The sequence below is a fragment of the Doryrhamphus excisus genome, chromosome 16 (genome assembly GCF_030265055.1).
Source record: "Doryrhamphus excisus isolate RoL2022-K1 chromosome 16, RoL_Dexc_1.0, whole genome shotgun sequence".
In the NCBI taxonomy this organism is placed as follows: Eukaryota; Metazoa; Chordata; class Actinopteri; order Syngnathiformes; family Syngnathidae; genus Doryrhamphus; species Doryrhamphus excisus.
Window position 1 is genome coordinate 7,701,456 of NC_080481.1, and position 233,406 is coordinate 7,934,861.

Sequence of the window (233,406 nt, forward strand, 5' to 3'; positions counted from 1 at the left end):
AATGAATTTCCTATGGGATTCCTATGCAAGAGCACCTTTTAAACATGGGTTTTAACATTATTAGAGTCCTCTAGTCATGAAATAACACCCCTATAGTCACTTTTACACGTATGGTCCAATATTCTAGACGTAGTAAGAGACAGCAAGACATGAATAAGACTGGTCGACAAATGTATGGACTTGATTTGCTTCCTTGATAAAAGTGGCAAAATCTAATTTATTTTGATAAGGCAAACTGAAAATCAATTGCTAACTGTGCTGGTTAGCTAATGTATTCAAGATATTTAATGATATTGTCTTACATCAAAATTGCATCAATTTGTAGATTAGATTTAGGCATTTTGGCTTAAAAATTTATATTTTGAAAATACTGACGTTACACTTCTTTATCTGGCAAGAAATGGAGAAATGTCATAAGACATCAGGTGATTGAATATCTTATGGAAAACAAGCTCAAGTATCACTTAAAACAACAAAGTTCCCTTTACTCAGGATCTGAACGACGCTCTTTGGCTTGTCAGGGTCATCCCTGAACACATTCCAACAGTCATCAGACACACTCCATCTTCCGATAAACTACCGTTTTGCCTTGTTTTGCATCCATTTCCTGTTTTGACCCTTCCTTATCTATCTTGGAAACCAAAGCCAATCTGTACTTCTGACTTACTTTGTCTTCATTAGTGACCTAAAATATGAGGAATTTCACTACTTTTGTTCCGGAAGCATTTTGCTTGTAGACACAGACACACGTAAGTCATAATATCGACTCACACGTTAGTCGTAGGAAATGTCATTGGTGTTCCTTTTTTACTTCCTGTTCTCTCCAGTACTTCCCGTGGTGGCGATTGTCTCCTCATTGTAACATGACTGACACCTAGTGACCACTAGAATACTACATATTGTCTTCTGAATGTCCAATATTTGCATTTCAATGAATGAAAGGAACCCTTTTAATGTGAGACAATCAACATTATTCTTAGACAAATAAACCATGAACTTTAATCCCTAATCTGGCGACAGTTAACCACACAGTAGCGCACACACACATGAACAGTATTTGGATCACATTGTCACCACAAAAAGGCTTTGACCTGGTTGCAAATTTCGTATTTTACCTCCGGGGGCGGCAGCTTTCAAATGCCAAGCCATCACCGAAATCATGGTTCTATCTGGCATGGCGGCTTGACATTATCCGCAGGTGACAAGTGCACAATATCGCCTGACATTTGGTAGCTTTGGCACAGAGATTGGTGTCAGTGTTGTAAAAATGACCCGGAGGAACAGAGGGTGTAATATTAAGGACTAACTGGGACTCCACCTCACTTTCTGTGCAGACAATTCCGATTAGTGAACATCCACGTAATTACTAGCACACCAAGGATGTTAGTCGTATTTAGGTTCCTTGCAATCCATTATTATTATTCTAACATATCCAAAACTAGAGAAGTCTTCCATAATTTTGTTCATTTTGTCTTTTATATGACTTTCAGCACTTTTTTTTTTAGGTTGCCAAAAACGTTTTATTATTAGTGGTTGTTTTAATAATGTTGAATCGTTCCTGGAGCTAAGATAAAATTTAGCCCAGGACAATCCCACCCCTCTATTTAAATAAAGTTCCCCCCGAGCACATTAAATCAAAGCCAAATGATTTAAATGGAGGCAATAGCAGTTTTTGCTTTTCTCGACTTATTTTGTACTATTGACTTTATTTTGCTGAAGCGATTGTCTGTAAAAAAGGGGGATCATCGTATTATGTATTTTGATATTATTTCATTATCGGATATTCTATATTATTATTCTATATTATTCTATATTTATTATTCTATATTATAATTCTGTATTATTGTTAAAATGTTCACAAAAAAGATTGAAAAATGTTTATCGCTTGCCTTAAGTGTTTGTATATTATATCATGTACGGAAAGCTCCCAGCACTCCTCCAGTCAGCTATTCCCTTTTTGTCTTACTTCTATGCTTACTTTCCTTCATCCTGCATAAGTTCGATCATCATTAGTTCTCTTCTCATGGAAGGAATGGTCTGAGCAAAGAGAAACATACGGCGACAACCTTTACATTCTTTACATTGTGATTCATTAGCGCTGAGGTTTAATACATGTGTGAGGCATATTTACTCCTGGATTGGGTTGTGAGTCATTCGCAGGAGGGCTTGCGGGGGGGCGTCATTTTTACGAGCGTCTCCATCATTTGCTGGCAAATCTGGAACGCAAGTACCGTGCAAAGCAGGTATCTACAACCATGACATAATTACAGACTCAGGAAACCAATCACCGACACTTGCTTTCTGCTCTGTTGTATCACTTTTCAGATGCAAGTGCAAAGTTGCAATCCCTTTGGTCTCAAATGCAAACGTTTGCCAGCCTTTAGTATGCAGCAGGTGCCTATCATGCTTAAGATGTACTCGACCGCAAAGGAAGTGAGAATGGGAGCGCGAGTTAATGATAGCCGCCTCTCTCTGTTTGACTGCTGTCTCGAGTTTTCCAATAAATTCAGCTGCCAGAGAGGAGACGCCTGAGATGCAGCTGAAAGGAAGAACATAGGACATTTGTCAGGAACAGAGCTCGCTGCAGCTGGAGGTCTTTGTCAAATTAGATAGCAAGCCTTTACTTTTTGCCGTTTGCAATATGTATTCTCTCACTTCCCCTCGTGGAAGTGATTTGTTCAGTGTGCAATTTGAATATGTTCTAAGCACTTTGCCTTCCTTGTACATGTGGAGTTAGTGTTTAACATCTACTGCAGATGGAGGAGCAGGGATCATCTCTTGCTGACTGAATACCATCATGGCCACTGTTGACAAATCTTTCATTATTCTTTATAGAAACTTAAAATATGTTTCTACTCTTGGAGAAGCAGCATTATCATTGAACATCAACATAATTCAAAACAGTGGCAGAATATGTTGGACTCAAACATAACCTCCCCAATTGGACAATAAAAGGAAATGGAAAACAATGGCAAGAACCTGACAGGAACAGAAAGTCAGACACACACTAATGGCTAAATTATCCATGGGAAAAGACTGCAGTTCCATGTGATCATTATTTGTGGTTCACTGCGGACCTCCTGTAGTACATCCACATCAATTTACTTCGGTTAGTTTTACCACAATTTTTAGCTGTGGCATCTGTGTGGATTAAAAAATGTCTGCCACGTGTGAATTAAATATAGCTAATGTGACCCAATTATGATTACTGAAAACCAGGACACTCAGATTACGAGATACTAAATGATATGAAGTTTATTCAGAGATACTTTATAATTTAAATTGGAACCTTGGTTAGCGTACAGCCAGGTAGCATATTTTCCATTTTCCGTAAAAAACATAATATGCTTTGGTTCGTGTACATTTCTTGGCTTGGCGTACAACACGGTGCAGGTCTTGTGTTGTCAATACACAAATTCCAAAGGGTGCGCGTTGAAAACCAGTATGGAAATTCCTCCCAGAACAGAACCACACAGAAACATGATGTCAAATGCTTGCTCATTTTTTAAAAAACCTGGAACTTGGGAATTTGAACCTCCTTTGTGCATGGCATCTCCAATTGGATCAAACTGACAGGCATCAGTGATTAACTTTGTGGACGTGTTTTGCTTTTTCTTTGGCTTTTTGGCAACACCAACTCAAAAAGCCGCCCACACAACGACCACTCAAGGTTTACATCGTATGCAGCAGAAACTATGAAAGCCAGAACATTTTCATCACCTTAAAACAAACAAACAAACAAACAAACAAACAAACAAACAGATACTAAAAAAACAGGACGCTTGAGCAGAATGTGAAAACAGGACATGTCCTGGAAAAGCAGGACATTTGGTCATCCTAAATATAGCAGCCATAATGAGCGGGCACCAGCAGCAGCGGTTGTATTTTGATTATTTCTACAAATAATGGCAGCTATTGCAGATAAACCTGCCTGTGGATTGAATTCATACTGCAATGTAAATGTGCTTTATTTATATGGAAATAAACAGCGTGAGCCTTCTAAGTTGGCAAACAAACAGACGATGAAAGAGCAACAGCGCTTACATTTCCGGCTCGGCGGGCAGAATAGCGGCCCCAAAAACTTTGACCTGGATAACGTCGACATGGCATGGCGCCATTGTACCGTGAGCATAATGGATTTTCCCCTCATCACTGTTTTAATGGACTCATTTGCATGTGGAAATGAGTAAATACAGTATGTTTTGCTATCTATAAATACCAGCGAAATGTGCGAGATTGAGTTTGCTGAAAGACGGGCAAAGCTGACACCTGTGTCAATTTTATTTTCCCCAAAGCCTTACATGAAGCTCAGCAGGGGGGCATCTTATTAAAAATATGCATTCAGTCGAAACATCCATCCATCCATTTTCTCTACCATTTTCTATATAAGCAGGGGTATGCTGGAGTCTATCCCAGCTGACTTCAGGTGAAAGGCAGGGTACACCCCATTGGCAGTTGAATGCAACAATCATCAGAGAGATGTAAAAATGTGAAAAGCACTGGTTAGTTGGGTCACTCTTATGCCAAGGTAGCACTTATATATGACAATAAAAACAATAGCTGCACTGCTCCCGTCTCTGGCAGGCCATGTAATGAGTCAATAAGTCAAACACAGCTACAGTAGGTACAAATAACTTTGGTCTTGCTACAAGAGCCATCTATCAGGGCTTTGAAGCTAACTTTATCTAAATACTCTTCTTTCTCAATTTCCCATCAATATTTGAGTTTGTGGCTACAGAGTTCAATCAAATTACGGTGTGGGCTGAGAGTCAGACAAGATCTTGGATCAGAATTTCACGTCAAAAAAAAAGACCACAGTTAAATTAAACTTCTGTTAATGTGCCATTATTGTGTTCGCTTTGACAGCCCTAATACTAATATTTAACATACAGAAAATGTGTATGTCTCTCAAACGTTGTTCACAAATGTGTCTAAAGCTGTCTTAGTGAGCCGAGATCATCCATCCACCTCACAGCTGTGGCATATCAAACAAATCCATAAAAATGTGGCATATCATATGATTAGACAGCATGCCAGCTGTACCTTAAGTTGGCCAAAATAAGACATATACGTAAATACAGCAAGTAGTTTTTGTCCAAGTCTCTCCCAAGGTGATGCAAGTTGGAGATCCCTGCTTTAAAGGAACAGTACATGTTAACTTGCAAGCATGTAGAAGCACAATAGACTCCTTTGAGCATTGAGCGTTCCCCCTATTTGGCTAGAAAGCCTGCCAGCAGAGAGGTAAAATTGTCCATTGAAAGGTTTTTTTCTTTAAAAACAGCAAAATAGCAATTCTTTGAAACAAAGTGCCTGTCGGCACCAATTACTGCTATTAAGTCTGCAAAGGCTGATAACAACAATAATACCACATGATTATGTCAAATGAGAGCAAAGGAAAAAGGTAAGTATATCTATAAGTAGAGAATAAAAAGCTCAGAAGCAGGCAGCCAGGCAGTGTGTACTAGTATTTCTGACTGGAATTTGCGTTGCATTCCCAATACTCGCATGTAGGCCGGGTCAGAAGTTGTGCCGCCGACCCGGTGCTCTGACCTTTTGACAGTGCTGTGCAGATACAAACACAATTTCCCATCAGGGATCAGTAAAGCATATAATTTATTCATTAATCTCTCACTACAGTCAATTAAGACTTCCTGTGTATTACTGGTGTCTGCCTTCAATGTGCGTGCATCACATTTTATTAAAAAAGGGCTTGGCCGCCATTTAAAGGCTGGCCATGTTGCTACTAAATTGAATAACTATCATATATTACTAAAAGTGAATAGTGAGTAAAAATATACATACACTGAACTAAATTGAAATCCCTTTCCCCATCGATGCCCAACCCTACTCATAATCAGCCTTTTCATTGCAAATTGTATATTTACAATCCAAATGTGGATCACCCGTCTGTTATCCATTATCCATATGTCCATTATTGCTCATCTCTAGTTATTATATATATCAGGGATATTAACTTAAAATACGCAAAGTTATACTCCATTAGAGATTTATGCACCAAGGTAGGCTGAAACTTATCATTGGAACAATTTTTTTCTGCTTCATCAAATGTGCCACTCCACCTGAGCACCTCTGATGTATCGTGTGCATAAAAGCTTCATAGCCAGATCCTCCAGCTGCCTTGTTTGTGATAACCCAGGAGGACTGAGGCATTTAACATGACTCCAGAGTAGTTCTCCGCATCCAATAATCTTCAAAACAATTAAATATTGAATAGAGATCTTACGAAGTTAGAATAAACCCAAAGTGCCCTGAGCACAGTTAATTTGATGATGAAAACAAGGGGAAACTATTCATCAAATATGTAGTCTGTCTCAATGCTTTTTAAATGTTTTGGACTCTGTGTTTGATCAAGCTAAAGTGCTTCTGATTCCAACTTCCTTTTAAAACCAACAAGTGGTCAGTGGGAGGTCTCAACTGGAATGCTTTCAGCACACTTCTACTTGTGGCACCTTGCACGTCAGTACCCTGTCATCATGAAAAGTACAAAAATAATGGTACCGAAAGCTAAATGCACACTGAGTTGACGGATGTAATTGGCACATTCCTTTCTTCCTCAGCAATATATGACTTGCAAACATTTGAGATTTTCAATGAGTGTGGGGAGTTAAAATGTGTCCCCATTCAAAGTATTTAACGTGACCATTATTATGAATCCATGGTCCATGGTAATGCTTCAGAGCTTGGAGGAGGTTATCCGTCAGTTGTCTCACTCCGCCTCTGTTCAGGTGTGGGCTTTTTCCTTGAAACGGATCCCCTAGTGGGCCAGAAGAGATTGAAATTCTGAATGAAGTGCAGTTCTCCGCACTCAGAGGCATTGGACAGGTGAAGCATCCTGCTGAATTTGTTCATCCTGCTGTCAATGTCTGGGAGATGTCCACTGATGAATGTTGGTATTTCCACTTTGTCAAGTATCCTATATAGATTCCAGATAGGTTAGAGATAGATGTGTGGACTTGTGACTTGCATGCTGAAAAGTGGTGTGCAATGTCATTGTGTAGAATGTACATAAATATACAAATATAGCACATATCTATATTTACTATGTTTATAGTAGGATGTAGGTCTTTGAGACTTTTAAAGTCGGTCCTTTTAAAAGTAGCTTGCAGGTTGAAAAAGTGTGGTCACCATGGGTCTGTGCTGTTATGATTATGTATAAATGAATACAAAGAGAAAGTGTTATTCCAGAAGTTTTATGAACTGTGGCAATGACCTTGCTGCCGATATTCTTGAGTGTTTTCTCATTTCTAATACGAAGAAATAGAAATGCCACAGCAGCTAATGAAGCTGTTGTCGCTCTGTAGCTTGGTTCAGAGGTCTGAGTCCATCAAGAAGATTTTAATTAGGATTATTACAACATGTGTACATGGACTTATGAGGCCATGTCATGGATCAGTTGATTTGTAAACCTATAAATACATGAAATACATTTGATTGGATGGCGAACCACAATGATGATTAATTGTACTACATGGTACACTGGTGCTTGACCCAGCCTCCCTGACCAACACCGACAAAATCCACTGGAGACAAAGTTGCTCGCCCCGGAGGTCACACAACTCATTGGCGTAAGGCTAATTGCGCTGACCTCAGACACAATGAAAGCTTCTAAGCATCTTGCGCTCGCCTGACATCGGCAACCTCTGCCTTGACACAGCATCAATTGGACATAATACTCATCCCTCTCAACATTGTTGAATCTCTGTCGACTTTCAACCTGTTTGAGCGCCCTTAAGGAGAGGAAATGTATGCTTGATTTCTTCCAGAAAGTCGAAATGTACTTATTGATGAGGTGAGGTCATATCCTAGCGTAGAACCTCGGTTAGCCTACGCTCTGGTTAGCTTTTCTTTTTTGGTTAACATCGAAGTCATTCTTCGCTACATCGTGGTTCCAAAAATTCCTCCCTCGCTCTTTCATGGTTCTCCTAATTAAGAAACGATCGCTGTAGCATGGTTGAATCTGGCCCATGATTAGTCCAAAAATATTGAAAGACGAGTCAGATGTACTATTCTGGTCACTAGACGTCGGTAATGACACACAATATGGATGAGACATACATGGCATGACATGATTACAATGTAGCTAACCATGGCCAAACCACCAAATGGCAGACCTTGGTCTGGATGCGGATCCAGTGATGGGCCTTTGCAGAGCCGTGACCAATTAAACTGAAGGGGAAATATAATAATAACGTATAATCATGCCGAGAACCCATCACAGCGGCGGTTTGCGAACATAATTACTTCAGCTATTATGGTTATGTGACAGGAAATGTGGTGAAAATGACTCAATTAAATAATGTGTTTACTTGTGGAAAGAAGGAGAGAACAACGGTCTGCTCAAAAGTCAGAAAAGTTGATTGAGAAAAGTGAACGTTTGTCTTATTTTGCACAAGCAATGTTTATTTGTGACACGCATTCAGTGGCATGACATTAGTTGGAGAACTGTAGCCAATACAAAGGGATGGACAACATATAGTTTATTTATAGAGCACCATTCGTCCACCAGGTAATTCAAAGTGCCGATCAGGAAATCAGACATCTTCAAGAAAGCCAGTGTCTAGCATGTGTAGATTTTACTGCCGTACATTTGTCAGAGGAGTTTTCTGCACTTGTAGTCAAATTCGTCTTAAAGCCTCACTTCAAAGGAACGCTCAAAATGTACATGTACATATTTCAGATTGTGACACATCACAGTGAATCCTTCTTTTTCAAAAAGGAGCCGGAATATCAAAAAGGTTTCAGACAGCTGCAAGACAGGCATTTTGAGGAGAAAGCGCTAATGTGCTTCTTCAGTCTTTTCATTATCTACCATCGCGACCAAGAGAAAGTACTCGAGGGAAGCAGCAACAGATATAGAAGTGAGTATCAATAATTCATGTGCTCACATACTGGACAAATATGAGCTTGCTATTGTCAGGCAGTTACTGAAATGGAGAGGAAAAGAGCCTGCAGCAATCTCAAATGACCCGCTGATCATTATTCAGTGGGGGGTAATTATGCTAATTTTTCACAGGCCAAAGGAATTAATGCGTGGAAGAAGAAGTGGACCGATGTTTAAGTAATTAATAACAAACATTTATTGAAATTGACATACTTTCATTGTCATTTTTCAGGGCTAATGTCCAATGAACCACACGCTGATATTGACTGACAGGTATTCTAACTGACAAATGAACTCCTCCCATTGATTTGGGTGCTTGTGCACATAATCATAAATCACATCCTTTGGTCCAGACATTCATTGGTTCTACTTTCCTGGAATTGCCTCCTTTATTTCCGACCTTGAGGGCATTGCTCTAAGGCATGCATGCCCATTTCAATGCATTCAGAATATTCCGGTGCTACCCCAAGTTTATGACAATGTTGTTTTACTAATGGTGGTGATCCCTGCATGCGGACAAAACAGCCCGAGGACACTCTGTAATGGACTGTGTGATGTGGCTGCAGCTCGATGCAACATCAGTCATTGACCGTGAGGAAACAAGATGAGGACGAGAGGACTCTGTGTGAATCGTGGTGCTGCATTTGTTCTCAGTCCAAGGATTGGGGTTTGGGATTTCATACATAGCCTCTCCTTGGTCTTCAACAAGTTGTTATTGTGAAGCAATCATCATCTTTGAGTAGACACGGGCAGCCAGGCCTTTGATTAATCTGATCCTTGGGTTAATTAAGATGAGAAAATATTGTAATTCCTGCTGTCCAACAACAGGGGGTGCTTGTAATCAGTACCAGTATGAAGTCTGGATTATGTAATTTTTTTAAGTGCTTGTGACAAAATTGCAGGAGAAAGGGAAAGTTGCAATACATTCATTCATTTTCTACCGCTCTACCTTATTCTCACAAGGGTCGCAGGGGGTGCTGGAGCCTATCCCAGCTGTCTTCGGCCGAGAGGCGGGGTACACCCTGGACTGGTCACCAGCCAATCACAGGGCACATATAGACAAACAACCATTCACACTCACATTCATACCTATGGACAATTTGGAGTCGCCAATTAACCTAGCATGTTTTTGGAATGTGAGAGGAAGTCAGAGTATCCGGAAAAAAACCCATGCATGCACGGGGAGAACATGCAAACTCCACACGGTTGTGATTTTCCTTGGGTGTAAGTATCATAAGAATTTTGACCAAATGTTATCATCTCTTGTCAAAGTAAACATAGAAATGGGGATGTCGGTGGGCAATGCAGGAACACATTTGATTGGTTACACAAACGTGATTGGCGAACACTGTGTGGAAGTTGCAGGATTTGGACGAAGTTGGTAGGTGGCACATCATTTGTGGGGATTGTTAAAATTTACGAGAACTGGAGCTATTGCAACATTGTGAAATCCTGGAGGGTCTGATAAATAATCGATGGTTGTCATGGTTGCTCACTTAGTTGACTTTACTGAAAACACTGCGGCACTACTACACAAATTATAAAGATAAGCAGTATTCTGCCATAATTATTGGTGCTTTGTTGAATATCTAATGATAATACTGCAGTACTCCATGGATTGTATTATATTTCCTTTCCAAATGCCAGAGGCTAGTTTTGTTCCAAAGATAGAAAGAATAAGTTGAAAAGACAAAATGAGTTCTTTAGCTTGCCAGAATTGTTTATGGCTCTTATTGTTCTTCAATCATGTTGTATTTCACCTGTTTTGTGCCGCTGGGAGAAGAACACAGGTTAAAAATGAATTGAGTGATTTCAGCCATTTGATTGGTCCCCGTCCCCACTGAGGTTGCCCATCCAGTTGCCCAGTGTGACAGTGTGAGTGTGAGGTCCACCAATAAACTACCCAGACTGGTACCCCTTATGTTTGCTAGCTAGAAACATCTTAGTGGCAATGAGGCTGTTATTACTTTATGTATTCAAATGTTTGAATTATTTTCTACAGAAACACACATGACTTGTGTCTTACATTCCCTTGTGAATGTCAAGATTTTATGTGAGCAAAGATACACAGGGATGCTGTTGCTGAGGTGAGAGACAATTCTCAGAGCCTCCTTTATGATGGATTCCTCCACTCTGTTTCAATGAACCTTACCCTGTCCTTTTTTATGCATGCGAAGACTGTAAATACAGGTGTAAATGTATTTTGTATTCGTCCTTGAGGCTCCGCTTTCCAATTGCACTCAAATTCACGACACAACACAGGTATATAAAGTATAAACTGGGAGTCAGGCCGTTGCATGACAGTTATAGAGCCCTTGTAGCGATGACCTGCCCAGATGTGAACATCAAGAAGTCTTTGCTCAGCTGAACGTTCCTGTGTGACAACGCATTCTGCAAATGAGAGCCATTACAAAGCTGTCCTTATCCATCTGACTGCACCGGTGAGGACACTTTGTGAGGCAATTGGAAGTGAACTTAGGTCTGGCCTAAACCAGCATCCAGTGGCATTGATCCGGTGTCAACAGCGAGCAGAAGCAAAAGATAAAAGGAGATACCTTCTTCTAAAACAATCTTAATCGTAATCTTCTCCCTTGAGGGTCTTATCTCACTCTGTTTTGTTTCTTTTCCATTTCTGCTGTTTGGCTCCTTGTTCTCAGGCCCGTTCTGTTTTTGTCTAACCTTGTGAAGTAACTTGACAAAATCTCACTGACAACAAAGAGAGGTGCGTTTGTTTGAGATGTCAGCGAGAACTAGCATGAGTATACGCCGAAGATGCCAACAAAGAACCAAGATAGAATCATTAGTTTGTTCCAGAGAGTCCAACTCTAACCAAATCAATTTTTCCCATAATGAATAAAGTAAATCTAATTAATTGGTTCCTGAAAGCCAAAAATGGAAATTATAATTTTACATGCAGAAAACACAATGAAATGCACATCAATGATGAATGAAAGGGATGAATGAACATTTAATGTCACTTTTACCTCGATTTAATACGTGATTGTTGACTAAGAGGACGATGTGGCAGCAAGGCTCACTCGGACTTCTGCCTTGAGTTATATCTTGAATTTATATTTTGTCACCCTCTTTATCAAAAGGCTGACACTTTCTTTGCCCGCATTGTGGCTTATTAAGCCATGATTGATAAGAAAAGCAGACACCTGTAGTAACTGTGTTCAATAGCAAAGAGCTACAGGGTCAGCCTCTGGTGACATCATAGACGGGGGACAAAGATAATAGACTTGCTATCTAGCTCATCAATCTAACTCTAAATCAAAATCTTGCACAATCAGCTAGCTCGCTGTCTAATCCCAAGTGTCTTAAATCTTGTTTATGGATTTCAAATCAGATTAACGTGTAAAAAAAAAAAAGAAATATGAATAGTGCAATATTAATGCCATCATTATTGTGTCGCTCGTTCCCCTTGAATTTTCACATTTTTCTCCTCAGGCCATTTTATTAAATTGAGACGGTTTTTGTTTGGTGCTGTTGTCTGGCAACAGCGACCTGCTGGCTGGTAGGTGGGTGGATGCTCTCATCTGTTCCCTGTCTTTGTACACCAAATAATAATGTTTATTCCTTGCTTAAAAACACAGCTTGATAGTAAAAAAATAAACACGGCCAGCATTTTTTCTTTTCCATGGACTTAGTGGGCTATTTCTTGTTAATTAGTCAGACAAAAGCGTGTTTTTCCCAGTCCTTAAAATTCCATCCTCATTAGTTGCCCAGCAACCACTCCCCAAAAGACCACGGATTGAGGTTATTTATTTAATTTATGTGCCTGGCATCAGCACCTGGAATCCCTTCTTCAACACTGTCTAGCAATCAAATCAGTTAAAGGATATGTTTTATCCAAACAACCGTGTGCATTTCACTTTCAAAGAGTTTCAGTGTGAACTTGTGGACAGAAACGAGGAAACAGAAACTACCAACTGTGTAATCGGTCTGAGCAGTACAGTAGATCCAAGCGCCGATTTCTAGACAGTGACAAACAACACATTTAATATTGTTTTCACTCTTCTTCCACCCTTTTGCAACTCAGCCTAGAACACATTTATTTGAAACAGCCATTTTGAGTAACCCGAGCCTTGTCTCCTTCTGAAGCTTTGACCAAAACCTCCTTGTCATGAGTAACTAATATTTAAAAACACATGAAGGTTGTCCTGCATGAGTGCATTTTTTTACAGGACGCCAGCTAGCTTAGCTGTGCACTAGAACATTATGTAGAGCACAACTCCCCGACACCTCAACTGCTGTGCTGGTCTGTGGGTCTTTCATTCTTTCAGAGGGTATGCTTTTTACACTTTTTGGGTCTATAAATATTATTAGAATGTTGTATTATTGTGTTAAACGATTCCAAAGTTTCAGATAATGAGGTTTGTCCATTTGGAAGTGATCCCTGAGAGACGTTTGGGGTGGCTATGAATGCTAAATTTCAAAGAATTTGAACTTGTGTCACCGGCTGTGACACAGTGAGCTGGACTTCCTTATTTGGGCGTGCCCTGGTACATACAGCGGAGTGGGCGTGCCCGGAGGTGGCCTGTAAGGTGGAATTAATTAAAACCGACTGTATTGGAAATCCAAGGAAATACACCTGGAATAGGTACAGATTCTGGAAGATCTAGGAAGCTTTCTGTGTGGGTTATTGTGTGGAGCTGCTCTATAGAAGTCCACAAATCAACACAAAGGCCCAAAATGAGCGTAATAAATCCCCTTTAAATGTTAATTGACATATTTCATTTGTCAATCAAAACTACAATTATTCTTCTTATTATTTTTGATGTCTGGAATGAATAAAAAAAAATCATCAGACTTTTTTTTTTTTAGAACGGATTACTGATGAAAACCAAGGTTTCACTGTGTATTTATATAGTCGCCTGATAAGATGCCCCACTGGCAGGTTATCAGCACTACGCATAATCACAATATGTCTCACAACTGGAAATCTTTTCTCCCACTTTAGCTACGTTTCTTTTTTCACCTTTTTAATGTTATTAATCTCACTCTCAAATCCTTAATGTTAGCATGTTGTTTTAAGATGGCCATAAATCCTCACATCCAAATGGTAGAATATGGCGATTAGGTCCTTAAATACCTGCATTATGCATGCAGTTGCATGGAATGCCAAGCGTTGGGTCTTAGTGAAAACATGACCTGTCTGTCATTCTCTAATCTGCCTGATTCAAGGCAGTGAACAAAAAGGGAGTTCATGTCAAAAGCCATCTGTATTTTGCACTTTTTCATGTCGCTACCTCTCACTTTGCATTTAATTGCGTTTGGTCTTTGCAGAGAGGCCCGCAGAAGCACAAAAGAAGAGTAAGTGTAATTTGTTGTCAAGGTCATTTGCCGCAGTATAAACACATCCATCATGAACAGGAAATATCCTCAGTTAACTGGAAATAGAGTCGTTCGTCTTGGTGACATTTCACATTCAATATTTTGGATCATTGTGCACTCCAGCAGCACAGTAAAGATAGAAAGATATAATCAGCGGAGCAGATGCAATCGCATATTTGATCTCTTATTCATTATAGCTACAATGCTGCTTTTTCTTCACCAAAAATTGCATTTTGATAAGTCAAGTGATTGTGTTTTCTGCGTCACTGTTCTCCAGTCCCACTCCCTCCTACAAATCAAGAGCGGTTTTGCACAAAGCTGACGCATAATGTACTTCCATCTTGTTTCATCACTAATTGTTACCACTGTAGCCCATCACAGCTGCTCCACTATGGAGCAAAGACCGGGTCCAACAACATAAAGGCAGTTGGTTGGTGTCGTTTTATTTAAATAGGACAGTGACTGCAAATGATCATCATCGTGACCTTGTTGACAGCCCCGCATGCTCTCTCATAAGCTGCCATTTAATTTGTAAGCATCGCCCATCATAGCCCCCCGCTTGCATTTAGCAACAATGATAAATGGTGTGGAAACTTGCCAGAGGCTTTCTGTTATTGGTTTTTAAAGCAACACGGCGTCCCATCGGACAGAGGGTCTGGCCCAGGAGCAAGAGAAATGGATTTATGATAAAAAGACACAGGGAATGTTGCCATGGGAGGCCACATGGCGGTGGAAGACTCTCGTTGGGGAGAAAGAACACAATGCACAGCCTATACACAGTTTGTATGAAAGCCTGACCTCGTTCTACTGTTCGAGTTCTTTTCGCTATTGTCATTAGCTTTTCTCAGCTTCTCTTGCTGGCAATTATCGGATGTTATAATGCTTTGTTTTTATTTTGCCTCGGCACAAATGATTAATTTACTTAACTCATATAATGAATACATGCTCTGGCCGATGCCTCTTCCCCGGTAGGTTGAATCAAGGCGGCGGAAATGACACGCGGGTCAGAATGTTGCAAGTCAGAAGAGGGTTGAATCATTTATTTTGAGCTCTTATTCGGTGAATGCATCTTGCTCAGGATGAAATGATTTTCATCTACTAAATATTGGAACACCAGCACCGGCTAGCATACGTTATCAGTAGAGGTTATGCAGGGCCTACTTTATGTACTCTAACAGTATAGCATTGGGCACGAGACACATTGAAGGCGTAGACCACTAGCGGGCTGGGGGGTCTATGCCCGAGCAAAAAAATTATTTAATGACCTGATGTCCATGAATGCACGTGGGCATCTTGTGTGTGTTATCACACAATACGTCTCCACGGACATTGTCCTCTTTCATGTCAGACATAATGACGCAGCAGATATAAAATGGGGCTTCTACATTTATTTTCTGTTTTAAATTGTAGTATTTTTTCAAGTGCAAAACTAATATCGCTCCATAGACAACCTGAAGAAGCCACACAGAAAGGCCCAAACTGAGATTAAAACCCAGAACCTTTTAGCTGTGATGCAACAATGCACCCTGCTGCAACAATGTGGTACCTTGAACAGATTCCTTTGATGAAATCATCCTGCAATGCAAACCTCTCTACTTTACTCTGCATTCTCCCCTTGATGTTGAGCGTCTACCTGTCTGCTCATTTGAGTCCATGTGTGTACTTGAACAAAGTAACTTGGCTGGCTTGGACACAGCTGTCACAATAAACTTTGATGAGGAGCCAAAATAAGAGGCTTTCGGAGTTAAGAAGTCATTGACTGTGTGTGCGTCATTAAAATGATCTGACCTCAGTAATTCCAGAGGAGGCAGCTTGATCAAGCTGTCAGTACTCACTGTGGCTTAAATCCGCATGACGAACGCTCCGTGGCCCCCAATGTGCGGCCGTGGACAGTGCGCCCACAGCTGCCATGCGGCACTGACGCACCACTGTCCTCGCTCTCACCCCGCGCGGGTGCATTGTCAAGTGGTGTGTATGAAAGTGTTCCGTCACACATGCACCAAGTACAGAGAATGGCATTAAATACGCTGGAACCGTCAAATGGGGCTTTAAAGTGCTGGTGAGTACTGTCTGACTGACAGCCGCATGCATATTCAAACCTGCACCTCCAGTTTTTTATTGAATTGGAACTCACTTACTCACCATGGATGCTTGACCTCGAGTTTCACTAACTCATGAGTGCTCGTCAAAGACTCGAGTTTCACTGACTCAGTCTCCGTTGAGTATCTACTGAAATTTTGCTGACTCAAGGGTACTCGTGCATGCACTCTGTTATGGGTGACTCCAGGGAAGTGAGTACCCAAACAGCTTACAGGGACTTTTTTTATGATGAGTGACGAAAGCGAATCAAGTTCCCGATTTGTTTCAGTGAGTGACTCATAAGAGTCAGCAAAAGGAATTGGGTTTCCAATCAGAACTACACACGATTCGTTAAATATAAATTGAGTAGAAATACTAGAAATGTCTTCCATACATACAGATGTACACACTGTCCATGGCATCTTTCCCCACTCAGTCATGCTTCATACCTCTATGGATGAGCGTGCTGGCATGAAAGTTTGATTTATCCTCGTAATATCCATCAGGTCAGCGGGACCTTGGGAAGGCTCAGCCATAAAATCAGAACTCTGGCTAGGCCGTTTTAATACAGTCTCAGTAAAATGGCTGAAGGTCAACTGCACTCTCACTCAATCAGATGGAAGCGACTCCTGCAGCCACAGCAACTGTTGTTGCAGTAAAGTTAGACAGATCGCTGCGGTAGCAGGAGCAATGGCTGTGAGATGTTTCGTAGTGGAAAGAAACCTGTCCCACGAAGAAGCCGTTATTTCAAATCAAAGGAATCAATCCTGTAGTGGCGACACTGTAAAAGACCTCTGCTGGAGATCTCCATAGACGTGGCGTATGATCCCACTTGAATCATCATGATCATCGTGTGTGGTGTTTTCCTTCCACCAGTAGAAAACTCCTAAGCTTCGACTCCTAATGCTCCTAAACGATTCTGTTTAAACTTTGTTTGCTTCCTTCTCTTTCAGATGGAAAACATCCATGAGTCTGCACTTGCTTTTATGATCACTTTTACTCATGAAAACTTATTGTGGATTCTCTTTAGGAAAAATTAAACACATAACTCGGATAAGCAGAGGATTTCACACACATTGAATGTACCAGCACCGCAGGAGGCTCATAGCTGGGATTCATTGCTTGGAACTTTCCTCCCATGACTTTTGGGGGGAGTACCGCTACATAATGTAAGTTGCACAAGTTTTCCCAGACTCCCCGTTCACTTTGCCATGTGTATCGCCACGTCATTTCCAAATGACCTTTCCACGAAAAACTAATCTCAAGAAAAAGTCCACTTGACAACTGTTTGATAGCGGCACAATGTGCGTAGTGGCCGGAATTCCAGAAAGATCCAAATACACACCGTCTAACACCATGGCAGGGCACCGCTGGACTGGAAACATGGACGTTTCAGAGATGATTGGCGGAAAATATGAGGGGCAGGATAGACCGAAAAGGTATTGGCAATGCCGACCTTGTATACTTGGGCGGGAGACAGAGATGGTTGTCCCCAAACTGAAAGGTTTGTGGTTCGTATCTCGTGTTCTTGGGAAAGTACAGTATATCTATTTAAATGGGAATGAATGTTTGGCAATGGTTGCGGACTTTACAACCTACAACCAACCCTGGGTGGGTGACTCCATCTTGTATTGTGTGTCTTTGAGCTGAGCTCTGTACAATATAGCCAGATTTCTTCTTATCCAGGGTAAATTTGAGGATTAATTCCAGATATGTAGCACGACGAAGCTCATGGTTAGTAGGATATGTCGTCATGGTATAAATTATGCATGGCGCTCCAAAGCAGGCTATATTCGGGAATAGAACATCAGAGCACCACCTACTGATCAGTTGTTTGTGAAAAAGGCAACTATCCATTGTCTGTGGAGATTTTCCAGGATTGAGCAAAACCCTCAATACAGTATATTGAAAATCTGTATCTCTATTCTAACTATGACAAATACCTGTTAACATACACGGTTCATATATATACATATATATATGTGTATGGACGTGTGGCCCTTGACACTTTGTAACACCCAATTTCTGTGATACTTTGAGTCATCCTGAAAAAGGAGTGCACATTTCTCCTTGTAAGCGACTGTCAGGCTTACATGCTGTCATTTGCGATGACCTTGTCACTCGTGCTCGGTAGATCTTTGAATTACATCCCACAGTACCCCCCCTAATGCCGTCATTACCATTATTAATGGGACATGACACAAGTCATTGCCACACATAACGTTCCCCCACAGCCCAGAAGTAATAGCTTCCCTCTGATGTCACGCCGCTGCTTTCTTGCTTTGTGCGGCGGTCAAATAGAGAGAGCGCCCAGCTTCTGCTGCTGACTCTTCAATGCCAGTTGTCACACTTGCAGTAAAATCCAATTCCATCGGTGGGTGTGTAGCTGCTAATTAAATCCCTTGTCAGTAATTTGTTTTAAACACATCAACATTACCAACATTATGTGGGCACTGATTGAAAAGGTGGGGCGACTTGGTCAATTTCTCCCTGGAGTCTCTTTTGTGTGACGTGACGATAGATCATGCAGCAGGGTTATAACCAATTGCTACTTTACAGAAATATGTAATGGATATGATTTATTGTGTCAATGCTGAGAGATAAGCATCCAAAACGATGTGCACCAAAAATGTATTTTCTTTTCTTATAGTTAATCCGCAACTAATTTTAAGCTTGTGACCTTCCACGGTTCGATTGGAATCATAATTGGCACTGGAATGATTAAAGAAAAACTTCCCTTTTTAGAATGTTGCCAGTCATCCCCAATCCTTATGTGAGACGTGAACACATCTTTCTCTTCTCTGTGACTTCTATACATTTTCATTTTACATTGTCGGGCCAGTTGTCCTGGTTTTTCATCATCACATTACTCTAATTACTCTAAACAAAATATATGTAGGGCGGCACGGCGGTCTAGTGGTTAGCGTGCAGACCTCACAGCTAGGAGACCAGGGTTCCACCCTCGGCCATCTCTATGTGGAGTTTGCATGTTCTCCCCGTGCATGCGTGGGTTTTCTCCGGGTACTCCGGTTTCCTCCCACATTCCAAAAACATGCTACGTTAATTGCCGACTCCAAATTGTCCATAGGTATGAATGTGAGTGTGAATGGTTGTTTGTCTATATGTACCCCGCCTCTCGCCCAAAGACAGCTGGGATAGGCTCCAGCACCCCCGCGACCCTCGTGAGGAAAAGCAGTAGAAAATGAATGAATGAATGAAAATATATATAGTTTGTTTAGCTTGAACACAATCTGTACTTTGAATTGAATTTTTATTTTCTGCCCCTGCGACTTGGTTAAATGATGTCCTTTCATTCAATAAGTCTTTTGTCGGATTAAAACAGAGCTGATAATTTGATATTAGCTGGGTGTTGTTATTCCTTTGCAAAGTGTAACATGTCTGTCATAGTACAAAATGTTGGTATGCAGTCAAATGGGCCAACAGGATGATCTGTGTGCGCCGTACGGCTTGGGATTGTTTGTAGAGTGTGGAGCCGTCATGGCTCATCCGTTTTTGGCAAGAGTGTGCGACAATGTTAGTTCTGTTACTGCGAGTGTTTTGCAGTATTGAATGTAGACCCAGGATTCCATCTGTTTGGACCCTCTTCAAGCTCATGAAATGATTGGGTTGCATGCAATTTCCCTGAATCAAGCACATTTTTACACTGTTTACCTGTTAGATCCCTCCGTTGTCGCTCCGGCTGGGGCTCCATCCTGGCCTAAACACACATCTCATCATTTGGAGCTTCTTTCCTGGAGCTGAGAGCCCTGCTACGGCTCTAGTGTGGTAATTACCTCATCTTCCTTTGGTGCTAATGAGAAGGTAAAATATGAGCGTCTGGAAACCACAGTCATTTGCAACCCCGGCTCGCTCCCGGCAGGGGAAGAGAAGAAGGAGTCGGGCTCATTTCTGCCCACACACCATCATGGAATAATGGCATACATCCTCAAACCACTTGTACAAGTTATCCTGTGTAACCTCAGGTCCGACGCTTTATTGTTTGGCATGAAAGTCTTCAGTTTTAACCCCTTAGCATTCCCAGATACTTTGGCCTAAAATGCCTACAAATTCACACCCAAAGTAAATGTTATGGTGTCACTAAATAATTTGGAGTAGAGGGATGGCTTTTGGCTCTTTTGAAAGCTTAGAAGCTGAATGATTTGATCCCCAATAGTCAGAATCTGTCCAAGATCTACTGACACTGAGTAATAGGAGTTTGAATACACTGAGAATAAGTAATTTTGGGCTGTCAAAAATAATGCATTAACAGTGGTAATTTAGTTCATGAATTTCATACAATTTTTTCGTGTAATTAATGCACCCTGCAGAGCAAGCGTGCCGGAGGTCCGACGGCTCTATCGTCACACACACCGTGGAACATACAGCACAATGAAGTGCACTGGAGCATCCTCATACAGACCCTGGCACTGCTTTATAACTTCATTCTGACCTGAGCACACACAGCGATACAATTCCATACGGTATGTATTGGCTCCACTTTGTTCATCCTTCCTCATTGTCATTACAAGAACACAAGATGCATTCTGGGACACTCCGAACAAAGTGTATGACAAGTGAATCAGACATCATACAAGGGTTAATTCATACGTACAATTTGCTACATTTAAGTATGCTGGGAATGACACTGAAAAAAATACATTTACCTTAAATTACACGATGTCTGTGAACACAGTGTCTGTCAACACTGTACTGAGGGGGGGGGGGGGCTTTGTTTTTGATTTGAGGGCCCACCCAGCCCTCTGAGGGGTTGATGTAGCTTTCTCAAATTTAAAAGCCAAGCATTGAAGTTCCAAAAGATGATCAACTGGTTCTGATGTGACTTAGCCTGCAACCCGTAAGGCACCTTTCACATCTGATCAGCAGCCTCAGAAGACCCTTCAAATGGCCACAAAATGACTTGTGTGTGCCAGCCCGATGCGTGTTTCCACATCACAACTGCTCTCTTGTTCGATTATCATCCTTTATCTGACGGGAAGCAAATCACATATTTCATGCTGTTAGGAACAAAAGCCGTTTCCCGGTTGAAGGTTACAGAAAAGCACAATGATAGAGACAGACAGAGATTATATTTCTGCCGGTCGGATAGACTCCAATGTCACACTTGAGGAGACAAAAAATGTCATCACAGCGGTGGCAATCAGAAATATTTTTTCCTTTTTTTGTAGAGCTTCACATTTGCCTTCATCCCTGAGATTGACTCCGAGCCATCGCACGCTAGGACGAAAAATCCCATTTAGATTGGCAAATAACAAGAGACAATAAGAATATATTAGAGCGCTCCTGCGTAGCTATACTAGAAATCATGAATTCATTTTAGCGGAAACTGTAAATGCTTATGTTTATTGGTCATCATAATTACAGTGACTGGATTAAAATGGTCTTTTCACCATTACTATTTAACCTAATGCGTCCTGTGTAGTTTCTGTGAGTTTGTTATCATTACAGCTTGCTTGACTTCTCAATTTTGTCTAGAAGCCGCTGAGTAATCTGTAAAATACGGCCACAAAACACATTCATTTTATTGGACAGTAAGTGTTTTTCACATGCGGCAGATGGAATTTAGTTGAGCTGCCTCGGGGTTACATTGAAGTTAATTTGAAACGTCAAAGTGAACTTCACACCTGTAGAAGGTGGTAATATGTTCTGCACGAGAGATTAGATGAGCGGAGACACTTGCAGCTCATTTTTGGTGCTGCCTTTCGCTATTAACCTGCCTCTCGGGCCTTTGGACTCTCACAGTGTCTCGCCGCTCCGGAGGACGATGTAGGGCTGACTCTCATTGGCTGCCCTGCCAGCAACGCAATCATAATACCTGGCCTTTTTCTGACTGTGCCAAAACATATTCATATTACTGTTCTGGGATGCACTTATATGCATAGAAACATATGTATACTGTATGTATACATATGTATATGTATATATATATATATATATATATATATATATATATATATATATATATACATACATAAATATACTGCACATAAGAATGTACGTATGAGTTGATGATGTCACATTGGTGGGAAGAGACAAACAGAAGATCAACCACTGTGGTGCTGGTTGTGTTATTTCCCTGCAGCTCCTCACTTAATACGACTCCATTATTAAATTTACCATCGACATTGAACAGGCCTTCATCCCCTTCAGGCCACTTGGGGTTTTCATAAGTCAGCAAACCTGTTTTTGTCATTTCCTGTTGCCACAAAGTGATGCTATAAATATGAATAACTTCAGGAGGTTTTTTTGCATTTTTAAAATGTATTTACAATGGCGGTGGAAATGAATAAACATTTGATTCAATATTCCAGAATTAGCCAAAAGTCTATTTTTCATCTGTCGTACCAAGTTCTTATTAGGTATGAGCCGGATACTTGAGTATCCGTTACGGATAATGCATTTTTGCCGGATACGAGTATGATACGAGTACATTTCATCATTACCCATATTCGTGTTTCAAGAAAATGCTCATTATGTATTCAGTCTTCACGTGTTGTGGTTGGCCAGTCACACAGAAAATCATTTATTTCATGCTCTGAATTGGAAGTGCCTCCATATAACCGAGTCGCTGCTGATTCCTTGCCGAGTTCTTCCACCACAGACACACTAGCCTTGTACTGCGCTCTGTGCTCCGCCCCCCCTCCCTCCTTTTTGCAGGCCTGAGGGAGATATCGATATCAACGATATGGTTGGTTTTGATATCGTGCTGATAATATACGATAAATAACGATGTTTTTTTAAATATCTATATATATCGCCCAGCCCTATTCAACATAAATGTTAGCTGCAAAGTAAAAAATTTACATGATTAACAATTTTCTTAAATACATGTATAAATGTGTAACTTCCAAGTGTATACATTGCACAATCCTGGACTGCTTTATTAAAAAAATGAAGTTTTATTTCTGTAAAGAAAGGCAATACAATATGTATTAATTGGGGAATAAATATTGAATAGTGTAAATAATAATAAAAAAAAATAATAACATGAGAAAATGAGTTAGCTTACAATGCTGTCATTGTGATACACCTACTTTGAATATGAAGCCCCGTAACAAAAATAACTCTCACAATGTTGCATGGTTTGATATCCATGCTGCCATCATGCATTAAGACATACACTGATGATAACAAGGAATAGTTGCAGTATCTTGCCGTATTTTGATTGAACAATCAAAAATCTTTTCTTGGCGCATTGATACCAACTAACACGACGCCTCGCTAACATTTTAAACCTGACACCAGCAAAATGGACATAAGAACAAGGAACGACAATTTAGTGATGTGACATGACATCAGTCATGTTATGTGGCTGAATGTGTAGCTTAGTCCATGTGTGTACAGGATGTAGTATAATACATTCATACTTATGAATATACTGCAGTCCCAGGGAGATGTAGGCCTTATGATGGCACAGTGTTTATATGTACGAGTACCCACGTGTGTTACTGTATACATTGTTTGAGTTTAATAATAAGATTGTGTTATTTAAGACATTCCACATTGCTCCTAATCATTTAGGAGCAGCTGTGCTCCAATGGAAAAGCTAAGCGTACAGCCCTGCTTGTAGCTTTTGCGCATCCAAAAGGAAAAAAAAACAGAAACAAAAAGGCATGTTTTGGCCCCAGAACATCCAGAGCCTCATAAAAAATTCAACTTTATAAAGCGAACCACATCAGAAAATAACATCTCCCTATTCAGATGGGCTGATCCCTGTTAGGGCCGGCGTGCAAATGGCGCACGGCGAGAGCAGCAGCGACTGCTACAGAAGGCACACTGCACGTAGATAAGACCAAGGCGGGCTGGTGACACGCCTGGCTTGGGAGGAAAAGCAAATCATTCAGGACAATCTATTCCCACGGCTGTCAGTCACTCGGCTGCTGTGGACTAAGGAGCGGCTGCAACACAGCGGCCTGTGAATGCCATTTCCATGTGATTAATTCTACAAAGCTGGCAGAGCGCTGGGTGCTTCTGCAACCTTTCGGACTACATGCAGGCCACTGGATGAATAAATCCGCTTCTTGAGTAAATCCACTGGCAGCTTGAGGACAAGATAATGAACTTGAGTTTCCTTCAAAGTTGCAGCAAGTTCTTCCTATAGTATGACGTCACAAAACACACACATGCATTGATATCCGACATAAATGCTCAAACGCCGTGGCTCTCAACTGATTTGGCTGCAGGACCCACCATCACCCCTTAATGGCTGGCTGCAACCCCAAATTTTTAATGAATAAATCATTGCTGTTTCGTGGTTGAATATGCTTTATTATCAAAATCAAAATTAGGCATATCCAAAATTCAATATTTTACATCATGCACTAAATGTGCATGATATTTTACATCATGAACTAAAATACAAATAGAAGGCATTCAGAAGATGCATTCATACACATATTGTACACTATGTAGTATACATATATACATATATACATACATATATTACAAAGGAAGAAATGTACAGCACAGTTTGTCAACCACTGAGACAATTATTTTCATAATAATTCATTCATTCAATCATTTTCTACTGCTTTTTCCTCACAGGGGTCGCGGGGTGCTGGAGCCTATCCCAGCTGTCTTTGGGCGAGAGGCGGGGTACACCCTGGACTGGTCGCCAGCCAATCACAGGGCACATATAGACAAACAACCATTAATAATTATTATTATTGTTATTATAATTATTAAATATAATACTAATATTATAATTATTAGACCAGGGTTCAATTCCACCCTCGGCCATCTCTGTGTGGAGTTTGCATGTTCTCCCCGTGCATGCATGGGTTTTCTCCGGGTACTCCGGTTTCCTCCCACATTCCAAAAACATGCTAGGTTAATTGGCAACTCCAAATTGTCCATAGGTATGAATGTGAGTGTGAATGGTTGTTTGTCTATATGTGCCCTGTGATTGGCTGGCGACCAGTCCAGGGTGTACCCCGCCTCTCACCCAAAGACAGCTGGGGTAGGCTCCAGCACCCCCGCGACCCTCGTGAGGATAAGCGGTAGAAAATGAATTAATGACTCATACATTATGTCAATAATAATAATTATTATTATTATATCATTATTAGTATATATATATATATATATATATATATATATATATATATATATATATACTAATAATGATATAATAATAATAATATATCATTATTAGTATATATATATACTAATAATGATATAATAATAATAATCATACTCATACATTATGTCAATAATAATAATTATTATTATTATATCATTATTAGTATATATATATATATAATATATATATATATATATATATATATATATATATATATATATATATATATATATATATATATATATATACACTAATAATGATATAATAATAATAATATATCATTATTAGTATATATATACTAATAATGATATAATAATAATAATTATTATTATTATTGACATAATGTATGAGACCCCGTCACCGCTCTCTTTTTTTGGCATGGTCTTGTCTCGCAGATATCTGCTGCTGTGTGTCCCTCGCCTGCTTAGAGCCCCATGTCAGAGTCAATATTTTTGTCTGATTTTATTCTTTTTATTTAATTGTAATTTTTTTGCCCATACAAATCCATTGAAAATGCGCCTACTAGTTGAAAAGCCAAACTATCATACCAAATGTTGACCAGTCCAGGATCTACCTTGCCTGTCGCCCACAGTCAGCTGGGATAGACTCCAGCATACCCCTGTGACACTAGTGTGGACGAGCGACATAGAAAAGAAAGTTGAGTATTTTACGTCTTTCATTTTTTGTTCCAGTTTGTGTATTTACACGTGCCAAATGTCGCAGCGTATGTATCTCCCTGTTCTTATTCATGCTCGCTCATTTGGCTGTGGGGCATAAAGTATTGCAAGCGGGGAAGTCATGCGCTTTTTTCTGTTTTAGTTTTCATTTTGCACGCTGTTACATCACTTTTAGCCAGACAACATGGCGAGCAAGAGCTCATTATGGAGTATTAATGCAAAACACTGTGAAAAGAACCTTTTATTTTCATGGTTTCCACTGTGATAATTGATTCTTACTGTGGACTGCATGCATTTGCTTAAATGTGTATTTTATTCTTCTCCAATTCCACATTGATTTGACAGTATTATCTTGCTCTTTAAGTGGCACCCGTCTCTTTTCAAAGTACCTTCATGCTAAAAACATCAGCATGCATTTCTCTGAATGGTGAGTAGAGAAGAGCTACAAATACACATCCTGCCCTGCTGTGGCGAAAGCAAACTTTGGTTTCTTTATGGATTGCTCTCGTTCCAACTCTGGAACATGAAAATATGCTGAGTCATCGCTCCACTTTGACTATGTTAAGGACCTTACCTGCTCCATCACCCTCTCTCCTCCCATGTAAATACTTTGCCGCCAGCCATTAAAGTCCCTTGAGCTCATTTTGCTTTGTGCCCCTTTACTTTAACACGTCTCCATCACCAATAATCGTTATAATTGATGTTTCTGTTTTAAGCCAGTAATGATGTTTTTAGTATTTATGGCTTGGGGACAGGCAGGCAAGCTGCTTCCTAATAGCCTCTCCCTACCGCTTTATTGGTGTGGCGTTGCTCACATCCGCTTCAGCAAATTCATTTTGACCTGCCACAGCCATACATCACTGCAAACCGCCGCATTTTCTTAAGCTGCTGTCATAAAGATGCTTTATTGATACTTGCCACTGACGCATTCATAAGCTCTTTGCATAACACATGTTTTACTGCAGGGTGCAAATTGATGCCTGGAGGTTTCTGTCAAATGTACACATGTGCACAAACGACATGAAAGCAGACATGAAGGTTGCATCTTCACAAGTGCAGTGGAAGCTTAAGATATGTTGAATGACCCTGACCTTTACAATGCTGAATTTCAGCAAAATGGGGAAAAACATACCTGTCAATCATCTGTCAAGATGGTGCACGATAACAAAATAGATAGTAATCTTGTGTGTTGAACTGTATTGTAAATGTGTTTTCTGTATGATTCCAATCCTTTTTAAAGGGGACCTATTGTGCTCATTTTTAGACCCTTTGTGTTGACTTGTGGTCTGGATGTGTGATTGGTCACACGCCCTAAGTGCTTCCTAATCCGAACCATATAAATATCATTATCTGAAATACTATATTCTACATAACTACATTTATTGGTCAAAAAAGTGGAAAAAGCATAATAGGTCCCCTTTAAAAACATTTTCATAAGTCCTAATCCATTACAGGGCAGAAAGCTAAGATGAGGCTGTTGCAAGCCGAGATGCTTGTGGCAGTTCTTGGCTTAGTACGCAAGCCTAGCCTACCATTTGAGTGCACTCAGTGAGGGCACTGAGCATCGCACCTGCTCGTTTAATTTTCGCCAATATTATAACATGCAGCACACAGGGCTCACAGCTAGGAGACCCGAGTTCAATTCCACCCTCTGCCATCTCTGTGTGGAGTTTGCATGTTCTCCCCGTGCATGCGTGGGTTTTCTCCGGGTACTCCGGTTTCCTCCCACATTCCAAAAACATGCTAGGTTAATTGGCGACTCCAAATTGTCCATAGGTATGAATGTGAGTGTGAATGGTTGTTTGTCTATATACGTATGCCCTGTGATTGGCTGGCGACAAGTCCAGGCTGTACCCCGCCTCTCGCCCAAGTACAGCTGGGATAGGCTCCAGCACCCCCGCGATCCTTGTGAAGATCAGCGGCAGAAAATAAATGAATGAATGAGTATAACGTTGCAAAAAATGTACTATATAGTCGTTTGATATCACTTTGCTGTTTCCCCTCTGTTATCTCTCTATCACTATATCTTCACTAGAGTTTTTAAATAAAACTTTTTATTATGAAGGGGAAAATATCCAAACTTACATTGCCCTGAGTGAAAAAGTGATTGCACCCAAAACACCCTCAGCTACCCCCAGGAGGGCTCACCCCACTATTTGAGAAGCATAGAATTGGCCTAACATGCATGTTTTTGGATTGCGGGAAGGAGTCCCTGGAGAAAATCCACGCACAATCTCCTGAGTGTGACGCCGACATGCTAGTAGGAGGCCACCTTACGGCCCACAGGTTTATTTAAAAATATTTGACATCCAAACATAGTGGAGGTTAAGCAGGTCTTTAAATAGATTATGTGATAACTCCTCTTAAGTGCCGGCTCAGAAATACGACACTTGTTGCTCGAAGGCTTGGAAGCTGCGAGGGCCCAGAAGAATTCAATCAGCGAGATCCATGGGCCGGTGCCGGGACCCTTGAGTGAGATCGATCGCGGCACCGGCAGACCGCGGAAGAGGGGCAGCTCCCTTGGTACCATGCTTCACCCTCGTCCTCTTTCCAGTCCTGTTTAGGAGGGCGAAATGAGGGAAAGGAGGCCATTGCATCCAGGTCCCATAGGCTCAATCCACCCTAGGCTGACCACAATAATAGAATTTTATGTCAGCCGGGAGTTTCTGCAACTTGGAGAGGGCTGATTGATGGGTGTCGTAAATCACTGCTGCGCGGGGGTTTTACAACCCACTGCTGTGGGCTGTGGAGCACTCTCTCAGACAGCTCGTGCATTTGCCTCTCCTCTTTTACTGTTTAACGTCATCCTACCTTTCAAAACAAATATATGTGTGACACGCACAATGCCGGCGTACAAATATCTGCCTGTGCCTTGCCTAAGGGCTATTTTTTATTTATCACAGAAACTCAAATGATTTTTCATCAGTGTGTGCACACCTGACACCGCCTTCAACAGCAGCCATTTCTTCACACCATTGCTAACTAAAGAGAAGAGCTCAAGATTCAGGAAAGAAGATAACATTTGGGACCCGGATGGTGTGTTAAGTGACTGTAGGATATTACATGCGTCAATAAACTGGATCAACAATGGTCATGGAACAGGCATGAATACTTGATGTAGTAGACGGTGTTGTTTAAAATACCAAAATACGGTGATCAATCGCAAAGCCTCGTGAAGATGCAGAAGCATCCCTTGAAGAGGAGCAATGAAAGGGAAAAAACGAAATCAAAGCTTTTGATCAGGCTATTGATACAGCCCACCACAGTGACAAGAGTAAAAAGGAGAGGAGCTTGGTCTTAAAGAGCGGGCAGATGATATAAATGAGTTACAAAGAAAGGAAATGAAATATTAAGCAGGGGGTAATTTCGGGGGGATTTACTACTTCAATTGCCTAGAGCAAGATATCAATTTAAAATGGTGTGTATCTTATTTAATACAGTTATGAAAGTGTAATTAGATTATTATAACATACACATGCTGAAGCAGTGTAGCCTGCCTGGCTAGCATGGTGCTGTTACTTGTGTTTTTTATCGTCACAGCCTGTTTATTGATCTGCCAAAGCAAGCATAAAAGCCTCATTGGACGACTATTATTGGACGATACGATGGGCCTCTGGTGAGAGGTGACCAGAGAGCGCTACGGTGTTGTGATCGTTTTCAAAGAGAGAAAGCTTATTTGCCTTTGCCATCAAGGGATCATGTCAGTGTGAACAGGTGATAGAAAATGAGATTAAATTCCAATTTTTGCCCAGATTTTGTCTTTTAATGGCTGTGGTCTTAAACTTTTGAAAAACTTCATTTTGGCAAATGGTTGTTTGCAATACATTTGCTTACTCAATCTTTATTTCTCACTCCCATTTCTTCTTTTTATATTTTGCAACTCTCTTTAAGATCCAACTTTGCAGAAAGTAAAAGCGACCTGAAGAGTTTAACCATTTTGGACATTCGCTGGTACCTCAGTGAAAACTCTGCAAGCGTCACCACTACAATTCAACCAATTCCATTTTTTTGGTGTATGCTTTGTCTTTCGGGGTTACAAAGGTCACTGCTGCCACATGAACACACACACACACATTCTGTCTGTATCTGGTGATATGAGGAAAAAGGACTTTTGTTGTGTTATCAACCCCAAAGATAACCGTTACGTCAGCTGGTAAAAAAGAAAGAAAGGGTCACCTGGTTTTAGAAACTAAAGGTCAAAGCCCCTTTCCATTTTCCTCTGAAGCTATAATTTACCATGGTACTTGAAACACTCTTTGGCGGGTTCTTACTCAGAGTGGTGAAATTATAACTATTACCTGTGAGAAAGCTGATGCAGAGAAGAAAAGAAAGGCGGCCACAAAAGAGCACTCCAAGCCAAGTACTGAATGACCCTTGCGAATATTAAATGGAACCTATTACCTTATATTCCATACGTAAAGGCGTACTTAAACCCCTTTAATTTTCTCAAAAATCGACGAGGCGCCTTATACTCCGGTGCACCTTAAATCTGTAAAAATGTGAAGCAAATGAATTGTAAACACAGTTATGACACTGATACATTAAATTGTTCATTTACAGCTTGCACTTCTGACACTTCAACATGACCAAGTAACGTTGGAAATGCGTCAGGCTTCACCAATAGTTTTAGCTTTGCCCATGTTCACTCCAACCACTTCTGCCTGATGTTTGCCACTTTAGGCAAGTTCAAACTTGAACAAATATTTCCTGGAAGCCTTTAGTTTTTGCAGGTGTTAGAAAAAACAACGGGAGCATCTGAAATAATAGCCACTGTGGTCGATGGCAGGGGGAAATATACAGTCGAATGCAAATCAGTCGAAGGGATGTAAACAACCAAGAAACAAAAACAGTCCTAGCGAATGAAACTGTCAAGGGTGAGGGATGTTTGAGAGATTTTTATTTGAGTCAATATACAATCCCAATTCTGGTAAAAGTTGGCATGCTTGTAAAAAATTAAATACACTCAAACCTCTGCAGGGAAAACAATAAACTACTTGAGCTTAACTTTTATAACAAGTGACTTGTGTAAGATGATGCTGGATGTGTTCTGCTTTCAATGCTCCTTTGATTCATGTCATTAGCTTCAGTCATTTCCTGAACACAATTTGAAAGCCAAATCAAAAACTTTTAATGCTTGCTGAACTCAGGTGTCGCTTGACGTAATGGATGACTTTTGTTCGAACTCTGGAATTTTGTGCGACTTTATTTTGCGCATTTTTAGTAGAGGTCAAAATTGTGCAACCTCAGTGGCTTTCTACTTTGGAGATCCACTGCTACACATGAGATCTATTGATATTTTTTTTTGGGGGGGGGGGGGAGGATACATCACAAAGTATGTCCAAAAAGGAGCAGGAAGAAGCAAAGCTGACTCATAGATGAGTGAGTTTTTTTGTCTTTTTTCTCTTATCATATCTACTGTGTTGGATAATATGAGTTTAAAACTCATGATGGGCTGCTATTTCCTGTCAAGAGGGCTCTAATAATTTTAAACACAGTATTTACTGGGATGTAAACAGGTTTTCTGTGCTCTCACTATGAACATATTTCATTTATGAATAGGGCATCCTACTTCTTTGAAGTCTGGAACTACCATAAACGAGAGGTAAAATGGTTTTGAATAGAGGCTAAAATCACATTTATAGTCTTAGATTCTTCTCTTCCTGTCCAGTTTGACAGGGAAACAATACAAACAAGCTTTAAAACCTCGCTCATCCCCTACGACTGTGTCAGATGAAGATAATCTGACATAATGCTTATGGTCCGCTGCACCAAGAAAGGTTAACCTCTGACTTGTGACACGTGTGAATCCAAGAATGATGTTATTAGCACTGTTAGCTATTATTAGCAGGGCGTGGATGTAAGCTTGCGTGCACGCACATGTGACCGTCTCCTGTGACTCACTCTAGTGGATGAAATGGGAGTAGAACACAGAATGTCGGCATTTCACAACCTGAACTTGGATTAGCACACACACACGTTCCATCCCAGAAGCGTATGTGCATCCTGCAGGTAGGTCCTCATTCCCTCAGAGCCCTGCTTCTGTCTAATTGAGGCGCGAGCGAATACAATTATAGTGAGAATCATCTCGGCCTGATGTGAGGCTGGATTAACGGGATTAAGAAGATAATCTGTTGACCCTCTGGCCCCGGCGCAGTATGAGGCTGGGAAGGCAATTTGAACCCAAGAGAAGAAGCGATAGAGGGGTTGGTGGGATGGAGGTCTTTAATGAGTGAGCTGACGAGCGTCTGCGACCAAGGAGAGGCTGGCCTGGCGTGCCTTGGGGGATTACCTTCTGTGAGACTCCCTGCCGCAATCTCACCGAACCACTCACCTCATCAGCTGCCCACACAGCCTCTGCCGCCTTTGTAAAGGTCACTGCCTCCTAACGTCCGGACTCTTTTTCATTAGTTCATCAACCATATCATTCAGCAAATTAAGTCAAGCCAAAAAAGCAAATGTGACGTTTTCATTTTTAGAACAAATTGTCATGGTTACCTCATTACGTACCCACACACACCCTTTCCTGTATTCTATTTGAAATATACAGCATTATACTAGCTGTACACTGACTACTGTACACTGACTAAATATCATTTCTTCAGTCTATAAAATATTTGCATATTTGCCCCCTTTCTTCCTCCTATAAAGCACTGTACAGCCAAGGTTCCATGGTATGTTTTTATTTTCAGCCATTAAAAAGATGAATTGAAATTGTTGTTATATTTTATAGCCATCGGTGGGAACGACCTTGGTATAATACCTACCCATCGTATTAAATCCAGTTGTTGTTTTTTTTAGCTTGATTTCCCACAAACAAAATAATCCCACATTAATGCAAAGAAAGGCACCACACTTCGCTGTCAGAAGTTACACAAACACTGTGTAACTCTCCAGGAGTTGCAATAGCGAGTTTGCGAGAAAATGCGTTTCAAAGCGTTGTCCTGTATGAAATTGCTGTATAATCACTTTGATGATAAGACAGGCGCAAGTCCTAATTGTGGTATAAAATTAATGACAAGATGAGATTGTTAACTGTGCATAAATGCTTTTTACGGGCCTCGTGTGGCCCAGGCGACTGACAGACTGTAAAAGTTACGTATGGGTGTGATGCGACACACTTGTGTCCATAAATAAAGATGCTCAGGCGGTGTCCCTGCAGCCTTTTACATGCTGTACTGTTACTGTTGTGGAACAATTGCATGACAGACGTATCAAGAGTGTTTGTATTTTGGATGAAAAGTATTAAAATAACCATCAAACAAGGATCCCCTTCAAGTACAATACATTTGTTGCCAGCTCCAATAAACAATAATTACCAGTGATGAGATTCTAGTCTCAGCTGTTGGATTTGCGTCACTCAACAGAGATTAAAATAAATGCTTGATGCTTTTCACTTTAGCAAATAACACTTACCTCTTATGTGTCCACAGCTACAAATGAAAGGTTTCATTTGAAGATGTCAACCTTTGTTGTGGATCCTGTACTCCTCTAAGATGAAACTTCAAGTCGTTTTCAGGTGATCGTTTCATTCTTTCTTTTATTGAAGATTTGCCAAGAAAACCTTTAGTTGCATCTGATAGCATATCATGGTAAGCCACTGATGGGTTCATCTTCAGGTGTTGCCATGACAACCTGATGTGTGATAATGATGATTGAGACCAGCTGTTTTAATTTTGTAAACAGAAAGAAAAACGGACGATTACAAATTTTTTTTGCTCATATGTGACCTTTATCTGATTTTTTTCATGTCTTTGTGAACAAAGTTTTATTTTCTAATGAGAAGAAATCTGACCTTGACTTCCTGTTGGCTTCCAACCTTACTGGCCTCAGGTGTTTTCCACACGACACAGTAGAGGGGGCGCCATTGCCCTCTGTGAAGCCATCTTCACCACCTTTCATTCCCACTCGCCTCCTTGAGCAGGCCCAAATTAATTTGGATGTAATTAAAAAGAATGGCCCACCTACTCATTACAGAGTCCTTCATTGAACATCATATGTCTATTTTGGGACAATAGCTTGAAACTTTTGATCAGCTAATGAACAGCCTATTTAATTTTAATGATTGTTTGCAATCAATTGCTTACTCAAACGATATATTAATATCTCGTTGCTACTACAGTCTGAGCGTTGGGGCTGCATATATCTGACGCATTTGTCATTGAAAGTTGGGAGAGTAGGCAAAAGTTCTTTGTGTCATCAGAAAACTATTTTTAAAAATCTGTGTCAGTGAAGCAGCTCACATCAATGTCCCACCATTGCTCATCACATTGAAGCAACGGTCGGGCTGCTCCCCTCATCAGACAAACATATCTGTGTGGTACACCCCTCGCCGCATGCATGAAAGACATTTTGGTTCTGTTTATTAATGTATGCAAACTGCACCGTTATAATATTAACCAATGATGAAAGTCAATATGTTTATACTTCATCCAAAAACGTGTTAGCCGTTTTCCCCTTCTTGCCGTCTTTCTTGTCTTCTAAGGAGTCCGCCTCCTGGCTGCAGCTCAGTACTTCACACAAAAATATGAAAGTTATCAGTCTTCTCATCTACAGGGGGAGCACGGGGGAGAGAACCAGGTAGCAATTAAATTTCAGCCCAAATGGATTTTGTTTGATAAATATGTGATCCAACAAAACAATATTTACACTATAGAGATCTTTTCATTGAACCCCAACAAGAGTTCAGTCTCTCTTTATTGTGTTAAAGGATCTTGATTTGACATGATTGCTCAACTTTGGTTAAATATGTCATATATTTGTTTGTCATTATGTTCTACATTGTCTGATTTTTGAAAGTGAACAGTAAATTCTCAAAAATTCAATTCATAATTCATGGTGCCAGCCATAATCGTTGTATTTTTTTTCTTGTAGCTTTTTTTCTATAATATTTTTACTTTATTCCCATAATAATCTAACTTTATGCCAACCTAATTTTCCAAAACTTTCCACTTTATTGCATTTTGTTTGTTTCTCATAATACAGTAAACCTCGGATATATCGGACTCGGATATATCGGAAATTCGCTCACAATGGACAGATTAAAAAGAACCAATTTTTCTGTAATGCATTTCCAATAAAAATTCATTGCATATATCGGATTTTTTATAACGGATTTCGCCTATTTCGGACAAAATCTCCAGTCCCGTTCCAATGCATTTCCATTAAATTTCCCTCGCATATATCGGATGGCCGCATCGTGGCGCTCCGATTCCAGGTACATTGGAAACATAGTGAAGGAAGTGCCTTTTTATAACGGATATAAATCCGATATATGCGTAAAACGGACATTTTCCGGTATACGCATATAACGGATTTCGCTTATATCAGACAAAACCAGTGGGAACAATTGAATCCGATATATCCGAGGTTTACTGTATTACGACTCATAACAAAAAGTTAATGTTTTTTTTTGTCATTTTTCCCAACTCTATACCTCTAAAATGACATTATTTTTGCTCGTAGTATTACATGTTTTCTATATTTTTTTCTTGGAATTTTGTTTTCATTCTCATTATACTTTGACTTTATTTTTGTAATATTAAAACTTTTTTGCAATCTAATTTCCCATAAATTATGTTATTTATTTCCACTTAATATTAAGAGTTATAGTTCAATTATATTTTAATACATCCGGGGACTGCAAATGGCCCCTCGGCCGCATTTTGGACACCGCTGGGTTAGCATAAAAAGATAAATGAATGATCCTGAATTCATAATAAAAAAGCAAATCGTCAGTGCCTCACCAGCCATGAACCTCGCCACATGTCAACGTCGCTACATAGCATATACAACCCATTTTCTTCCCTGTGACAACGGAGCGTAGCAAATCGCTGAGGGAGCATTTGTTTTGACACTCACTTGCAGCCGCACACTTCCACCTCCACTTGAGGAGGAATAATAATGATCTCCCCCAAGATGAACACTCTCTCTTCAGGGATATCAGATGATGGGAAGACAAAGACAAGAGTCTTCTTTTGCGCTCACAAAGTTATTTGTCTGTTTTCTTATTGTCTGGAAACTATTCATCATTTCGTTTTCTAATGATACCCCTTCCCCTGTGAATGTACAATGCAGCCTCGGGTTCTAACTGGCTGGCATGTTGTGCGTCATTTCTTGCCTTATAATGAATCATCATTTTGCCCGACTCTTTTCCTGAGCACTTATGGAAATAGAACCAGCACAGTACTCAATTGCCTGTGAACCACAATCCAACAAAGGAGCAGGTACACTTATCAGTAATTTAAAATGCTTGGTGTCAAAAGTGTGCATATAATTCTTCATGGACAGCGATGATGTGCACTGACATGGTTGGCGAATCCAGGGAAAACTCTACTTTGTTGCAAAGTCTGATCACCTTTTGTTGAGCTTGGCTATCTGATCCTCCATCATTCATTCAGCAGAGTACAAAAATAGATTTCAATATATTGAATATATTGCATTTGAATCCTCAGAGATGTTTTAGATTAAATGATGAGGCTGCTGGGGGCACAAGCCCTGCCGACCGTCTGAGTGCCCTCATTAAGATAGATCATGGTATTAATAATATGATTTATTTCTCACAGTGACTTTCTACAGTTTGTGTACAGTCTGACATAAGTGTGATATCATTATAAAATACAGAAAAATTGCTTCATCCTGCTGTCCTTCCATAGACAGGAAAAGCTAACTTGTTTTTGATAGCAGCAGCAACAGCTGGAGAGCAGCAATTCAAACGCAAGATATTTTAATGCTCTGCTGAATGACTGAATGCGTTTTACTGCCAACGTGGAGGATTGTACAACCGAGCTCACCAGAAGTTGATCTGACTTTTACAACAAAGTACTGTATCACAACTGAAGTGTGATAGGGTGCATGTATTTCATCTACAAATAAAAGACTGCAAATGTTTTTCAGTTGCAAATAAATAATCTACCAGACAGAATATTTTACCCAGAATGATGTGGTATCCGTCCACAATTAACTTCGGAACATTTTATTCATCTTCTTGCCAGAACTCGAGAAATCGAGAGAGTGTATTTTTGTTTGCGATCGTACAGAGGAAATGTGATCCCTCCCATCGAAACAGAAATAGGAATGTGGCCACACTGGTACATCTCTTTCCAGGCTGCCCTGCACAATGTGGCTACATCCCAAATTCACGGGTATATTCACAACAAGAAGAAGAACAGAATGTGCTCTGTCAATTGAACTGTCTACATTTACACCCGCAATTTTGATTCACCATTAACATCATACTGGACAATGGACCGTGCATGAGGCGTACCTGTAAGCACAACTACTTCTTCCATTGGTTTCTAAGGCAACTGGAGCATTCTGGTAACAACAACGCTGACAGGTCGATTGCCGTCAGTTTGACTTCCAGACGGGTCACACAGTTTTGTGAGCGGTTCAAAAGAGAACGCATTATGTAAGAGATTGCAAGAGTGAAGTGACTGTGCCGCCTTTTAGATACTGTCTGGCCTATCTTGACAGCCGTTATCATTCACCTCAAAGATGTCTTTTTTTTTTTAAAGAAGTGACCTGATGCAAACCCTCTCCGAAGCAGACCGCGCCATGTGGGACAGTGTTGGAAAAGGTTCCTTTCTCATGTCAACTGGAGCTTTCCTTGACGCATCATCCATTTTTGACACTGCATGTACTCATCAGGGACACGGGCGAGCTCAAGCCAATCCCAGGTGGCGTTGGGCAGAGGCAGGGTACACCTTGGATTCATGACCAGTCAATCACAGCACACATTCACATACATGTATGTACACTTTAGAATGGGCGTGTCCAAACCTTTTCCAAAAATGAAAGAATGCAAGGGCCAAAATATTTTCATGCTAAGAAGTTCATCATTCTTGCAGCTTTAAGGTCTAGACCAGGGGTGGGCAAACAACGGCCCGGGGGCCACATGCGGCCCACCAAGCGTTTGAATCCGGCCCACCAGTTGCTTTCTAAGTAACTTCAACTTTTAACATACAAATTGGCATCATGACTTGCAAGTCGGATGTCTCATTTAGTAAAAAATAAACAACAAAACTGTAAAATTAAATGACATAGTTTGATGTGGTGTGATATTTAAAGTGCTCCTAAAAAAGGGACATGAGAACATACAACTGATATAGGAAAACACTTTTACAGATAAAATTAGACAAATAATCCAAGGAAAATTATAAGCATAAAATAGCGTGTGTGTGTTAAATATATGTTCTGGCCACCCAGACAATTTTGTTAACTCAATGCGGCCCACGAGTCCAAATATTTGCCCACCCCTGGTCTAGACTCTACAGAGAGTTGATGGGGTTTAATTGTTGAAATGATTTTTTAAGAAGGGGGGTGGACATTGGTTCCAAGTTCTCAAAAGTGTGTTTTACAGGGCAGGCGGGGAGACCAGGACCTGGGATCTTTAGAATGGATTGTCTGTTTGTTGCAGCCGCGTCCATAAAAACCTGTTGAAATGTATGATGCGTGTGTTGAGAAACATCATTAAAAACAGCAGTGATTGTGCTAAATAACACACTGGGGGCCATGGCTATTGCTGGAAGTATTTAGGTTTTGCTTCCTTCACAGTTTCTCAACTTATATTTCAACTTCATGCTACTAAAATTGTGTTATTTTTCCTCATATTACAAAATTAGGTCCTTTCCTTGTTCGAATACAACTTTTTTATATCAATATTTTGACTTTATTCTTGGGAAATGATTGCTGATTTTCCAATTCTGCTGTTTTTTTTGTTTGGTCACCCCTGATTGGCTCCAACTATCTGAGCAGACTATTATCACCACCTGTAGATGCACCGGCCCAGCGTCCCAATACTTTTGCCCATCCGGTGTTTCTAAAACTGTACCAGGACGCCATCCACCATGAACCAACACCGAGTTCCCAGAGTTTACGTCGGCAGGTCCTGGTGGTGGAGGAGAGGGGACGTGGAGCGTGCACAGTGAACGAGCCTGGCAGCGGGAGCGCGCGTAAAGGAAGGAGCGGAAGGAAGGAGTCGAGGCAGACCAGAGTCCCCCGGCGTAGCAAGACAGTGGATGAACGGAGCCGCCCGTGTATTTTGGTTGCATTGCATCTTTCTAGCCGCAAAGGACCAGGCCGACTATGATGATCCTACTGGCGAATCTGATGGCGGTGTTGGTGTGCGGAAGCCAAGGTAAGACGCGCTTCCGTGTGTGTGCGCGCGTGCGTGTACGTGTGTGCAGACCGTTTGACTTTGTGGACAAACTTGAGTTAAAGGCGATCAGCTACCGGAGACGGAATGACGGCTGGAGTGTTGGAGTGGACCTTATTTTGTAGTTGCATCACGTATTTTGAGGAGAAGGGCTGTTTTATTCGATGTGTTTTTTTATTTTAAAGAAGGCAGATATTATGTAATATATCATATGTACATTTTGTATGAACGGGTGGTCAAGATCGAGCTTTTATTAGTACAACTTTTTATTCTGGTTAGTTGACGACGAATGCAGCATTTGTGTGGGTACACAACCCACAACCCACAACCCAAATGAAGCCATTTCGCCAGCCTGATGCTGTACTTGCAGCCAGGAGTGGGCTTGGGAAGTTTGCAAATGCGGTGCTTTTATTTCACACATTGTATGTTGGTGTGTTTGTGTGGCCGCCAAGCGGAGTCTCATTCAGGTCTGATCAGCAGGCGTCACGATTGCCACGTCCGGGCAGCAGGCGTGGAAAGTAAAAAAAAAAAAAAAAAAAGACACAATTGAAGCTGCTTTAGAGCCGTTTGTAGTGCCTGCATCCATGCAGCCGCTGTGTCGGCAACATGTTGCCATCCTCATCTGCGTGGGTGTTCAATCAGCTGTCGAAGTATGACATGACTTGCTTGAGTTCAGCGGTTTGCCGGCCATCGACGGCAGGGGGGGGTAGAGTGCTGCAAAGTGGTGCACCCGGGCCGCCACCAGAGCCCTTTTTGGTTGACACTGTCGGAGTGGTGTTCATTTCATGATGTATTTATTATACATTATATATACATTATATATGGTTAGGTTTTATGGACAGGATAGGTGGCTAAAAAATATTTTTCATTATTATTTCACTCATTTTTAATACAGTAAGCGTACTGCAGTGCTGTCATGGTGCAAAAGTGATGGTTAGAGGCCCATCATACGTTATCTTTATGTGAGACATGAGCACATATGGCTTTGGAAAGAGATGAAAACAGCTAAAAAGAAGCAACTAAGAATGCATGTAATGCAGGGGTGGGCAAATATTTTGACTCGTGGGCCGCATTGAGTTTACAAAATTGTCCAGGGGGGCCAGAACATATATTTAACACACACACACTATATTATGCTTATCATTTTCCTTGAATTATTTGTCCAATTTTATCTGTAAAAGTGTTATACTATGAGCTTTATGTTCTCATGTCCCATTTTATTGAAATTTTAAGTTTTTTTTTTTTTTAACTGAATAAGACATCCGACTTGGCCCTGTGATTGGCTGGCGACCAGTCCAGGGTGTACCCCGTCTCTCGCCCAAAGACAGCTGGGATAGGCTCCAGCACCCCCGCAACCTTCGTGAGAATAAGCGGTAGAAAATGAATGAAGGAATGAACATCCGACTTACAAGTCATATTGCCAGGTTTTATGTTGAAATACTTAGAAAGCAACTGGCGGGCCGGATTCACACGCTTGGTGGGCTGCATGTGGCCCCCAGGCCGTAGTTTGCCCACCCCTGACTTAATGGAACGCGCCTATTCCAAAAAACAGCCATTCACAGTACATAATTTGACGTGCATATTAACCAGAGGCATCGTTCTGATTAAGGATGCTCCCAACAGGGTTTATGCTGCCGGCAAATCTGGTGTCTTCCACCGCTGAAACAGGCTGGTCTAGTCCGATCTAGTCCGATGGATTCAATAATTTTTCCACTTTTTGCTTTAGACTGCCGACTGTCACACGCCTATGGAGTGTTGTCCAGCATTTGGGTTGCCCCCCTGCTGCTGTGTTTGTTTTTGAGTTTGGAATAGTTAACTCTCGGTGTAGGTGTTCCTTTCTTTGTTGCTATGTGAAATCAATGCACCCAGGAAGGAAGTTTTGGTAATGCATTAAAAAAGTACTGCAACATACTGTAAGTATTACATGTTATCATGAGTGTACCTGCCGCTACGTGGTCACCGCATGAATATAAGACCAGAAAACCTTATTGGAGGTTGGTAGAGGTGTTTTAATAGCCGGCTTTCTAGGAGGAATAGGTGGGTCCCTTTACGTGCATTAATTAGCTGCCTCTTTTTATATTTTTTTACTGTATATCTTTAGAACGCACAAAAAAGAGAAAACAACTTGTTCATTTTTCACTTAAGTATTGTGGATGATGGGCAAAAAGTGCAGTGTTCCTTTCAGGGGAAGTTCCTCATTATTTGAAGCACTCGCCATACCGGAACTCCCGAATGAGCTTGACAAGGCAATGGAAACAGCAGGGGGTCATTACTCGACGTAACAGTTTGAAATGATTAAATAAACGCTAGAGGCTAACCCTCAGGCAGGGAATTTAACACTCAACAGGTAGGCAACACATATGCAATGACTGCTACTACGAAAGGTACTTAACAATGAACAATATACAACATCCGTTCAGCCCGCAAGGCATGCTGTGCAGCACTCCCAGTGACGGTGGAGTATGCTTACAGCATAGAGCAAAAGAATACGTGGCCTGGACTTTTAGTCGACGTGTTGTACACGAACAAGTGGAATGGTGAATGAGAACTGCAACTAAACGTTATTTTGTTAGTTGATTCATCTGAAGCTTGTTGTTTCGATGAACCGAGTCACGACCTAGACCAGGGGTCTGCAACCCGTAGCTCTTCAGCCGCCCTCTTGTGGCTCCCTTTGCCCATTTTGAAATGTCTGAGAGTTGGAGTTTGAAATATCTGACTCACCGCAAGTCTGTGAATGCATCTGTAAAACCACACCAAATAATTTAGGGGGCTTGATAATTCATTCATTCATTAATTTTCTACCGTTTATCCTCACAAGGCTCACAAGGGGTGCTGGAGCCCATCCCAGCTGTCTTCGGGCGAGAGGTGGGGTACACCCTGGACTGGTGGCCAGCCAATCCCAGGGCACATATAGACAAACAACCATTCACAATCGCATTCATACCTATGGACAATTTGGAGTGGCCAATTAACCTAGCATGTTTTTGGAATGTGGGAGGAAACCGGAGTACCCGGAGAAAACCCACGCATGCACAAGGAGAACATGCAAACTCCACACAGAGATGGCCGAGGGTGGGATTGAACTCAGGTCTCCTAGCTGTGAGGTCTGCGCTCTAACCACTCATAAAAACCTTAACAAGATCCCTACTCTGGAAGGACTAAATCAATATGAACCAAAGACATTTATCTATCAGAAAAGAGGCAAAAAATATCCATGGCTGTTTTCCAAAGTCAAAGATAATCTGTGTGAAAATTTAGTTTTGCCTAAAACACAAAGATAATAGGTCTGCTCTCATGAATAAAATCCAAATATTCCCATCAGAGAGGCTGAAATCAGAGAATGTATACATTTGCACATCAAGAAACGATTGGACAAATACTAAAATAGATTTTGAGTAATTTGATATTTGATTAATCGAGGTATTGATTAATTATTGCTGCTGCTTTAATTAATTAATTAATTCATTTTCTACCGCTTATCCTCACGAGGGTCGCAGGGTGTGCTGGAGCCTATCCCAGCCTTCCGCCAGAGGCGGGGTACACCCTGGACTGGTCGCCAGCCAATCACAGGGCACATATAGACAAACAACCATTCACACTCACATTCATACCTATGGACAATTTGGAGTCGCCAATTAACCTAGCATGTTTTTGGAATGTGGGAGGAAACCGGAGTACATGGAGAAAACCCACGCATTCACAGGGAGAACATGCAAACTCCACACAGAGATGGCAGAGGATGGAATTGAACCCAGGTCTCCTAGCTGTGAGGTCTGCACGCTTACCAAGCGTCTACCGTGCAGCCCGGCTGTCGTTTAATAATTGTCATATTTCCAGACATTCACCCAAACCTATTAGGATGTGTACAGTCATCTCTGGTTTGATGCCCCTGAGACTTAAAGCAGACCCCCCCCCACCAGCATAATACTGGAATATGTCTTTTCTATGTTCCTTTATTGCAGTGCTCTTACATCACCATGAACCAACCATTATCTGAGATATTCATGATGGCAAAAGTCTCTAATTGAGCTGCCAGATAGTTGCCAGAATTGGGGATGAATTAAAATAACAACTGACCTTGAATTGAAGAGCAAAAATGTGTTATTTTTCTCGATTCCTTAGCTTGACTCTGTGACTGGCGTCATCGCTAACTGCGCATTTATCCCCTCCAGCTTTCAAAGTCCCAGTTTACCAAACACTTTGCACTTTGCATCCTTGAAGGTTGATGTATGCGTCTTTTACCGACGCTTAGTACAATGAATTACATGCTTGCTTGGGCTCGCGGGGGACCCGCCAATGTGATGTTAAGTGCCGTAATTAAGATATTCCGCCGTATCTCTCGAGGGGAAATGTCAGTGGCTCAGGGTTTTAAAGATTTATACCCATGTGCCTAAGTGTCTCTCATTGCACCCCCACGAGCCAGGGCCTGAGCATGTGTTTGAGGTTTGCTTACATCATGTAGCGCTTGCTCACACCAATGGGTTTGGGTGGAAGCATACAAAGGAGCAGAACCACACACGCCTCAAACAAAACCACAGATTCAGACGGGCTACTACATATTTATAGAAGTCCTTTTCTAGAAATCGTCATGGACAGTGGAAATGGTGTCTGCGGTGCCCTGTAATGGGTTGTAATATCTGAGTGATTGTCCAGAAGAAGGAACTTGTGTATGGGGGACAAATCACACCCTCAAGGCAAGCACGCATAAGGAATCCATTTAAAGAAGCACTAGAGTCAGCAGGCCTCTACGTTGTCCAAAGGGCAATCTCATTGGTATGGATATGCTATTTATTATCCTACATTATTTTGGAATAGTGTGTGTGCTTTTTCCATTTAGCAATCATTTTGTGCTCTGTGTCTTGGCATGTAAAGCCCCCGGTTCCATTCTGACACCTGAATCCGAGCATTCATGCAGAAATGGTGAAATAACTCCAAGAAACGTCTTGTTTTTTTACCTGCATATGTTCCTCTGAGCTGTGGAGCTGTTCAATTATTAAAGAGTCGTCTGTGTGACTAAAACTTGCTCAAAACGCCTTGTTTCAGCACTTCCACATGCGACACAAAGTCGTACCTTTTTCTTAAGGTGTTCATGGAGATTTTCGAGGTCAGTTGGCGTGCAATGCAAAGCGATGTGCCTTGCTCACGGGCAGTTGAGAAAGGTTTAGAAACTGTGCAGCTAACAGGATTAGCATCAGGGATTAGGAGACCTGTGTAGCAAATATTCATACGTATTTGGAAGTGGATTCGTCTTTGGCGGTGTTGGAAACACGCACTGTGCGGAGATGGGAGCTGACATTCCAGTAGGTGGGAATTTGGCACCTTTTCAATAAGGTTTGGCACCATAACATCTTCTGTCAACCTCTCCTCTATTCTGACTCATAAAATGTCATTGAAGTGACTAATGTCTTCCCTGGGGAGGTGGTGAAAGTACTATATGTGCAGGAAGTGCATGAGCATTGAGCGGGAAGAGTTTGCATTGAAAATTCTTTCATTCCAAGTGAATCCGATTGCATCTTGTTAAAGTGCATTACCAGGGATGGACTCAAACTCTATGGAGTCGCACTGAGGCAAAATTAATAAAATGTAATTGGATCGTGTCAAAATGGAATCAGATTAGGCCACAGTAATGTGATTGGAGGAGGCAGCTGCTGTGTGCCGCATACTTGTGTCCAGTGTTTCACATCTGGGTCGGTACCAGTCAAGTAGGAAACCCTTTGGCTGTGGATTTGCATCCCATCACCCCTACCAGCAGGTTAATGGGCCGGGCCAGGATGCGTTGAGTCGAACCAGTGGGAAGTTAATGTCTCATCTGCATGTTTTTGGTTGTTTTTTGATTGGTGTTGACCTCTGTCTGTACAATGTTATGTCAATGTGTGTTTTAGATCCGCAGCAATGAATTAATTAACCCATGATTAATCGATTATCCAATTAATCATCAACTATCGTGGTATTCGATTTGTTGTTGTTTTTTTATTCAAAAATGTAATAAACGTCCGATTTCAGCCTCTCAAATGTGAATGTTTTTTTTTAAATTTCCTTAGTTATCCATTAAAGATAGATACAAAATATTCACACACGAGCGACGACTTTGGAAAACAGCGATTGACCTTTTTGCCTCTTTTCTGGTATGTTGCAGACCAAGCCACTAACTTCTTTGTGTACTCGGCTACAGTAATCCCTTTTTTATAGCGGTTAATGGGTCCAGATTAGTGACTTTACGCCAAGTAGAATTAATTGATTTTTGTATAAAGTATATTTTATTGTAATATTTTCATAGTTAGCACATAGTAAACCTGTTTACAACCTTCCAAATACTTTTTTTTAACATTATTAGAGCCCTCTAGACAAAACAAAACACCCCTAAAGTCACCTTTACACTCATATTACCTAATATAGCAGAAATAATTTACATTTGCGTACTTTTTTTTTTTTTTTTTTTTACTAATAATGGGCTGTATGCAACCACAAAACAGCATGATTTGTATTTGTATGTTTTTGAAAGGCCATGATTGATTCAAAACGATTAGAAGTGGGATTACTGCCATCGAAACAACAAGCTTCACATGAATCTATCCATGCATTTTCTATGTCGCTTATCCTCACTAGGAGAATCAAACCCAGGAGAACACAGGTCTTCCCAATCTCCTGACTGTGTGGCCAACATGCTGGCCTACATGGTAACCACTTGTACACCGTGCGGATAAAAAACACTGAACCGATTAAGAAAATAATTAGTAGTTGCAGCCCTGATCTGTTCTATGTTATGTTTCTGTGGAACAGTCAGTGCTTCTGATGTGCAAACAGGCTTTCTCTGCTGTACTTTTTGCACTTTTTGTCCGCTTGTTTTTGAAAGCCCAAATACTGCTTCATGTTGAAGAGCAGAGGTGAAGAAACACCATTTCACATTCAAGGCATCTTCCTCGTAACGGGCTTCAGCGCCGGTTTGGGGTCAGACTGGGAAGATGGAAAAGGAAGTTATCCTCCTGGAGGAATGGTGCTACAATATCTGAACGTCACGGTCCTCGCTGTTATCCGCATCGCATTAATGTGGTTATGTGTAGATGTCCAAGTGTGTGGACACCATTTTTTCCATAAACGGAGAGGGGCAAATATGCGGTTTTACAAATAGCCTGCTACTTGTGGACAAGGCCTCAGTCTCCCATCAACTTTCTAATAGGAACCACTTATCTCAATACACAGTTTCCACAGCATTCTGCATTGTGTCGTCTAAAAGCTGCCTTTTGAAATAGCACACTGGGCTTGGACATCCAAATTGAGAGGCTGACATGTCTTGAATTAGTGGAGCATACTAAGGAACATGAAATGATGATGGATTGATGACAGGTAAAGGAAGCCATATGACAGACTAATGAATGTCCTCTTGGAAAAGAGCAAGTAATGAGGAAGAGGCCGCTATTGACAACCACAAAGCCTACTTTTTTCCCCTCATTGTGCTAATTGGTGAAAATGGAAGAGAAGGAGAACATTGATTAAACGAAATTTTAGCCTGAAGACATTTGCTGAAGCTTAGCAATGGAATGCGTTGTGTGTTTTTTTTCACCAGAGTAAGATCCTTTCATTACATTGTGTCCTGAGAGCTCAAAAGTACACAACATCATCACGTGGTTCTATAAGCACAGAGCTGGTGAAATGCTCTCTTTATGAGCAAATGTATACAATGGAATCACTCAAGATTGATCTAGCTGCCAGTCGCACTTACACAGCTCAGCAGCAGTCGTTGTAAACAAGACCAAAGATCATGTGCCCGATGCTGGCTGTCTTTGCTGGGTCTCCTCGGAAATGAAATGAGAGACCATCTTGAAAAGAGATCTCTGCTTTCCTGCCTGGTCACCAATATCCTTGCTTATGGGCGCTAGTACTTGATTTGGAGTAGATGAGAGGGGACGACAAGGTGGGGGTGGTGCGGGTGGGGGTGGGGAAGTAGCAGTGCAGCAGACAAACTCTCACTGTGGCCAAACAGCCTCGACTCTCCTGATTGCCTTTGCATGCCAGACAAACTTCAAACAGAATTTCCTAATGCAATGTGGGCCAGCTTCTTTTTGTTTCTAATTTGATTTCCACTTTTGATTTCTTCTTCTTTTCATGTGCTCACACTAGACTCTGCATGATGCTCCCACTCCTCCCACACCAGAAGTGCTGTCTGCGAGGGCGAAAAGCCTTTTAAGCAGCACCGGAATTCAGCCTTTGTGGCTTCAGAAGCTCTTGTGTTTTGTGTGTTCGTGACTGTGGTTTTCTAAAGTCATAAATGTGTGCTGATGGTCAAAAAGCTTGGAGTGTGGCTTACTTGTGCCAAGTAAGGCGATGCAGAACTACTGGAGGTGTCTTAAATATTCTGGTGGAGCCCTCTGTTCCAATAATTCCCACAAAGTTTAGAGCTTAGTTCATCTCAAAGGTGCTGATGGGGTCCTTCCAAACCAAACTCGTCTCTAAGTGTGCTGGGGCACAGTCATGCTGGAACAGAAATGAACCTTATTCAAAGCGGTAAATACAGTACAGGAGTGTCCGAAACAGTTTTTACCAGATAGAAGAAGGAGGAGTCTTGCCAACTCATGATTGATTAATTGATTAATTCAGAGGCGTGGCCATACAGCGTAGATAAGATGATGACCTTGCTGGTGTCTATTGAGGTAGCTCTGGACCCCAGATGTTGAGGTGTGAGGCAGTTATACAATAATCCCTAGTTTATTGCGGTTAACTGCTTCCAGACCGACTTTCAGTTTCATTTATTAACCTTGAATCCTATATTGTGGAAATTCATGTAGCACGGTTGGTTCTGGAACCAATTAACTGCTATAAATCATCTGTATTGTATTTAATGGGAGTCACACAAAGTACAACAAAGCCAACAAAGGAGGGCAGCAGCAGGCACCTGCTGAGCTTTGTCTTGAGATGTCAAAGGCGCCATGGAAACCATGCCACAGCGACTGGGCGTACTTCTGGAAGAAGCAGCAATCATCAAATATCCAAAAAGTAAAAGTCAGAGGAAAAAAGAATTGGCGTCCTTCAGCTTCAAACAATTGGTTTTAAGTAGTTAGACAGCCAATCAGTTGTTGGCCGGCCTGCAGCCAGAAGGAGGACCCCTGAAAACATCTGAGACATCTGTTTGATATGGAAACTTGTAGTGACCTATATATTTGTATTTCCTAAACAGGTAACCCTAACCCTAACCCTAACCCTAACCACAGGAATACATTAAAGCTGTAGCCGCTTAAAATAATTAGACAGTGTTGGCATCATGACAGGAAGGTTGAGTGAAAAGACGGTGGATGAGTTGCAGCAGAAGTTCTAGTTCGAGTGCCTCTTTTTACGTGGACATACGCGCTTGAGGGTTTTGAACATGACATGCCTGGTTTTATTTTTCCTAAAGCTGGATTGTGACGATCAGATCACCCAACAGTCTTTTTTGGGACGTGTCTGTACTGACTTGCATATGTAAACTGCCTGGCTTACCGCCGCCGGGTGAGCTCAAACCCAGGACCTTCGGAATGAGAGGCGTCGAGCCAAGAGGCTGTACTGTCGACCCCATGTTCAGGATGGTTGAGAGAGTGAGGTTTACTACGAAAGCCACACTGGCCGGCATCCGTTACATGTACCTAACTGTCACACCTTCAAGGCACTCAAAGCGTTTTGCCGCTGTTAGCACATTTACCTACTGATGACGCTGCATCAGGAGCAACTAGCGCTTTAGTATCTTGCCAAAGGATACTGCGACATGGTCACTGGAGGACGGAGGATTGAACCTTCCGGTTGTGAGACAGCCACTGAGCCACCTGAGCCATGCCGCCCCCATATCTAGATGTCATCCATGTTGTACCTTAGAAACAAAGCCACTGACCCGATGATGGGTAGTCTCAGCGCTTGACCTGCAAGCTGTATATGTGGTGAAATATTACAGAGCGTCACCTCCGTCAATAAGCTTTGGGAAGCTGGCAACCGCAAGGCAATGGATGCTGCAGTGGACGGCGCAGCTCCCTCCCAATGGACGCGGCCTGAGCCCCAAATTAATAGAGCGCTCCCACACGATCAGGGAGTTTCATTTGGAACCGTCACACTACATAAAGCACCACAGAAATGAGGAGTTCACTGAGGCACCCCCACACACACTCCCACAGGAGTCCAAGAATAACCTGTATGACATGCTGCTCCCCCACTGGTGTATCCCTCCTCTGTGTGGAACTCATCTCCATTCAACCTTTACTACATATTCTCTTCATTTTCGGAAAGCCAAATTGGAATGAGAAAATGTGAATGATACACGAGGGAAGGCTGGATCAAATCACCTTTGTTTGTTGATCTATGGAATTAAAACGCACGTCAACATTACTTTATTGGTTTGGTTTTGTTTATTTGCCATGTTTTCTATATACATATCCCCTGCTGGTGGCACCATGACATTCCAAGTGACAAATGCGGAGTGTGGCGCTCACCACCCCCACCCCGAGGACCGCTTTACTCTTATCGTTGTATTTGCACTGGCCAAGATTAGACATGGCAACCGGCTCAGTCACGACCGCATGCCTCGTGGCGAGGATTACCACGATGACTAACCACTCAATACGCCGGACACAATACATACGTACGATTCATGTTGTGCCACAAAGTCGACTTAATAAAAATCTGGCAGCGATATTGGCTCACGGCAATGCCAAGAACGCAAACATATTTACAGATAATAACCTCATCATCTTTTTGTCTCACTGAAATCATACGCACAATGCTGCTTTGGGGAAGAATTCAACTCATTTAGGTTTTGTTTTGATCCGAGCGGCAACAATTAATTGATGAATCAATGATCCATAGATTACCCAAATAATCAGCAATTATTTTGGCATATTCGATTGATCGTTTTTATTGAAAAGTCATCTGATTTCAGTCTCTCACACATTTTTTAACTTCCTTCGTCATCCGTGGCAGCAGACCTATTGTCTTTGTGTGTGGTTCATATTGATTTGGTGTGTCTAGGGCCTCACCGATTACCCGATTTAATAGAAACAACAAGCTTCAGATTAAACGACTATTGTTAGTTACAGCCCCAGTCTTATCACTGCTGTAAAATGTAACAACAATAACACACGCCACCTCAAAGGGACGGGTTTAGGGGTGTCAAAAACAGCATTTTAAAGACGGTAACTCATTTATTTCATTTAAGTAATTAACAAAGACACTCAAAACATGTGAATTCAACCTAAGTGATGTGATGTTTTTAGATGCAACCCCTTATTGCTCATAATAACATATATACAATATAGGTTGCTGTGTTTGGACAATTCCACAAATTGATTCGGTACAGGGTAAACAGACTAGTTGGCTATGTGCCGTATTGTATGAACATTGTTATGAACATTGACAAAGACTGAATCCTATAAAAAACTGAGGGTTGACTGTAATTTTTTACAATCACAAGTGAAATTGCACAAAAATTAGGGACGCTAGCTCTCATATTGAAGTGGTACGGTTCCTGGGAATTGGTTTCAGTACCCAACAGTACCAGTTGCCAGTACCTTTGTGTGTGTTGATATGGGAATATTTGTTCATGTACAGGGTCAGGCAAAATGATCTGATACATTTGTAGGTTAGATAAAAGGGAAATACAGCAAAGAAACAAAAAAGTGTTTTTCTTTTTGAAAAGTACATATAATGCCATTCTGTTTCATTATGTTTTAAAAATTAAAACAGTTCTGGCAGTGCCAGGTTGGCCGGTTGATTTTGGTTTCAATGCAGATCCAGTAGCTCTGAAGTTGGTAACCCATAACAAGATGGTGTCTCCAGCTGGTACGTGCTCATGTCTACCAAGATTGGTAGCTTGTTGTGTTGCAGTTACAGATTCATTTGTTTTGATAAACGTTTCCACAAGGAAAGCCTAATGCTCACCAGTCCAATTCATGGCAGCAACTGATAAAGAAACAAAGCAAAATGGCATCATATATACTTTACTTTATTTGCCTTTTATTTAACCTACAAATGTGTCAGATCATTTTGCCTGACTGTACTATTTAAATGTTTTCAATTGAACATATCTATCTCTCAATATAATGTTGGTATCATGGACAGAACAAGGGTACGGTCATGGTCTCCCAACATTGGCGGAATAGCCAGTTGGATTATTTTCATGTAATTTCTGTGCTCCTCACATTCCCTAGAGCCCATGTTCCCAAAGTGGAGTATGTGTATTTTTGTTGTTTGTGCTGTCTGATCGAGCTTAACCACACTTGTAGAGACAATTTCGCTCATAATGAAAATCTTTCGCTTCTAATGCTTGTTGCCAATGAAGCAGCACTGCAGGCTCATCTATTGTCTCCTGTAGCGCTAAAAGATTTTGACCGTACTTTCGTCTATTTTTCTGTGCTCTGAGGGGAAACCGCTGCAGGTGTTCGAGAGGCTAAAAGCGCTTGCCATAATAAAGCTCGGCATGACGCTTGACCCAGACTTTGGTGGATGCCGTATCTTTTGTCTGTTTATGGATTTGTGGGATGTAACGGTGAGGCTTCAGCATCCGAGCCTTGCACGATTGTGGCAGTGGGAGGGAAGCGGCCTGATGGAAAGCTCGCGTGTCATCCTACGTCTGTATCAGTGTGTAAATCAAATGGGTAGACAGCATGAAGCTGTTTGTGAGCATTTATTTCAGTGTTTCCCAAAAGGACTACAATCTCACAGTGACGTAATAGTCTAATTTGGCAACGACACATGTGCATGGCATTTGTATGGACGCTGTGGGAGAGACAAACACTGAACACTAAACATTTTATGTCACCAGGAATGCTTTGAGGCCATGCCGGGTATTTTCAAACTGAGACTTTTTTTTTTTGTGCAAGTCCTGGTTCCACCTCTTTATGAACACAGATGCCTTCAATTTCACTGCCACATTATTGTTATACATTCTTGTGACACCTTCACCTGCTACTCTTTAATGAGGAACATGCATACACACTCTGATGGTGAACTTTTAGCTCCTGTAATTTAATGTAAATATTTACCCACAGGAGGATTCCAGAATGGGACAAATACAATTTGTGTGTGTCAAGTAGAAAATATGTGTATCAAATTTATATTGCTGAGTTGCAGTGGCTGTGTGTGTGACCAAAGTTGTGGTGCCGTGCCAGTTATGCCCCTGCAAATCTACTGACTGGATTACTGTGGGTGTGTGACAGCAATGCATGGATGCTTTGGGTCCATGCTGTCATGGGAGCGTATATATAACCAATATCGAACTAATGCTTGTACAGTATGTTTAAGTGTGTGTGTGTCTTCAATTGGCACGCACACGTCATATGTAGTACAGCCATAAAGGCTGAGGAAGGCATTGTGTGAGTCCACGTGCGTGAGATCGCGTGATTTATGATGTGTTCATAAAATCTGGTTGTGGAGAATGTTATTAAAACTAACGGCTTCCTCTGCTTCGGCCTACAAATGAGCCGCCCCCGTTGCACCCGGAGAAAGCCTACTCTAATTAGTCCTGGGAACTCACCTGTTACCGAGGGTGTGAGGCTGGACCGAGGGGGCAAGAAGCAAGAAGATGAACAAAAAAGGGGGATGGGGGGGGGGCATGGAAAGGTGTAGTTGGTGTAGATGATGGGGCACAGAGAATGAGGAGTGATGGGAATTCGGTGAGGAAGCTGACCTTGACAACACACCACTCGGTGCTCTAACAACATCAGCTTCCCCTGCATGAAATAAAGGAAAAAAAGCGGCAGCTGAGTGTTGTGAGCTTCCGTCCTCCATTTCAACTTCTTGTCCTAAAAGATGAGGTGTGCAGAGAAAGAAGTGTCTGATACTATTTGCCAAGCTGGTATTCATGTGCAGCAGCTGTCATAGCTCTTTTGTGTCAAAACACAAACCCACCAACTTACTCACCCTACACCAAAAACTTTTTATATACATGTATATATTTCTCTCAAGTTTGCCAACCCTGTCATGTGACCCTACCGGCTGCCTCGGCCCGATGAGCACAAGCTACCCAAACAGAAGTCGCCATGGTGCCTACGTATATTCCAAGTACATCGTCGAACACGCAGAGCATTAAATTCCTTTCCTTGACCCAGTAAAAACATGATGAAATATTCAGCACATCTCGCAGCACTTTGGGTTCTACCTGTCTTGATTTCTCTTGCTGGGTTTGTTTATGTGGGAGATGAAAGGTATTGGTGCTTGTCAACGTCCTCGTAGAGTGCGTGCACGGGCAAGGTATTATACTCTCGCGCCTTTCTACTGCAAAAACATGATTTAACCTTTTTGTTGAGCAAGGAACTATTCGTATATTTTGGAGTCTAAGTGCATTCATTATATTTTGATATGCCACTATAAAATGCAAAATCCAAACTCATACCCAAATTACACCCACATCAGCACCTACAATATGTCACTCATGCTGCATACACAATTAAAATAATAAAAACGATTAAATAGAATGTTTCAAGGAAACAGTATTAATAAAGAGATAACAATTCTCTACTTTTATCCTGTGGTTGTCCGTACTCGTTGCTTAATGTGAACGGATCCTTTCACACGTTCAAGGATCTTGAGGGCACAACCGTCATAAAAGTCCCAGAAGTCTGGACTTGAGCCCATGAGCCACACAGTAAAGAAAGGTTAAGTCTGTAATGTGATGTGACTAAACAGACAAGCATCAGTCAACTTGTTCCATGGAGTCTGGGGCCAAAAGTCTCAACCCTTTTTACTTTTTCTTTGGACCATTGTACTATTTTGATATACATTCGGAGTAGTATTATGGTTCACATACAGTAGCTGCCTTTCATGCACAACCCCTGGTCAGTGCTGTATTATGTATATTTATAAGCCGGGCTCTACCTTCCCTGTGACCCTGAACAGATTTAAGTACTGTAAAAAAAGATGCTTGTACACAAAACAGTTGAGCATTTCTAGATATTTCATTTAGTACTTAGCATTTTTTAAATCCATCTGCTTGTGCTTTCTAAGTTTGCAAACCCCCCCCCCCCCCCATTCTCCAAAAGCATCTGCTCGAGCAACGTAGCCATGTCATTGGATTGCACCGATTTGCTTAAAAAAAGACAACTGTCGTCATCCGTAAAAGTAATCACATTAGTGGAAGGCATATTGTGTCACAAAAATAATTTCTAAAAGGATGTTCTCGTCACTGGCGGGGGGTAGAAAATGTTTACCAGAACATACATGATGAAATGTTAAAATGAGAACCACTTTTGGTCCTTTTATTTCAATCACATTTGCATTTTTACATTACAGCGTTCTTCTAGAACTTTTGTAAGATTGGAATTTCCAGCGTTTTCACCTTCAAGTAATCCTTAAAATAATGTCCAAGACCCCTCCCCATAGACAGTGATGGTCGAACATGGTCCCTTCATCCCAAACACATGTCGAGTAGCGTGCATTAGTCCATTCTTAATGGTTGATAAATCGTAGCCATCTGGAATCTGAAACGCTCTCAGAGCTGCGGAGCGGCAAGCTTGATGCGCTACCTCCCGCATTTGCCACCTCCATGCTCCATGCCACTGGCCAGCAGCCAGGAGGAGTGAAGGATCCCATGGTGACCAGATAGAGCAGATGCGGGCTGTCGGTATCATAACCCACAAATTTCGATGACTGCTTACGGTGACAGTACTGCTTTTTCAAACTGCAGTGTAGAGATATTTGATATTGGCTTTCTTACCGATATCCCATATACTGATACTAATATCAACTGATACCGATATAGACGGCCTCTAGGTGGAAACACTTTGCCACGTCCTGCGTTATGTTTTGAAAAGTTGGGCATAGATAACACTGCTGCTAGCTGCCTTGCTAGCATTAAGGGGTGTTTGAAAATAGTTATTGTGCTGTGACTTGAGTTGTAGATTCGCCACAGTAGACATTGACAACTGTATTTTATTGATTTATTTATTTAGAAAGAATTCAGATTGGATTTATTTTAAATACATACAGTATGTTCCACTTTCATTGTGTTCTCTTATAGGTTTAAAAATTATCTTTGCAATAACAAGATATCAAAATAACACATTTTAGAGCTGTAATCATAATACTGTTAAACTGTGATATTCCTGCCCAAGGTTATCACAACATCAGAATCTCATACCGGCTCATGCCGATAAGACTGCCAAAATACTGCAAATGCAATGTAAGCAAAAAGGGACAAATTTGTTGAGTCATTTAGTCCAAATAGTCATTAAAATCATGACTAGCAGTCAACTAAAATAACATGTTTTGCTAGCTCCTATCCCAGCTGACTTCGGGCGAGAAGTAGGTTCCACTCTGGACCGGTCACCAGCCAATCACAGGGCACGGTTGGAGATAAAATATCTCCTCATTCTAGGCCACTTCAGTAAATGAATTAAGCAAATTTCACCCCCTCATCTCCAATTATGAGAACTTCACAATGAAGTTTAGGAATTGTGAAAAGTGAAAAATGAAAACTCGAAATTAACACCCTCAGAGTTAAATTGAACACTGTCCTGGGATTTATATGGGAACCACTGGTTCAGTGTTAAATTAACACTCTCTATAGTGTTACAGTTATTAACACTGTGTTACCAAAATAAATCGTTCACTGTCAAATATTAGAATAGAAGACGAGATCAGTTTTCATTTTGTGGTGTTAAATGTACATTTAACTAGTGTTTACTATACTACTGATAAAGTGTACTTTGTCCACTGGGATTAACACTATTCCGAGTTAAAAATGTACCATCTGTTGTAACCATCCACCACCCATGTACAATAATTACTCCAACAAGGCCTTGGAGATCAAGTCGGAGAGGCCAGACTGAGATGGTTGGGCGACTGTGTGACTTTAAAGGAACTTGGCTCTTAGGTCACAATTGGTATATTTCTCTGAGGGAGTATCCTGCAACAAACCAAAGAAATGAAATTGCTGTGTGTACGTTTCCATTATGGCACCTTAAATGTTTACTATTGACTTCAACGTCGCTCACCTGAAATTAGAGATTTTCAATGCCGCCCCTCGTGATTGTGTAGATTGCTACAAGAATCTTGGATACAACAAATGAAAACACTAGAGGTGGTTAACCGAAGATTTTTATAATGCATTGTTTCTACAGACGGCTTGTAATCACTCACTCAGTTAATTCGACAGTTAATTACAAAGTCGACTCACATCAGCTTTGACTATGGTGATCAATGAGCGACATTTTTTCCTCTTTTCTGATATGTTGATAGTGTTTGTGTGTGGTTTATATTGATTTAGTCCATGTAGGGCGTAACCCATTACTTGATCAGAAGCAACAAGCTTCAGGTTAATCAACTAAGAAAATAATTGTGGTAAATGTGGTAATTAATGCCAAATAATGCTCCCAGACCAGACGGAGATGCAGCTGGTCAGCAGGCTCTCGATGGTCCCTCTGTAGAAAGTGGTCAGCATAGGAGGGGAGAGGGAGGCTCTTCTCATCCGCCGCAGGAAGTGCAGTCGCTGCTGTGCCTTCTTTGCCAGAGAGGAGGCGTGGAGTGACCAGCAATGCCACTTAATGCCAAATAAGCCCCTCTACCTGCCTACACGCACAACCAAAACTTTAAATTATTGTTATTTATTCTAAATTATTTAAATAATTTGTACAAATTACTGTTTACGCTGTACATTGTTCATATTTGATGTAATTCTATTTATTCTCCACATTATTTATTATTTATTATTTATTATTTATTATTTATTATTTATTATTTATTATTTATTATTTATTATTTATTATTTATTATTTATTATTTATTATTTATTATTTATTATTTATTATTACACGGGAGCCAAGCAACGACATTTTGTTGGCAATTTCACTGCTGTGTTATTATGCAATGACAATAAAGAAAGTCTATGTCTATATGTCTATGTCTATACCATTTGGAAAGCTGCACATTTGAATTCGGCACCGACATCTGTACAAGAGCAAAGTACAAAGGATGAAAGTCTTCACTACTATCAGTCAAATTATGAACTGGGATCACAAAGTATGAAATATGAATCGATATTTATTTCACACGGCAGTATTGGCTGATATTGTTGGATATTTGGATCAGCTTGTTGAACATGTTAAGACCGTATTTGTGTCTTTAGTAGCCTGACACCTGTTATTCTGCATGGAATTGTGGAATGGAGGCATGAACCGAGCCATGAAAGGAAGAGCCACCAGATGGCAGAGGTTGTTGAACGTGGCAGATTTTGGTTGTACCCCTTAATAAGCCCGAAAGAGATGTTTTCATCAAGTAGCTCATCCTGTCCATGTTCTCACTCCTCTACCTCTCTGGGGAAATCACCGCTACGGTGAGTGCTATGTTCGCCTCACTCTTCATTCCTTCCCTGTCCACCTGTGCCTCCCTGCCCCCCCCGCTGGACAATAACAATCTGCCCATCAGCTGTAATCAAATATTTTCCTCATGTGATTGGAGCTGTCTATCTTTCTTCAAGGTGCCTGTCGTATGCTATCATTTTTCCTCACTGCTGCGTCACCCACTCCCTATCTCCCTCATTATCGCCGTCCTGTCACCCCCCCAACCACCGTAACCCCTCCCCCCACATCGTTGGTTGGTCAGCACAGACTCAAAAGACCAATATTGATCGGCTTAATCAGATCAGTCAATAAGTCGCCTTTCACTGCTCGGTGGATCTGTGGGCCACTCAATAATGTTTAGACACTCGGATGCAGATGGGGTTTTGTTGGCGGATGTCGCTAATGAAAAGTCTCTGCCCTCTCTCTCCTCTCTCTTCATATTTTCTAGTCTCTTGAGCCTGCACTGGTGTATGTTTTTAGCATCACCCATCCCCTTTTTCTTCTTTTAATTTCCGCCCCTCTTCCTTTCTTCTACCTACAAATATCCCATCTCATTTCTGGCAGAGAATGTTGCATTCATATTCAAATAATCCTCCTCTGGGAGATAAGGAGGCCATTGTCTCTTATCCTTGTCATGTTAACTTTCATTCTCACGTCGCTACATTTTGCATGCCGGATGCACTTTCTTCTCCATCAGCAACTTTCTCGCACAGACGCGCACACCCTTGAGCAAGACATGAAATCCCCTGGTTTAATCCCCAGTTTTGCTCAGTGCCCAAAAGTGTAAGATTAATGTTTTGGCAGCGCGTAACCACAAAGGCTTGGTATTTGACGGTATTGCCACCTTTATAGATGCAGTACCTTTCAGATCATCAGACAAATTTAAATATTAGTCAATAATAAAATGCAGTTTTTATTATTTTATAAATTTTTATAATTAAGGCAGTAAAAAACCCAACCTCCACGGCACTTTGTGAATAAGTGACTGCCTCGAGGTTGTTGTTGTCATAACTTACAATTTCTGGGTAGATGTTACAGTACCATTTCATCCCTACTGATGGTTGCAGCGGTTTTGAGTAGTGTGGCCGTACGTGAGCCACATGCTGTGTATTTTTCTGCTGTGTTTAGTTCTCAAGCGAGCCTCATGTTTCCGGACCAAAACGACCTTTTAACGCTGATGTAATGCTGAAACTCGGAACGCTGCATACTGACGACTACAGGTAGTGTGACAGCCTCTGCTAGTGTACGCTTCTCTCTCAGATGCAGAACAGCCCTGTTTCTGATGGCATTTGGCTTGAATTGTATATACCTCAAGGAAATTGATTTGATGTGGACTTCCTTATCAAATCTAATTAGGCTTAGCTTTCAATGTAATAAGGAGAGATCAGTTGTCCATGTTTCAACGCATTGTTCTACTAGGAAATAAGCAAAGAGAGATACTGCTATGAAGAGATTAGCTGGTCTATTTTTGATATTTTTCCAGGCAGAAACCAGATATTAATCACGTAAGAATAAGTTCCTCACAATTGTACTGATTGAGAATTCAGTAGGACGCGTCGTCTATATTGGTTGGTCCTTTGGCGTGGTTTTGTTGATGCTGGATTCCAGACTTGTTGGGTTATTTTAAGCTGATATATTTGGATAGAAGAGAAAAGGATGTTCTCTTGGGGGAACATTGTGATTTCTTTTTTACCCAGTTGTCATGTTTGACTTTCCCCATGTTTGGATAGTCTCCTTGTTTGTCCTTTTATCTGAAACGTCCCTTCAGACTGCCAAAACGCATTGGTATCGCTTGACCTCTTCTCAACTCTGAGAGGTGGATTGGAGGGGGTGCCTTCCAGCTACTACACCGAGGGCGGTGCTCTCCATGGTCCTGAAACAGAGACTGACTTTTGTGGTATTCTGGTATATGGGGAGGTGAGGCATCAGTGAGTGTCTCTGATTTGGGTTGTGGGTCATGCATGGCATCTGTATTTCCTCTCAGTACTCCAGTTTCCCCCCCAAAAATGTGTACGTTAGTTTAATTTCCTGCTAGTCCCCCTGACACAAGATCTGGATCTGGTCCCTAGGCACGGCATGGTTGCTGCCTACTGGTCCTCAGGGATGTCATTAACGCAAGAACAACTTCTAGATGTGAAATTATCTTTTACCTCGTCTCACTGCCTTTCTCCGTTCTTTGTTGAGGGTCTTCTGGAAGCCGGCATGCCCAAGAGGCTGTATGCCTAAAACACATTATGGCCGTATATTCCTTAGAACATAACTTGGCTAACTCACACTTATCGCACATTTATTTATTTCCTAGGTTGCTTGTCCTCATTATGGTCGCGAGTCAGCTGGACCTCACACCCGAAGCAAGCATTGGCAGTAAGAAAATAGTAGTTTGTGACTTTTAGTCAGTTGCAAGTTATATAATGGAACTGCTTTTTAGTTAAAATGGGATGGTGGTGGTTTTTTTGGTGACACTTAGTGGCCTTGATAATTCACTGCTTCTAATACGCTTCTTGTGTTTGTTAGTAGGGCCCTATAAATTCCGTTTGATTTTTTCCCAAATTCCGTTTTATTTTTTCCCAAATTCCGTTTTTTCCGTTTTAATTTTTTGGAATTCCATTTTTGTTTTACCTTTTACTCATTTTACCACAAAAGAGTGCGTTTTAAAAATGTTTATGAATAAAATGCACACTAATTAATTAGAAATGAACTTACATTCATTGAGGCGACACAATATTGCACTTTTCCTCAATACTACAATACTACTGCATCATGTAACACAACATTGCACTAGGTACTATATATCTATCTAGCTACGCACATGCACGCACGTGCGCGCGCGCACACGCACACACAGATGGTGACTACCACTACGTTGTATATTAGGCTGATAAATTAACATTAACTTACCAATGACGATGTTTAGCACACTGCAATCCCTAGCATCAGTGGTCTCATCCACAACAACGGAGAATTTTTTTTCCCCCGGATCTTCTGGAGCACAGAGGATATGTGTTGCTCAAACACTTGGGGGAGGTGAAGTTGTCGGAGGCTGCTGGCATTTTCAGGCAGCGCTCCTCCCTGTTTGCAGTGCTTCACGAGAAAAGGACGTATTTTTCCCAACTTCTCCAAGGGGATGTCGGCCTCAGCACACATGCTCACAAAATTCCCAACGAAGTCTTTTCTTCGTCCGCTGACTTGAACGAGGCAGTAACGCATGTCTGTCGGGGCTGCCTGCTAGCGTTAGCGCTATGCGTTTCTTTTTTTTTTTTTTTAGATGACTTTTGGATAACAAGTGGTCATCACATGTGTTTTTTCGCTTCCAGTCAACTGAGTGTTGACAGAAAGTACAAAATAACATGTCACCAGATACATAGAAGTCACCTGGGTACTGCTCGGCTCTGTATTTCGGCGTTAGCGTGGTATTGCGCAACTTCTTCGCAGACGGGGGGAGTGCCATGTTTGAAAAAGGGCGGTAGGCAGGTATTGTGTCACATTGATTACCGACCTCCGGGAACGATTCCCCAGGTTTATGTTCCTCTTTCTCATGAAAACAGCATTTCCGCGATATTCCGCATTCAAGATAATTTCCGTTTTTATTGTCCAATTCTGCGATTCCGTCCGCGATTCCGCGAACGCGGAAATTATAGGGCCCTATGTTAGTAATGTTCAAATATAATTTTGGGATACCTGTGTGGACTGAGAAATGTCATATTGTAGGGACTCAGTGTTATTTAATTTGGACGCCAATCATGTCTTGAGTGCAGCTGCTGTGTCAGCCACTCACTAACTCTTTATCATTGATTTTAGTCTATTACAAGAAGGACGTTTTGATGTTAAAATTATGGGCTTGATATGTTATGTTGAATATGTTTCTACACACTATGTTGGATATGTTTTCTACTGCAGGTATCATGTCACATATTGAAAGTGGATTCTGACATTTAGAATTTCTGACGTTCATTAAACTGGTGAGTTTTTATTGTACATTAATTATAAAATGACTTATTTCAATTCCTGTAACTTTAGTTTATCTTCTTCCTTGGAAAATATGGTATCGGATAAATAAAGAATCCTGCTTTGGGGAAACTCACTTATCAAGGATGGGTCTGGAACCGATATCCCCCCCCCCCCCCCCCCCCCCCCCCTAAAAAAAAAGGCTGTTCAATGACCGAAAGTACCATGTTTGGCTCAAGGGTTTGTAAAAAATATGACCCAAAATATACCTAAAAATACTCCCATCTTGTGTAATGTGACAAATGTGTCTTGGACTTCCTGCTACAATGAAATAAGTTGCTTCACCTTACTGAAATAGCTTGTCAGAAACCCAAACAATTGTTTTCTCAGGACGTGTATTTCATCTATAAGCCATGCTGTCGTTTACGCTGCAGAGATGATGAAAAGCAGAAGGACAGATAAACCGTCTGCTCTTACTCAAACTCCTTCACCACAAATATCATTTGCCTTGACTTTGATTTTCTTTCAACCTCAATCCTTTTCTTTCACTCTTTAAAAGCAGAAAACAGTTATTTTTATCCATGCTTATTTTTACAAATTGCCACGAGAGCCACTTGTGTTGTGTTGTCGCATCGCAGCAGTGTCAGTAAAACATCATTCTCAGATGGATTTCAAGGAAAGCGTCAAAGCCGGTTAATCGGCTCAGCCCAGTTAGATTTGACTCATTTTTTTTCCCAACATCCTCCCTTCATAATCATCTAAATCTGACAAGATGATTAATCATGATCAAACAAGGAAGAGATTAGCATTTTCATTCAACTCTACATTTCATGTGTTGATGCTCTGCGGAAGAAGTAATCCACCAGAATGTGCACGTCGGCACCTGAAAGACAATGCGACTCGGAGCTGAGGAATGAGGGGAAGCGGTGGCCACACGCTCAAATATGAAGGCCATCTTGCCATATTTCTTGAGATGAATCCTAAGCTTGTAGCTTTCAAATAAATTCCCTCATTGCGAATGTACAGAAACCACCCTGCTGTTTTTGCACATGATAAATGTCACACATGAGCGTGGCTCTCACAGCAGCCCTTTCAATAAGCTTCCCTTTACGACGATTAGTTCCTCATGTCCTATCAGAAAGCACCACATTTATTCTATAAAGCACAACCTCTGTTGATAAACATGAGAACGTGTCATTAAACGTCGGAGACATGCAACAAACAGCTAACATCAGTCACATGGGATGAATTTTCTTCAGCATCGCTCTTCTCACTGTCTTCATTCATTCAATACCAGACATTTTTCAAAAGCCATCCCTCTCGGTACCGGTAATTTTTGATGATTTTGACAGATTTCTCAAGGCACACAGAATATTGCGTTCTTGGGTTATGTAAACACAGTACATCACAAAAGATGTGTTGTTTTTTTGATTGTTGATTTTTGATTGATTCTTGCAGGACATGCATACATTTGTATCATACTTGCCTGCATAGGAGTGTAATGTAGCCTCATACCAACTCGACAGTAATGATAATAGCAATAGACGTCCTGCTGACTAGCCACACCTACTGCCGCACAGCATTGAGAGCTGCGGCACATGGTGGGCAACCTGCACAGAAGGAGGTGCTCGTGTTCAGGCGAGCTCGAACGGCTGCAGGTGGTCACAAGAGATGCTGTAAACCTAGCTTGCGTTCTCCTACCGCCCACCATTTAGCTCCTACACTCTGTAGTCCTCATTAAAGTATGTGCCGACAAGCACAGTTCACCAATGCAAATGAGCCAGTGCATGCATATTTATCATTCGGTTGATGGGGTGAGTTTGACCCCAGTGTGATTTTGAAATTTTGCATTAACCCACAGCCCCTAGTCGCAAACGTGTAGGCAAATGTCTCGCTATTTGATTTGTGAACCCTATTACCTATTTACCAGAGTCGGTTAACTACATTCAAAACATGTAGTGCAAACAAAAATGAGCAAAAGAGGGCTTAATAATAAACCAAATGGTCTGTCCTCACACACTGTTGATATTAAGTACATGATATCTGGAGGTTGGTGGTAAGCAGGGGGAGGTAAATGTCTGTGAATTCTTGGGCCAGCCGGAGAGTGTGTCGACTGTCAACGAGTGGTATGTCAAATCTGCAGAGGATAAAGATGGTAGGATCAAAAATATGAAATCTACTGCATTTATAGATGTGTTGTTTCAAGTTGGCTAAGCAACAAATCGACAAAGTACGAGGTATGATTGGTCTTCATCCTGCAGAAGTGAGAGTGGAGGACCATCATGTAATGGCGGCGGGGTGGAGAACAGCAAAACTAATTTCAGTTACCCAGAGGGGAATATACCAAATCCGGGATTTATAGGATGTTTTAATTGATGCTGTCAAGAAATAAAAAAGAAAGATTAATTTTCTGTAATTTATCTCATTAATGTCTTTTTTAATCTCACCTCAAATTGCTGAGAAAAGCCCTAACCTTGAGGTATTTTAATTATTGTGGCATAGGCATGCTCTTCCATTTTCACATCTCTGCTCTACTACTCGCCGCTCCTCACCTTGCCCACAATTGTGACTGACCTTTGTTTTCCACCCCAACAACTCAAGCCCAAGAAGTCCAATGCATAACAACAGATTTGATGAAACAGGGAACTTGCACACAGAAACAGTAAAGTTAAAAATTAGATTTTATTGATTGAAATTAATGAAAAATTAAAACACCTCTAGTCATTTTTCACCAGTCCGGTACAGGAATTTGGTACATTCCCTTTTCATTTTGTTGGCGACCAGGAAGTGTGAAACACTTTGACAAACTGTGAAATACTTCAAATGAAATAAGTCTGCAACAGCCATATTTAAACGTGACACAAAGTAACTAAGTTACACCCACATTGCTCTGTCGTTAACCAAATATTATACGTTTTTTAAGGATCAAATTAATGTTCATAAGTAACCCCCCCCGTGGAATGACAGTGTAGTGAAACAATGAGAGACACTTACTAGAGTGTATTCATGCAGACTGGTTTCTTATTGGCATGTACCAAGTGCTATTTCATTGTATTCAGTGCTGTTTGAGCACCTTGTTTTCAACTGTTTCACGTCTTTATTCAACACACCATGCACACTCTTACAGAGGTTTTTGCTAATCATTTGAATGACTGGCCTCATTCCTGTCAATCTCGACTTTGGTATATTCCCTTTGCGGTTTGTTGGATTTGGATTGTAATTTGCTTCGTTATTTGTTAACATGTTTTTTGAAATGCTAGGTTGATTGGCGTTTTGTTCATCTGCTTCATGAAATGCTAATTAGTTTCACATTTGTTAAATTGTTTCAACAACAGTCGCAACAACGCATCGCTGAATCAATGATTCATTGAAAAAGATTTCAGCCTTTCAAAAGTGGATATTTTTCATCCATAACAGACCTATTATATTTGTGTTTTAGGTACACCAAGGTATTCACACACAGCAGCTTGGACTTTTGAGCTTCTGATTAATTGATCAAGAAAATATCATTACTTGCAGCCATAGTTTCAACTAGATTGTTTTAAAAGTGAAAAAAACAGTCCTGCAGACTGAAGTAAATAAAAACAAGCAGTCAGCAAATGTAAGCAATTTGAAGAGGAGGCAGCTAGTCAGTGGTGACATTTACAGTATTTTTAGAACAGCTCTATTATCATATTCAGTCTTTTTCATTAGAACATGTCATGGAGATCCACAGTGGAAAGAAGTATATGCTTAAGGTCACTGAAGGTTGGATTCTAAATCATTCTGACACGGGTGGAAGCGTTGGGCTGAGAGGATCGGAGTCGAATGCGATCAATAGAATTGTTTACTGCACACTTTTCTGCACTTTGCTCGCTTGCTGTTGCACCTTTGCCGTTGCTGTGAGCTGATTGAACGCTCGAGTATGGCGATTGGACAGAAGCACCGACAGACTCTCAATGAATATGTGCGGTGGAAAATCCCTGTTAGTCATGCAGTGACGCACCGGGCAGTAAAATGTGCAAATCATCGGCGCACAGGCTCTCTCACTTGCAATGCAGCAGGAAAACACAGCTTGTGATGTAGATATATCACACGCATCTTCATCTTCAAGAGAAATTCCGTCCTCATGCTGTGGCGGCAATCTGCCATCCATCAGGACAAAACGTGGTGCCATAATAAATCACGCTAACAACGTTCATGTGACCCCGGTGCCCTCATGATATGATATGTGGGATGTTATTACCCCCGAAGCCCCAGCGCTTGTCTGGAAAGCCGCATGGCTGGTGAGGAGGTGAAGCGTGCTCTGGCCGAGGTCAAGGTGAAGCCGATGGGGAGCCGAGCCTCACATAAACCACAAGCCATGACCGCATTTAAAAAATATATATATTTGTCTGTCTTTGGTCCGTGCATTTAGGTTATTGAAATTGTACTTCCATGTTTTGTGTTTTCACAGTATGCTCTATGTTTACTAACAGCACATCCTAACTGTTTTCGAAGTTTGGTCAAATCGGGGTGAAATGAAGAATCAATAACACTTTTTGTAGATACAGGTAAAGGTGATGAGGAGTTTAATTCCACATTTTTGGTTGCTGGCTTCCTATTCCTATTCCTACTGCGACTGTATAGTGCGACTGTATATATACTGCATAGTACGGTATACTCCTGTATTTGGGCTACAGTTTTGGTGTTTTTGGTGCGCTACCAAAGACGTATTTACATGTATACGTTTTTTTTCAACAAGACTGCCCAATCACAAAGACGTATTCATTGGATTTTTATGTATTTTTTATGTTTTTTAGGCAAAAAGAGTATCATAGAATAAAACAAATGTTTGGTGCAGTTTTAGGCCAGAAAAATGGCCACAGGGTGCATTTTATTGGCGCCTGGCTTGCATCTTTGCACAGCAACCAGGAAGTGAAAAGGCATGGAGTCTAGTAGCGTTAGAGATTATGCATTGAGGGGAAATTTGGCCGCTTACACACACAGGTCAGGTGGTGGTATTTTCATGTAAAACAACCATTTTTTGGTTGTCTTTTTGTTATGACATAGTTGCTCAGATATTTTGGGTAAATGCATAATGTAGATTTCTTTCAAAGTGAAAGTTGTGCTTGAATTTTTCATTTTTTTTTGAGAACTGCTATTTTGCTTAGACTTACTTATGTTCTACTGCCGATTACTGAAGAACAGAAAAAAAGTAGAAGCAAATATGTGGGGAATCCACTGTGCATTACTAAAAGATACAACAAAAAAATAAGGGAACTGGAAAAACAACCTACCGATACGAAGTCCTTCCTACCTATGCAGAAAGAGGTCTCCTGTTCCTGGCCTGCATTGTTACTATATCATTGGGTCTGATGATAAAGATGCAAGATGCACTGCAAAAAGCACCATGCTGCATTTGCTTTGGTCGAAAGCAAAATAAATTCAATGTAAAGTATGCATTTGTTGCAGAGCAGAGAAGAGGAGTCCTTGAAAATGAAGTAGATGTGTGTGAACGAGTAGCTTTTCTTGACGTGTATTTACTCACACATTATCAAATCCATCTTGCCGTCAACCGCCGTTGTTGATGAGCTTTGCTGCTGAGAGCATCAAGCACAGCCCATAATTGAATCGCTGGCAAAGATCATCAACAATGGAGGCCACAGCGGAGTCGTGGCTTCGGATGAAAGTGCTGATGACACAAAGCGGAACATCAACTCACACGTGTGCACGCATGCTGATGCTGGGCTTGTCTCATATTTCCCTCTCTCGCGCTCATCACCGGCCATGACTGACAGACACCTGTGCCGTCCTGACCTTCGCCATCAGCAGGGCGAGGGCGCTGCAAGATCAAACTGTCACCTCTCATTGCACTAAGTGGCATTCAACCACTGGAACCTATTAGTGCATGTTCAGCTCTCTGAAACCGAATATCAGTCAATGTGCAAAAGGGTGGCCACATGTGCGGTGTGCGTGCCTGCTGGATTGGTGTAAAATGTCAGGAGAGGAGTGCAGGGTTGGCTGCGGATCCTGGTGAATGTCTCCCTTCCTCCGTATTTGTCGGGTGGCGTCCATCGTGCACACAGCATGTCAGTAGGTTCAGCCTGGCTGCAAATGGTTCCCTAGTCTATGTATCAATGTTGGTTGCGGGGTAGTTTCTGCAGGGCGCCGGCGCCACAACCTGCTGTGGTGGTGTTGAGCGATGGGACAGCTGCTTGTTGACATTCCATTTACAGTCTTTTTATTCCACTGGTTCTCATACTCATCTAGCAGCTGTCGATTTTATGTTTGGTTTCTTTACGTTACACAAAAAGCAAGGTGATCATAAACTCCATCTGTAAGTGAGGAAAATGTCTGCCTGTTTCATTTTTTACTTTTTGCACAATTCAGTTCACACAACAAGCCTTTCACGTGTAACTGGATGTTCTATTTCCTGGGAATTTAGTTTGAAAATGGGTTTGAGAAAGATTCAAGCATGAAATTTGTGTTTAAATCTTTATAGGATACTGCAGGTATTACATGTTATCATGAATGCACCTGTTACTACACGGCTACACCATGCTTATAAAAGTGTTTTAACTGCGGAACTTTGTCAGCATAGTTGTGTCACCATTGGTGTGTCCCATTGCATGCAGTTATAAGCTGTCTCTTTTTATCTGTTTTATATCTTTATAACACACAGAAAAGAGAGACGTGCGTCCATGTCTCACATAGGGATTGCAGATGATGAGCAAATTTTTTTCAAGTGTATTTTTTTAAATAAATGTTATTGTTTGGGACCATGTTATTTAAAATACAAACACAAAGTACAAATGGTGGACGGTGAGGATCCTACTCTTGATTCAAATTCAATAAATAGATTCACTCGGTCGTCTCAGTTAGTCGAAAAATTATATTTTTCTTTTTCTACTTGAGTTTAACAGGTACCATAATAATAATAATAATAATAATAATAATAATAATAATAATAAAGGGCGGCACGGCGGTCGAGTGGTTACCGCGCAGACCTCACAGCTAGGAGACTAGGGTTCAATTCCACCCTCGGCCATCTATGTGTGGCGTTTGCATGTTCTCCCCATACATGCGTGGGTTTTCGCCGGGTAATACGGTTTCCTCCACATTCCAAAAACATGCTAGGTTAATTGGCGACTCCAAATTGTCCATAGGTATGAATGTGAGTGTGAATGGTTGTTTGTCTATATGTGCCCTGTGATTGGCTGGCGACCAGTCCAGGGTGTACCCGGCCTCTCGCCTGAAGACAGCTGGGATAGGCTCCAGCGCCCCCGCGACCCTCGTGAGGAAAAGCGGTAGAAAATGAATGAATGAATAAATTAATTAATAATAATAATAATAATAATAATAATAATAATAATAATAATAATAATAATAATAATAATAATAATAATAATAATAATAATAATAATAATAATAATAATAATAATAATAAGGTAGAGACATACTGTCTTCCACAGCCAGATGGCGCCAGGTAGCTTTTTGACCCTATTTTGCATATATGATGAGTAGTTGCCTCCTCTCTTGTCAGGGTTGCTTTAATACTACTCAGTGTTAATGAAGACGAATCATCCAGTGGAATCGATCAGTGATGGAGTCCCTGTACTCCAATCCCCATGTGGGGGCAGGAACAGACATGGGGCAACACACTCATGACAAGGTTTGATTTACATGCAGAGAACTCACCCAAGGCCTTCTCTGCATCGATTCTGTCAAGCAGCTTTCTTGAAGTTTCACCGCGTCGCAGAGATTCGGCGCCACCAACGCGTCCCAGTTGCGTGCACCCCCGGAATTCCCGTCCTCACTGAGTCTTCTCGCCGCCTTATCAGGACACTGGAACTCTTCTTTCTTGGCGGCAAGCTGCGTCTGCTAGCCAAGAGGAAGAAAGCGTCAGCGGCAGATCAAAAGGAGCTCACGATGTAACACGGCGAGAAAGACGTCCAAGCTTCACCTCGCAGTCTTTCTGAGCGCACGCCAACATTAATCTGTCAGAGTGCGTGTTTCACTTTGAGGATTGTGCTTTTGAAATTACTGGAAATAAGAACTTTTCTGGGCCTTAGTTATGCAACAAAAGAATATAGTAGCAGTATCAGGGTTCCTATGGGTGCTTGGAATTCTTGAAAAGTCACAGTGCTGCCTTAGATAATCCCGACTAAACAATCCACCGACAAGCCGCTGACACATTTTGAAGCTTAAGTCCTATCCAGTAATTTGTTAACGAAGATCATTTTGATGTCACAAATAAAAATTTATTGTATGTTATTGTACAAATACTTCATGCAGCATTTTCACATTGTGAGTAACAGACAATAGCTGTCATGAATTGATGACCAGAGAGAATAGGTTTTGTCGTAATCCAATTCCATGTCTCCTAGAAACGTTAAAAATGGATTTGTTTCACTGCCTTTTTTTTGCCGTCTGTTCTCAGGAAAGATAAAGACCAGTGGAACCTTGGTTAGCACCATTAATCCATACCAGAAAGTCCACTCTAACTGAAACATACTCTGAATTTACTGACAATGTAGACATACATTCATAAAACAATTCCAAATTATATAAAAGACAAAGTAAACATTTAAGTTTACTTCTACCGTAATTGAAGAAGTGATGAGCACAATTTGGCAGTGAGATATATGTACATGGCCACCACTTTCGTGTTTTGCCATGAGTTATTTCTTGAATAATTTATTCATCTTATTCTTATTCTTCATATTCATCTTATCTGTTTCTTTGGCTCTGTTTTTGGTTATTTTGCAGCCAAAGAAAATTAAAATCAGGGACTTGAGGTGAGAAACACTAGTGAATTCAAGAAACACATCATGACAAAACATAACAGCGATGTCCAGGTGAAGAGAGAAAATGACTTCATATGAGCTAGCTAACAATGCACGTCATCGGGACCTACCTATTTTGACTATGAAGCGCTTTAAAAAAAAATCTCTAACAATGTTGTATTGTTTGATGTACATGCTGTGATCATGCATTAACAAGCACATTGGTGATAACATGTAATACGTACAGCAGCTTGCCGTATTTTGATATTTTGATGACATTACCAAAACTTCTTTCCTAGGCGCATTGATTTATCTCATGAGCTTACGCTACTTTAGTCAACAACAGCATCATAAAAACAGCTACAACACTTACAATGCGTGCTGTCTTTGGGGTGGCTGTGTCTTCCAGCACAAGACTTGCGCTCCAGTCCTCAGGTAAGATGAGATGAGTGGCTAGCAAGGTGTTGTTACTCCACCAGATAAATATAGTTTTTCATGTTTTCCAAGATCCAACAGTGCAAAATTTCAATTTGTGTAATTATTCATCGTCTTAAAATTTTAATCAGGACTGTATGCTAACTGGGGAGCATGCTAACCGAGATTCCACTGTTTTAGTTTGTGAGAAGACGCTGTTGATGAGTGTATGCCGATACGGAGGCACAATCTTCTTGTCTGCCATAGTTCTCCCACATTCTCCAAAAGTTAAAGCCCTCAGAGAATAAAAAGTGAGACCTCAAGGGAGGCAAACCCTCCAGCATGTGATTGGTTGCAGGTGAATTCATGTCACTCTTGTGTGTACATCTTCACTGTGCTATATCGTTCTCAGTCACAACACAAAGGGGCTATAAATATCCCAATTAAAGCTCATACTGTATTTCCTGATATTCCACCAGAAAAGAGCTGAAGTATCGTCTTGTTGCAGACATGAAGTCGTGCTGCGTTGCACAAACCTTTTGGAATCGGGAAAAGTGGTCATTGCCGACGGGCTGGGAGAAGGAGATGGTTACAGGGTATGTTCTTGAAGCCGGACTGAAGATGCCCCCCCCACTCACATCCCCCTTCCTATGATGTGCACGAGGCCAAATACAATTTAAAGTTGTGCTCTCTGGCCTTTCAAGGTAAACCCAATTGGAAGCCAGTCAACTTCACTCTGCTGTGACTCCTCTGAAGTAGTGTACTGTACACTTCACAGACTTTTCAGGCTTCTCCCATCAGAGAAGTGCACATTCTTATTGAATATGTTTGAGTACCACAGCCTGGCTGCAAAGGGTTCAAATCCCATCTGGTTAAAGTAAAAATGTGTTTGCGTAGACAATGAACACTTTGATTGTAGTTTGGAGCAGCGCTCAATAAATTTTTTTTTTATTGATGTACTTCTTCACATGCAGTATTAAATTAAAGGGACCTATTTTGCTTTTCAGTGCTGATGTCAGTGTGATACAGATATCCTTATATGGGCATGCCCAGATATGCTGGAAGCCTGCCTTCCCCCCAACTCTGCTTCACTCTGTTTACTGTGTTAACATTGTGGAAAGCTTTCTGTGCAGGTTATTGTGTGTCGCTGCTCTATAGGAGTCCACAACTTAATATAGAGGGCCGGAAATGAGCATCATTGGTCCCCTTTAAAGCTAACATGCTACCCCCATGAGACATGTCGATATTGAGCGTCGTCCAATCTCTGGTCTTTGGTAAGGTGAACTCTTTGGGGCATCAAAGTGAGTTGGCTAAGAGAATCTTATCTCCAGATTGCTTCCACCGCTTGGTCAGACAAGAAGGTGATCCTAAATCAATGACTTTGTAACTTAGCGTTTCAAGGTGCAGGCGCTCTCCTGCAGCTTCATTGTCAGATTTGTCTCTAACTGCGTCTTACAAGGGGATGGGTGCTGCAGCACAAACACCGCATTCATTATCACGACCTGGCAGACTCAGTCTGTAACACACTGAGCGTCCTCATTTGCATACAAAGATGTCTCCCCTGCATAGCAGATGTAATGAAATTAGTATGAAGAGTAGAGGACCTTGGAGGAATCTTATTGCACCAGTGAAACATGTTAATACTTAATGCCGTCTGTCAATGAACCGCGCGATGCTTGTCTGATTCGCCTTTCCCAGCCCCCCCCCCCCCCTTTTTTTTTTTTTTACCCCCAGATGCTCGTTTTTTCATAAAAAAAATATTTGTCGTTGACGCTCCCTCGGCTTCTTTTATGCTGTCCTCATCCATCTCTGCTAAATCCACATTTTTTTTCAAAGGCACACTTTCTGGTGTCGTCATTCTTGGCATCAGCCACAGCTCTGTGATTTGGATGCCACACTTGGCTTCATCTCACCGCCTTCATAGCTGACACACAGCCTCCATTGTAAAAAAAAAAAAGGAGTAGATTTAATTCTGGCCAACTCACAAATTTGCCTGTGAAAGGTCAAGACTTAACCTCGATGAATGTTAACATTCCTAAATCTCCTCTTGTGTCAAGTGTGTCGTAATAGCCAACCCCTCTGAATGTGTTTGCATTTTATCTTGCTGTGGCTTTTGTGATGTAAAGGCTGATCGCTTCTATTGAGTGCAATTTTTACATCGGTGTCTTCTTCTCTTTATTGCAGCGAGTCGAAATTGTGATCCACGGCAGAAATGTACAGAAAAAAGGATGAAACTATAGAAGTGAAGGAATGAATGATACATGCAGAAGGATTTTCCAACTGTAGGGGAAATAAATATTGTAATGGTCTATTCATTCAAAATACTGAATTATGAAAAATGGTGAATTTGGGAAAGATGTCCTGAATGAACTGAACATTTTGATGTTTAATGGTTTGGATTTCCTTCAGTGAGGAATGTAGGAGTCGATATTGGGGGAAAAAAACAGCTGAATTTGTTAAATATGTTATATAAATATGTTGGACAATTCTACAATCATTGAACCAGAAACCATCAGGTTTGAAGACAACCATTCTAGCACTTGAGCCAAGTCACCTGATGGAATAAATGGAACTTTACAGACATGGAAAATGTCAAATTCGAAAAGATGGTATAAAACTAGTGGAGGAAATTGCGAGTGAATGCAGAAGACTGAACTGGAATGTAGAATGAATGTTGAAAAATAGTAGAAATATGTTCAACTCTATTTAAGGATCGACCCAGCAACCGTGAGGTTGGGAGACGTCCACTCTACCACCTGAGCCATGCCACCAAAAACTGAAAAACTGAAATGAATTTCCACGTCCCCCCTGAAACGTCCTGATAGGCTGCCGACGTGTACTAAATGAGCTGAACAGTTTGACGTTGGATTGGTTTGAATCGGTTGAATAATGTGGGAGGGCGGATACAAAGAAATAAAGGAAAAACTAGAAAAATGGTGAAGAATTTTTTTTGTGTGTGAATGCTGAGAAGCATTGACAAACTGAATGTGAAAAGATGTGACACAATCAGCACACTTCTTCATCATATTTAATTAGTCTGCCAAGTCTCCTCAGTCTTTTACCCGCTGCTTTGTTCCCATTTACCAATCTTTTGTCTGCTGCGATCAATTGAGCCTCATGGCACTGAAAACGGCAATTTGCAGGTCGGTGGTTGGAAAGAGCGGCTGTCTCAGGTTTCTGTTAATACAAAGACGTTGATGCCGTCAATCGTTTAAGTGGTCGTTCGCTCTTGAAATCACCTCAATGCGCTCGACTGTAAGCAAATCCACCAGATGGGGTGAAGGATAATGTGTTCTTTGGCCCATTAGTGGAGGCTCTGACTATTCTACTGAATGACCTCCACATTTACAACTTGAGTTGAGAAGTCATTAGCGGTTGCCTCTGCCTGGGCTGTTAGGGTTGCATTTCTGTGGCAGTAAAGCAGTAGTGATTTCAGCGCTAACTGTCACACTTGTGGAAATGGACCAACTGAGGCAAGCTCCTAAAGTTCACTTGGTGACAGTCATGAAACTTCCTAACCTAATTGGCTAACCACCAATAAACATCCAAGAATAAATCTCTGCTATGCCACCATAGTGCAAATGCAAAAAAAAATTCTCTGGAGGAGAATTTTGGACTGTTTATGTAAATCTTTTTTGATTATTCCAGAGTGTGTGTCCTTCGCCTACACAGGCCGTCATGCCGCAATCTGTGCAGATAATTCTCACCATCTTCCACAAAGTACAGCTTTTATGAAATCATTCTTTTGTAGGCTAATATGATTCATACAAAATGAACTGTCGCACGTGCTATGGCAGTGGTCACCAACCTTTTTGAGCCTGAGATCCCCGGGCTTGACCGTGTAATATTTATATGGCCAGAAAAAATCGATAAAATATATATTTAAACTAGGCAAGAGTACATTTGAAATACAGGAGGTGAGGAGTGAACAAATGCAACGTGGCGGATTAAATTAGCTTTGCTTCTTCCTATTCCTTTTTGGACATGCGGAACTGTGACTTGTGTGATGTGATGTGCTCCAGTGTCATTTGTGTGCAAGCTCAAGTTGAATCAAACCATTACTGTTATATATAACATTATGGTTTTATTTATTTATTTGTTTTCTAGAAATTAAGTAAAAAGTGATACCTATTTAAAACTTTGTCCTTAAATACAGAGCCATATTTTATTATTGGTTGTTGCCGTCATTTTTTATGAAGGTGCACGTCTATGGAGTTATATTCATGCCTTCATTTTCAGCCACCTCAACGTGCAATAACTACCGTTGTGTGCTCAGGCACATCACTGCGCTCTGTCAAGCTCTCGCTTTCTCTTTCGCTTGCCTCTGAATGCTTGTTGTTGCCGGGCGATGTGCAGATGTGGGTGTGCTAATACTGGGCTTCGGGGCCTGGGCTCACTCTTGATAGAGGCTCTGATATAATAAACATTTGGTTTCTAACATTCTCACAATGGAGTCCCAAATATCGATGAGTAGCTCGCGACTGACTGGTTGGTGACCCCTGTGCTGTGGTATGGTAATCCCTTACCAATTTGCTTTTCTAATTTCCTGGCTTCCTGATTGATTAATTCATTAAAAAGTGTGTCTCAATGTTTTTTGTATTCCTGTGTACGTAGCACAGAACTGGTGTACAGACCACGTCTGATTTATTATGCAGTATATTTCTGCACTTCTAACAATAACTCCTTATAAAATAATAATTGATGGAGCATGACACCGCTGCTCCACAATGTCCTTGTTCACATCTGCACGATGCTGGCATTCATCAATAACACCCGCACTTGCAAAATAATGTCACTGTCAACATATTCCATTCTTCATAGCTTGGATATTGAACCGTGTAGAATGGATCCATTCGCTGCAATTGTTGGCTTCTGCAGTGTTTGGCAGCTGTCAGTCTGGCAGCCAGTCAACACGCGCCGCCGTGTGAACAAGCACAAAGTGACGGCTTGTGAGGGTGAGTTTGAACTGACAGTTTTGAGGGTCTCTTCACAGCAGGCAGTCGAGTCAGATGCCAGACCTCTGGAGTGCTTACTGAAACGCAGCAAAGTATGATCCGCTTGCAGGGGCCCAAGACTAGTTAAGTTACCGGGGCATTCAGGTGGAGCAAAACATGTTTCGGGCAGCATGGCTCAGGAGGTAGAGCGGTCGACCCATAACTAGTAGGTTCCTGGTTCGATCCCCGGCTCCTCCAGAGACCATGTCGAGCATGTTGAACCCCTAATTGCTCCTGATGAGCTGGTTGGCGCCTTGCATGGCAGCCTCCACCATCAGTGTGTGAATGGGTGAATGAGACGCCGCGTGTAAACAGTCATAGCTGGTAGTGCAGTGCAAAACAAAGGTCCACTTTTCTGAGTTGTAAAATCATTTTCTACTGCTTATCCTCACTAGGGTCGCGGGGGTGCTGGAGCCTATCCCATCTGTGGGGTAAAAAAAAAAGGAATGTGCGGTACACCCTGGACTGGTGGCCAGCCAATCACAGGGCACATATAGACAAACAACCATTCACACTCACATTCATACCTATGGACAATTTGGAGTCGCCAATTAACCTAGCATGTTTTTGGAATGTGGGAGGAAACCCGCAGAAAACATGCAAACTCCACACAGAGATGACCGAGGGTGGAATTGAACTCGGGTCTCCTAGCTGTGAGGCCTGCGTGCCGTGCCAACCACTCGCCCGCTGTGCAGCCCTGAGCTATAAATGTTGTTTATTATTATTATCTATTCCTATAGCAACAAAATTAGAAAGTAAGGTTCGGGACCACTTGGGAGTGTGAGCACTCACAGTGAGTGGGCGTGCTTGGAGGTGGGCCGTGAATAATTTAAAACAGACCGTTTGGAAATCCAAGGAAATCCAACTGGAAGAGGTGCAGATTCTGGAAGATATAGAAAGCTTTCTACAATGGTCTGAAAAAAGCACAATGGTTCCCGTTTAAAAGTGTTTAATCATGAAGATTTCCAAGATCATTTACAAAAATGGTGTGGTAAATGAGAGCTGCTCTTCCTACGTGCTGGTGTGACTAATTAGTGCATTTACTGAGCTGTATCATTTGTTTGTTGACTGGATGCGCTGACTACGTGTCTAATTATCCTGTAAAGGAGGAGGCATGTCCAGACAGGAATGGTTGGCTCTTTAGTGGTGTCCAATAATGGATACAATGGAGGCTGACTGACTAGAGCTGTCCTATCTAGTCTGACTGCTGTGTGTCCCACCAAGCCATAGAGCTGGAACTACAGCTGTATAATATATTTAAAATATATCAAAGATGATTCATTTTAATTGTGCAGGAGGATGTGGTATGTGACTTCCAGTCAGATGTTGATGTTGATATACAAAACAGTGAAAAGTTTAGGAACCACTTGGTGTACGGTTCTCTTTCATTTCGTGAGAATGTTTTAGACCTTCATCCAAAATGTAATGGACCCGCACCCTGCCTGCAGACGGCAGATAGAGATATCTTTTACACCAACTCCGCTGCCACCCTGTCACCCTTAGACATGAGTTACAGGTGGGAGATGAATGGAAGAAAATCCAGCAGATAAATGGAGAGACTCAGTTATGTCAAAGAGACAAAATGCCAAAAGTCAAATGGCCCTGAAGTTTCACTGTTTGGGAATGGACCAAACCAAATTCTCTGGAAATATATATAATTAAGTCACTTCTTTTTTCGTTATCTGCGTGGGCATAAACGATTCCTCTAAGCAGAAGAAAAATCCTCCACCATTTTTTTTGTAATTGAGGGACTGGAATTATCCGAATAATCGTTGCAGCCTGAAATTAATCATACAGTTAATGGAAATAAACTGGATAATTTTGCTGGCCTCAATATATTGCCATGTGTAGGCATGTCTGTTTTGCTCCTCTCTCACCTCCAAACAGGCACAAAGAGATTTCACCATTGATTCAGCATCTTGGCATGAACAATGTCATGCAGTCACACACACACAGTGCAAAAGGGGTACCATCGTAGAAATGACTAGATTATAATATATTGTCATATATATTTGACACTTTTCATTGACTTTTCTTTTAAAGTAATGCTAAAATCTCTTGTGCGTTGATTTTAAAGATAGTGTTTACATCATTGCACATATAATATCTCAATATGTTGATGAACAAATGTGTTACATTGTGTGACCAAGTCCGTGGTATGTACATATAACGTGCAGTATAGAAGCAGAGTTGCAATGCCATCAGAAAGTCAAATTATAATGTGTTTGTGACCATTGGCAAAGCTAAAAAATGAATAATCTGTGGCGGTCCAAATGTATTAGTGGTGGGCCGCTTCAGATAAATACATTTATGGGAAGCACTGTGATTGTTATTTGATAAACTGGTACTGATTTTATTCATAACGGTACCCTTGAGTGAAGTGCTCCTTTGTAAGGCACCCTGAAAACACTCATATTTGTCTTTCTAATTTAGGATATGGTCTACTGCCAAAACCCATATTGTGTTTATCAAACAATCAGTTATATAAATGTAAAAAATGCAGGACAGATGGTTTGCTAATGAAAACACTTGCTCTGTGTATCCCTGCTGCATTGCTTTAGATGTTTTTGTTTATTAGGGACTGAAAAATATCACTTTCAACAGCATAATAAAATTCCCTTTTTAAACAGACCTTACAGCTTCAAAATGTCCCCACTTTAGCTTTCCAGGTGAACATACGTTCTCCTGTACTACTTGTTCTCCATTTGGGATGTTGTGTGTCTCCATGTGTTTTGCCACAAAGCCACCGTCATTCAACGTTCGCTATGCATCACCTGCTGGATCTGCTGAGCACATGCCAGCATAGGAAGGACATCAGAAGTGTATTGGCAATCATTATGCAGCCGCGTCTACTCTATTTTACAAGTTTGTTAATTACCACTTGCACCAGAGCCGGCTTCCCCCCGGAGCACTCTCCGTGCACAAACTCCCTCCCTCCCCGTCATCGATCTTGACTCAGGGAAAAGTAAACTTTCCAAGGGCCTTTAGTTTGTTTTGTTTCGACACCTTGATGATTCCCAGTTGGGCAGATTGTGCTAGCAAAGATGCTAATTTGTTCATGACTAACAGAGAAAAAAAATCATTAAAAAGTTGTCCAATACACAGGAGGGGAAGGAGCTCTGGGACGGCGTTGCTTGTACACAAAGCTTATTCCACTGTGGATGCTGATGCTGAGGGAGTTTCGTTGAGGGGCCTTATATTTGCTATGATCTCCTTCTCTGTAGATGGAATGCCTCTTACCTGAACTAACGACCTGTTTTCTTTCTTCCTTTCATGCTTTAATCTCCTGATGCACTCAGGTAAGTCAGCCAATGTGCTTCCCACATTAGTGCACGCTTACTAAAGCACCATGCTTGTATTTACACCCACACATTGGAGAATTTCATATTCTGCCCTCCCACTGTGTGCAGTAGATGATGGGGCAGCTCTTGTGTATTCCACCGGGAACAGAGGCTGTTGTTCACACTGAAGTATGACAGACGCGTGTCTCCTTAGGAGGATGCACATTTAAATTGCATGCAGGCAGCAATTCATCACTGCCAGCTGCGCAGCTCACTGCGACGGCGAGGCTGTTTGATGGAAGTGCCATTTCCAGTGTGTGCATGGGTTCTCGCATGTAATGAATTTTTAGCACCTTTTGAAAATCAATCAACAAGCTGCCTCGACCATTCCTGTGATTGTGACCAAATACCAACTTTACTTTTAGCCCACCTTCCACATGTACGCTCATGGGTCAGTCTCCTGGGGGCAAAGTGTGTGACACAGAAAACAAAAGCTACAATTTCTGCTTTTACCATCATCAAACAACAATGCAACGTTTACCGATCAAAATGAGACCAAAAAGACCAGTTGAAAAATTGCAAGCATTTCGCACTGTTGGATCTCAGGAGGTTTTTGGTATAGCTTAAAATTCAAAAAGAGGAAACAGGGGTGACACAAAACAATTTTGAGTCATCAATTATTTAGAAACAACCATTAAAATGTAATAGGCTGTTCATCAGATGATCAAAACTACTCAGTAATGAGGAGCTGCTCCATCCCTGTTAATCACCTCAAAAGATGGCTTTGGATTGGATGATTGGTGCCAGTTTCCAGGAGGCTATTGGGAATGTTGCCGCAGGTAGTGAAGATGGCTTCACGGAGCGCATCCAATGTCCGGAAATGATGCCAATTTCTTTGGCAAAGTCCTTTGCCATCCATCCTCAAATGTTCTCAATTAGATCAGGAGAACATGCAGGATGGTCCAAAAGAGTGAGGTTATTCCTCTGGAAGAAGTCCTTTCTCTGGCGGGCAACTGCAGACGAGGGCCCTCAGTCAAAAGGGGTGCTGCCTTCAAGATCTCCACATAGACAGCGGCCGTTTGGAGCCCCTACACAACCTGAAGCGCCATTGTTTCATTGAAGGAAAAGCATCCTGGATCATGATGGCACAACCTCCACTGTGCCGTGTGGAAAACATCTCAGGTGGGATCTTCTCTTCATGCCAGTAATGTTAGAAGCCATACAATTTTTCTCATGAAAATTCCAAATTTTGCAGATGCGGTCTGATGGTTACTGGAATTATCATTCGTGGCCCCCCTTAAGTTTTGTCTGAAGGCAGACAACAGCTCATTTGCATACAGCCAATTACATTTTAGTTACATGTGCAGATTAAGCTGGTCATGATTCTGACGCTTACACGTTTTGTTGGAGTACATGTTGTGGATGCAGCAAAATTATTTTGATGCATAATGAGGCGTTCTACTTGGGAAATGTGTTGTATTATTTCTTCATTGTGTTTGTGACACACAATGTCACGAAATGGCATTGAAATTGACCGGCTGAAATTGACATCAGATTGTTTTGTACACAACACACCAGAAGAAAGTATTCAACATTGTTTATTCAGTGTCTTGCAGTGCATCTATATTTGGTTATAGCTGCAAACCCTCTTTTAGGTGACTGACCAATATCCAGTCTGTGTGTACATTTGAACACATTATGTTTGGTCTGTAAAGGCCATAGCCTTTCTTACTGGTTCTTTGGACCGCATTGCTATCGGAGAAGTAGTCAATGAGCAGACAATGTAAAGGGTTTTAAATTGTAAGAGCAATGAGGAAGATCGAAGAAGAGCCCAGAATGAAACTGCAAAGTTCAAAGCAAAAGTTAAGCTGGTGTAGAAGTGAGAGGTCATTTTTGTTGCGTCTCCAAGCTATAATTCCTATGAAAGTGTTGTGCTACTCTAATTGTGTTCAGTGTGTGAGTGTGTCATGGGGGTGGGGGGTGGGGGGGTCGATTGTGAAGGCTTCAGACAGAAACAATTAGACTGAAAATGCATTCAGCTGAATCTAAAAGTGTAATGATGATAATAATATAACAGGTCAGTCTTACTGTTTGGTGAAAAGATAGAGTTTAGATGAATTTATGTGATCATTTGCAACCAATGGAGGACCTGTCATCATAGACCATGACCAGATGTATCAAACATCTGCAGGAACAAATCAATAACATCAGGCTTTCTGCTACTCAAACGTTATAAAAATATTTCACTACACTTTATTTTGAAAAACCTGCAACAGAGTCACCTCCTATGCCCTGTTGGCACGTGACAGATTAGGAGAGGAAGAAAAAGCAGAGAGAAAGGTATTTGAACTTTTTCATGCTTTTCTTGTTCAAGCCCCTAATGTTGACATCATTCCTAACAGTACATTAAATACTAAAACACAACAACACAGCAGCGTCCGCCTCCCATGCAGCCCACCACCACAGCTTCAAAAAAATCCAAGGGTAAAACCTGAACATGAACTCCGCCATCTTAAGAGCAGATTTGCGCAAGCTGAGAATTTGTTGTGTGCCCTTCAATTTCCTATCTTGGTTCTGAGCTAGATTACCTTATATCCTCAAGAGCTTTTGTTCTTTACAGCTGCCTGTGTTCTTGCAGGCTTCAGCTGGTTGTAGGTAATGCAGGCACAATTTCAAATCTTGGCTACTGCAGTGGTCTTCTGATTGAGTCTCACCCCCCCAAACCTGTGTGGATGCCTACATTTACAGTTTCTAAAGAATTGTGCCATGGTGTCCTTTTGGAAGGACTCTTTGGAAGATTTGTCAATGCATGCGTCTTATATCTTGTTATCATGTTCCAATCATTTGCCTTGAAATGGCCGTTTGTTTGTCTTCAAAAGGCCGTCCTTGAACAAAGGCACCCATTGTGATCTTCGTTCAGCTGATACCCCAACTGAGCATCAGCTGAATATCTTGAAGGTCAAATGGTATTTTTATTTTTATGGGAGGCCATAGCCATCAGCCAACTTTAGCAAGAGGCATTTCTGCAACAGTCCCAATCATTTGACCTAAAAGTGAGATCAAACACGAGAATAAAAGTAAACCGTCATCAAAAGAGAACAGCTCCATACTTGGTCTTGCCGGCCCGCAGGTCTACCTTCTTAAAATATTTTCACAGGCTAGTGTGGAAGGATAACTTATTACGTCTATTATATCGGGTAATGTGAGTGCAAAGGTGGCTATAGGGGTGTTATCTCATGTCGGGAGGGCTCTAATAGTGTTAGTAATCATACTTAAAGGTCATAAATATATTTTTTATGGTCTAACTACGAAATTAGTCCATTTATAAAGAAGGAATCCTGTACTTATCATGGTCGGTTCTGGAGCCAGTTAACTGCAATAAACGAGGGATCGCTGTATTAATTTTTAATCTAGAGAATATGAGCAAGCCCAGCAAATGTTTGTGAACGAGGCCCAGTGTGTGACGTACCGTCTGCACTCAAGGAGCTTGTGATGCTGTGTCAGGTGATGTGTTTTTGAATTGTGGGTATTCTTTTGCACGGCTCCGCTTGAGTAATTGCCACGTCTTTCCATAGACAATGTGACCGCAGATTCAAAAACTTGAGCAATTCATGAAGCCGCGAGAGGTGCGCCCTCGCCACTCGTAATCAAACTATGGCCTGCATAATTTAGCTCTCACAATTCAGATGCTCAATGTTGCACACATGCAGCTTGTTGCATGATTTGTAGACCCCATTAGGTACCCCGGCTCGTGTTCACAGGCTGGGTACTTGTGGCTGAGGTACTGCAGCACAATGGCTCCTGTAAAATGAATCCAGGCCCAATTTCAAGATCACCTCTGCTACGGTGGGGGAAGGAGGAGGCCACTAGCCATTTTCTGCTCCCCGGGTGTTGTATTGACTGAGCTCTCAGCTGGAGTACCGTCCTCTCATCCGGGCTTTTTTTCCTCCTCGTAGAGACGCCGAAGGTCAATTGCAGCACAAGCCTGAAAATTTCTGTCATTTGGTCTCTCTTGATATGTTCAAAGAAAATCAGCAATGGGAGTTGAGAATGTGTGAAGGGTATAATGATGTTACAGTTGAGGTTGGTGGAAAATTGGCCGGCCAAAAAAGCTTACGATGGCAAATTTACGCTTTGTTGGCATGCTATTCAGAGTGTGTATTAAAAAGATGAAGTGATGCAAATGAGAATAAGAATGTGCAAGTTGAGCATTTGTGTGGATCACTCTACGAAACTGAAGCCAAGTTCTATTTATGTCATGTTTGCTCAGAAAACTTAAATATGAAACGGGTATAAATAATGTATTTACTTACCCCTGCTGTGTGCTGTGGCTATGTGCCAAGCCTACAGTGTTGGTGCTGTATGCATTTGGATCTGCGTGTGCTCCTATGCAGAGGGTGACTTTGCACTTGACTTGGGGCTCGGGCCCATGTGGCTCTGAACTTCCATGGGAAGACGTTGTTGTTTGAATTAGTCATTTGTTATATTGACGGCGCACTGAAGGCCTCCATTGATTTGCAATTGACGCGCTGGTGAGCAGTAGATAAGCCGTCAGACACCAAGAGATAAGCGGCTGTCGTTTTCCCTGACAGCCACCGACGTCACAGAGGACGGCGCAAAGTCAGACGGCTCCCAAAGTCAGGCTGAGAGTATTGAGCAGCCGTCCCATCGCTGTGAAAACAAAGGCACTCATCCAAAAGTCTAACCTCTGACTACTGCCGGGCTGCGGTATTGAATTAGTGCTTGATGCTGTCACATTACAAGTGCACGTCCTGACAGTGTTGTATCAATCAGCTTCCAGTCATAGTTATTTAAATCATATATCGGGGGCGGGGACCGGCGTAATGGGGAGACTGGCAGGTTGAAGAAATATGATGAGCTAAGGGGCCAACATGACAATAAAGAATGACATTAATACTGACGGATCACCATTGTCTCCCTCGAGTGTTGTGCCAGTTTTCACCTGGGATGCCATTCATTATTAGCGAGACATTTTCTAGACTTTGTCTATATGTATTTCTACTTTCAAATAATCATTACATTAAATAATAGCTGGCTGTCCGGCATACCGTATTCGTATTTGTATTCGTATTGGAACATTTCAGCCAAATAGAAGCCTTGGAACCCTTGCTGAGTATTTCCAAAAGATAATAGTGGTCTGTTTTTTAAAAGGCTCTTTTGGCGTGATCATGCTGTTTTGCCAGATAAGGTGAAAGATGCGCAATTGTGGGAGAAATCGGCCATCGCACATCTCACAATAGGGCAGGGAAAAAGGATGATGCGACTGTAGATATTAAATGGTGTCAGAAATCCAGACCAAATCATCTCACAGGGGGGGCCTGGCTCTTGCTGGCTCCAAATCGGGTGCCGGTAAACCAGCCAATAGGAACACACTCATCATAAAATGACGTGAACACCATTTACTTTACGTCCATTAAAAAGCTTGGGCTTTACAGAAGAATAATGTGCAATTGGCAGCGACACAGTTAACAAATGCTTGCCACTCCCAAAGATCCACCAGCAGCATATTCCAGCAGGGATTCTGCTCTTTTTGTCTTTATTTGTCTGCTCCTATCAGTCCTGGGCTTCAGGGCTGAGCCTACTCTATTGCCGTTAATAAACTGGTGTCACGCTCTCTTGTGTCTTCCGGGTGTCCGCCTCTGTCAAGCCCGGATGAGAGAATATGGCATGGGTAGGTGTCAAGACTTTGGGTAACTAAACCACCAGGTTACCAAATATGAAGCAAGTAAACACACACACACACACACGAGGGATGCGTTGTGCATGCAACCACATTCGTAAACAAAGCAGTTGATTGAGATAAGAGCTTTTTTCTGCTTTCCAGGCACGCGCTGCTCACATTGACGGAATAACAATTTATCTTCTATATGCTCTCAGGCAGGCCGTACAAATTAGATGATAGGACGCATGTTGTGCCTCTATCACTCTGGCGCCCCAAGTTGCCCTGCCACCCAAGTGCAAACCCCCCCACCTCCCACCCGCGGTTTAGCCACTGGTGAATTGGAGCCACCAACTTCACAGGTGTGATTGTGGCGCTTACAACACCAATTAGGGGTGGGAACCCGCCTCCTGAGACCCCGCAGTGCATTGTTGTCCTCTATAAGGAGCAAGCGTTTCACAGCCTTATTTCAAACCCTCCACAAGAACAAAACCTGTTATGCCTTGGAGAGGAGAGCCTGAGCTTTCCAGGCAGTATGGGATTTGGGGGGTTTAACTAAATTTACAAAAAAACATGTCCAATGTTAATATAAGCGTACAAATTCAAGCTTAAAATATAGGCTTTACATTTTAAATAATTCCTGTCATCCAAACAGGAGAAAGGATGATGCATGAAAGAATTATTCATCTTGTGGCGCTTGATGCAAAGTATGTAGTATAAAAAAACAACAACATTTTTGACACATCAGTATGATGCGGTGCTTTTGTACACTACAGCAAACTTCAGTGAAAACTACAATAATGGTTCAATCTCTCAAGGCGAGCAGAGACTTTGTTATGTGAACCAAATGCATCTAGCTAACTTCCACTTTACCACTCAGCCAAATTGTAATTATCATATATAGATCTTCTTCCATCAGCATTACATCTACCCATCAGTTAAAGTGCTCCGATTGTTGCGTATAAACACTACGGTGTTATTCCCTTACTGTACAAACACATTGTTGAGCATTTAATTATACTATTATGCCACACTTAGACGTGTGTAATTATTCTGTGGCGTATTCCTAAGAAAACATTGGTGATTGCCTTAATATTATAGCGTGTAAGCGATAAAGAAGAGAGGCAGAGGGAAAAAAATGCAGCAGTTGCATATTGGAGCAGCCACATCTTTCCATTGGTGCCTTAGATATGTCGTGGTGACTTACGTTACGATAAACAAGCCCAACTCATCAGGAAGTTACTGTAACGATACTGTACCGTGAGCGATGATAAGATAACGCCCCACCTCTGATGCCAAATATGCTAGCTTTCCATAAGTACAGTGCAGATAACCATATAGAATTACTGTCACCTCAGGAGTATCTCCTAGCAGGTGGTGGCATCTACAGGGGGTGGGCTGGCTCTGGATGCTACTGAGTGATGTAGTTTTGATTCTGCTTCCTGTCAAATGAATCTTAGCCTTGGGTGACCTAATTAGGAGGGTAATAAATCACAGTATCCCACTGCCACCACCTCCTCCTCACAATCTTTGCTGTTCTGTTGCGCTGAGATATGTCAGTGACCCCCGGGGGAGGACGGGTCGACCGTCACCGCCTCCCAGAATCAAGGTTAACGCTGACATACAAGGACTGCCAACTCAATCAGCTTCCTTAGTTCCGTATTTAACGTTGCTTAAAGTAACAAGCTAAATATGGCCTTCTCGGTAGCTGGTGCATCGACTTGGCCCGAGCACAGGCCTGGTTATAGCTCACTGGGAGGCCCATTAGTGTTGATTAGGTTAGGTTAGGAAATCCAAGCAAACCCAAATGCCTTCTGGGAGACATCCAGGTGATGGTCATACAAGTGGCGAGAAATGTAGAAATAGTTTTCGGAGCAGGACTGGCCCGGGGAAATGACAGGCCAGGTCCTTCCAATTCACACTTTCAGAAAAAAGGGAAGGAAATTGGGGAATGAGAATATTCTCATACATATACCAGCTATGGCAAGTGCTTTTGTAGCCACTCGAGTGGAAACTATGAATTTGCACACTGCTGTTCCGCATTGCTGTTCTGCAAGCCATTGCAAAATACAACAAGTACTTTTAAAATGGTAAAGACTTTCGATTTTCTACGTCCAAGGCACTTGAAGCAACCAGGATTTCATTATGTTGCCAAAGGATGCTTTGATATGGTCATTGGAAGACTGATGATCAAACCAGCAACCTTGGGAGATGGAAGATGACCACTTTCTCCCACCAGCTTTGACGAAACTCATCCACAGAAGTTGAGAACTTTTGGATAATATATATATATATAATATTGACTTGACTGGTAGCTATCTCGGTCAGCAAGGAAAACCCATTTGTGACAAATAAAACTGAGAAGCACTTTACGTGTTTTAATTCTGCTTAGTTGAGGTAATTATTTATTAATGACTCTTGGGCATTTGATGAAATAAAATGTTTTATGTGCCAGTTATTGACAGGAACTACCCTGGCAACAACAGCGAAGGGTAAATTGGTCTTTGTGTAAATGAACCTTTCAGTTCTGTAGCCCTTCAATAGAGAGAGGTGCTCTGTGGGCGCCTTCATTTTTTCAACCTGTGGCTGTCCTTTTTCCTCTGCTATTTGCACAGCTAAATCTGTCATCTGGGTAATGGAATGTGAAGTTGAAGTAACTGTGGAGTGCAACGCACATGCTGATCTCAGCATGACATTCAGCCTCCATAGGGCCTACGTCAGGGTTTTAGTTCTTTGTCTGGTTGTGTGTTATGACATCATAATGACATTCAGTTAATACGAGTACACCAACAAAGGTTTGAATAATTCATCCATTGGGTTGGAGGTACAGCCCTCGAAGGAGGTGGGAAAATGAGTTATCTAAATGAAATATCCCTGCAACAGCAACATTCACAATTATTTGGCTTTTTTCCATGTGCAGCATGGTTCCTGTGTGACAGGCACCCTCTTACTCTCAAGGAGAAAGTTAGGTGGCACATACTTGAGCAACCTTAACAGGGATAGCACACTCGTTATCAGAATGTTAAAGACCAGTTGAAAAATCAATTTACATGTTCCACTGTTTGATCTTAAGGAGGTTCTAAATAGCACTTCAAAATGGAAAAACAAAAAATGGGAGTGAGACAAAAATTCAGCAAGTAATTTATTGCAACATTTAAGACTATAGCTTACAAATATGCCAACCTAAAACTGGGGTGGGATCTCCTTCCCATCAGGCTCCAAAGGGAGCATGTACAGATTGAACAATAGCAGCCTCAGGATTGACCCCTGGGGAACACCACAGGTCATAGCCATTTGGTCTGAGACACAGTTGCCTAATTCAAACTTTCTCTCCTTCATTTTAGAGCAGTACCAGAGAATCCCACCCAATTTTCTGAATAAGCTCACATGATCAACTGTGTCAAAAGCAACTAAAAGTGAGATTTTGCTTGCATCTGTGTTCAGATAGATATCATTAATTCATTCATTTTCTGCCGCTTATCCTCACGATGGTCGCGGGAGGTGCTGGAGCCTATCCCAGCTGTCTTCAGGCGAGAGACAGGGTACACCCTGGACTGGTCGCCAGCCAATCACAAGATAGATATACGTAATTTGTCACTTTAATAAGAGCTGTCCCAGTGCTGTGTTAGCGAGAAGAAAGTCAGTAAACCATTGGTAAACAACCTTTCTAAGACTTTCCCCAAGAATGGCAGGTTGAAATGGGGCGATATTTGCCCAGGACTGCCATCAAGACTGCTCTCCTTCAGAAGAGACTTAATGACAACAGTTTTTGGGCCTTTGGAAATGTTCCAATCGGAAGCGAGATTTTAACTACATGAGTGACTTGTGCAAAGAAAATATAGGGTAACCTAAAAAACATCCTTCTTTTCAATGTATTCAAAGTCTTATTCCTTAGTGTCAATACTACTTAAACAGATCATGACTGCTGGAGAGAAAAACAGCTTGTTATCTTTCAAAAAGAGCCCAAAGCCATGTTTCTACTCCAAAGGGCTCAATGACAGTGTTGCATTTACTTTGGGTAGGAGTCCTTGAGGCATTTTAGCTGCCTCGGAGTGCTAAGGGGTTAATACAGCTCAAGCTTGGAGAAAGTTCAAATACATGGAATCACCTCCTCCCAGTCACTGCATAGCTCCGCCCCCATGGCTGTGAATGACAGCGCCTGGCTACAGGGCTCCTCGAGCCGTGAGTTTTAAACACAGCTCCAAAGCCCAAGGCTACGCAAGCTGCCACGCTGCGTGATGCCAATGTGCAGCATTCGTACTTGCCAATGCAGGTGTGTGCATGTGCAAGTTGTCTCATTTTTGCATTCAAGATCAGGTTTGCTTGCAGAGGATCAGAACTAGTTTGGGGTGTTTACTTTTAATTATGTTTTCCCCCCTTTCTTTGCAGTGAATCTGAGTGGCTGTTAATTAGATACACAGAATGCGCTGTGGGCCTTTGGTACGTCCTCACATTTTCCCTTTATTGACTTTGAACAGATAAACATGATGCGTTTGCGTGGTATTCAGCAGCTGTCATTGGCTGGCGTTTAGAGTCTGCCATTACAAGTGATTAGCTGTGGATGCGCTGCATCTCTTGTCTTGTTTGCTCCATTTTTTTCTCGCTTTCTAATGCAAGCCATTTAGAAAAGTGGCACTTGTATCTAAAGCCAATCTAACACAGGGGAAAGTGTGAAAGTGATGCTTTTGATAGTTAGATGTGTTTGCAAATGGAGTAGAATGTTTGCCCAAGATAAAACAGGCTGATGATGTGGTCAAGTGTTGATCGAAATTTGCGTATGCACTACAATTTGTTTTTTTTGTTTTTTTTGTTTTTTTTTTGGGGGGGGGGGGGTGTTAAGCAAATAGCAAATCAATGATAAATCACAGAGAGTGGGAAATTGCAGCCCTCCAGAAGCTGACGTGTGATGCACTTCTGTGACATCATCACAGATGTTTTCACAGACAAGACAGTAATTAGAGCGCCCAAAGCATCCACAGATCACCAACCTACTGCATGATATTACTTTATGTTCATTCGCAGAATTACATCATATTTACACCCAATTGCACATCCATGTTTTGATTTGATTGGTATATCAAAAATGGTGGCGCATCTGCCCGTGTTGGAGCATTGTCATGTGTTTGCTCAATTGTCACTGCACAGAACAAATTAGTAATAAATATACATTTGTACCTTCATTGGGTCGCATCCTGGGGCACAAATGGCTGAAAATGAACATACTAGGTCCCCTTTAATTTTAGTCATTTCATAGTCTGTGTTCGTACTTGCACACCCTAAGGTACTGTGCAATAAGTTTCGCTATTTTGGAAGAAAGAGAAAGCGTGATAATGGACAGTGGTTCATGTTAGGCATGCAGTAAGTAGCGAATATGAGCATAGAGTACATTTTTGTCCCATCATTTTTACAATTTGAATGCGTGTAACCGCTTCTTTCAATGCTTTTCTTTGTCATTGAAAGGATGGGAGACAGTGCTTGTCATCTCCCAGCGACTGTATGCAGCAGGGTGAAGTCTATAGAGCGTCACGTACTGGCCTGTGTGGCACATGGAAGCCTCACTTGTTTTATTCTTCTCTCTGGTCATCAATGGCTGCTCTCCCAAGTGACCCAATTAAAACTATACAGTAGTGGGAAGGAATCCTTATGTAACCTCTGCATATTATACATTTTACACCAAGTGTTGGAGCCTGCAAACCTCTTAATCAATGACTTCATCAATTGGGAGATAGCCGCTTTGTTCATCCTGAAACTCGATTCTTTTGTTTCTTCAATTTATAACTATTCAAAAAAGAGTCATACTTTATTATAAAGGGGTGGGAAATCACAATAGACGGAAATCCCAAGACGAGACGAGATCCAGTTCTTTACAAACATACTTGACAATACAATACACACATGACAATAAATACAATGGAGTATCAGCTTGGAGTATGTTCTCCCCGTGCATGCGTGGGTTTTTTCCAGGTACTCCGGTTTCCTCCCACATTCCAAAAACATGCTAGGTTAATTGGTGACTCCAAATTGTCCATAGGTATGAATGTGAGTGTGAATGGTTGTTTGTCTATATGTGCCCTATGATTGGCTGGCCACCAGTCCGAAGACAGCAGTCCCGCGACCCTTGTGAGGATAAGCGGTAGAAAATGAATAAGGAATGAACATTGGTATTTTTTATTAACATTAAGGCTTGACATGAAGTGGACATGTCTGTGAACGTGCACCATTTTGTGCTATTTTGTTTATATTTACTTTGCCGACCAAACGTTGACGTAAATGTTGACTGTCGGGATACAGGCTCTGCTGCACATCAAGTGGCTGTTTTTTTTTCCAAGGGAAAACTGTGTTGTGTTGTGTTTGCAAGTCACCCATAGTCCCCTTCTTCGTCCCACTACTTTCCAACACATGCAACATATCGAGTTATCGGTATTCATGGGTTCAGCTTGTTAGTTTTGGTTAAAACCCAAATATTATCACGCTGGGCTGTGGCATTCACCTTAGAAACCTTGTCTTCTGTGCCTTCATTCATATTTGCTTTTGCTCACTTGTAGAGTAAGTTTGTTCCTCCGAAAGAAGTGCTTTGCCAGGCGGCCATTGTGAACTGCAGCCTTGTCACTCGCTAGCAGCCCCAACTCCACCCACTTGGACAAAGAGATTGACTGACTGACAGGAGGGTTCACTCACTCCATTCATTCCGCTGTCGGACCAACACGTCTAGTTGGTGCAAAGAGTGAACCCTCTCGTCATCCAGCCTGTTCGGCAGAGAGAGGAGGAACACAAACACGCATACACATGTCAGTTTATCAAGGCTGGCAAAATTATTGAGCTTGTTATTTATCATGCGATGTATTGATTTGATTATCGTCACGACCAGGATGAAAATATATTGACTACTTTCTCTCTTGGGTTCAATAGTGTTTCTCACTACTAGCATTCACTTTCTTTAGCAGTCACAATCAATAAAATGACTGAGTGAGTTAGCAACGTGTAGGGCGCCATTTGTGGACACCTGATTAATACGGATTGGGGTGTCATACAGCAAGCGGATGAGTTTTCTTTCTGCAATGTGGTAAGATAACTGCCAGTGTATGAACATTTTCATCAAAAACCAAGTCATACACAAACTAGGGCATTCGTAAAAACAAGGTTTGTCTGTGGCTCGTTAGTCATCACATGTTTGGGAATCATTTATTGTGGACACTAAGAATATGAGAGCAGGTTTGATCTGAAATGAACTCTGCCTGAAGATTGTGTCGTAATAGTGTGAGAAAGCGTTCAGTATGTGGTCCAGTGTTGGAAAAGATATCGTTTGCAGGTACGTCGTGTTTAGGTGGCCCCTTTTGCGAGAGAGAAGAGATACCTCTTTTTCTAACTTGAATTGGCTTCCTTTTCTGCACTTGTCACTTCTTATCAGCTCAGCCATTGCATCCCTTACAGGTGAAATAGAGCAGGCTACTAGCTCAACACTCAAAGCTCAGCCAACAAAACATATTGGTGGTTGTAGGTTTTACCACAGGATAAAAATAAGTGCTACAAAGTGGGACTGGGAGTGTTTGTGTTGCTGTAAATGCCAATGCCTGATAAAGAGGGTCTTAAGAGGGAGGAAACAGCAGGAAATTCAAGAACCATTTATAATGGAAGAGAACAATTCTGTTGCTTTTCGAACCAGTGGCCTTAATGAGGGATGCGACACGGTACCAAGCTGGAAGCTGAACGCATTTTATGCACGACAGAGGATTCAATGCAGCCCCACTGGCCAACATTTTTTGGACATTTGAGATGATTTGATGGGATGATGAAGACGGACGCTCTCTCAGGATTTCTGAGAAAGGTTTTCACGTTTATTTACCCATCCTGGTCCCCAAGCAGATACCTGGCACTTTGGCACTGGCACTTTGCAGCGGTGAAAGCTATAAATTCTCACCACACACACATACAAACACACGTCTTGTTGACATTTTCATAGGCACTACGAGTAATTTATGTAAGGTTAGCTTGCTCCCAGTGCACCAGGCCAGAACACAGCAAAAGCAAACAGAGAGCCAAAGAGAACAAATTGCTTTTTTAAATTGCTGAGACAGAGTGCTCTTTTTGCTCTATTAGGACAAAGTGCAAACACTGCTACCACTGGGTGGCAGGGGGAGCACACCACAGGAGTGTGACTAAATCTAATAATAATGTCATCTGCCAACGTGGATACTAGCGGAAGCAGGGTGATCTGCATGGAGAACACGATCATCTTAACTGGCGTTTACCTACCGAGATGTCTTTTTGCAGGCTGCAAGGTGAGGGATTTGTCAGTTTAGATTTAACTTCTCTGCAACGCAAGGAGAAAAAGAGCATCCAAAGTATCAGACCATGCACGTGTGCCAAAGTACGCTGTTCAAGGTCATATAGCTGGACATCGAGTTGGCAGTTTGCGCTTTTAGCTCGATGGCTAGTGCTTCTAGCCACTCAAATTCTTCAGACCTTGGCTTTAGCCCAGTTGGAATGAGGTGATAGCTGGACCAGGCAGGTTACAGTGGTGCCAGGACCTGACCTGAACGTTGGTGAGCTTCCCTGATGTCCTCAAGTTGATTGACTTGAGCTTTTAGCTCGATGGCTAGCACTCACAATTATCATCCTGAAGATGCTGGTTTGAGCCTGGGCGGAATGCAGGTCTGCTGCCCGCACTGTGCTCCTGTGTTTTCTCCCACCCCCCACAGTTCAAAATCATGTACTGTATGTTAGGTTCACCCACGTGTGAATGTGATTGTGAAGGGTTGTCTGATGGTTTAGGAAAATCTCACCCTCAACTAGGATAGACTTCAGCTTCGCCTTGGCCCCCAAAAGGATGAATTCACTCATACATTCATACATGTTTACCCTTATGGTAAGACAATACAGGTCTCTGCTCCTAAACTCCATTGGTGGCCCTTGTGCTGCAGTAGAGGTTCTATTTACCAAAATAGAAGCTAATACTCTGGAGAGAGCTTGACAAAAGCCCAATCATTACACCAGGCATGCAATATTAATGAGAACATCCCCCATGCTCTCTTCTTGGAACAGAGATCTCTTCCATGCTTCGCTGCATGTCAACTTATGTTTCCATCAGATTAAATGTTCAGGAAGTCTATTCACAGTCCCATTTAGTGATGATACACATTCAAATATTTTAGTCTAATAATTAAAACACATGCTCTGTGGTTTGTGTTGTAAGATTATCCTTATTCAACAAAAGAATATGAAGCTTGTCACTTACGAGTGTTGTTTTGTGTTTTGTATTTCGCCTGTACTGGTTTTTGTAGGAAAAAAAACCAAAAAACATTCATGTTTCCTGAGCCCCATCTAAGTGTGCACTTATATTTCGGACACTAGCTACGTATACATGGACCCAAAAATTCCAATTGCGTTCGGTTTATTTGCTCAAACGGAAAGAATGTAACCTTTGTATACACCTCATTCCGAAAGAAAAGTGCCAGTCCGAATGAATATATAATCAGATTCACGGGGATGGAATATTCCTTTCCCCAATCCGATTGAGGTATCTTGTACCCGCTCAATCGGAAAGTTGTCAGGGTTCTTCTTCTTCTGTTGTTTATTGGCGGTTGGCAAGCAGCTTGTGTGCATTACTGCCACATGTGGAACAGAATCTAAACCCTTTTATACGCCATTCACAAGTCCAGTTTTTCTTTAAAAAGAAAATATATATCTATATAAAACATATCCCGAGTTTAATTATAAAATATTAGCAAGATTGAATTTAATCTTTTGCTGTTTAAATTTATCCCGGGTGAGTTCTTTCAGCACATGCTCAGATATGACGTAACACGCTGCTCCAGACATTCTTCTGTTTTAAAAATGGAGGTGAGCAATCAGCACTGGACTGCTGCGGAAAGTTTGTTTTTTATCCAGACTATATTTCAAGACTGGACCAATGAAAAACTGGCAATACGGAGTTATTCCAACAAGTGAAAGGAAAAACTCAAAGAAGTCGGTATCATGTGATGTTGATGTTTATGATTTACTGCGCATGCCCCATTGACTATTCTGTTTGATTATAGCGGCGCATGAAGACAAGAGATTGGAATATTCCTTTCCGTGTATACCATTGTTAGTCATTCGGAAAAACTCCTTCGTCATTGCACAGCTAATATCTCGCTATATAGCAGTGTTGGAGGTAGTTGTTGCTGGACTAACCAGGATGCTGTAAAATAAAGTTAGCATTTTCCCGTTACATAGTGCATAGTTATTGCTTTGAAAGCTATAGAGTAGTAATATTGTTGCATTATTGTTGCAGTATTCTATGTGCCTTGAAAAAGCAGTCCAAATGGTCTAACAAGGACTGCACTGAAGGGGTTGTTTTTGAAAAAAGTCTGGGATGATCAAATGTGTATGTGGTTTGTACGAGCTGGTTTGAGCATCACAATGCCGTCTACTGAATGGAGCTGTTACAACAGGCAACACAGACAGTCCCATTCTCATATGTCTACGGGCGAGGGTGAACAGGAACCGCCAAATCTATTTGTGGTCCATAAATAAATGAATGTATGGGAAACACCGGCATGGATACACATCATCCTTGGGCATCATCATCCTCTTCAGTTGAAGCCATTCATGCATTGTCACGCTGACACAGTCAGCCACTTTGTTATTCTCTACAAAACGGCACCATGCATAGGGAAGCTAAATTCAACACATACACAGTTCCTCAAGTACTCTTTTCCACACAGCACCAGCCTTCCGCTTTGGTTGCCGCTTATGCGCTTCTGTGATCACGTGCACGGTGTTTTATCGGCTAGAAATGAGAATCTGGGAGCTGGGTGATTTATCAGCGCAGGTGATGCAGTGTGCATTTATCAGAGTGGGACGTAGAGCTGGTTCAAGTGAATGAGGCATTTATAACGATAAGGCTGTGATATAGTCAGTGAGGAGTTCAAGAGGGCGAGTGTGCAGCACGATAACTGTGATGTACTATCTCTTTCCCGCTAACAGTGCGCTCTGTAGCGGCCTAAGTAAAAGAACCTGTTTTTCTGTGTTTCTTAATGGGATGATTCATGGTATACGCAACCCCGAGGAAAGATCAGAACAGTGGTGCAGTTAGCCCCCACAGGGAGCATCATCTCCACCTTTTAACGGGACTGTTTGAAACTGGGTCAATATGCCGCTTTTTTTCAAACAATAAATTACCAACACCAGCAGCGGAGAGCATGTTACAAAGAGAGGTTTTGAAGAACAGATTGAACAAAAATAAGCCTCATTTATTGTGGTTAATAGGTTCCAGACACATACGCAACGAGTGAATAAGAACCCTTATTTATAAATGAAATATTTTCATTGTGGTGAGCACATAAAGTAGCATGCAAAAACTATTCATCAACTTCTAAAGGCAGTTTTTGAACATTATTAGAGCCCTCTATACATGAAGTAACACCCCTACAGTCACACTCGTATTATCCAATAATGTCCTCTCTTGCTATATTGCGGTTTGAATATCGCTCCCTCTCTAGGATGCAAGTTTGAAAAAAAAATGTATACATGACTATGTCCTATTATTAGTCCAAAAATATTCATGCTTATTATGCTTAATTTTGTAAATAATACATATGCTTAAATATATATTTTTTATTATTACATATATTTAAAACCAGTGATAGAAATTAAACTGCCTACACAATCCCGGGCACATCAATGTGGTGCTACACGATTTTGTGTGCCAATGAGTTAACTGGTCAACGACAGGACCTCTGTACACTGTTCAAAACCATGCATAATTGCCGTGAACTAGTCGTGAATGCACCTTGAATGCACCACAACGTAAACAATGTGGGAAGTGCATATCAAAGCATACCCATTCATGTGTCTCAATCACATGAATGGGTTAACTTCTTCACTACCCCTTTGAGCAAGTCGGGGGGGAATTCTCAATTTCTGTAGCCTCTTGGATCTTTCTTATCATAATGCCCAAAGTGATGTCTTCTAGTCAGTAATTCCCTCTCTCACACTGTCCGTGTCTTTTTTTTTCTAAATAAGTGATCACAATGCCCAAAGCGATGTCTTCTAGTCAGCACTTCCCTCTCCCGCTCCGGCAATGTCTGTGAATCTTTTTTTTTTCCAAGTTTGCACATTTTCTATCTCAGCTATAAGAAAATATAGACTTTCTTCATTGCACAAGCTTCTTCTCTGGAGTTCAGAGACGAGTCGACAAACCACAGCCGTCAAGATACAACAAAGTGCGGCCTCTGCCAGCCAACAACAGTTGTTTTTTTTTGGGGGGGGGGGGGGTAGCGACTGTCATTTGCCACCACATAGGGTGAAACATTCTTGTCCACTTTAAGAGGATAAATACTTTGGATCCTGCACCAACCTCATGTGAGAGCTGTCCTATCTAGTCGTTGAGCATACAATGACCTGGATGAATGAGAATATTCACAGCATGCTCTCAGTGAATTTGGAACTTATTTGTATAAATGAATGCTGCATCTCCACAAATGTAAAACAGGTTTTGATAATGTTGGGTCCATTGTGGAGCTCCACAACACATCTCTTTTTTTTTAACAGTGCGGCTTGACAAATGTGGCTTAAGAAGAGAGACGATGGCCTCCCTGTTGAGTTTTTTTTCCCTTTGGTCCTCACTTTTGTATAAACGTTGTAGATGTCTGAACATTGTAAATATCTCCTCCCAGTTTAGTATTTAGAGTCAGAGAGTGAGGAATTGAATTGACTTGAATAGTGCATGGATGTTACAATAGAAACAAATGACACCTGAGACTAGCTATTACATCTTCAATTATAGGTAAATTTCCTTTCCTGTTCAGAACGGAGGTGGGAAATGTCAATCACGGGTGTGTAATGTCGTAAATATGTGCATCCCAGACAGCTTTAATTGAGGTGTGAACATGTCGTTATGTGTTATCATAATTTTTCCCTGACAAATTGCATGATAATCTTGAGGTCCCTACGTGATGCTGTTTTACAAGCGTCCACTAAATTAAGACATCCAGCTGATTTAATGTCTCTTTGTTGTCATTCTGCTCTGTGACACTGGCAGAGAGGCCTTTGGTTCATCGTGGCAAGGTGATGATGCCATCTTTTCAGTTTTTTAGTGAATTAACATTGTGTTTTTCTAATGAAGTAATGTTAAGACAGGGGAAGGGAACATATCGGAGCTATTGTTTTAAAAGAAAATGTCAAACTTTCTACTGAAGTAATGTTAAGACAGGAGAAGGGAACATATCGTAGCTATTGTTTTAAAAGAAAATGTCAAACTCACGGGCTAATGGGCTAAGAATAAAAACACTCCCATTTTAATTGATTTAATCAGAATGCGGCATTTTCGAAGCCGGCACTCATCATTCAACCGGCTACTTTAGTGTGCACGTGCAAGCGTGTCACACAAAGCAAATGACAATTCCCTCCGCTGGAGATAACCATTAATGAATAAGCAGTAGGTCCTGATTACCATAATGGCTCTTTTTTTAGTCTAAATGACCAGATATGAATGTATTGCACCTTACGTGACAATACAACCTCCTCACTCCTTTATTTCTCACCTGTTAGAAATGTGATTTCATATTCAGTAATTCATTTTTCATCACGGCTAATTGGTTCCAGCCCCCACTGCGAAATGTGCATTTCCACAAAGTAGTAATCCTTATTCATAAATACAATATTTTCATAGTAATGGCCGTAGAAGTCTGTTTACAATCTTTTAAATGTTTTTTTTAAACAATATTAGAGTTATCTAGACATGAAATAACACCCTTATAGTGACTTTTACATTCATATTACCCAGTATCAGCCACTTAAGACAGTTTACCTTATAGCGTAGCAGAAACAGGAAGTGATGTTAGTTTAGAGTTGAGTATTTGTTTGTTATAGGCTATGGCTGTGATTATTATGATTATTATTTTTATTATTATTATATTTTTGTGATTGTGCCTGTTGTGATAAAATTCAAACCTGCAATGGCGATCAAGTGTGTTGCTCGTCTCACTCATTACTGACACCTAGTGGCCAATGTACGATACTACATTCACAAGTTGAATAGATGGTGGTGTTCATCATAATTTATATATTTATTTATTTTCTTCATCATGTTTTTGGTGGCGCACGGTGCCCCGCAGTTAATGTGAACACGTTTTCACACACTTGAGGAAAACAAGCAGCTATTGTCTGGATGGCAGCAGAAAGTGAACATGGCCGATATGCGTGTGTGTGGCATTATCCCATTATTGCACAAAAGCTCACTCGCCGCCGAGGGTCTATTTTCTCTTTTGCTTACCAGTTGCACTTGAAAGCAAACTTTCAGAGCAAAGTAGTCTTAATGCCGGATTTTAGCGGTAATTCACCAGTTGCTCTGCGGTGTTTCTGTAGTGCTGATGGAAATGAAGCAGCGCCTCTGTGACGTGGTTGGAAATACAAGTACCAGACATTAAAGTGCACGGAGCTATGCATGAGGATGACTTGCCCACTTTGATGATGATTCTGCCTAGCAATTAGGGTTGGGTATCGCTTCCATATTATTAATCGATACTGGTGCCAAATCGGTATTTTTTAAACGGTGCCAAAGTGGAATGATGCTGGAAATAAAATCCATAACAAATTCTCAGAAGCAATGGAGAACACAGGGAATGTGCAAAAATTCTGAAGTGTTGTGTTTGAACTGAGCCCTGCCGTTGGCATGTTAAGGTCAGCAGTAAAGTTTGAAAAGAGCGTGCACATGTCCGGGTGCTATACTACATCCAAGACGGTACATCCACAATGTCACCTTGAAGCACTTGTTGCTAGTGGCTGAGTCCCCGTCATTTAGCACCCAAACGAGGCACCGATTGCTCCCTTTTCACTGGTCCAGTTCCAACCATTTGTCAGTGCCGGTGCCATTATTATGGTGCACATCCCTAATAGCAGTGTGTGTGTGTGTAAATAAGAAGCTGCCATTTTACTACGGCGAGTTGTTCGAAGAAAAACTCTTTAATGAACTAATATTGTTAACCGATGCAGGAGTGTGACAATAGCTGGGGGGGTCACAATTCTTCACGATTCAAAGGAAAGTGTCTCTGCTCTCCCAACTCCCACGTGAAACCAACTCAGCAAGACCATCAGTTTAGCTAAGGCCATTAGAGACAAAGGCAGCAGCGTTTTCGCAAATCTCAATTATTTCCCCTTTTGTTTTGTCTTCAGGGAGCCCGGGAAAGCCCATTATTATTGTTTATTAGTGCCATTGTGTTTTATCTCATCTGTGGTCATCTTTCTTGTTTGTGCCGCAGTTTGAGTCAAGGCAATTATCCAAATTTCTTAACTAATTAGTCTGCTGCTTCTCAGTGGGAATATAAAAGTTTTCAAGGATGACTAACGATAGATGGCAATCTGTGGAACATTAGCGAAGGTTTCATCACGATGAGAGCTAGTAATTGTAATATCTGCAGCTCGAGTGGCCACGTTTTGTTGAATACAGCAGAAAGTAAGTGCCTATTCACTTTAATGTTTTTGTCTGGGCTTATGCAGAGGTCACCAGTCATCTTTCTTTTCATCTTTCTCAGAGGAAACTATTGTTCTGTGTCCTTTTTCATCCTCTGCTTTCTTGTGCTTCTCTGGTATCTCAAGCATCATTGTCTCACAAAGGGTTGATTCCAAAGTGGTGACCTTCTGATCTCGTGCGTAGGCAGAAAATGTGGGCCACGAAGAAGGACACTTACAGTATGTGTCCACTTTCAAAGTGGAAATGCTGACTCTGCCAATGCATCTTTTGTAACTAACATTTTAATAACAATAAATGAGATGTTTGAACTGCGATGTAGTCTGGTGTCTGGAGGCGGGGCATGTGGGCGGGCCTACACTCACGGTGCCCGGCCGGGTAAAGCTCGAAGAGGCACTGTGTGTACCTCCCTGCAATGAGGCCACCACTTATGGGAGGGGCTTGGGAACACCGTGGGATCTGCCGGGAGGAGCTGGACAAAGTCGCCCTGGAGAGGGAAACGCTATGATAGAGTGAAGCTGTGACAGTCAAAGCGAGAAGTGGTGAGGGATGACTGTTCTGCTACATTTATTTTTATTTTCCCCCTGTTTGTCCCTCTCTGTCTGTGAAAATGTATCCAAAAGAACATTTGTAAGGTCAGGTGTCACCAATGGGCTGACAATCTATGCTCTCGTTCCTTCCAAGGATTTTTGACGGACTTGAAGTCGGGGCTTTCAGGTCATCTCACACTAAAGTCATCCATGACTTCTTTTATGCACCTTTTTTTGCACCTGACAATACAGTCATCCATAATATCTCAGTAAGATGAATTATCATGGCCGAGGGTACATACTGACTACTTTGTGTATTTCTTGTAGAAAATCATACTGCTAGGCTCACCGTGCCACCATCGATCCTTCTATCAGCCAGCTCCCGGTGGGGCAACATTTATCAGTTAATTGGGCTGCAAGGCGCTTCCTTCCTAGGAGCACCAACAGGCGATGTTTCAATCAGAACTAAGTATGCCAGAATCTTTCAAAACAAGCACCGGTCTCCTGCACAGACTCGCTGCGTCGGTGCATACTCTGTGATTATGAAAAGGTCAGGGTGATGATTGTTGCTGCAATATCAGTACATATTCTCATTCAACGAAGCAGGTGTTCAACTAAGATCCTCAGCATTGTCAAGTCTAGTCACACGCCCTAAGTGGTGTAGTGGACAGGCAGTGGAAGGAAGACGTGGCCGATTCGAACCTGTCAAATCCCAAGGATTCTACCGGGTGGAGAGGGGGTTGGCCTTGGTGGCGTGTTGCCAGGCAAATAAAGCAAGAGCTATGATCAGTGAATCAACATTTTGACAAGTATTCTTTTGCTGTATTGTGTTTAAATGCATTTGTGTGACTGTGTGTGACTGTTAAATGTCAAGATGAATATACTGTTGTCATTGTAAGCAGTGCAGCAACATTTAGTCAACTTTAGACAACTCTCTGCCCACAGACACATGCACACAAGTAGTTTTAAAACACTTTTAGACTAAAATTACGATTTAAAATAGTTTTTTTGCACTGGACTAAGTTTCATGGAGCCATGATAATCTTACAAAAAACTGTGTATATTTAGCACAATCTCTAAGTTATAAACATAATTAGTTCCCATTAACATTTTTATTTTTCAATCCACATATGTTTTATAGTTGACATTACTTCCAGACACACAGTCTCCATGGCAGGAGCCTGTTAGAAAGTATTCCATCGTAAAAAAGCACCCGGTATGGTATGCTTTGTATCAAGAAATTGTTTGCCTAACTACAGTCGTCCCTCGCTGATTCGAACATTGCATCCTCACGCTATCACGTTTTTTGAAAAATTAATCAATTAATAAATGAACACTGTTTTGTGGTTGTATACGGCCTATTATTAGTCATATAAGATGTTATATATACTTATATATCATATCTGATATGTGTGTCACGTTAGCTCGCTAGTGTTTTCTGAGCGGTGTGGAGTTGTGGTTGACAGCAGCTCCTGTGTGAATGTTCATTGCATATGTGTTTGCCGCGCCGTTGAAGTAGTATTTTACCAGGCTGGCCACTAGGTGTTAGGAAGGTTACATTGATTGTCAATAATCACCAGTCATGCTGTCGGTGTGTGAGTCTGTGTCTTATGTATGTCTTATTTTCTATGATGGCATATTCGGCAATTTACTGTAAGTGGGAATATAAGAGTCACCAAAAACCCGACCACCGCCGCACTTTAAGGCAGCACATGTTAAATGATGTATGTATTTTGATATAATTTGCTCCTGACTATAGGAAAAAGTTGCAAATATGCTATATACAGCAGGTATATACTGTACACATAACCATCATTGATGTTCATATGTACATATTTTGCAGGTTGTCATGTTATTATGTTCATTCAGTTCACCAATTGGATAGTAGGGATGTTTTGTAGAGTGTAGTGGAGTTATGGAGGCCACAGCCTTGGGGTAAAAGCTGTACCTGAGTCTGTTTGTCCAGGTTTTAATGGTCTGGCATCTCTTCCCCGAGGGCAGAGGTGTGAACAGGTAGTGACCTGGGTGTGCTGAGACTCTACTGATGCTCCTGGCTTTCCATTTGAGGTTCTCTGTGTACACAGCACGCAGGTCTGGCAGTGTCAAGCCTATGATCTCCTGTGCTGTTTTGACCACACGAGACAACTGCTTCCTGTAGTCTGGCGTACAGCCGACGTACCACACCATGACACACTGGCACAGCATGCTCTCTATTGTGCATCTGTAGAAGTTGAACAGGATTTGGGAGTTGAAGGAGCAATGTGATTGTTGCCGGGCAGCATCGGAGTTGTTTCCTTTTTTCTCTTTACTGACAAAGCTAGCTCACACGAGCCATTTGTCACCAACAAGCAGAAAGCTTCTGCATTTGTCTCATTGTGGTTTATGCTTTATCTCATTTTTATCCCACAGGGGACAGGCACCATATATTAATAGCTTCAAAATGACACTTTAATGTGACATGGATGCAAAATGCTGAGAAGCCAAGGCGGATTGTCAGAGTATTAGCAAGGCGTCAGTAGCCAAAAATCCCCTCCCCTCCCCTACCCCCGCACCCCATCCTCTACTGATGCTGCTGGCTGCGCTCAGCCCCTCCTCTTCCATCTTCAATTCCCTCAGTCTCTCTTGCACTCCTTCCACCAGGATTATCCATGATATCTACCGTGGATATTGAGCAATAAATTCCCGACCATGCTACGGGCTTACAGTTAGAAAACAAGCATTAAGAGAGAGGGGGGGATTAAGGATTAAATCCTGCTAAAGAGCAATGTGTGTGTATGTGTGTGTATGTGTGTGTGTGTGTGTGTGCTGTAATGGTTGACTGTTTTGAAGTGATCTAAGTAAAGGTGAGGAGGCCCACTTTGGCTTTCGGAGACACCTGTAGGACCGGAAACACAATGGGGGGAATCTTTTGTAGACCCTCCCTGCACGTCCTCTTACTCCCCATCACTCCTCCTCTTTCCTGTAAATCAGGGGGCTCAAACTCAATTTACTTGGGGGCCACTGGAGCTAGGGTCTGGGCAAGGCTGGGCCACATCAGGTTTAAAAAAAAAAACCCAAAATGCATTTATTAAAAACAGAAAAATATACAAACTTTTTCAGTGCTTTGGTTCCGATTTTCTACAATAAAAGCTCTGATAAAACATTCCACTGTTCTCAAATATCTTAATTTTTATTTTTCTGCACAAAATAAGATGAAAAATAAACAAATCAAGAATAAAGAAAATCAATCAATCAGTAATAAATAAATATAATAATAATAATAAAATGGCAAATAATAAAAACCTAAGAAACCACATATAGTTGGTTGGGAGACAAATTATTTTTTTCAGATTAAAATGAACAAAGCATTATTAGAGCCCTGTAGACATGACAAAACACGACTATAGTCACATTTATACTCTTTTTATTTACAACATATTGCACAACTGCAGGGTCTTGAGACACATGCTAACTCGCAAACTAGAGATCTAGCGACCTAAACGGTAGCCTCCAAGTTATTTCCTTTAAACTTAAAAAAGCCAAAAACTTACCACTTTCACACAGATAGGGAGGATAACTATTAACAGTTATTTAACCTTTAACATGAACATTAATCAAACGTAATAATTTTTTCTGGGTACATGATACCATACAGCATCCATATCAAACTTGCGCGGGCCGCACTAACATTAAACTTTCATATCAAGGCGGGGGCCTCAAACTAGTGTCCTACGGGCCACATTTGGCCCACGGGCCGCGTGTTTGAGACCCCTGCTGTAAATACTCTTCATTTCACGAGCATGGCGGAGGTGGAAGCATTCTACCGGAGCCAACTCAAACACACCAACACACTGTAATTAAGCCAGCAGTCTTCACTTTCCGTTCTATGTTGTTGTCTTATCAGATATCTCTCCCCATGTTGACGAGGGTTATCTCTGACGAAGCATTTTCAGTCAGCAGCACGTGTAGTCAGAATGGTACAATCATGATCACGTGATATTTTCATGGTGAGTGATCGGTGAACCCGACTCCTGCAAAATGAATGGTTGAACAGTCGACTATTCTAAGACACCCTTAATGCTGCCATCCCAACATAACCACAGATAAGGGAAAATACAACTCAGGATTTGGAATGATGGGGTTTACGTTGGGGTTTGAATCCCTGATGGGCATCTCTGAGTGAAGTTTGCATGCCCACCACATGCGTGCCTGGTTTTTCTTTGGGTGCTCTGGCTTCCTCCAACATTCCAAAAAGATGCACGTTAGGTTAACTGGTATGGAAGTGTTTTTGTGAATGGTTGTTTGCCTAGTATAAGTATGGGCCCTGCGATCTGCTGCCAACCAGTCCAGGGTGTACCCGCCTCCCACCCGAAGTCAGCTGGGATAGGCTCCAGCATACCCCTGTGACCCTAGTGAGGATGTGGCATAGAAGATGGATGGTGACAGGTTTTTTCAAGACATATTTGTTTGTGTGACTCATAAATTGCTCACCTAAAAGAACAATACGATGAGGCTGAAAGTAGCTATAATAGAGGTTTTACAAGCAGTGGCTATACAAATAAAAGGTTGAGGTTTCTTTCAGCCTTGAGGGATAATGAGGGACAAGCTGAATGGCTCATGTTTCTTGCTGTAAAATAAATAATGGCATCATTTCTTTTTTAATGACATGCTTTGGTGGCTCAGTCGGACTTGACGCAAATAAAATAACCTTCTGTAAAATGCTGCATATCAGATACAATGGCAGAAAGGAGAAGTGGAAGGTCGGGTGTGGTGTATCCACAAACCAACCAGAGGAAGTACAATATGCATCCTTGATACATTCACCTGAAGTCTTCCATGTAGAAAGTAGGGGTGTGGAAATACATACAATTCACGGTTCGGTTCGATGTGATACTTCAGTATCCGTATTTTTTTCTGTACCAAGCAAAAAGTCATGTCTTTAAACTAGCATTTTATCGAAAATTCCCACCAAAGCACTGTATGAGCAGTTCAATACGGATGAATGTATTGTTGCAATCCTTGTAGAAAGGTAGCCAGTGGTAGCCATCCCTGCCATCGGCTTTATATCTATCTATCACTTTTTAATTCACACTTGTCTTGTCTTGAGAACAAGATAAGAATCATCTTCCTCACCACCTGATAGAGAATCCAGTCCACTGCAGGGAGCCGACGTCCTCTTTGTGATGGAGATGAGGACAAGCGGCGCTCAGAGGAGAAATGTTCTCCCACAAAGGCGGTAGGTTGGTGATGGTGTGGTGTGGTTTATTTATTGCCGAGAATTGCTACCACCCACGGGGATGTTGATATCACATGACATCACATCCGTCAGTTGACGTCTACATCTGCGTTGCAATATTGTTGACTGATATTGTCAAATGGAAACCACTGTATCGAGCAGTTTGATACAGATTAGGGCTGCTGCTATTGAATATTTTAGTTATATTTAGTTATTCTACTGAATATGTCGATTAATCGAGTAGTCAGAAAAACTAATATTTTGGCTTGGTTAAAGAGCAATAATAAATTCACAAAACAAACACATAATTTTTAATTTGATAGATAATCAACCGTATTTTTTTAAATTGACATTGTGCATAGTATAACTGTTGGTTATTTTTTGGGCTATATTTACTAGCTGCAATTTGACTGAACACAGAAGAAAACAATAATAAAATAATAATTTATAAAATAATAATTTGACAGAGGTTGAGAGTTCCCTGAATATCATTGGTAAAAGTTAATTGATTAGTTCAGTTCAGGTGTTTGCAACCACAATAAACAGAGTCACTTAGTCACACAATAAAAAACAACTAAATTTTAAAAATCACAGTCATGGAATTTATGGCGTGATAACCGTAATCAAACAAGCAACTTTTCCACACGACCTACACAACATAGCGGCTTAAAATACCATGGATGGCAATTGTGAAAGGTGTGTGCAGGAGTTTCACGCTGGGATTTCATTGTTGCAGTCCAGTGGCGAAGGCGATACAGTGGTGCTGTGGGTAGACGTCATGGGGTTCAACTTTTTGTTTAGCCACATTCTGTCTATTTTGGGGTTTTTTTTGCACTTTGTTTTTTTTCTCTTTCTTTAACGTGTGGCTTTCTAGCCTTTCAATCGTCCTGCGTCTTCACACACCCACTTCCTCCGCCTCTGCATGGGTGACGTACGCAAGTTGGTGACGTCAGCGATTCCTCGAAACAGATAAAAATAATTGAATATTTTCTTCTAATCGAGGTACTCCAATTATTTGAATAATCATTGCAGCCCAAATACAGAAACATGAAGTACATTGTAGCAATCCTTGTAGAAAGGTAGCCAGTGGTAGCCATCCCTGCTGCCAGGTCTGACATCTATCCATTGCTCCTTAATTCGCACTCCTGTCTTGTCGTGATGACAAGATAAGCATCATCTTCCTCACCACCTGATAGAGAATCCAGTCCACTGCAGGGATGGAGATTAGAACAAGCGGCTGTCAGAGGAGAAATCTCTTCTCCCCATAAATGGTGGTTTTGTGATGGTGTGGTATGGTTTATTTATTTCCAACTAGTTATGAAACAGCATTTGGTACATTAGCCCCATTTAAAATGTACAAAAAGGAGTAGGAAGAAGCAGATCTTATCTAATCTACCCCTTTTCCATGTCTATTACTGTAACCCCGAGTGTATTGCGTGCTGTCTTTTCCCCATTTTTGCATGTAGCCAGCACGGAGGAGCACTATGTCGGTTTGCAACGCCCCTTTAACTGAATCCATTAACCGAATCCACTGTAAATCCTAAAAGCAATCTTAAAAGATGAATTTACGCCGTTAATTCACCATTTATATTGCATTAATGGGGACCTACTATGCTCATTTTTTGGCTCTTTGTATTGAGTTGTGGACTCATACTGGGGGGTGTATGCAAACCAAGGCTCCACTGATTTTCTATTTACCCCAGAATGTTGGTGAAATTGTGACATGTTTTGTGGTAGCAGTGCTATCCAGCTTCATGGTTGTTATTTGGTTGCAGCAAAACAAGGACATGATTGAAGATTCTTCCAGTGCAGCTTCAGTGGGGTTTTGATTGGAGAGGCACTTTTAAGCAGCAGCGATTATCAACATCTAGCAGGGTTTTTTGTGGTGGATTCATCTCTGTGGTGCGCCTCTCACACATCCGTCCATCAGTGGAGAAGTCAAACGCTGAACAGGAGAGAGATGTGTCTCGAGATTACAAATAATAGACATTTTTTATGGCAGATAAAGAGTGATTTAAGGCTTGTTGGCAAGCTGTGTTTAAAATAATTCTGGGAAACATAGGCGACAAAAGTAGACTTCCAGCTACATCGTCCGCTTTTCAGCATGTATTCATTTTTGCTTTTGATATTCCTCCTCCTTCGTACTGCAGCTACCTCATGCATATACTGTATATAATAGATCCTCAGGCTATCGGTGTAAGTGTGTCAGACATGATTAAAAGATCACAGCTTTCTCCGCTTCTCGCCGAGTTTCTCTTCCCAGGTAGACATTTGCAGATGTGCCATCAAAAGACCTTATGTTTATTCTGTCATATACTGGAAGAATATCCAAACCTGTCATTCATTGCATTTGAGTGGCTGCCCAACACCTGTTCACAATGCCCCCAAAACCTGATGACATGCACTTAAGGGGGAGGGGGGCATGACATGCTTTGCAGCGAATGTGATGGAGGATGTCAGAATCACTCACAAAGGGATGCTTGGGGTGAGCAGCTGGTCAGCCATACGTTGTCAGATGCATTTGTCACAATGGCAAAATTGATTTCTGGGTACAGAAGAGAACCTGGTAGACTAACTAGCAAAGAGTAGTTGACACAGTAACATTAAGGCTCCATAGATTACATAAAATATCCATATCCAAGACTGGCACCTAAGAAATGTTTCGACTAAGTGACAGCTTTGCTACGGCTCAGAACAGTAAACCCTGATCTGGATGAGGTCTCCACCAGTGATAGCTGCTTTCTCATCAAAAATTCAGGATCAACAAACATCAACAATAGATTATCTATTCAAGGCTGGAGGCCTCTAGTCCAAAACACAAGTCCTCCATATGCTTATCACCTGATTCAAATAGCTTAAGGTGTCTAGACACCTGAGTCTGCGCTTCATCATCTCACAGGAGTAGATCACCCCTCCCCTCACATAGGTGGTTTTGTATACCAACATTTTAGCATGAATAGTCAGACATTTGATCTTTTCAGGTTGGATTGATTTGTCTCCTAGCATGCAGGTTTTATTTAATTGTACCACTCATTATTTGCAAACAACTTGTCTTGTCTTTTGTCTGTGTTGCAGCCAGCACTGTAGATTTTCCCTTGCCAGCGTGCATGTGTTGCCCTCCGCCATCCCAAAGCCGTAAAGCTAGGAGAAACACTGACACTGCTAGGAAAACCTCGCTGACAATACATAAAACACTGCTCTACAAATCTTTGGTCTCGATCTGCTTCTGAGATAAAAGTGGCTAAATCTTATTTATTCTGATAGATGAACGGAAAATAATTTGATAACTGTGCTGGTTAGCTAATGTATACACCATATTTAATTATGTTACATCCAAATCACATCTGTTTATACAGTAGATTTATGCATTTTTGCTTATAAATAATATTTATAATTAGAAAATATTCAAGTTTAATCTGTCAAGAAATCCGAAATGTCTCAAGACATCAGGTGAATGAAAAACAAGTTAGAGTATCACTGAAAGAAAACAAAGTTCCCTTTATTGAGTATGTGAATGACCCTTTTCTAACTTCCAATACTTAGCAGCAGGGTCATCCCTGATCATATTTTCTCCATAGCTGCAACGCCCTGGTGGAATCAACGAAAATGAATGGAAATGAATCTAGATGGGAATGCAAAAAGTGTATCTTCAGTGACATATTGCAAAAGGTTTGCCACCAGCTGCTTATAATTATCTGCCTTGTAGTTTCCAAGAAACACGGATGCAAAAGTCAATTTCGGCTACCGCTCATGAAATGTATCTACATGCATGCATTTTGTCCACTTCCAAGAGAGAGGTTTCTGCAAATCAAAATCAAAACTCTAGACCTATTATAATGAATATGCAAACAGGCTTTCAGATATAGAACTGGTTGTTTGTCGACACACTGTACGTTCTGATAAAACTACCCTTTGTTATTTTGACCCAATACAGTATCTTGGAAACTATAACCGGCGTGCATGTCTGACTGACTTATTCTTTATTCGTTTATTAGTGACCTAATAATATTTGTTCCAGAAGCATTTTGCTTTAGTGGAATTGGCCCTGATTTGAAAATGAGTTTAATTGGCCAAGTGTGTGCCCGGTTTATTGGATGCAGACATGCTCATTTCTGGCAGATGAAGTTGGTAAAACGGCAGAAAATGGCAGACGAGATGCTCCAGAGCTTTTTCGATGGTGCCAGCTTATGAGCAAAAAGAGGATAAAGAAAGAAAAGAGCGAAGAAGGTGAGACAAGAGAAGGAAGACGAGGATGGTGATCTGCAATGTAGTTAGTTGCCTGTGGTGAAAAGGCCAGTGGGACCAGGCGGGAGGGGGGGAGGGTAGATTGAAATGATGGCGCTCACTGACCTGTTTCTAATATTATCTCCACTAGCTCACCTTGCTCACCTCTTTTGTTTAATTTCCTCTCTCCTCAATCATCTTTGTTTCCTCAGTGTCTACCTTACTTTCTTTTAACTTGTGCACTTTTATAGGACTTTCTCCTGCCATTTTCTTTGCTCTGGCTTATTACTGCAGAACAATTCCCCTTCACACTCCAGGGGCCGGTTGTCCTTTCCACGGGCCATGAAGGTTATTTGCCCCCAAGTATCCTCTCACCTTCTCACCTTCAAATACACAGGAGAATTGAACCATGCCTCCATTAAGAGATGTGACCTAAAATATGAATATCTCTTATGATATGACACTATTAAAATTAGAGATGCTCCATTTTGGTTTTCTGATCAATATCCGATATATCAACTTCAGAAATTCGATCGATCGGCCACTGATCGGTATTAGCCGATAACAGTGAAAAAGGACGACATTGGCCGATGTCGATAAAAGGAAGAAGAGTCTTGAACACGTCATGTTGTGTTTATGTGTTATTATAGATCTCCATTTGTATGGTTATTATAAAACAAACATTGCATGTCTTTATGTGTATAAAACAATCATACAGGGAATACAGGAAGTGAACAAATGTAACAGTAACCGATTGGAAAAGTAACAGGATTTAGTAATAGGATTTAATAAACTTTGCTTCTTTCTATTCCTTTTGGATGTGGAACTGTGATTTGGGGCGGCTGAAGCTAAATAAACGTAACTCTGCCTCAGACATCATTAGCATTGCAGCTAATATCGCTTCATCATGGCCTGTTCGCCTTGCGGTCCATGTCATGTGACCAGGCGCCCACCTTGCTGCGAAACACGCATGCACCTTATCTAAAAAAAGAAAGGCAGCAGTGGGGGAGCCCTCTGCTTTCTTAAAGACGTAGGCAGCTCGCCTGCAGTTATTCAAAAAGGAATTTTTAAAAAACAGATGTTTTTCTACGCTATGATTAATAAAGATCGAGTGAGAGTTGGAAGTCTGCTCGTGTGTGGGTGGTCGTGTGTTTGAGAGATCAATTAGGGTGTTTGCAGTGGGAAAAAAGATGCTTGATTCCATCTGATTACTTTTAAAGCTCTCCATTAGATCTCAGAGTGTCTCCTTCTCATTTGCTGTGCAGCTCAAAGCCTGCCGGTGGGCGGTGGCCCAGCTGATTAGCGGCTCACAGTGGCAGAAGATGCTTGACATCCGCTTCACTTTGTCCACACTTGCCTTCCTTTATAATAGACTAGGAGTCGAGTCCATGTTTGTCGTTTTCTGTCGTGTGTGATTTTTGCATATGATTAAAAAAAAAAACATATCTGCCGACTCTACTGTCAAACCTCCATTTTCGTACGCCACAGTTTATGTACGCTGATTTCAGCTAGATGACTTGACTAGATGAATACATTTCAGTAGAAAATTTGTATGAACACTGACATGCTGCAGCACAACTGAAATGTAGAATGAACGGTGAAATATTCCGGAAATATGTTAAAATCTATTCAACAACTCAATTGAAAACGGAGTGCCCAAACCAACAACCTCACGCTTTGTTTATTAACTGTTAAATAACCCACCATGGGGCCAAATAACCTTGCAAATGTCCGCAGAAGAAAGTCAAACCTACCAGCAAGTTTTTTCTGCATGTAAAACTATAATTAAAACTGTTTTGTAACGTTTTCAACCTTTTGGAACAAACTAATGACAAAACCCAAAGTTCCACTGCATCTAAGTGTATTTCTTATTTTAGTCAGTAAAATAATTCTGGGAAACATATATATGTGTCAGTATAAGTTGTGCATTAAATAAGTTTTTTGTACCAACCTCCCAACCATCCCAAATGATGCACACTGTCAGGAGGTGACAGTGACCCTACAATGCAAACTATGTGTGTTTTTCTCCTTTGCAGAGCAGTTCTGGGGTCCTTACTGTAGTTGTTGTCATGCAGGGTTGCAGGCTTGCAGGTTGCGGTAGAGACGGCACTGTTCTCCTGGATTTGCAAAGCATGTGAGGTTACAATATTGCTGTGAATTCAGTGTGTGTGTTTGCTCTGCACAATTTATTATTCATGTGCAAACACAACTGAGCAGAGCTGCACATCCTTTATGACGTTACAGGAGACATAGATGCATGCAAGCCTCGCTGTTTGGTTGCTGTTCGGTGCATACAGACCAAATGTGAACAGCTCTTTTAATCACTAATGCCACAGCTTTTTTTCTACTTCCCGCTTGCATTTTCAGATCTACCAATGTTTGCACTTCATGGGACACCAGGCTGTAATGAGCGTCCGGTTTAGATGCTAGCTTGAATATATTTTGATTTGGTCACCGTCCCACCTCTGGGATAGGCTCCAGCATACCCCTGCGACCCCAATGACTATAAGGGATATATGTAGAAAGATGGATGCCATGACAACTGTGGCACAGATACCTGTGTAATAATGTGTAATAATGCTTGTCCCTCATGAATCCATGTTTGGAGTGAGCCTGGGCATGGAGGTTATTGAAAATGAATGAATTATGATGATGTGTGTCATGTGTAGCACTGTGAAGTAGTGGTGATAAAAAATGAAATGCAGCGTTACACAAAGCCTCATTGTCTTTGGTGTCTGGCATAGAGAATAATGCTCAGTTGTGATTGACGTCAGAGTTATTAATATAACAATAAAACATTTTTAATTTCTATTTTGCCCCGCTCCTTGAATCAATAAACCCAGCCGTTCAAATAATCTGCACACCACACTTCATTTGTGGACACATTAAAGAGCAAATGGGCCTTTCAACCTTCAAGGCATTAACACGTCTTTTTTATCGTGGCGAGGCGGTATGTGCTAATTCAGACAATTGTGACCATGTGTTGAACCAGACATTTTGCAATCGTTTGACAGCTACTCTTTCATGAGATCTTTTGTTTGGTAAAACCCCCACAGACACAATTCATTCTGAACTGATGTGTCTTTTCTCCCCACTATGGTCACTGTGTTGGGGATACATTCATCGTCAGGTAAGACAATCATTTTTTCAAACTTTGATGAATGGATGGATTCATACTTTGCTAACTTGTATTTTAATTACACCTTGTGGTGTATGCTAGTTTGTTATACAAAGAAAACCAATCACAGGGGCTAAACCAGCAGACTAAACCAGTTGCATACAGTACAGTACAGGTGATCCTCGGGTTATGTAAAAGTTCTGTTCCTATGATATAAGTTGACCTTTATAATACTACTACTACTAATAATAATAATAATAATAATAGCCACATGCAGGATAATAATAATAATAATAATAATAATAATAACAATAATAATAATAATAATAATAAAAATAATAATAATAATAATAGCCACATACAGGGTAATAATAATAATAATAATAGCCACATGCAGGATAATAATAATAATAATAATAATAATAATAATAATGATAATAATAATAATAATAATAATAATAATAATAATAATAATAATAATAATAATAATAATAATAATAATAATAATAGTAATAATAATAATAGTAATAACAATAATAACAATAATATTAATAATAATAATAATAATAATAGCTTACATCGCATATAGTGCTTTTTCACCCAAAGGCACCTAAAGTTATTATTATTCATTTACTCCTCAGTCACACATCCGACCAACACCAAACATTCCCATTCCCAAGTGTCTTGCCCGGGGACACAACAAGGAGCAAGGATCGAATCGCCAACCTTCCGCATTCTGGACAACCTGCTGTAACTCCCGAGTCACTGCCGCCCCGGTTTTGGTGTACATTGGATCTTAAATTTGCTTACAGTTGACACAGAAGACAGCAAAGACATATCAAATACAATAATCAAACGCTAAATACAACGACAATCATTATTCTTCATGATGGTCGCTGCGTTGAAGCAGCTTGGGCCGGGTATGGTGCCAATGTTGATTTCTCCACAGGGCATCTTTCAATGTCTAATTTCACTTTGTTTTTACACTCTGCCACCAGACGAGTCTTGAGAGACATTCTGGTGGTTGAACTTAATGAGTTAACTAAGAGAACAAAAGTGTTGGTGTCCTTCCTCGACTACATGTTCGCCCACCGCTTCGCCAGTGTATTTATCAGCCGCATGCAGGACACATTTTAACTCTCTCGTTTTGTGCAGTATTAATCATTTATAAGACAGTGTAAATAGAGGACCACCTGTGTACAGTATGTACACTTTTACACATACTGTACCTAGAATTGCAAAAAACTGAGACAAACTAGAAGAAAATACGGAGTTGGTCTTCCATTCATTTGATCATGTGGGGGCCACCTTTACATATTTTTAAACCAACCCATGGAGCTATGAAAATGTGTTTTTTTTAAATATATACTGTATGAATAATGGAGAGGCAGATTTACTCCTAAAAAGAGTTGCATCGTTTGGCGGTAGCATCACGGCCAGTTGATGTAAACATTTGACCAAACAGGACATCTTTGGATCAGCCTGTGTGGATCCAACCAGGCCGGCCGCCGATGGTAGCTGTAGTTCAAGTGGAGGTTTCAGAAGCACTGCCCCTGGCAATGTCACAGCCCACACGGTGAAACACTTCTTTCATTAGAGCTGCGCCATGGAGCCTTCAGAAGGTTCACTTTTTGCTGCCTCAGGCATCTTGAGCTTTCCTAGTTTGATCATTAGCACCACAGGAAGGAAGACGTGTGAGGATTAAGCGGCATCACCAACCAAATGTTCATTTGTAGTGTTGTGATGGTTGATCTGACCGCATCGCAGGAAGGATGCTCCCACTGGATCGTGTGTTTATAGATTTGTTGTTTGAGGAAAACATCTGCAATTTATGTGTTGCCTTTTTTTGTTTGTGCTGCACATTAAATGAGATGTCTACAAGTCAAGTGCATTGCCTGGAGCTTCAGACTGATGTAGTGTTGCTGTGTGTGTAGGCCTGTGTCATTTGTTCTTTGCATCCTTACTGACTACTTTCCAAAAATGCTGCACAAAAGAGTCTTAAAGGTGACTTAAGTGTGTTGGTTTGTGTAGCAACACCTCTGAAGTTAATGAACAAGTCAGAACAAATAAAACACGGACGGCCCTTTGTGTGTTGCACATGTGTGCGCTCGAGCCTTTAATCCTTTAACGGGATTACAAGCATTGTCATGTGTTCACTTGTTCCTTTCCACCCCCAAATGCTGGTAGCTGCAATGTCAGAGCCCGCATTTAGGATTACAGAGTAATGGTCCTATTTTCCCCGTTCTCCCTTAAGCCGGTGGAGGTTTGTAATGCGGCCTTAAATATGGAAGCAGTTCATGGGATTAGCTTTTATTTATTTTGCAAGTTGTATTAATGTTGAACTGTTGTGACATGCACCGGATTTCACTCTTTCCATTGTTTACATTTTTATCCATGTATCCCTCACAAGGTAATGTAAGTGGGTGTTCAAAGGCCCTTGCATATGTCACTTGCATATGAAATGTATAGTTTTGCTAGTGTCACTCAGCAATGGAAGTCATTCTCACACCCAGATGACACCGGGATTGAATGTTGGCTTGGGTCCCATTTTGGATTAGACTTCGGATCCCGGGGCATTCCCAGGCCAGTTGAGAGACATTGTCACTCCAAAGTGTCCTTGGTCTTTCCCGAGGCCTCCTACCGGTCACTTCCTGTCCACCCCTGTCTCAGGTCCTTTAGCACCAGAACACATTAACAGCCACACACTCTAGTCATGTTTGTCTTATTCATTCTGTAAGCATCTTATTTTCTACTATACAGGGTAATGCGGCTGTAAATGTGACAATAGGGGTGTTACTTCAAGTCGAGAGGGCTCTAATAATGTTTAAACCGTATTTAGAAGGTTGTAAGCAGGTTTGTTATACTCAACTACAGAAATATTCAATTTATAAATGAGGAATCCTCCTCCATTTGTCATGTTTGTGTCTGGAATCAATTACCATGATAAATGAGGGATTGCATATATTGTATTTTTTAGCTTGCGGCGGTACAGAAAGCTACTAGGTTATGGTAATGATAATGGTTGAATCCATCTTGAACAGGCACACAATAACAGTGATCACATGACACATTCACAATTGTAAGACTGAACAAGACTAGCGTCTTGGACAGGTCGGAATTAAAAAATCAAAAACCCTTCCAATTCTAAACAGCATTTACTTTGCTACAAAGTAAACACAACAATGGCTTCCATATTGCATTTTTGGTAAATATTTTGTAGTCGCTGATAAGTCACGCCATTGTGAGTCAGGATAGCCGATATTTGGCCCTGAAGGGTTAAGGCAAGCTAAGATAACTGTCTTTTGACTGCTGCTTCATTTAGAGCGGTAGCTGGCTTTATGGATCAGTGAACTCCTACATGTAGGTATGTGGTGGGGATCCATTAAAATGCTTGCTGTTGTTTCTTCACTGACCTTCACGGACACACTCAACCGCTTCACTGACTCTCGCGCTGTTATTTAAAATAACAGGATTTCAGTTACTGCGCTGCTGATATTACAGCTAGTAGAATGGGAGCGCTCAAACAGCCATGTATCCTCACCGGGCTTGCTTGTACTATCACAAACAGTTATGTCACTCAGACATTGTTGTTTGAGTCAAATTTACATGAGGTTGCATGCTGCAGTCCCCACCTCGGAGGCAAGTAAAACATACAAAATGCCATTAATATCCGTTACGGTGTTGTTGGTGTGCGATTATGAGTGTGTGAAATCACGTTTGGTGACACCGCCGGTCGTGGATGACATAAGAAAAATGACCAATTAACATGTCCACAAACACAACACTGTCAGGGGAGTTGATGTCAAGCTCGGAGGTGCGGCTCCACGAGGGAATAGCTGTCAGCTAATAGTCTGGTGCCGCACCAAAGTCAACAAGCGAATAAGTCATGGAGCAGCCCAAATTATCTCCAGGATGGCATCCAATGTGTATCCATCCACATCCGTGGACAGGTGACTGGCACCTGAGCTCGAGGGTTGTGGTTTTGCCTCGATACGAAGTGACTGGCGAGGTGAAAGCTATCTGGGGTAGAAATTGTAATCTATCCTATTGCAGGTATTTTGCATCCTTTTCAAGCTTGATTTTCATTCTGCTGTCAAACTCATGTTGGGTTGGATATTATGGGATGCCTTTTACTCCCACACATAGATACAAACACCATCTTTCTCTGCTAAAAATAAAATGTAATCCCAGTTAATTGGCGACAATTATGTAACCTTCTGGAGGATTATTTGAGCGGATACGTTCTATTAAGAATAAGTGCCGTCCTTGTACTTCCTAACAAATGCGCCCCAAGAATAAAAATGAGGACACAAGCAAGTGATGGGGGTTATGGCGTGTTGTTTACCTCTGCACACAAGTGAATCATGTAATTGGTTTGTTTGTCTACTTGCTCCTCCTCAGCTTGCGTCCTACTTCAGACTGCACTGAAAACAATCTCCTTGAACATCTCTGCAGTGTCAGGGAAAAAACAAAAAGGCTGTACGTTCTGTTAATTAATGGATTTGCACCATATGTGATGCTCAGTGGTTCTATTTGTGGGCTGCAGCACGGAAATGGCCTGTATGTTGTAATCAGGCATCAGGACGATTATAATCAAACACACGAGATGAAGCCCATGCAGCACTCATCTCTTCATATGCATTCCTTTTCTTCTCCGCACGTATCCGGAAGCTTAACTCATTTAAGCCGTCCCTCTCAATACTAGTCATTTTTGATTATTTTGACTGATTTTTCAAGACACATAAAATATTGTGTCCTTGGGCTATATAGACACGGTATATACCCAAAGAAAGATTACACTGTGGTCTTTGATCAGAGAAAAAAGTTAGTTTTCTGTCATGCCCTGTGTGAGTCCCCTCGTGACAGTTTGTTTGTGTTCCCTGTCTGGGCTTTGGTTTTCGTTTTTGACACTTATTTTGTATTGGACTTCCTGTTTTGCCTCGTCTGCCTTCGTTGCCATAGTCACCCACACCCGTCCCTGATTTCTGTTTGTATTTAGTTCAGGTGTGTGCTTCTCCCCACGTGGGATCATTATCATTTGTCCGTCTGCGTCCTGAGTTGCTTTAGCCTGTTGCTGCAATTATTATTATTAAAATCAACCTTTTACCTGCATTTTGGTCCTGTTCTCTGCATCCTGGGGTCGAACCGCAAAGCTCCCAAGACCGATCGTGACAATTTCCCCCTTTTTCCGTTCTTTAGTAATAAGCAGTAGAACATAGGAACGTTTCAGCAAAATATCAGTTTCTAACAAGAAAGGGGAGAAAAAAGGATTTTTGTGCAGATACATTTCAAACATAACTTTCACTTAGCCATATGTATTTAGCCAAACTGTCTGAACAACTATGCCACAACATTTTAACTTAGCTGTGTGTGTGCACGTATTTGTGCATTCACATTTCCCTTCAATGTGTAACTAACACGGCAAGATGCCTTTTCACTTTCAACTGAAGAGATACAGGCTGAGTTCTTATAAAATGCCAGTTCTGCCACCATCAAGCCGAAGGTGAAGGTGGCTACACTGATGGCCTGGAAAAGCGTCTCTGGGGATTTATCTGGACAATTGTGTTAATTGTGGAAATACTTTTGAGCCCTTGACAATCGACATCATTTGATGAAATACACATGCAATTCATGTCCATGTCAATTCATCAGAGAGCCATTACGTGTGCTATGTCGTGTTGAATTGCACTGCGTCATACCATCTTATCTTATCTCATTTAGCTGCGTTGTGCACCATTCCATGCTTTCATTTAGCTAAGGGGGATATTGAATAGTCTCATTATAATGCAGTGTAGTGGCACTCTGCTGTGAACTCCACTCCAACCACAAATACATATTGTTGAATTAATATTTCTAGTGCACCTAATAACATCCCAGTGAATACATACACACATATTGAGATGATACCGATGCATTAAAAGCTCGGCGAGTGCAAAGTAGAGGTGTTAGTCCATCAAGGAGAGTGTGTTTACGTGTGTTTGTCATGGGAGAAAAGGTTGGGGGTGTCTGTGGGGGGGTTATTGTTCTTAACGGAGACAAACTGGAGCCATTAGTGGGCCTTTTGTTGCCCGGCCAACCAGTGAAAGAGCAGCTTGTCCTGGCACTTATTCACCGACTCTCTCAGCTATCTTGACCGATCACACAGATCAATCTGAGCCAGGGCCCTGTAGTGTGTCTGTGAGAGATTGTGTTTGTGTGTGTGTCTGTTGATGTTTCCAGGCAGTGTTCAACCCGTGGAGCTCTTTGCGGATAATTATGGCATTTTATCTTCGCTGCATTTGGATTCTGTTATGGAACAACCAACCATTAAGTGCTCGTGAGGATCCATCACTGTTTACTTCAACCTGCAGTTGAACATTTTGCCAAGTCTTTCTCTCCAAACCCACTCGCCTTTTTACTTTCTATCACAGTTGCCATGTTGAATTTGGAACGAAGCCGTCACAGCGGCAGCCGGCTGTGTCTCAATCCTCCCGTAGTCAGACACCACCACACCTCTCCCTCGATGCACTGGCTGCACGACTTCAAAGATGGCCGCATGAACGAGCACTGCCTCTTGCTCCAATAACAAACGTCCGACGGGGCTTTGAAGTACAGCATCAATCTTCCCTTTGCATCCGCCAAACTTCTCTCACATTCAATTACCAAGCCATCAAGGAGAACCGGTGGCACCTTGAGGGGTTTGACCTGCTCTTAATGGGCAGATGAAGCCCTGCATGGGTCTTTTTGCTGGTTAACACCCGCACGGTTCCATATCGCTTGGTCGTATCTAACACACCCCATCTAATGGTCCTCTCCTAATCTCTCTTTTTTTTTTATCACCGGGCCTTCATTTGTGCGTGTGTAATTGGAGGAAAATCAGTTTTATGGGAATCTGCTTCATAGAGTGAAGTCTACAGTCCGTTTCCTGCACACACACACATAGATACTCAAAGACACACACACACACACACACATATCTTGTTGCCTCTGAAATTTATTGCACAATGGATGTGTAATTACTCCTATTACTTGGACTTTAGTCTCGGTTATTTAGAGGTGTCCTCCCTCCTTTTCAGCCACCAGCATGCTGACAACTCGGGGCCTCTTAATTATATTAGTCATTTCCCCCCCATTTTCAGTTGAACACCCACAAATTGCCCCGGTCAGCGCCAAAAGACAAAAGGCATTTTGTGTTAATTAAGCATGTTCATTCATTTCACACCCCCCCCCCTTATGCCAGGGACATGTCGTCAGGGGAGCGCCTCACCTGCCATGATGAAAGAAAATAGTGCGAACATACAATACATATTAATTATATTTGTCCATTGGACTGTATTAGAAATGGACTTCCTGTTTGACTCCAATCGTTTTCTTAGAGGAAAACTGCACTTTTTGTGGAATGTTACCCATCATTCAAAGTGGCTATGTGAAACATGAACACATTTATTTCCCTTTTCTGTGTGTTTTACTGACAGAGGCTACCTCATCCTGAAGTGGTGGGGGGGTCGGAGCTGTCCATTCATAGAGAGGAAAAGCCAGCATTTTCAGTCTGTATTTGACAACAGCAGCACCAGCTGGGAAGCAGCAAGTCAAATGTATGACATATGTATGAAATATGTATACTATGTGCTGAACGAACGAATGAATGAATGTGACGGCCAAGCTGAAAGGTTACACCTCCAAACTCAACAGAACGGTGAAGTTCTGAAGTGAAGAAAGAAAGAAAGGTGCACGTATTTTGTATACATATTAAAGGTAACACCATAAGTGTTTTTTAAAAGGAGCCATAGGAGTCACTGCCTCAACATGAACCTCACCACGTGCCGCTGCATTTGTTAACAACTGTTCTTTGTTCCTGCATAAAGCGGAGACAGAATGACGAGTAATCCTATCCCATTTGGAAATATGTTCAGTTCAAGCATGAGTGAAAACAAGTCAATATCAATAATCAATAATCAGTTGAATGTAGTCTTCAAAATGGAATCCATGAGGTCATATTGACGTCATTTGTCTTCACATCATCTAAAACCGATGGCTCCATACGACGGACACATATTGATCCCTTCTGTCTGTGCTCAGACATCGTCACGCACATACTAGATAACTCCTGAAGCCCGTCAACTAATTTGGGTCAATAAGTCTTCCTTACCTCATTGCTGGCAGAGTGACACCCCCAGCTTGGGGGTGTGCGACTGGAGCTGATGGACTGCGGTGACCTTTCTCTGCTGATAGAAGGCGATGACCACTGTGCATCAGCGGGCTCCGATCGATGCAGCCATGACGAGGTCATGAGACGTGCAGGGGGGGTGGTGTGTATGCTGTCTGGGCGTAATTGCGTGTACATTCCAGAAGAGCCTGCTAAAATGGAAAAACATGTGTGAAAGGAGCACAAAGACACTTACTCATTTATTACTCTGGCACTTTGCTGCTTGCCATGGCATTGCATGCAGCTCATTTTAATGAGCATTAGGTGGGGCATTCTAGAATTAGAGGACCTTTGATGTCTCAGCTATAACATTTCATAGAATCCAGATACAAAATACTATAGTATGCAGGTGTTGAGTATTCCAGAGACTGAATCTAAATACAATGGTGTAAAATACTCATGAAATACTAATGGCTGTTTGCAAAATATAATATATTATTATATTATAATATTATATATTTTTTTTTACCAATTTACCAAAGTGTCCGCTAAATTAACTAGTGTTGCGTATGTATACATTTTATATTTACAAAATATGTAGCCATATTTAGGATTTAAACCTGGATTGTGTCATGATTCCTCAATGGAAATGGTAATGGTAATGGTAATGGTAATGGTTTTATTTCATTTGAACATGCATCAGATTACAATTAAGTGCATCACATAATCAGTTGACAGTTCCACATGTCCAAAAGGAGTAGGAAGAAGCAAAGCTTATTAAATCCTACCCCTCCATCTGATACTTTTACAATCAGTAACTGTTACATTTGTTCACTTCCTCCTTCCATAATACGGTTTACGTTTTGTTTTTTTGTTTTTTTTGTTTTTTTTATAATGTACCTCGTACCGAAGTACGAGGTGATATGACCATACAATGACATAATGGGTACCATAGTAACTGTCAATATAGTGATATATATAGCACATCATGACTGGTTCAAGACTCTTCATCCTTGTATTTAGCAAACATCAACTGCTTGGAAATTGAAGAGAGAAGGGAGCTTTTCTGGAGCTGAGTTAATCTAACAATTGCAGCAGTCACCGTTTGTTGCAAATGTTGATATGAAATCAAAAGAGAACATTGATGTGAAGCTGGCAGGGATGCTTGGAGGTAAAGTACAAGCTGAATAGATTAATTATATGAGAGAAATAGTCAAAATATCACATAGAAAAATAATTGTACAACAAGCAATAAAACAAACCTAAAATGACAACAATACAATGAACAGGTGCTGACAAGTGTAGGTGTTAACTAGCCATTGAATGCATACTTTGAATGTTGTTGATTGGTTGTTCTTAATCATCTGGTGTTCCGTTCCACTCTCAAAGCAAGTTATGTACTCACTGGCGCTTCCTTAGGTGGGTCAAATCTGCAAAAGGAGCTGTATGCTATATGACAGGGGTGCTCACACTTTTTCAGCATGCGAGCTACTTTTAAAATGACCGAGTCAAAATGATCTACCCACTACAAAAATGCAAAACATCTATTTATTTTCAAATGTATTGAGGATTATTTGTACGTACAATGTATGTTGATGTACCTTACATAACCAAATGAGCCAATATTGCAAAACACACATAATTAACTATTAACATTTTTTGTAATTACCTGAGTTTACTTTGATGACTTGCACTGAATTGAATCAGCCAGGGATGCATAGTCCGGACAGTAGCTGCTGATAGCCAGGTTAGCCAGGCAAACGCACTTCGAAAAAGACATTGTGAAAAAAAAGTCCACCTCCCATTCCGTATGGAAGTGATATGTTTTTTGCCTTTTTACTTGGTCCAGCTACTTCACTCATTTTAGTGACCATAAACTTTAGCGAGGGCTTAAAATCTGACGCAATTCGCCGACTAACTTAGCACTTTGCATCATTGTTTACGCATGAGCGGTGACCTAAAGGTCAAAATTCACTTGTCATCTGACTGGTTGTCCTGTATGTCAATCAAGTAACGGGGATGGATGATAGGCTGACATCGTAAGTTCTGCTGCACTTAGAGACGTTGTTTGATTTGATTGGTCACCCGAAGGGCAACAGTTGTCAGTTGTCATCTGAATGGCTGCCCTGTATATCAATCAAGTGACGGCATTGATGCTAGGATGATATTTTTTTAATGTCACGCCGCGATCGACCAGTACCACCTCCGCGATCGACCGGTAGATCGCGATCGACTTAATGAGCACCCCTGCTATATGATGTATGACCTTATGCATCAAGCATAAATCTGTAAATCTATGAAAGTTTGTCCATCCATCTTCTATGTCGCTCATCCTCCGCAGGGATATGCTGGAGCCTATTACAGCTGGCTTAAAACCGGTCATAAAAGTTGGTACAATTTAAAAATCCATACTTTTTTGGAATTTTATTTTTCATCCATGACTTTAATGGCTTGTTTCTACAGCATTTGAAGTGGCCTCAATGTAGTACGAATTACCAGAGTGACAAAGTAGTTCAATGGCTGAAAAGCATTGAATGATATTTTTGCCACCCCAGTAGGTATTGCATTTCTGATGGAGCGAAAGCGAGTTTGATTCATATACACATTTTGTTGACATGAAAAGAAAAGTTGGACTCTATCGCTAAACCACATATTGCAGGATCACCAGAATCTCTGTTGGTTTTGCTGAAAACATTGTGACTGTTTTCCAATACATTGAATTGCAAGCAGCACTCCTGCAGCCGTGTAGATCATTGCTTTGCTTTTCATTTGCAACTGTGTCTTTGGAGGGAGACTGTAAGAATAAAACTGTATACATGATGCATTCAACAGATTATTAATGTAAAGGCTAATTATTAACAAACCTGAGATTGATCCCTGAGGACCACCTGGTGACAGCTCTCGTGACTGAAATTGTGCTAAGTTTGACTCATAATAGTTTATTACAATTATACAACAATACAATTCCGACATACCATCCAAAAGTAGTAGTATGAACCCCATGAAAAAATAGTGGATGCATACCAATGTCACACTCTTAACATGATTGATGCAGCATCTTCATCCCACCTACACACTCTGCAATGGAAATACTTTCAGGCCAAGGTTTACTGTTCAAAACTTCTGACTTATACCGCTGAATTATACCGCTTGATGGAAATGCTGGCTGACATTGAATATGCTGATGCAGGTGGTCATGGAAGTAGTCTGCACTAATGTGATCTTGTTTCCACAAGGAGTTTTAGGTGTTATATGTTCAGGTTTTTGTGCAAAAACATTTTCATTTACTCGACTAAACTGAATTTGCATATTAAGCAGGACTTGTTTATTACAGACATGCTTTTGAAACTAATGGCCTCTGCCGCTTCCACACTCAGAAGGGAGCACACCCGTGCTGAGAGCATCAGGAGCCAAATTGAATATTGATTGTTGCTATTTCATACACTCTGATTCGATATCAAATAGTGATAAAGAAACAACACACTCTTATACTGAACGTGGTGATCCTCAGCAAGGTTGCTCGTCCCAATGCAGCCAAATGATCCAAGCATGACGGACGGGGTGGGGGGGGCAATGCAAAGTCAGTCATCACCAAGAAGGTTTGATGAGAAGAAATGGGTGCCATATTTTGGTGCCTTTCCTGCTCAGTAGAGGAGCGGCTCTTCTATAGCTTCTGATGGTAATCTAGCAGGGAGCAGCTAATGAAACAAATTACAGCAAAGAGGTGGCGTGGATTTGGAGCGCTTGAAATTGGCACCCCCAGACGCTCATCAAGCAATTAGCACTATTTGGATGTAATTTTATGGTAATCCTTTCATTTTCGGACCCATTTTGTTCATTTCATGCATTGTGGAAGCGACTCTGAAGAGTCCCTGGGAGAAGATGGCACACGGCGCCGCTCACACAGACCCAGTGTCCAACATTCAAATGAGCAGGATGCATCTTGGCTTAAAATGCTCCTCAGAGTCATTTAGCAAATAACGGAGTGCAGCACATGAATGAGTGTGCAAGTTTCAATTATTGCAAATGGATGTGATTGTATTCATGAGGTGCATGGGGTTTGGGGGGGTGAAATGTAGACTTGGAAAAAATATTGGCGTTTTCATGAAGGTCTGAGGCCAGCTCTTTTGTATTCATGCGCTGTCGTCTGATGCATGCTTATATCCCAGCACAGTCCTGCTCGCGCAAGAGGCATTCAGAGTTTACTATATGCCCAAAATAAAATAATCATTCCAGAAAATATATCTATTCAGGCTGAGGTTTATGATGCAGGATGTCTACGACAGCACAGTGACTCGTTGTGCTCCAGGCATAAAAGAAAGTACGCAGTGTGGATGATTTAGTGTCTTAACTTGCTAATTAGAATCAATTCATTTTATTTTCTTCCACGTATCCTGGGTCGGGTCATGGGGACGGCAGTCTTTGTCTGAAAGTCTAGACTTTGTGCTCTCTGGCCACCTCTTCCAGCTACACCGGGGAACACCAAGGCATTCCCAGGCCAATTGTGAGACATACTGTAATCCCTCCAGCTTGTCTCCAGTCTGTCCCAGGGCCTCCTCCTGGCTGGGGATGCCCCAACACCTCACGAGGGAGATGTCCAGAGGTACATGCCTGAGCCACCTCAACTATCTATTGCTCTGTAGGTTTTTTTTCTTGAAGCTAGGAACATAAAACAACCGGGAAATCGACAGCTTTGACTTTCGGCTTAGCTTTCTCTTCTCTGTGACCACATAACTTCAGCCTTCCTTCAGTCGTGAACAAGACCTCACTATCAGCCCAGAGGGTGAAATCCATCTTTGTTCGGCTGATCGCTGATCCCAGAAGCTTCACACTCAGATGCAAACCACCTCAGTAAAGACTGAAGGTGGCTGATGTCACCATTAGGACTGCATCATCTGTGAATTGTCGAGACGATGGGACGCCCTCAACACCTTGTCTGCACCTAGAAGTATGTTCAATTCAATTATTTCAAAATAGTTATCTCAAGGCACTTTAGACATGGAGCAGGTTTAAATCCACGTTCCATATAGAGAAAACACAACTGCCCACATGACCAGGAAAAAGAAACCTCACAGAGAACCTCGGGGGGGGGGTTGTCTGTCTCAATTGGTTGGCTTGTGATAGAGAGACAGAGTAGAGGGAGAAAATCGGATGGAGGGGCTTAGTGACCGGGGGTAGCACAAGAGAACAAAGGGCACGACTACAGCCCCCTCAACGACGGTAAGAGTCCCATGATGACAGCAACAATCCGCTTGCAGTGTCATCGTTGCCAATAACAAGCAGATAAATGGGAAGGTGCAATGGTGCCCTTGTCGACCCCAACTCTGGGGGCAGAGAGCACCAACCACAAGGGAGAGAGAACTACAGAAAGATACAGCGAGGGGTTAATAACACACTGCATGAATGGAAAGTATCATTGAGATGGACGTTTTGGTGTTTATTAGGGGTTGAGGGTATTAGGGAAGACCTCATTTAGATTTTGATGGAGATATGGGTCGGAAGGAGAAAGAGTCAAAGAAGTCATCCATTTATTCCACAGGAAACACTGATTTAGCCTTAATAGCCGTGAAGTGAAAGTATCCGCAGTCAGCATTTCATATCCCTAAGTGACAACTTCCTCCTACATTAAATTATAGAAATATGAACCACTATCATCTTTCTATTCCCAGGCATTCATTACAGAAATCAATCTCATAAATAAACTTTTAGGACAATTTAATTAAAGGCTTGGATCCATTATATCCTTCATTAAGCCTTTCCCAAGATATAACATGTGACATTTAGCCTCCAGTTTGTTTCCAAACAGCGGTGCAGCAAAATGCCAAAAATAGCTCCCGTTTAAAAATAAATGCCCTCGGGCAATTTTCAACTCTGGCTGCAAAACATTTTATTTGTATTTGTTTGTGTAGTTTTCTAAAGTTGTTCACATGCAAGGACTTTGAAGTACAAAATATCTCTTATCAACTTTTGCCAGCTGAGTCAAACAGCGGCTGTTGCATGCAAGAGTGTCGTGTTTAAGGTTGCTCACAATTGCTTTTCATCCATGCTAATCCCCTTCATTGATATTCAATGGGCATCAAAAGTGCACATTACCCCAGAGACAAGACTCATTGCCTAAACAAAGTCAAACATTTTTTTCTTCTCTCTCTTAAGGATTGTTGCTCCTGAGGACTGCTTAATGGTAGGGACATGCTTATCAAGTTTTAGACTAATGGCACTCTCACTGATGAGCGCTGCACTTTTTTCCTCAAGAGCGCAAGGTAACCAGCTAGCTGTCAGACAGATCGTGACATTTTCATTTATGTAGCCAAGCTAGCACGCATACATGGGTTTCAATTAAGAGAATATACGCGTGAGTGTGCTGAGCAAAGAGTCTCAGGCTGATAATAAAAGGAAAATGGGTGTAAAAAGACTTGACGGCGGAGAAGTTCTTCAGATAAGTGGCTGGCGTGGACTCGCCCCTGCTCAATGGCTGTGGCCTGAACCATTCCCGAGGCAATCAAAGCAAAGCAATCAAAGTCAAGTTGGCTCAAGTGAATCATTTGGGTCAACTAGATGACGATGTGAGACCTCGGTTAAAACTCAGGGAGATACCGCTGTTGCCAAATGACGTGTCAGGATTAACTACAGGGCTCTTTTGAAATGCGTTTGTTTACTTTTAGTTGCATGCCATTGCCAATAGGTGGTGTTATAATTTAATTTATAAAATGTAATTTAATAATATAAAACCCAAAGAAAGTCAGCAAATGGAACGGGTGGGTCTGAGTCTGGTGCTTGTGTGTCTCACCGAGCAGTACAGTAACTGAGATCTGAGATCTAGTGACCGGTGAGAGTAGCTTCTACTGTCTACTGAAAGACTTGTATTTTATTATTATTATTTAATTATATTTAGCTATTTTTAAGGCTTAATTTAGGCAAAATAAATGTAACCTTTCCTGAAATATGTTTACTTTTTGAGAAATTGTAGGCCATACTCAACCAGGAAACAGCATGATTTATAATTGGTATATTTATCAAAAACAACATGAGTGAAACAGCCAAATGACATTTTCATTCGAAACTGGGTGTCAATGCTGAAATGCTAATGCTGAAGTGTAGCCAAAATTTTGAAATATCCTAGAAGTATGTTGAAATATACTCACCGGTGAAGATTGAACCAGCAACAATCGGTCCGGGAAATAATCACTCTGTCTACCAAGCCGTGTCTCCTTGTGGAATAAGCAAAATGATTTTCCAAATAAGCTGAGCATTAATTTTCAATGGAAACAATGTCACGGAAAATATGGACAAAAAATGAGGCAAGATAAGAAGTAGAGGAAGAAATAGATGAAAAATGGTGTATAATTTTCTATGTTTGAATGCTGAGAAGCAATCATTAGACTCCTGTACTAATTAGTTATCACTGTTATTACTGTCATAGGAGCAGATGCTTTAACATGCTGAAGGATACCATGATCGTCATGATAGTCAAACTGAGTTTTGCCCATATTGGTCATTTCCTCTAAGCGCTATGACGTTCTTTTTTTATTTTATGGTGGTGGCTTTGTTTTCCGTGGCATATTTCCACTCACAGAGCCTGCCAAGGACCACCTGTATCTTCACAATCAGAGTATGTGGACAGTTTCATTCAGTAGTTGTTGGTGGAGGGGTTTGAGTGCCCGGGTGATCCTTGGAGCTATGTTGTTTGCATCGCAACTGTGCGACCTGGTCTTTGGCAGCCAAATCTGGTTCTTGGGACCAAAGGCTGCCCTTTCTGTTCATAATTTTTATGCACAGATGTCCAGTTTGGGTCTCGTCTCGGTCATATGGAATGGAAGATGTGAAACAGGAAGTTGTACACAGCGGGTGAGGTGGGTAAGGCGTTCTGCAGTTGAGATTGGAGGAAAGAACATAGCGACAGTCAGCATTCGACAATAAAAAATTGGGGTTTTGCTGCTGCATGGAGAGTAGTTTTGATATATGGAGTGCTAATGACTGCTTTATGTGCTTGGCACATTTGCACTTAATTTATTTGTGTCTTCTGTGGAATGACCGAATAATATCACAGTATATAGAGATGTCATTGTATTTCAACCAGTATAAGAGCTGCAGTTGTCACTTTCCCCCCCAAAAAAGCTTATTATGCTGTACTGTGCATCTCAGTGATGTGTGCCGAGGTCCTTTAAAAGTTTTTCTATGGTAATATTGGTTGCTCACAGAGAGGATAACAAGATCAAGACTAAAGAATTCACTCTCATTATACAGTACATTTTTCTTTCAAGTACTACTTAGTCCCATTCATTTATTTTCTACAAACTCTTATATATCTTTTATTTGGATATAAAATTTATGGAACCTATCCTTCTCCAGCAAAAGCACTGATACTTTGTCGTAAAACTCTGATCATTTGCTGTTGGGTTTGCATATACAAAGTCATTAATCAAAGTCAGTAATCATTATCAATTCCAATAGCATATATGCATTGTGTATATTTATTCATTCATTTTCTTCCGCTTTTTCCTCATGAGGGTCGCGGCGTGTGCTGGAGCCTATCCCAGCTGTCTTGGGGCTGTCACAGGACACATATAGACAAACAACCATTCACACTCACATTCATACCGATGGACAATTTGGAGTGGCCAATTAACCTAGCATGTTTTTGGAATGTGGGAGGAAACCGGAGTACCCGGAGAAAACCCACGCATGCACGGGGAGAACATGCAAACTCCACACAGAGATGGCTGAGGGTGGAATTGAACCCTGGTCTCCTAGCTGTGAGGTCTGCGCGGTGACCACTAGACCGCCGTGCCGCCCGCATTGTGTATATGTGTGGTCTAAATACACAGAAAGACAAAGAAAAACAGTAAGTGGATATTCTTATCACTAACATAACTTTTTGATGAAACATGTGAATTAAATTACAACACATCATGGCTCATAATGACACAGTTAGTAGGTGATTCAAATGTTCTGCTACCATTAAAGAGACTATCGCATATAGTCCGTATATCCAAGTGTAGATCCTCTGTGTTAGTTGAATGTTGATTTTTTTTGCCCATCATCCTCAATCGTTATGTCTTTGGCTTTTCAGAGAGGAGCATGAGGGAGCTAACAAACGTAATGGGACACATCTATTCCGACTACAAAGCCGCCTTACACACATGCTGTGACTGTGCAGTAGCTTATTATTATTATTTTATTATTATTTTTGAGTATTTTGCCTTATTTTGATTATTGTAAACATTACCAGAATATCTTTCCTGTGTGCATTAGTTTTGTAGAGCCCACCGGTAGGAACTAACACTACGTCCACACTACTTCTCTCTTCTCTCACGCAAACTTTGTGAGAGCCGCCGCCCATGACGACGGTGGTCCAGAACCTTATCTTTTTCATGGAGGATGACCTACAGGTTTTTGAAACTGAGCCCGCTAGAAGAGAGAGCGAAGCACCGCTGCAGACAAGGTGGTGGTATAAATGTGGAGCTTGCCAAGCCATGCCGACAGAAATCGATTGTTTCGGCTGCACTGAGTGGCATACAGCATTACCATCAATGGAAAAGCTTAGAGGACATTGCTCCAAGAGATTGCATCACAACCAAAGAATTGTTAGTCCTAACAAAACCTGCAGTGGTAGAAACTTTTTTCCACCTTCCCAAAATAAAAATAAACTGGAAAATATGGCCCAGGCCAGCCGGTTCATCTAGTAAGTCACCATGATATTGATTCTGATACATGGAGCACGTAGTGCTTGAAATCACAGCTGCAGTGTACTGTATCTGCACAGTCCACCTACCTGTGTACAGACAAAACATGGAATGTGATGTATACTTTATAGACAGTATTAGTCATATTGAGTAGTATTAAAGATAGGTAGTTCATATGCATGTTCTTTCCTAATCAGTACAGATCGGTGTTCTATCGCATTGTTTCACAATGTTACCTGTTACCGCTTGTAGTGGCGCGTGACGCTGCGTCACTATGCCAGAAAAATAGTTCTTCGTGTTAGCCACTACAATATCAATGTCGTTGTTGCTTGTTTTCTTGTGTTATGTCAGTTAATAGAACATTGTTGCCATTTTTGGAGGGTTTTCTTTAGCGCCTTATAGTCAAAACAGGTGTGTATCATTACATGCACTAGTTTCCACATGCAAACTGTTATTCTCTCTTTAGAACACACTGAAGGGAAAGATGTGTGTTCATATAAGGATTTTCCTTTAAATAGCCTGAGGATGCTAAGTCGCTCATTAATTAAGGTATTCCAAATGGTAAATTGACTTCATTTATATAGCACCTTCCCACCAGCAAGGAACTAATAGCACTTATAACATCACTTCATTAACACGCTGATTGATGGTAGCGGTGTCAGCTGCTATGGAAGGCCGTGGTTCAAAACTGCAACTCATGTGTTGAATCACGACTGCACAAGCCAAGCCAATTCATTTATTATGTACGTATGTCTTTATTTTGTTCTCAGAAGAAATCGGCATCTGTCATAGGGGTGTTGACACCTACAAAGGCTGTGACCCTTTCATCCAGGGAAAGGTTGAGTTATGGTCATTAATAACAAACAGACCCTTTCTGAAATTCCCACTCAGCCCATTTGCGCCCACACAACACGCTAAACAGACTCATTTCTTTGGACTTGTGTCTTGTCGTCTTATCAGCGAGGGAAGAATGATGTCTCAGGCAGTCGATTTTCTGGGGTGTTGATGCTACTGTCACTCATCCACTCCAAAACAAATAAGCAATTAAGTAGTTGGAAGTTTGGAAGTTAAACTTAACTCATCGAGGCTGGGTGTCCTATAGATTTTGCTCTATTTTGGAAACAGTGGTGTGCTGGACAAAATAACCACTGCATGGGGTGCGCCACTAATATAGAGTCCATACAGTTAAAATGAGAATAACTAAGCACGTTTGAAGAGATGGATTTTAACATGAGACTTAACGGTGGACGAGCAGTGCAGGGTGAGGGTTCCAGAGGGAGGGGGCAACGGCACTAAAGGCTCTGTCGCCCCAGGTATGGTGCTTAGCCATTGGGGTTGGGGACAGGAGGTTGGCATCAGAGGAACGAGAGTCGGCATTGTCCTGAGTTTATTCTTGCTTGTCTGCTCTATCGGCGAGCTGCAGCAAAATACAGAATTATTTGGCACCACAGCAGGAAGCAACATTCCCCTATTAAATCACCAGCATTTTATTTTTGGAATATGGGAGACCAGTTGGCTGGGGGTGGGCTGCAACATACCACCTGCATTAGTCTGCTCTGAGCATGCAGCAATGAAGTCAGTTGTGTGTATTTTGTCAGCAGAGACAGTTTTGACAGTGCAATGTGCACACTTGGCAGAAGGCAGCGAGAGCGGGATGCGCAAATGGAGCTCAAGTGTTTCCCAGGTTAATTAAAAGATGATCCCGTCTCCGACATCCGGCTGTGAAGTTGTCAAATCCAATGAGGAAAGACAGTCAAAGACTTTCCAAAGAAAAGGAGGATTTCAGCAGAGCAAGTGAGATGGAAAATAACATCTCAAGAATAGACACAGAGGCATTTTCCAAGCTGAGTGGGCGTTCCGAGCTGAGTTTAAATCAAATGTCTCCAATGTCTCCTTCTTGCACTTGCTCTTGCATGGGTCCTTGAACTCAAATTAGATTTGTCATTGCAGATTATACAATGAAACTTTGTTGGAGAATCCTCTTAGTAGCAGCATCTTTTACGCAGGTGGTCCTCAAATTCATCTCCGAGATGGTGACGTCCATAAAACCTCATACATGCAAAGCTCACATTTTACTGATGCACAGACCTGTTTTTATCGTATTGTACACCGATTGGCAGTATTGAAAAAGCTTTACAGCATCAATACTTCTCATGTCCTTTACCAGCAGGAAGAGCAGTCCCTCTTCCTCAACAACCCGCAAGGATTGTGAGCCATGTAATGGCTGACAGAAATTTCACAGGAAAGACAACACAGCAGTGTGCTCGACTATGAAAGATCTGAATACTGCAGACATGCCGTGCAGAGTCCTCGCCGCTCCCTTTTGTCAGGCAGTGGCTCAGGAGGTAGAGCACATGATCCAGAAACCAGAAATGTGGTTGTTTCTACCCCGCTTCCTCCATGCCGGTTACTGTTGTAACACACTTGCACTTCACTTAAATTGTTTATTTTCTTTGATTATATCTACTACATTGGGATATGTGAGTGTGAAGGTGACTATAGGGGTGCTATTGCATACCTGGTGGGCTCTAATAATGGTAAACATTTTACTTAGAAAATCATAAAGAGATTTCTGTGATCTAACTATGAAAATATGTAGTTTATTAATGCTTAATCCTACTTGGCGCAAATTCACTGATCACAGTTGGGTCTGGAACCAATTAACCGCCATAAATGAGGGATGAGATTTTTGATCGACCACCTCCTCGTCGTCCTTGAAGCGTCCGAGTAGTGTGGCTGCACGTGTGATGCACATATTGTATTCTGTGGCACATTGTGTTGTAACTACTTCTTGAGTGAGTCTTAAAGTTAGAATTAATATGTGGCCACGTGTATGTAACCACATAAACAAATTAACACGGATGGAATAAACCAAGGAGGACCTGAGTATGTGGGTAGGGTGGTTATTCTGTTTATGTGTGTGCTCTCTCCTATGGAAGGTTGGCAAAGGTGGGTGTGAGGGAGCCAGTCCTGTGGCCCATGTGTTGAGACCATCTTGAGTGGATGTCATCCATGTTTGGTAGCGGGGGGGCGATTATCCCCGCACCCGTTTTGACCACCCGTTGCAGGTCTTTTTTCTCAGGAGCTGTGCAGCTGGAGTACCACACAGTACCGCAATCTGTAAGGAGGCTTTCAGTTGTGCAGCGGTAGAAGCTGGTCAAACGTCTCATGTTATTTTTTCATATCCTCACAAAGAACAGCCTCTGCTGTTCACTCTTGATGCTATAAAAAGTGTCCAGGCTCGAGTTCAGGTCTGCTTTTCACGCTGTCCGTTAAAGTACAGTCAGGCTGTGTGTCCATTCAAGTTCAAGGTGTTTTGAGCTGTAAAAACAATAACAGTACAATGAGACGAAATGACATCTGAGGTGCTGAGATGTGTTAGATATGTATCTTGTGTCTGTTCTTCAAGGTCAATCATGAGAAATTCATCATATACAGCGCCACCTGTGCACTTCTATTGTTGCCCACCCTCATTTATGCCAATGTCTGTCTCCTGACAGCCTCTCTCTGAGACGGCAGGTCAGTCCACAGCTGCTGGCGGATATCAAAGGCTGCAAAACTGGTTTCTTCTTCCTGAAGGTGTTTACATGCATTTTAAAAAGCTGGTTTAGTAGTTTTTGTCTTGCAATTATTGTAAGACAAAAGATAATCTGGAATATCCAAAAGTCAAAACATATTACCCTTTTTCCACTCGAAATTAATGAGTTCAGTAATGAAATACAAATATTTCCCTTTTTAAACACAACTTGCCGTGCCTGACGTGTTAAATATCTTCACATTTTCCTTTTGGAGTCAAGGACAAACCTGATAATGTGCTGAGTTCTTGTCAAAGGAAACTCTCATTTGCATCAAGCATAAAGGGAAATAGCTTCCTGTGCTCTCTCTGTCCACCCTTTTTCTCGCATGGATCTCTGCATCGAGGACTCCTCTTATGAAGCGAAAATTGGAAAAGTCACCAAGCCTTCGATCTTTGCCGCCTGCCGCTTCATGCAGACATGCTGCACATGCACTCCTGTTTGAAAAATATCCTTCAGCACAAAAAGAGGAAGCTTGCAGTGTGGAGATAGCAGCACAGGCGGCCATAGAACGTCGCCGATAATGGCCATCTCCTGGCATCCCAAAGAGCCGTGACAGCCCGCCTTTCCCGGCCGCCAGCTCCCCGCTGACGATAAGGGCCGTGGCAGGCGATCTCTTTCTCTCGAGGAGTATTCACTCGTCTCGCTGCCCAGATAGTTGGATGCGCCACAAGCCGACATGTACCAGAGGAAATATTGTGCCCCTGAAAAGACCACAAAAACACGGTCAGTGCTGTGTACACACAACATTATCCGTTACCCAGAAATAGTCTGAAGGCCCACTCAGTACAAATACATTAGAAATATGAAATCAGCTGCTGTGGTACTAAAATAAAACCAGGTCTATCGGGGGATTTCATCACTACAGGAGTTTCATGATGGCTTGTCCTCCAGCTCATACTTTGTTGGCATCAGACAGGTGGAAGTGGAATGGGAGCTTCTAGGATGGCTTGCTGCCATTGCTATTTGGATTGATCCCCCACACATTCCACGGAGCCGAGCAGATTGGGCCCTCCAAGGATCTTTGACCTACCCATGGAGCCTGGCCGGGTTCAGGTTGGGACACAGCAAGATCAAAACCTCTTCAATATCATCAGGTTTCCCCATAGGGTTCCCTTTACTGAGCCACTCACCTGATTACAGGCTCATCTCTCTCTCTCAATATGCACTTACTGTCTCTTTATCGCCACTTCAAGCATGATCAATGTTTGGTCGACATGCTGCCCACAGATTAACAGTGGATATTTAGTTCAAGGACATCTGTGTCTCCATAGCTACGACTCCTTAAAGCTCCAAACTACTTTTCAAGGACCATGCTTTTTGGTCACATTATGTCTTCTGGATCTTTCACGTAATGCCCTCCTGGAGCTGAAGGCACGGCCGGCAGTTATTGGCCGGCAGGTTTAGCGTCTCAAATCAAGGTCACAAGTCCCAAACCGCTATTGGGGGTGTGTGATTTATGAGTCAGCAATGTTCCAAAGCAGAACGACAGCACACTTTTTTTTTACTCTGCTGTGCACTAATTGAATAATTTAGTTTCCCATCAAATCACCTCGTGCTGACATTCCAAAAGAGCCCAATTAATTTTGTCAGATATATTCTATAAAAAAAAACTTAAAGCTCATATTTAAATAGAGACTGTGATTCTTTTAGAAATGAGCCTGCAGCTCTCCCATTCATCCAGGCCTGGGATGACAATGGAGAGGTCCAATACCTGGGTGTTTGGGACCCTGTTGGGATCCAAACTCACCCTGGCAACATGAAAAAGAGCTATTGATTGTATTAGCCAAGCTACATCCCTTTCTGTCCTCTTTTATTCACTGATCCAAAAAGCACAACTCCATGTTGGTAAAATAAGTGTGAAATGGTCCTACAGATATCTGTGTGGAGATGCTTCTTTGAGGCTGAATCAGCGGACAACATTGGTCCCCTTCACCCCTTCTATGGTTTGCTGACTCCAGTCACAGGCTGGTAGATACCGCAGCATCGTTAGCCTGGAGAGGGGGGCTTGGCTTGGAGCTAACGTTTTGCATCATAGTGGCTATAGTAGTAGTAGTAGTAGTAGTATTAGTTGTTGTTGTAGATGTGCCTTGCAATGGCAGCGCAAACTGACCAGTTGCATGCTTTGAGGAACAAATGCAAATCATTCAATAACTTAAAAGGGACCTATTATGCTTTTTACACTTTTATGACCTATAAATGTAGTTATAATGTTGTGTTCTGGTGTTAAAGTATGCCAAAGTTTCAGATAAGGAGGTTTGCGCATTTGGAAGTGAGCCCTGAAAGAAGTTTTGGGATGGCTCAAAACGTATTCATAAATTAAAACCGTCCGTTTTGGCAGGAAGCAAAAATAAAAGGAATACAGCTGGAATAGGTGCAGATTCTGAAAAATCTAAAAAGGTTTCTGTGCAGGTTATTGTATGTAGCTGCTCTGTAGGAGTCTACAACTCAACTCAATACAAAGGTAAAAAAAATTAGCACGGTGTATCAATTCTTAACGGTTACAAACCAATGGAGTTTGGAGTTTGTTTCTGCATATTTTGTTTCAAAATTTAACAACGTACATATATTTTTTAAGAATATGCACATTTCACATTTCCCTGGCAGAGCAAATCTCTAGCATGTAAGGACATTTAGATCAATAATACCATCTGCCAAATGTCATAGTGGGTCATAGTGGTCCCCCGCATCCTTGGACTTTTCCGTATGCGTCCCTTGGTGGGACAACTTTGGACACCACTGCTTAAGATGACCTTATTTTGGGAATCAGTTTTTTGTTGAAAAGCCATGACTTAAGATGACTATACACTAATACAAACAACAGGAGGGTGCAAAGTTCAAGCGCCGTAGGAGGTCGATGGCCACTTTGGATTGCTCACTCCTAGCATGCGGCTTGTCGATACTCACTATGCACGTGCATGGAAGTTAATCCCTCCTCCACTTTCTGTGTAATCCCCCCTTTTTTCCTTATCCCCTCTTCCTGTTGATTCACTGCCCTCCCCTCATTTCTCTCCAACTTTGCTGATTCATTCATCTCCAGCTATCCCACCTGTGAGTCCGTGATCTCTGCCATTTTAAGTACAATTTTTAGCGATGAGTTCCAACTATTTCTGCCAATTTCCCAGTAAGGCACTGACGTTCATGGCTGACTTTCATGCTGCGACTTCAATGCCAATGCTCTGCTGCCGCTCAACCATGGCTTCATGTCAGAGTTATTTTTCATCTGGAATAGATCCTATGATTGTCTGGTTAAATTTAAAGCACAACAAAGCATCAAAGATGAATCATTTACTCTGCAGAACACTGCGTTTGCTGTGACAGATGCAACGGCGAAACTGACAGTCATTTTTAACCCACCTACTGCTTACACAATACCTTTGTTTGAAACATTTATTGGTGAAGAAATTAAGCATAATGTCAAAAACAGAAGTGAAAAAAAAACTGGACCATAACCTTTTCCAGATTCACCCGTAAATTTAATTGCTTATTTCTTCCGCACTCCTCCACAGAGTTCAAGGAAATTGCTGACATTTACAGGCAGTATAAAATGAATTATTGCATTAATTCATTTGATCGTGTCTTTAAAAGTCAGATTATCACAAAGATTATTTGATTCAAAACTAGATTTCACCTGTATGTGAATTAAATAACACATACATACAAATAAGACATTAAATAACACATCATAGTCACTTCTAGGCTATTACTTAATAAAGTAGAAATGATAAGGCATAACAACTCATCATTGGCATTGGGAAAGTTCCTGGTTGTTGTAGTATCTCAAACCTAATGTGGGTCGAACACATGGCATTAACAAAAGGCTCACTATGAGATGTGTCACTTGATTGGAGTACAGGACAGTAGATGTACACCTGAGCAATACTGCTAGCCTTGTTAACATCACTTTGTGCACCGCGTGTGCACAGATACGGGATCCCTGAAGGAACACAAGAGATGGCCGCCACTGAAACAGTAGCCTCTAGCAACATTGTATCACTTTAAATACATGTCGTCATCATGCATTAGCAGGTACGTACATGCAAGATAGCATGAAGGAGTATTTTTGCCTTATTCTGATCATTTTAAATGTTACCGGAACTTATTTTCTCTGCACATTGATTTCAAATCAGCAACAGGACAACGTCCCACATACAGTGAACACAGCGTTAACAGACTGGCTTGTCCGGTGTCTTTACCATGATTCATCATTCTCAAAAGCGTGCCTTTACAAAGTGTATTCTTTATGGAGAATTGCAGCCTGATGCATGCTCCCGAAATTGACAGAAAAAGTGTCTCAAGGACAGGCTGAAAGCCTTTCTGAAAGACTTCGGTATTGAACACAACTCCTGGGAGACTGTTGCCTACGATCCACGAACATGGCAAGGAGCTGTAGCCTACGAGGTACAGCACATCTAACGTTACGTTCAAGTGCTGCTAAAATGGCGAAAATGCTGCACTTGCTTGCTCCTACTGCACACAAACCTTCAGCGCTCGGATTGTCCATCAGCCATCTCCACACCCATCTAATCCCACGATGATTAACGTATGAAGATGGTCTTCTTCCAGCAGAAAGAAGAAGAAAAACAGTGACGATTACTTTTGGACAAGTGAGGAACCAGGACCGTATTTTTTTAAGCTGTCTGTTTTTTTCCTAAAACACAAAGATAATGGGTCTGTTTTCATGGATAACTGTGGAAATAAAACATACCAACAATTGACAGGATCAAACCAGAGGATATTGACAATTGTTAAAAGCAATTGGTGGAATAGCAAATTAGATTGGATAATTGATCATTTTTTGCCCCATCAATTAATTGCTGCACCTCTAAAACCAACTAATGTATGGACAGTGTTTTTTATATAATAAGTGCAAGCATGTGGCGTACCTCACTCCATCTTGTAAAGCAGGTTTGAAACAAACACACCATAACCATTACCAAACCCATTAATGGCTGAAACCACCGCTTCCTTTGTGGAGGTAATGACAGGAGTAATTATGATTCAAATGCATGGCTTTGCAATTATGCAATGAATCACATACCCATTATTGTTTATGTGAGACTGAGATGGACCTCCACTCCACTCGCCGTGTGCAAATGCGTGCAGGTTTGCAGGCTTGAAACAACTGAAAGAAGCCAGCTGCAGTTCTATAACAGAGCTCTTCTTTCAAGGCTGCACTGCAGGCATGAAGGAGGTTTCCGAACAAGCTAAAATGTCTCCCAACACTGCAGCAACAGGAAACTGCAGCATCTTTCATGCACGCTGCCAGGCACGATGAGCCGGACCAAAATGAAGCAACCCCAACAGATAGCTCCTCTGCAGAGTCCATTCTTTTGCTGTCTGCTTGGCTGGAGGGTGGGAGGGTGGGTGGGGGTGGGGATGTGCTCTCCTGCCCAATGAGGGATAAATAAAGCAGGAGACAATGGAGTCCATCCATGGAGTTCAGCCTCTGGGCACGGCTCCAGCCGTCGAGCCAATCGCTCAAATGTAAATGAAAAGAAAGGAGACAGATTGTGAATCGGACATTTACAAATCGATGAAGGTGGCCCCAGCAGAGGAAAATGCAGCAAAGGGGAAAAGTGGAATGCCTCCAAAAGCTTTGCAAAAGCTGATAAGTACCATAAATCCACTAACCAGCCACACAATGACCAAAGTTTGCATCCTAGTGACACAGCTTCTTCTTGCCAAAGGGGCCTTCACTTAGCAGAACAGCCTCCAACACCACTGGGTATCATTCACCCACAGTTCTGGGGTACAAATTACAGTGGGGCTGCACAATCTTTTGTAGAATGCTGATGGAACTTCAATTTTAAAATAATATTTTTCTACTGCACTGAAGATAGGTTCTTTGGCACAATGTGGCAGCAAATATACTCGGACACCACGATTCTGTTTTGCTATAAGTTATTTCTTGAATTGAATTGTGTTACTCTGCTTAGTCTCTATTGTGGACTATTTTGCAGCCATGATTAAAGAAAAGAAAAGACTTGTGGCTTAACAGTGTTAGTTAATTAACGCTGATGACATCATAGACTTGCAATGGAGCTGACTTCCAGTTCCTTACTGGACCTCACACAGTGTATCAATAACATGACATGACCCATCATGTACGCTATGTTTATGTTGCCGTAAATGAGTTAACAACAACTTCACTGCAGCATAGGCTAACAGGGGTTTCACTAAATAGCCATTGTTACATAACTTAATGTCCATGTTCAACCCCTGTGTTCAACGTTTACGTATTAACATTTTCTTATTCAGCTTTGTATTACTTCTAGTACTACTACAAATGCTCAACAACACTCACAATCACAATATAAGGTTGTAAAGAGCCAACCTTTACGTTTATATTCTAAAACAAGTGTGTGTGTGTGTGTGTTGTAAGAGTTTTGAAGGTCAGTGTGATTTGGCAAGTCACGGTTCCGCTATCAGTGTTTACGATGAGGTTCTTGGAGGCTGGTGATTGCTGTGTGCTGAATCCAACCGAGACGTCTTCACACTCCTCAGTGTTTACTGCACATCCTGGTTTATTTCAACAGCAGATCAAATCAGCAAAGACAGAAGCAGACTTGCAGCCCTGTGAGACAGGAGGGACGCAATAGTGGGACGCTCCTCTGTGTTTGCCATGCATACATCACCCCCACTGCGGCCCAGATAACCTGCTAACCAACAGCACCGTTATCTGGGCATGCCCCCAGGGGAGCCCAGTGTTTGCACCTGCTCTCATGCCCACATCACACAGGAGCGCTACAATAGTCCAGTACAATAAATTCTTGCTATCATACCAGGAATGAGTGGTGGTTTGCAGTATCAGATTTAGTGGCATCGCTTGGCTCTAATGAATTCCCAACCCCCGCACATGCATCGAGCCCGGTCAAAGAGTCTGTACGACCAACTGTGCTGCTCAGTGCAGTGCTATCGATAACGAGCCCCGGGGAGCCCATCGGTGCATGCAGCTCGGACCGGTAATGAAGAAGCCCACGGTTCTGGTGCCTTAATGAGGGGTTTGTGTTGGAACTGAAGGTTGCAGACTGAACCAGGGTCGCCACTGGCAGAGGCGGGGCCTGTCATTGAGGCAGAGGTTTGCTCAAGAGTGGGCATGACATTGGAGATGTATGCACCCTTGCTGCACCCTAGTGGCCCACCCTAGGGCCACCTACCGCCAGCACTCCTGCACCATATGTGGTCAAATGACAGTAGAAGAAAAAAAGTGTCCGTCCTGTCTATTGGACCCTGATTGTCGACATGTTCAATAACAGCCTCGCAGGCCACACAGCACCGGTCTTATCGCAGCTATTACAATTAAAAGGCTCAATGGCCGTTCAGAGCTGTTTGGCCTTCTTCTACCACCTTGCAGTTTAACTGTTGTGATTGCATTGTGCCTGTGCATCCATCCATCAGCCTCCCTGATCATTTTGACTAATTAATTTAGCTATGAATTATGTGGATGTGCGTTTCTCCTCCTTGTTCTTTATTTAGTGGCATATATTTTGCAGCATCCATTCCACATTTCTCTCCATATTTGGTGTGTGAAATGCAATTACATTAACAGATGATGAAAGGGACGGGCTCCACGCAGATGGATAGTCTGATATGTAAACCAATGAGGGGAATAATGCAAATGTAAATCCATATGCTGGGTTTTATATTCACACAATAACATCAATTGGGTTAACACTTTAATAAACTAGCTGACCAAATGTCTGCTCAAAAGGTTTTGCTCTTTCTTTTTTCTTACTTTTATTTTTAATGCTGTATCTAAAACTGTATGTATGGATTGTGTTTGGGCGCTAAATAGAGTACTGGGTAGACTGACTAGTTTGTGTAACATTCTCAAATAAATTTCCCATATGAGTTTGCCTTACAGAGTACCGAGAGTACCGAGTACAGAGAGTATTATGTAAACAACCACTACTTTCTAGACTATAGGGCACACTTTTTTTATTGTTCATTGTCTTTAGGCTGCCAATTCCAATACCAATCATCCATGAGTCAGATCGGTGGATAATGATACCGATCACATAGATGAACTATTAACAGTTTTCAATGTATTTATGATGACTGTTATTGACCAGGGCCGCTATTAGACAAGTCCAAGGGCCCTTAGCAAATGTTCACTAAACAACAATACTGTTTGGAGGACAAGGCATAATTAGTTTAATGATAACAATAGACACTATAGACAAACGTCTGTGGTACTACTGTGGTAAATACTCACATTTGGTGTCCGAAGACCAGAATTCATTCATTCATTCATTTTCTACCGCTTATCCTCACGAGGGTCGCGGGGGTGCTGGAGCCTATCCCAGCTGTCTTCGGGCGAGAGGCAGGGTACACCCTGGACTGGTCGCCAGCCAATCACAGGGCACATATAGACAAACAACCATTCACACTCACATTCATACCTATGGACAATTTAGAGTCGCCAATTAACCTAGCATGTTTTTGGAATGTGGGAGGAAACCGGAGTACCCGGAGAAAACCCACGCATGCACGGGGAGAACATGCAAACTCCACACAGAGATGGCCGAGGGTGGAATTGAACTTGGGTCTCTTAGCTGTGAAGCTTGTGCGCTAACCACTCCTCCGCCGTGCAGCCGACCACAAGATAGTTGGACCAAAATGTGGAAAATCGAGGCTTGACTGTACGTACTAAAGAGGTGTTCCCACCTTGTAAAGCCACGAGTCAGCCTTCTATCGACAATGGAGTTCAAGGTTTTTTTCCTCTGACATGTCTGACTGCTTCTTCTTCTTCTTCTTGTGACCTACAAAGTCACACCCATTGGGATATTAGTGGAGCATTCGTAAATTACTGGGTTCGGTGTCAACACAAAAAAACAGACCCAGCAGAAATTGTGTTAAAAAGGGAGAGAGATTGGTTGCTAATTTACTTTTGAGCCCTTTTGCAAGACCCTGGAACCCCCACTGCACACATCCCTCACTCTGAGCTATCGCTCCCCTTCTGCATGTTTGCCACCTCTTCATCCGTTCTTCCTACTCGTGCCTCTTGCTTTTCATCAAGGATGTTGGTTTTTTTGCCTTTCATTTAGGAAAAGTTCAACATAAATCAAGTCACTTGTCTTCTTCAGCTTTACTTCCGTCACAAAATGATTACTAAAGCATCAGTCCGCATCTCGTCTCTGCACACAATTAATTGGATTTCCTCCTCCTGTCTGTTGGCTTTCCTTGGCAAACTTGCTCCTCCAGGATGCAGGCCATGGCGCCCACATTGTAAATAAGAATGTTAATTAACTGAGCTCCCCCATCCATATTCTTGGAATAACTAACAAATATAATAATTGAATCAACATACCAATTCATAGTGTGCACATTAACATAAAGACTCATTTTCATTTCAAACCGTATGTCTCACGGTATTGATTTTCAGCTGCAGCTTGATTAATATTCCTGGATTCATTTCCACAATTTAATTGGCAAGCTCCACATTGACCAGTATGAAAGTATACAGTATACTGGCTTTCATCGATCTGTGACACTGAAACCAGTGTTGACACCACCACTGGATGGCAGCTTCCAGTCAAAGGCAACGTATTGATTTACACAATATTACATGTTGCCAAGATCTTAGCTGGAGCTAGGCGCTGCCAGCATTTGATAAATGCTTCTCTGCGGTAAAAAAAATAAAAAATAAAAACTCCAGACTACTTGTGCGGGAAGAGGGATTGTCTTTTCTGAAGCCTCTCTGCTGGGCGACTCTGAGACTTGAATACATGGGACTAAACCCAGTTTCTATGGAAACAAAAGACATCTTAGAGGAGAATAGGAGGCTAAGTTTTGGAATGAATTTGGGCTCATGAAAGCAAGACGTCTGCTACACATCAGCCGCGTTATTTACTATAATAATCCCATGACAGACAATTGAAGAGCTGTATCCAAAATTGGGTACACAATTATGCTAAATATAGCTTTATTCTAGGAAAGAAGATAATTTTAACCAATCTAGTAGAAAGAGCTCCCTCTAGGTGCATTGTTCAATACACACACAAACACACACATATGAACCCTCGGCATCACTTCCTGTTTGTGCCACCTGAGCACATTTACAGCAACAAATATGAGTCTCATTTATGTTTTAAATGGATTATATCATGAGTATTTATGTCTAAATATATATTTGGAAGGTCATAAACAGGTTTTTTATGCGCTATGAAACAATTCTAAAAATATGATCACAAACATAACAACTGATGGCGTCAAGCTAATTTCCAAAGGCTTAATTTTTGATGAAGATCTTGCAGATCCTCCTTAGATTGCTGTGACGACTGAGTAAAACAGCAGGTGTTTGCATGAAACAGCTGCACTCCATTCAATAAGCATATCATAATAATTGCCGACCTCACCTCCTTACTCCTATTCCAACTAATAAGAGCAACTGAACGTCTGTGTCCTCTAGAAGTGATGGTTTTGCAAAAGATGGCATCTGCTACTCCCTCAAAGGCACAGAAAGGCCGGCCCAGTTGAAGCATCAGGACCATGCGCCTTCAGGCTACATGTTTACAGAAACTATTGCAATTTCCTCCCAAGGCTCTTATCATCAGCAAGGAAGATCGAAGAAAGAGCCTCGAATGAAAGTACACGCAAATATAGAGCAACTGACACAGCCCTGTAGAAAGTTAAACTTAAGCTTGTGTGCCTGGAAAGTGAAAGTTAAGTATGTGTGAGAGACTCACTTGTACTGGTTCTGTGAGAGTGTGTGACTTTATTAGGCTGAAAATGCACTGTGTCCAATGAGACTGAATCAAAAGGTGTATTAAAAGAAAGAAAATGAAGTAGCAGAAAAAGTTATGTCTCGAGAATGAAGTCCAACAGGGGTGTTCGTCAGACGAGATCTCACGACATGTTTTGTGAGAAGCTGTATTGTGAGAAGCGGACAGCCAGGAACCAACCAAGACTGTGAACTATGGCTTGGCTACCATGAATGATAATGCAGTAATACAGTAAGGCATGATTAGATGTGCACATTGAGTGCTCTTTGCAATCCGTAACGATTAATTTTAAGAACCATTCAATTCATATCATGAGTCTTCTGCTGTATTTGTGTAAATTTTGACCAAAATGTTGCCTTTCACCGGGTGGGGGTGGTGGGGGTGGAGTGTATGGTCAAGTTATCTGCTAGCCGGCTGGTAGCTTGGCTCACCGTGTTGGGGCAAGGTGTCACTACATCAGTAGCGTAGTTCTTCGACTTAACAATGTTAATAACAATAATAATAACAGTGTCGCTGCAGCTTGGTTAATATGCAGGTCACATTATGTAAATGGGGTGTAGTTCATGGTTTTTGAAAGTTTTTACAGAAGGCTTTGTAGACGGAATAGGTGTGTCCCATTACATGCATTCTTAGCAGCCTCTTTATAGCTGTTTTTATATCTTTAGAAAAGAGAAAGACATGTGTTTGTGTCTCACATAAGGATGATGATCATTATAATGATGGGCAAAAAGTGCAGTATGTTTGAAATAAACTAAGCCATCACCATGAGTGCCATTAGTACAGTAGGAGTAGTAGTACATGCAGTAGTACAGTAGTAGGATGCTCCCATCCTCAGTCCTCAGGAGCTCCAGGACATCCACGTATGAAACACATATTTGCACCGTGTATGTAGTCCCACCCTACCACCCAAACCAGTCCCACCCTACTTGCTGATGTCAACTTTGGTGGGGATCACAAGTGACCATCAAATGGCCTGAGATGGAGAAATGAATGGACTGTTTTTATTTGCTTTGTCTGCTAGGTTTGTTGCGTTCATGTTGACTGTGAATCACTCGATTTGCATGCAAGTCAACACACGGCAGTGATGACATACAGTAGGCTGACACTTTTGTCCTGAATGTTCTCATTTTCCTCCCAGTTCAACTTAATCAAATTCCGCTTCTCGTGTGAACATTATTGAATGCATTTCATTTGCCAATTAGCCAGCTGTTCCCTAGTTAAATAATGAATATGCTAATTGTAAAGCTGGGGGATATGTTGTCTTTTGAATTGAAACAGTGACAATTATCCAACTCGGGGATTTTAACAGTCGTGTGCTGTTTGCACGCTTGTTGTCTGTGATGCCACTTCTTTAGGTACACCAACACCACCTGCTTTTACGCACACAATAATGCTCAGTTTTGATTGACACTGTTAGACAACTGTAAATGTATTCTTTCAGTATGTTTCTTATCGTTGTGCTTCATATTGAGAGGGTAACTAATGACGTGTGTGAGTGTAAACCAGACGGTATCTCACATTTGTGAGTGAGTATACTACCCAGCACATACATTATCAATTAAAGTCCAATATAGTCGGAGTGCAGCATGGATTTCATGTCCGCTGTCACCTGAAGGGTGAAAGAAGGTTATCCTGGAAGGCCGACCATCCCTCTTCTCTGCATGTTTGTTTATGTCTCATGAAGACTCACCGAACAGCTGTCAAGTACAGATTCACCCTCAGATTGATTTCACAGAATAATAGATTGAAGCAAAAATACACAATCTCGAGTGGCCTCCTTGAGAAGGCAGAAATTCATGCTGCATCACGGCCACGCTCCAAAAATATGCTTGCCACTGACGGATATAGTCCTTGTCCTGCTCACATCTTTTGATTTCCCTGTTTTGGCTTTGGTTCCTCTGTCCTGGTTCATAGACCGCTGGGTCTGGTGTGCTCCGTTCGTAAATACCTCCTCTGTCTGAGAATAAACATGGAAGTTGTATGCTTAACAGCGTTGTGTAAGACTTTCAACGAATATCTGAAAGAATGAATCTGAATAAAATCACTCCAGAGCAGGAAGTGACTCACTTGAAATGCGTATTGTCTCCAGTTCTATCTCCCTTGTATTAAGTCAGTAAACCATCGCAATTAATCCCCAGTTGTTCAATAAATTCATAATGTAAATATTGATCTGTTCCTCCTTTGCCTGTGACAGCTCAGTTTTAAATGATCAGTGATAAAAAAAGCAAAAAATATGGAATCAGGAGTCACCATTTTATGTACTGTTTTTTTTTCCAGTCCAACTGGACTCCAAAAGCGCTACAGGCACTTGGCAGCTGATCCTTCATATAAAAACTATAGGGACCACAGCGTATGCATTATTTATGTTTTGTGCCCTTTTGGAAGGTCATTTTCTTTGAATTATGGCAATACATGCCTCCCTATATTACTACAGGCCAACTGTTCCTGTTGCTATAAATAGAAAATACAATTGCACACAAAGTAATAGAACACAAAGTCATCAAAAAATTATACGCAAAATTCTACGCAAAGACTAAAATACCAAAAAATATGAAACATTTAAATGGTAGTGGGAATGGAGTAGGAATAGTTTTTCAGTGGGAGTGGGATGAGACAAAAGTGGAACATCCACTCCCGAGCCACCTCTATTGCAGAGGTCCTTCCTGGAGTCCTCTTCCACTCCTTCATGATGACATCGCCGAGCTGGTGGATGTTAGACGCCTTCACTTTCTTCCACATACTCATCCACTCCATCACCTTCGTCATGAGCTTCCTCAGCATGGCATTTGTCATTTTGGTTGTGTGTTTGGGTTTGTTGTCAAGTTGGATTTGTTATTTTCTTTTCTTGAGAAGGGAGTGGATCCTACGCTGTGTCAGAATGTCAGACTACATGTTGGAATTTGTGTTTCTCTCCGTGAAACGTCACTCCCCAGTGCCAGCATCACTCATGCAGCCACAGACCATGACGCTACCAACAGCATGCTTGACTGTAGGCCTTTGGTACACGTGTTGCCAAATATTTAGGTAGGAAAATGTATTTTATAGATTATCCTTTGACAATATACTGCAATACATTTTTTTGGAGAAATGCTCCCCTGTATGCGAGTTTGTCGTCAGCTCTAATTGAAAGCTGCATCCGTGCACGAGTGCAAACACACATCGTGTTGTCATCCATCAGCACATGCATGGAGAACTGGCGTACGAGCGCAGTGACAGATGCTTTCTTAAATGCTTAATGTAACGTTCAGCTGCATTGGCACACATGCATTGTACCTATGTGCTCTGCCATCTCGCAGCCTCTTAATTACATCTGTCAGCTACTTGGGTTTGTGCCGTCATGATTTATGAGTGTTAGAGAGCAAACAACATTGTCATACGTAGAAATCTACAAGGAACAATCAATATGGACTTTTTACAAATGCACAGTGCTTTCACAAGAGCTTTCATACCCAAGAGGGCGCAGTAGTGCTTGTATTGATGGTTAGAATGCTTGTGACTATTGTAATGTGGGTTCCTCTTGGTTGTAAATTATGCATTAGCATGATTGATCACTTCACTAGGGCTTAAAAAGATCCAGAGGTCAAAAGTACTCAATCAGACAAAAACATGAATTAATTGATATTTGTACATTGTCAAAGTCAGTGCTTTATGTATGACAGAACAATTATGTTCTGTCGTGCGCCCCCTAGGGGACAGAAATGTTTTCACGCCTCTCGTGTCACCGCAAGACACAAACCGGAGTACCCCAAACCGTTGCCCACCGTGCAGACCCTGCTTTTTACATGTCTGTTTTAATTTGTGTCATTTGATCATGAGGTGGATATGATATGTGGCAGCCCAGAAGCCAAATATCTTTAAGTGATATTTATACAGGCGTGATTTGACTTGATAGTGCCTGCTGCTGGCATCCAGCAGCCCTGCTTGGCCTGGTTGTGGTGACAGTTGGTAGCGGCTTCTGTCGGCGGCGCCTTGCCACTCCAGAGGGTGAACGAGAGAGCAGAGCAAAAGACATGATGTCATGTGTAACAGGGTCAAATCGTGTCTTTGTGTATATACAGTATTGTAATACATGGTGGGGTTGTATAAAATTACACAAAATATGTGAGCTTGATATGCTAACAAACAGAAACTGACAGGCACCACGATCTGGCTTGATCCACTCACCGAGTTTGGTTTCTATTCCATATATGTTTATGGAATTATTTATATTATTTACATGTTTATGGAGTCATTTTTACTTAAGAAAAAACATAAAATCAATTGGAAACATACAGAAAATACTTTTCAAATACAGATGAATGGATCAATAATATTTTTAGGGATATCATTAGGGATGCTACGATCAGGGTTTAATGCTGCCGATTCCAGTACCGATCACCCAGGACTCAAATGATGATGATGATGATCCGATCACATGATGATGATGATCATGATGATGATGATGATGATACCGATCACATGGGTGAATAGACATTTTTTTATGTAGTTATAATGATATTGTCTAATAATATGACGCTAATAATGCTATTATTAAGAGTGCTGTTGGCCAGTGGTACCGTATTGGAGGAAAAGTCAGGACAATTCCAAGGTCCCTTGACTGCCAGGGGAGCCCAGAAATAGGTAATTACTGATAAATGGTAATGGGTTTTATTTCATTTGAACATGCATCAAATTACAATTGAGTGCATTACATAATCAGTTCACAGTTCCACATGTCCAAAAGGAGTAGAAAGAAGCAAAGCCTATTAAATCCTACCCCTCCATCTGGTACTTTTACAATCAGTAACTGTTACATTTGTTCACTTCCTGCTTTTCTAATATAGTTTAAGTTTTTTTTTTTTTTTTCTTGGGACACAGAATTACTTCTACATCCCTCTTTCTGGCTATATGTTATGAAAAAAACGGCATTTTTGTGATGCAAATATATTACTGTTTTAAACGCATTTACAAAGAACTATGTTCTTCATCACTGAAATCCATGTGTGGACTCCTGTTTCATCAGGGAGCACCCAGGGTTCGGGTTACACAAGCAAAAGGGCATCAATTGGTTTTGCATGAGGATCATTGCACCTGCAGCTATGAGTCTGCTCTCATCATGGATTGCCCCCTCCCAATTAGAAGGCAGCTAAACTTAGACCTCTCATTGTTGGGGAGACAGACCAAGACATTTGCGCTTTGCACCTCAGAGCCTCCTGTAGCAGGCCCATCAGGAGACACTGACCTCTGCTTTGTGACTGGATTAATGTGCGGCACAGCAATAATGGTAATGCCGCAGCCACAGGCAGAATGTGGTGGCCATTTCAATCCACAATCCATCAAAACACTTTTGTGCATTTAGATGGAAATGTTAGCCATTATGTATTTGTTGCTAAACAGTAGCACTATGCTGCTTTGCAGGATTCAAAATGCTGTTTGGCGATGTACAAGTGTACTTTGGGGATGTTATAACAGCAGAATTGTCAGTAAGTCTGAGTGGTCTGCTGCTAAAAGAACACAGCGTAACTCCCAGCGGGATGGGAACACCGTTTTGTAGATCTTGTGCTTGGAGACGGTGAAATTATATATCATTATTTTGTGTACCCTCTTTGTCAACACAAGAAAAAGAGGCTGTGATTTCTCCAACCGTACTTGCTCGTCTTGCTTGCTCCTCTCAGTGTTGCGATTCAGAACTCAGTGGAGGGTCATGATTGTCCCTTTAAAATGCATGCCTTCTCGTCCCAAAAGTATAACAGAAAACTCCTCCACATCTTTGTCTTACACTGCCGGCCTTGGAACTGCTAATACTGCCAGTCTACAGTAATTCTACTTTTTATTTATTTTCCCTGGCAGGGTTTTGGATTAGGTTTTCCCCGAGGTGTGAAAATCACGTAACAATTTTGATGGTTTTGGACTCAGCTTGACATCGTTAAAAACTTGCAAATCAATTTGAAATTTGACATGCACCACGTTTACATTCAGTCAATATTCCGGTCAAGGTCAATATTCCAGTTTCTGAAACATTGGTAATAACCTGAGCAAACAGGCTTATTCCTGCATACACGGTAATTGGAAACAATCGGGATATCCCGATTGAGATGGAGAATGTCATGATGCAAAACAACAAAAACAACAACAGCAAGGCAAATAATGAACAATCCGGGACATTTCACCACATGAATAAGATGGCTAGTTTCCTCCTCTCTGTGCAATTGTGCAAAAAAAATGCAAAAATGTGCAATTTTGGCTGCCGCCCTGTTTTCAAATTCAATACTTCCTGTTAATTTGAAATGTGAATAAATAACATCCTTTAATATTAATTTATGTTATATTTTCCCCCTAGTATTACAATCTACTGTATTTTTGTAAAACGTTTTTCTCTCGTTTTTTTATTGATTTTCATCCTGCTCGGCGGTCAAGTGGTTAGAGTGCAGACCTCACAGCTAGGAGACCTGAGTTCAATCCCCCCCCTCGGGCATCTCTGTGTGGAGTTTGCATGTTCTCCCCGTGCATGCATGGGTTTTCTCCGGGTACTCCAGTTTCCTCCCACATTCCAAAAACATGCTAGGTTAATTGGCGACTCCAAATTGTCCATAGGTATGAATGTGAGTGTGAATGGTTGTTTGTCTATATGTGCCCTGTGATTGGCTGGCCACCAGTCCGGGGTGTACCCCGCCTCTCGCCAGAAGACAGCTGGGATAGGCTCCAGCACCCCCCGCAACCCTCGTGAGGATAAGCGGTAGAAAATGAATGAATGAATGAAATCCCTGTCATTTGTTTCTTTAGTTTTAATTGTTGCTGTTTTTATTAGTTTTCTTATTTTAACTACATTTTTTTAATGTGCCGCGGGCCCTTAAGAAACCAGCTATGTGCCACCAAAGGCCCCCAGCCCACACTTTGGACATCCTTGCATGAACCAGTGACTTGTAAGGACTCCCCTGATGTGAATCTGCACGTTTATACTTGAGACTTGAGATTAGAAACTTTAGATTTAAAAAAGACTGATTTGATCCCCATTCTGGTTTTTACTAAGAGTTCCTTACGGATGCAACCCTGGCCAGGAATCAAACCTTCTGCCTGGAAAGTGTACCATTACACCGCAAGGGACTGGAATAGAGGCACTGAGATGTATGGCGTTTGATCCAATAAGATTGTCATGAAAAATGGATGATGTTACAAATGTTGGACCAGCTGATACTGCCTTTAAGGCCTTCGCTTTTATTACTGAATCCATCTTCTCATTCAGCTGCGTCGCCGCCTCCTCCTCTAGCTTCTCGCCATGCGTGGGTCCGCTCAGCTTGGCTTCACGCTGCTAGATCGATATGCAACTTGTTTGTTTGAATGGCAGGAAGCATTGAATTTGACACGGATCAGTGTATGAAAACCTCTCATCCACTTACATGAGACTAGTCCCTGAAAGATTCCCTCTAAACGTTTGCGTGATTAGTGATGTCTGCACAGCCGTCCATCCCGTTTTCTGCCAAACTCTGATGACAAATGTCAGCCACGATGGGAATGATCTTGAGACATGTTATTGCCGTTGGCAGAACCTCTCCAAGAGCAGCCTTTTTCTTTCAGTTTATTGCTGGAAAACTAAAGATGGCCGTCCTGCGAGGGAGCACCATGTGAAAGAATTGCTGCACAACCGTTGTTGTGACTGATGTGTGCTGATGTTTGCTGCACACGGGGTGCAAATAGAAGGCAGGGAGAAACAGAAATGGTGGGCAGCAGAGATAAGAAAAATAAGACTATTAGATTAGGCACAGGGCAATCGACAGCACAAAGAAATACTTGGTGAAGGCAATGCAGAAAAAAATAGCTCCAGCTTCTCAATTCTGGAGATTTGGGATGAGGGCATTATTGCACACCTGCAGGCCCGAGTTTCTTAGGTTTCCATGAATATGAACACAATATTCAAGCAAATAGGATTGTTGTCTTGCTGTGCTCCAGTTTCTGCTGAAATGTTTGGGTCAAACATACAAAGAGACTGTATGTGTGTGTGTCCATATTCACGGGGAGGCAAAAGGCTTTATTTGGACTAGAAGTTCGGTTTTTAATGGTGCTGAACAGGTTGCTGATCAGGAACGTCCGTCACATGATTGCATTTGAGCAATTCAAAGAGAAGCAGAGCTTAGTTAATCCATGGCCGCAACATGATCTATAATTATGATCTGTGCCAAAATAGTCCAAAACAATGAAAATGTCTAAAAATGGGTAAATATCTATAATAGAAAAGCAGGCAATTTCATCCCTCATTTGGCAGCGCTGCATTTACCCCTTCTCTTATGTCCACCGTGGCGGCTGATTGCTGTTTGTTTCGGATTTGACTCCTGGACAGAATTGTCTTTTTCGGTAGATAGAGGTCCTTATCATGATATGAACTTCACCCTGCAAAACGTATTATCATAGCTGCCTGTTTTGATTTATGTTTTTTAAAAAAGCAGCTGATGGAAGCAGGGTTAATCAATATCAAACAAAGGAGGTGGCAGCTGACAGTGGAACAAAAAGACCTATTGTCGTTTTCACGCTGTAAAATGTCATGTTCGCTCACTGATAAGTCCTCATCTTCATTACATTCTTAATCTGTTTGAATTAAAAATATCTTATCCGCAGTGTTTGTTTGAGCTTCTCTGCCTCTTTTTATCCTATCCCCTGTCCTTGTCTCTAAACATCGGTGGCAGTTAAACTTTTACATGAAGAAATGTTTTCTTAGTACGAGTATAGGTGTGCTTTTGTCACCTTTATCAGTCTTTCATTGCAATCAAACCAAACAATCCCAATGAATTAGGCAGCGATGCAAAATACGAGCACATTTATTGTAATTAATAGCATTCACAGGGTTTTAATTTCAGTAATTCAGCACTGAAAAAGAAGTTTAATTTCTACTCCAGACACCGCAGAGGATGATGAACCTTCATAGACTCATACCTCCAGGCTCATTTCATTAATTAACCGACTGCATGAATTGCGCACTCAGCCACTGTGATGAGCCACAAATTTCAACATAAAAAACGGGGTTGATTGTGAAAACTATGAAGGGAGCTTTTCCACCAACCTGCTATTCCATCCACATGTCAAAAAGCTCCTAGAGTATAGTGGAAACACAAAACACCTTTTTATAGTTTCACAGTCATACTTTGACATTCAGAAAACCGTTTGAAATGCAAATACATACATATACTGTAAATATACCGTAAATGATGAATGAAAAAGTACTTTTACCTTTATTGAGGATGTGATTCTTGATCGCGGTTCAAAAAGACACCAGCAGCAAGATCAGCCACCTCCTTCTTGTTTTGTCGTAGTAACACAAGACGTGTGCTATACTGTATGCTAACCAGAGAATACACGCAAACCAAGGAGCATTTGTGGCAGAAACTCTACATGCATGTCCAAAATGGTCCATGCAGTCTGCAGCATAAGAGGCTTATGAAAGCAGACGTGAAGCACCGAGTAGCTGGTGAAAGTGGAGATGCACAGCGACCTGTGTGTGTGTGTTTGACTTCACTCTATGTGATTACGATTGGACATAGTTGGCTGAGTATAAGCTCTCCACACTTACTGCAGCCTCACAGATACATCTGCAGGACCAGCCAAACAGAAAGCAAGATACAATTATGCAAGTATGAACTGAAAAAACAACTTCCATAGAAGAACATGAAATAAAACATTAAGCAGATACGCACCACACATGCTTTGCCATGCATGGTAAGGCTTGTGACCTAATGAAGTTCTGTAATTGGTAGCATCTCTGCCAAGCCGATGACTGCATGCTGCGCTCAGCAAAGGGCAGCAGAGCATTTCCCAGGTTTTATCTTCTCCAGAAGAAGCTGTTGCACAATCCCCAGGTCAGCTCACACTAGCACAGAATTCAAGCAACAGTGTTGGAAAGGCAGGCTTTGTGTTTGCTGCAGAGACAAGATATAGCATAAACTGGATGGAGATCGAGTGGTTAGCACACAGACCTCACAGCTAGGAGACCCAGGTTCAAATCCACCCTCGGCCATCTCTGTGTGGAGTTTGCATGTTGGGTTTTCTCCGGGTACTCCGGTTTCCTCCCACATTCCAAAAACATGCTAGGTTAATTGGCGACTCCAAATTGTCCACAGGTATGAAATTGAGTGTGAATGCTGGTTTGTCTATATGTGCCCTGTGATTGGCTGGCGACCAGTCCAGGGTGTACCCCGCCTCTTTCCCGAAGACAGCTGGGATAGGCTCCAGCACCCCAGCGACCCTCATGAGGATAAGCCGTAGAAAATGAATGAATGGATGGAGATATCACACTGTTCTTGAGGGCTCACGGTGCAGCGACTCCTAACCTTATCCATTCATTCATTTTCTACCGCTTTTTTCCTCACGAGGGTCGCGGGGGTGCTGGAGCCTATCCCAGCTGTCTTTGAGCGAGAGGCGGGGTACACCCTGGACTGGTCGCCAGCCAATCACAGGGCACATATAGACAAACAACAAAACTACAAAACTTGAATGATACCTTTACATGCCCCCACCACCCGTAAATAGCAAGTAAATGCGAATGTGACACCCATAAGAACTCTCTAATAAAGCCTAGATTAAGCTGCTGCATCAAAGCCCAACCAGACTCACTCATCACACTCCAACCGTTCGAACATTGCTTTTTTGACCGCTGTTTTGTGTCTGACTCTGGACTATTACTCATCCAAAAATATTGAAAGACAAGTTCTTCCATCTCGGACTTTGCTAGAGGGCCAATATGTTGTTTTGAGCTGCCCATCTTGATCATATCGGCTCTGCCGCTAGCTCGCACTGGAGTACCAATCCCCGCCAGTGAGTGGAATTGAGGGATTTTCAGGCTCTGTTAATTAGTTCAAAAAATGTAATCAAGCTAATCATGCAAATTAATTAAACCAAATTCATGCATTGATTTTCACAGCCCTGATAGTCTGTATTTCAAATGTATGAAGGATGTAATAATTATGAAGCACATTGTGATCTGAAGCGTGCGTGAAGAATCAGTCCATGTTTGTCTTCTGTGAGGAGCTCATCACTGCAAACGGGCTCGTGATATATTGACCCAAGTTTTGTAATGAACAGGTGAACAGCTGAAAGCAACGCATTCCATTCTTGGAAATGGATGTAATTAACACGTCTCCCCGATGAATAAACAATCCATCCCGAATCGTGTTCCTCAAGAATGTCAGAATTCTCATTAAAATGTCAAAGCGGGGTTGTGTGAGACAAGTCACAAATGCCAAGTGAACACTGATATTTTCAGGTACAATTTAACTCAGTCATTGTGCAACATGTTGCAACATCAGTCTTGTTTACAGAAAATATCAAAGAGTGAACATCAGGAAATTACTTAGAATACAAGGTTGGAATCTAGCGGAAGTCAAGGGGAGTCGGACTATATGTGAATCATGATGAGCACTTTATATTCTGATTACAAATAATGATCACATCAAATAAAAAGCGTTGCCGCAGACACAATGTGTTAATGATATCAACATGTTTTGCCGTGAGTTATTTATCGAATGCAGTCGTGTTTCTCTACTCAAGTCTCTGCTTTTCTTTTTATCACAGCTGTAAAATAACCCAGAATGGTGAGATTGCAAGTGGCAGCATGTTTACAGCCAACAACCCCTATAGTTACCTTTACCCTTATGTTACCCAATAGCAGTAATAATTAGAGGTTTAAGACATAAATAAGACTCATGATCATGTGTGTTGCTGAAAATGTGTTCCGGTGCTAGGGGAGCTGAGTAGGGGGTGGACAGGAAGTGACCTGTGGTTTCAGAGTTTCGCAACAGAATTCCTTGTTAGGTAGATAATAGTGCCCTTGTTCCAGCAGTGAAGTAGGAGGTGTGCATCTCACCAAACATTACAGCGATATTAAACATGCGTGTGTATAATACTACAAATCATAACAACAACTTGGAATGAGTCATTTGAGTACTTTATACACTCTTGATCCAAATTTTAAGACCAGTTGAAAAGCATTTATATTGGCAAACAACCATTAAACTGAAATGGGATGTTCGTCAGCTGACATTTTAAGACCGTAGCCATAAAAACCTGAACACCCCCGCACCCATGGGGGGCTTTGACAGGCTCTTATACATCCGCCCCCATTCAAAGAGAGAAAGCTTTTTGCCTTTTAGAGATCATGACAGAAAATGATGGGGTCTTATGGACGCCACACACGGGAGGCAAAACAAACTCCACGGCTGAGATACGTGTTTACATCAAAACTTGAATATTCTGTTTCAAATTGAATTAAATAAACCTCGGACCCGGATATAATATACTAGAGGGCCGCACATTTTTTATTCTTTTTTTGTGTGTCAAGTGTGTCAAGATTTGTATTTATTATGTTGTGTTCATCTCAATAGTGAAAAGATTGCATTGAACGCTTATATCCATAGAACAGGTCCTAAGCCCAATCACAACACTTCCTCAGGCAGACGTGTTAGTTAGTGCCCCTCTCCTGCCCTCCATTGGTGGCTGTGCCTCACAGCCGATGGATTCCGCTGATAACTAAGCTGTGTGTGTGTGTGTGTGTGTGTACGCGCGTGTGTCTGTGTGTGTGTGCTGCAGCAGCCTTTTCCTCTGAGTTGCTGCATTGATTATTGACAAGTGCCTGCAGCTCCACTGTTAAGTTTTTTGCATTGTGGAGAATCAGTCTCCACTTGAGTATTATTCGACATGTGTGTGAGTGTTGTCGCCTCCAAAAAAAAAAAAATGTTTCATTGACTGCTGTGTCCTTTCTCATTAGACACAGAGACCCACTCGCAGCTCACAAAATTGCTGTTGCCATGCTAACACCAACCTCCTCTTTTGCTTATTGTCGTCTTTGGGTGGTATCTCACTGTGGTGAATGGATCTCCAGCAACCTTTTATGTCCTGACAAGTTATGCTTTCAATGGGTTGTTGGCGATGTAATAAAGCTACATCACACACTTTTATCCCCAGTGAAAAATGGACGAGATATTGAGCTATTTTCTGCAATTTTCTTCTTCACTTTCCATCCCAATCAAAACATACTCTAGCTGTGCTTTGAAAGGATGGCATTCACTGAAGAGCTGACTGACAAGCTTTTCACAGATACGCCAATCTGTCTCAGTGGAAACTATAGAAAAACCTCTGTTGTTGTAAATGTTTGCTGGAACAGGGACCATGTGGCTGTAGGAAGCAGTTGTCCAGTGAATGCATCAGCCTGTTGTACAATGTAAGAGTTGAGCTGTTATGCTAAATGCTTATATTGCATGGAACTAAATGGGTTTCTCTCTCCTTTTGTCTTTGTGCCCCCCAGCTGCCCTGCAGGTTTCCATATCCTTGAACAAGGTGGAGTTGAGCGTTGGAGAGTCCAAGTTCTTCATCTGCACAGGTACACAACTTTAACAAGGAAAAGACATTTTCTTTCAAAAATTGTTTTCAAATTATTAACATTTGTGTTATTTTTTATGTAAACTGAAAAACATCTGTGGTTGTCAAGGGGAAACCTGCTGTTGGCTCCAAACTAGATGAGAGACTTCTTGGTCTCCATTCTATGTTTCTTTGTAGTTTGCATTACGGAAAGAAATTATGACTTTTTCTTAGATGTTTGTATATTTATTCCCCTATTATTGCTCCTTTTTTGTCTTTTCAGGCTGGCCCAAATAAATAAATGTATTATCATGCCGTCCGTTGTTAATTTAGTTTTGTTATATTGCTGCTAAGGTCATTTATTAGAAGAACTCATTCCAGCATCTAAAACAGTGTGGAGGAAATGTCACTCTTTACGAGGGGTAACAGCGCTCCAAATTAGATTTTTCATCAAATTAAAGCTAAACTTGTTTTGAATTACAGTAATCCATCGTTTTTCATGGTTAATTGGTTCCAGACCCAACTGCGATGAACGCATTTCTGCAAAGTAGGATTCCTACTTTACAAATTGAATATTTTCATAGTTAGAGCACAGAAAACATGTTTACGATCTTCTATATGTGGTTTGTAATATTGATAGAGCCCCTAGACATGTAATAGCACCCCTGTAGTCACCTTGACACTCGTATTACTCAATATAGTTGACATAATCAGAGAAAATAGAAAGACTTGGGCTTGTATGTGTTGCTGTAAATGTCTTCCGCTGCTTGGGAAGCTGATTGTGGGGAAGGGACCACAAATGACGTCGGGGGGGTTCAGCGATTCAGCTTCCCGTGGGTTATGACCACCGCAGTAGTCTGTGATTTTATTAGGGATTTTCGTGCCTGTTGTGAGATGATTCAAACCTGCAATCAAGTCTGGTGCTTGTGTGTCATAGACATTACAGACACCTAGAGACCGATGTAGAGTATTACATATCATCACAGTGTATTTAAATGCGTCTTCTGAATGGTTTATATAGAGTTTGTGTAGTTTTTATGCTTGAAATGTTTTAATTTAGGCAAAAGAATATGTAATATTTGCTTAAGTATGTATATTTTTGACCAATAATATGCCGCATTTAACCACAAAACAGCATGATTTATTCATTAATAATAATAAGTCCTTTTTTAATAAACGTGATAGAGTGGAACTGTGACATTTGAAGCATGAAGTGGTGAGGGAATACTGTATCTTGTGTCATTTGTGCTTATTGTTTCTTGAGAGGGAGGGGTGATGGAGGGATGGGGGGTGGGTTTCATAAAAAGAGCCTTTTTAGGCCGTAGTGTGTGCATGTGATCTAATGCTCCCCATATGGTGAGTGACATTTTGACCCAGTGACGACTGGTAGAGCACACCAATTTCTCCTCGCCCTCATTGCTCTCCCTAAACGGCCATCAAGAGAGGCCGGCGCTGGCAGGTCCGACCCACCTCCCGCTGCTCACCTTTTCTCCTCTGCCAGCCCTCAGACAAGCGTAGGCTGAAAAGAGTGTTGGCGGTATGAGATAAGAAGCGCTTCCTTGACACCACAGGCTGTCACGCTCAGATTCACCCTTATTGGAGGCCAGAACCATGAAAGGGAAGAAGCCCAGTTAGGGGATTGTCTGTTGTATCCACAACAAAAGATCTTGTTTGGGCCAATTGTTTACATCACATCTGTCGAGGTAGTGTGGTGGAGGCTGAGGAAGGTAGGATGGAGGAAGTTAAGGCAGACTAAACACAAAATGGTAGCTACAAAACAACTAAAAGGGCCTGCAGACAAAAACAGTCAGAAAAGAAGTACATCTTGGAGCAAAGAGCACGAGGAACAGATTCATCATCAAAGGCAACAGTTGGAAGAGAGCAGATGGAGGAGGAAGAAAACAACGAAACAGGAGACGCTTTCATGATCCCAGGAAAATAGCCTTATCAGAGATACAACATAACAATGGTATCAATGTGCCTTTCACACAGTAGTGCCAGCATATTGGATGACAATGACATTGCTTTCAACACAACCAGTGTGTAGTGAGTGTGACTTTTCACACCTTTGCTCCGACATTCCTCTTTACACTGGTCGTTCCTCTGTGGTGAATGTTCTCAGAGGGTGGAATATTGGAAACGTTGTACCCCCCCTCCCCCCCTTTTTTTGTCAGTGATTGCTGCTTGGAACAATAAAAGACGGAAATATTCTAGCTTTAGAGTGTCAAGAAAAATACATGTCTAAGACGTGGTTCAGTGTTTTTTTTTAGAGTTTATTATAGGGGTCGTAAAAACAAAAAAGGCTCCCGAACAAAAGCCGCCAATTATGGAATAAAATCATTGAGTCTGACATAGTAGAGGATCAGACTGTCCTTCTGAAAGAAGACGACCATCTTCATCAATCATGCATCTCTTCCGTCTGACATGGATGACACAGATGAAACCCATGAGGCACGCAAGTGTCTCTGGCAATGAGGAGAAGCTAGCAGCACCGGAGCTGCTGAAGCTAACATGGTGTCTGAACTATGTGCAACTACTCCTTTAGTTAATGGCTCCACGCCAAGCTAGTCCGTTTTGGGCTATAGCGTTTCCCATGATGTGTGGTCAGAACCAAAGCCTTTCAAGGACGCTTTGAAGGTGTCCTTGAAGTATTTCTTTCTGGCCTCCCACTGAGCATCGTGAGGATGCTTGGCAAGCCTGTCTGCTGCAGGATATTCATGTCTGGCATTGGAAACAGTTTCATCTCTTTGCATGCACTTGATTCCGTGTTCATATCTCATCCAGGAAGGTAGTGAATAGAAATTAATGTTGCAAAGATGCAGGTAACCCACGATATGGTTCGTACCTTGGTTTCTGGCCTGAGGTTCTCTTTTTTCTCTTAATAAATTAGTATTGTAATATCTCAAGGAGGTGGTTGATCAACAAGCCCTTTATTGCAAAGAAATAACGGGTACTGTCGGCCTTAACCATGATGCAAAAAGCACGTCAGCAGGGACCTTGTGAGGTATTGGAGAAGCTGAGGGAGGTGGTATGTAGGGTCCAACTGCCATCAAGGGCGGCAACGGGTGGCCCTCCACAAAGAAGGCTTGGCCTTATACTGGCCAAAGAATCCATTAACAGTTCATAGTTAATGTTAAATAGTACATGCCGCTGTTTGGCAGGTTGGCGTGTACCTAATGGTGCAGTGGAGTTAAGAGAGTTCAATGCTGCTTCCTCTCCTTGTATCGTGGCCAAACAAACGGGCGATACCACATCAACTCACCAAGCCAATTTCTTTTTTAAGCGTTTTTTAAGGTGGACTGGCTTTCGCAGTATGTGTGAACAGAAGTACAAGAGGTAGATCTGGGTGAGATTGTTTGTTTCTGAGAAAAGGCCGCAAGCCAATTTTGGGAGTGAAACGTGTGGCCTGAACGTGTGGCTTAACCGTTTTTTATTTTGATGGCTGATAATGGTGGAGCATCTCTAGTGACTATGACTGTGATATGTATTGTATGTTGATCTCAGCCCATCCGGTTATCCTCTTTCATTCTCTCAACACAACCACCAAAGGCAGATGGCTAGCACACACCAAGCTGGGTTTCTCTTCAAGGTTTCTTTCTGTTTCTGGATGGCGTCAACGCAGAGTATGTCTCTGTGGACAGGGAGGATGTTACTTGTGTCGGGGTTCTTTATTTGCTTTCTGCCATGTGAAAAAAAGTATATATATTTACAGTCCTATTGCTTGTGAATAGTTCCTGGCTGGGTAGAGGTGTGCGGTTCATCAGCAGTTTGCGAACGCCAACTGTCAGGTGTCAATGCGCTGCGGTCAAAATGCGACACAATCAATAATAACGGCAGGGCTGACGCAGATTCAAAGAGTTGTCTGACAGCGTTTTCCACAAGTCCCTGTAGTGAAGACACAGTGAGTGGCTTGGGTGTTTCTGAAAAACACGGCAGCGTGTCACACATGCCTGCCTTGTCAGATCATCTGTGGATTAAATGGCCTGCCACCATGTGAGCAGGGTCTACTTTAACATATTTAACAGTCTCTGCTGTCAGCAGGGTGTGAAATGCGGAGAGGTGGGAGGATACTAACAAGACTCACACTTTTAAAAATATATTAAACACAAATAGAATTGTATTAACGATAATTCAGACAGAATTGAATTGCAGCTTTTGGTGCTTCGTGGCAGTATCTTTCCCACCGCTCGCCTGTAGCTTCCACGCCAAAAAAGGGAGTTTGCTCCTTGACCCGTAGTTTCTTCTGCTCATATAGTGGATGACATCCAACCATTGACAGCAGTCTCTCACAAGATAACTTTCTCCTGCAGGCTTTAACCAAGCTTGTGTGATGCCAGCAGGTTATAGTTGATGCTTCTGCTGATGCGATGGCACCTATTTCCACACAAACAGCACATCCTGTACTTCCCCAGTCTGTCCCAAGGCCGAACTTTGACTATGTATGTGTGTGTGTGTGTGTGTCTGTATCTGGCTTGTGGTGCCGACTGGTCTTTGCTGATTGTGCATCAGTGATCTTTCACTATTTTTGAATCACAGTCATTTTATTCGGTTAATAGTTAACAATGCATTATTTAATTAATAGATGAATTGACAGCAGTTATTTTTGTCATGTACTTATTTTGATGCACTTAGTTGATAAATCAATCAATAAAAAAATTATCTAAAATCTAATGATACTTGGTTAGATGACTTAATAACAGAGTCATGCTAAAATCTACTTATGTATGTCACTCAAATGAACATATGAGTAAAGCAGTTTTTTCTTCTGATCTCAATTTCTAAACCCCTTGTTGAGGATGAGAAAAAAATAAGCGAAAGAAAAATCAGCAATAGAAAAATCCAAACATCCAAATCCAACGGTAAACCTTTGGTGCTCACAGAGCTGAGGTTACATGTATTTTATTTCCGACGTGATGTCATAATCTCCAGTTCGACCAAGAACCAGACTGACCCTCAGTCTGGAGTAAACGTGTGTGGCGTAACCTTGTGTGTCTATGACCTTTTCTCCTAGCGATTGGCGAGCCGGTGAGGCTAGAGTGGTACAGTCCTCAGGGGGAGCGGATCCAGCCCTCTAAGCGGATGGCCCTGCACACCGAGATGTCCAGATCCCGGCTAATCATCTACAACGCCATCATCGAGGACGCCGGAATCTATCGCTGCCAGGCCACCGATGCCAGCGGTCATACAGTGGAGGCCTCAGTAGTGCTGGAGATCTACCGTAAGTTCTACACAGAGTGTGCACACACATTTGTGCACAGGCCATGGCATGAAGAGATAATGGACTTTCCAAACACTAGCTAATGATCATGTTGCGGCTTGATAAATACGTGCGTGTGATCCCTCTCTGCCTTGTAATGAAAGTATAATGACGACTAGTCGCACCTTGGGACGCTGATCCTGCCAGGCATAATGAAGGATGTGGCACTGAGGCCATCCTTCCATGCTGACCCAGCTTTTATCCTGGGAAAAACTTAATGCTACACGGTGCAGGTGGGAGGGTGTTGGGCGGAGTTCAGTCTTTCCACAGACAGGGCATCATCCTCAATGCTAACTGGTATCAGGCACCTTTTTCTGTTGAGGTGGCGTATTGAAGCGTATTATTCCAATCAAGGGTAGACAAAGCATATTGAAGCAGCATGGTTCCATGTTAGTGCTGGTAAGCGTCCAAACCTGAGGGACCTCAGGGTATCCTGTCAATGTGTGTATATGAATGGACAGACTATGAAACAACCACATAATGCACATTATTTCATCAACAAAAACATTCATAGCTAACAGATCTATTGGAATTTTTGTCAACTTATTTTTTTTTTAGAGATGCGTCTACCTTTCTAAGTTCTGTTTCTGTGTGTTTCCTCTTTACCATAAAAGAAGCTGAAGTTGTCTTATTGTTTGACTATTCAGTGAAAAGAAATGTCCAGGGAAAAAGGCCCACATGCCTTTGTACTCGTGTAAATGTTTTGTTTTGTTTACGGCGCTGTCTAGTGCAGTACTGTGTTTGCAAAGACTGACTCATTAACATAGGAAGGTGAGAGGAGTGACTTCTGAGCTGCAAATAACCTTCATTGGCACACACACACACCCATCATACTTAGCCGTCACCTTTTTCTCTCTCAATTCTCATTTCTCTCTCAATGAGCTTTTAGGCAGGACATCACAGCCTTAATCGCACCTGCCGCTGCCAGCTCCCTAAAAACCATTGTTTCCATAGCAACCTCCCATCACTCCCTTCAGCCATCAGCGTGCATCTGCATGAAAGTCAGCCTAAAGCTCCAGCTATTATTTGCCGGCCCATGGCAGTCAAAGAACCCTCGGGCGACGGGGCAGCACGTACACTACTCCATGTTAGACATGAAATTTATTGCCGGCGGGAGGAAAAGTGTCGACATCCTGTCAGGAGCTACTGACAACTCCATGACGGCCGCTTCTAATCATGCTACAATGACTGGCACCTGCATCCCGATAACAAACCTGGACCGGTGCAGAGTGACGGCGTTAGGTCCAGACTACATTATTGCTGGCTGAAAATAACTCTGTTGATGGAGATCCAAAGACAATTGTTGATTTCTCTATCAGACTGAACCAATAGCCAGAGGAGAATTTCCAGATAGGCTCCACTCAACTTGAGGATGCAAGGATGCAAAACAAAAGGAACGAGCCTTTGAGGTTGCAACAGCATGAACAGCAAATCAGAGAGCCACATCATAAAGGATGGTAATGAATGACAAATACACACAATGACATCCTTGAAGTTAATGATGACACTGACATGCCAGACACGTGTGCAGGCGGACAGTGCAGTCTGGGAGAGAAAGCTCATTTTGTGGAGCAGCCTGGCATAAATCACACAGCAAAATGCTAATGTTGAAGCCTGTTAAAGGAGAGGACTGATAGGCAAGCGCTGCTTGATTTATGTGTGTACGCCGGGGATGGCAGGTGGTTGCAGCACTGCCTGAGAAAGAGTAGGTCTTATATCACACACAGGACCATAAACAGTAAAGCTTCCTGGTGTCCAGGCATCACATATTTGTCACATCCAATTTTGGTATTTCCAAGACAAAGATGAAATGCCTTTTGGTGGGCAGTGAGCAGAACATTGCTGCCCCTTAACATTTGCCTTATCTGTGTCCCACAAACACAGTGGTAACAGGCTTAGTTCGGGCTTTCTTTGACTTGTCTTCCGCTCTCAATTTGCTCACTGCATTTTCAAAATTTGTTCAGCCACCTCATCTTAGGGTTTTATTTCCATGGACCCCTAAATAGAACACAAGCATTCTATTCAGCATGCAATGTCACCATACACATACACAGTGGACTCAGTGGGAATTGAGATCTCAATTTACTGGTTGATAACATTTTGGATACCATCAACGATACGGTGAAAATATACAGAATGAAAATGAATGCCACCTCTGTGTGGAGTTTGCATGTTCTCGCCTTGTGTGTTTTCTCCTTTTAAGATTCATATGTGGGTGTCGAATTGATAATATGGGAAGACTAAATAACCAAACCAGTATATGAAAACCCGAGTATTTATTCCTGATACAAACAATATCTAATACAGACGTCCAGGCTTAATTGCATTCCCTGTATGCCAACAGTAAGTCGGGTCTTAGTACAGCGCAGCTGCAAAAAGCACCCTTTCTTTTTCCCTGCCCGGCTTTTGTCCGTGCAAGATGTGGACCAATCAGCACGCACCGTCGCCCTGGTTTCAGCATCACCGGCCCATCTCTGTTATTCTTCTCAGCAAGGACAGCGCCAGGATGTTCTGGAACGTTCTACGATTTATTGTGCTGTAAACAAGCCATATCATACATACCAGATATCTCCTGTCTTGGTCATCACTCTAGTTCTTTTGTGTGTGTGTGTGGGTTGGGGGTGGGGTGGGGGGGTGGGGGGGGGGACAAGTGTCACACTAAGTTTGTCAGTACTTGTGACAACACTACAGTAAACCTCGGATATATCGGATTCAATTGTTCCCACTGGTTTTGTCCGATATAAGCGAAATCCGTTATAAAAAATCTGATATACAGTGAAGAAAATAAGTATTTGAACACCCTGCTATTTTGCTATTTCTCCCACTTAGAAATCATGGAGGGGTCTGAAATTTTCATCGTAGGTGCATGTCCACTGTGAGAGAGATAAACTAAAAAGAAAAATCCAGAAATCACAATGCATGATTTTTTAACAATTTATTTGTGTGATACAGCTGCAAATAAGTATTTGAACACCTGTGTATCATCTAGAATTCTGACCCTGAAAGACCTGTTAGTCTGCCCATTAGAAGTCCACCTGCACTCCATGTATCATCCTGAATCAGATGCACCTGTTTGAGGTCGTTAGCTGCATAAAGACACCTGTCCACCCCATACAATCAGTAAGACTTTAACTTGTAACATGGCGAAGACCAAAGAGCTGTCCAAAGACACCAGAGACAAAATTGTACACCTCCACAAGGCTGGAAAGGGCTACGGAGCAATTACCAAGCAGCTTGGTGAAAAAAGGTCCACTGTTGGAGCTATCATTAGAAAATGGAAGAAGCTAAACATGACGGTCAATCTCAATCGGAGTGGAGCCCCATGCAAGATATCACCTCGTGGGGTCTCAATGATTCTAAGAAAGGTGAGGAATCAGCCCAGAACTACACGACAGGACTTGGTCAATGACCTGAAAAGAGCTGGGACCACCGTTTCCAAGGTTACTGTAGGTAATACACTAAGACGTCATGATGTGAAATCATGCATGGCACGAAAGGTTCCCCTGCTTAAACCAGCACATGTCAAGGCCCGTCTTAAGTTTGCATATGACCATTTGGATGATACAGAGGAGTCATGGGAGAAAGTTTTATGGTCAGATGAGACCAAAATAGAACTTTTTGGTCATAATTCCAATAAGCGTGTTTGGAGGAAGAAGAATGAAGAGTACAATCCGAAGAACACCATCCCTACTGTGAAGCATGGGGGTGGTAGCATCATGCTTTGGGGGTGTTTTTCTGCACATGGGACAGGACGAGTGCACTGCATTAAAGAGAGGATGACTGGGGCCGTGTATTGTGAGATTTTGGGGAACAACCTCCTTCCCTCTGTCAGAGCATTGAAGATGGGTCGTGGCTGGGTCTTCCAACACGACAACGACCCGAAGCACACAGCCAGGAAAACCAAGGAGTGGCTCCGTAAGAAGCATATCAAGGTTCTAGCATGGCCCAGCCAGTCTCCAGACCTGAACCCAATCGAAAATCTTTGGAGGGAGCTCAAACTCCGTGTTTCTCAGCGACAGCCCAGAAACCTGACTGATCTAGAGAAGATCTGTGTGGAGGAGTGGGCCAAGATCCCTCCTGCAGTGTGTGCAAACCTGGTGAAAAACTACAGGAAACGTTTGACCTCTGTAATAGCAAACAAAGGCTACTGTACCAAATATTAACATTCATTTTCTCAGGTGTTCAAATACTTATTTGCAGCTGTATCACACAAATAAATTGTTAAAAAATCATGCATTGTGATTTCTGGATTTTTCTTTTTAGTTTATCTCTCTCACAGTGGACATGCACCTACGATGAAAATTTCAGACCCCTCCATGATTTCTAAGTGGGAGAAATAGCAAAATAGCAGGGTGTTCAAATACTTATTTTCTTCACTGTATGCAATGAATTTTTATTGGAAATGCATTACAGAAAAATCGGTTCTTTTTAATCTGTCCGTTGTGAGCGAATTTCCGATATATCCGAGTCCGATATATCCGAGGTTTACTGTATGTGTTTGAATTTAACTGTGTTTAAGCTATACGCTGCATCGCGTACTAAAAAACCTCTTCATAAACTATATACTTGATTTTAACTTTATTGTTCGCTAGCCAAAATATGAGCAAATACCTTCACCGGTTACTCCGGCTTCCTTCCACATTCCAGAAACATGCATGCTATGTTAACCGGAGACTCTCAGTGTGAATGGTTGTCTGTTTATACAGCATATGCCCTGAAACTCTCTGGTGACCAGTCCAGAGTGTAACTCCACCTCTCACCCGAAGTCAGCCTGGATAGGCTCCAGCACACCCCCGTGCCCCCAGTGAGGATAAGCAGCATAGAAAAACGATGAATGCAAAAAAGGCCAAGATCATGCATGTTACAAAGTTTAAAAAAATATTGAACCAGTGGTGGAAATTGAATATTTATGACAAACTTTATCAATGGAGGGATCATGTGAGAAAGATATAAAATGTTGAATAGCTCTACTTTTTGGTAACATAAAGAAAAATAGTCTTACACTGAAGAAACTTGGACGGAAAGATTGTAATCTTTTCAAATGTGGAGTGAACACAAAATACTAAAGGGATCATGCAAAGAAAGAACAGAAAGAAAAAGCAGCAAAGAAGTACTAACAATGGCAAATCAACAGAGAAAGCTTTTGATGAACATTATGGAAAGGGAAAATATGTTCTTTGGACACAGTCAGACACCAATTTCAAATTAGCAGCTGAAAACCAGTGCTACTGGGGGAACATGACTCCAACCTTCAGCAGGAAGATGGAGCTAAATGATAATGATGATACGTTCCGACCTTCACCTATGATCGTGAGCTTTGGGAAGTGATTGAAAGGACAAGATTGTGGGTACAAGCTGCCGAAATGAGTTTTCTCCATAGGGTGGCTGGCCTCCCCCATAGAGATAAGGTGTAAGGTAAGGTAAGTACTGTCATCCAGGAGAAACTCTGAGTAGCATTAAGAGGAGCCAGGTGAGGTGGGCATCGGGTCAGGATGCCCCCCAGGGGAGGTGTTCAGGGCACGTGTGACTGGTAGGAGGCCTCTGGGAAGACCCAGGACACATTTGAAAGAGGCCTGGGAATGCCTTGGGATCTACCGGGAAGTATTGGTCAAAGTATACAGGGAAGTCTGGACTGGAGATGGATGGATGGATGGAGATATAACCCAGCCAACCCAGCCCAGTCAGCCTCCAACCAGGGTTTGCAGAATGAGAGTTGAGAGCTCCAGCCGTCGAGCATGACTCTTAGGGCATCAGGGACTAGCTGGCAGTGAGGGGGGGGGGGGTCTACCATTGTACCAATATACTGTATAGAAGTAGTTACACAGTTTTTCTTTTGGTTTAAAACACCATAAACTTTTGTACTCGTTTGATCTTGCAGAGAGGCTGACTTTCCGAGACGTTCAATCGCCACAAGAGTTCCGCCACGGTGAAACGGCAGAAGTCATCTGCGATGTTATCAGTTCACCCGTGCCGGAGGTTGTGTGGTACTACCAGGGCCGAGAGATCACCACGGAGCACCACAGTAAGTTTCCATGAAGTCAGGTCAAGCTTTACGATTCCAAAACAGCTTCCTGGTGAGCTGACTCCATCTCTGCCATGGATGTGGGTTCATTTTATTCACTAAAGGTCATTCACCTCAGATTTGTTCTACATATTCTTCTGACTATTGTTAGTTGTACCAGCTAAAGCTGGTAACAAAATGGTGCAAATGTGCAGTAGTAAGTAGTGGATTACACTGTCAATGTAAATCTGCCAAATAAACGCTATGCTCACAATCTGCTCTCTCCTCATACACAAAAGATGCACAAATGTGCAAGCATGAAAGTACTCTTCAAAATGTTATTTCCTCCTTTTCTGCCAAGTTGTTGTAAGGTGTAAAATCAGGCCAAAAGGAGATGCGTAACTGTAGCAAAAAATGTGAAAAAGCTCTTTGTTGTCCAAAAGGCTTTTTCAGTTCTCGAATTCAGGTGTCTCTGCTGGGTATGGGTTGTGTTGTTACTGGAGCTGGGCGTGGCTGGTGGAGGACTGTCCTGCAAAACAACTCGTTGTTTGCCGTTAAATGTAACAATCTTTGGGGAAGCGATGTAAGGACATTGTTGTGATGTTGTAAATGTTCTCTTCTCGTTGGACATACGTAAATGGCTTCTGTCACACCTCTTTCAAAGCAACAGCCCTGCCTGGCCAGAATTTGGATAAAGAAGTGTGCCTTTGTTTCACAGATGTCTGTCCAAAAGGAGAGGTCTATCTACATCCACATCGTCTGCTTAGAACAATGTTCCTTACATCTCTCCCCCAAATATTTATAATTCAACAACATGTTTTTATTTCATCACGTGTGAACTACTGTATTGTACTCTACTCAGGAATAAGCCACAAATCACTTTCTGGCTGACAGTTAGTCCAGAATTCTGCGGCACGGCTTTCGACAGGAACCAAGAAAAGGGAGCACTTCACCCCAATTTTAGCCTCCCTGCACCGGCTGCCTATTGAATTGATTTCAAGATTTTACTGTTTCTTTTCGGACGTCATCCAGATTTACACTCCAGCACGGCCATTGAGGTTCGAAGGCCAGCTCCAATTCATGGTGCCCAAGATGAGACTTTGATTGATGATTGATCTTGTCATATTTTGATGATTTAAAACACTACTGAAGCTTCTATCCTAGACGCATTGATACACATACTTATGCTAGTACCGTCAACATACAGCGACAACACTTGTCTGCTGTCCTTGGGATGGCTGTGTCTTCCAGCACAAGACGTGTGCTCCAGTCCTCAGGTAAAAATTGCTGACGGCAAACGAGAGTCTTGTTGACTCTTCGTAGCGAAATTGAAAGCTGGGTATCCACTCTTCCGTCTGTGAATGATGCTGAGGCTAGCGATTAGCGACGCACTGTGCTAATCCCCCCGACAAGTAGTTTTATCATGTGAGTCTAACCTTCACTGTCTTTGTCCTTCACATGAAGAGATCACCCCCCCTCGCATATGTCATTTCATATGTTATCTAACATTTTACAATCTATAGCCGTCTGTTCAGCTTGTACTGATTTGTCTCTTTGCTTGGAATTTGCTTGGCACCTTTCACTATTCCCAAAAAAACTTGTCTTGTCTCTCATCTATTTTTGAGCCAGCAGCAGATTTTCCCTTGACAGTCTAATTCAACGGAAAGAGTGGCCACGAACAAGTTGTTGTGCCACCGATCTGTTGTTATGCAGGACTTTCTTTCCCGAGCCACGGCTGAACACAGTAGCAAGAACAACCCTACTGTCATTACCCCGAGGGGAAAGACCCACCAGAGACACAAATGGGCAAACTCCACACCTAAATTTTACAACCGAAGAAGCCTTCAACAAGCAAGAAAAGTCCAAATGTCTCCATTCAACCCGTGTGCATGTACTTTATGTCCGACTTTACAGGTCTTTAATTTTCACTTTCATTTCAGTCGAATAATGACACAGTCAAAATATAGTTCAGGGTTATAAAGTAGATCATTTGTCATTTTGGAGTTTATTAGATAAATTTGCCAAGAAGTAGATTTGATTTTCAGAACGAGTGTGGCAATTTCCTTTTATCAGCCTCACCTTCCCGTTTGTCCTTGTGTGGTGCAGGCAGGTTTAAGGTGCTTCCAAACAACAGCCTGCAGATCCACCATATGACCAAGGCGGACGAAGGCGTGTACCGCTGTGAGGCCAGTGTGGAGGCACGTGGTGAAATCGACTTTGTGGACATAGCCGTGGTGGTCAACGGTGAGTTTGAGATTATGTAGTGGTGGAAATATTTATGCCAGAAATGTTGGAGCCCGGAGTGAGACTGTGCTGGTTTTCATCACTCCTATTAAATCCATCTGTGTTTCTTTTTTATTCTGTAGATGCAATTGGAAATTTCAATTAGAAAGGGATTTGAGCGCTTTTGCCCCAAAAATGATGGATGTAATTTTCATTTCTCAATTTGTCTTCATTTAGTAGCACAGCTTGAAACACCACTTAGACCAATCTTGTTCTGTAGCGGTTGAACTGCTGCCAAACTGACTGTGCCTCCTTCACCTAATAAGCAATATTAGGGCACCCCTCTGCCCCCCAAGAAGCATGATGTGTGTTCGATTTAGCTTGCCGCTTATACCGGAAAATGGAATAAGCTTGCTCAATGAGGTGAGACTCATTATGGTGGCGACTTTTGGAGCCTGAGACAGGACAGACTCTTGGAGCCGGTATGGTTTACCAAACCTCACTTTGCGTTAAGTCTGCTCGCAGATGCCTAAAGCACGGAGGGTGCAAATGGTGGACTTTTTTTCCCAGTGAGGTACCATCAAGATTATGGGTGCAATAATATAGAGTACAGTTTGATATTTTTTCAATACAAAAAGACATTTTTATACCCACTTTAACTTACATTTCATTGTAATTTCCATAATTTGTTTCAATTCAAAAGTGATGTTTTTTTTAAATTAAATCTATTTGGTGCAGTGAAACCTTCCTTGTTTCTTGCTTTGTGTATTTTATAGTTAAAGTCATCTAAAACAAAAGCACCTAAAATCATCATTCAATTCAACATGACAATAAAGACAATTTCACATAACTCATCAATAGTTCCGTTCATAGAGCCGATAGTATTTCAATCAATTCGGTCATTATTTCCTTAGTTATTGTACACATCCAGTTTGCTATGAACATTTAAATTATAAAATATACCAAAAAAATTATCGACATCACAATATAGCAGAAATCAAGGAAACACATGAAAAAAAAAGTAAATGCAAAGATTTGTTTCAGCTCATCATAAAACGTGCGTGGGTATTCTCTGGGTACTCCGGATTCCTACCACATTCCAAAAACATGCAGGTTAGGTTAATTGCTGACTCTAAATTGGCTAGAGACCAGTCCAGAGTGTACCCTGCCTCTCACCCAAAGTCAGCTGGGATAGGCTTAGTATAACCCCCGCGACCCTCATGAGGATAAGCGGCATAAAAAATGATGGATGGATAAAATAATAACAAGTAAGAAAAACACATTGGTCTATTCGTAATGGAGTTCAGGGCACACACAGTGCAGTTGACTTTTTTAAAGTGGACCTATTATTCTTTTTCCACTTTTCTGACCTATAAATCTAGTTAGAATGTTGTATTCTGGTGTTAAAAGACGCCAATGTTTCAGATAATGAGGTTTGTGGATTTGGAAGTGAGCCCAGAAGTTTGGGATGGCTCAGAACGCTCAGTTTCAGCGAGTTGGACTTGCACTACTACATTCTTACATGGGCGTTTCCAGGCACAAGTTCCCCCGCTTTGCTGCTGCACTGTTTCTCTGTTCTGATTCCAATGTGTTAGCAAGGAGCTAATTCTAATGACTTCCAGGAAATATTTGATCAGGTTTGAACTCGCCAAAAGACGCTCACATCAGGCAGAAGTGGAATGAATTAAAACAGAGCATTTTGGAAAGCCATGGAAATACAGCTGGAATAGTTGCAGATTCTGGAAGATCTTTGTGTGCGGGTTATCGTGTGTCGCTGCTTTATAGGAATTCACAACTCAATAAAAATATCTGAAAGATCCTGACCCAAGTGGAGGAGTTTAAGTCCCTTTAGACAAGTGAGGGAAGGATGGAAGGAGGACAGGCTGATTGGTGTGGCGTCTGCAGTGATGGAGACTCAGTTTGTTGTGGTGAAGAGGGAACTGAGCCGGAAAAAAAAGCACTCACTTTACCAATCAATCTATGTTTCTACTCTCACCTATGGTCATGAACTTTGGGTAGTGACCAAAGCGAAAAGATCGCGGGTACAAGCGGCTGGAATGAGTTTTCTCCGCAGGGTGGCTCTCCCTTAGCGATAAAGTGAAAAGAACAGTCATCCGGGAAAAAGTCGGAGTTGAACCTCTGCTCCTACACAGATGAGGTGACTTGGGCATCTGGTCAGGATGCCTGCCAGACGCCTCCCGCAGGAGGTGTTCAGGGCACATCCAACTGGGAGGAGGCCTCGGGGAAGAACCAGGATTGCCTGGGAGGGATTCGTCTCTAGCTTCCCTGCTTAGGCTTCTGCCCCTGCGACCCGACCTCACAGGAGGGTGGATGAGGGCGGATGGATTTTTAGTTACTGAAAATCTCTATGTTTTTGAAAACAATTTGAGTATGTATTTTGAGTGTATTTTATTTACGAATTTATGACATTATATACAAAGATGTTTTTTTAATGGCAGAGATTAAATTGACTACATCCAAACTGAAGCCAGATGGCTCTCAGCTTTTTTACATTTGAGTTGAATATCACTCCCTGATGATGCAGTCACATTAAACTCACTCATACCTCAAAAAGTGGAGCGTATTCCAATTGAAGTGTAGCATGGTCGTGACCGTACACAAGCAGATGGAGATAGAGTAGTTGGCCAGGGGGCTCAGGTACGTTAAGCAGTTTGATCAATCGGCTGCCGGGGGATGTAAAATAAACAAACCGATGGAAGAAAAAAAAAGGCAGAAACACAGTCTTGTCTGTTGACCCCTGGAGGGGGTTGGAAGAGCGATGAGCAACATAGCTGTGCAGCTCCTGGGCATCCTCCTTACATAAGGATCCATCTCAGAAATATTTTGGGCCTGGCACCGCCTTACAGGTTTCATATGAGAAGTGAAATGGAAATGTAGCCGCCTCATCTTTTTCATCTTTGTTTATGTTGATCATATCTTGGTATGTTTTTAGGGATGCTTGTACTGCTTCGTCTTTATAGTGAAATTCTGTGCTGAACTCCCACTGAACTCGAAGCGCGCATCCTACTAATGTTTCCTTTTCTGCTGGTAGCAACACTCTGTCATGTCGTTCTATCGATGGTGAGCCGGCGTTAGTGTCAGTTTTGACTACTTCAGCACCATGTTAACAGACATTCCTGGACCCAGTCATGCACAACAAGACTAAAAGCAGGGCTGTAGCGGCTTAGAGTATACTTTTCTCCTTCCATTTGGAGTCATAAATATTCATGCCTCCGTTGATAAGAGACTACTGTCTTCTGCATAAGGACACTGGGGCTGCCAGTGTGCTGTGGACCATCGATGGTGGGGGTGGTATCTTGAGGAGGATAGCCAATCAACCTGAGGGCAAAACAGCTAATAGGCAGCAGTACACCTCAGGAAGGCATCAGACAGAAAAGCTGCACTAAGACTTTCATCCAGTGCATTAAAAATGCAGAGGAATAGGCTAAAACACGGCTCAGATGTGACATTCATCAAGGGATTTCTGGAGGAAAGTTCCTCCCAAGCAGCGATTGTTCAATCCAAGCTTAGAAGCTTGAAGCTAGCCTCAGCTCTTTGCCAGGAAGAGCACATGGAAGATAGTTTTAGGAGATTGGGAAATAAGCCTGCTGGGTAAGAACATCAGACGGCAGAATCTGTCATCGATGTGAGAGAAGGTCAGTTTGAAAGGAGGCTTCAATGTGCAATTAATAGTGGAAGCTCACATAGGTGTGGTGTGGTGTCATTCTGTTCCCCTCACTGGAGGCATGTTGCATTGTGGGCCTGAGTAGCGTTCACTATGTATTCTCCACCAATATTGGTGTGTCTCCATGGCAACTGATGGCTATCGGGAAACAATACATCTTCCTAATGTCTCCTTATCCTCCCAGAATACATCCATTAATTGTTTCCCACTCACATGTGACATCCGAAAGTGAAATCGCACCCCTTTCGGCTGTCACTGAAAACAAGTGGCTTTGTCTGCCAGGATGTGTTCAATTATCTTGTGATGGAAGAATCATAACCACTGAAAGAACATGAACTGTATGGGAACATTTACAGCTTTGATTAAAGCGACTGCAGCACTGCGTGACCACTTTTGGAATGTACGGTTGGTCCAGAAAAGTGCCAGAGATGGGCTCTTGGATTGGGCCAATCAGAAGAGGGAGATTTGCAGTCCAGAAAGACATGCAGTGGTACCTCTCCGTTATTTGTTCCAAAAGGTCTGACGAAAAGTGAAACTTAAGAAACCGAAGCAATGTTCCCCATAGCAAATAATCTAAATCAAATTACTATGTTTCAGAAACCCAAAAGTATTAACAAAAACAATTATTTTATATGCCCTGTGATTGGCTGGCGACCAGTCCAGGGTGTACCCCGCCTCTCGCCCAAAGACAGCTGGGATAGGCTCCAGCACCCCCGCAACCCTCGTGAGGAAAAGCGGTAGAAAATGAATGAATGAATGAATTTATATAGAATAATTTAGTTTTACATGTTTACATGACCTTGACCTTGAAGCCTTGGCTAGGGGTTTGGCCGATGATGAAACGATGAAGCATGTTTGTCTGTATGTGTGTGTGTGTGTGTGTGTGTGTGTGTGTGTGTGTGTGTGTGCTTACTTAAAAAGAATAGGCTTCTTGTTTTCTCTCTGTAATGTATAAAAACAAATACATAACACAAAGTAGAACATATTCCATTCCAAACACTGTGAGTCCAACTGTGTTCTTAATGCATTTTTATCAGAAAACGTCCTTCTTAGCTTGATAATAAAATGGAAACCGGAACTAGAAGTCAGCACGGTAATACCTGTCTATGATGTTGTCAGTGGTTGACTCTGTAGACCTTTGCTAACTAACACAGTTACGCCACAAGTCTCTTTGGATGGTGGCTGCAAAGTATACCATGATGGAGCCAAAGAAAGTGTCAGCACTTTGATGAAGAAGGGGACTACAGAATTTAAAATATAACTCACAGCAAAACACAAAGGTAATGTCCGTGTGGCTAACCAAGGGTCCACAGTAATTATCAGTTTAACTCTCAGGCAATACATCCAGTGGAGACAAAGTCAAGCTTGGATCCGTTTTGTATGGAGGAACTTCACCAGCCCACCGTTGAGTAAGGCCGGGTCTCATCCAAATTCATGAGCTTTGACCTCACAAATGCACTCCTGCATGAATGCACAATAATTCCTTCATACAAGCTCCAAAATCTTGTAGAAAGTCCTCTCTGTTACAGAACCATGTTGTAAAGTCTTGATCCACATCCAGAATGATACCAAATCCATCACCTGGTTTCAATGCCATTCTCAATTTGTACAACTCCTATTTAGGCACCAAATAGACCATAAGTTCTTCCTACTTCATTGTGGTTGGAAAAGCCAGTGTCCCAATCATTTGGCCCATTTATTACTGCTATATACTGGTGTCCGTCTTCGTCATAAATGACCAAAGGGTGATGGGCATGAAAGCTTGTTTGTGCTGAGAAACAAATCCTCATGCATTGACAGAGTAAGCGTCTGTAGACCTAAGAGTATTCATGGCTGTAATGAGCACAATAAAGGTTCATTCTTTGCACATTTGAAGTCTCTGTGCACAGCATAGTGTCTCAGTAACAAGGTTGTTTGAGCATGGTGCTTTCATGGGAGTGTCAGAGTTTTGGGACACTTAGGGCTGGAAATTTATTGGCTTACAAATCACTGCTTATCACATCAGGCAGATGTGTGCTCCTCTCAACCGCAAAAGGACTCAAAGTGTTTGATTTTTCCTAAGTCCAGTTTTATCCCCGGAAAGCTATCAGTGCTTGATGTGTGTCCCCGTGCATAGGGGGCATGTTTTCTGCAACCTGAGCTGACAGGAAATCAACAGTTGTTTTAGTTGTCTGGTCAATCTTTAAGCATGTCAACTGATTTAAAAATGAATGAAATGGTCTTTCTTAAAGGGACAGTTCAGATTTTTTGACATGAGGTTACACGGGATTATAAAAACATTTCAGTACGTCTTTGTTATTGAATGTGTTCATTTTGTTCCTTGTACAAATTGGTTCTAGCCTGATGATGTGTTGCAATACTCTTCCCTCTTTTCTCCCCACAGTCCCTCCAGTCCTGTCAGTTTCACAACAGTCGTTCAACGCCACTGCAGACTACCAGGAGTCGGTCACCTTTACGTGCATCACCTCCGGATCTCCGGATCCTGTTGTCACGTGGCACAGGTACTACACTGACTATGTGCAATCTAAAGAATGTTATGCTGCACCGCTCTGCCATTCACGGATCAGGAATTGCCAAGTGGGACTACCTGCTGAACAATGGAAGCATATTATTTGTGATCGCGACTGTGTCGATATTTCCTTTAGGAAAAACAAGCGGCTGTAGTTTGCTGGTTATAGATCTAGTCAATAAGCTTTCATGGCTCTGAGGAATTTATATTCCACCCTCGCACATCCACCCTCAGCATACCCAGCAATGGGAGCGTGAAAATGAGTGCCTGAAGAGCATTTAACACCCTGCTGACCGCTCTGTACCTCGTCATGATAAAATTAACTCTTTGGCACCCCTGCTATTTGCTCCCAAGCATCTATTATAATAGCACTTAGGTGGCTTTACCGCAAATCACTGTTTTTTTTCGTGTGGTGCACCCAATTATTTGATGCAAATGGGCGATTGGAGTGTTTTATTTATTGTTACCCTCTTTGCATTGATTTACCGTCTACACTTTGAGGGTTCCCCATGTCCTCACTGCGGCTCCTTGGGGGTGATGCTCCTTGGGGTCGGGATTCTTGGGGTGATGCTCCTTGGGGCGATGCTCCTTGGGGCGATGCTCCTTGGGGCGATGCCCTTTGGGGTGATGCTCCTTGGGGTGATGCTCCTTGAGGTGATGCCCCTTGTAGTGATGCCCCTTGTGGTGATGCCCCTTGGGGCAATGCTCCTTGGGGCGATGCTCCTTGGGGTGATGATCCTTGGGGCGATGCTCCTTGGGGTGGGGATCCTTGGGGTGATGCTCCTTGAGGTGATGCCCCTTGTGGTGATGCCCCTTGTGGTGATGCCCCTTGGGGTGATGATCTTTGGGGTGATGCTCCTTGGGGCGATGCTCCTTGGGGCGATGCCCTTTGGGGTGATGCTCCTTGGGGTGATGCTCCTTGAGGTGATGCCCCTTGTGGTGATGCCCCTTGTGGTGATGCTCCTTGGGGCGATGCTCCTTGGGGCGATGCTCCTTGGGGCGATGATCCATGGGGCGATGCTCCTTGGGGTGGGGATCCTTGGGGTGATGCTCCTTGAGGTGATGCCCCTTGTGGTGATGCCCCTTGTGGTGATGCCCCTTGGGGTGATGATCCTTGGGGTGATGCTCCTTGGGTTGGGGATCCTTGTGGTGATGCTCCTTGAGGTGATGCCCCTTGTGGTGATGCCCCTTGAGGTGATGCCTCTTGGGGTGATGCTCCTTGGGGTGGGGATCCTTGGGGGGATGTTCCTTGGTGTGGGGATCCTTGTGGTGATGCTCCTTGGGGTGATGCCCCTTGGGGTGATGCCCCTTGGGGTGATACTACCCCTTGGGGTGATGCTTGTGTTGTATGTGATCATTGCATATGATTTACTGCAACTAAAAAAACAACATGAATCTAACATTTGATGTGTTGCTGTCCGTGTTTCTGAAGAACCTAGAAATCAATGACTGCTCCAAGGAACGACTGGGAAACATTTATAACTGGTGTTGGACAAACTACTTGAAAAAAAAATCATTAATAGTCGAGATGATGATACTGGCTTTCATACCAATAGTCGACATGCAGATGTTGTCCAGCACCTCATGTCAATGAAATAATGCTAGTAAGCTGAACAAAGTTCAAAGAAAGTATGAGACGCTGCACTCATACAATCAGTGAAACTATAAACCCCCCCCCCAGCTCACTAAAAAGGACAGTCAGAAAATACATTTTATTTGCATCTCTTGTCCTGTGCCTGGCTGAGCAATAACAGCTGTTAGATATCAGTGCATAATCATGTACCACATTTGCCTCTGTAATAGTGACGGCGTCATAATGTTTGAAATTTCAATGAATGAAATTGCCAGTTACATCAAATAATGAGGGCGTTAGTCACACCATCATTTTAACCCTGTTTCTCCCACATCGTTTAAAATAAATGGCATGAACACAGACCACTGACAGGCTTAGCAATACTAGTTCGGATCAACACCAAATCTATACGTTGATAGAAAGCCACCGAGTAGATACTGGATGCGTGCATGTTGTCATTATTCTCTGTGAAAAAAGTCAAAAGCATTCCTGGATCCGCACCAGAATTGAATGGGATCCTCCCGGGACAAAGCCACACTCCTTCACAAAGAAGCTTTGTTGCAGCCACAGAAACATGACCTCCTGAGCACAGCTACACTAATGTAAGGCCAAAACACGCCAGCAGTGACCTGAAACCGCTGCCATTATGCAGAACAATTCCCGAATCAAAAAGAAGGGTCAAGTCAAGTCATGCAGACTCCACTGCCCCAACAAATACGATTAATTTAACCTCTAAGTAAAAACCCACTTTCCCTTCAGCTTTTCACTTGCATTTTTTCCTCAGTAAGACATTTGGCCCTGTGCATCTTGGGTAATGGACTACCTGTCAGTCAGTGTAATGACATCCACCGCGCAGGCCTGTCCCGGACTGCCTGTGCCGAAGATGAGGCACCTCTTCATTTCCTCTTTGGCTTGCCGACGTTATTATTACTTGGCGTTGGTGTTTCCCTCGCTGACTTTCAATTATCTTTGCTGGCTTTTCCTACATGAGGTGGAGCCGTGGCCCTAGTGTTGTTCTGTTTGTATATGTGCACATCTGAATACGCATTTCCCAAGCCCCAATATTTACCATTCTCATTGGCATGCAACATGACACCTTGTGCATAAGTCAATCACCGTATTCTAAACTTGGCTCTCTTATCATTTTTCAATTCAGTTGCACAAAAGCGGACGTTTAAAAAAAAAAAATAGGGGCCAGCTTCAGATTGAATGTCTTATCAAAGTCATCAAATAAACAGCGGAAATAAAAATGTCCTCATAGCGATTGGATTTCTTTTTGTAAACAAAGGTCACATGTGCTCTGCTGCAAGGCTGTTGATAACAATGTGTGACCTCTATGTTTGTTTACTATGACGCAGGCACACTGCACATTAACATTTGCTACACTGCATAATCCTGTGATTATGCACTACAAATGCTGTTTCACATATTCTTTCTTCAAAAATTCAATATCTTCCCACCCATCCATTTTTTTCCGCTTATCCGTGGCTGAGTCGCGAGGCCAGCAGTCTGAGTAAGGAAGTCCAGACTTCTTGATCTCTGGTCACCTCTTCTTCTGACTCAGCTCTCTTCAGGACCATCAGGACCACATCGTCTGCAAATAGCAGAGATGAGATCCTCAGGCCTCCAATATTGGACTCTTCCAAACATCTTGGCTGCATTGAGGAATTCTGTCCATAATTTTTTTTTTTTTTACACAAATACTTTAACTTTCTACTTACATAAACTGTATTTTGGCTTTCTACTTCCCATAAACTGTCAGGAGGAGTGTGAGAGGTTTTCATTTCAATGCAGACCTACCAACATGTACACATTTATAGTACACTCAACATGTAAATGGACTCTTGAATATTAGGAATTAGGTTTTAAGGTTGTTGACTTTTAGTTACATATATTTTTAGAATGTGCTGTGGACCAATAAAACACAGGGCCACACTTTGGACACCCCCAGTATAAACCAAGGTCTTTATCTCCAATGCTCTGATCAGCAGGTGGTATTGACTTGCCTCCAAGGGTCTCCAAGTTTTTATTAAATTGCATCTCGTATTATTCTCAAAAAGCTCATCCTGCCTCTCGTCTCCATGGGGTTATTTTTCCTTTGACCAAAAACTTCAAAATATTCTCAGTTGTAAACAAAAAACAAGCAGGGTCAGGAAATCGAACCTGCTTCACACCGTGAAACGTGTGCAATGAAGATTATCGCTGTTGTATTCCACACCACAGCAGAGACCTGCAGCCTGCAGCCAAGTGTAGCCAACACACGTCAGCCTTGACAACACTGACACGCTTCCTGGGCAGAGGAAAAAGATCTCTCTCTGGGTGGCGGAGTGGGAGAAGTTGTAGTGTGTGCGTTGAATCCTGATGACGTACTAAAAAACAGTCATCCAACTATTCACTAATGGAGTGTGTCCATAATACATGTGATGAATGTAATTTAAAGGCTGGAGTAACTTGGTTTGCATATTCTCACTGTGTTTCTGCAGGAAAGGCCAGCAGCTGGAGCCATCAGATCAGTACATTCTCAGTCGACTGGAAGGGGGGCGGGGCATGCTGACCATCCGCAACATACGCCAGGGTGACGGAGGCTTTTACTATTGCAAGGCCACCAACAAGGCGGGTTCCCAGGAGAGAGAGCTCTTTCTCAAAGTGTTCAGTAAGTGACTGAGAGCAGCAGAGTTTTTAAAGCTCATTGTAAACTGTCAATACTGTATGTAACTCACCTGGTCCAGCCAGCCACGTGTTCCGCCCGGGCTTCAACCTGGGTCCACATAATGTGGACACAGAATGTTAAACAATAAACATAGATTAATTGATTAGTTATTGCAGCTCTAAGTGTCAGCAATAATATTTCTGGAGAAAATGGAGGAGTTTGACAAAGTTAGCTCGTCTACAAACAAGGAAGCTGATTAAATGGCCAACAAAGTTTGTGCTTTTCATTTCTTCCATCCTGTCTATTGAGTGAGCAGATGACAAGAACACCAGCGGCTGTTATTTTTTTGCAAGGTGGTGATAATAGCTTTTGCAATCTGGAGGAGTTGATTGATATTAGGAGTATGAACAACAACAACTGGTAAATTTTGTTCCTCACAGTACAGTAGAAACTTCTTTTTTTGTTATGAATTACTTCTAAAAAGTCATACGAAGACCGAAGCAAGTTTTGCTGTATTTCCATACCAAAAACAACCTCTCGCATCTTTGATTGTTTGTGATCTCTGTTTTGTTAACACCTTTACCTATTTCGTAACGTTGGCATCCTTGATTTATTACAGTTGATTACAGCAGAAAACACTAGTTAGTGTAACATTTACTTGAGCTTCCCAAACCAATGAGCCTTACAGGATACTGTAGTATTGTATCAACTTGTCAACTAAGTACGGCAAGATTTGGTGTTTGGGTGAATAAACAATGTCCGTCCATAATTAATCTTTTTGAATACCACAATATTCAGTGTACCAACGGGTACTGTTAGGCCAAATATTGTCCAATAACAGAATCATACAAAAACTGGGGCGTTCCAAAAACAAGGCTGGATTTAGCCTGACACATTATAAATATAATCACCTTTGATAATATCATTTGACAAATAGTCACAAACATCGATTGGTCCAAACATTTTTGTGTGTATGACTTAACTACATTGTAAAACTTGGTCAAATCTCTATTGGTAATGCCTTGACGCTGACAAAGAATTGAATTGAGCTATCAAGTTTGCTGTATTTTGGCTTTGCTCTTCTTTGATCAGCTGCTTCAGCTCAGCGTGTCGTTTTGTCATCCTCAGCAGGGGCCAATCTAATGGGATCCTGGGCCACTGGCCACTCAAAAACCCAAACTCATTTATTTGCACTGTCACCTAATACTAGAGAAACATAAGATACCGGCATGTTTTCCTTGAAGTTCGCAGTATATTTGTCTAGCATATTTTGACTCACTTTGTTTTGGTTTCAGCATGTCTAATAAACTAATGGTGAGGAATATCAAAGTGGCACCCACAACCTTTTTAGTGTTTTGTATGCAGCCCTAAGTGGAAAACCGACACCACTGACATAGAAAGTCAAAATATAGAGAAAACAAGCAGTTTGACAGTAATAGCTTTTTCATTTTTCAAGCAATTATGAATACCAGAGCTGACATTAATAAGACACAGTTGTAATTATTCTAATAACCATAATTATGATCATGTCAAGTTATTAGCAAATGGAGAGGTTTTTTTTTTAATTAGTTTCACTTTAGAGCATATACACTACCAAATCAGTTGTCCTTATTTTATCAAAACATACATTCACTACTTTGTTGGAGTGTTAGGGATTTTAAATTACATTGGAAAAACTCTCTTATTTCTCCGTACATTCATCACACTCCACACATGGTCCAAGGCGACGCTCCTCATTTCATATTTAAAAAAAACACAACTAAATCAGCAAGCACTTTGGTGACCAAGACAAGGAAGAAGAAACCTCAAACATTACAAGGACAGTCGTCAGGCAACCAGCTGCCTTGACCGCTTCTGTTGCAATAGAAAGGAAAACAATTATAAAATGATAGGTCTATTTTTTTCAATTTTAAATAGCATGGCTACTATAGTAGCAATGTACCATAATTATTGCATCATACCAATAAACCTTATAACCTTATAAAATAACGCTGAGATTACCCATACTGTGGTGTAGATGGGTCAGGCTGGGCAAATCAAGCGATCCTTTTCTGTGACACGCATCTTCCCCTGAACTCACTTGTAAACCAACATGGCCTCGGCAGTTAGGAGGATCAACGCAGTTAGGAAAATACTACATACAGTACACTACTATGGATCTACGTATGCATAAATGAGAACAAGTAAATCCCCGAACAGAATCGAACATTGGCAACATAATTCACAGATGAGTAAAAGCAGTATATTTTGTGAAGAAGGCTATCTGGAGCAAAGTACCTGCAAATAATGATGATGGAGAACCGCTTCAGGGCCGGCTGCAGCGTTAAACAGTGGTAGGCGGTGGGTGGTTGTGGATTTGTGGCTTATTATCTTTGTTTGAGCACCATAGTGAAAAGGTTTAAAGTCCGCTGACAATCACAGGAAGAGTTTGCACAGCGCAAGTGGGCTTGTTTCGTCGAATTTGGTTTCTTTCGGACATGCATACAAAGTTACATTGAAGTATATGACATGTTTACAGTTGACATTTTAACGTGTTCAAAACGGAGTAGGAAAACACAGATCTTATTAAATCCTACAAAGATATCTTCACTGACTGTGTTTAATAGACAGGGTTGCTCAAAAATAAGTCATTGATTTCATGATGGAGTATTTTATTAATTAATTCCACAGAGATAATCGGTGTTGTTATTCAATGTTTAAGGTCATCAAGGTCTTGCGCCTTCTTCCGGCCAACGTTTCTGGAGGAACTGAGAAAACTTCTCTTTCAAATTGTTCAACTGAAGTAATGAAGTCATTTTTTTGATTAACCCCGTACACTATTCACAGAAAGGCTGCCGGGCAAAACCCTTGGAGAAAGCAAAGTGACACCCCCTCCCCAGTGTATGGTACATCGGTGTTCCATTTATTAAAACTCAGTGCACTGTGTTGGACCTGATGTCCCTCCCTCCATCTGTGTTTGCGATGGCTTGTTTTGACAAGGTCCCACAATCCCTTGAGCGCTCTCCCAACAACATTAAAAGCCTTAAGTACACCAAAGCCATGGTGTGGGTTTGCTGCTTCTCAACAAGCTTCCTGTTCAGGGAAGCATGTTGGAGAGATGGGGGAAAAAACGATCCATCATTTATGTTCCGTGCTCTTTGCCCTTCACATGCACAGAGTTTTCGGCTTGCTTATCTAGAGCTACCGAGCACCCCCAGCATACTTTCCACCACTTATCAGCGTGTCAGAAGGAAGCTGCCTGGTGCTGGAGATGCATCCTTCCAAACAGAATTTCATGTTCTTTTAACGGCAGGAATAGAGGAATGTGCACAGGCAGACAAGCAAGTGGATGTTTGTGAAAGATAGAAATGTTTTATCTGGAAATCTGCACAAAATTGGCCTGACAGTTTTCACCTCAACATTGCAAAAGATCAGCACCTGAGTCATGCATCACAGTGCGTGTTTAAATCTGGCAGTGCAGCCTGCATCACCTGTTTTTTTGCACGCTCATGTTCTCTTCTCACCTCTTTTTGTCCACTTTCCGTGGCCTGCAGTTCAACCTCACATCACGCAGCTGAAGAACGTGACGGCAGTGGAAGGCAATGCCGCTATGATCTCCTGTGTCGCTGAGGGCGAACCCCTACCAGACATATCCTGGAGGCGAGCCAGTGACGGGCGAACTTTTGTGGATGGAGACAAGGTAGGAAGCACTACATCTGGTGATGCGATGACACACTGTTGAGCGGTGTGGACAAGCACATGACTTTAGACCAGGGGCGGGCAAACTTTTTGACTCGTGGGCCACGTTGAGTTAACAAAATTGTCCCGGGGACAACATATATTTAATAGAACATATATTTAATACACAAACATACACTATGTTTAACGCTTATAATTTGCCTTGACTGCACGGTGGAAGGGTGGTTAGCGCGCAGGCCTCACAGGCAGGAGACCCGAGTTGAATTCCACCCTCGGCCATCTCTGTGTGGAGTTTGCATGTTCTCCCCGTGCATGCGTGGGTTTTCTCCGGGTACTCCGGTTTCCTCCCACATTCCAAAAACATGCTAGGTTAATTGGCGACGCCAAATTGTCCATAGGTATGAATGTGAGTGTGAATGGTTGTTTGTCTATATGTGCCTTGTGATTGGCTGGCGACCAGTCCAGGGTGTACCCCGCCTCTTGCCCGAAGAAAGCTGGGATAGGCTCCAGCACCCCCGTGAGGATCAGCAGTAGAAAATGAATGAAGCAGTGAATGAATTTGCCTTGATTATTTGTCTAATTCTATCTGTAAAAGTGTCATATGATCTGCTGTATGTTCTCATGTCCCTTTTTTCATGAGCACTTTAAACATCAGACCAAACTACAAAATTGAATTTTACAGTTTTGTTGGGTTTTTTTTCTGAATAAGACTTGCAAGTCATGTTGCCAGTTTGTATGATCCATGTTGAAATACTGGCAGGCTGGATTCAAACGCTTGGTGGGCCGCATGTGGCCCCGGGCCGTAGTTTGCCCACCCCTGCCTTAGATGTTTACGTACTGTTTCTGTACTGTTACGTACTATTCACTTTGTCGGTGAAGCAATTCTATTATGTAGGGTTTCTCAACTGGTCGCAAACTCGGAGCCACATTTTCCCATGGTCATTAAGTGGTGACCCTCATTTATACAGGTAAAAGCCAACTCATTTATTTTGACTTGAAAATATGAAGAGGATGAAAGCCAACTCCAAAACCGTGTATTTATGTTCGAAAATACCAAAAAAGAAGACGCCAATCTAATATATATTTTTTACTTACTGCATTTGGTGTCTGGGACAAGAGACTGCAAGAGATTGGAATCTGCTTTTAATGTCTGAGCAAAGCAAAGGTACACTCGAACCACCTCACAGGACTTTTAAAAAGCCTCACAGTGCCCCCCCAATGAGTTAACGCGCCTAATAGAGCGCAAGTGGCATGTTTTTCTCCTGCTTTTTTTTCTGAGGGTGCGCATTAAAATGTCATTACTTTCTACAGAGAATAATTGAGTGCCTGCGTGTGCCGCGTGGAGATGAATGTTAAAAGAAATAGCCAACATTCACAGGTAATTACTGCTATTTGTGTTCATAAAAATAGTCGTCATCCTTCCCATCCGCCATATATTAATTGTTTCAATTAGTGCCATCCTCCACCTCAAGTGCAGCTCATAACTCTTCTCAAAGCAGATGCTGATCATATTTGCGTTTCATAGATCCCTTCCCATAGAATCCCTTTCACTTGCTTTGAATGCACAAGCCTCATACTCGTGTGAGGATGGCGAGAGTGACCTTGTTCTTACAAGACGGAAAGTTAACATTTGAATACATTTTTGATTCACCAGCAGAGGAACCTTGAAGAGATCAGAAGAAACAAATAGCATTCATTTTACGTGCTTCAGGTAAAACTCTGAAAAAGCTTTGGCATTTATTATTTATTTAAAGAGCAGCTACACAAATTAGAAATTGAATACAATTGGACCTTAAGAAGGTAATTATCATGAGAGGCACACACACCTCCATGTCTTGCATAGGACTCAAACCCACACAAGAAGAAGAAAATAAAACCCAGCAACTCCGTTGTACTGGGAAAAGGTCATCACAGAGATAAATGAATGTGTGTGTTGGCTTGAATCGCTTTGGTTGATAAATAATGCCTGAAAATGAGAATAAGTGCTCCTCTTCCTGCTGCAAATGCAATTATGGAAATGTGACCCACACACCCCTAAACACGCACAAAGACAACACAACGTGTGGGATGCAAGCGTGATGGATGAGCACAGTCATTTAGGTTTAAGGCTGGACGTTCTTCTCTCAATTTGCTTTCCAATCTGCATATCCACCCTGCTCCTCGGTGCAGGTCCAAACAGCTTTGTTCTGCTCACCGTCTAGTATTTATACTCTTTATCAACCACCAGCATCACCCCGCCGTTGCTGGGATTTAATTGGCAACTACGGTAGGATTGCAGTCGCAGAGGGTTTCTTTTTCTATTTCATATACTTTGTAATAATCCTCATTCAAGTTAAAAGACACTCTACTGACAAAAGATGCCATCTCAAATATGTAAACAACTGCACCATAACAATACAACAAAAGTACAAATAAATAATTTATTTGCAAATATAACACTATGAACTAATTTTCACATTGGGCAGTAAACTGTGCGTGCATGCATTAAAGTTTCCCTACAGTACGCAACCTTCTGCATGCTACACACCTACATGCTCTTCCATGTGCTACACTGAGCCCAACCGAGCTCTTAACAAATGCACTTCTGCCACCTGGTGGCCGTTTTATGTCTTAAAACTGCAGTTTTACAGTTGCATCATCACCTGCTTTTGTATCTCCCTCAAAAAACGTAAAAGACATGTAAATACACCTGGGAGCGAGTGTTGGTCTTTGGTATTGAATGACTTAATCACGATAAACAAGGGATGACTGTCCCATTTTTTAAATTGTGCATCCAAATCAGATGTAGATACGTGGAAATAAAACTTGAGGCGCCGTCCTGTGGCTTTATATTCATCGTACAATCTCAAACCTAAGTGTCTTCAGTCGACAGCAAAAATAAACGCCTCACCGTCTGCCTCACTGTCACCATATTGTGGAGGGCACTCTATCCCGCCTCCTGCCCCAAATTCTGATGGGAAAGGCACCAGCTTACTCACGACCCTAAACAGGATAGAAAGGATCAAATAAATGCATAATCATATTTTGACTGAGGGGTGAGCCGCAATAGGGCAGAAATGTGGAAGAGTCTAGATTCATTTCTTTAATCATGACAGCCTGATCTTGTGGGAGCTTGAACGTGAACAAGCCACTTTTACTTTATTGGTATATTGTTTGTCCACATGTTGTCACAAGAATGAGACCCATGTGCAGAAGAATGTTTGGGTGGTTTGGTGGTTCCCTATGCTAAGAGTGTGTTTGTGTGGATTTAAATAGCTTATCCAAGCATAAAGAGTGTGTGTAATACCTGACAGTGACGCATTCACTGCAAACCACAATTGAAAACAGATAATAGAAACATCAATGCGCCAAGCACAAAGCCATCGTTGACCTCCATTTCCAGCAATCAGAAAGCTGTTATCAGTGACATTTTGTTGTTGTCAAATGGATAAGATGATGCAGTAATCAAACATGAACAGTGTGTGTACAAACTAAAACTGCTGCAACGGGATGACGACAGCGAGTTCGCCATGCTGACATTTACAGCTTGCATTTCTCAATATGTGAGAAGTCCCCCACATGGAAATGGAAACAGCCCAGCCTCCCCATTTGAGAGTCCGATGCCTGTTTGTATTTTTGATGCATTCTGCAAGAATCACGTCTTCAAGCTCCTCCTTTTCACCAATCTTTTGAACATGAACATCTTTTAGCTGTACACTGCCGCGGTGGCCATCCGTGTTATGTGCACTTGTGCTTGCATGGACATGCGTGTAGCCCGTGTGCATATGTGCGTGTCTGCACTTCACTGTTCTGTTCTGGACGCTTGCCTCCACTGAGCTGCATATCAAACAGGCTGTGCTTCACAGGCTGCCTGGGTCTCCACGCACACACCCCGCCAAGTTGGCAGGGAGGAATGGGATAGGTGGTGGGCCAGGGGGGTGGTAGCCAGTCATTTCCTGACTGAGAAGCTCCCCTCTTGGAAGATGTCCTCTCTCTTTCTCGTCCTCGCTGATCCCTCCATTCTCAGCATTCTAAGCGCGCACACTCCTCCCTATCCCATTGACCCCAGCTGGCGAAGCGAGCGATCAAAGTGTGAAGTGGTGAGCCGATGCACCTCATTGGCTGATGCCACTGCTGTGATAAGAGTGCTGATCAGCTAAACAGGATAAAGCAGAAAGCAACAACATAGAGAGTGTGTGATGCAGATATAATGTCCACAGATTAAGTTTATTTACAGGCTAAATGTAAATGCTAAAGGTTCATTTATAGGTTCGTGGCTGGAGAGGCACTGTGAAACATTTGGAGATATTTAATCTTGCTCAGCAGGAGGATAGCAATAAAAACCAGAGAATACAGTCTTCCCTCATCCTTTTGCGGTTCAAATTATTTTACAGCTTTATCACCGTCTTTCAAACATCCATTCATCCATTCATCCATCATCTTTTGCTTATCCGAGGTCGGGTCGCTTGGGCAGCAGCCTAAGTGTCAGATAATAAGGTTTGCGTATTTGGAAGTGAGTCCTGAAAGAAGTTTGGGCTGGCTCTGAACACTGGGTTTCAGAGGGCGTTCTAACGCAGACGGTTTGTGATGTCACAGATTGCCGGGATTCTTCGCTCTCTGCCCTTCCCCAAGATCTGCTTCTCTGTATACAGTGTTAGCAAAGTCTCCCAAGAAGTGTTTCTACGTGTGCAAGGGAAGTAGGAAAACATCGGGCACAAGATATTGGAGTTCCTGATTCCCTACCAGCAAAAGAAAAATATTTAAATCTGTCAACCGCATTTCACATCTGACTGTTTTGTGAACATGGGCCTTTTTAACGTTACTTGGTTGTGTTGAAGAGTCAGAAGAGCAAGCAATAAGTAACGTCATGGAACAAAAGCGGTTGTCTGTGTAGCATTATAGAGTGTGCATACAGGGAGCGGAGTGAAAATTACAAGCTCAGCTCACCAAGTCTGGAGTTGCTAATTGCCATTTCCCACCACAATCAGTGGCTCTACCCAATCATTGTTCACAAAGGCAAAATCGTTTTATTTTATATTTATTTTATATTTTTAAATTTTTATGTTAACTGACAAATATGCTAACCGGGGGCGACCTCTGACCAAGGTTCCACTGTACAATGAATAAATAACCAAATAATTGAATGAATAATAATAATAATACATTTTATTTAAAAGTGCCTTTCGGGACACCCAAGGTCGCTGTACAGGAGATAAAAAACACCAATATAAAATACAAGATAAAAGACAATAAATAAGAACATACAATACAATAAATCGGGGGAGGGGGGACCATGTGAAGCAGTTAAAGGGAATAGGCAAGTTTGAACAGATGAGTTTTGAGTTTGGATTTGAAGATGGGAAGGGTGGCAGAGTTATGGAGGTCTGGTGGCAAAGAGTTCCAGAGTTGGGAATTGAAGTAGTGGACAAAGATCTGACTAAAGCAGATTAATGACACCCGTCATAATATAATAGAGTATGTCCTTACAAGCGCAGTTACTTTGTAAAATATGCATGAGTCCAGTGTTTTACCTCACAAACTATTTTCGTCTGAGCTACCCACTTCACCAGGAAGTCATGTTCATGCAATGAGAAGCTGGAGTGTCTCAGATTGCATCCAAGGGTCGGTTTTCTCCGAGTGATAGATACCCGATGCAGCTTTCTGTTACTGTTGATAGCCAATCCTGCGCGATGATGGATGGCCAACGCTGGTTTTATGTTTGAAAACACCCTGGAGGACAGTAAAACTCAATAAATAGCCATATAGTCAAAGGTAAGGCTGTTTACAGAAAGAGTATGTCCAAAATGTTCTCTAATGGTGGCATTGTGGTGATGTCAACAAATACCAGCAGGGGGTGCCTCAATTGGTGGATTGTCTGTCAATCTGTAAAAAAAAGTAATTGTTACCATGCAGGAGCCTTGAGATCAGACAATGATGGATTGTGTCTTACAGCACCATTTCAACCCACCCACTGTGGCTGACCCTCCTATGCCCTTGCGTTCCAAAGGCATTCAAATGCTACTTGTGGGTTCTGACAGAGGTTATCGGTTAAGTCACTGTCTGCTGGGTGTGTCCTGTCTTCCAACACGGTTTTCTTTCCAATATTGATCTGTTCAACTAATCTGCAATAATAAAGCCAGTGCTGAGTTGACATCAGTCGCCATACAAATGAAATGACCTGGTAAATCAATGAGCATTGTTCAAACAGTACATTGAAACATACAAAAAAAAGCTTCACCTCACCATTTGATGTCCTCAGAGCCAGGATGGACGCTTTGAGGTTCGCGGACGCCATGGCAAGTCGGTGCTGACCATCAGCAGCGTGAAGTTGGCAGACCTGGGTCGCTTTGACTGCGAGGCACTGAGTAGGATCGGAGGCCATCAGAAGAGCATGTTTCTGGACATTGAGTGTGAGTTCATGTCATGTGTTCATTTATCTTATCTTTATTTAAAAAAAAAGATGTAACAAGTTTGTCGAACCTGCAGACATTTTTACGAAGATCTATGTGCTGTGTATTTTGAAGTTCATGTAATTACAATCGAAGTCACTATTGGTGTGCCATTTGAAAAATACACATACAATTTCTGCTATATAGTTGATATTAACGAAAACCATCAATGTGGGAAGCGCCTGTTCTGTTTTAAAAACAAGCAGCAGCAAACAGGTGACATTTACTGAAACTCATGTTAGTCCAGGTAGACTGTCCCTTGTCTAATGAGCTCGGACACCAAGATGTGTATCTTGGCCAGGGAATGACTGTGTTTATTAGAAGCACTCCTGGAATGGGAGCAGAAGACAGTACATGTCTGAATTTCCTTCCCTTCCATACCTGCGTTGTTTGGGTGCCAGGACATTGGGGGTGATGCTTTTCTCTAGACACTCACATAGTACTACGTATCATGCATCACGCATGCGTCCGGTGCATCATTAGATGGAAAACTATGTTGCAGTGGCCTCCACTGACAAGTGGCTCTGGCACATACTGGAATGAGGCAACTGCTGCTACCCAAGTAATGAACTCATTTACTAAGTCACTGCAGGCTGCGAGGGGATAACACGTCCTTGCTTGTGACGGGGAGCCAGGCATCAATCTCTCTAATGGAATCCTGCAAGCGAGCATAAAACAACCATAATGCTTCGGCTGAAAGGAATCTGTGCAATAGCTGGCCGCCGCCAAACTCCCCAATTGATATTTATTGGGGCAAGTGCGGTAGTTTGCATCCTTTATTGTTATTCTCGTCATAATGGAGATTTCTGCCCCCAGCATGAAGAGGTTCCAATTAAGGTTACTCTTTTCAATACTGGAGCCGGAGTAGAATGGTATACTTTCTTTTTGCATTGAAGGTTAACCCTACGGTTGTCATTTTATGTGTTTGATGACACACATCCATCGTTACTGAAATAATTGTAACTGCACGGAATTGAGACTGACATCCACTTTGTTGTGTTCTGGTCAGACATACCAAAGTTCTTGACCAACCACACCATCTACTATTCTTGGGAGGGGAACCCAGTGAACATCAGCTGTGATGTGATGTCCAACCCGCCCGCCACCTTGCTTTGGAGGAAAGAGCACGTCACCATCTCTGCAGAGGGGACCGCCAACACTCGAGTGCACAACGGCATGGGCAAATCTGTGATAGAGGTGCGACCGGTGCATCAACATCTAACTTGTCTTAGTTTATTATTATTAAAACTTTAACTTTTTTTGTTTTGCATGCAGAAAACATTGCAAAATGCATAGAAATAACAGATGTAAGGCATAAATTAACATAAATTAACAAAGAGATGAGGAGAGAGCCCTTTTGAGTTATTTGTTGAAATCGCTTGCAACTTTCAACTGTTTGTATTTTGCAGCCATAAAAAAAGACGCATATGTATTTCTACTTTGATGCATATTCATGTCACACTGCCTTGCTATGATTATGTTCTTGAGGCTTGATGCCTCAAGAACATGGTTCTTATCACCTGATTCAGGTGGTCTTGGATGTCTGGGCATGGGAGTCTAACTAACATTTTAGCATGATTAGGCAGACATTTGCTCTCGAAGCCATCTGTTCAGGGTTTTTTTTTTTCATTTGTGTCCTTGCATGCAAGTTTTATTAAACTGTATTGCTCATTATTGTAACTTGTGCCTCACAAACTTTATTAATAAGAAAGTAAGCTGAGTCACCGATGCGTGGGATTCCGACTCGTTTCTCCAACATTTCCATTCGAGTTTGCTATGAATGAGCCTTACCATAGCGTTGTAGAAACTTAGTATAGCGAGATTGGGTTTGATCCACCATGACTGAATAGACAACCTTTGTTAACACCACAAATGCAACAGTTTGTAACACGTAGTAGTGTACAATATTCAAGATATATTCAAAACATTTACTTAAATGAAATTAAATTATATGAAAACCGGGGTGTTCAAAAACTGAGGTTCCACTCTTCTTCTGGGAGTATTCATTTTATTTTTGCTTTCAGGTCACTCCAATGTCTGACAGGGACTTTGGTCGTTACAACTGCACCGCCCGCAATAACATTGGCATTCGATACCAGGAGTTCATTCTGGCCCAGGCTGGTGAGTTTGACCCTTGACCTCCAAGTCTAGGAGTAGAAGTGCTTAACACGCCGCCTCCCCTATAATGATAATGGGCTGATTTGCTATTCTCAGGGATATAGCGTCTACCGCAACCTTGCATCACCCTATGCTAATCTCAAACAGAGCCCGTCTGATTTACCACGGCCCTCTCTATTTACCGAAGTAGCCCCTAATTTAGGGCAGTAATTCACGAATGTGCATTCCAATTATCTTTAGTGCGGATTCAATCGCCAAGGCTAACAAAAGTAGTGAATAACAGCTGACCTCACGTGTACTCCTGCAGGAGGTGACGAAAACTTGAAGACTATACTCGTGTTTTGTGGGATGTTTAGCATAGTGTAGCTAAACTGTGATCCCGTGTGTTTCCAGATGTGCCCTCCAATCCGTACTCGGTTCGCCTGTCAGCTGTCTCCCAGCGCCTGGCCACCGTCACCTTCATGAAGCCGGACTCGCACGGTGGGGTGCCCATCAGCTATTATTTAGTCCAGTACAAGGAGGTGGGCCCGCAGGACTGGAGGGATGTCAGGTCACATAGCGTGCAGAGTGAGTTTTAAATGGAATATCGAACTAATGTCAACATGTTTACATAAAACATTGATGAATCATCATCATCAGAAGAGACCTATTATCTTTGTGTTTTGGGGGAAATAAGATATCCTAATACATCAGTGATTGACATTTTTGTCTCTTTTCTGATATATTGCAGACCAAACCGCAAATTGTTTGTGTTTGATTGATATTGATTTGGTCCGTGTAGACCAATCGGCCAGTCGATTTTCGAGACTTGGCAGGTCAATTGCAGTTGCAAATCCCTAATTAAATGTTTACATTTAGTGGAGGCATTGTTCAGGACCATTAGCACATTCTTGCCATCCGGAAAACAATATACCAGACAGTACATGAGACATATCGATTAGCCAGTTCGATGAAAATCTGAACAAGGCCATCAGATGTTCTGCCTTTGCTTAAATCACATTCTGTCCCATAATTGAGACAATATATGTTTTAAATAAATGCATTATCACATCAACAGACACATATTTTGACCAGTGAACGCACCTGTATGCCTCGCCGCTCTCCAGTCACGTTGCCAGCCCTGAGCTCAGTCGCAAAGCCCGGCTGGAGGTGCCAGCGCACGGCAATAGAGCAAAGGGTAAATTGAGTAAATAGCATTTCCAGAGTAAAAGTGGATAAGTGAGCGTGATTTCAAGTCGTGTTTAATGGTCTTCTAATTTCAGAGTTAAGACAAAACTATGGTTTGGTTCTGCGCTAATTAGAACCGAGAGCTCATCATCCGAGAAGCTCCTTTCACAGTGGAAAATATTGACACGTTATTACTGTCGCTGGCTGGGTTCTTTTCATTGCAATGCCTTTCCGCAAATTGAAATCTGTGCCTAAAGGCGGGAATGTAACCTCGCACAGCTGCAAATTGCCAACTTTTTTGCTGGACTAAAGCAGTGCACAAGCTCTTATTATGGAGTCATTCAAGTATTTAATTTGTGCAAACTGACAAAAACAATGTGGCGAGCTCATTACGGCGCCGGCTTTTCAGTGCAGGAAAGGTTATGTAAATGCATTCTAGTGACAGACTGTGCTCTGATATTGAGATTCTCTGTTTACACTCCATTTTTAATATGCAGCGCTTGCACGCGGAGAAGAGCAACAAATGAGCAGGTATTCAGCAATCGACTGAATCAGGATCAAGCGTGTAAATATTTATGAGCTTATTTGTTTTCCGCAGGAAAAGATGTACGCTCATGTTTGTGCTCACCGTGTGATCGCTGCTTCTGTGTCTTGCTAGCAACCGTGGTGCTGACCGGCCTGGAGCCCAACACGACGTATGAGGTTCGAGTGGCGGCCGTCAATGGGAAGGGTCAGGGCGAGTTCAGTCACATGGAGACTTTTCAGACGTTACCCATCCGTAAGTCGCTCGCCGCCATGACAAGTGGTTGGACAGGTTTAAATGACACCTGCTTAATAAATCGGTGCTTCTCAAATAGTGGGGCGGGGGGGTGTCAGTGTGGACACAAGGGGCAGGGGTACAGATAACTGCTCCAGTTGAGGTCTGTTTCAGAGCCTTTACTTTGAAGCGCTGTAAAACTGAACATACAGAAATAAAGCATATCAATTATGACTTACTTCAGATACGAATCATTTCTCTGTGATTATCCACATAAATGAAATGTGTTCAACAAATTCAATACCTGGATGCTAATTTACAATGGGAATGCCATATAGTCTCAAGCAATTAGCATTAGCAATTTATATTTCAATTTCAAACACCATTAAATATGACAACGAATTAGACACTTATATGTACTTAAGCAGATGACGCATAACAGGCAAACTACAGCTCAACAAGAGATAGGGCCGTCACGGTCCTTGTCCCAATACCCTGAGGACTCATAAAGTATTTATTATTCATTTTATACCAACAAAAATTAAGTAATTTTTACACCTTAGGGTGGGCATGACAGAAAATGTGCTTAAACTAATTCCACATGTAAGCAATATAACCCCTTATTGACGTGTGGAGTGTATCCAGGTGAGGCCTTAGAGAACTACTTTGACTATTAATTCTGTTGAAAGCTACCCTCCTCTGTTTAAAAGCCTCTTTCTCTATCTACCATCACCACCTGCTCCAACTCACCATTGCAGCGAGGAAAAAAATCCATTGTTATGCCTTTATCTCCTTCCTCCCTTCTTGGGTCCCTTAGGAGAACCGAGTCCGCCTGCAGTGCACGGGCAGAGAGGAATGGGTAAAGCCTACAAACTGGGGCTGGTCAAGCAGGATGATGGAGGCATGCCCATTGTGGAGTATATAGTCAAGTATAAGACGGTGAGTGACACTGTTTACATTTACAGACAAACCTTGGTTTTAGCACACACCGTTTTTTTTCACCGGCATTTTTGTGCAATATTGCACATAACAAACTAGTCAGCTTGCCTTGTGTTGTGCTTGTGCCCCCCCCAAAAACTGCTGACTCACCGTCTGTGCATCTTTTATTGAATGTGACTAAATAAGCCACCATGGGGCCAAATAAAGTAGCGAGTTTGGTAAAGATTGTGAGTAACACTGTTGAATTCGGAATGTGCGGGAAGTCTGTATCAACAATAAGTTCCAATTGTCATTTATCATTATTTTGCTGTTACGTAAAACCACAATTATTTTCTTTAAAACGTATTTTGTATTGGTGTATTTTCATACTTTTTAAATGGATCAACTGTATTTACAATACATGATTTCAAAAGGGTGGTTAGCGTTTTGGCCACACAGTCAGGAGATCGGGAAGACCTGGGTTCGAGTCCCCAACATTCCAAAAACATGCTAGGTTAATTGGGGAAATTGTCAAATTGTCAATAGGTATGAATGTGAGTGTGAATGATTGTTTGTCTATACGTGCTATACTGTGATTGGCTGGCGACCAGTCGAGTCTCTCTCACACAGTCAACTGGGATAGGCTCCAGCATATCCCGTGACCCTAATGAGGATAAGCGGCATAGAAGATGGATGGATGGATGGATTTCCTATGGGAAAACCTGCCTCTGTTTTTGCCTTTTTTGTCTGACCTTTTGAAACAAATGAATGACAAAAGCCGAGGTGTGTAAAGGCTAAGTAGTAGAGTAGTCAATGATCACGCAATTTAAAAGGTTTTCAGATTGTTTGAAAAAAATGATAGTGATATATTTATCCTGGAATGAAAGTATACAGGGGCGGCACGGCGGTCGTGTGGTTAGCACACAGACCTCACAGCTAGGAGTTCAATTCCATCTCTGTGTGGAGTTTGCATGTTCTCCCCGTGCATGCGTGGGTTTTCTCCGGGTACTCCGGTTTCCTCCCACATTCCAAAAACATGCTAGGTTAATTGGCCACTCCAAATTGTCCATAGGTATGAATGTGAGTGTGAATGGTTGTTTGTCTATATGTGCCCTGTGATTGGCTGGCGACCAGTCCAGGGTGTACCCCGCCTCTCACCCAAAGACAGCCTGCAACCCTCGTGAGGAAAAAGCGGTAGAAAATGAATGAATGAATGAATGAAAGTATACAGAGAATGCAGTACATTGGAGTTGGCGCACCCCTCGGGAAAGACTGTATAATAACTAAGACGCTAACTTCACACCCTCTCTTATATTTTACCTTCCAGGACAAAGAGGAGCAATGGATGACCAAGCTGGTTCCGGGTTCCAATGATTTTGCAACGCTGCAACCACTGCAGTGGAACACGAGATACGAAGTGGAGATCACAGCTCGCAACGTTAAGGGTCTGTCGGAGCCGACCTTTTACCAGTTCTTCATGCCTCAGAAACCTGACATCACAGGTAAAAGCGCTACTATGTTGTGAGTTCGGGCTTGCCGTTCTGAAAATGCAGTGTGGCCTCTTCTTTTACTGGGATGTGCAGAAAGATTGGTTTCCAAGCCCCCCAGCTAGTTCGCAGCAACATGCACACAAATGCACACTCGTATGCAGAAATGCAGACAGATGCTTTGATGTATGCACCATGTGGTGCTTTGAAGTATCTCTTGTGCACTCTCACCCCCCCACACACACACAGAAATGGGTATAGTTGAAATAAAAATGTAATACCATTATTGTACCCATGTGAGCGCCCCCGTCGCCCCCAAGGAGGCTTGTTTTTCCTCTTGGAGTCTGTTACCGCGTCTATTTGCAAGGGTTTGGATTTTCTGTTTCAGTTAAATTGCCCGTGAGTGTGTGTGCTGCCTCACAAGCAGAACGGAAGACCGGGGAAGAGGCAGGCTTAAGGCGGGTCTTCGATTGACTGTCCTGTCTTGTTAGGTGCATTGTCGAAAAGGCCCAGGAGCGGACAGGAGATGAGGAGAGAATGCTTTCCTCCTAATGTGAACATCGCACAAACAGTAACCCACGCTGATGGTGTGTGCTAAGAAGGCAATCAAAGACGCACGTAGGAAGGGAGATGGACTTCGTAGTCCCTTGTCTCTTCTGCCATTACTGCTTTTTCAAAAACAATCATAGTTCTGGCGCATTTGCATTTCTAGTTCACTTCAAACTTCTCATACGGTTAACAAGTGCATTATTGTCATTTGAATTAGTCTTTTTTTTCTTACAGATATCATATATTGTATAGCGCTTCAATGTCAAACTAATCCTGCAAACTAATGTTGTGTAATGAACACTTAATGCTGCTTCTGCTGGATGCATTTCAAATGTAAACACTCAAATACTGCAATGTGCGATACAAGTTATGACTCCTGAGGTGTTATATTAGCATAGAAGTATAGTGGTGTCTTCGTTAACATCATTCATTTATTCCAGGGGGTCCGATTCAAACCAAAACGTACTCTAACCAAAGCAATAGAAATAATATAAATTTTATATATTATAGTATATTATATAGAAAACGCATTTTCTTGACGATAATTATAGTTTTACATGCACAAAATAATGGATCATAGTGGAATTAATGAAGCTCAGCGTAAGGCTCACGCAGGACGTAGTGAGACGGAATAACACCACGACTGCTTCACGGATGTGGAAAGTGGTGAAGACAATGCATACCCACACAAGAACAATGCTGTTGTACATTTGTTTTTGTACACTCGACCTAAACAATATGTTGCTGATCATCCCAGAACACACTGTGTTCAACTTTAGACTTAATTACTCCTGGGTGGCAGTTGTACATAAGTATATGTAAGTATATTTTAAGTATATCTTAAAAAGGTACTGTAAAATCTCCCACCATGAAACATCCTGATGGATTTGATGTGAGGAACACTGCAATAATGTCATTAAAAAAAAACACTTTGAGAAATAATCTCGGAATGCTTCACTGGTCTCCTGCAAGCACATAGAACTTTCCTGGAATTGATGCTGGAATATCAAAACAGAGTGACTGCTTTTATGGCTACCATTACAGTAATCAGCTCCTCTATAAATTCTCTGAAGTTGTTGTCTTTAATGAAAAAAGGGATGTCTCTTGCAAAAAAACGTGGAAATGGGACCGTGGGAAACACATACAGCTGCTTCTGAAAAACATGAAATAATAATCTACTTTTTTTATGTTTTTACGACCATGAAGTCTTGTACTTAATAAATCCAATAAACAAAACAGAGCACATTGTACTTTCAATTTCCAGTGTGGAGGATGTAGATGGTGGCAGGCCATGCATTTAGTGCCCAGGCCTTCGGTGGGGACTTAATCCGCCTCTTAATACCACCACTAGCACATCACAATTATACACACCAGCAATACTAGGGTGAGTCCAGCTATGGTACGGATAAAACTAATTTCAGCCCCTTGGATCCCCAATCTCATTCTCTCAGGTGAGGGTGGATAGGGTGGTATCTCCACTCTACCCAGCTTGTCCATCTTGGCTTTGTTTACCTCCGATCAACAAATCTGAGGATGTAAAAATGCTGATGTTATTGCGGGCCAGATGGATGGCTCTGTGAGTTCAATCTGAAAGCAATTGGTTATTGCCAATAGTGTTTAAGTGACACCGGGCCAGCACTCCTGATTCTGAAGGCCCTGGGCATATTAAATCCGTCATGGTAAGACATAAAAGCTGAAAAAAATCTAACATACACATATCGGAAGCAGTGCAGCCACACAAGTGACACTACAAGAGGCAATTTTACTGAAGAAATACCAGAATTTAAGTTTGTAAATGTAGTCATAGTGATTAGGCCAGCAGAGACGGCTTTGCTGACCTAGACGGCTCACCACTGGTCAATGGAACAAGGAAGAAGAGCAACACTATTGGAGAACATAATGGTTTTACTTAGTAAAACAGCAATTTCTTATACTAAAGAGAATCCTGACTGGACTTCCTGGAAAGAGCCATCATGGAAGATGTGAGCACCCAACAAACCCTGTTATTATTTATTCAGGAGTGGCAGTGCAGAATGTGGGCATTAAGCACAAAAGCCAGCGTTGATAAGTATCTTTTTCCTCAAGTGTTTCCTTGAGTGCTCTCCGGTCTCATCAGGCTTGCTACTTCCTGCTTAAATCTGGGCCAAGAGGAGAAACTTGTTCCTCCTTCTGCGTTTAATGATCCTTTTAAAAGCTCTCAGGGCAACTTTGATTTCCACAGCATGTCCTCCTTCACGTCCTCAAATAGTTGTGTTTATCCCTCTGAAGATCGGCACCTGTTCCCTCCCTGATCAATTAAGGGCTATCCGGCCATCATTAATGGACTGGCTTCCTCTTAGGCCCAAACGAGGGACTGCCAATCTACGGCCAGGCTTAATGAGTCTGTTGTCAGAAGCAGGCAGATATGAATGTGCTTGGATACCTGGGAATTGACACCGCTAATGGTGCTATATTTTACTACGTAATCAGGAGTCTTAGTCAGTTTAAGGGTTAATAGAGCATGGAAATCCAAATTAATGTGCAAGGTGTGCAAGGAATTAGCAAATGTGTAAAAACTCACTCAACCAATTAGTTTGGGGACTCTTGGGAGAAGGGAAGATAAATAATGTAGGAACACAACTAAGAAAAGATTGGAGATCCCTCAAATCTTTTGTCTTTATTGTTATTTTAAAAAGAGCAGGAAGGAGGCAAAATCAGTGTAAACCACTTGGAGGTTGCTTAGCAACTATAATTAGAGCTTCTGCATAGCATAGTTAGACACCAGACCCAAGTGGCAATGATTAAGCAGCTACTATATGTTTACAAATTTACCACCATGGAAATTGGGCGTAAGATAAACACAGCATTATATTTCACCGATTTAGAATCCATAAATCTCTTCACCCAAAATTAGATTTCTATGAAAAGCTAATCCAAAACCCACCAGCACTTACCCTGACACCGTGGGTCACAGACAGCCAAAAACATCCTCCTACAGAAATGAACTTTATACATAATTGTATACCTGCTCTTGCATGTTTAAACAGGAACTGTCGGACTTTGTCTTTACCGCAATACCTCTTGTCCCAGAGCTTCCAAAGGGGGTCACTTTTGAGCAGAAAAGTAGATTCACAAATTACTCTTGGCATGGCACCACCTCCTCCTTGGTTTGCAGGAAGCACTGAAACCTGGAAGAATGATCATTAGTCAATTATTCATTTTCTGCTGCTTTTCCTCACGAGGGTCGCGGGGGTGCTGGAGCCTATCCCAGCCGTCTTTGGGCAAGAGGCGGGGTACACCCTGGACTGGTCGCCAGCCAATCACAGGGCACATATAGACAAACAACCATTCACACTCACATTCCTACCTATGGACAATTTGGAGTCGCCAATTAACCTAGCATGTTTTTGGAATGTGGGAGGAAACCGGGGGGTGGAATTGAACCCTGGTCTCCTAGCTGTGAGGTCTGCTCGCTAACCACTCGACCGCTGTGCCATTAGTCAATTAATTTGTCCAAAAGGCCATAAAAGCAAAACATACAAAACCCGAGGCAATTTTTCCAATCCAATTACTCTCCCAAAAATATTCACAAATAATTAATTTCCAGGAGCATAATTTTATAAAACAATGCATAGAACATATTGTTGATGTGGACTTTTAAATGTACATGCATCAGTGTTTCTCACCTTTTTATCAAATTCTTGCCACTTGCAACAATCTGTGGGCAGACAATGAGTGGGTAATGCATGAGTGGCTTTGTTTGGGTGCTCCATTCCATGATACAGTACAGTGCTAATAGACTAGTTTGTTACCAGCAATATTCCTAGGCAACATTTTTGATGAAAAACAAATCATATGAAATCATATTCACAATCTGAGGATGGCTTGTTTGAAGCAAGTCCTGAGTCTGGGAGGTCAAAGTCCAAGTGAATTTGCAAGCGGACTGTAGTCCATACCTCGGACTCGTGGTATGCACTGTGCATCTACCACCGTGTATTCCAAGTTCATTAAGTTATGACCTTGACAAATGGCAGTGCTTCTCAGATAGTGAGGCGGGCCCCCATCGGGGTCTGTGAGAGGCAGGGGGGACTGCACTCGTAAAATGTCTTCAAGGTTGTCTGTGAGTATCTTTATTCAGGTATTCATGCTTGAACGGTGCTCATGCTCGTAATCCATACAGTACATACGTATATATAAATACATACCAGGTTCTCCATCGTATTTAAAATCAGGAGTGAACCACTGACATGTTGCCTTAGCCTTTCTCGTTTCAAAGCGTCTTTCTCCATCTCACATTGCTCACAGTGTTTCCTGCGTGTCTTAGCAGAATCCCTGTTCAGCGGCCTGGGCCTGGGTGCAGTGGTGGGCCTTGGTCTTGGAGCGCTGCTGCTGCTGCTGGTTCTGGTGGATGTCAGCTGCTTCTTCCTGCGCCATTGCGGCCTGCTGATGTGCATCACACGCACGCTTTGCAGCAAGAAGACAGCCACCAGTGGAAAGGGCAAAGAAATGGAGGAGGGCAAGGCTGCCTATCTGTGAGTGTTGTTGTACCAAGAGTTGGTAACAATGGGGGCGGGGAGGGGGGTATTTTCTTCAATGTATCCTTGTCATTCATGCTTGCAGAGGGAGTATCTGCTGTGGGTGTCACGGCCTCTGGTTTTACTTTTTTCCATTTTTTTAGTTAGAGGATTAGAATGTGATAATACTGAGTCATCTATTGCAAAATGTTACACAAATCAAATTGTTCTGTAAAAGGCTGAACATTCCACAGAAATAATCTCTTATTGAATGAGAAAAGAAGCCTTCTTTTTGCCATTTAGGTACACCTACAACAGCCACCCAAGCACCTTTTCAACCACAGTATGTCTTCTTCACTTCTTCATAATGTCTTCTTCCCTAACATTTACCCACTGTGTGTTCTTCCAGTTTGCATGCATACAGTATAGTCATTACATGCATGTCTGAAATTACGCTCCCTGTTCATATTCTATTTACACTTCCATGTTGTTGTGCATGTAAAATTTATCTTTGGAGGTTCCTCGTCAAGTAGACAAGCAAGATGTGGTGAATAATTATCGGTGTTTAGTGCAGCAGAAGGAGCACATACTGTATGTATGCAGTTGTGAAGGCTCGGACATCCTTTGGGTTTACACATACAAGGTGCAAGTGAAAAAAGCTCAACAATAAACAACCGCTCAAAGGTGTAGTATCACTGGCAATGCAAACCGCTGTACTGTACATTTACAGGAGTGCCTTATGTGCAGTGTAATTTGCTATAATTAACATTTCCATAAATTAACATTTAAATGACTACACAGGCCAACTGGTTCTTTAAAGGCTCTCCAGTTACGCTCCATTGGCTAAACCAAATCAAAGTTCAATCTAAAGTGATTGAATTTTGAGTCACAATTTGTCTTTATTCAAGGTGTTGAAAAAGATTAATAATACAGTTCTGCTCAGTTTTGACTGGCATTGTGAGAGAGCTCTTATTTAACATTATGTTAACATTATAATAGCATTATATTTTGCCCAATTATGTTTCTGAATAGCCAACCTTCCATCCATCTTTTACCACTTATCCGAGACGGGGTCGCAGGGGAAGCAGCCTAAGCGAGGAAGCTCAGTCTCCCTGGCCACTTAGTCCAGGTCCTCCCGGATGCCGAGGCGTTCCCAGGCCAGTTCAGAGACTGGTGTGCCTCCACGCCCATCTCGGTGCAGCCCGTTCTTCCAAATTACCAATTTAATCCAGCACACCGCTGCTGGACCAAATTACCACTGCATGGGGTGCGCCACCGTGCGCCACTTTGCGCTGCGCCACAAAATTAGAAGCCATTATCTCTAAGGGAGAGCCCAGCTACCCTATGGCGAAAACTCATTTTAGTCGCTTGTACCCGTGATTTTGTCCATTCGGCCTCAACCCAAAGCTTGCGACTCCAGGTGAGGGCAGGAATGTAGATTGACTGGTAAATTGAGAGCTTTGCCTTTCGGCTCAGCTCCCTCTTCACCACAGATGACCGATGCAGAGTCCGCATCACTGCAGACGCCGCAGCAATGATCTCTAAGGAAACCAAAATATTGGTTGGGTTTGGGTTGAGTTGGGTTGGAGAGAGGAAGCAACTAAGCAGTCTCAGGCTAATATTACTTTTTCAGAAAATAAATCAAACCAAAAAAAAACAATCTCTGTCCACATAACAACACATTCACCGGCTGTCATGCGGATTTTGTTTAATTAGAAGCTTGAAAAAGCAACCACAGCTGACTTAGTAGTGCACTGTAACACCTCTGTTCAGAAGTACAATGATGAGTACATCGTTTTTTAAAACAGCACACTTACACAAAGCCCAGGAAACATTGTGTTTTTGTAATCATCCGTGCATGTTATGAGGCTCATCATGAGGTAAACATGAGGTTATGTCGACACAAAGCAAGCTTTCCAAAAACTCCTACATAATGAGCCAAACCTTTAATGTAGTGTTTGTTTTCCCAGATTTTTTAAGTACCTGTTGGATTCCATTTGGCCAAACAGAAGGAGAAATATGAATGGGTTTACACCTTTTTATATAACTGCTTCACTGCTGCTTTCTCATTCATTTTAACGAGCTTCCTCATGGCTGTTCGGCGAGCACTTTCACTGTCTGTCATTCATGTTGCTCATAGCCCGCCTTCTCTGTCCTTTGCTCAAATCATTTCCGTCTTTCCATCAAGCTGCAGCCTGTAACAAGGACACATCAACGCTGATGTGCACACTCTGTTCTCATACCGCAGGAAGCTGCCGCTGAAGGAAGAAAATGGCAAAGAGTCTCTCAAGCCGGATACGATTGAAATCAAATTGCATGGCGACCACAGCATCCACACAAAGCCAGGCGACAGCAAAGCATAAAGGGTCCTTTCGCACCCACAAGAACATTCGGATCACAAGACCAAAACCTGGACAAACTACAGCACTGGAACATAGTAGAGAGATTTTTTTGTTCAAAGGTGGGAGGCATGTGTAAATAAAACTTTAGATGGAAGCATGAATGCTGACGTAAATGGAAGGCTCATGTTGAACTATGATTGTATGTTATTTTTGTTGTGTGCTTTTTACACCCTTCTTGTGTTCCCACAGCTATAACTCATCTTATCTGAGAAGTCACAGGAATGTTTTTGGGGGTCTGCGGGCTCTGGTTGTTGTATTTCATGATTCATGACAGCGTGTCTCTCCAGGTTGGTTTAATTGCGTCAAGGCAAGTGCTTGTCTGAATACATAATGGCTGTGACAAGCAATTGTGGAGGCCAAGCAGTTTGATCAGGCTTCCCCTTGATGCCTTGAAAACTGTTGACATCCAAGCCGCGATGTATTAGAGGTGTGGACACGAGTCACGCGACTTGGGACTCAAGTCAGACTCCACAGTCACAATTTTGATGACGTCGTACTTGACATCATCAAAGACTTGAAACTCGACTTGGGCTTTGACGTCAATTACTCAGGACTTGACATGGACTTTAATCTGATGACTTGAATGTGTTGAGTAAAATGTGTCCTCATTCATAATATTCAACTATTTTGTCTTTGAATCTGCCTCAATGCGTCTTAACACCCAATCAGGTTTAAGAACAAACAACAAATGTGTGGATTACATAAAAACCTGAATGCTAGGCCAAGACTAAGGAGCTGTCCACACAGAATGTTTTCAAGTATTTTATAATTTAAGCCTTTCATCAACACAGCTACTGCGTTCTGGGTGGCCTGAAGCGGTTTTATGCCTTCCAGAAACGATGATGTCACTGCCCCGTCGCGGTCACATGACCAGGAGTGACAAGCCAACAAAATATCAGAATATTTTGACTGGCATGAGTCACAGCGGTCAACATTGTTCTGATATTTTTTTGTCTTATCCTCGAAAATGACTCGTAGAAGTAATCCCACTTTGTCATCAGTCTAGATGAGCCTTGGAAGACGATGCATTTTTTTCTTCTTCTATAGTTTTGGTGTCATGTGGTTCTGTCTGCGTGTCTGTTTACAGCATCACAGATAGGTGTGCCTTATGTATTACATCGTTTTTGCCTCATGATCTGTTCTCATTTGGATTCCATGTGGCCTATGTCTTTTTACACTGGTCTAAAAACACGTAATAATTGTATTTGTCAAGTGTAATAGATCGTTACTTGTTAAAAATAGCATCTTATTTGGTAAACAGTGCTCATAACTAAGGACTCAAAAATGTCAAGCCTACGACGTCGGACTGGACTCGACCAGCCTTGTCTTGAGATCTGACTCGGACTTGCACGTCTTGACTTGAGACTTGACTGGAGACTTGAGATGAAAGACTTGAGACTTGCAAAAGACTGACTTGCTCCCACCTCTGCCGTGTATGGTTTTGACTGCTCATGTTGGAGGTGTTTGCTTCATGACTCGGTCCGAGACCCCCTCTCACCATCACACTCCGAGGCGATGCTTGGCGATGCTACTGCGCCGATCCCAATGATGTCAACCTCTTTTTTTGCCTGTATTCGTCGGGTCAGGTAAAGAACTCTCTTTTTAGTTCATCTTAAATGATTCATTTGTTGTTTTGTTCTGCGTCTCCAGAAAAAAACTCAACATTTGCAATTCTATTAAAAAAAAAAGAAGAAAAACACTTGTGGTGGAAAACAGCACGTGGTTTGAGGTCACTGTTGAAAAAAGCCTTTTGTACAATGTTGACAATGAAAATAGTTGCCGCTGTTGCCACGTGTGATAATTCAGCGTGAATTTTTGTTGTCAGTCGCCTCCAGTGGACTTTTGAAAGACCTTGAATGTTTTCATCCATCAAAGCAGTTTTGTTGGTAGGACTGAACGCAGGGATCCAAGGAATGGAGAAGTCAACATGAACATTGATGTCCTTGCTCATTGATGCCTCAGATGTCTTTTCTTTGTCAGGCTGCTCGCTGACATTGTGTGCTGTACATAGGTGGAGAAGAAAAAAACATATTTTGTGAGCTTTGATGTAAATATACCCTAAAAGATGTGACTTGTTTCAAAAGGCAGTTTCATCTTCTTTTGCCATGTTATATGTGAGCCAGGCTTACACGATGGTAGAAGTTTAGTTGTCCAGGTATTTGTTTCCTCTGAAGCCTGAAGCAATGTAATCCAAATGGAGGCAGTGATTAAATCATCTGAGTCAGACACACTTTTGGATGACAACTTTACTGCTGTTTGCCACCAAATGTGACTGTGAGGTGTGCTGTTCCGACTTCCAGGAAACATACTGAACACTAAGCAGAACACGAGTCCAAGTTCAGGTTGATGTGATGACTACTAAATTCCCATCCCGCGTTTGTGTGTGAGTGTGTGTGTGTGTGTGCGCCTCAATGAATGAATGAATGAATAATCTCCATGCACTAGGCTGCATGTTCACTTTTTGGATGCATCTGCATGCGTTGTGTCCAGTTTTTCCACAATCGCAGCGTCCCAATTTCCAAAATAAATGAAGAAGTTAGTGTCTGGCTACTCAGATGACTCTTTGGATATTTATAATCATGGCCTCCTCCCGTGAATGTGAGTAACTGATGATGCACTGATGGTGTCCCCGAGTCCATCCATCCACCTCTCTGACTGGTTTTTGTCTCTGATTTGTGTCTGTTTCGAGCATCGAGCCCACGTACCGTACAATACTACTGTATACTTGCATCACACCGATGGTCTCACCATGGAGTGGTTCCTGCTGCCTATCACACTGACTACATATATGAGAGCACAGTGCCTGGGTGGCGTTATACTTTCTTTTTGTTCTTTTTGGATTTGAATAAGTCGAAAACACCCACACCCCCGCCTCTGTCCACTTTTCTAGTGGGGGTTAAAAGAGGTGTGTGATCTCAGTGTACAGTGTGTCCTCCTTGTCTCCCTATCCTCCACACCATTTTGGACCTTTCTTGCTGAGTGTGCTTTGTGCAGGAAGTGGGAATATTGATGTCTCTCTGTATGTACCTGTGCAACACTTGTGACTCCTGTCATTTGCCGCTGTAAATAAACATGTCCTGGTAGAAGAGACAATGTTTCGAGCTATGACTCTGTGGGTAAACGTTACGCTGATGTGTGTACTCGAAACCATGCATACACGGTTTACAGTGGGTGAACATTTCACTTTAATCCTTGCTGTTGTGACCGGCTTTTCTTGAATTTGGTAAATGAATGAGAGAAACGCACACTCCTCCGAAAGCACCACATTTTAATTTCTTTTTTTTTTTTTTTATGGGGGCATGAATGTTTGTGTGTCTCATTTCACCACAGGGCACATAGCTATAGTTACCAAGGTCATCCCTAAGCCGCCATTATTTTGAATGGAAGCTGTGTTGCATCTAAATCTGGCCTCGCTTCCTTTGAGGATCATTGCGAGGGAAAATGAGAATGAGAGAAGATGGAGACACTGGATTCACTGAATGTGCTCTTTTTTTTGATCAACAGTTGTCTATCGATTGTTGTCCTGACCCATCCTCAATAAGTGAATTTCCACAAAGTAGAATTCAATAATAATACAGTATTTTCATAGTTAGAGCATAGAAAACCTGTTTATGACTTTCTAAATAGGGTTTTCACGATTAAATGACACTTCCGGTTATAGCGGTTATTTGGTTGCAGATCAGACCGCAATAAAATAATTTCCACAATATGGGATTTCATATCAATAAATGTAATATTTTTGTAGTTGGAGCATAGAAAACCTGTTTATGACTTTCTAGATATGTTTTTAACAACCATACAGTCATCTTTACACTCATCCTCTTTGTTTACAACACGTAACTCAAATCTTATGCTGCAGGGACTCAATATGGCTGTTAGCTAGCGAGCTAACCAGTTAGCCTCAAATGTATGCTGACTGTCAATAGAAACTTAATGCTGTGGTGCAGATTCTGGAAGATCTAGAATGTTTTCTGTGCGCGTTATCGCGTGTAGCTGCCATGAAATGAATCCATAACTAAATACAAACGGCCGAAAATTAGCATAATAGGTCCTCTTTAAGGTAATATAAAGTAAGGTAACGTCTCAATGTTTTGTGTCATTACCGCTGCCTAGTGACCAGGATATTCCATATCACTTGTATATGTCCCTATGTGCCTTTTTATTTGAAAGTCATATTTCATAAAACATTTGCTTGTAAAAAAAATAAAAAATTTAAAAAGTATGTGAAGGGCGTCTACCCTGTAACATATCTTTCAACCCTGCCATTTTCACAGAGAAACTTCTGGATTTTATTTCAGCTGCCTTCCTGACGCCCTCCCGTATTTTAACTTAAATGAAAAAAAAATCCTCTCCAGTTCTATGGGAGAAGCACAGCTTAAACCTGATGCAAATGTTGCCAGGTAGGGTCTGCACATCAAGCCATGAGTGGAAGAAATCCAGGATGGGGTGATTCCGTTGGGGGGGCACCACACTCACACACACATTTCCAAGCAAACAATGTTTTAGTCGACTGTCAGGAAGTCATAAAGCAGCAGAGAAAGATAGCACAGTAAGCCTTGAGGTAATATTTCTCACCTAATCTCACTCTTTGCAGAGTCCCCCGTGATACTGACAGCACCTTAATCCCAACTACCCAAGAAAGTTTGGGAGGACACCTCCCTGCCATTGTTGGAAGTTTTCTCTCCCTAATGCACACAATTGCAGTGCCCTTAGACTCCTCTTCTCCAGACAATTCCGCCGTGACAAGCGCAGGCAAATTAATTTTTCAAGCTCCGCCGGCGTGCACAGAAGGTGGAGAGTTTCCACGTTGAAAGCTTTCTGCCAGGTCCACTTTCTTAATCTGCTGGGGTTCTAAATTACCAAACACAGGTCTGACTTGCCTCTGAGCTGACAGGAGAAGATGTCTGGAACACAGGGAGAGGGGGGATTGTGGAGGCAGATTCTGGTCCACACTAGACTGATGTAGAAAATATGCTAATTTTGCCACCTTTGTTTCACCTCTGCAGTGATGCAACACTTCAGTGAAAAGCGCTTGAAGAGCCAGAGAAAGAGAGAGAGAGAGAGAGAGAGAGAGAGAGAGAGAGAGGCTGGACCAAACCAGTGATCCACAAGGCTTTATAGTATGATGACTGTCATCACCAAGGAGAAATGGAACTAGGGTTCAAGCAGTAACCTCACACCTTAGAAATGTTATCGCCATTGCTCCCATGTGGCAACATGAGAGGCGCTGACAACTCTTCCAATGTCCATTTGTCTCATAGATGAGCTTTGTAGAGACTTGAAACACTTTGCTAATGAACCGTTTATTCATTCCACTGAAGGTAAGAGGGGTGGCTTATCATTATTGCGTGCAACTTGACACCGATTCACACTTCCTGAGTTTCAGGAAAATATCAGTTCACAACAAAAAAGGCTTTTTGTGAAAAGATGCATTTCAAGGCTCTGTTTGAACCAGATTGCTATTCCAGTTACTAACTTCAGAAGACAAACTGCTTTATAAATCATGGAGTTGGAGTTTCCATCTGCCATCGACAAGTGAAACCGTGGATGTGAGGCTTGAGGCGCACGACAAAAATACGCTCGGCACACGTTGTTGATGATGATTCTTTGAAATTCAGCCTACAAATTAAGAGGCTATCTGAGTCCAGCGTAATCCGAGGCCAGGCATCATCACAGCGAGAGTCCCTTAAAGCCTGTATAGATTACGTCCATTTGCAGAAAGCACCATGCATAACCGCACAGAGCCTCGGGATAAAATTCTCTCCCAATAATTGAGCACATGGCAGGGTAAATGTCAAACCATTTGCGGGCCATTCAGAGCCACAGTATTCTTCTCTATTAGCCTAATATGCTGGAGTTACTCCTCCCGGCTTTGTGCAAATTCATATTGGATTTTTATTAAAATTCAAACCAATAGTAATGGATGTGCCTCTGGGGTAGCTTTAGAAAATCAATTTGCTAAACAGCTCAAAATTGCCCCCATAATTGCCTCTGCGGACCTCATCACCAGTCAAAGGTGATTCTTATCCGAGTGTGAGTAAACTTTGCCTCATTGGCGGAGACACGGACTCACTTTTGACTCTAGAGCCGAGCACACCCTCATTACTCCAACAAGCCAAATAAACGGCGTCCTGCCCATCCAAAAGCCCTGCAGCAGTTTGTCTGCTAATGAAGTGAAATATCCTGGCATCCCAGTCCAAAATAGAGCTGTATGTTTAGACACATGAGCATGAATACAATCAGCTTGACTTGGCTCATTAGCGAGGCAAAGAGAGCAACCAGCCGACAGGATTAATTAATTACAGTGTGACATTTATGAATAATAACCTTCTGGTGGATGTCACTGCTAATGAATATGCAGAAGACAATCAACAAGGAAGCGTCCCCGCTCTCACAATGTGTCTATACTCGCATGTCATTGCGCTCCGTCAGAATGTGCAGAAGGTATCAGAGCATGCGACGTCTCAGTCGAGGCTGCCAAGACCACATCACTGCCCCAAACCACCTCTCCTTCCGGGGGTCACGACTGATGCGACAAAGCCAGATGTTCATCTCTGCCGTGCCGGCCTCGCACCAGCTGTGGTCCGTGTACGGGGGTCGCCCTGCTGAGCGCACCAGGCGGGATGTGTGGCCTGACTTGCCCTTAAAAGGGAAGAGAAATGTGCCTTGCCAGCTATGGAGGTCCCGAATAGTCTACTCAAATGTTACAAGCGGAAGAGTCACATAAGATAAGCTTAACTACCTTGGAACCATTATGGTTTATGTGGCACCATTCAAAAACCCTTAAAAACTATATAGGCATTGTTTTAAGTATCTGGGGTGGGGGCCATTTCACTTTTTAATTTCAGTAGAAAACTGAAATGCTGAAACTGATCTGAACTATACACACACGCACAACCAAAACTTTCAATTATTGTTATTTATTCTAAATTATTTAAATTATTTGTACAAATGACTGTTTACGCTGTACATTGTTGTTCATATTTGATGTCATCTATTTATTCTCCACATTATTATTTATTATTTATTATTTATTACTTATTACTTATTACTTATTACTTATTACTTATTATTTATTATTTATTATTTATTATTTATTATTTATTATTTATTATTTATTATTTATTGTTTATTGTTTATTGTTTATTGTTTATTATTACACGGGAGCCAGGCAACGACATTTCGTTGGCAATTTCACTGCTGTGTTATTGTGCAATGGCAATAAAGAAAGTCTATGTCTATGTTACGGAAACAGAACACTTTACAATGACGTACACAAAATTAGAGTAGTTAATGAAGAACAAGCCTACCAAACCCTAACCAGTAGACATTAGTTCCGCAGTAACTACTCTAAATGTATGTGCTTTAGTTCCTCTGTAACAGTTGTGAGACTAAATATTCATTCGGAATTTGAAATGGTGGAAAGTAAAATAAAAGTTGAAATGTATGAATAAGAGGAATGATTTCAGCAGGGTCGAGGATCGAACTAGCCACCATCATGTTGGGAATCAACCATCCTACCTCCTAAGCTGTGTCTCGCCAATGTGACCTGAATGAGCAGAGCATCTTGACGTTGGATTGATTTCAATCAATTTAGAAATGTCGAGGAAGAACTAGATGATCGTTGTTTTTTTGTTTTTTAGAGAGAAGATAATATTGTGTATGGATGACAGGTAGCGGGTTTTTACCCTCCGTTTTTGGTCATACATTCTAGTCATGGACAGGGATAGCTACGGCATCTTCAGTGCCATCCTGGAAAGTCCCGGATAACTCCTTTGAACTTTGCCAAAGCAACTGATATTATTAATTTCTATGTATCAGTAGCAGTCGTTACATATAAGGTAAAGTAACACCTCAAAGGTCACCTTGATGTAAATGTCAAGACCTTTCCATAGACTTTCTTACTCCTTACTCAAGTTTCAATGATGTATCACAGCTATCGGTGTCCTCCAGGTTAAAAAGGAAGAGGTGGCCAAAGACTGGGAAGTCTGGAGTTCCCTACTGAGACCTCTGCCCCCATGGCCTGGACCCGGATAAGAAAACCAAAGAAAATAAAATGGAATAACAATTTGTCTTTATTCCAAGTGATGTTGCAAATGATGTCTAAAAACATTCTTCTTTTCACGCTGACATTCGTCGGCCGCCAAAGTACTGCTGTGAACGCCGCTGCCTGAACAATCAGCCACCACAAAAGCCAGCAGAAACCCCATCGCCAGCACTGATTGTTAATAAGGCGTTTGCCGTAATTGATTTTTCTTTCATTCACTTCCCAATTTGCTCCTGCTGCAATTGTGTCCCTCGGGTATAATCTAAATGTTTTGCTAGAGTCTGCAAAATATGCCTGAGTGCTGGAAGAAGAAGAGGAGGCGGAGGTTGGTGATGCATCCTATGAATTCCTCTGCAGTAGCACAACTCATCAGCTGTCATTCAGCACCAAATGACTGGAAACCTGAGACGGATTTATATCTATAATAACTGTTAGCAGTGCAGAATCTAGTGAAACATGACAAGGTCCCCCGGTTCTCGTCCCAGCACTGAACGCTGTTTCTTAGGAGAAAACAGATGCAGTCTGCAGACGTGTCACTGGAGGACACTTTGGGAAGAGTCACAAACAGGCGGCAGCATCCTAAGAGCACGAGACAGATGCTTTCTCAGAATGTGTGAAAAAGCCGGGGACAAAAATAAACGGCACAGTCTTTAGCTTTCTCTCTTGTGAGTCTTTTTCTTTTTCACCTCTATTTTATTCACATGAATATGGAAAAACTCCTTTATTGGATCTCACAAAATTGTGTTGTTAGGCTTATTTTAGGGGGATTCAGCCCCCCCTAAAATGTTCTTAAGCCCCCCTAAATAATTTGATATTTTTATTTGATTTTTTGTTTTTAATTGATTTTTTTTAACTAAAAAATCTCCGACAAATTTCATATATAATAGGGCATAAGCAGGCTAGTAAGCAAGCCAATAAGCAGGCTAATACTAGCTTACTACTACTAGTAGTAGTAGTAGCAGTAATAATCAGAAGAATAATGATGATAGTAATAATAATAGGCTAATTAATAATATAATAATGATTAATATATAATTGATCACTGTCCACTGGACAAAATGTCCAAAAGTATATCCCGGTTCTTGTTCGTTATTTGTTTTTTAGATATTTTGTGGATTTTTTTAAATGTCTACTACATTCATTCATATCCTGTGCATCTTCAGGGGGCTAAGCCCCCCCGTCCTCCGAACCGAGTGACACCCTTGGTTGTTAACGCAGCAGCGGAGTACTAAGAAATGAAGTATATACTGTATATACGTACATGAAATACGTACATGAAATAAAAGTTTATATTCAGTGTTGGGAGTGTGTTTTGGATCCAGTGGCCTGTGGGGGGGGGTTACACGCATATATACGTAGGACAACAAACATGTTTTGAATGCACCGGCAAGATCCTTGAGTTCGATTGTTGTGCCATTCATCTACGATGATAGAACACATGGATGGTTCAGTTTCTCACCATTATACAAATATAAAGTTCTTTATCAGCCAAATATTAATTATAAGCTGAGCTATGAAGTTCATACATTTGTTAATCTGACTGTGACGATGTCTGACCAGCCATGAACCTCACTGAGTTATATTATCATAAGTAGCCTTTACCTCATGGGGAGGGCTTCTCACCAGCCTGGACAGAAATGCACACAGTGCAAAACTTATTGATAAAGCGTGGTCCATAAGGGCGGTTTATCCCATGCTTGGTGGGTGGTATACAGTACACATAGTATTGTATACTATGTGTGCGTTTAGAACAGGGGTCTCAAACCCACGCATCACTCCTGTGTCACTGGGAGTGCCTCCCAGCATACCTTGAAAGATCTTTTTGTTGGTCAAAGTATTTTTGGAGTTAACGTAGTTGTTTGTTGTCCTCCCTGTGTATGTGTTATCCACTTTCTGTGTGATGGTGATAATTAATGGTGATAACGAATTGGTTTGCTAGCTTATTGGGTTACTAGCTTGCGGCCATTTCAAGTACCTGCAGCATACAGTAAGTGTTGGGAAATGTGTTGTAAACAATAAGAGTGTAATTGTGATTATTGCCATGTTATTTCATGCCTACGTGGCTTTAAAAATGCTAAAAAAATACATATATATTGAACTTATCTAAGAAAATGTTACAAATATTAACATTTACTCTTATACTATTCATTTATCACAGTCAGGTCTGTAATGAATTAACTGCTATAAATGAGGGACAACAGCAGCAGTCCCAAGATTGACTTGAATAAAGGGTAAGCTATTGTCTTTGTGCATAATTCACTGTTTTCTTCTGGTGTTTGGGATCTGTGCACATTGTGTCTTTTCTGCATACACAGCCAAGAAAAGTATGTCCTGCTTTGCAAAACACAAGGGACCTCTAAATGTTTGCAATAATGAATGCCTGTTGGGGAAATCAAAGATGGGTCAATGTTCAACCACTTTCTTGTTTGAAGCAAGCTGCGGTTTCAAATTAATGAATGGCTAAAAAGAAAAATCCAACCCACTTCCTGGCTTGGAAGATGAAAGTCAGATATTAAATGCATGTATTTTCAGGTGCTGCTCTCCCAGGAGCGTGTTCTACGCACGTACCCAGCATGATGGAGGTCAACCAGCACGTTTGGAATAGCGAACACCCTGCAGTGAGCTCAATTTGCCAAAATTTGTCTCCATGCTTTTTTATTTGCCAGCCAATCCTTGAAACATACACAAACAACAAACAAGTCCACAAAGGCTGACTTTTTCCAGTCCAACTTTCTCCTCACTTTGTCACCCAATTGGATGATTAATTCACACCAAAAGGCGTGAAATGTAAAAGAGCAAAAGTGACACATCAACCTGATTCATTTATCATCGGGCAGTCCAAGACAGTAGTGCTGGAAATGAGGATGGAGAGCTTGGAATAACCCATGGGAGTTCCCTCGTTTTCATTAATTTATACATTGACAGAAGCGGGAGGTCTCTGAATATGTAGCCGGCGGGTCAATGACGCCCCAGCAATTATATTTCACATATTTGGACTTTAGTTGTGGCCACTTCCAGTAAGGATGCATAGCTGCAGGAACCGTCTGATTCAATACACTTTCTCTATTCTTTATTTGATTGGCGGTCATTGTCACAGGCTTTTAGGGAGGATCATTACCTTTCTTTGCTGTTTGGTCCATTTTGACTACTTAATGTTTTTTTCTTGTTTTCATGGTGGACTTGCTCGTGTTCCATTCCAATATTTTTCCCTTGCAGTCTCATTTATGAGAATGTGACATACAGTCGCCACGGCAACTCCAATCCCATTAAAGTGGAAATATTCAATGATGCGAACGATCAGGACTGGCGGTAGAATTCAACCTAGAGATCTGCTCAATTCAGCATTCATTGAGACAGAAGCATTTAGTAGATTTAGTATACAGATTTTGTGTATAGATTTAGTAAATCTCAATGCATAGTTTAGCACATCTGCTTTCATTATTTTACATTGTATACATTGTATAATGAAAGCACAGCTGTTTTCATTATTTTACAACAAAAAACCTTAATTACCCACTTTAAAAGTATGTTAGTGCCTGTTTGAGACTGACAACAAAAAGCAGACACCCTCTCTGGTCCTTCTGCTTTTCCCTACACGCAAGCTGTCGTCTCATCAGCCTGCTAATAAGCCGGCTATAAACATGAGCTGCTTCATGCATGATGTTCAAACAAATTCAACCCAAGTCGCCACCTCTCATTACTGCTCGGGGGGCTTTTTTGGTGCAGTTTTCATCTGTGCATCTTACCTCCTTTTGCTCCCAGCAAGGAAAAAGAAAGTTCATTTGGTTTTTTGGTGCTTCGGTAGTGATCACGGCCAGCGTGAAGTGTGGCTTAGCCTTTCTGTGTTGTATTACAGCGGAAATTATGCTATGAGTAATCTCACCAGAGCCAGACAAGACGTTGGGATTTCCCATCCACCTCTTGGTCCCCTTTGGCCCAGGGCACTGACTCTCTGGAGTCTACTTCCCCGCTGCAGGACTATTCCAATCATGGATGCTTTGAGCTCCCTGCGCTGGACTTTGTGCATGGCAGATATACTACGATTCCGTGTGACGTGCTGTGAATTACAAAGCAAGAGCAGCAAATTAGCAGGAACAAGTTGAGGAAATAATCAGAACATCCATATCATATTCAATTTTACTCTTGCTTCTCAATAAAGGGGACCTATTAAACTCATTGATCAGCCCTTTGTTGGGGACAAAATTTCTCCCTTACCCTCCATGTCTGCAGGCTAAGGTCAACAACAATTGACGATAACAACTCCGCAATAACATACAGTAGATATGCCAAATTCATTCATTCATTCATTTTCTACCGCTTATCCTCACGAGGGTCGCGGGGGGTGCTGGAGCCTATCCCAGCTGTCTTTGGGCGAGAGGCAGGGTACATCCTGGACTGGTGGCCAGCCAATCACAGGGCACATATAGACAAACAACCATTCACACTCACATTCATACCTATGGACAATTTGGAGTCGCCAATTAACCTAGCATGTTTTTGGAATGTGGGAGGAAACCGGAGTACCCGGAGAAAACCCACGCATGCACGGGGAGAACATGCAAACTCCACACAGAGATGGCCAAGGGTGGGATTGAACTCCGGTCTCCTGGCTGTGAGGTCTGCGCGCTAACCACTCGATCAATCACAGTAAACATATTTAATTCATGGATTATTAAAATGAAACAATGTTCAAATTTATATACAGAAATTTTTCAATTTCCATCTTATTTTGCCTGTATTTTTTTTTCCACTGCACACCCAGCTGAAAAAAACAGCATAGACCAGCATGGAAATTATGCTGGTCCATCAGAATAAACCAGCATAAACTAACCTGCACGTTCATACCAATGGACAATGTTGAAAAATTCCAAAAATTGACATTTTGAATTGTTGGATCTTCAGGATGTTCTAAGTAGAGCTTGAAAAGGCAAAAAGAACAAATATTATCAAGCATATGTTTATATGCTGTATATGTTGCATATGTTGTATCCACACTCTCATGATCTGTTTATGACAAAGGCAAAAAAGCTTCCTTTCAATGCCATTGGATTGTTGAGCTGCAAAAGCCGGACCTCTCGATGAGCGCCGTCGTTGCTGAGGTTCACCGCGATCAGCTCGAGCTCTTTAAAAGATTCCGAGGGTTATGGAACAAAAACGTCAAGTGGTAGACCCATAAATATGTCACCAGCCCTGATTCGAAGGATGCATTTGGCTGTCCTTCAAGATACGGGACGATTCTTGGCCCAAGTGAAGGTTGTCTCCGCTGCCCAGTGCAGTCCAATAAGCATCACCATTTGGAATTTGTACAAGAGCACCAAACATGGGCCATTGAAACGCAGCAGAAAGTTGTATTTATTTATAACAGTGTGAGTGCAAGGTTTTATTTGCCACTATTTTTCATGAACCTAACACTGTACACTCATCAAGTTTGGAGTGCAGCTCAACTTTAAATTTGGATTTCCTTGATAGGTTTTTAGTCAGCAGGTTCGGAGAACATGTCATATGCACCTTGATGGAAACTCTTCATCTTGCCTGTTGTTTGTTGTCGCTGCCAGCTTTATCGTATCCAATACACCTGGCTGCTGGATGGTCCTGATAGTGTGAAAGCAGGCCAGTGAAAGATATTTTTCTTTAGGTCGTCTCTCAGCCAAGCTTTGAGCTTTCAAAAGTTCAGCGCAAAAGTGTCTTTTATCCTCCAAACGATCAGACATTACCAGCATGTAGGACAACTCAATTAGAAGAACCGGGGTTCGGAGTTTTCATATGTAGCTGCCTGTTAATTTCAAAGAATCAGAATCGCCTTTATTGTCATTGTATTGCATATAATGCATTTTGTAGAAAGTAAAAATAAAAAAATAAGGAATAAGAATATAAATATAAAAAGTGGCGGGTGCTGTTCAGAAGAAATGTAAATATATGTACATCAAAAACAATAACCTATACAGTAAACAAAATGTGGAATTGCAGTAAACAAAAGGTAGTATTGCACATATTGTACCTGAATTTCACTTGAATGAATGAATCTATTTCTCATTAGTCCTGCATTGAACATTTTTAAGCTTATTGTGTATGTATGTTTTAGCAGAGAATGTAAGTGAAGAGTCGAATGTAAGAGTCGTGCTATGTTCTTAAGATAAAACTATTTTTCAACTATTTCATGTTTTCATGCAACACACCATGCACACTATGCGAATTTTGTACCTGAATCTATTTCTCATAAGTCCCGCATTGCACATTTTTACGCTTATTGCGCATGTGTGTTTTAGTAGTGCAGTATTTTCATTTATGATTGTTCATTGCAGTGATGGCTTTGGGAAAGAAGTTGTCATGCCAATGTACTTTTTCTTTCAAGTTCATGTATTTGAGGGAACGGGCACAGTTGTGCTTCTGGCATAAAGCACATGACCTCCATCCTGCACGGTGCTGAAATGACAGCAGCTTTGTCAGATGATTGCAGGAGGGAAAAGCTAAGTAGCGCCGGCTGGTTCGGCCCACCTCATGTAAGTCATATTATTAGTCAGCTCAGTGGTTTGGCTAATGACATAGTGGTCTATTACACTCGGATCTGTAAACAGGCTGCCTGGAATCTGCCTGTCAACACATTTCTTTTATGGCAGTTGAAAGAGATGAAAGTTTTTTGTGTTTTTTTCAACTTCTAAAGTCAAATGCCCCGACACTGCATATCATGGGAGACGCTCATTGAGGAAGCCTGAAGCCTTTAACTTGTGTGTGTGTGTGGGGGGGGGGGGGGGGTTATTATTTTTATGACGTTTGATTTTCCTTTTCCAAAAGAAGGACCAAAAAAGTTTCAACAAGGTGTGTTAAGAGTAGAACCACAAATATTGAAACCATTAAAAGGTGTAAAAGCTATTTCTTGTCTTTAGCCTTTCTTTCTGGTTCTTTGAACTGTATTAAAAATAAAAAAATAAAAATAATATATTTGGTTAGAGCACTGGACTCTTATCAATGAGGGAGATCGAGGAAAGAGCATAGAGTGAAAGTACACACTGTCTATGCAGCAGTTGCCACACCCCTCTAGAAAGTCAAACTTAGGCCTTGTCCACACTGTGTTGGATCAATGAATAGTTGCATCATGACAGGAAAACAATGTAATACATCAGGCGCAGCGACATGTGGCACTGTGAACAGATAAAACCAGAAGAAAAAAAGACGTATGTGCATAAAGTCTGTTCAGTTTCCAGTTTCCATGGCTTGTCCAGAATGACAAAGAGGAATTACTTCTGCACAGCAACATTATGCCACCATTTCCAGAAAATACCGTTCACCCCAAAGATGTTTTCGTGTGGATGAAAGGTTGACACAATAAAACACTTTGCTGTTAGTTGTATTAGGGGGATGTGTGTGTGTCAAGAAGGCCTTCTATAAGATGTTATTAGCGTGAAAATGCGCTGAGCCAATAGACTGAATCTAAAGGTGCAATAATATGTAACAGACGTCAATATAATAATATGCGCCCTCCCTTAAACAACTTTAGAGGTTCCGCTCTATGTAGACTGAGAGGTAATCGACTTGCTGGAAGGATCAACATGTCAATGACTTGCAAAACCAAGCACCACTGAATAGGGTGTACTGTAAAAGTGATGGTCTATGACACATCTGACGGACTCAATAATGATGATCAGCGCTGGCAACAGATGAAAGTATTTCATCTCAAATGAGTTGAGAAATAAGCTATTAAATGATATTAGGAAGCCAGTCTCTGCCATGGGAATGATATTACTGCAAAAGCCTTTTACCGCTTGTTAATGTAAGCCAGCGTTTCACGATAGTGCAAGTTCTGAGTGAAATAAGACAAGAGACACATTTATTTGTGCTCCTAGCTCGTGTTATACATATGTAAAGAGTCGTTCTTAACCCACACACAGACTGCCATTAAAAATATCATACATTACAATTGGAAATGCATTGTGAGGATTTTGTAGAAATGTTTGCAGTGGCTGGCATCCTAGAAAAGCTACATGGCAATTTTTTTATTTCATTTTATTTATTCATTTATTCATTACATTTTAAATTTTAAATTAAATGTATTTTTTATTTTTTATTTTTTATTTTTTACTTGGCAAAATTAATAAATCAATAAATGCAAGAATTTCTGCATTTAACTAGTCCAAAAAGTACACTATGCTGGTAAAATGTGTGTAAAAGGTCATTTTTTAAAAAGTTTAGATGGAAAAAGGGAAATTTGAGATAAAATAAAAGTGATATATCCATACGACCCTACAAATTGTTGTGCTGGATATGACCGATGTGTGTACAATTGCTTTGATTGCTCTTCCATTTTTCCTCTGATTCACCTTTTGCTCCTTTTTTACCCATAGACAGCTCTGTGGTTTTCATGTTGTTTTCACCTCTAAACGCAGCAAAACCAATTCTGCCCAATCTGAAACTGAGCGTAGACATTCAATGCTACGTATTGATTGCAATGCAATAGGACACGCCTGGGCAATAAATCATACATTTCCCAGTACTCACATGAAAAATGGAATATCTAAATACCTGGGGAAAAATCTGAAATGTTGTTCCCTGGTCTTGTATTCGACTTTGATATCAAACCCAAATGTTTTCAGTCTAAAAACAAAAGTAAAAGTAGTATTGGCATCACTGTTCCAGTACTCCTGCAGGGCATTGTATAGTATTCTCCAAAGCTCTAAAAGTCAAGTGTCAGGTGTACAACAACACAACTCAGCCAAACAAACCTCAATGTGCCCCTAAAGGTATATGGGTGTATTTTATTGGTGAATAGAGACGGCGTAAACAGCAGCAACGGTTGAGATACATTTTAATATCTGACTGAGTGTCTGTGAAATCTAACATTCATATAATGGCAAATAAACCCCTCTCGGGTGTCATTCTAAAAGCTGTCTTAACGTTTCATATTTCAAACTACTATCATTGTATTTAAAGCCATTGTAGAAATTGTATCCTTCACAAGTGAAGTGTTCTATCACCGCTGCCTCATTTTTAATCTCACATGACTGACTGACTGTCAGCTTGACTGAGCGCCAGCAAAGCGCTGCTACCACCAAGAGGGAGGGAGGGAGGCAAGGCAGAGGATGCAAATGCATCAGGGAGTGATGACTGGTAGGCCACCCGTCTCACGGGGTCGGAATATCTCTCACAAGGAAGCTCACATGTACACAACATGGCCACAAAGTTGATACGATGCATTAATAGAGCCTCAGTTTTTCATCTGACTGATGTTTTTCTCTGCAGCCAGACGGTGTGTAGTCACATGCTTTATCTGCTGATGCAGTGATGCTGCCGCCGTCCATCTTTTAACTGGCAAGGTCATCAGATATTCATGGAGCCTAATTAAGCTAGAGGAGCCTGTTCACCCCCTCTGTGTATTTCTTAGCAATGACACACAGACCTAATTAATTTTTGGTTTAATGGGAATATGAGTTTAGCTCTCAGGTTCTCATTCTTGCGGAAGGTGTGCGCCGGTGCTTTGCCGGTCAGTGCTTTGTAGCTTCATTGCATTCCAGCATTTTTAATCTAAAAAAATGCCAATTAGCATTTTTGCATCGATACATCAGCTTGACAGTTCAAGGTCTGTAAGAGACTTGCCTGGACCACTTTAGTATGAAAGAACTGATTCCCCATCAAAACACCTTTAGCTTGCACAGAACAGGGGTGACCAAAGTGCGACTGCCACCATTTATGGCCCCCAACTGATTTGTATCAGCCCTCGGCACGGTTTAAAAATACAAATAACAATTAAAAAACAAGAAAACAGTAAACATTTTTAAGTCATAAAGTTAGCACCCCGGCTGCTTTGAGTATGTGCCCATTGAAAGTCGGCCAAAACGGTGTTGGGCCTGGAATCATACCCAGCAATGCTCCACGGATGGAGGGATCACCTTGTTTTAATCATAAATAATACATTTTATTTGTATAGCGCTTTTCAAAATACTCAAAGACGCTTTACAGTGAAGAAACATAGAGTTGAGTAAAAAACAGAGTAAAAGATGCATTAAAATACAACATTCACATATTCATTCAGAGCTAAAAACAAGGCTAAAAATGGGCACAGCAGTCAGGTATAAAAAGTTAGACATAAAAAACGAATTTTAACAGTTTTAGTTGTTTTTTGAAGGTGGGAAGGTCGGGGCAAGCACAGAGTGAATGGGGCAAAGAATTCCAGAGGGTGGGAGCAGCGATCGGGAAGGTTCAGAGCTTGGTCTTACAGGGGAGTGCCAGGAGGTTGGAGTCCGAGGAGCGAAGGGGACGCGGGGGATTGTGTGGATGGAGGAGGTCTGTGAGGTATGGAGGGGTCAGATTGTGGAGAGCTTTGTCGGTGATGAGAAGGACTTTGAAATTGATACATTGGGGGACGGGAAGCCAGTGGAGGTTTTTAAGGACAGGGGTAATGTGTTCACGGGAGGCGGGCAGTGGAGTTCTGAATATATTCAGAACTTTCAGTTTGTTGAGGGTTTTAGATGGTGTACCGTAGAGAATACTGTAGTAATAGTAGTTGATTCCGGATGTGATAAATGCATGGATCAGGGATTCAGCGGCAGAGAATGTAAGTGAAGGACGGAGTCAGGCTATGTTCTTAAGATGAAACTATTTTTCAACTATTTCAGCTCTTCATGCAACACACCATGCACACTCACACAAATGGAGCAAATCATTTTGACTAAATGTGCCGTTATTCGCATTCATCTTCCTGCTATTGTATAATGATATGGCACATGTAGTCTATGTAGCCGTATTCAATTGCTTGGCCCCCATCCCAACACCGGAACTCCCATGTGAAAGTCATGTGATTGCAAACCATAAATAGCTGCAAAGGGGGGGGGGGGGGGGGGCTTTCTGTTTTCACTGCCTGTAGCGGTCATGTCCCATAATATAAATGGCTCACCCGTTGTTGACCCCTCAGAACTGTGTCGTGCACTGAAAGCAATTAGTGCTTCCAGATGAAGATGCATATGACCATCAGACTGACGCCCCCCTACAGTGCAACAAGGTGGCCATCAAATCACTGACTGCTCACCGAAGTGATTAATGGCAGTAATCACAAATGCATCATGGGTGGGTAATTATGTAAGGTTATGGTAGGGAAAAGCTCAAACTGAACAAATATATATTTGTGGCAACAGGAAGGTGACACCTGATGGACCAAAGGACTTTTAAACCATCCCTCCATTTTCTATACCGCTGCCCATCGCAGACTTACCGACTTTGCAGAAGTTTAAGTCACTGTTCGGTCAAAGGTCAGCTCATTAGCCAAACACATAGACCAGCTAATGTGTATATTGCTTGATGTCTTCGCTAAATTAGCATACAGGCGTCAGGTAATAAGAGCAGAAAGCTGATAACAGGTTACGCTAAATCAGCTGCGTTGTGATCCGCGGCGCCGCTTGCGCTGCTTTTGATGGCACTAGCTGCTGCTGTGTCGCTGACATCCCGCAGGCAATGTATCGAATCCTCAGTAGCGTTTGCAGTTTGAAGAATCAAAAAGAACTCGGGAAGCGTCTTCACATTACAGCACAGAAAAGCTCATTTCACCACTCGAGCCAAATCAGCATGAAATGATTTCTTCCGTTAAAAACATTTTTCTCAGCAACGCCCCCTCTCTTTTAAGCTTCTTTTTAAAGAAAACAGTCAACTTGTTTGTGACCGTGAAGGAGTACAGCTGAGCGCTGGGGCCAAGTGATCAAGACGCCGTTGCGAGGAAGTGGGTTGCTGCACACGTTCCTGCGGCTTGAACTTGATTGTGTGAACTGGCTCCATGCTGGAGAATGGTGGCTAATCCCAGCTTCATCTTCCCAAAGCATGTGTTGGCCTGAGGACCGCGTCCACCATTCTGAAGTCCACTCACAGATTCTGAACTGGCGGTCTCTAATCCATCAGTGCTCTGCAGGAACTGTCAGCTGCCAGACGGATTTTTGCTAAACCCTTTCAACAACCATCTGATTTGGTCTACTGCTGACTAGGAACGTTTTTCTCTTTATTTCGCTGTTTATTTGATTTACCTTTCTACTCCGTCCTGAATCGGTGTGTTGACAAATGTTGGTGCTGATGATTCAGTTGCTTTGATGCTGCCAGGCCATCAGGGAACCACAGAAAGTGCAAACTTAAATCCAGACTGCCCAAAGGCAGAATAAGGCCACGACTTTGATCTCGCTCAAGCAAAAAAAGCAGTAATTTTCCACAGCAATGCCGCCGCACTGGTAATATTGGATTAAAAACTGCCTCCTTTCTTCCCCTGTCCACTCATGTATGGCCTACAGTGCGGATGAGGTCTGTCGGAGACGCTTGGCCGCACTGCACAATGGAGATAGAGGATGAAAAAAAAGAGGCAAGCAATTTTGACATTTCTGCTTCAGGGCCATGACGCATTAATTCAGTTCAGCAGAAGGTTTTCCCGACCTGGACGAGCGAAAGATAGTTAGTGCACATGTGTGATGCGTTACCAAATGGCTCAACTCGGGGGGGCTAGTTTTAGCTAATGACCAGTCCTTAGGTGTGAACAGCCTATATTGTTATGTAAAGTGGGAGCTCCTGTGCCTAGAATGCCCAGAGAGCAGCCAAATGACGGGTGGCCAATTTTAGCTAATGAACCATCCTGAGGTGCAAACAGAATTTTTGTTCGGTAAACAAGGCAGTCACGCGCACACCACAGGAGTCGGGGGCTGCGCCACTTGAAGGTGGACGATCGCTTTGCCATGTTAGGCAGAGATCAACAACTAACCCTTTTTTCTTTTCCAAGTGCTCAGATTCAGGAGGCCACCAAAACTTGCTACCAAACTTTTGTTTGTTTGCAATGTTCGATAAAAAACAGCAGCAAGTCTTGGACGGGAAGAGCCATTCATCAATTGTGATGTCGACCTGTGGACGGTTGTGGGACCTGACTAACCCTTTAACCCCAACCCTATGAACCTAACCCTAACCCTAACTGAGGTCCAAAAATAGGGTCCAATCGGCTCAGAATGGTCTGAGACATGCTCCCAACATGATTCTGTGGGACACTCTGACCCCTGACCCCGCTTGCATTCCAACAATGCAATCTCAAAGGACAACGTTTTTCGTGAATAACTCCCGTACGGAAGGTGTATCCACTTAGAATCAATTTCGTCCTCCCCTACTTTGGCCACCAGCTTTCCCTAATCCTAACCCTAACCCCAGTTTTCCAATGCTACCACCCCCGACTCTAACCCTAACCTCTAACCTTAAGTCTTGGACAGGAAGAGATGTTCATCGATTATGATATGTCAATCAGGGGATCAGATTGTAGGACCCGACCCCTAACCCTAACCCAAACCTCTAACCTCAACTCTCTAAACTGACTTTTGTTTATATACTGTATGAGGTACATGCGTCCTATCCTGCTGTAGGAAAAGCTCTTGTCACGTCCGGTTGCCCTTGTTTGTGCTTCTTGCTCCCTCCTGTCATTTTCTGTTACTCCAGATCCGTTGCACCTGGCTGGAGGCGGAGCCGTTGAACGCACCTGAAGCTGATGACCCCCGTCCGGTATTTAAGCTCACCTCCTACTGCTGGCCGTCGCTGGATTATTCGCCTTCGTCACCCGATGCTACCGAACCCTGCGTCTCTAGTTTATGCGTTCAGCGGCTCGAGCCTCCACCAGCCCTGCTCTATATATATATATATTATTTTTCCATGGTGTACCCCTTTTCCACACCATCGCCTTTTGTTACCCTTTTGGACTCATTAAACTATTTGACTGAACTCACCTGCCTCCTGCCTCCGCGTCTGGGATCCAGGCCCAACCAAGTCGTGACAGAATAATCCAGCCAACAGAATGGACCCCGTCGACGCGGACCCCGTCAAGGAATCCCTTCGTCTCCAAGCCTTGCGCCTGTCCCAGCAGTTTGGAGGGCTTTTTGCAGGGCCATGGGGGCTACCGCCAGCTTGTCGTCAGGCTACCACCCGCAGACGAACGGCCAGTCTGAGCGAGCTAACCAGGACTTGGAGGCTGCCATTCGCTGCGTTTGCCACCAGCAGCCCGCCTCTTGGGCCATCAACCTGCCGTGGATAGAGTATGCCCGCAATTCCCTCGTCTGCTCGGCCACTGGCCTTTCGCCTTTCCACGGAGCGTATGGGTACCAGCCCCCAGCTTTTCCTTCACTGGAGGCAGAGTCGGCAGTCCCTTCCGTCTCTGCCCACCTACGCCGTGCTCGCCTGGCCTGGCGTAACACCCGGAAGGCCCTGGCACGCACAGCCGAGCGCAACCAGCGTCTGGCCAATCGCCACCGCCTGCCGGCCCCCGAATACAAACCTGGCCAGAGGGTATGGCTGTCGACTCGGGACTTGCCCCTCCACACAAACTCCAGGAAACTACAGCCCAGATTCATCGGTCCTTACCCTGTGGAACGGGTCATCTGCCCCTCCTCGGTCCTGCTGCGCCTCCCAGATGCCCTGGGAATACACCCCACCTTCCACGTCTCCCTCATTAAACCTGTCAGCGTCAGCGACCTCAGCCCTCCGGAGGCGCCTCCACCTCCTCCCAGGCTAATAGACGGCCACCCGGCTTTCTCGGTCAAGGCCATTTTGGATGTGAGAAGAAGGGGCAGGGGTTTCCAGTACTTGGTCGACTGGGAGGGGTACAGCCCCGAGGACCGCTCATGGGTTTCTCGTGCCCTCATTTTGGATCCTAAACTGCTCTCTGACTTTTACAGCCGCTTCCCGGAGAAGCCAGGTAGGCCGCCAGGTGGCGCCCATCCTTAAGGGGGGGATACTGTCACGTCCGGTTGCCCTTGTTTGTGCTTCTTGCTCCCTCCTGTCATTTTCTGTTACTCCAGATCCGTTGCACCTGGCTGGAGGCGGAGCCGTTGAACGCACCTGAAGCTGATGACCCCCGTCCGGTATTTAAGCTCACCTCCTACTGCTGGCCGTCGCTGGATTATTCGCCTTCGTCACCCGATGCTACCGAACCCTGCGTCTCTAGTTTATGCGTTCAGCGGCTCGAGCCTCCACCAGCCCTGCTCTATATATATATATATTATTTTTCCATGGTGTACCCCTTTTCCACACCATCGCCTTTTGTTACCCTTTTGGACTCATTAAACTATTTGACTGAACTCACCTGCCTCCTGCCTCCGCGTCTGGGATCCAGGCCCAACCAAGTCGTGACAGCTCTGACACTTTGTTGTAAAAGTCTGATCACCTACTGTTTTGTCAGATGTTTTGAGTTTTGTTGTATAATCCTCCATCTTGTCAGTCAGATTCATTCATTCATTCTTTTGGTGACTTTAGTGCTACCTGGCACCGCTGTTTGTATATTTCAATCTTTTTTTTTAAACACCATTGCTGGCTTTTCCTCTCTATGGAAGGACAGAAGCAGCAAGCACCTTCTGGCTCACGTACTGTATGCCCGTGCCTCTTCACGGTGAAAAGTACAGCAGTGCCTCAGCATATGATTATTCTTGATATTTTACAGTTTGATTCCATGAATAATGACGTCACCTACATTAAGACGTTATACAGTCTATAGAAAGTCAGTGTATAATAGATTAAAATAGAGTTTGGGAAGGAAATTTTCTGTTCCAGCTGTATTCCATTGCACAAAGCAAAGTGTTTCAATGAATTCGGTGTGGAAATTGAGAGCCCTGATCTCAAGGCCATGAAAAATCTTTGAACCGGACGAGAACAGGAATGGCAACCCAACCTCTGACCTCGCAAATGTTATTATGGACGAATGAACCATGAAATCCCCGCACAGACACACTGCCACAAAGATCTTCCCCAAAAAGTGTAGCATTGGTTTCTTCTCAGCGAGCCACACAGAAAGTGAGACTTACAATCAGACATGGCGACAAGGTTCACAGAGGCCAGCAATCTCTCGCCGGTATGAGCAACTTGTTTGCGGCCAAATAGGCTCAGTGGAATGAAAAAGGAAAGGGGGGCAAGATGAGCCACAGGAAATTGGACCAGCTGTGAGTGGCGTATGTGACAAGTGGGGTGAAAGAGGTGTGACAGAGACAGACCTTGGGTCATCTTTTAACCTGGAGGAAAATCAGACAAGTGTGTAGCATAAGCCACACTGCCCAAAAATGTTTTCCATGGAGTTTAGGTTTTCACTGGTTTTCACTGGAGTTTGGATGGAAATCACTGGCTCCAGAAGAAGGACCGGCGTCAAGTTTGCATGAGGAGATGAATTCGTATAACATTATACCTATGAAGTTAAAGGTACTTTATTCGTCACGCATACAATCAATTGTAAAGGCTTTCACATATTAATGCATTATTACATTTGATTTTTATATCTTATCTTATTTTAATCCATACATAACCGTACATCAGATTACTAAGTCCACACGAGCTGTGGTATTTTTCTTGGTGGATCCTGGCGATGGCGTTCAATATGATTGTTTCTAATCTCCCCTGCTGCCGTATCTGCCTCCATCCATCACAGATTGGCTGGTGCCGACCTGCCTTTAAGATGGATTGATTCACTTTCCTTGGACCCTTTGAGGAATGATACCTTTCATTTTACAAGTAATAAAACGATCGATGAGGCAGGTGCACATGCCTGTGTGTTTTTGTTCGAATACCCTGGAATGAAGCGCGGCAAATGAGTGCATTATGGGTAAAAGAACATGATGACTTCATCGCCTTTCGTCTTCATTGCAGTAGTCTTGGCAGAGCGGGAGGGGCGGGGGGGCAAGGGGGATGACATTTGTTGGTGAGCAGCAGGTGGTCGGGTTAATTGCCCTCTGCTGGTTGGTGGGGAAGCGTCTCGCTGAGTTTATGTTTCCTTCGCCGAGCTCAAGTGTTGCCGTCTCCCACCTCGCCGGTCCAATCAGAGTCGCTGTGCCATTCTTCTGCTGAACTGGCTCACTTCCCAGAGGAATTTTCTCTCTTCCTCTGGATCCTTTTTTTCCCAACACAACCCACCGCGCTCACACATCTTTTCACCCTCTTTTATGTGACTTCTTTTCTGTACCGCTTCCTCCCTCTGTGCCTTTAGCATTGAACTCCCATTCCCCTCAATTATTCCCTCTTCCCACCGTACCTTCATCCAGTCTCACCAGAACCTTTTCCTTTCTTCTTGTTTTGTCCTCTTGCCCTTTGTCCTCCAGCTCCTCCACCTCTTTCTCGCTCCGGTTTTTCTTCATCTCTTCCCGAGACGCCGACGTAAACACACACGGTGCTGCAAGTCCTTCTAAAGCTGCTCTGTGCAGTCTGCAGGCCGCCCTCCATTGTTCAACATTAAGAAGGGGCTTCCTCGGATTATCCCCACAATACAATAAATGGTGAGGGATTCAACCCCACGCTTGTGACAATGACAGTGTGACCTGGAGGGGCGTCATTGGGAGGAACGGCCTCCTCGATCTCAACCCATGCGGTCTGATGTTATTGGACTTCTGTGCGAACCAGTTTGTCCATAACTAACATGTTTGAACATAGGCATGCCCATAAGGACAGACCTGGGAGACCCAAACGTGTAGTGAGTATGTGCTCCTTTGTGGAGTCTACCTTTGCCTGCATTCCGGGGGAGAACCGGGTATTTTAGTTTGTTTTTTTCCAAATATGGCCAGGCCATTTCGATGATAAAATAGTAGTAAAAAAGGTAATAAGAATAAAATAGAGTGCTTCTGTGCCCCGATGTTCTAATTAGGTGAACTATTGTTTACTATCTCTTGTCTTGTCCAGTCTGGGGACACGTTCTAAGGCACATCTGTACAGTGGCATTTCTTTTCATGACATGTGGAGGTTGTTTGTTTTGATGCCTGTGCCTCTGCTTCCCCTATCTCACATTTCTCCACAACCTTTTGCTTCAAAGTAGCGTTGAAGGCGCCCGTCATGCCTGGCGATCAAAGAGCACCTACCAAAGCGCCGGGGCTCTGTTGTGCTGCTGTCACTTTCCTGTCTCGCTCAGACATCCAACAGAGACAGTCGAGAGTCACAGAGAATCTGAATGAACCACTCGTCACAACCATCAGAGTCATCGAAGGAACCAAGCTCATGAGAATATGTTGCTTGCTCAATCACTTGCATTGTAAACTATTTGAAGCAATAATCCTGATGTGTCTTATGTGTTTAGGATGGCACCAGTGAAGGCTATCACCCACCCTTCATACTCTATGGCGGAACTTGACATGCACCATCAAAAAAATCCTTGAGCTGCGGTGAAACTGACCGTTAAAAGAGATTGGCTAGAAGTATATTATTTCCTTGTCTGTATACGCCGCTTTTAGAGGGAGGCCAGCCCACATCTGCGAACACCTTTCCTCCGATCTACCGATCATTGTCAGGCATCAATTAGTTCCAGCTGCAGTAACACTTCACCACCATTATTACCGAACAAGTCCATGAGAGATGTGCTTGCTCACAAAGTTGACGTCACATCACACGCCCAAACCCGGATGAAAAGCCATTAAAGCTGGGGTGTCAAACGTACAACTCAGGAGCTATTTGCATTTTGCATCACACTGTAGGAAAAAAATAGAAAAATATTGATATTCATAGCTAATAATAACACATCGCTGTAAAGCAGTATGTATGCATCAAGGTATTTTTTGGCAATTAAAAAAAAAAAAAATATATATATATATATATATATATATATATATATATATATACACATACAGTCGTCCCTCATCTTGGCCACCTTACGTATTGTTGGCCTAAATTAAGCATTTTCAAGCATAAAAATAGCTAAATGAAGGAAAATGTCAATATCTACACTGGCCACTAGGTGTCAGTAATGTTACATTGATGAATAAATAGCTTCCGTAATATACTGCACTAAAACAGGAATTCAAAAAAGAACAACAAGGAACTCTCCCAATGGTACTATGTTCCATTTATGTCTTATTTTCTCTTATATGTGTGTAAAGGTGACTATAGGAGTGTTATTTCATGTCTAGATGGTTCTAATCATGTCAAAAATATGTATTTTGAAGCAGGTTTTCT

General features: G+C 42.0%; 1 protein-coding gene across 3 annotated transcripts; it reads left to right on the forward strand.

The window, feature by feature from the left end:
• The first annotated feature begins 38,960 nt into the window (after positions 1 to 38,960).
• On the forward strand, positions 38,961 to 209,572 carry LOC131104876 (neural cell adhesion molecule 2-like). 3 transcript variants are annotated; one of them, XM_058052519.1, is made up of 18 exons: positions 38,961 to 39,230; positions 158,509 to 158,583; positions 163,573 to 163,779; positions 169,697 to 169,840; positions 171,926 to 172,063; positions 178,111 to 178,228; positions 182,293 to 182,462; positions 185,993 to 186,138; positions 192,376 to 192,526; positions 193,575 to 193,762; positions 194,590 to 194,686; positions 195,077 to 195,250; positions 196,509 to 196,628; positions 197,425 to 197,546; positions 198,853 to 199,027; positions 203,865 to 204,072; positions 204,358 to 204,397; positions 206,303 to 209,572. In XM_058052519.1, the coding sequence occupies exons 1-18, from the start codon at positions 39,179 to 39,181 to the stop codon at positions 206,357 to 206,359; spliced, it is 2,382 nt and encodes a 793-aa protein (XP_057908502.1). In that variant the 5' UTR covers positions 38,961 to 39,178; the 3' UTR covers positions 206,360 to 209,572. The 3 variants fall into 3 exon arrangements, with proteins under 3 accessions (XP_057908502.1, XP_057908500.1, XP_057908501.1); XM_058052517.1 differs by lacking the exon at positions 204,358 to 204,397; XM_058052518.1 differs by lacking the exon at positions 204,358 to 204,397 and having other exon boundaries at positions 38,962 to 39,230; positions 203,868 to 204,072.
• Positions 209,573 to 233,406: the final 23,834 nt, after the last annotated feature.

Coding starts and splice junctions, on each gene's coding strand:
- LOC131104876 (XM_058052517.1), top strand. CDS start 39,179: ATGATGATCCTACTGGCGAATCTGATGGCGGTGTTGGTGTGCGGAAGC. Junction 178,229..182,292: donor CCTGTTGTCACGTGGCACAG/GTACTACACTGA, acceptor GTGTTTCTGCAG/GAAAGGCCAGCAGCTGGAGC. Junction 182,463..185,992: donor GCTCTTTCTCAAAGTGTTCA/GTAAGTGACTGA, acceptor CGTGGCCTGCAG/TTCAACCTCACATCACGCAG.